This window comes from Pseudorasbora parva, chromosome 16 (genome assembly GCF_024679245.1).
Source record: "Pseudorasbora parva isolate DD20220531a chromosome 16, ASM2467924v1, whole genome shotgun sequence".
NCBI classification, from domain to species: Eukaryota; Metazoa; Chordata; class Actinopteri; order Cypriniformes; family Gobionidae; genus Pseudorasbora; species Pseudorasbora parva.
The window spans coordinates 27,624,462-27,880,814 of record NC_090187.1 but is presented as its reverse complement, the minus strand read 5'-3'; the positions used below and the strand labels follow the sequence as shown (position 1 = coordinate 27,880,814).

At 38.9% G+C, this 256,353-nt stretch overlaps 2 protein-coding genes across 4 annotated transcripts; both read right to left on the bottom strand.

The window, feature by feature from the left end:
* Positions 1 to 511: 511 nt before the first annotated feature.
* hgfb (hepatocyte growth factor b) lies at positions 512 to 36,500 on the bottom strand. Its single transcript, XM_067420150.1, has 18 exons — positions 36,267 to 36,500; positions 31,728 to 31,884; positions 31,050 to 31,162; positions 27,233 to 27,347; positions 23,869 to 24,008; positions 22,234 to 22,354; positions 20,220 to 20,338; positions 18,526 to 18,691; positions 16,755 to 16,888; positions 14,211 to 14,304; positions 12,434 to 12,570; positions 8,236 to 8,268; positions 7,948 to 8,053; positions 6,480 to 6,554; positions 5,669 to 5,818; positions 5,457 to 5,563; positions 3,618 to 3,760; positions 512 to 3,042 (listed from the first exon to the last, which is right to left on the bottom strand). Exons 1-18 carry the CDS (start codon positions 36,313 to 36,315, stop codon positions 2,860 to 2,862), a joined length of 2,142 nt encoding a protein of 713 aa, XP_067276251.1. The 5' UTR covers positions 36,316 to 36,500; the 3' UTR covers positions 512 to 2,859.
* A 41,860-nt stretch (positions 36,501 to 78,360) lies between these two features.
* LOC137043742 (voltage-dependent calcium channel subunit alpha-2/delta-1) lies at positions 78,361 to 247,538 on the bottom strand. 3 transcript variants are annotated; one of them, XM_067420148.1, is made up of 39 exons: positions 247,387 to 247,521; positions 247,116 to 247,293; positions 217,157 to 217,238; positions 216,833 to 216,949; positions 169,911 to 169,970; positions 162,137 to 162,172; positions 159,549 to 159,681; positions 152,766 to 152,897; positions 150,464 to 150,533; positions 150,275 to 150,325; positions 146,613 to 146,712; positions 136,871 to 137,029; positions 136,388 to 136,492; positions 135,432 to 135,510; positions 135,246 to 135,295; positions 135,038 to 135,121; positions 134,874 to 134,951; positions 131,789 to 131,869; positions 128,408 to 128,482; positions 112,699 to 112,770; positions 112,020 to 112,091; positions 111,876 to 111,937; positions 111,693 to 111,769; positions 102,425 to 102,485; positions 102,042 to 102,139; positions 97,582 to 97,663; positions 97,031 to 97,093; positions 93,310 to 93,413; positions 92,680 to 92,766; positions 91,363 to 91,430; positions 91,137 to 91,175; positions 90,964 to 91,035; positions 90,707 to 90,859; positions 90,549 to 90,601; positions 90,403 to 90,458; positions 88,385 to 88,511; positions 85,254 to 85,366; positions 80,526 to 80,608; positions 78,361 to 79,316 (listed from the first exon to the last, which is right to left on the bottom strand). In XM_067420148.1, the coding sequence occupies exons 2-39, from the start codon at positions 247,235 to 247,237 to the stop codon at positions 79,200 to 79,202; spliced, it is 3,273 nt and encodes a 1,090-aa protein (XP_067276249.1). In that variant the 5' UTR covers positions 247,238 to 247,293; positions 247,387 to 247,521; the 3' UTR covers positions 78,361 to 79,199. The 3 variants fall into 3 exon arrangements, with proteins under 3 accessions (XP_067276249.1, XP_067276248.1, XP_067276250.1); XM_067420147.1 differs by having other exon boundaries at positions 247,116 to 247,532; XM_067420149.1 differs by lacking the exons at positions 78,361 to 79,316; positions 80,526 to 80,608; positions 85,254 to 85,366; ... (11 more) ...; positions 102,042 to 102,139; positions 102,425 to 102,485 and adding an exon at positions 110,495 to 110,602 and having other exon boundaries at positions 247,116 to 247,538.
* Positions 247,539 to 256,353: the final 8,815 nt, after the last annotated feature.

Below are 256,353 nucleotides of genomic sequence, written 5' to 3'. Positions count from 1 at the left end.
TATGAATTAGTATGTCATAGTTTTGACTTTGCCATAATGCAAAGCCATAATTGCACCTTTTTATTTCAGTGTCGACTTCATCTCTAATATTTTCATTCTCATAATTTCAACTTTTTTTCATTACTTACTTTTTATCTCATAATTTAGACATTTCTCTCATTCTCATCTTATAAATTATTTTCTGACATAATTATAATTTTTAATCTCATAATTATCTCTTTGTTTACATGGACAATTTTACAATTATAAAATAAAAACACTAAAATTCAATATTATGAAATAAAAGGTCACAAATGACAAACTGATATGGACATAATTATGACACAAATCATTTTGATTGTCACAATTATGACTTTTTATCTCATAATTATGACCTTAATATGTCATAATTTTGACTTAGCCAATTTTTTTTTTTATCTCATAATTTAGACTTTTCTCTCATGTTCATCTCATGCATGACTTTCTGTCACAATTATGACTTTTGATCTCATAATTAACTCATGTTTTTTTTTTTTTTTTTTTTTTTTTTTTTATACATTTTTACGTGGTGGATTTCCATGTTTTAGCTCCCAATTCACTAAAGGAATTATGTAAATGAAGTACCAGTGCAAACAAAATCTTTACTGCCATGCTCAATAGAGAATGTACACAAACATCTCTTGAAATGAACATTAAGCTGAGTTTGTTGTAATTACGTTAATTGCGATAGGCAAATATTGGTGGGATTTGTATATAATGCGCACTCAAAATGAACCTAATTTGCATATATGTAAAGAAGGCATGTTTGCACTTTAAATAATGCCAATGACTTTTCTCCTGCTTAGGGAATGCGACAGGTTTCCCACCAAAATACTGCAATTGAATTCGTCCCCACTCTTTAAAATGTTCGGAGCAAGGCTCTTCATCTTCCAGCAACTTCTAGGTTTCCTTAAAACACACATTTGGTATTGTTCCAACACAACTACACGAAAACAAAAAGAAAACATTTGTTCCGATCAATGTTAAAGCCAAATGAGGTAACAATAAAGGACTCTTTTGCCTTGTCTTGTGCTTTAGTAACACTAATCTCAATGTGTTCAACAACATCCTTACATAAGGACTTGTGCCTCAGGACTCTTACAAATTAAACTCATCCTTCATTTTAACCAACATAATTAGCATCGGGAGTGGTTGGAATACAAACACTTACGAGCCATCACTCAGAGAGCTATTTGTTTAAGCCGACATGATTTTTGGAGGTAATTTCCCAAGTTGATTGTTTTTGGAGGCAGGCCAGCGCGAGAGAACGAGGCGCTCGCCGGAATGAGCGATCCAAGACCACACAGGAAAGAAAATCACTCGGATCTATCTTACAACGGCTCTGATCTGAAAAAGTGAATCTGCAAATTTCCCTAACAGCCCTTCATTCCGATGTCAACAGGAACGCATACAAAATGCGGCTCGCTTTGCTCTCTGTCCTGCAGAGGTGCACGTTTCGGCTTCAATGCATCTTTGCAGCATTGCACACATTCACACACACGCTCAATGAACATATAATCTCCCACTCATTATTGTATTAACACTGATATATTTACAAATACATAAAACCACCCAATGAGCACATGGCACTGGAATGGAGGAGGCCACCGTCCCCTAACATCTTATAAAGGTCTATGAGACCTACGAAAGAACTGGGAGTGATTACCCCACTCCCATGACCACAGTATTTACAACACACATTTCCAAATCCTCCTCTGAATTCCGCTCTAAACCAAACATGGTGTATGGGAACCTCAGATGCTGATATGTTATGACAAGTCCGATTTTTTGCTGCATGTCATTACAAGCAGGTCATGTCATCTCTACGTTCAGGCTCGCGGACAAAACATCAACACTGGAAATGGATGGAACACCTTTGACTATATAAACACCTACGCTGAAGAAACGACAGTCTGTAACGGCGACATGAGGAGGTGTTATTGAAGGACACAGTGACCTCTCTCATGTGTGTTTTCAAGTATTATCAGGAGCATAAACTTACAAAAAAAGCCCTCTGTGTATACTTTTACCCATAAGATATTCTACATTTACTCTGCACACACTATGCTAACAGCTAACAGCTAATCCTTTATCGAGGGGCTTTTTGAATGACATTGTTAATGAGGGTTTTATATCAACAAATTCTTATAATCATAACAGCCCTCTTTCTCGATGAGGAGCGTCCGAAATGTAGCGGTTACGTCGGTCAGTTTTGAGCTTTTTTAAATGAGGGAACGGCAGATTCCTTTTGGGATCTCAAGAGTTTGTATCCATATATCAAGTCCTGGTCTGAATCCAGACTCAAACTGGGGTTAGGTCTCTGAATCCAATATCCCAACTGAAGTCCAGATTGTTAGTTTGATGGGTAATGTGTGGGTTGAACATACATATGAATGCTTTGTAGCACACTGCAGCAAGATTTCTCTTCGAGGACTTGAGGTTTTTCGTTGGCGGCCAGGAACCCCTATTGATTCTCGAAACTATTAGATTCTGGCTGCTTGTCGACTCTTTGGTCCAGTAGTCTTTATCTTTCCGTATGGCTAGTTGCAAATTTAGCCTTTAGAGACTGTCTTCCAGTGCCTTGCTCTGCGGTTCTGGCATTATTAGGTGTACAAATTGCTTGAATTCAGAGCAGCAGTTTCAGCTATAGTTTTAGCTCTTTCTGAATATATGTTTCACGGCCAAGCTGGGAAAGTTCTCAAGAACCTTTTCAGCAAGAGCTGTTCAGATTATCCTTAAATCAAGAGATAAACTGTCGGATTTATGTAAATTCTGTATTTTTGTTCTTATATATCAGATCGTATGTTCGATCCCGCTCATGTGATCTTAAAATGTTCTTCATCAGTTGTTAGGTTCTGAGTCTGGATAATTTTTGTACACTTTATGAATCCATCCAGTATAGAAGGCCACATTCACGAAAACAGCTGGTCGTTTGCGTAGGGCACATCCTCTGCCGTTTATGATCACGCCAACAATGACTTTACTGTTATTCTCTTGGCATACTAGAGGGCCACCATAGTCTTTCTGTGAGCATGGAAAAAAATACAAAAATAAATATTTAGAAATACATCCAAAGTATAACAAAGGTAAAAAGGTGGAAGTTATTTAGATAAATTGTATGTGATATAATCTAGCGTTCAAAATTTTGGGGTTGGTAAGATGTTAAAATGTTTTTGAAAGAAGTCTCTTATGATCACTAATGCTGCATTTATTTGATTAAATATACAGTAATATTGTGACATATTATTACAAATGTCTGGAAATGTATTCCATCATTCCTCCAGTCTTCAGTGTTACATTATGCTTCAGAAAACCTTCAAATATGCTCATTAGGTGTTCAAAAAAACAATTATTATTATCATCAATGTTGTACTGTACAAAACAGTTGTACTGCTTAATATTTTTATAGAACTTGTAGGTTCGTTGAGGAATAGAACATTCAAAATTTAGAAGTTTTACTGTCACTTTTGATTAATTTGATGCATCATTGCTAAATATTGGCAATGTTTTATTTTATTTATTTACTTTTTTTTATAACGTACTGACCCCAAACTTTTGAGCAGTCTATTCTGCAGAGAAAATCTGATGAATAAACTCACCTCACACACTCCTTCATCCTTTCTGCCACCAGCGCACAGTTTAGAACTAGTAATTAGAAGAGTCCCGTTGTGATGCTTCTGGCATTGGTCGTTGCTCACTATAGGCAGATGAACCCGTTTCAATGTTCCCTCATGTCCAGTGTCTGAGAAAGCCAGAGAAGCCTCTATTAGATAAGATACAGTATGCAAGTTTTCACATTTGGCATGTTTGCCTGAATTTGAATCTGTGCCTTTCATCATCCTGCTTTCATACTGTTACTTCCAAACCCGCAAAATACTTCCAAAATGTTTTCAACATCAACATAAATTCTTTCGGAAGGTGTTTATTAATGTTGCTTGGCAACAAAACTAGAACTCAGAAAAGTTTTTTTTTTTTTTTTTTTTTTGCTCTCATTTGAAATATTTGTAGCATAGTCACTTATGCTGGATTTTTTATGTTGTTGCCATAATCCTTGGTTGATTAAACCCATGTCCCCATTTTTAAATACATTTGAGTGTCATTCCTTAGTGCGTACCCAAGTTTGGGGTAATAGATTCACATTAATAAAATTAACCTTTATGTTCGAATGCAGTCAAGTCTGCACCAAAATCTAAAATGTGAATCTGAAATTGTGAGCAACAACCAGTCCCTCCAGTTTTTCGCGATTCAGCAACTGCTGAACACAGCAAAATGTCACATAATAGTTTGTCATTTCACTGCAAAATAATCACAAAAAAATATTTAAAATCACAAAAAATTCATAATATTATCTAATTGAACTATCTCTTATTTATTTAAAGCTGCAATGCATTGTTTGCATGAGGATGGTGATCGTGGTGGTGCATGGTGCAATATGTGGTCTTTGTGAAAGGGAAAAGCAGGGAAAGCAAATCTTTCTCATCTGCCGTCTCGCATAAGTGCCAAGGACTGGGTGAATTGATTTCTTAAGATGGATGAATGCCCAAATAAAAGTATGATACGCCCGATTACACTAAAAAAGAGTTAATAAAAGTGCTGTAGCCTATACCACAAACTCAATTCGCTACTGACACACAGACCGATGTCAGACTGGCGAAGGATTCTGTGTGTTCGCGAGTATACAGAAATGTGCTCTATTTATTGGTTTTAATGTCCTTGAACAATCAAAATAAAATACAAACATGATTATGCCTAAATGTCCGTCTTGGCGGTTATGTCTTGACTGAATAAGTTTGGGATGTGTGACAGTATTTGGTCCGTGCATTACTGTAGGCAGTAATCTTTAAAGTTAAAGCAACCTAATTTAGCCTAAATAAGATCAACTGGGGGGAAAAAACTAACAGTAGCCGACTTAAACATAAAGCACTGTTTGTATCTGTATATTTATGTTTTATTTATTGTCCTCCTATCATTTGTTTATTAGTTCTTATTTTATTACTGACTGTTTACTTGATTCATTATTTATTTGAGAACTTTTTACTTATATTAGGCAATTGCTTATTGCTGTGATTTACTTTCCCCAGTCATATATCTCACCCTAACAAAGTACACCAGCCTTTTTATTAAGACACCAAAATAAACAAGATTATTGTGCATTTTGTTTGTTCTATTGTCATGTATGACTATTGTACAGCTCACATAATACATAATATGGGAAATACGTCCAATTTCTGGAAATTACCACAAAAACAAATCACAAAAAAAATTTGCGCACTCCTGGAGGGACTGAACAACATTACTGAGGCTTGTGCTCTGTACAAAATGTCTGTCAATGAGATGGGCACTGAGAGGTTGTTAAGTCGAAAACATAACAGCAATGTTGTGTGCTTGCAAAGCTGTCAGGTGGTGGGGAGTCTCTGAAGACTAGCTCTAGAACTTACCTTTAGTCTCACCCCAGCCATACGCAGAGCATATGGTGTTCTCCTGAATGCTGCAGTCAGCCACGGGCAGCTGAATATGTTTGACACGCTCTATTATAAGCGCTGGTCTGTGTGAAAGAGGAACAGAGAGGTCATTTCATCAACAACAAAGGAATAAGGTCAGACGTGGAATACATTATTGAGACACATATTGATTAATCGACAGGTCTTACCGAGTCAGTCGGAGAAGGGCGAGACTAGAGCCTTCCGGGCCACAGATGACGTGCGAGATTCTCCTCTCCTGTCTGTGGAACTCATTCTCACCCGATTCGTTCAAATGGGATATACCAAGCCAAACTCTGTACTCTGATAGGTCAGGCACGCTGGGGGGGGGAAGCATTACAAAATTATGGGTTTAGGGTTTGGTCAAAAATATTCTTGAATTTAAGTCTTTTTCCTTTAAGGTTATATCATACCCTTTTTTTCGTTCATTTTTTAACGTTTTAAGACCATTTTATAACCTTTCTTTTTTTACTCTTTCTCTGATCATTAAAATTAAACAGGTTCAGTTTTTGTTTCTGCAACTTCCATGCCAACACCTCTTTGATTGTGCAAAAGTTATGACAACTTTACTCGCAAACTGCATGTTTGCAAGCCCAATGTAGTTTAAACTGCACTAACATCCTCTTTGCAGTTAAAAAGTTAAGAATAAGCCAACAAAAATTGTGTTTTTTTGTACTTGGGAGGAGGTTACAGTATGTTTTCATAGTAAAATGTATTATTTTTTCTCAAAAGATTAAGCTAAATTAGATTCCCCATTAGGATGACCTCTATAACGAAAATTCTTTTGTGGATTTGTAGATATACGGATGTCTCATGCCATAAGATGCATGGTCTAAAAACATCCGCATCTTTGATTTGTTGGGTTACATGCATGAGACAAATCCTGGAAGCCCGCTGATCATTTACCCTGTGACCCCTGATAATCCAGAGGTCACAGGCAGGGCATGACGGTGACTGTGTAGCAAGCCTGGATATAATTACCATGACGAGAAGCACTGTCTGTCTGTCAGCACCCACTCCTCCCTGACCAGAGAACCTCCGCACCAGTGAGTGCCCCTGAAGAGACAGAGAGACACAAGACAGTGACGCATCTCCAACATGACTCTCTCACATTATAAAACATGACAGTGCCGGGCTTTACTTCTGAGAAGCTGTATGGACACTGACTTCATAGACAACTACACTTTATTTGGAGGGAATTTTACTGTCAATCTGTCAGTGAGGGGCTTTAAAAAAAAAAAAAAAAAAAAAAAAATTAGTATATATTGCATGATATAACGAGAAAAGTGAATACAGAGAATTTGGAATTGCAAAAACAATGTAATATTGTAACACTCTAGTTAAGGGTCCAATTTTTGTTATTACCATGCATATTACTAGGATATTGGCTGTTTATTAGTGCATATAAAGCACATATTAATGCCCGTTTCACACTCCGTCTGCAGTGCGTGTTGCGGTTGCACAAATTTTTACCTAAATGCCAGTGTCGTTTCCTTGCTTTACTTGAGAAAAAAAGCCATGTGTTGACTTTGAAACAAGAGTATATTTTAAATTATATGCATCTGTGGTGAAATTACTAGATTTTCGCGTCAGTACATGTTTTTTTTTAATGCAAACAATGTTCTATCACTTTAATGCAGCAGTGCAGCACAGCAAAAAATAGACTCGGTACGAAAACGATAGTCGCACTGCTGCAGACGCAACGCTCCTGGAACGGACTGACGGACCACATTCGCGTGCAGTGTGAAAGCTGTAATCCGTTAACATGGGTACAGAAAAAAATATGCACCGCATACGCACTGCAAACGGAGTATGTGTGAAACGGGCGTTATCCTGCAAGACAATATTCTAAATCCCTTAATCCCACCCAATTTCTAAACTTAACAAATACCTTACTAACTATTAAAAAGCAGTAATTAGGAGTTTATTGAGGCAAAGGTCTTAATCTTAAAAGTTAATAGTGAGAATTGTTAAATTATTAAATCAGTAAACATATAATGCCAAAATATTAATTTTGTGCTCATGTTTAGTACTTAAATGTTTTTTTTTTACAGTAACAGTAGTTTGTTTGTTTGTTTGTTTTTTCTTTCTTAATCAGCAGAAAATGCCATTTTCATGACAAACTTATAATAGATATGAAAACAATCATAACAAAAGTTTAATAAATGAAGAAAAATATGTAAAATGTATTTATTTGTTTTACACCAATAGCACATATAAGGTTGATATTTAGTAGAAAATATAAAATGGTAATAAGCACATATTAAAGTTATTAAAAAAAGTCACACAAAATAATTTCTGAGTACAGCTGTTTTAAGCAGGACATTCCCAAAAATATACTTTATAGGCAACACAGTCTTAGAAAAGTCTTGAATTACCTATTCTTAGTGCACCACAGTTTTTGTAAATAATATTATTTAAAATTGCCTACGTTTTGCAAATTGCTTACCCTCTCTGTATGCTGACCATCCAACTTCCATCTTTAATTGGGACAGGCCCGCCACCAACAATTCTCACCTGCTTGTGAACAAAACATGATGTATGTGTAACCTCGGCTGTGAAAAGAAAAGAAAAGAAAAGAAAAGACAAAAATGGGGAGAAACACACGTTTGTCAGAATACTGATAAACATACAAATGCATAAATGTGTTTATAAAATAATAATTGTTGTCATCTAAAACATAAGAATACCAGCTGGAAAATTGCATGGCCTAACAAAATTTGAAAGATCTGATTACCTTTTTGTGGCAGATTGTTATTTGAGGGCTCACCTAAAAAAAAGAAGGAAAAAGAACAGGAAGCTTATTTTTGTTGTAAGCAATGAATAGGCATGAGAAATGAAAAGAAGAAGTGGTCACCAGTGTGATGGCTGTTTAAAGTATAATTTGAGTGAAAGTGTGTGTGAGGTCATTAGCACAGGACTAGTCTTGGTCCAGCATGTGGGACCAGTTAGACCTGCACAGCACTAAAGCTTAACTTATACATGTGATTGTGAGTGTGACAGAGACAGAGGGAGTGCTGACAGTCCGAGCCACCTGGACTTTACACTCTTTAATTAAACTGAAGCCTCTGTGGAAAGTGTGTGTGCATGTGTGGGTGAGTGATTGATGTGCCGTATGTAGATTCATAACACATGGCCTACATGCTCAACACAAGTCTGCGGTGTCAGTGATGAGATCACAAGTCAACAGGAAAGCACATGTGATACAGCATTGTGGGTACATAATGGTCCAAAATATGTGGTTATAGTCTGTATTGAATAAAGAACACAATAGTCATATATGAGTGAAAGACTTAAACTTAAGTATAAAGCTTCTGACAGCAAAACGTCTGAGAGAAGTTAAACGGTTAGTTCACCCACAAACCCATAAGCCATCCTTGTATATGACTTTCTTCTTTCAGGCAAACACAATTGGAGTTATATTAAAGAATATCCTGGCTCTTCCAAGCTTTATAATGGGAGTGAATGGTACCTTAGATTTTGAAGCCCAAAAAAGTGCATCCATCCATCAGAAAAGTAATCCATACTAGTAATCCATGGTTAATAAACTCTTTCTGAAGCAAAGCAATATGTTTTTGTGAGAAAAAAATGTCCATATTTATAACTTTATGTATGATGAGGCATGTAGGAGCAGTGTAAGCTCAGGTGAGAGTACACTCGCCGTTCCAAAAAAAAAAGGGCTAGGCAACAAATGCATGCTCCTCCTCTCTTATATTAAAATCCTCCAGCATTTCTCTTTAAAAATCTCCTTTTAGACTTCTAATTTGTGACCGGTGTTTTGTTTTGCTCTATCCTCTGCGCTTCCGCATTTGTCAATACATTATACATCAGGTCAGAGGTTCCACTTGAACTCCACTTGCGTACGGCAGTTACCGGAAGCCAGTGATTATAGTTTATAAAGTTATAAATATGGATACATTTCTTACAAACATGCACCGCTTCAGTTCAGAAGGTCGTTATTAAAGCTACACTGTGTGATATTTTCCCCCATCTAGTGGTGAAAAGGTATATGACCATCCAATAGTCCAATAGAATAATAGTTTCTGTTCCTCTCAATTTCGATTTCGTTTCAACTCCTACGGTGGCCGATTTAGTCAGGGCTTCCAGTTCGACCTCTTCGGTGAGTGTTGCTTCAGCTCAAGTGATGAGGTAATTTTTGAAAACTATTATAATTTGCAGTTATTTAATTTACCAAATGATCTATGATCAAATTAATCTATGTAAAATGAATAATAGTGTTTTGTTTTCGTTATTTTTTACAATTTCATTGCTAACATCAGCTGCAGGTTCCCAGACGAATGCAAGCTCTTAGTAAAGTAACTTTTATCAGTGCTATCGTTATTCTGTATATTGTACAACACCACTAGCGTAAGGCAAACAAATTATAATGCAATTAAAATATTAATCTCATGTTATCCGCCATAGAACACGGATTTATGTTATAAGGTAAACAATACTTTTTCATCATTGACGCGAGGAAAACTATCCTAGACGTCGTTCTAGTGTTAACGTTATACACAGCACACCATGATATAATTAGCCAAGCAACAATAAAACTTCCAATATACACAAATAGGCTGAATTAATATTACCTGTCGAGAAGAAAGCAGGAAACGTCGGCGTTCTTTTTAAAATCGTTGCTCCTCATGAGCTCTTTCCATCTTGGAAAGGCCACTCCAATATTTATTTTGTCTTGTTGATTTGCGTTGCCGTCCTAATTCTCTTTTCCGCTTCCTTGGCGACTCTGATACATATTCCGCAATGTTACTAGGTCCCGGCCCGGGTCGAATTCGGTAATCAATTCCGGGACGTGGTTGCTTTCACACAGAAGGCGACCCGGCAATGTTCCGGGAATATTGCGGGTCCGACGTGCATTGTGAAAGGGGCTTAAGAGTGATCCTCCATCATCATACAGCAGCCTCAAGCAATCCCCCTCTTCACCATCGACACAGTGCCATCGAGTGTTAAAACGCGAAAAGCGAAGCTTGAATTTACGGGTATGTCCCTCTTTGGCAAATGTACTTTCAAGATGGAGGAGCAACATGGCGACCGCCATCCGAACCCTCACCCGTATGTATTTTCAATGGTATATTATAAAATTACGAGAATGCATTATTACTTGAAAGAAGTAAATATACCTTAATGAGCACATATATTTTTGAAAGAACTAAGTGATTTTAGCTAAGAATAAACTAAAAAAGTTACACAGTGTAGCTTTAACAACTTGGAGCTGTATGGATTACTTTTATGATGGATCTACGAATCAAAATCTACTATTCACTCTTATTTTAAAGCTTGGGAGAGCCAGTATATATTTTTTTATATTACTCCAATTGTGTTTGGCTGAAAGAAAGAACGTCATATACACCTAAGATGGCTGAAGGGTGAGTAAGCTAGCCCATTAAATGCTAAACTCCAGAAATACTCAAACTGATCCAGTGAATGAACTACCTATTACAGTACAGGACAGAAATTTGGGGTCAGTAAAAATTAAGGAAAAAAAAAATCCTTTTTCAGCAAGGATGCATTAAATTGACCAAAGTTGGCAGTAGAGACATTTATAATGCTACACAATATTTCTATTTCAAATAAATGCTGCTCTTTTGAACATTCTATTAATTCTTTCCCCGCCAAACAACTAATTTTCGGTTATTTGTGAGAAAACGCTTCCCCGCCAAACAGAATTTTCCAGGTTTCCGTGTTTTCACTGTTAGACGCTATGGGGGGCGGTATTACGCATGTTCTGAATGACTACTGAATCTCCTGATGAAAACACACACGAGGAAGACGAGGAAGAAGGAAATTTATAATGCATATGTAAAATAACGTGATCATCAACATTAAACATCATTAGGAGTAAGCATTAGGAGTGTTGATGGACTTGATCTTCTCCATCTGTGTTTGATCATCGCTCTGAATCTGATCTGGAACCAGTCGTTCACAAAAACATGATTTTCTCAGCTTTTTGTTCAAAATGTTGCTTTTTTATGAAACTTACCCATATTCGAGTGTTGACAAAAAAGGAATGCATGAAGCTAGAATATATATATATATTTTTTAAAGAGAGCAATATTGCATTTGATATAATTACACGTTAATTAAAAGAATCCTGAAAAATCCTGTATTACTGTTTCCAAAAAGATGTTAACCAACACAACTACTCTAAACATTGATCATAATAAGAATTTTTATTTGAGCACAGCATATTAGAATGATTTCTGAAGAATCATGTGACACTAAAGACAGCTGAAAATTCAGCTCTGCCATCCCTGGATTTAAACTATATTTTAAAATGCATTAAAATAGAAAAGAGTTTAATGCAGCCTTGGTGGGAATAACGGCATCTTCCAAAATCCTTTAAAAATCTTACAGAACACAAACTTTTAAATGGTAGATTAACTAAAGAACAACTACAATCAAATCAGTGACTGAGTTGTGACACTGACTGAAATATTTGGGATTTTGGTTTGCAAACTAACTGTTCAGACCCATTTTGGACACAAACTCATTCAACTAATTCATTAAAAGGAACCGATTCAAACAAATGTCTTACCTGTGCAATACTATAATCAAGCCAATTATTTGCAAATTTGCAGTGGTTTTTATTCGTAAATGAAATGGTCTCGAGAGTCTGATTAAAATATTAATTTGCTTTTCGCAATTTTACAGTTTTTATCATTACTTTTGTATACTTCTGCTCCAACCTTGTATGATAAGGTAGTCTTTTCTAAATTAATAAAATACAGAAAACCCTAATGTAGTACATCGCAAAAATCTATAGCTTTTTAGCATTTCCTTTTTGAGGTCAGTGGATTACATTAGCCCCCTATTCCTCAGCTTGTGTTCGCCTCTTCATGTTTCAAGTAGCACTTTTAGTGAACCCAAAGGTCTCAATCAGTTTGTAATGTCAGCACAGACATGTGTTGCTCACTCACAGGGTTTGAGAGAGCAGTAGTCCCACGGGATGGATGAGCTGTTGGTATAACACCACGGGCCGTGTTTGTCCTTGTCCGGGTTTCTGCAGAAGTTCCCTGCCTGTTCAGCCTCCAGCAAGTCCACTTTTCTTTCGTTACTGAGAATGAATACAAATTTCACCATTACAACTCAAGACATTTTCAGAACATGTGCAGCTTTAAAAGATGAGTGTTGAGTGAAAATTAACATTACATGTCTACATATAAACATCCAAAAAAGGTGCATCATTCAGGCACATCCAGAGTCATTTAACACTAATCAAAGTGTGTTTGTAAGAAGACAATACATCTAAAACCACTTAAGAAAAATGTCCAAAGAAACATCTTCTTCTTATAAGTTCCTCTTAAGCCCCAGCTGTGTAGAGCTCCTCTCAGGAGGCAAGGTGAAGTATTTAGCTTGTGCATTACTCATGACATGTTTCCCCAAGCTTTTCCACATTATCAGTCAGATTCAGGAAGATTCACAGATGTAAATATGATACGATTCTCCAAAAGTTCACCAGAGACCAAAAGTGCTACAACGAAAAGCACAGATATGCATAACACCAATGATCTTCTTGTCGTATTGCGCTAGGGTTCATATAATGTAAACAATCGATGCCTAATGCCTGCCCGGCAGTGACCTTTGCAACCCGGCCGTGGCGGCTCACACAGGCTGCGGCCCAAATAAAGACCTCAATTGGCTTTGATGTGTTCATGGAGAGGGGTTAGTGTGAGGAAAGGGGTCAGAGGGTGGCTCTAAAGAATCTCGTTCCAGCTGGGTTGGCCTGCCTGTAATTTTTGAGGAATTGAGTCACTCCGACTGCTCCACGTTTACTATCAATTAGAGATCTTCAGAATGGGGGTGCTCCACTAAAATGTGTTTTTCTTCCTCAGAAAACTGCGAGGGTCTTATTTTTTCAACAAAGACAAACAAAACCTGACAATCCCTGCGCTTTGCATCAACGACCTGACGGGGTTCTGGAAAGGTCGACCTTTGACCTGGAACTTGTTCATAAAACAAGGAAGTTATTTAACGCCACACATCTCAGGGTGAGTGTGGATGGCAGAGACAACAAAGGCCTGTTGTGGAAGCGATTGTTCAACTCCTCTGAGACACATGCACACACACAAATTCACTAAAAATTGTGCCAATTCACATTAAACACAGGCAAAACCATAACTGCATTAGAGGAAACAGGCCGCACCTGGCAGGAACAAATATAAACCATAGCTATTTAACAATCAAGTAAAACTGCATGCATATATGAGAGCTTTATATGCTTATCTGTTTACATATAAAAACATGAGATATTTCAAAGAGCATCTGTCTCATTTATTCATTCTCCCCAATTTAACGACAACTTGCTGTGGTTGACCCTTGAACCTAATGACTAAATGGAGTTGTTCACCTTGCAAAGCGGCACAATGGCATCATGGGATTGTCCTTGAGATCATGCTTTGCAAGTTGTGGACCTAGTTTTGTTTCCATGGAAACTGAGTCAATGTCCATGACTGAAACTATGCGCTGTACAACTACAAATCTGCTTAATACTAGAGTATAAAAAATTCATAGAGAAAACTGTGTGCCCATACAGGATTATAAACTATCCATTTCTTCTGTCTAAGGCTAAGGCGGTTCAGTTTAAAGCTAAAGGATTTTTTTTTCTCTATCAGATTAATATGCAGAGACAACTTTAAATATACATTTCAGCTTTAAGTTTATTTTGCAGTCTAGACATGGATGGCCAGCTTTTACCTTTCACTGCGGCCTTTCCATGGAGCACAGGGGATGCCTGAGCGGGTTTTTGCCCATTTGCCATTGTACGAGTCACCAATTCCCGTATAACACTCTGAAATAACAAAAATAAAGAGAAGCAGAGATTAAAAAAGGGGGGGTGCAGTTATTGTAAGCAACATTAAAAAAAAAATGTGAGTCTGTGTTGTGTTCTGAAGAAAATGTGAGTGGTGCTTGCATTCAAAACTCGCTTTCACATTCGATCCTTTATCATTTTTAGGCAAAAAAAAAAAATTGTTTAGTAAAAGTAACGGTCCATTTTTTTCTCGACTGGCCACCAATGTTTAGTATTATTTATATACTTACAATATTTATTACAATTTTAAATTATATTTCTAATTGGCTATAATAAAGTTTTACTTTAGTTTTAGTTTAAGTAATTTTAGTACATCAACCTAACTGGCAAAGAAACATTTCTAATTTTTTTAAGGATTTTTATATATAACAATTACAGCACTGCCAGCTGCACAGTTTGAAGCAAAGGTTCTTGTCAATTGCACAAACATTGTGGGATGACTAACACAGCAGCATTTATTCTTATGTTTATTTTATGCCACGATAAGGCAGCTAATAAGGCTATTTTCATGGTTTATAAAATCAGTACAAAAAAATAGATAAACAACCAGTGAATAAGCATATCTAAAAAAGAGATAAGGGACATACAAACAGTGTAAACTAATTATGTACAGAAAAAATAGGTGCACCTTTCTAAACCCACTAGTGCTACATTAAGTACAAGCAGTAGTATTAGCAAGCAATTCTAAATAGATGCACAATCTGAATAAAGTGAAAAACAAATGCAATGCAGCATGATCAAATATAGATGTTGTAATTATCCCAATGAGAGCTCTGCCTTTAATAAGGCACTATTAACCTAAAATTATTATCAAGCCAAAATGCTTAAAGAAACGCAGCAGGTTTGTGCACACAGTGCTTAAGGAAACACAGCAGGGCTCCCAGCGGACCACAATAGTCGAACGATCATCCCAATGGCCTCAATTGGAACACCAGCTAAATCGATCTTAACATCAGCGCCTGTGCAAGTCCTTCTATGAAGCATCTCCTGGGCCCTGCCAGTCACACGAAGCTGTCAGCAGTGATTAATGCTTGACTCATACTGTCTCATTCCCACACTACAGCTCCTGCTCCCTGCACATGTTTCAAACAGCCCCCATTAGTGGCCGTGGAGATCGGACGCGGACTACAGGGACCACAGTGTACTGATGCCAAGACAGCCAAGAAAGAGCAAATGAAAGAGGGAGAAAGGGAGGGAGAAAGAGCTATGGCATTCTTGAGAATCATGAAAAGAAATTATATAGATATCATGTCTTGCTGGGGAGGATTAATAAGAACAAAGGAAAGGACGTTTTTGATATGCAAAGAAGGCATGACTTCAAAAGTTATAGCCGTCTTTTTTTTTTTTTTTACCAAGCCAGCGAAACAAAATGGAAAGAATGCCAGCCATAACATCATGGAAAACAAGATCAAGCCAGTAGATTATAAACATGTTTCTTAAAAAAGAGAATAAGTGTAATAGGTTTTATGGTCACTGTCTGTAAACTTGCCTGGCGTACTGGAGTTTTCACTCTTGCATAACTCACTAGTACAGAAATACACATCTAGACAGAGGTGACAAAACCATATCACGGTACTTCAGAAGCAATTCAAATGTCTCCGGTCAAGGACAAGGTGACGGTGACTGGCTTGAGATACTTTCTAATAAGCTACAGCTGCCACAGTGCTTTTACTGAAGATGATTTACAATTTTAAAAAATGATTTAGGAAGCCATTGAACTGTATCAAAATTTCAAAATTAATAGGCAAATTTCCACATGGATTTTCAGATAACAATGGATTTATGCTGTTATTTTATATACTGTATGTGTATCTATGTCCCTGAGCTCAGATTACTCTGTAAGAATTCATTACCTGAATAAATGTATGTACTGCATGACAAAAATGGTTGAAAAGAACATGTAAATATCTTGTGCATTAGCTACCCAATAAGGTAATTCCCTTCCACAGTAGCTTCACTGAATTAAAAATGCAGCAGCCCAGGGTATTTCCCAATGCCATGAACCCGACTTTAGACTATGTTTTTGCTGGTAAATTGAGTAGTCGTTTACAGTTACCTCAAAATAGCAATGCTCCAACAATGTCCAAACCTCGTTTTCAGACCAGCACAACCAAAATGGTGCGAGTGCATTTGCTACATAAACAACATGGCACTGGATATGAAAATGATAACTGCTTTAGGCTAATACTAGTAAAAAAAACACTTGCGTTGCATCAGGCTCCGCATTGCACCGGGTGTATGATAGGGCCCATAGTATTTGAGTGGTTACGAAGTTAATAAAGCAAGGTGTAAACGGTTTAAACATTTGGCTGATCTCAAAGAACTTCATCAGTGCATGAGAACTGAAAACATTGCAATACTAATACCGTTCAACAGGAACATCAAACTATATCTATACTATATCACTTTATATCATAAATGACTCTTACCTTCAGGTTCCGAGGTTTGGACTCCACACCGAGGAATGTTCGTGCAGAACGCCACACGTACATTGGGGTCATTCGTGAAGCACCATGGGAGATGAAGACCATTAGGATTTCTACAGTAGTTCTCCCGGAGATCCCTGCCGTGCAGACACATACTTTTAATCATATTTACACACATCACACATGTTACTGTTACACAGCATATGTTGAACAGACTGTGCTTGAGCTTAAAAACAACTTTTGAAGAATCATCTGCATTTAAAAAAATATATAAAATGTAAGATGACAGATAAGAATCTGGGAAACGTTCAGGAAACATTTAGGTTTTCCTAGGGATGACAGAACCTGGCAGAAAGTCCTGCTGATAAAACCAGCATACCTGGTGAACATATGTATGTGGGGGATTCACAATATAACAGAAGTGGTCACAAAATGGGTTGGGTTATCTTATCTGTATAGTGCTTACGTTCGCACTATACAGTGTTAGCTACTCAGTGGCTTTCTCTAATGACACATAGTAACAAAGCTAAAAGTTTAACTATATGTTTGACCTGTCACAAGCACCTGTAAGTAGGGTGGTGTACCATTCACATTTACGTTAATATACATTAACAGACTAATGGGGGCTACAGTTAAAATTAATACACATAGTCACGCAATGCTGGATGCTGATGTTGTTAACATTATGAGAACAATTTGACAACAAAGTATAACAATAATAATAATTTGCATGGTTTGATGTTATATGAGATACGTGGTCGTTAGATATAATCACTGTTGGTATCGTTGATTTACTGTAATGCTTTTTTTCTCAGTCGTTCAGAGCAAAAGTGGCAGACATGTTACTTGTTCAGATGACATTTTCTGCAAACTCATTATATTATTTTGGTCATACTTCTAAGACGTAGAATCTGTTATTCCGAAGTTAAGTGTCCACCCCTGTGCAGTGACTGACAGCCACACATACTTCTGAAAACATTAGATTCATCCGCGCTGAGGAGCCGTGACGATGCACAACCCAAGTAAAGATGAAAAATCCTTAAATTACTGCAATAGCAGGTTTCAGACAGAGATTGCGACAAAGAGGCAAAACTTAAAGACTGATGCTTTAAAAATAAGTTTAAATAATGCTACGACTATCGATTAACAACCTTGGATAGTTACAGTAGGTCTGTCTTTAACAGTTTATAAGTGTTCCTAAAAACAAATCACTCTTTATGGAGAAAATTAAATACTATGAAAATGTTTTTAAGTTAGGACTTTTTTTATTATTACATTTAGTCTATTTAGCAAATGTAATTTGATGTTGATTAAGATCAGAAACATCAAATTTTTATGCGTTCCCTGCGCATTAAATGTCCCATATGCCTGAAAACCAACGAGAACACGGGACAATGATGATGATACATAACAACAGAGCTTAGGCACTACAGTTGATGTGCTGTAATCTGCTTACCCAAAACCCTCCATAACTGTCAGATTTGAAGAAAATGACTGTTGTTTTACATACATACAGACAGTTACATATATTACCAAAATGGTTTCATGTAAGCTATATGGTACACCTCAAACAAGGGAATTTATAGTAAGTTATAATGTTAATACTAATCAGCAAGTCCATGAATAGATTGGGTATGCAGAGCATTCCTGATTATGGACCACATGCCCCTGATATACATACATTTATATAGACTTTTTGGCATAAATATAAACCAGCATGGAAGTCCAGCGAACACATATTTGAACTATTTATTTTTTTCATGCATTTTCTTACTTGCAGCGATAATTCTGTGGATTATATGTGTGTTGATGGGGAAACTGGGCGTCCCATCTCTGACAGGTCACTCCCTCAGGGGTGATGCCAACCGTTCCACGGTAACCCTCTCCACGTCCACGGAAACAACTTGTTGTGTTTTCAGCGTCACCGCCGTTGTCTGAATCTGAGTAAATGGTGAAAAACATAAACAGAAAGACAAAGGAAGTGAGAAAATGAGGCATTATATCACTCCTTAGGCATGATGAACACTGAATCATAGATTCAGCATTAACTGTAAGACAGCAGTGTTTCAGGGAGGAATAACAACAGCTTTGTCCCGCTTAAAGGAGAGAGATGCTTCCTGAATGAGTCAAAGCAGTCACTAAGTCTGTGACAAATGCTAAAACAGTAGCCTACAGAGCCTTTTTTAGGGTAAAACATAAGTGTTTTATGAATGATTTATTGTTTTTGCCCATGCATCTCATTGCAATAAATTACACTCATTAGAGACAGAGTTATTATGTTTACCTCCAATAACCTGAAAGTGCTTCAGTCTGCTAATGAGGCAAGCAGAATGGAGATATAGACTAAGTCCTGCTAATAAAACCCAAAGTCAGACTCTCACAGTGGGATTTATTCAGTGGATCCCAGCGTATGTGATGTTATTGTATTTATTAAATGCTAGGTAAGCATGTTTTACGCCATTAAATAATACTAACTGCAGTGGTGTGTAATGTCATTAAGACAAATGGAAAGGCCAAGCAATTGGAAACAATGATGTGCTTTGTGCCTTAAAATCGTGCTGTTTACTGCAGAGGAGCATGGTATTTTTAAAAGCATGTTTAGCTTTATAGAGGATCAAATAGTCTTTTTCATTCTGCAAGTTCTTGTAAAAGCAGATGCTTCTATCATGATTTCCACAGGTGGGAAGTCACATACATGTTTAAACTCTGTTTAGCTGCTTATTGAGACATTGAAGTGTTTGAAAAGAAGCTGCGCTCCGCTAAATAGGAAAAAGCGTGGTGAAAAGTGTCTCCAAGGACGGTGATCTTTGAGAATCCATCACAGGATTTTGCTCAAGGTTATGATGCAGGGCTTGCCAAACTGTTCTGAAAAACAAAAGCGACCCCTGTGGTTCCATCTAGAATGGTGAAGTGCCTGAGCGTTGGATGCCTGAGTTTCTGCCTCGCTTCCCACTTGAACATTGCTAATGAAAATAAACGGAGGCAGTGCGATGAGGAGGAGGGGGGTGTCATTATAATAATAGGTTTTTGGGCGCTCGTGAGCTTGTGTGTTTGAGCGCGCTGGGGGTTTGAAACCCACACGTGTGTTTTGTCTTTAGCGTGGAAGGTTTACATAGCACTTGAAACTCAAGCACATTTCTCTCATGCAGATAAGGGAACTCTCTACTCCGCTGATGAGGAAAAATAAACACAGAGGCACGTTACTGAAAAGACATGGCGAGGGCTGAGGAAAGAGAAAGAGGAGAGAGAGAGAGTTTTATAGGTGGACCCTCCTCTCTCTCTTCTCCCAGTTACAAACAACATTCCTGTGAGGGTCCCAAAACGAGAGGGGAGCCTGGGCTACAGGAAGAGGAAGTTGTAAATTTGGCAAACTCTGCCTCTTTTCATTCTTTTTTTTTTGTCTCTGGCTTCTTTTTTGTCCTTGCCTGTCTCTTCATCTTACACATAGGCTCTGAAGCGCACACTCACCGCACTGTTTGATGTTACAGTACTCCCATGGAGTGCTTGGATCGGTGGTGAAACACCAGGGTCTCTGGCGCCCGTCTGGGTTTCTGCAGTAGTTGTCCTTTAGACCTTTATAGGGGTACCTGTCATAAGAAGGGCAAAACGAACACACTTAACACACCACATATCAACCATCCCAGTTCTACAGGAACTTTGATTTACAGTCAGGATAAAATTATAATAACCTCCAGAACATACATAACATGCACTCTGCTTCTGGTACAGCAGGACTTTTTAAGCCAAGCACTCAAGACAGAAGCCTGTTGCCCTGCACACACCTAGTAACAATTTTTAATTTGCCAGTGTCTGTTGATATATATATATAATAATACAATTATACATTTATTAAAAAAAAATATATATATATATATATATATATATATATTTTTTTTTTTTTAAATAAATGCTATTCTTTTAAACTTCCTATTCATCCTAAAAAAATTAACAGTTTTATAGTTATTCTATATTATTATTAAATATTTAATATTAAAGGGATAGTTCACCCAAAAAGGAAAATTCTGTCATAATTTAGTCACGCTCAAGTTCCAAACCTGTATACATTTATTTGTTCTGCTGAATACAAAGCAAGATATTTGGCAAAATGAATATACAACCATTTATCATGTTATTGGGCAAATCGCTTCTGCCTTGTGGTGTTCAATGGGTTTTTATATTTTCTTGTACTTCTAAAATAATCAAATAAGTCTTTTAAACAACAATTTGCCTCTCTGGTAGGGTCACACAAAGCAGTCATTTTATTAAGTGATTTATATCAAACAGGGGCATGACACAGTTCCCATGAGGTCAAGTGGGAAAACATTTTATTGATTTTGCAAATATTTTTAAAAGTTCCTCACAAATGCCATTCCGGATTAGGGTAAATTCAAGAGCATTTTCCATGCATGCAATCTGAGATATAAAAAAATGGTCTTTGTGTGTTTAGAGACTCTTAAGGGAGCGTATTCAAACAGGCCAAACGGACATTTATTTCAAGATTAACGATATTGTTGTTTCCCAGAACTAGTAAAGATGTAACACGGGCACTGGGAAGGTCATACAAAATAAAAATGCCATTTATTGTCTGAAAAGTGCATACATACTGTACATCCAGTAGCAATGTGTGGTCAACTGTTTCAGTGGCTATGCTAAACAAAATAGATGTGTAATTGAGAAAAGATGTACAAGGAACTTTGGAACTTATTTTTTTCCAAAGAACATGATCTAAAGAAATTATGAAAACGTACAGAGTAAGTATTTTCCGAAACAAAGTGTAATTTTTCATGAGTGATGTTAGCCATCACTTTAAGATGCCTCCTCACATTGTAATTTCAGACAGATTAAAGCATAGCTGAGTTGTTTTCCACAGTTCACTTTAAATAGCATGAGGCAAAGGATCCACGTCCTCACGAGTCATGACCCCAGATTTCATCAGCATAACATTACTATACCTCAGACTAGTTTTTCAACTGATATCTGATTCCTTTCTTTAAGAAGAACTTAATCATCTTACCATTAACATTTTTTTTTAAATATCATGTGGTGCCATGCAATAACCACAAACACGATTCTAAAGTCCTCTATGTTGTTTCCTCTATGTTGGTGCTGCTATGGGGTTGCTAAAGAATTCTGTGTGGTTGTTAGTGTGTTGCTATGTGGTTGCTAGATAGTTTTAAATGGTTTCTAGGTATTAACTCAAAACAGACCACCATAAAATTCCACATTCCTCTTGTGTACCTCATTTAATGTTAGTATATAGATTTTTTTCACCTGTATAAATCAAAGATCATCATTTTGATTGCTTTAAAGTAATTGCTCACCTTTTTGCAACAAACTGAATGATTTGGGGCATCACCAAAGGGCGAACAAAAGGGATTTCCCCATATTGGCAAAGCTTCTCATATTGACTAGAACTCATGACCTGGAGTCTGTCTGATTGATGTCATCCCTTACTATTTGCAGTTGTTGGTGGGTCTCATACCTTTTAGGGTGAAAAAGGTGTCTATGTGGTTCCTCAAGGTCCCAGCGCTGGCATTCCCGTCCGCTCTCTGTGTGGTCCATCGGTCCACGGTAACTTTCTCCATTACACGTCATACATTCCACTATGGATAAGGAACATGCCTGGTAAGAATGTTAACCTAGACAGGTCCCAAAAGACTACAGCTGAGTGATATTAGCACACTTGTAGAGGATGACTCAACAGGGTTCAACCCTGGTTGTCATGTTAAGCTGTTAGAAGAGGCATAATCTTGCTAGTAAATCATGTGTTAACTACGCATAGGCTAATTACCAACAATTAATGCCTGCAGGGATTGTTATCATATTTATCAAGAAGACAAGCAATTACGGAGTCACATGTGACCCTTAGAATGTCTAATAATAAATCATCTGACGCTTCAATTTACTAGGCAGACATACCACCCATTAGGCCTTGCATTTAACCCCAAAGGTACGTTGTGGCTTCCAACAGATTTCTTATGATCAAAGGTTAAAGCAACATGTAATTATTACTGTACTTAGTAAAAAGCTTAGTCACTGCAGGACCAAAACCAAATATCACAGCAGATGGAGGGTCACCTCAGCTAGAGTTATCTCTCTAAATCATGCTATTAGTTGTACAGTACACACAGTATACGGAGCAGATTGCTGTAGTAGAAACATAAGTTAATGTTAGCCACTCTCATGAAAGCATGATTTTCCTTCTTTGTGTGTGTGTCTGTGTGGTTTTGATTATGGGAAACTAATTTATTAACAAACCCTCCCGGCCATTATTCACCACGCAACTCATAGAACAGACAAGAGGCTCTCTTTGTTAGTCTGATCCCTATCTCTGCAGAAAACCCCTCTTTTTTTGCATGCAACTCGATGTGATCTCCTATCAACAAAAATCCCCGTTCACTCTAACAATCAAGCGCTTTCATTCTCTTTCAAGTGATTAAGCTTTAAATCGCATAAATCAGCAATTCACATGAAACATTTTTTTTAAAGACTAAAAATCAATCTATACGCTAGTGATTAAACATCCCTCAAGTTAAACTGCAAGCCAAGAGGAAAGAGATTTCACAAGTCGTGAGATAGCTTTAACATCTCAACTATTGCTCCTAGACAGTAAACAGAGAGTGAATGGAGACTTTTGAATAATACTAATCTCACATGTCTAGATCTTAACAAAATGCTAGTTTTCCTCACGATATCATGTTTTATTAACAAAGTTCGGGAGGAGCACATTCCGTTAATCAACTCAATTAAAGAGATAAGAGGTCTGTACCTCTTATCTCTTTAATTGAGTTGATTAACGGAAGGAATCTTTTGTGAGGAACTTTTATGTGCAGACTTGCCTCTGTTCCTTTTCCAGCATCCTTCCACCACCCCTTCTCCTTACTTCTAGCTATTCCTATCCCAACCTGGGACTGGGGGATTACTCTGGGTTCCAAATTCCAAGCTTAGAGCCCTCCCCTCAGACAGCACACCAAATATGCATACCCTTTACTTAATTATGTGTATGTGTGAACTCGTGAAACTAATGTTTAGCAATACATTTCATAAATTTAATTATGAATTTAATTATCATAAATTTTCAGTATGATTTTCAAATAAATGCTGGTCTTGAACTCACCCTCCGAGCATTGTGGGATACTACAGTCCTCGAAGCGTATTCTGGAGTCCGTGGTATAGCACCAAGGGCTTGTGGTGTTGTCTGGGTTACGACATAAATTCTCCCGTAGATCTCGGTCCTGATACATTTTGGGTAAGAAACTGATGGAGTGAGAACAGAAACAGAGGTGATGTTTATAAAATCTCTTTGAAACGTGACTTGACATTTTTTAGCTGCACAGAGTGAGGATTGATGATCATATTAAACCAGATGAATAGTGACGTCAACAATCCTTTGCAATTATTAGCTGATTTTTCTTATTGAATACAAAAACATCACTACAACTGAACTAAGAATCACTTATGGAAGAATTGTCCGTGACACATTTATGACTTCCAGCCAAATACAACAGAAGATCTCAATAATTTATATTGTATTAATACAAATGGCAAGACTATTGGTATCTTTAACATCAGAATGCAGCTGCTACTCTACATTTCATTGTGACGCAAGAACTTAACATGTATTTGGCCCTGGTTAAATCGTAACCTCTTTATTTTTTTCACATATGGAAAAAGTAAAGAGTTTTGTCCTTAAACCAACAAATGCATGTAGACAAATAATGGTTTTGGCATGAGAATGGGGTAGTATAAAGCTTTTGGCCAGAGAAGGTCAAAAACTAGCCGGGCTACTCTTATTATGACGTTGTTGTTTTAAGAGCGTTTGTTATTGGTTATATTAATGCCCCCATTGCCTTTGCAGAACACTACATTTGCAGACTTTTTTTTGTTATCCAATAATCCATTTATTTTAAAAACCAAAAGTTTCTAAACCTAATGGATTAGTAGTATATGCCTAGTCATGTGATATAGTGACACACCCCATATAGAACAGCTTTTGTTAGGCCACCAATATGATTAGTATCTTCATCTACTGTAAGTGCTCATCATTTTAAACCTATTTCTTTTTAAGTTACTATTCATTTCATACTATTCAATTCTGAGAGGCTGCTACAATATTGAAAAACTTTTTGGGACGCATGACTTTACATCCACATGAACTTTAATGACATCCCATTCTTAATTTTTTAGGGTTTAATATGGAGTTTGCCATGCAGTTATAACAACAGCTTCAATCTGGCAATGCTTTCCACAAGGTTTAGTGTTTATTGGAATTTTTATCATTCTTCTAGAAGCACATTTGTGAGGTTAGGCACTGATGTTGGACAATAAGGCCTGGCTCACAGTCTCTGCTCTAATTCATACCAAAGCTGTTCTACTGGGTTGAGGTAAGGACCAGGCCAGTCAAGTTCATCCACACCAAATTTGCCCATGCATATCTTTATGGATCTTGCTTTGTGCACTGGTGTGCAGTCATGATGGAACAGGAATGGGCATCCCCAAACTGTTCCCACAATGTTGGGAGCATGAAATTGCCCAAAATGTCATGGTATGCTGAAACATTTCACTGAAACTAAGGGGCCAAGCCCACACCCTAAAAACAACCTCACACCTCATTCCCCCACCAAACTTTACACTTGGCACAATGAAGTCAGGTGAGTATTGTTCTCCTGACAACCCCCAAACCCAGACTGGTCCCAGAAAAGTTCTCGTCACTGCAGAGAACACATCTCACTGCTAGAGTCCAGTAGCGGCCTGCTTTACACCACTGCATCTTATGCTTTGCATTGCACTTGGTGATTGCATTGCACTGCAGCTGCTCGGCCATAGAAACCCATTCCATGAAGCTTTCTACTCACTGTTCTTGAGCTAATATGAACGCCATTTGGAATTTGGAGGTCTGTAGCTATTGACTTTGTAGAAAGTGGTGCACAGTGTGCCTCAGTATGCGGTGACCCCGCTCTGTGACTTACATGGCCTACCACTTTCTGGCTGAGTTGCTATTGTTCCCAATAGTTTTAACTTTGTTATAATACCACTACAACCTCAACAGTTGACCGTGGAAAATTTAGTAGTGAGAAAATTTCACAAATGGTTTATTGCAACCTATCACGGCACCACACATCACTGAGTTGACTGAGCTCCTGAGAGTGACCCATTCTTTCACAAATGTTTGTAGAAGCAGTGCCCATGCCTAGGTGCTTGATTTTATACACATTTGGCCATGGACGTGATTGGAACACATGAATTCAATGATTTTAAGGGGTGTCCCAATACTTTTGGCAATATAGTGTAAATGCAAATAGTTGCACAATGTATTTTACCCTTGCAAATATTTGCAAACCATTCATAAATCATTGCCTTAAGCTAACCGGTAATTATCTTGTGTGCAATTCACAACACAAATTAGCCATGTTCATGATGATTGATGAATACAGATAAAAAGGCAATCTGTGACAAATTAGCTGACCTACAGGCCTGTTCGGTATTTCAAAACGTTCAGGTCCATTGGCTTCTTGAGCCGATAAAACATGCCTGTGATGTTTCAGAGGCAAGCATATCAAAAGCTGGCTTTAAAACTGAGCTGATGTCCATTAGAGAGATAAAAAAGAGCAGAAGGAAAAAGAGGATAGAGAGGAAGATATCCAGAGTTGGGAAGTTGGTGGTAGGGTCAAGGTCTTTGAAAGGTATCACATTTTTAAGATTAAAAAAAAGTGCATGAAACTTTTGTAAATGCCTAATACAGGGCAGATATCTCGTATCGACTTGCTGTAAAGGAAGTAAACCAAAAGCCCCATGTGGTGTCCCTAATGAACTTGTATCAAAGACGTGTTCTGCATTAGGTATCTTATCTTAGCCTTGTGCTGCTTTCTGTCAAACTCCTACTTATGCACAAACCCTCAAATCCTCCAAACATGACATCAGTTCTAGGCTGCATATGGCTTCTCAGTGTTTATTTTTAGATGTTAGTGTATACAAAAATGTATATTTTGGGTACACTTGCATTGAATATTTATGCATAGGAATAATTGTACAAAAACTTCTATTTTTGGCCATGCAAGAACGGAAGCAATTGTTTTAACCTCCTGGCCTTTTGTTGGCATTCCTGCCATTGACCTAATTGTCTCCGTCGGCGTTCCACTTCTGAGAATCGTTGAGTTGCACTTACTGTCACATAGCAAGAACCCTCTAACGCATCAAAGCCAGTAAGACAGACATCATACATAAACTTGCACATTCATCATCATTAGAGGCTAATGAGGATTTTTATAACTCATCAAGTCTGTTTTGCCATTAGCTATCTAATAATGTAATTTGTGCATAAATAAACAAACTGAAACATACCAAGGAGATCTTAACCGCTATCTGCTCTCCACAAAACTTTTGATAGCCACAGAAATGCACATAGTGGGTATCTGATTTAATTGCCCGTAGAGAGAGACCGAATCAAGAATGGGAGGAAAAGAGAGTTAGTAAGCACTTACTTGTGTTGATGTGGTTTTTGGAAATTCCAAAGTTGGCACTGGACTCCACTCTTGGTCACTGATCTCTTTCCTTTATAGTTGAGTCCATTGCCGATGATGCATTCTCTCATGAAGTCTAAAAGACAACAGGCATGCACACCTTAGATAATGCAATAATCTTTATGTGCAAACAGTTTTTTTTTGTTGACATTTCAAGACACGAAACCTATCATCTACTCTAAATATGTTAGGCAATAGTGTAAGCTTCTGTAGTTTCTGAAGTCACGTTAAATTTTAATTATTTTACCACTTCTCTAAAGTCTCTAAAGCCTGGGATACATTGCACAATTTCAGCAATCATATAAGCAATCGTATATAATTCCAAATCCCACTGTGCGACATGGATCTATTAAACTTGGGTACGACATCCATGTAGACTGTGCGATGATGACACCTATTGACTCGTAAGCTACAATGCAAGTTAGTATAGAATAATAAAATGTCATCAGCATGCACTAGTGGTAAACAAAAAGAGCATGATGAATCACTCTTTGGCAGCTGTAGTTTGTATGTGTGCTGAAAAAAGAGGACATGGCGAAAGAGGAAGGGAAAAGAGCTTGAGGTAAGCATTTTTACGTTTTAGTGCCATGTCACGTTGATTACATGTCACATTTTTATTGGCTGGTCGGTAGACGCAGGCCGTAGCAGAAAACACACTGCACGATGAGTGTGCTAAATTGCTGACACTGTCAGAAAATTATCGTAGACTATCTTTGGTCGCAATTCTGTGACAATGGCCGTCACCTGAGACAGATGTAAACCACGCAGTCTATCCTGGGCTTAAGGGCAAGATTTACTAAACAGGGCAAATTAACGTGAGAGCTCAATTCCAAAAAAGCTCAGATGGGAGTATAGAGTTGGGTATCGTTTGGGTTTTTTACAATTCCAGTGCTAAACGGTATTTTTAATACGGTACCGGTGCCTAAATGGTGTCTGAACTGATACTTTAAAAAAAAGAACCACAAAAACGACAATTGATGACATTAAATTCATTCTCGTCTCATGAAATACATGAACGTAAGTGACCGGTGAACTCGGAGAAGAATAAAGTACGCTAGTAACTTATACAATGTGTGTCTGATATGAATAAAACCCAGTCAAATTATAACTGTCAGAAAGGAGTTATTGCCACTTCCATAGACATCAGCGTGTTTTTGATGCTACTTCTGTGCATTTTATTGTCTAAACCCTAAAATAAACATGATGTGGTTGAAAACACTGAATCGTTGTGATATGTGACGAGTGCTGAACGCGTCTGTCTGTGGCTCAACGCCAGCCAAAGCGTGGAGTGGACGGCACTAAAATGAGGAAGCAAAATCTGCGTTCTGATTCGGTCCGGTACATACCGGTTATATTGGTACCGGTGCTACATTGGCACCGTCCTGGTTTCGGTACCCAACCCTAGGTGGGAGTGGACAGTTCTGCACGTGATGTACTGACGACACACAAATATCAGAACTGCAACCAGATCATTTTCACGCAATCTACCAGTTAGCATCTGGTTTAAGACATGCTTTTTGGGGGCAGTAAAAAATGGTCAAATCTAAAATCTAAATCTAAATGCTCAACAAGGCTCCATTTATTGGACTAAAAATACAATAAAAACAGTAATATTATGAAATATTACTACAATTTTAAATAACTTTTTTCTGTTTAAATTACTTGAAAAATGTAATTTATTGCTGTGGTGGCAAAGCTCAGTAGCCTTTACTTCAGTGCCACATTATCCTTCAGAAATCATTCTAATATACTAATTTGGTGCTTAAGAAACATGTATTGTTATCATCACAGTTGCTTAATATATTTTGTATTTTTTTTAGGATTCTTTGATGAATAGAATGTTCAAAAGAGCTTCATTTAGTTCATTTATTTGAAATAAAAAAATTGTAAATGTTTTTACTGTCACTTTTTATCAATTTAATGTACACTTGCTAAATAAAAGCATAACATTTTATATTATGTTGAACCTAGGTTGCCAAAAGTCTATAAATGTCACTTTTAAACGCACTTGTCAGCAGTAATACATATAGACCAAAGTCAACAGAAATTAGCCTGATCTTTACGTTTTGGGGTAAAATGCTACATAAACATGAGTTGATTTGATAAATGTCAAGTCATAAAGGCAAGACTTCATATAATCTGCAGTACTATTAGAAGTAGAAGTAAACAGAGGGGCATTTACGTCAAGTGACTTAAAACGAGACTCATGTTGCTGTGTCATCCTCATCATGATGGTGGATGTGTGTGCGTGTGCGTGTGTGTGTGTGTGTGTGTGTGTGTGTGTGTGTGTGTGTGTGTGTGTGTGTGTGTGTGTGTGTGTGAGTGTGTCATCATCACATGGACACTGATCTCACATTAATTCACACTGAAACTTAATTAATCCTTTGACAACAGCTCTTCATATTATAAAACCCCTCAGTGACAGATCCTGCCATAATCTTTAACTCCAGATGTCTTGGTATTGATGTGATATAGACATTTTATGCTTGATAAGTAACTGATATTTTAGGCAACTACAAATCCTGCTTGTCTCTGTAAATGAATTAAAAGCACGCGTGATGCTCGCGCTGTTTTCAGCCTCTGTCGTCTCGTTATATGTGGACATGAATGCTTGAACTTCATCTCCAGAGCCACTCTGAGAGTCAATTCATCAGTATTGTACAGTTTCATGGCCATGTCATAAACACACAGAAACTCAAAGGTCTTCGGTTTAACTTGACAAATACAGCTCAAGAAAAAAAATTAAGAGACCACTTAACATTGAGAAATTAATGTTAAGCGGTCTCTTAATTTTTTTCAGAGCTGTATATTACTGATGTACAGTATAATTTAGATACTTAACGTAATAATAATGCAAAAACTCATAATAATCTATGATCAAAACATTTCTTCCAAGTTTTAATTTTAACAGTATAAAGATTTTTTTACAGTATTATTAAAATGTTTTTTTTATTTTTATTAATTAAATACATTATTTAGACATGTTTTTTGTTTGTTAAAATGTATTTAAACCATTACAATATAATCCAGAAAACAGAATTTGTAAAAATATATATATATAGAATATGCTAAAAAATAATCGGGCCCTCAATGAAAGTTTTGTTGAACTGTTATACATGTTTGTTAAATTGTATATATTTCATGATTTCACTGAATTAGACATGATTTTTGATTATTAAACTAATCTATAAGATAAACATGCCTAAAGTACCAAAATAAAGGTACCGTTGGGACTGGCACCAGTTAAAATGCGAACAATACTCAACCCTAAGTGACATCAGACATTAAGAAAAAAAAGAAAAGAAAATCACAGTGAATATGATTGATAACAGTACTTCAATGCTTTTGAAACCTGGTATAGAAAAGAATAATGAATATTAATAATGAAATTACCTTTCTCTCTAGTACTTTATTTCATTGGTCCACTTTAGACATTCTGCAAACTCTTAAGTGACTTTGCAAATGCATTTCAACTCACTCTCATTACAGTATTAGTAGACTGTTTAATATCCGTGAACACTTTATTTTGATGGTCCTGCAACAGACATTCTACCGACTATAAGTAACTTTGCAAATGCCTGTGATCTTATTTTAACCCTAACACCTAATCCTAACCTAACAATCTACTACTGTCTACTCATGCTCTAATGAGAGTTAGTTGACATATAGTTGCATGTAATTGATATATTGTGCATACCTATAAGAACTACTCCCTGGTCTAAATGATGTCAAACTTAAGTGCAAATAAGTGAAAATAGCATGGTTTTTGCAGGTTTACCTTTCTTTTCATATAGGTCGAAGTTGAAGTCATTCTCCATGCGGACACCATTGGTGAGACTGTCGTATGACAGTAAATGACACTTTGCACTTGTTTGATCAAAGCTGAATGCTCTGCAAAGATACATGGCATATGTTATTCATTAAATGGTGTTAAGCTTATGAGAACAAGATGATGGTGACAAAAATGATGATTGTGAACCTTGAATGAAAACACGTAATGGTCATCAGTAGATATTATTATCATGTAGAGCATTGCATAAAGCATCTGTTGTCCAATTTTCATGTTTGGAAGTCAGGTGATGCCTCCAAAAAAATGAAAGCATTGCAAGAGCTAAAGATCAAATGTCATGCAACTTCAAGCAATATCTATCTCAGAGCTGCATTTTCTTTCTGTGCAGAAGTAACCAGAGGTCATTGACCTGAAACATCAAAATAGGAAATACTGGGACTGCTGATGTTCGATTTCCACTGGTGAAATAGATTCCAGCTGCATCCTCTCATGCTGTGCTGTTCACAATTAGCCAATCCAATGCTATATCGAATCAGCTTTTTTGGAAACAGCAACTTGGGAGTGTGCTCCTTTTATTTAGACACTCTTTAGAACTCCAGCTTGGCTGTTTGTGGTCACGTGTAAGGTGGAGGTTCTCTGTGCTTTAACCTTTGTAGACCTATGTACCTGCAGGTGAACTGAAGCTTCCTGTTGCGGGTACAGCGACGTGCACACTTTTCCACGCTCATCTTGCGGCCTTTGGACATGTAGGACACATCAGGTGGCGTGACCAAGCGCACGGCATCAGACTTCTGGTAGTCTTGCAGGACATGCCTCTTAGTTTCTGCCACACAGAACATACATGTTAGGATAGGAAGAAGCACTAGTCGAATCCAAACATAAATTTCATGACAGATGGTACGTTTTTTTCTTCCACTTTATCGGTTAAGGCGTATAATAAGTCTCATAGGAGTGAGCAGAGTGGCCATAAAATAGGATATAAAATATGGAGAAAAAAAAAAGAACTAAGATGAGGAAATTGTATTTCAACAACCTGCTTAGATCACAATAATAAAGGGCAAAACATTTGTTCATAATCAAATAGATAGGCTGTCGGAATAACTAGTCAACTAGTCTGTGTTAAAGGAATAATTAGCCAAAAAACCTGGATGCATTTCTTTCTTCTGCAGAACAGATAGATATTTTGAAGAATGTTTCATGACTTACATTTCCTACACCCAAAAATCCTTTTTGTGTTCAACAGAAGAAAGATGTCAGAGATTTAGAAATACATGAGTGTGAGTAAAAGATAACACAATTTTCGCTTTAAGGAAAGTTAACCTTCTTTAATTTATGTGGTATCACATTGTGGTGTGGCAAGCAGCGTGGCAAGGGACCACGAGAGCGGCCGGTGACGAGTGGTAATGAGTACCAGCTGCGTGACACACCGGTCTCGTCTCGCGGCCAAGAGACGGGAGCATAAACGGAGGAGCGAAGGCAGCGGAGGACGAGAGAGGACCAGGGCTGGATTTTATGTTGAGTTTTGTTATGTGTTGGTGGGCAGTCGTCCGTGAGGGGCTGCCCGTGGTTTACTTTCGTTTTGTTTATTTATTTGGAATTAAAGTTGTTGAACGTTCGCCGGTTCCCGCCTCCTTCCTTCCCATCTATGAAGATATTACACACATCCACAAGACCCTGATCAGACTAAAGCCACGTTTCCACCGTGGCGGTGGTACGCTGTGTGTTTCAACCGCAGGAACCGGGGTCTAAATAAAGTTCCGGGTAAAAATTGCCCCCTCAAAACGGTCCTGCTTGTGAGGTAGTACTTTTTCAAAGTTCAGGAACTTTTGGGGGTAGGACTTGGGCGCTGAACATGCTGATTGGTTGACCTCATGCAGCATTTTATTTCAAGCTAAAATTCTGCGCCGTGCAGTGTGTGGAGTTTGCTATTCAAATCAACAATGGAGTTTTAAAAAAAAAACGACAGACTGGCCGACAACAAGGCTTCTGGCTTTATTTATGTTTATTTGCCAAGGACGATATCCAGAGGGCTCTGGAAAGACTTGTGCACAGTCCTACGTGACGGGACTAATCTTCACTGTACTTTAGACCGCGATGGAAACACAGACAGCAGCAAGTCTGAGGGGAAAATAGTTCCTGAAAAAAAAAAAAAAAAAAAAAAAATTGTTCCGGGTAATTTCGGTGGGGCTAAAATGTATTCAGCTTTACCAGTTTGACTATTAGTGTGCTAAAGCTCTCTGGGATGTTGCATCTTAATTATTTGAGAACTGCATCTCGTTTAAATAAAACACAGCTAAAATATTACACTTACAAAAATCCTATTTGACCAACAACCTACTACTGAGATCACTAAATGACTGGTCAGTTGTCAAGCAGGTAGGACCCTGTTAAAAAAAAAAAAAAACAATAGCACATGTTGTTTTGGTATATTTTGAAGCATGTCAGCTGGCATGAGCTGGTTTAAGCTGGTCCTTAGCTGGTCCTGAGCTGGTCCTGAGCTGGTTATAAGTCTGTCCTGCACTGGTTATAAGCTGGTCCTGAGCTGGTTATAAGTCTGTCCTGCACTGGTTTAAGCTGGTCCTGAGCTGGTTATAAGTCTGTCCTGCACTGGTTATAAGCTGGTCCTGAGCTGGAACTAGTTTCTTAGGACCAGTTTAGGACCAGCACTTAACCAGCTTACCCCAGCTAAGGACCAGCATAAACCAGCTCAAACTAGCAGCCATGCTTCAAAACATACCTAAACCAACATATGCAGTTTTTTCAACAGAGAATCCTTCTTGGACATCCTGGATTGTGACCTTATTGGGTTACAACGGTAAGGGGAGAAAGTGGAGCAATAAATTAGCTTTTTGGGAGGGATTTATATTTTATTTCAAGATTATTTCTGAGTGTACATCAGAATGCAAAGCAATCAATCACTGTATGCTTTGGTGAGGTAGTGAAGAGGATTGTGAAGGCCAACGGAAACTGGCTCTGATCTGAGTGTGTAGCACCAAACCTTCTAAAACCACCACAACAACCCATTCATGGCAGCTACAGTCATAATAACTGAGTTATCTATCAAGCATGGTAAGAAAACACCAATTTCACAGCCACCAACCACACTGTAAGATCAGACATTTTTTTGGGATGTGAAACGAGCCCTCAATACTGATAGTAAACCAACCAACTCTCCATCTAAGCTCTAAAACTGACCCAAAGCCAACAGTCATGCTCTTTGAAGAGACTCCAGTTCTCGACTAGCTCTGAATATCATTAGAAGTTAAGTCTGTACAGAACAACAAGCTCAGGGTCATCTCATCATATAACAGACAGTATGAGTATGTTTATACAAATATCAAAGTATAGTAGTCTAATAGCAGTAAAGCATTGCAACTCCCATAGGACTATTTATTCTAATGCATGCAAAGTGACAGGATATCAGAGCATATATGACTCACTACATCTGAACAAAGGTTTCATTCCCCATTATACAAATGTATTGCCATAAAATCAATAAACTCTATGATCAGAGCAACCAACAAGCCACAACGATTTTTCAGTGTCACAGATCATACTGCAGATTAGAAACAAAATGACATAACTCATAATAATTAAAAAGCTTTGTGCAATAAAGCGGCTGTGATTTCAGAAGAAGAGTTTCATAGTGCCACACTCTAACACTTAATCTCTCGCTTCAGCTCCACACACACTGTCGGTGACTCATTTATCCAGATGTTTTGCAAAGAAACAGCCCACTCACCATGAATGTCAACATCTGTGAAGTTTTCCGTAGTGAAACTTAATACATTGTTTGGGAACTGTGACGCTTTTGATACATGTGTAATTTGAGTAATGAACTGCATGCCCAGTTCATTGTGATGCTTTTAAAATAGATTGAAAAATATACATTTAAGAGATTATTTAAAATTAAATATGTAACACACTCATTTATAGCATATTTAGCATTGGTCATCAGATTTGATTGGCTGAGCGGTGTTCCAATAGTGCTGATATACAGTCCAACAGCAGTGGAATGTTTACTGTTTACTTGTCTGTGCGTGTGTGTGGATTCAGATCAGAGTTCGCGATTTGGCTCCTTTTGGAACAATTTTCCTTAATAACAAGTCTTTTTTTTTTTTTTTTTTTAATCTGAAACACTAAGAGCTGTTGTATTAAAGAAACATCACATTCACATCTATGCTACTGGTCTGCATACCAGTAGCATAGTTGTGAATGTGATGTTTCTTTAAACCAAAACCATGCATATATTTAGCCAAATAACACTTTGTGTCATATTGTCCACATAAAGCTAAAGTTTGACAAAATTTTCTTCAATATTGAGGAATATTTCCAAATTAAAATTAATGCTGAGTGACAAAAAAGGGAGGGGCTTGATTTTAGTGCACCTCCTTCTTGAAGAGGAGTGTTCTGCCCAAGATGCCAAACTGACATCATCAGAAAAGGTTCTAAAAAATCTAAAAAAAAAAAAAAAAAAAATCTATTTTTGACTTTTTTTGTCCTGCAGATTGACCTGCATGGTTTATGGTTCACCACAAGACTAGTAATGCGCCAAAGTAAATAGAGTTCATTTTGATTTCATTCAGACATTCAGATCTTAACAATGCAGTAGAAAGGAGCATGCTTGCATTAATATTTACTCATGGTAATATTATCAACCATTGTGAAGTATAATTACATTGTAAATTAATCTTTATCTTAAAAGTAAACAGTAAAATTTAAACATGATATACATGTGAAATAATACTTTTCATTATTATTTTGTGTAATATTTTATATAGCCTAGCCTAATATGACAAACCTCATAATTATTTGACAACACAATGGTCAGTCTACTCATAATTTGATTAAACGATTTATATAACATAGGCCTATCAACAAATAAGTGAACTTAATCTGTATGAAGACTTTCAAAAACTGTAATATGTTCCTTTTATGAAACAAAGGTAATTATACGTTAATTTGTAAAAGCCCAAAATGCACTTATTATGAATGACACATGGCATCATTAAGCTTCCGCAGAGATAATGGGAAAAATAGCCATGCCATATTCAGCCTTGAAATACTAGTTAGCCTATTACTGTAAAACATAAAGCGGCTATTACTGTAAAACATGATACAGTTATTACTGCAAAACGTGATACATGATACCCAGAAAGAAGCTCCGTTTGTCTGACTGAGAAAAAAAAAAAAAAAAAAACTTACCTGAGTAAACCAAAACAGCCACACAAAGCAAAATTTTGTAAATCCACATGTCGCTTGAATAGTTTTATGTGACTCCAAAAATACAGCAGAGATGTCAGAAGTCTTGACGTTTTCCTCCTTTAATTTAAGACTATTTGTAAGATTCTAGTCTACCAGCAGTGGCTGTAGCGGTGCTCTTGCGGACAGTGAACAAGCGCGCGATGGACTGACTGAAGATGAGCGCGAGCTGAGAGACTCTACCTCACGCGCTCCCTCCCCTTTGCCTCAGCCCATTTAAAGTCTCCCCGCAACTGTCCACTCCTCCGCGTATTATCACATATTATCGCATTTCCTGATAGACACCAAGGTTGTTGAACCGATCCGGGAAGTAAAATAAATGCAAATTGTTTATATTTGTGGCCGCTCTAATTTAGTGGAGCGGATGGAAAGTGTTAAGGAGATGTCAACACAGCTGTGTGATGCTGCACTAACCGCCCTCAGGGTGTTTGGGAGTAAAGTTGTGAATTGATAAACTCTGGGCCACTCTAGTTGTTTTAGTTTGTAAGACAGCTTATTTTATATTTCGTTATTGGCTACCCTCTTAGTCATGATAGAAAGAAATTATTAATCATGTTCACTTTATCATTCAAAAATATGCGTTAGTTTCACTGCATTACAAAATCGAAATTGCAGTGACAACCTTTTGCAAAACAATCATAGATAATTATGGATAGGTATGGTCTGCTATAAAATAGAAGAACTATTGATAGATAGATAGATAGATAGATAGATAGATAGATAGATAGATAGATAGATAGATAGATAGATAGATAGATAGATAGATAGATAGATAGATAGATAGACAGATAGACAGACAGACAGACAGACAGACAGATAGATAGATAGATAGATAGATAGATAGATAGATAGATAGATAGATAGATAGATAGATAGATAGATAGATAGATAGATAGATAGATAGATATGGACGGACGTACGGACGGACGGACGTACGGACAGGTAGGTAGGTAGGTAGTTAGATAGATAGATAGATAGATAGATAGATAGATAGATAGATAGATAGATAGATAGATAGATAGATAGATAGATAGATAGATAGATAGATAGATAGATAGATAGATAGATAGATAGATAGATAGATAGATAGATAGATAGATGAATAAGATGACAGATACTGCAATGCTACAGCAGCAGAAACTGGTTATCATGGTAAAATATATATTATCTTTTCACTTTATCGTTCACACACATTTAGTTGTTATTCGTTTAATTTATGGATCCATACAGACCGGCAACACATTCCAGTTTGAGATCTGTGATTATTTAAGCTTTATACTTTTTGCAATCTGAAGTTTATTAAATTGATGTCACAATGAACGTAACTCATCTTCCCGTGTCACGAATTTCAGAATGAAGAGAAGGGGAGAGAGAGGGATGAGAGCAGGTTGGAAGCACGAGTTGTTTATTAAACAGCACTACACTCAAGATGCTCTCCTCTTCTCTTGGAACAGAAAGAGCTCTTCTATTGTGCTCCATGATGGAAATACACTCCATCTGTTTATTTGTGATATGCTCACGCTCAAACAGGTATTCCAGGCTGTTTTGCTTTTGGATGAATTGGAGCTTTTTGTTTAAATGTAAATTGTTCATTCGGTTTGGCATGTTTGTGTATAGGGCTGGTTGTTTAGCCATTCTGTGTTTGTATTAGTTTAGCTAATAGCAGAAATGTTTATGTGAGCGTCCTCTGTGACTCTGTGATCGTATTGCTTCTCCTTCCTCTGATGATGGAGGTACAAACTACAAATGCCAAATGACATGCCGGACAGTCCCACGGGAGTAATCAGTCACTGCGTGCGTGTATCTAATGCTGTTCCACATCCTGCCCTCTCATCTCTCGACACATCTGGGTGAATCTCACAACATGCCCAGATCACATTTCACCCCTAAAATTAAAAGAAAAAACGTATAAAAATTTAATGTATATAATGACAATGAGGCCTATTTCAGGGTTATTAAGATTCTTCAGGATTTTAAAATATATATATTTTCAAGACAATTAAGCACATTAGCCCAAAATTAAATGTACCACAACATTTTAGGCCCATTATTCTTAAACCTGATGCGTATTATGTTCTCATTACTCACTGTGATTTAAAATACAATTCCAAAGTGTGAGGTTATTCCATGTTTTTAAAAGAAATTAATACTTTTATTAAAGGGGGGGTGAAATGCTGTTTCATGCATATTGAGCCTTTTACACTGTTAAAGACTTGGATTCCCATCCTAAACATAGACAAAGTTTCAAAAACTAATGTTGGACGTTTGATAGAGTATTTCTGTGTCAAAAATACTCCTTCCGGTTTCTCACAAGTTTCGGAGAGTTTTTTTCGAGTATGGGTCGGCTTGACGTCGATAGAGCGGAAGGTCCTTGTATGGGCCGTACGGCTCTTCTCCCGGTAGGGTGCGCGCGCGTGTGACTAGAGCGAGAGAGGAAATGCACGCCCATAAACACTCGCTCAGGTGCAGATCCAGTCGTCCGTGAACACTTATGTCGGTTATAGTCCGCGCCGCGCTCCACTTCATTCCTCCACTTTGACATTAAGCGACTTCAACGCTTCAGCACAGCATTCCGGGAAGGCAGCGGTGCATTTGAACCGATTTGAACGCAGAAATGACAGGAAGCTTCACAACATTCTTCAGTCGCGTCGCAAAGTGGATTTCCACGTTCTCTGCTGTCACAGGACTTCACCAAATCATACCAAAGAAGTGTGTTTTTGACGGAGCGGTCCTAGCGATAAAGGTTCGGTCCTGCATTGGAAGCAGCCGGTGAGTAAAACTGCTTCAAATGTCTATGCTGTTGCTTATCGTCGCGTGAGTAAACATCAGTAAACGACACGATCGCATGCTTCGTCATTCAAATGCACTTACTAATGGTTACTCCATTGTTGTTCTATGTATAACGTTACTCTAGTCTGACGTACAAAACCGTTTTGCTTGCTACTCCTAAGGTTTAGTCGCATACAATAGTCCATAAACCGAATCATGTCCTCATAAACTGCGAGTAAACACACACAAATGTTGACAGGCCACTAAATACAGTACATACCACAGAGACGGACGTCCTGCTGTTGCTGTTTCTCCTGTTCAATTTATTTCAGCCTCTGGATCGATAGCCATGGGTTTCTCCACGCTTGAGGACGTCACCGCTTTGTGCGCATTCGTCATTCTTTAGCTCCGCCCACACGATACGCCTCCAGGCACTCGTTTTTTTTCATGGAATTGATTCAACATGGGGCTGAAAGCATTCTTTAGAAATGTTGGCCCATATTGATAGGATAGCATCTTACAGTTGATGGAGATTTGTGGGATGCACATTCAGGACACGAAGCTCCCGTTCCACCACATCCCAAAGATGCTCTATTGGGTTGAGATCTGGTGACTGTGGGGGCAATTTTAGTACAGTGAACTCATTGTCACGTTCAAGAAACCAATTTGAAATTATTCAAGCTTTGTGACATGGTGCATTATCCTGTTGGAAGTTACCATCAGAGGATGGGCTATATATATATATGTGTGTGTGTGTGTGTGTGTGTGTGTGTGTGTGTGTGTGTGTGTGTGTGTGTGTGTGTGTGTGTGTGTGTGTGTGTGTGTGTGTGTGTGTGTGTGTGTGTGTGTGTGTGTGTGTGTGTGTGTATAACAGGGTTTACGATACAATAAGTCAATCTGTTTGAATTTAAATAGGCAATAGTATATGACTGGATCATTATTGCTGTAATTATTATGCTTCTAGCATGTTATACGTTTGGCAACAGTTCTTCTAACCCTAATTGATGGAGTGTGTAGCTTTTCATTTCTTAAACAACCATGTAGGAAGACCTATCATGGTCATATTCCAGGATGACAAAGCCAAGATTCATCAGGCTCAACTTGTAAAAGAATGGTCTGTGTCCAGACCTTAAAGGGGTTCTATTACGCTTTTCCCCGTTTTCAAATTTAGTCTGTGTGTAATGTTGCTGTTTGAGCATAAAAACATATCTGCAAGGTTACAAAGCTCAAAGTCCAATCCAAAGGGAGATACACTAAATTGCCAAAAGTTTTGGGATGCCTGCCTTTACATGCACATGAATTTTAATGACCATTTTTATTCCGTAGGGTTTAATATAGAGTTGGCCCATCATTTGCAGTTATAACTGATTCAACTCTTCTGGGGGAGGCTTTCCATAAGGTTAAGCAGTGTGTTAATGGGAAATTTTGACCATTCTTCTACAAGCGCATTTGTGAGGTCAGTCACTGATGTTGGACAAAAACGCCTGGCTCAAAGTTGTCCATGAAATTGTCCAAAATGTCTTGGTATGCTGAAACATTAAGGTTTCCTTTCACTGGAATTAAGGGGCCATGCCCAGACCCTGAAAAACAACCACACACCACAATCCCCCTTCCACCAAACTTTACACTTGACACAATGCAGTCAGAAAAGTACCGTTCTCCTGACAACCTCCAAACCCAGACTAGTCCATCAGACTGCCAGACAGAGAAGTGTGTTCTCAAACCATTGAACATGTCTCCACTGCTCTAGAGTCCAGTGGCAGCGTGCTTTAGACCACTGCATCCGACGCTTTGCATTGCAATTGGTGATGTAAGGCGTGGATGCAGCTGCTTAGCCATGGAAATCCATTCCATGAAGCTCTCTTTCTCTTTATGCACTGTTCTTGAGCTAATCTAATGGCCACACAAAGTTTGGAGATCTGTATCAATTGACTTTGCAGAAAGTGACTTGTGCACATTATGCATGCGCTGAACCAGTTCTGTGATTTTACCACTCTGTACCTAAGTTGCTGTTGTTCCCAATGGCGTCCACTTTGATATTACTGACAGTTGACTGTGGAATATTTAGTAGTGAGAAAATTTCATGAATGGATTATTGCATAGGTGGCAACCTATCACAGTACCACGCTTGAATGCACTGAGCTCTGAGAGCAACCCATTCTTTCACAAATGTTTGTAGAAGCAGTCTGCATGCCTTGCCTAGGTGCTTCATTTTATACACCTTTGGCCGTGGAAGTTGCTCCCCTATAGTAACGTGGGGGAGAGGACGCTGGTGTTGTCTGTTCGCCGCTTTTAGATTTAGATTTAGATTTAATTTTATTATGATTGTGACTAGTCTAACAGTCAGAGCTACAATTGGGACTGTTGCTGATGGTTTGAAGGACATTTCATGTTGCTCTCTCTTCTCTGTGTCGGCTGCTCACTGGTGGTCTCCCTCGGGTTTGAGCTGCATGGTGGCTGAGTTGCCGGATGATTTGTGGCGTTTGTACCAGGCTAGCGTCAGCGGCGTCCGGCATGTTGTTGGGATGTTCCGCTTCTCGGCTGCTGAGTCTCGGCTGCGTCACTGTTCCGTCTTACATCGCGGCCTTGGAACGGCTTGGACTTTTGTGCCGACCCCGGTGTGTCCACAGAAGTGCCCGGAAAACCTTGTTTGCCTCCTGCATGGTGCTGCAGCAATCCTCTCCATCTGATCCTCAGCTGTCATGCCTCAACGACGGCATCAGGACACTGCCGAATTGGGATATGTGGCAATAGAGCCTCTAGCGCTGGGAGACGTGTAATACATGGAGTGGACCACAGTGTACTGGAGCTTACCGATACTTCCACCATCAGCTCTGTTTTCTGTTCAGAAAAGCTTTTAACTGTTATGTGTTGGTTGATTGTTTGTTTTATTCTTTATTTTTACTTGTTATTCTTTTTTGTTGTTGTTGTTGTTGTTATTTTTTCCCTTTTCCATTGTTGCACTTTGAGATTCTTTGCAATGAAAAGTGTGTTAAAAATAAAATCTATTATTATTTTTTTTGTTTTTGTTTTTTGTAAATCCACATGTCGCTTAGAATAGTTTTATGTGACTCCAAAAATAAAGCAGAGATATCCGTAGTCTTGACGTTTTACAAAGTGTTTACCCTTGCCATGCAAATATTTGTAAACTAGGGATGTTAACCGATGACCGATGTATCAACGTTAACCGATCAATGTTGTCGGTAAAAAAAAAAAGTGATCTCTTAATTAGGCTATTATAGACAGTGGATTAAACGCTACTACAGTTAGCCATCTCATTCCAAAATCTTTTTTGTGTGAAGTGAACAAATCCCTCACACTCATAACTCGCCTGTTTGTACTTAATAAACCAATAAAACATTTGGCGCGAGGTCACAGCGTTTTGGTTTGCGCGCTCACAAGGTTTGCAAAAAGTAAACAGGCTAAAACACTCAAGGTTAGAGCCAGGGCAGACGACAGTATAAAGCGTGCATTCCGCATAAGATGGGCTTACATTTGGAAATATATTACATCTACATATCAGTGGTAACACATAAGTAAAACTAAAAGCGGCGTCTCTTCGGAGCTGTCATTTTCTTAAATGAGCCGCGAAAAATGTTTCAAATGAGCTTCTAACGCCAGACAAATGCCTTTATTTTCAACGCGGTCACCTTGTACCCAAACCATTTTGAAACTAAGGAGCCATTTGTTTGTCAATTACAAACAAGCCCCTCGGCGCCGTGTTTGCGGGTCTCATGTTTCGCGCTGTAGAGGATTGTAAAAAAGTGACGTGAGTGAGAGGGAGGCGGCAGCGCCGGGACAGTGTGTGTGTGTGTGTGAGATAGAGCGGCAGAGAGATGCGACAGAGTTGCGAAATTGCAGACGTGGCTTGCGGCTGTTATTTCAAATTCCGCATTATAGTTTAAACTAATCAGTTAACCGGTTTCAACCGGCTAATGAGGATCGGTGGTCGGTCAAGAAAATGTTTAGTTTTCGCCATCCCTATTGTAAACCAAAAAAAAGCCAAACATACCAATACTTTGGCCATATAGTGTATTTTATTTAACAGAATCCCCTTTTCAAGAACCACAACAAACGGCTTGTTAATAGGACCCCTTTAAAGTCATTGAAAGTCTTTGGAATGTGCTGGAGTAGACTTTACAGAGTGCTTGACTCTTGCATTGTCAATACAGGACCAAAAAAATTATGCACTTCTTGATGGAAATATATTGTTATGTAACTTTCTTTGAGAGGTCAAGATATTGTGTTGTAGGAGTCAAGCACTCTGTAAAGTCTACTCAAGCACATCCAAAAAGATGAATTTAAGGGCTGGACTCAGAGGTGCTGATTCATGTTTGAAAATTATTATTTATGTTCCCTCCCAACCAGTTTTACCATTTGAGCCTGATGAATCTTAAAAATGGAATTCTGAAATATATCCATGATACGTCTTAGTACACGGTTGTTTTAAGAAATATAAGCGAACACTCATCCAATTGGGGTTAGAAGAACTGTTGAAGAACTGAAAAAAAAAAAAATACCTGAACTCAACACATTGCTCAACAATGACCTCAACAATTTCACAGGAGATAGATCATGTGATCCCCATTGACTTCACCCCTATTGATAATTGCCGCTCTAAGTCAGTTATTTGTGTATGTTATCTTCCCCAAATGAATGACTTCTGGTTGCTTTGATGCAGCAAACTCACTTTCGGTGTGAATGCTCGTTCCTGCTCTACTCTTCCTGCAGTGTGGCGTCCATCACATTCTCTGACAACCTCTGAGTGATTCTCTACAACGCAAAAACAATGTAGCAACATGGATCAAGATGTCAGGAGCCTTTGGTATGTGTATAGAAGCTTCAAACCACCATAACTAAGAGCAGATGCAAGCAGATTGCAAAATATAAAGAATCCCACCGTTAAAGTCAGAATTAAAGGACATTAACTGTGGTCAACCAGGCCACTTAAAGGTGAACTATGTAGTATTTTTGCAGTAAAATATCCAAAAACCACTATGCCAGTGTTATATATTTTGTTCAGTTGAGTACCTACAATATCCCAGATGTTTCCAACTATTTGTAAATTGTGAGAAAATTGCTATTTTAACTAAGGACAGGGACGTTGCAGCATTGCATTTGAGAGAGTCGCCCGTCAATTGCGTCATATCTGCGTTACCCTCGGTTTCGGCTTTTATTTGGCAGGAGCGCTTTACTCTTAGCAGTGTGAACAACTGAACGCACGGAGTAACGTCATAACATCGTTTTAAACACACTTAAATGTATCTAATATGATAAACAGAGCTCCATTACCTCAAAATCATAACCGGAAGAGCGGATCTGTGCAGGCGTCCGGCAAAGGAGTCCCGTCCCGTCATAATAAAAGTCCCGGTATTCGCAAGGCGGGTATTTGTTTAACAATCGCTCCAGCAGCTGTGCTCAGGTCCATAACACTCGGTCCTGCTCTGCTTTAGACTACAGTAACGTTAATAACCGCATGCATGAACGTGATTTCTGCCCGAGTCCTATTTTTCACCGGCTGTGATGAGAAGACCACATCTCCCAAGATGCTGCGCTCACACTTTGCGTCATCAAACTACGCATTTGTTTTGCATAGGCGCCCTCCAGTGGACGGAAAGCTGCATAGTGCACCTTTAATTGCATTTAAGTTTGCAAAAAATTGCACCCAACACATATGTGGCGATAAATAAGGAAGCATGTATAAGTAAACATTAATAGGGCATGAGCAAAGACATTGATCATATTGGGAATTGAACATTGGAATTTAAATCACAGCCACATCAGTCAATAAGTGCATCGAATTCCATGATGCATTCAGGGTGAGAACCGCACATCTAAAGGTCACTTTCATTCTTCAAGGGAGAGGTTTGAAGACGTTCCTTAATTACAGGGAACTTTCATAAACTGTCCATGTGGAATCTGTTACTCCATCATGACAGCACAAAGGTACAGCTGCGATTCCCACATAACATGGTACTTTGTGAAAGTGAATCGTGTGAATCATATTCATAATCTGTTAAACTTTCGACAGGCTTGATATCTGGATCAGAACACAAACAGCGATTTCACCACATGTGGTTTGGTCTATGTATTTAGCTCTTGTTCCCACAAACAAACAAAACAACAGACTAATTCACTCTGGTGTGTGTCTGGTGTCTAACGAAGACCATGTGCAGTGAACACAAACATATAATGAGTCATTCACTGTGGTGCTGATGTGGTAAAGATGTAAGGAGCTACAGACAACAGACTAATTTACCTTTCAGTCAACACAGGGATGTGTTATTGCTGCTGTGTACACAAGCAGATAAACACACACTTGCTTACAAGTACATTTAAGCACACTAATCACAAGTTTATAATCTTCATTGCAGCTTATATTGGCAAAAAAATGGTTAGTTTAAATAGTAAAATACCATCTATCTATCTATCTATCTATCTATCTATCTATCTATCTATCTATCTATCTATCTATCTATCTATCTATCTATCTATCTATCTATCTATCTATCTATCTATCTATCTATCTATCTATCTATCTATCTATCTATCTATCTATCTATCTATCTATCTATCTATCTATCTATCTATCTATCCATCCATCCGTCCGTCCGTCCGTCCGTCCGTCCGTCCGTCCGTCCGTCCATCCCTCCATCCATCCAAGGTTTCAAATGTTTTGTCCAATTCTGCATTTCTACATCTGGTTTGCTACCTCAAAATAAAAAAAAAAAAGGCAGAAAAGCTGAAAAGGCATTCACAATTCAATTCTGACACACAGGCCAGCTGAATATATTTTAAAGATTGGATGACATGAACCTTGCGAACATTGGCAAATCCAGTGTAGCAGCTTAATAACTTGAAACATGGCAGACTGATGAAAGCCTGCACTTTAACTCCTGGAAATTGGATAATGTTAGCCAATCAAACTGAAGTTTGACATTTTGAGAATGCATTTTTAGAGTGTAATTTTCATCAGATCGTCTGTGAATGGTCAATAAGAGTGCCACTTGAAGTAAGTGCTACACACACACACACACACATACATACACACACACACACACACACACACACACACACACACACACACACACACACACACACACACACACACACACACACACACACAATATATATATTTTCATAAAATATTTTTCATATTTAATGTGGACATTCCATAGACATGTTTTTTTTTTTTGCAATCTCCATGTCTATGGAATTTACATGTCTATTTTACTGCACAAACTATATATTATATCCCCTAATCTGAACCTACCCATCACAGAAACATTCTGCATTTTTACATTTTCAAAAAAACAACTTTGTGTGATTTGTTTTGTCCCCATAACATAGGTTATACTTGAAACCCCCAAGTACACATTTTGGGTTTTCATGTTTTATGTGGGGCATAAAGGTTTTTATTTTGTGTTTAAAGGTTATCCCCTTACACTAACCCTACCCCTAAATCTACCCAGCCCGGAAAACTTTCTGCTATTTTAGATTTTCAAAAAAGAGCATTCTGTATGATTTATACTCTTATTTTCCTCATGGTCAAAATGTACTGCCATTACTATACTTGTGGGGACATTTAGTCCCCATTATGTAAGACATACCAGGACCACACACAAACACACACACACACACACGCACGCACGCACGCACGCACGCACGCACGCACACACGCACACAATACTACTGTAATAAGTATTTTCAGACAGAATGATGATGGCATTAAGAGGAAAATGTCACATATGAAATATATGAGGTGAAATTGGAATGGCGATATGGAAATTACGATAAACAAACAAACAAAACAAAAAACATTGAAGGTTAGTTCTTTAGGGTGCTAATAGATTTCCTGCATCTTTGCAGAGATTTGTCATTCATATCTGGAGCTGGTTTTAACTTCAGCTGCAGCAAATTACCTAAACCCGTTTCTTCTGACCCCCAAGTATACACAATATCCATCCCTCCTAAAATACATACAGGCACACTTAAGTTTTACCTCCCCCACATGCTCAAAGCTTGAGCAGGTATGTGGAACACAAAGATTATACAATAATAGGTAGTCACTTACAAACAAAGCATACAGCTGCATTTGAGCATAGCTGTGAAGCTTCCAGGCACAGTAAACAAAAAGCCCATTCCAAATAAACACACACTTCCTGTGTGTGACTCTCACTATGGATTAGACATAGCCGAGAGTTGACACTCTTTCCTTGTGATGCACTTCCCTGTGAAAAAAAAAGACAGAAAATGAAAGTCAATAAATAAGTACAAATCTGTAAACTGGTTTATCATTATCTAAATAAAATAAAATCATAAAATTATTTTAAAAAATGTGTTTATTTCACATAAAAGTCACATGTTGCCCGGTAAGTCACCCAAAAGCATCCCGAATGTTTATGAAATGGATCTAGGAATCAGTCTAGAGAAGGAAATTTAATAATAATCAACATTTATAAACATTCTGAACAGTGAACAGTGAGTTTGTTTCATCTATGAGTTTGGTCATTTTGAAGTAATTTCCCCCAAAACCAAAGTTTAGGAAGTTGTCTCTCTCTCTCCCTCTCTCCCTCTCTATAAACAGTATTATGCTTTCCTTTGGGCAAGAAGGTTCCAGCACTTTCCCAAAGTCACGTACATTCACTTCACATGGCAAAAATGGGAATGTCATGTCAAATATTTATGGGCGTAGACATAAATATATTGTATGCAGAGTCGACAGTGCATGACAAAGCTATTGTGTTTGTGTCAAGAAGTGTTTGGATGTGGCATCCTTTACCATAGGCCTTTCATGTCACGTGACCTAGAAAATAACTTATGTTTTTTAATGAGTAGAGTAGAAAGCTTAATTAAAGGTTTTAATTAAATTATCCTTCCATTCAAAACATTTCCATGGTAACCATAAATATCATAATTAATATAGTTACAATAATGAAGTATAGGAAATTGGGAAAACAGCTCCCACACATTTAAACATTGCATATTTACACACTAAATAATAATAATAATAATAATAATAATAATAATAATAATAATAATAATAATAATAATAATAATAATAATAATAATAATAATAATAATAATAATAATAATAATAATAATAATAAAATTACAAAAAAGTACTTGTGATTACTGAGGTATATTTTTAGGTAACACTTTATTTTGATTTCCACTTTAGACATTCTACTAACTATAAGTAGCTTTGCAACCACATGTCATCTAACTATCATTAGAGTATGTGTAGACTGTCTGATTAATACTAAAACTTATTTTGTTGGTCTCCCAACAGACATTCTACTGACTATAAGTAGCTACTACAATTCAACTTATTCTACTAACCCAAACCCTAACACCTACCCATAACCTTCCAGTCTACTGACAGTCTACTAATACTCTAATGAGAGTTAGTTGACATGTAGTTGCAAAGTTACTTATAGTTAGTAGAATGTTTAAAGTGGACTATCAAAATAAAGTGTAACCTTTTATTTAACAGGAAGAACCTGTTCTTAGGTGTAAGGATTATGATCTAAAACAGAACAGAATTCTCTTCAGAACTCTTTGAGCGAAAAGAGTGAGAACAAGGGACTAAGATTATTTGTTTCTCAAGATAAAAAAAACAAAAAAACATTTTAGAGGGAATGATTTATTGGATGGCCGCGCTAAATAATGTACTTGTGAATGTACAAAATAATATTTACGTTTGCCTAGAATGAGAAACTAAGAGGGACTGTTCATTGAGCTTGTTCATGTATGCACAGTATACAAACATGTTGTTCTTTCTTTACTGTGTCTGTAATAGACCTATTAGAGCAAAGTGTTTCAATCACTTAAGGCGATCCAGAGGAGCCTGGGTAAATGCAAGACATGGCCCCACTTTATATTAGGTGGCCTTAAGTACTATGTACTTACATAAAAAAAATAAGTACAATGTACTTACTGTGTTCAAATTGTATTGCTAACCACCTTTGCTGATATGGAGATGGGATATGGCTAGAGTTAGGGACAGGTGTGGTGGTATGGGTCAGTTTAAGGGTAGGTTAGTGCCAACTGTGTAATTATAAATGAAGAAATTAATTACAGACATAATTACATTCTGGTATTTTTTTTAATGTAAGTACAATGTAAAAACATGTACACTGTAAAAAAATAAAAAAATAAAAAATAAAGTTACCTGGTTAAAACTTAAAATTTTGAGTTCATTGAAATTAAAATTTTGAGTTAATACAATGAAATTTTTTTGAAATTCGACAACCTTTATTAAAATATTAATTAAAGATTTTGCAAGCATATTGGGTAATTGTGTGTGTTTTATTTCTGATGACGCAGTGAAACATGCCTAATTGTGCTATTTTCATGATTTATCAAATTTTGTATGTTGTTCAGATCCAATAATATTTTGAGTTTCTATTTATTAAACAAATTTCCTTCATTGTATCAACTCATTTTTTTTATTTCAATAAACTCAAAATTTTAAGGTAACCAGGTTACTTACTTTTTTTAAGTTAAACCAACAAAAACCAACAAAAATAGTTTACAGTGTACACACAATAAGTGCATTGTATCAAATTATTAATTAAAATGTTAGTATATAGTAGTTAAGGCCACCTAATATAAAGTGGGTCCCAAGACACTAATGAGGCTTCTATCTTACGCATGGCGACTGTAAATGTTTGAATGCATCCCATTTGGGGATAGTCATTGGGTTCATTTCAAATGACAAAAAAAGTTACTTTTTTATCTTCAAAGAAACAAAACACCAACCACCTCAACTTGCACCCGAACACACAATAAACACACACGTCAGTCTTTTTCTACCTCCTAAGCACCTGTCAATATGCATACCCCTAATTAGACCTTTGATAGTAGCCAGATTTGGAGGGTCCATTACAGGCAGCTGTGCAGAAGTCAGAAGGTCCTGACTTGAATAAAGGAGCCAGCCTGAGGTGAACACCGGTGAACTTCTGCACAGGGACCTGTGCTCACAGCTGGGCTCAGGCAGGACAAAGAAATGAAGAATGCCACCTCACACCATTCACTTGGCCATACTGCTCAAAGGAATAAGGCATAAGGTAGGTTTTGCATGCTAGAACCAGCATGGGATGCTGGTTGCTGGTTTGCCGGTCCCTAGCAAGGGAAGCGGGAACGCGTGTGGACCATAGACTCTTCCATTGCAATGAAACATCGGCACTGACATTTTGCGCTGATTGAGGAAATAAGTCTGTGCAGTAGTGAACTCGGGACACAAGTAGTACGCGTAAAGTGGAGCCACTGTATCAAGGCCACACTCCCGCAGAATCGGTTTGAGTTTACTGCAGAACAAATCATTATGTGGGAAATTAGCAGTTTTGGAAATTTAGAAATGTAAGTTAAAGCTCCAAACCCCTAGCCTGACAAGCCAGACCCACATCAAGATGTTTGGTCTGGAAACTCAGGTTGTCATTCAAACTCCCTCTGCACGCAACAGGATAGCGCTTCAACCAACCAGAGCAACGTGGAGCGGATACAGCGAATGAATAACATTCGCTGTATCCGGTCGGCAAAACTCCGAACACATCATGCCGTTTTAAGAATGACTTCAGTGCCGTTCTTTGTTCTTTTCTCAGAGAAAAGCTCAACTCCAAGTCGTCCAGAGTCGCGGTCAAAGCTGACTCGAAAGGCCGCCATTCTGCAGCCTCTGTGTTTACTAGTAGCACACAAGCGCAAAATCTGCCGTCACTATGTTAAGCCCCGCCCACCGACTCTATACACGATGTGATTGGCCTGACCAGAGTTTGGTTTTTAAAGCTCAAAACTGTATTGAGAGTTGCTAAACGATACTCGTGGCAGAGTAGATTTGCTGCCGATAGGGTGCGTCTAGATTTCTAGGCTACCGAACCCCTCCAGATAATCCCTTTGCTAAGAGAAGCTATCAATCACAGCTGTTTATCATGATGTCTCACACCCTGTTTTTATAGCATCAAATAACTAACTAAAACCAAACTTTCCAAAAAATGGATGCTTGAACCAACAACAATAGCATAAAATCAACCTAAAATGACAGAAACAATATTTGGGGTAATTTGATTCTTTAGTTTGTCTGTCGATCTATTTGATTACATAGAGAGGGCAGGGTTTATGACCTATACTGGAACCAACCACCTGGGGGTGATATAAATGTTTTGGCTTCACTTTTCAGGACTTGTGCGGGGGCCCTATCATATACCGGGAGCAAAACTATCATACACCCGACACAAGTGTTTTTTGCAAGTTTCAGCCTGACGCAGTTATAATTTCACGTCCAGCACCACATTGTTTAATAAAAGAGCAAATGCACTTCTACCCAACTGTTTGTCCACAGGCGTGCTGGTCTGAAAATGAGGAGTGTTCAGGCACATTGTTCGTGCGTCGCTATTTTGAGGCAACTAAAAATGACTGCGCCATTGACCAACAAAAACCTGGAAGTATTTTAGTAATATGCGCCTATAGGCGGGTGCACAGCTTGCGTGCACTCTGCTTGTTACACACACAGGGACATGCAGCAGCACACAAATATTTTTGATATTAAAAATAAAAGGATTCCTCTCAGGAGAAGCTTTCCGCTTGCAAATTCCGCTATGTAAATAGCGATGGTCCAAGCGCAACTGGCATTTAAAGGGAACGGGAGATGGGACTCTGGGGTGCGTTTCCCGTACAACGACGTAGCTCGCAGATTAACCACCATAGTACGATGCATCTTTGTGAAAACGAACGACCTAGTCACGACTGTTTCCCGAAACCATGGTACCTGTGTCGCAGATCCATAGTTCAAACTACGTTGGTATGAGCCGTCGTTTTTCTTCTTCTTCGATCTAATGGCTGACTGGAGACATGAGCACATACCGCCACCTACAGTAATTTGGTTTTATTTTATCTTTTCTTCGACTCGAATTAAGCTTTTGAAATGACGTTACGTAGGAGTCTTGTAATATTTAATGATTTGTTTGTTCTGCAATACATTATACACACAGAGTTAAAAATGTGCTCTTTTCTGATCCCAATGTCAATAATTTCACAATTTCAGATAAATACTATTTCTTATGTAATATTGATAGGCTACTTAACCACAATTGAAAAAAAGATGGGTTTTGAAAAACTGTGATGTACAGTTGTGGATTGCTTATTTTGCTCAATCTTTCCCATTTTTGTCTTCTTGCCATTCTGACGTTTTAATGAAAATGACACGAAAACCCCAATTTTCAATGCTTAAAATTGCAGTTCTTTTCAAGAAGGTTGTGGAATATAGTAAAGTCCAGCTATTTTCAAAGCTGAAAAATAGCATTACAAATGCTGAAAAAAATAAAATCTGGCCAGAAATCACTTAAAAAATAAACGATGCTATGGATATGGATGCTATGGATATGGATGCTATGGATATGGACAAAGCCCAGACAAAGTTAGGAATAAGTGGAAGGACTTTGCAAGTGTGACAAAACAGAGGGCTGTGGCACGTAAGAGGGAAGCAAACAAGACTGATGGGGTATCAGTTCAGTTCCTCCTGTCCCTACAGAGGTAGACACAGTTTTGGCCATCCTGGGGCCTGTTGCAATGGAAGAATCCTAGGAGATATGGATTCATGTGCATCAACCAGGCCTTTGCCTTCAAAGTCCAGGCCTCCAACATCAGACCCTCTCCAGTCTGGCCCTTCAACATCAGGCTTCACATTTTCAGAGGGCAATAAGAAGAAACAATGCTTTAAACTAAGTTGTTAGCTACACTGCATTATTATGCTGTTGGAAATGTATGGAGGTGATGGGTGATGGCCTAATGGGTGGGTGATAGAAGTACACATGACTCTTTAGTGTGGGCCACTTCTGCAGTTTGCAGGTTGCTGAAGAGGGTCATGGCTTTGGTTATAGCTGGCTGCTGGAGACATGTCCTCTTCACCCATACGTCCTGTCACCTGTGAAGCATCCAGTCACCACTGCACTTTAAACCATTTGTTTAATGTGACATCATTTCGGTTAAATATTTGGTTTCTTTGTTGATATGCATTAAATTAACACTTAAAAACATTAAAAAAAAAAAAAAAAAACTTTTTTAACATGCAGATATACATACACACTCTCTCTTTCTCTCTCCCTATATTTATATATATATATATATATATATATATATATATATATATATATATATATATATATATATATATATATATATATATATATATATATATATATATATGTGTGTGTGTGTGTGTGTGTGTGTGTGTGTGTGTGTGTGTGTGTGTGTGTGTGTGTGTGTGTGTATGTATGTATTTACACACATACACATATGTAGAGAGTATTCTATATTCTAATTCTGTAAAAAAAATCACTCATTTATACATTTTTTTTTGTTACTTTAGGTACATTCATTTAAAATTTAAAATTAATTTACTATTGAAATACTGTAATCTGAGTGTTAACATTTTATATAAGTGAAAACCTCTAACACACTGTTTTACAATATTGTTATGAGAAATGTATTTTGGAATGTTTTTAAATTAAAATTAAACAAAGATAACCCACTTGACAGACTCACCGTTTCTTTGCACAAACGAAACAATGGCTGCGTTCTAATCGGCAAGATTAATGCTTTCAGAGGGCACTTCGAAGGGAGAATAATCCTGAAGGCCACGCTTCTATATAGTTTCAAACTGAATTTGTAATAATAATAAAAAGGCGATTTATGTGATAAACTTAAACCACAACTTTAAGTCTTTTAAACCACTCAAAGTGGATGGTGAAATCTTCTAAATCTTCTAGGGCACAGGGTCGATAACTCTGAATAGAACACAGCCCAGGTGCGGCGCAATCAATGACGTCGACACAGCAAAATAACGACGAACTATGACTCTAACCACAGGTGGAGAGCTGTCGTTCCAACGACACAAATTTGCGATGCAGTTTGCGAATGTTCGTTAGAACTATGGTTTCGGGAAACACTGAATCGTTGAACTACGTTAGTAACGACGCAACTTGCGACCATAGTTGGCTAACGATGCTTTTGGGAAACGCACCCCTGATTGGTTTATTGTGTGTTACGCCCAAAACACACCCATGACTCATTACAAGACTAGGTACAACCCTTTTGGACCATGCACCTGTCACGCCGACTGTTTTTTCGTCATTAAACTAGCAAAAGTGGATTTGGACTCATCCTAAGGGCACCTGCGTCATGCACTTCAGAACATGCGCTCAGATCGTTAAAATACGGTGTGGACCAGCGACACCAGCTCGGTTTTACATGAGAACCGCATAACTATGCTGGTCCTCCAGATCTATACAGCTCTAAACAGCATAAACCATCGGTACCAAAACGGAATTTATGATGATTTGGGCTGGATTTTTCAGCAGGGCAAATGGAACTGCACAGATTTTGTGTGGAAAATATTTGACAAAATTTGAAAAATAATAAAATGTACTAACTTAAACCGTTAACAATATATTTTAAGGCGATCAGATTAATGAAATCATTATATTATAAAGTATTTTTATTATTATTATTATTTTTTATTAATTTTGTCTACCTTGGGTCACTTTGGCAAATAATTATTATTAAGGAGTTCATTTCAGAACTGACAGGTTAAATTTAAAAGTAAATCTTCATGTTTTGTTTATCCACCCTTGCATGACAGACAGACAGACAGACAGACAGACAGACAGACAGACAGCATAATAATTAACAATTCACATAAGAAGGCAAGAATTCACTTTGTAAGTGTTTTTTGGAGTTCTGCTGGCTCATATTCTGTGAAGTCCTGCCTTTGACACCTACACACACAAACACACACAGTAAGACACATGCAGTGTACAGTCACAAATCTGTGGGCATAAATACACACAGCACTCTTGGACTTGGGAAGTGTATCTGCGGCCCCATGTTTGCGTGATTAGCTCTTGATGAGGCAGTACTAGCACCATCTGTAAATGTTTTAGCTTACACACACACACACACACACACACACACACACACACCCTCCTTTCAGCCTGATTTGGTCTGAAATAAGCACAATAGAGGTGCTTAAAACAAACGCCAGGGTGGGTTGTGCGCTTAGGGTCCTGCTAGCCTGCTATAATAATTACCGCCAATGCTAAATGACCAACAGATGAGCCATTAGCACATGTGTGTGTGTTATTCTGTCTTACATGTTTTCTTTTGTGTACGACTTTGAATTTGTGTGAGGGTGTGTGTGGGTGGGAGGTTTCGGTTAATGTTCTGTCATACAGTCATGGTCCTGGTACCAGGAAACCAGTGGAACTAGTAGTTGCTGACAGAACATCATCTATCAAGTGGTCATATTGAAGGCAGTGCTGGAGGTCTGGTAGTGTTTCTGAAGGGCATAATAAATTAGCCGGCGGTATTGTTTTGCCCTTTGTGGTTAATGCTGGGTACTTTTTGAGGCTGTTTTAACATTGATAGAATGGAATATAAGGCATCATTCACACTGATGTCCCACAAGTGATTTTTTAGCCATATGAGACATATCTGTCTCAATTTTCAAGTAGTCAGTTTGAAATTCAAGAATTTTAGACTGTAATAGTTGACAAGAAAATGTAAATTCTTTTATTATTTACTCACCTTCAAGTCGTTCAGTATGGTTTACTTTCCAATTCCCCTGTGGAGCACAAAAGTTCAAGGAAAATGTCCAATTTAGAACTGGGGTCTCTTTTTTTTTTTTGAAAGAAGAAAAAACTTTTATTACACAAGGTTGCATTAAATTGTTCAAAAGTGACAAAATATTTCAATATCAAATAATGCTGTTCTTTTGAACTTTATATTCATTATAGCCTGGGAAAACCCAGACAACTTCTGGCAAATTTAGATTTGCTCTGCAAGTAGTCTGGCAAAGAGCTCATTCAAGCCCATTTCTAATCCGTCAAAATCATGGCACTAAAAAGAAATGTTTGGCCGGGCTTTACACGATGATGACAGCGCAGCAATGGTGACAGATATTGTGTACATCACAAAGATGCATGCCGGCGTGGAACATCACTCGTTCGAATCAGCTATCGAGTCTGTTTTAAGCGATTTAAACTTTTCCTTTTTGTTAAAACCCGAGCATAGAACAACACTCGGCTACCAGATGTGGATTATACCGGCTGCTTTGATGAGGAGGATGGGGAGTGTGATCATGTGCTAACACCACACAGCAGCTCTGGATCTGGCCTTTCTGTGCTCATTTCCTCACATGAGATCTGGTAGTCATGTATTGTAAATAAATAACTAGCGTAGCTATGCTAAAGTCTGAAAATGTTCTAACACATCTGAAATGACTGAATTTGAATAAAGATTATGAGACACAATTTTCAAAATACTTTTTCAATATTATTTTATTTTCACAATGTTGCAAATCGCGTTCTAATCGCAATACAAATGCCTTACAATGGGGGCTAATGGGATAAGAGCTTGTTTTTCGTCCATCCGTGATGTCTCAGTCGATCTGAGATGCTATTAGGTTTTCCAAATTTTGCAAAAATGTTGATGGAGTGGCGGTGGACACCAGCTATTGTCATATTTCTTTTACAACAACGGCAAAAGTTGTCAGAAGCCATTGCAAAATCTTCTTCAAAATCTCAAAGAGAGACTTGCTGTCAGAGTCTCAGATGTTTCTCCGTCGCTCTGCAATCGTCATCTCCTTCATCGTCTATCTAATTGTGCCCAGAGGCATTTAAGCAAATTCTGTTGGTGACGCCCCCTTTGGAAATGATTTGTCTATGAAGCTTTGTCAGACAACTCAGTTACTACTGAGAATGGTTTGGTTTTAACCAGGCTATATTCATCGACGAATCTGGAACAAAAAGAAATCCCAGTTTCCACGAAAATATTAAGCAACTCAACTATTTTTATCATTGACAAAATATTTCCTGAACACCAAATCAGCAATGATTTCTGAAGGATCGTGTGAAACTGAAGAGACACAGGAATGAATTACATTTTAAAATACAATTGAAAAAAAGTTATTTTAAATAGTAATATTATTTCTAAATATTACGTTTTTGTTTTCGAATGGCAGTGTATAAAGACATCTTTGCAGCCACATACACATACTGCTCTCAAAACCACCCAGAACACATTAGCAACCACATGCCGCTGCCCTGGCAACCACTAACAACATGCTAGCATCTTAGCGGTGAGTTTTGCTTTTTAAACATTTCAAAACAAATTGTTATATTTTGTGTAAACGGTGTATCATTCTGTCAAATATTCCCTAAGTTGGCATGGAGGCCCTGGTTTCCCTTCCCTGATTGCCAGAAATTCCCAAGGTGGAATGTCATTATTCTTGACAGCAACAAGAATACTAATAAAGGAGAACTTTGGGATTTGTAATGTAGATGTAATGGCTACAAATCCATCCTATAGCTTACGTATATGGGGCTTGGCAATTTAATGAGTCAAAAAGAAAGAAACGCAACAGTCAATGAGGTAAAAGTAGATGATTACAAGATTGTGTTTCAGGTTTCGCGGCCTCTGTTCTCCGATCGATTTTACACATGGGCGCATGCCTTGCACAAATGCCAATTGAAGTTATGCTTATTACACATCTACTACTAGATCTGAAAGAGGGGCTGCTGGTACTTCAAGTGTGCATGTTTATTTGACTGGTTCTGCTTTGCTGTCTTACTCATTCTATCATTATAAAAGCTCCAGAGGATTGTTACAGGCCCTTTACATATTAATGACTAATTACCATACAGCTCTGTAATGAGAATAACATGTTGTTCCTAATGATCTGAAAGGTCTGGCAGTCATGAACGCTGGCTCTCGCTTTAACACAGCACATAGAACACAATATACACTCATCAATATTTCATTACACCTAAATTAAAACTAATTCTCTTCTCTCTGTGCAAGAGGGCTGTTCAATTTAAGTGGTTTCACAGATCTTTACAATTAGCCACTGAGGCATGGAAATTACCTAAGGACAAAGAATGGGACCTGTTGCATTGTTTAATAAAGCACCACATAAATATTTGGCAGAGTTAAAGCTGCACTAGAGAGATACTGAAGACTTTCAGCTAGTTTCATGCACTTTTACGCATATTGCTTGCAGGTGAGCCTGGCAGTGGTCACCATTCAAGCATTTTACTGCTGTCAAGGTTGCTATTGTGGATTTATATATGGTCAGACACTTGCATGTGTCATTATATTATTAACATTCTACCGAAATTGAGTTAGCCTATGAGGTTTTTGACCAACGAATTTCAGATGCGTTTTGTCCGTCATTGGAATGATCGCATCCGCAGTAAGTATATATGTTTCTATAAAATTTAATTTGTTATAAAATATGAAAGTGGTACATGTTTCTATGACAAATGTTCAGCTCTTTTCATTCTTCGCTTAGAGGTAAAAAGAAGTTTGAAATACGTGAGTATGCGTTATACTGTTAGCGAACATCCTGTTGCTGACCACAGAGTGGTGTTTAGATTAGTGTTCCAGCATAAAAAAAAAAAAAAAAAATCATTGCCATGTTTTTTTATAATTTTCACAAAAATGTAATGGCCCATAGAATATTTCTGTCAGGACGACTGTCGACAAAGATGATTGACTATTAGCATACAGTTTGGATTGGCGGTATGTTTCTTTTCTGGGCAAGAGCTCCCTGCGCATCAATGTAGCCTAGCATGGATAAGTGCAGGGAGAGCAACAACAAGCCACCTTAGGGTAAACAGAACAGAACCAACATAATGTGTTGCAGATATCATTTATGTTGATATTAAATATACAAAATAATTTGTGAATTTACTCTGATACAAGCTTGACTTACGTGACCTGCCAGAACTACGCTGGATTATGTTGTATGAATATCTGAACATGCAGTATATCAAAAGAAAGAGCAGAACCCACTTCTTTTAAACAAACAAAATTAAAATATTCTAGCTTCATGAATCCTTTTTTATCAACAATTAAACATGGGTAAGTTTCATTAAAAAAGCAACATTTTACACAAAAAGCTGAGAACATTTTTTTTTTTTTTTGTTAAAGTTTATGTCTGGATCAGATTCAGAGCGATGATCAAACACAAGTCCATCAACACCCCAAATGCTTGCTCAGTCCTATAGCTCATTCTTGGTGAACATTTCATTCAGTAACATGAGAGTTTTAATTTATATGATGTTTAAAGGGGGGATAAAACATGATTTTACTTTTCTAACTTTAGCTAGTGTGTAATGTTGCTGTTTGAGCATAAACAACATCTGCAAAGTTACAACATTCAAAGTTTAAAGCAAAGGGAGATATTTGCTTTTAAAGAAATCAATTTCCAAGGACTACAGAAAATGGCCGGTAGGGAACTACAACCTTTTCCTCCAGACTCGCTGACATCAGCAGCTACAATATTTACATAAACCCCTCCTGCTAGAATATTAAATAAGAGGGACGAGGCCATTTGACAATACCGACAAAACGCTGTTATTTTCATCCGGATTGTGGAGGAATAAAAAGTTCACAATTGTTGCAAATTCAATGCAGGATTCGCACAACGGTTTGTCATGAAAGATGGAGCAGTTCCAACTTTAAAAACAGAAGCTGTTTATGGGGTATTACCTGTAAGTATAATGTATTTTTCGTCTATGTTTTCCTGTAATAATTTGTATTGTTAATTGTACGTTTTTAGCAAGGAAGTAAACAAATGACGATGGTGTTTGGCTCTGCAAACCAGTTTGTTAACCATTTGACATGTACGGTCACATTCTATGCTGGTCCCTGCAGCGTACGATCACATATATGATTAGAAGGTTCAGTGATCAACTTCCAAATTCAAAAATGTAAGTCTGCTTTTGCGCATTGACTGGTGCAGTGAGTGAGAGACTGACTTGAGCTCAGTGTCTTTTAATGTTTATTTTAGGTTTTAGATTTTTTAGATCTCAGACACCCACAGCCTGTGATAACTTTACAGATCAACTAACAACCATTTTCGATCCTGTTCCCTCACGCAATGTCACATAACATATATCAGGTGAAGTGGATGATCTTGTGTTGTAAATCCAGCAGGCTCCAACTCCCTGTCAGTGTTGAAAACATTAAATGGTGTCGATCCGTCCACAGCTTGTGATGACTTGCCCATCATTAAACACATGAACTAGGCGGTTAGCAAATCAGAACACAGCTGGGCCAGCTAGCCAATCTGAGACCATTGCGTATTTTTGAGGGACTGGCTTCATAGAACCCGGAAACCATCAGACCATTTTTACAAGGAGAGACAGAGCAGTGTAGAATAAAGGAAAAATATATGAAAAATAAGGATTTTTTTTTTAAAATGAAGCATGAACACGTTACCCCACAAACACAATCAGGCCTTTGAAAGGATGTGTTTTGCCACCCCTTTAATGTTGATGATCACGTTATTTTACATCTTTTCCTGTGTTTTGATCAGGAGATTCTGTACTCATTCAGAAGATGCGTAATAGCGCCCCTTAGCTATAACAGTGAAAACACGGATACCCAAAAAATTGCGTGTTTGGCAGGGAAGCATTTTCTCACAAATAATGGAAAATTCTGTGTTTGGCAGGGAAATAGTTAATATGTAAATATGTGCTGTGCGGATTCCTTTCAATAACAAAATAATCACACAACAAAAAAGAGAAAACAGCAAGCATTTTTTTTTTTTTTTAAGTGTAAGACGATGCCAGGGCGTCTGGGCTAAGGAATGATTTTGCCCAAGAAAACAAAGGATGTTTTGGGGAATTAACATTTGAACTCTCTCTTGTGAAAGTGGCATCCCCACCCGAGGATCAGTCACAGACAAATTCAATCAGAGACAAATTCAATCACCTAATTGTTTTGCAATGCATGCTGGAAACTGGAAATCCTTTGCTAGGTTTCAGTTATTGCTCTGTTAACACTGGTATTGGTGTATTGCTGTATTGTTAACACAAATAATAATAATAATAATAATAATAATAATAATAATAATAATAACTAGACCATAATAGCTGCTAGCAGCTATTTAGGGGCCAAGCCCCTGTTGCTTTTGTCTTAGGCTATTTAGATATTTTGGATGCATGTTTTTTTTTTCCATCATGAATTTCATTATACGGTTCACAAGGTTTAAAGCTTAATAAACACTGGATTTGACCTGTAATCGGTGCTGTTCCCAAACATGGCATGGATCCTGAAAGTATGGGTCCGCTGAAGCGGACCAAGTTTACTTTCGATTGATCAATGTTTGGCTGAGATACAGCCTCAGAACCCATTCTGGCTCGACATCGGTATGGATCCTGAGAGTATGGGTTCGCTGAAGCAGACCAAGTTTCAAAGCTTTAGCCGGTTGCTTTAAACAGCATGCCACTCATACAATGGGTTGTTTAATTTTATAAACGCTTGAGTTTTTAAAGGCAGAACCGCAGCTTTTGCCACTAAATGACACAACTTTATAAAGCTGTCCCCCACGGGGCTCGAACCCATAACCTCACGATCCGGTGTCTGACGTTCATCTCACTGCGCCACAGGGAAGACACGTGTTTGTCGGTATGTCGTATGTCCATAGTTCAAATTAGAAATCGACTCAAAATGAAGAATTTTTGATTTAATGAACAACATTATATATTTTTAAAAGTTGGTTTAAATCATTCTCAGAAGTAATTCATGTCTGGAACGGAAGAAATTTTTTGCAAATAACCATTTAGAATGCTAAGCTAACTAGCATAAAGACACGAACACAGGCAAGGTCAACTTCAGAGACGGATTTCTCCGAAACGGTAGCGAATATCAAAAATCGGTTCAGTCATTTCTGTGCGGCTCGGTCCGAACATCATCTGAGCCAAATTTGGACAAAATTGGACAAAATTTGTAGGAGGAGTAGCAAAAAAACTGTTTTTCCCTTGTTTCATTATGGCGGACAGTTACATGTTTGGAAAATGACAAATTATATATCGTCTGAATCTGCATAAACCAGGGAACAAAATGACATAAATTATATCAAATTTGGACAAAGTGTTCAAAAATTATAAACGTTTTAGCAAAAAATCTTATATCTCTGGAACGCTAGGTGGCGCTGTTCTGAAACTTCTCAGGTACGTCCGGGACATGCCGTCGGTCACGCATACCAAATTTTGTACAGATATGTCAAATATTTCAAAAGATATCACATTTTATGACAAAATTCAAAATGGCGGTCACGTGGTTCATCCGATCCTGACATATCCGGTATCCTCGGATTCGGCATGTCACGAGGAATCCATAGATACCAATAATATGATTTTCCGACAAAGCGTTCGGAAGTTATGGGCAAAAATAGCCTTTTTTCATATCTCACGACCCCTAGGTGGCGCTGTTCCCAACTTTGGCACGTACCCTCAAATCATGGGTCTGATGAAGCATACCAATTTTCGTTTTGATTGGTCAAAGTTTGGCCGAGATACAGCCTCTTAACCAAATTTGGGTCGACCTCGTTAAGTTTACGACAGCATAACTTTTGAACAAAGATGAATAAAAAAAATCTGTTCAGTCATTTCTATGCGGCTCTGTCCAAATATTATGTCTACCAAATTTTGTGAGAATTGGACAAATTTTGAAGGAGGAGTAGCAAAAAAACTGAATACTGTACTTTTCAAAATGGCCATTACTGTAATGGGCGGAGCATTAATGTAAGATGCTAAATTTGATCAGCATGATGAGAGGAATCAGGTGAACTAAGTTTGATTTCTCTATTCCAAAGGGTTCAAAAGTTATAAACGTTTAAATGTTGAATTTTTGGACTGGTGGTGGCGCTATGGAGTTGGTCTTAGAGACTCCAAATTTGGCATATTGACTATTGATGAACATATCTATGACTATGCCAAATTTCATCATTTTCCTACTTACGGTTCATAGGGCTGCCATTGACTCCCATAGTAATAATAATAATAATAATAATAATAAAGTAAACTAACGATTGCAATAGGGGCTACAGCCCTTTCAGGGCTTGGCCCCTAATAATATAGGAAACTAACAGATACAATAGGGGCTACAGCCCTTTCAGGGCTTGGCCCCTAAATATAGCTGCTAGCAGCAATTGCGGGGCCAAGCCCATTATGGCTCTTTTTGGCTTTTTTGGACTTTGGATAATATTAGGAAACTTTTGTACATTGCCCAATTCACATGCTTAAACAACATAACTTAACTTAACTTACTACACATTGAATTTGACCAATCAATCTTCAAAGCTTTAGCCTGTTGCTTTAAACAGCAGACCACTCATACTTTGGTTTGTTTAATTTTATAAAGGCTTGAGATTTCGAAGGCAGAACTGCAGCTTTTGCCACTAAATGACAACATTACACACAATTTTATAAAGCTGTCCCCCATGGGACTCGAACCCATAACCTCACAATCCGGTGTCTGACACTCATCTCATTGCGCCACATGGAAGACATGTGTTCATTGACATGCCATAGGTCCATAGTTAAAATTAGAAATTAACTCAAAATTAAGATTTTTGGATTTAATGAACAACATTATATATTTTTTGTGAAAAATTGCTTGAAATCATTCTTAGAAGTAATTAATGTCTGGAACGGAAGAACATTTTTGCAAATAACCATTTAGAATGCTAAGCTAATTAGCATAAAGACACAAATACAGGCAAGTTCAACTTCAGAGGTGGATTTCTCCGGAACGGTAGCGAATATCAAAAATCTGTTCAGTCATTTCTGTGCGGCTCACTCTATATTTAATGTGAGCCAATTTTGAACAAAATTGGACAAAATTTGAAGGAGGAGTAGCGAAAAAACTGTTTTTCACTTGATTCAATATGGCGGACAGTCACATGTTTGGAAAATGACAAATGAGACATCGTCGAAATCTGCAAAACCCAGAGAACAAAATGACATAAATTATATAGAATATAGATAATGTTTTCAAAAGTTATAAACGTTTTAGCAAAAAATCGTATATCTCTAGAACACTAGGTGGCGCTATTCTGAAACTTCTCATGTACATTCGGGACATGATGACGGTCATGCATACCAAATTGTGTGCAGATATGTCACATATTATAAAAGATATCACATTTTATGACAAAATTCAAAATGGCAATCACATGGTTCATCCGATCCTAACATATCTTATATCACCAGATTCAGCATGACACGAGGAATCTATAGACACCAATATTATGATTTTCTGACAAACCGTTCGGAAGTTATGGGCAAAAACATCCTTTTTTCATATCTCATGACCCCTAGGTGGCGCTGTTCCCAACTTTGGCATGGATCCTCAGATCATGGGTTTGATGAAGCATACCAATTTTCGTTTCGATTGGTCAAAGTTTGGCCGAGATACAGCCTCAGAACCAATTTTGGGTCAACCTCGTTAACTTCGAGACATCATAACTTTTTTTTTTTCCAAGGGTCCAAAAAATTCTGTTCAGTCATTTCTGTGCGGCTCAGTCCAAATATTCTCTCTGCCAAGTTTGGACAAAATTAGACAAATTTTGAAGGAGGAGTAGCGAAAAAACTGAATACTGTACTTTTTAAAATGGCCATTACTGTCATGGGCGGAGTCTTAATGTAAGATACTAAATTTGATCAGCATGATGAGAGGAATCAGGTGTACTAAGTGGCATTTTTCTACCTCAAAGGGTTCAAAAGTTATAACAGTTTCAATGTTGAATTTTTGGACTGGTGGTGGCGCTATGGAGTTGGTCTTAGAGACTCCAAATTTGGTCCATTTACTATTGATGACTATCTCTACAAGTGTGCCAAATTTCATCATTTTCCTACTTACGGTTCATAGGGCTGCCATTGACTCCCATAGGGGAGGAAGAATAATAATAATAACAAATATAGCTGCTAGCAGCAATTGCGGGGCCAAGCCCATTATGGCTCTTTTTGGCTTTTTTGGACTTTGGATATTTTTAGGAAACTTTTGTACATTGCCCAATTCACATGCTTAAACAACATAACTTAACTTAACTTACTACACATTGAATTTGACCAATCAATCTTCAAAGATTTAGCCTGTTGCTTTAAACAGTAGACCACTCATACTTTGGTTTGTTTAATTTTATAAAGGCTTGAGATTTCGAAGGCAGAACTGCAGCTTTTGCCACTAAATGAGAACATTACACACAATTTTATAAAGCTGTCCCCCATGGGACTCGAACCCATAACCTCACAATCCGGTGTCTGACACTCATCTCATTGCGCCACAGGGAAGACATGTGTTCGTTGACATGCCATAGGTCCATAGTTAAAATTAGAAATTAACTCAAAATTAAGATTTTTGGATTTAATGAACAACATTATATATTTTTTTGTGAAAATTTGCTTGAAATCATTCTTAGAAGTAATTAATGTCTTGAACGGAAGAACATTTTTGCAAATAACCATTTAGAATGCTAAGCTAATTAGCATAAAGACACAAACACAGGCAAGTTCAACTTCAGAGGTGGATTTCTCTGGAACGGTAGCGAATATCAAAAATCTGTTCAGTCATTTCTGTGCGGCTCACTCCATATTTAATGTGAGCCAATTTTGAACAAAATTGGACAAAATTTGAAGGAGGAGTAGCGAAAAAACTGTTTTTCACTTGATTCAATATGGCGCACAGTCACATGTTTGGAAAATGACAAATGAGACATCGTTGAAATCTGCAAAACCCAGAGAACAAAATTACATAAATTATATAGAATATAGATAATGTTTTCAAAAGTTATAAACGTTTTAGCAAAAAATCGTATATCTCTGGAACACTAGGTGGCGCTATTCTGAAACTTCTCATGTACATTCGGGACATGATGACGGTCATGCATACCAAATTGTGTGCAGATATGTCAAATATTATCAAAGATATCACATTTTATGACAAAATTCAAAATGGCGGTCACTTAGTTCATCCGATCCTAACATATCTGATATCATCAGATTCAGCATGACACGAGGAATCCATAGACACCAATAATATGATTTTCTGACAAACCGTTCGGAAGTTATGGGCAAAAATAGCCTTTTTTCATATCTCATGACCCCTAGATGGCGCTGTTCCCAACTTTGGCACGGATCCTTACATCATGGGTCTGATGAAGCATACCAATTTTTGTTTCGATTGGTCAAAGTTTGGCCGAGATACAGCCTCAGAACCAATTTAGGGTCAACCTCGTTAACTTCGAGACATCATAACTTTTTTTTTTCCCAAGGGTCCAAAAAATTCTGTTCAGTCATTTCTGTGCGGCTCAGTCCAAATATTCTCTCTGCCAAGTTTGGACAAAATTAGACAAATTTTGAAGGAGGAGTAGCAAAAAAACTGAATACTGTACTTTTTAAAATGGCCATTACTGTAATGGGCGGAGTCTTAATGTAAGATGTTAAATTTGATCAGCATGATGAGAGGAATCAGGTGTACTAAGTGCCATTTTTCTACCTCAAAGGGTTCAAAAGTTATAACAGTTTCAATGTTGAATTTTTGGACTGGTGGTGGCGCTATGGAGTTGGTCTTAGAGACTCCAAATTTGGTCCATTTACTATTGATGACTATCTCTACAAGTGTGCCAAATTTCATCATTTTCCTACTTACGGTTCATAGGGCTGCCATTGACTCCCATAGGGGAGGAAGAATAATAATAATAACAATAATAATAATATAGCTGCTAGCAGCAATTGCGGGGCCAAGCCCATTATGGCTCTTTTTGGCTTTTTTGGACTTTGGATATTTTTAGGAAACTTTTGTACATTGCCCAATTCACATGCTTAAACAACATAACTTAACTTAACTTACTACACATTGAATTTGACCAATCAATCTTCAAAGCTTTAGCCTGTTGCTTTAAACAGCAGACCACTCATACTTTGGTTTGTTTAATTTTATAAAGGCTTGAGATTTCGAAGGCAGAACTGCAGCTTTTGCCACTAAATGACAACATTACACACAATTTTATAAAGCTGTCCCCCATGGGACTCGAACCCATAACCTCACAATCCGGTGTCTGACGCTCATCTCATTGCGCCACAGGGAAGACATGCGTTCATTGACATGCCATAGGTCCATAGTTAAAATTAGAAATTAACTCAAAATTAAGATTTTTGGATTTAATGAACAACATTATATAATTTTTTGTGAAAAATTGCTTAAAATCATTCTTAGAAGTAATTAATGTCTTGAACGGAAGAACATTTTTGCAAATAACCATTTAGAATGCTAAGCTAATTAGCATAAAGACACAAACACAGGCAAGTTCAACTTCAGAGGTGGATTTCTCCGGAACGGTAGCGAATATCAAAAATCTGTTCAGTCATTTCTGTGCGGCTCACTCCATATTTAATGTGAGCCAATTTTGAACAAAATTGGACAAAATTTGAAGGAGGAGTAGCGAAAAAACTGTTTTTCACTTGATTCAATATGGCGCACAGTCACATGTTTGGAAAATGACAAATGAGACATCGTCGAAATCTGCAAAACCCAGAGAACAAAATGACATACATTATATAGAATATAGATAATGTTTTCAAAAGTTATAAACGTTTTAGCAAAAAATCGTATATCTCTGGAACACTAGGTGGCGCTATTCTGAAACTTCTCATGTACATTCGGGACATGATGACGGTCATGCATACCAAATTGTGTGCAGATATGTCAAATATTATAAAAGATATCACATTTTATGACAAAATTCAAAATGGCGGTCACGTGGTTCATCCGATCCTAACATATCTTATATCACCAGATTCAGCATGACACGAGGAATCCATAGACACCAATATTATGATTTTCTGACAAACCGTTCGGATGTTATGGGCAAAAATAGCCTTTTTTCATATCTCATGACCCCTAGGTGGCGCTGTTCCCAACTTTGGCATGGATCCTCAGATCATGGGTCTGATGAAGCATACCAATTTTTGTTTCGATTGGTCAAAGTTTGGCCGAGATACAGCCTCAGAACCAATTTTGGGTCAACCTCGTTAACTTCGAGACACCATAACTTTTTTTTTTTCCAAGGGTCCAAAAAATTCTGTTCAGTCATTTCTGTGCGGCTCAGTCCAAATATTCTCTCTGCCAAGTTTGGACAAAATTAGACAAATTTTGAAGGAGGAGTAGCGAAAAAACTAAATACTGTACTTTTTAAGATGGCCATTACTGTAATGGGCGGAGTCTTAATGTAAGATATTAAATTTGATCAGCATGATGAGAGGAATCAGGTGTACTAAGTGGCATTTTTCTACCTCAAAGGGTTCAAAAGTTATAACCGTTTCAATGTTGAATTTTTGGACTGGTGGTGGCGCTATGGAGTTGGTCTTAGAGACTCCAAATTTGGTCCAATTACTTTTCATAAGCATCACTACAAGTGTGCCAAATTTCATCATTTTCCTACTTACGGTTCATAGGGCTGCCATTGACTCCCATAGGGAGGAAGAATAATAATAATAACTAGACCATAATAGCTGCTAGCAGCTATTTAGGGGCCAAGCCCCTGTTGCTTTTGTCTTAGGCTATTTAGATATTTTGGATGCATGTTTTTTTTTTCCATCATGAATTTCATTATACGGTTCACAAGGTTTAAAGCTTAATAAACACTGGATTTGACCTGTAATTGGTGCTGTTCCCAAACATGGCATGGATCCTGAAAGTATGGGTCCGCTGAAGCGGACCGAGTTTACTTTCGATTGATCAACGTTTGGCTGAGATACAGCCTCAGAACCCATTCTGGCTCGACATCGGTATGGATCCTGAGAGTATGGGTCCGCTGAAGCAGACCAAGTTTCAAAGCTTTAGCCGGTTGCTTTAAACAGCATGCCACTCATACAATGGGTTGTTTAATTTTATAAACGCTTGAGTTTTTAAAGGCAGAACCGCAGCTTTTGCCACTAAATGACACAACTTTATAAAGCTGTCCCCCACGGGGCTCGAACCCATAACCTCACGATCCGGTGTCTGACGTTCATCTCACTGCGCCACAGGGAAGACACGTGTTTGTCGGTATGTCGTATGTCCATAGTTCAAATTAGAAATCGACTCAAAATGAAGAATTTTTGATTTAATGAACAACATTATATATTTTTAAAAGTTGGTTTAAATCATTCTCAGAAGTAATTCATGTCTGGAACGGAAGAAATTTTTTGCAAATAACCATTTAGAATGCTAAGCTAACTAGCATAAAGACACGAACACAGGCAAGGTCAACTTCAGAGACGGATTTCTCCGAAACGGTAGCGAATATCAAAAATCCGTTCAGTCATTTCTGTGCGGCTCGGTCCGAACATCATCTGAGCCAAATTTGGACAAAATTGGACAAAATTTGTAGGAGGAGTAGCAAAAAAACTGTTTTTCCCTTGTTTCATTATGGCGGACAGTTACATGTTTGGAAAATGACAAATTATATATCGTCTGAATCTGCATAAGCCAGGGAACAAAATGACATAAATTATATCAAATTTGGACAAAGTGTTCAAAAGTTATAAACGTTTTAGCAAAAAATCTTATATCTCTGGAACGCTAGGTGGCGCTGTTCTGAATCTTCTCAGGTACGTCCGGGACATGCCGTCGGTCACGCATACCAAATTTTGTACAGATATGTCAAATATTTCAAAATATATCACATTTTATGACAAAATTCAAAATGGCGGTCACGTGGTTCATCCGATCCTGACATATTCGGTATCCTCGGATTCGGCATGTCACGAGGAATCCATAGATACCAATAATATGATTTTCCGACAAAGCGTTCGGAAGTTATGGGCAAAAATAGCCTTTTTTCATATCTCACGACCCCTAGGTGGCGCTGTTCCCAACTTTGGCACGTACCCTCAAATCATGGGTCTGATGAAGCATACCAATTTTCGTTTTGATTGGTCAAAGTTTGGCCGAGATACAGCCTCTTAACCAAATTTGGGTCGACCTCGTTAAGTTTACGACAGCATAACTTTTGAACAAAGATGAATAAAAAAAATCTGTTCAGTCATTTCTATGCGGCTCTGTCCAAATATTATGTCTACCAAATTTTGTGAGAATTGGACAAATTTTGAAGGAGGAGTAGCAAAAAAACTGAATACTGTACTTTTCAAAATGGCCATTACTGTAATGGGCGGAGCGTTAATGTAAGATGCTAAATTTGATCAGCATGATGAGAGGAATCAGGTGAACTAAGTTTGATTTCTCTATTCCAAAGGGTTCAAAAGTTATAAACGTTTAAATGTTGAATTTTTGGACTGGTGGTGGCGCTATGGAGTTGGTCTTAGAGACTCCAAATTTGGCATATTGACTATTGATGAACATATCTATGACTATGCCAAATTTCATCATTTTCCTACTTACGGTTCATAGGGCTGCCATTGACTCCCATAGTAATAATAATAATAATAATAATAAAGTAAACTAACGATTGCAATAGGGGCTACAGCCCTTTCAGGGCTTGGCCCCTAATAATAATAATAATAATAATAATAATAATAATAATAATAATAATAATAATAATAATAATAATGCAGCTTGAATGGAGGAATGCATCAAGTAAGCTTCTTTTTTGCATAATGTATGCATGCAAACAATTGATAAAATGTTTCCAATATTTGAACACCTAGAGGTGAACACAACATTCCTCATGTCCTTGGTCGAACTTGTTAGTCTCTCTCTCTAAGTGCAATCTGTGCTCTATTAAGAGACAGGAACTAATCCGTGACCCTCACACTCCTTACAGAAACAAACAGCACCCTTACAAATCTCAAACCAGCACTGACCAATTAAGTTTCGGTGGACAGAGGTCAGGGGTGCATACAGAGAGTAAGTCTGGAACTCTGAGCATATTATAGTTGTATAACCTTTAGCAGTAGCTACTAGATCCTGCATCTAAGTGCGCTACTAAGTGTAGTATTGTGAAATTTAAAATAACAGTTTTCTATTTGAATAACATTTTATTCAAATTCCGGCAATGGAGAGACTGCATTTTTTGCATCATTACTCCAGGCTTTAGTGCCACAGGATCCTTCAGAAATCATTCTAATATGCTGATTTTATCAAATGTTGTAAACATTAAACTTTGTGCTGCTTTATGTTTTTGGGAACAATATGACTTTTTTTTCTTCTTCGATGAATGGAACGTTCAAAAGAATAGCATTTATTTTAAATATGTTCTAAAAAATGAACATATTTTCAATTATTTTCAAAAAATGAAAAGTTTCACTGTTGGTTATTTTAATGCATCCTTTCTGGATAAAAGCATTCATTTGTTTTAGAACAAAAAAGTCAAAAAATAGAAAGGATAGTCATACCAAATATTGATTTGATTTAGAAGAAAAAAATATTTATTTGAACTATTTCTGGACTATTTCCCTGATATTTCAACAATAGTTTAAGAACACCAGATAATCCTTCTCACAAAATATGTGAGTAGGAAACCCTGCCACCAGGATGGCCTCTGCAAACTGCCACGAGTCCTGTAATTGGCTGCTGAGACTATAGTTGGGGCCCCCGTGGGGCCTCTGTGGCCCCACACAAGACCTCAGTACACTGGCTCACATTAAAGGGCCCAATGTTAATCCGATCCCTCTGATGCCTTTGCAATCTAAATCTAAGGGATTGTTCTTCAGCCAGGCCAAGTTCGAATGCTTAGAAAAGTAATCTTGCACATCTACTCGAAACCACACGACTGATGATTCTATTACAAACAAATCGTGCCTGTCCTGCCATTGTGTAATGACTGAAATATAGTGTTTAGACTACACCTAAACAAATGCAAGTCTGTATTCACACAAAGAGCAGGGTATATTTCAATATAAATATATATGTATGTTTTATATCCCAACAGATAACCCAAACATTGCATAGATCTGTGTTCAACCCTCAGATTCTACAACCTTCCAGTATCCTTGAAGTGTAATCAATATTATTATTATTTAGGCTTTGATTATCTCCGCTCGGGCTTTTGCAGAGCATCGAGTCGTGAGGTAATTTCTACCAGGGAGCAAAGCGATGGAGTATCTCCCGTATCACACTGTGTTTGTTATTGGTCCACGGCTTGCTTGTTTTGAGATGGTAACTGCGCCTCGGGTCACAAGCTCTGCATCGACGACAAGCGATATCTGATTACCGTGACCCCACACCCGAGATAACCATCTCAAACCCATCCGCCGGGCCCTAAAAGCATCCTGCACATCCAGACACAGTAAACCGCTCTCCAAACACCACTGAAGAAATTAAACGATACTTTCTTAAAAGCTGGAGCGTGGCGCACACACACGCATCTGGACCTCCTCTGCTCAATGACTTGGAAATAACAGTGCAGGCCTGTCATCATAGATAGCCTGTTAAAAGCCATCAAGACGACAGCAAAGAGCTCCAGAAGACTCGCTCTTCTAAAATCTGGACTAAGGTCCACGCTCCGTCACCCTCAATTAAACGTCGTTTCATCTGCCAGCGGGGATGTCCTCTTAGTGGCCGGGTGGGGTGCGTTTTTTTGGCTCGGTCTGTTCGTAAGATGGACAGAGTCAACAGGAAATGGCTGTTTCATGCTTGTGCTAACTCTTAAGGGGTCACATTCCTGGGTGGGCATTCCTTGAGTGATTGACAAAAGAAATAGAATAAATAAATAGTAATCTATTATTCAATACAAATGACATTGTAGTTAGTAATCGATTACGTTACACATTTTAGGTAATATAATCTGATTACTTTTTGATTACTTTTGACCTAACTCATTTATCATATTGATTTGAATAGAAAAATATTGCAGCATATGGATTTACAAACGCATAGAGGAAGAACATTGAATCCACTCTTTATCAACATAGTGAAGGGCATTAAAGATACATCAGGCTCTCTCAGACTGAGGTTTGTGTAGGAACTGCAGGGGGTTCGAAACTAATAATTACATCTTAAAAATATTAAATTAAAAGAAAATATTCAGTGGTGTAAAGTATTTGACTAAATGTTACTGCAGGTTACTGTACGTAAGCATCTTTTTGGCTACTTTGTAGTTTAACTGAGTTTTAAATATATTAGCGACTTTTATTCTCTACTTGATTTTACTTTGCACATTGCACCTTTTAAAGCAGACTTAATAGTTTTATATTTCGGGTCTTATTAGGAGACGATGAGCATTTGAACTATTTCATGCTGCTTATTTATCAGTCTGTAAAAATGTCCATTTCAATCACATGTCAAACTGCTGAAATCACGTAACATTGGAGATCGGACTTATGAATTGATTCACTGATTCATAACCGTTTGAATCTTTATTTGAGGATTGAAAACAAAAAGGGAAGAGAAGACAATGCTGAATAAAGTCGTAGTTTTTGTTATTTTTGGACCAAAATGTATTTTCGATGCTTCAAGAGATTCTAATCAACCAACTGATGTCACATATGGACTACTTCGTTGATGTTTTTATTAGCTTTCTGGGCATGAACAGAATAGTGTACCTACACTTAGAGACGCTCTCGGACTAAATATAAAATATCTTAAACTGTGTTCAGAAGATGAACGGACATCTTACAGGTGTGGAACGAGGGAGAGTCAATAATTAATTTTTGGGTGAACTAACCCTTTAAGCACTTTTCCATGCCAAAGACCATTTTTATAAATATGAACGTTGCCCTTGATTTTAGCGTACGCACACTCTAAGATCAAATCTGTGTGTACACATAAATATGACCACATCTCACGCTAGAGGCATTCCCATAGCATCAACACATGACGCAGTGTCTTGTTCCCCTTCTCAGGGAATCAATGTTACAGTTGTAACCAGAACATTTTTCAGAATTTTTTGATGAATAGAAAGTCCAAAAGATCTTAAAATAGATTTTTTCTTTTTGAGTCTTACTGTCATGTCCCCTATAAAAGCTTTACCTCGTTGCCAGTCACCGCCAGGGTATTTGACCATTTTCACCAAAATTGAATAGCCCTTAGAATATTTTATTTTATGAATATGCAAGCATGCAATATATTCTATATATATATATTTTATTATAGCTTCATACATTCCTTTTTTATCAACTTTTGAATATGGGTAAGTTTCTTAAAAAAAAAAAAAAAGCTACATTTTTAAACAAAAAATCAATGAGAAAATCCATTTTTTTGTCAAAAACTGCATTCAGATCAGATTCAGAGCGATGAAACACAGATGGAGTAGATCGAGTCCATCAACACTCCTAATGCTTGCACAGTCCTGTAGCTCGCCCTGAGTCCATAATTAATTCAGTAACATTAGATAGTTTTGATTTATATGATATTTAATGTTAATGATCACATTATTTTGCATATGCATCTGCTTATATACGATTGCTTGTTTTTTTGCCTCTTCCTCACGTTTGTTTTGATCAGGAGATTATTCAGAAGATGCGCAATAGCATGCCCCCTATAGCATCTAACAGTGAAAACACAGCAACACAGAAAATGCCATGTTTGGCCGGGAAGCGTTCTCTCACAAATTACGGAAAATTCTGTGTTTGGCGGGGAAAGAGTTCATTTCTTAAAAATATTATGACTAAATATGTAAGCTATTCAAGCCACATTGAATCACTCCATGCATCTCTGTGATGAAGCAATTTTTTAAATAAAAATAAAATAAACAAAAATACAATAATAAACCCAGAGGTAGTAATGATAAACTTTTATTGTGAATATATTGTATTTGCACAAGAATTACACATTTGTAAACTTTACAAACGTTCTTGTTTTATTTTGTTGAACAACATTATTGTACAAATGTATACAAAATTGTTTCAGGCGTGTCACAAAAGAATATATATATACACACACATACACACACACACACACACACACACACGCACGCACGCACGCACGCACACACGCACGCACACACACACACACATATATATATAGTTGTAAGCACAATCATGAGGTGGGCGGGGCTTTGGAGGCACATACCACACCCTCCCCACCATCGAACAAACGAATCAAAGAGTGACTTCGATACACACTCAAAAAGAAGCGCAACCTCAGAGAAAACTTTCCAGCACACTGAGCACCAACACCAGTAAATACGTTCAGTAGCACAGACACATGGTAGCCCTATGAGACAGCACAGCAGCTGAGAGCAGCATTCAGAAAACATAATAAATACACACAACCGATTCCTCTTAACATGAGGGGGGCATGTCTATACACGTCTAACATTTCATGCGAGGGTCGAAATGTCAAAGAGCATCGCGGGAGCACCGTGCAAACCTGAACACACTTAATTTGTCTATCCCCTCTTATGTAAAGTGGATTTGTTTTACTTTTTTATATTTTTATTATTATAGAAACACATTTTCAAAATTTGTTGAAATATGGAGTGTCTGGTTTTCACTATGAATATAGTCTTAAAAATAAAGGTTATTTATTGGCATCAATGGTAACATTTATGAAACCTTTACATTTCACATATGGTTCTTTATAATGGCGGGGAGGGTGTGTGTGTGTGTGTGTGTGTGTGTGTGTGTGTGTGTGTGTGTGTGTGTGGGGGGGGGGGGGGTATCTATTCTTTAGATATTTAAAATGTTCTTCACACTAAGAAAACTGAAAGGTTCTTTGGGGAACCAAAAATGGTTCTTCTATTGAAACCCTGTTTTGGATCCTTTGTTTTTAAGTGTAACATAATCTTTTTTCTTATAATTATTATATATTTTTTTTGTAATATTAAAAGTTAAAAACTTCAGTTTACTTCACCAGGATAGAGAACATATGAAAACACTTTCTTTTTTTTTGCAGCAAGCCAATAAAATCCCCAGCTGAATGCTACTTTTAAGTAATTCGCTCTTCTTGACTAACAGCGTAGGCACTGCCAGATTTCGATTTTTTAGTTTGCAATCATATCATTAACCTGTTTCATGTTTTACGGATGTTTTGCCGGACGTGGCATGGGATCAATTTGCGTTCAAACGGTGAAATGGCCTCTGCAGGGTTTGTGTACATTTCGCTGGAGTTTTAAATGTGGTATAGTTTGCAAAGAGGGGAGTTAGTTCAGCTCTCTTGGATCAAATCGCAACTCACGTCGTCGTTTAGTGAGGTATTTAAATGTTACATCCTACGGCCTCCACCCCAGGCCTGAGATGAGAAATCCAGACCCCAAAAGCCTCAGAGGGGTCCAAAACGTCTGTAATGATTCATAAATGCACTGCATATTTAGGTCTGTAACTCAATGCTACATCATTGAAGACAGAAAGAAAAATTCATCTCATTCCAAAGGAAAAAGCCTGACATGGACTCACAGGTGCAAGCGATATTTCGCGGACATCCAGTAAACTAAACACACACTTTATTTTAGATCTATCTCGTGCGTTTTATTATAGTTCATTCTCATTTGGCAATCACCACGACATTAAACCTTCTAACTTTAAATTCGGTTGCACTTAATATTATCACCATATAATTACGTCACTTTAACAGCCTCCTCGTCATAAAGGCTATAACAAAGAAATAAAAAATCTATAAAGCTCCATACAAGCCATCATCATTTATATTTTGCATGAATAAAAAGCCATAGTACTCATGCAAACACTGATTGTACGTTTATATTTTAAAATAGACAAAGCTTTCAAGCCATCAAATGTTAAAACACCTCTGAAATGAAGAGAGAAGTGTTATTTTTATTTCTGCACTTCAAAAAATGCTTTTCTTACTTAGTATTTTTCTCTTGTTTCTAGTCCAAACATCTAAAAATTCTTAAAACAAGAAGTATTTACTAGACAAGCAAAAGCAATTGTCTTGTTTTGTGAAAAAAAATAACTCAAAATTAAGAGTTTTTGCTTAAAATAAGCAAAACAGTCTGCCAGTGGGGTAAGCTAAATAATCTTGTTTTAAGATTTATTTAAGATTTAAGATTTATTTTTTCCAAAACTAGACAATTACTTTTGCTTGTCTTGTAAATACTTCTTGTTTTAAGAACTTTTAGATGTTTGGACTAGCAACAAGACAAAATACTAAGTAAGAAAAGCATTTATTTTCTGCAGTGTGGATACTAGGCCTTTGGATTAGGATGGGTATTTAATTTTTCATAGCTCTAGGCATTGCCATTTGTATTTATTGTTCTTCTAGAATGTTCAAAGGAACACACTTAAATGTTTCCCCACTGGCAATAGTTTTGATTGATATCAGCTAATCTCATACACCGACTTTCTCTCATAAAACGTATACATAAATAAAATAAAAATACATTCAACCATCTTAACTGCACATTTCTCCAGGGTTTAACATTTTTATAACCTATCGTGCTGTGTTTTCGCATAGTGGTTCAACATGTGGATGTAATAATTGACACGCTTGTGATATCATGTCTGTCATGCTGGAACAAAATCTGACAGATGAAGTATCTGGATGACATACAGTAAAACACGCAATCGTTTGATAGCGAAGGACCAGAAGACAGGATGGGGAGGGTACAAAGCACATTCAACATGCTCTGAACCCTTGGACGCAAGCGTGTGACTTCTGACACACACACAAAAAAGGCTTCGGTACACTAATTGGAGCCTGTTCAGTCTTTAGAGCAGTCTGCATTTCGCATCAGATGATGCACTGCTCAAGTGTCGTTTGATCGCACAATCAATCTTTCCGTAGTGATACGTGACATTCAACATTTTCTGTATAAACTTTAAAAAAAACATTTTTTTGTGGCTTTATTATTATGACAATGAAATCCATCTACTTAATCTCATTACTGTAATGCAAAATACAAAATACCATACTATTTTTTAAATGTAAATATTTGAAACAATATAAAAATGATATATTAAAGTAAAATGTGTAAAGTGCAAAGTGGGAGTGTGAGCGAATATGGTACCCGTCAAAAGTCTCTTATGCTCACCAAGGTACTTTATTTAGTGTAAAAAACAGTAATAATATTTGCTAAATATTATTACAAATTAAAATAACTGTTCTATTTGAATATTTTTTGAAAATGTTATTTATTCATGTGAATTTTCAGCAGCATTACTTCAGTCTTCGGTGTCACGTGATCCTTCAGAAACTATTCTAACATGTCAATTTGCTGCTCAAGAAACATTTCGTATGATTATTATCGATGTTGTCGTAAACAGTCGTGCTGCTTAGCATATTTTTGAATAAATAAATGCAGCTTTGGTGAGCATAAGAGCCCTCCTTGAAACGCATGACAAAATTGTAGTTTCAAAACTTTTGACAGGTACTGAATTAGAAAGTAAGAAAGGGTTAGTAATAAAACTTTATAATATTCATCATTGCTGAATTCAATTGATTTGTAGATATTTATAATGTTACAAAAGACTCCTATTTCAAATAAATGTTGTTCATTTGAACGTTTATCAAAGAATCCTGAAAAAAATGCATCATGTATTTTTTTTTTTTTTTTTTTTTTTTTTTTACTTGAGCACCAAATCCTCATATTAAAATGATTTCTGAAGGATTGTGTGAGACTGAAGACAGGAATAATGATGCTGAAAATTCACAGAAATAAATTAAATTTTAAAAATACATTAAATAAATAAAAATAAATAAACAATACTGATAATAATAGTTCACAATATTACTGTTTTGCTGTACTTCTGATCAAATAAACGCAACCTTGGTGAGCATTATATATATATATGTGTGTATGTGGGGGAGGTGAAATGTGACCTAAAGATTTCTTCATGAGATTTCCCCAACTACACATACCAAAGAGATCGAAGAACATAAAACAAGAAAAACAGCCCTCAATGGGCCTAAAGGGCTTGGGTGTGACATCACTGACCTACTACTGGTGCAAAGCTCACTTCGAGCTGAATTCATTATGAGCTCCAGAGCTGAACAGTCTTTCCTGTACCGTTTAAACCTGCTTGAGATCCAGGCTGGGGCTTGGAGCCGTCTCTGACCACACTCTTGTCACGCAGCCTGTTTGTGGCACTAAACATTTTGCATGAATCATTTTTGTGATCATAATGTGGTTTTGTTCCGAGGTCAAAAAATAAATAAATAAATAAAATAAAAAATAAGAGAATATCTCGTGTCTGACTGTGTTGCTGTTTCTGGTCTGAGAGGACAGAATTTGGCAGTGAGTTGATGAGCCGTGTCATTTTTACAATAGAGTATCTGCATCTGCGTTAGTCAAATTGTTTCGGGTTGACTAACGGACAATCTTAAGATTGTATAGTTGAAGTGTGGTTATATTGTGGTCATGTGGTCTCTATATTAAGCAGTTCAGTCAGTATTTTGTTTTTCTAGTCTGTAGATTCGCTCTGGTCAGGACAAACATGTTCCTTTTCCGGTAAGCAGCCAGAGTACAAGGAGCTGAAGAGCCAACGTCGGCCAGAGAGACGGACTCAAACTGCAGCCACCACCACAGTCAGTTGCGTCCTCCTGCGGTTAATACAGAGATGTTAGTGACTTCTACCTCACACAAACATAAGTAGATGCTATAATCAGGTCATTTCATTTCAGAAGAAGCAGCTTAAGGGTTTATGACCGATTTTTGAAACATGGCATCTGGTTTGTTGCTGGCTCAAGGTGGTCTACCAACTTTAACCAGTGTTGTTATTGGTAACTAAAACTAAAAACCATTTTAGTTAAGTGAAATGACACTGAAATAAAATGTAATATGAATACCACATGGAAGATATATCTTTCAAATATATATATATATATATTTGAATATAAATATATATATATATATATATTATATATATATATATATATATATATATATATATATATATATATATATATATATATATATATATAGTTGCATTAGTTACATTTGCTAATTTAGATGGAAACACAGCTACTGGGATACTATACAGTGGATTTCCCAGCAGGGAGAAGATCCAAAAAGCATTCAACTCAATCATTAGACACGGTCTATGTGAAATAAAAAAGGGAATATCAAAACATGTTTTGGCTGAACTGAAAAGGAATGAATCAAATCAATGGCAGGCATGCAACTAGTCATGCTGTACAAATAATGCACAACTCTGACTGATGGACAACATGCAGGTCTTCTGAAACAAGGCTTGAATGATATATGTGCATGGAGGGCTTGCCAATGAAAGTCCTGGGATGCCCCAGGTTTGAGAGGCATAGGGGCGTATTATCAATGCTGCAGTCAAAAGGATGGAAACACATCTGGAGCTTCCTATGTTTATTCCACAGAAAATCTCTCAGGGAACTAGCTGAAAATGCGCTTCCTACTTTCACAGCAGGAGGAAAGCAGTGGCGTCCTGCCTCTGGGTCCATATTGACGCATTGAGTAAACAATATAGGGCATTGTAGCCCTTATATGACAAGCAGATATTAGAGAAAGTCTAGCACGATACATTTAAATTGGGGCTGGGAACATTTAAATACATTTTTACCACACTTTTGATGAGGAAACAAATATGAATGGCAGCAAAGAAGAGGAGCCAATGATAAAACACAAAGGCTCATTCTAGCAGTGACAGGCATGATGAGCAGCCAATGAGCATTCAAATTGCAAACAAAAAGGAAATTAATGTTAGCTTAAAAAGGGAGAAAAAACAGGAGTGAATGATACTGCATTTTTGAGTTTTGCCCATTTTGGTTGTAACTTACATCTGCGTTGTTGTCGAAGCAGACGTCCGGCCCTTTTCTGTACCGAGGGTTCTGGGCCAGCACACATGGGTCAGGACCAGTAGCTGAACAAATCTATAAGGACAATAGCTGGAACTTTAAAACAAATGTAATTATCTCAGCTTAAGGCCAGATATACTCACAGCAAAGTTCTTTTTCGCTAAGGCAACATTTCGAAAACATTTTGTTATACTGTTAGCTAACATCCTGATGCAACGGAGCTAAGAATACTCTCTCAGCTGCGATCGATAATGTCCAACTCCTCGCATCCACTACACACTATTGGGGTGCTTAACACCAGCACCTTCAGGCATAGAATGATTGCACTAAAATGCAAGTCTGAGCGTAGCAGGAAGTCCTTTCTATCGACTGCTATTAGATTATTTAATGTGCTATGAATATAATAGGATTGATTATTGGAATTACATATATAGGGTATTTACGTGTATACTAGTGTTCATTTTTTAATGCATTTATGTACATTTTTAGATGGGATTTTTATTTTTATTGTTTTGTATCAAAGATTGTAAAAGACTTGAGAGTGGTGTTGTGCTTTGTGTGTGTGTGTGTGTGTGTGTGTGTGTGTGTGTGGCCTGGTAATCCCTACGTTATGGGGACAAAATGTCCCCACAAAGATGGCAATATCCGAAATCCTTGTCCTTGTGGGGACATTTTTAGGTCCGCATGAGGAAAACATCTTATAAATCACACAGAAGGAGTTTTTTTGAGAAAGTAAAAATGCAGAATGTTTCCTGTGATGGGTAGGTTTAGGGGCTGGGGCAGTGTAAGGGGATAGGATGTACAGTTTGTACAGTATGAAATCCATTACGCCTATGGAATGTCCCCATAAAACATGAAAACACGACATGTGTGTGTGTGTGTGTGTTGAGTGTTGAAACTGCTGTGAAAACAATTTCCTTTCAATTTCATCGGCTGGGTTGTTCGGCGATGCGGTCGAGAGCTTTGCCCAGCATTTCCCGGCCGCCCAAAACCAGACGGAGGCCATCAGGCACATCCTGCCCCAGCAGTCCGCTGCTGCCTCCACCCCGCTGCCGGCAGCAGCCCCTCCACCTGCTCGTCGCCGAGGGCGTCCGCCCGCAGCCGCCGCCCCCGCCACAGCCCAGCAGCAGCCTCCACCCGGGCTTAGGCGTGGAGCTGCCCGCGGGAAGGACGTCCAGCCCACTCAGGCCGCTGCTAAGCCAGGTGGCAAGCGTCGTCGTAAGAGACCCTGAGACGGGCCACCCAGAGATGAAGGATCCTGCTCGACAGGAAGTGGCAGAAGCACCACTTCCTCCCCCGGAGGAGGGCTGGGGGGCTCCATTGTGACAATTACATCTGTCCCGCCACTGGCCCAAAACATCACAAAAAAAGTTTCCAAAATCTCTGGGTGCCAAGAGAGCGCACTTGGCAGTGTTCGACACTTTCATGCCGCATTCATTCAAACGCAGGACGGCGGTCCCACAGAAACAGTTTCAGAGGCTCCTGAGGCATATGGCATCCGGAGCGGCGGTCACGCCGCTCGGGTTGCTCCATATGAGACAGCTTCAACGCTGGCTACACGGCCGAGTCCCGAGGTGGGCGTGGCACAGCGGATCCCTCCGTGTCTTAGTTACACCAAGGTGCCGCCAAACCTTCAGCCCGTGGTCGGACCCTGTGTTTCTACACGCAGGGGTGCCCCTAGAACAGGTATCCAGTCATGTGATTGTTTCCATGGATGCCTCAACCAACAGCGGGGGTGCCACGTACAACAGGCTTGCAGTTTCAGGTCTGTGGACCTCAACTGCAATGGCACATCAGCTGCCTAGAGTTGTTAGCAGCTCGTCTTACCCTGAGCCGCGTCAGCATGCCAGTCCAGGGCAAGCACGTTCTGGTCCCAACGGACAGCACTGCAGTTGTAGCGTACATCAACAAACAGGGTGGTCTATGCTCCTGTCGTATGTCACAACTCGCCCGCCACCTGGTGGTTTACGCTGCCGTCGTATGTCAAAACTCGCCCGCCACCTCCTGCTATGGAGTCTGAAGTATCTGAGGTCACTTCGAGCCACTCACATTCTGGGCCGGCTCAATTGTGCGGCCGACGAGCCCTCACGGCAGCCAGTGCTTCCGGGAGAGTGGAGATTCCATCCCCAGGTGGTCCAGCTGAGTTGGGATCGCTTCGGGGCCGCACAGGTAGACCTGGTTGCCGCCCCGGCCCATTGCCAGTTGTTTTATTCCCTGACCGAGGGGACCCTCGGCACGGATGCGCTGGCAAACAGCTGGCCCCGGGGCCTACGCAAATATGCGTTTCTCCCAGTGAGCCTTCTTGCACAGACACCATCAGTTCTTGCACAGACACTGTGCAAGGTTGGTAGGACGAGGAGCCGGTCCTGTTGGTGGCGCCATACTGGCCCAACAGGACATGGTTCTCGGAACTAGTGCTCCTTGCGACCTCCTGACTCAGAGACGGGGCACCCTCTGGCACCCGCTTCCAGACCTCTGGAAACTCCATGTCTGGTCCCTGGACAGGACGCGGAGGTTCTAGGTGGCCTGCCACGGACCGTGGTAGACACCATCACTTCCGCTAGAGCTCCCTCTACGAGGCACCTCTATGCATTGAAGTGGAACCTGTTCGTCAACTGGTGCTCTTCTCATCGAGAAGACCCCCGAAAATGTTCGGTCGGGGCCGTGCTTTCTTTTCTACAGGATGGGTTGGAGAGAAGGCTGTCTCCCTCCACCCTCAAGGTATATGTGGCCGCATTCGCTGCCCATCACAAACTAGTAGAAGGTAAGTCTTTGGGGAAGCACGACCTGATTGTCAGGTTCCTGAGGGGCGCGAGGAGATTAAATCTGCCTCGCCCCCTCTTTATACCTTCTTGGGACCTGTATCTGGTGCTTAGTGCACTTCAGAGACCTCCCTTTGAGCCTCTGCAGTCAGTAGAGTTTAAAATTATGTCTCTAAAGACAGTACTCCTGACGGCATTGGCCTCTATCAAGAGGGTAGGGGACCTGCAGGCATTTTCGGTCGATGAATCATGCCTGGAATTCGGGCCAGACTACTCGCACGTAATCGTGAGACCCCGGCCCGGATACGTGCCCAAGGTTCCCATCACTCCCTTCCGGGACCAGGTGGTGAGCCTGCAAGCACTGCCTTCGGAGGAGGCAGACCCAGCCCTGGCTTTTCTCTGTCCTGTCCGAGCACTTCCGACTTATGTGGACAGAATGCAAAGCTTTAGGACCTCAGAGCAGCTCTTCATCTGTTACAGAGGACAGCAGAAGGGAAAGGCTGTCTCCAAGCAGAGGATGGCCCAATGGATAGTGGATGACATTGTCTTGGCGTACGAGTCCCAAGACAAGCCCTGCCCGCTCGGGATTAGGGCCCACTCCACCAGGGGTGTAGCCTCTTCCTGGACACTGGCTCATGGCGCCTAACTGACAGATATTTGTAGAGCTGCGGGCTGGGCGACACCCAACACGTTCGCTAGATTTTATAGCCTACGTGTAGAACCGATATCTTCCTGTGTACTCACTTCTCATAGTCGGTAGCACCGAAGGGGCGTTCTAGTGTCGGCTTGCTGCGCCACTCCCTTCCTCAGGGAACGATACGTGCGCTTATATGCTCCAGTCGAGTTCCCAAGTATGGCGAACCCTGTCGAGTCCTCCGCGTGGCGGAGCGTCTGACACCAGGTCTAACACTCGTATGCATTGTGGAACTTGTGTTAGGCGGGGTTCCATATGTAGTGACCCCCACGGCGGTCCCATATGCGTATTCTCCACGGTACGGCTCCCTACGGCGGGCCCGTGTCTTTCTCTTGGCATAGCCCGCTCTGCCGTCTCAGTGCGGTGACTGTCCCCCGCCCAACAGGGCCGGGGCCACCCCTGGGACTGCTGTTTGTAGTACTGCCCACAGCCAGTCCATACGTGTAATTTCCACACATTATCTCCTTCGGGGGAGTGTGGCTTCCGCAGCGGCCTCCAGGGGCACGCATTCCCAGCGTTATCCAATAGTCCACTGATTGCGTCTTGTGGGATGGCAGTGTGACTCTCCCTGCAGGAAATTCCCCGCCCGTGGAGACGGGGTCCAAGGGACTCCCGCCGGGCGCTGGAAGTGGTAGTAACTGTGGCGTTTTCCATAGGGATCCCAATTCGCTGGTCTAAGTCCGACGTACGTCGAACGTGACCGACTGAAAGGGAACGTCTCGGTTATGTATGTAACCCTCGTTCCCTGAAGGAGGGAATGGAGACGTACGTCCTGTCGCCACAGTTGCTGTACCATCACTGCAGTTCGAGTCACAGGTTCGGCTCCTCAGTGAAAAACAACAGTGCATGGATCGCTTCCGCTTTATACCCGCACAGCGGAGCGGGGTGCGATATGCAAAGCACACACAACAATGTTCATTGGCCCGTTTTCTATATCTCGAAGCTTATAGGGGCTCCCAGAAGTGATCCCAATTCATCTGTCTAAGTCCGACGTATGTCTCCGTTCCCTCCTTCAGGGAACGAGGGTTACATACATAACCGAGATGTTTTCAGGGTTCTCTGATGAATACAAAGTTCAAAAAATAAAAGAACAGCATTTATTTGGAAATATAAATATTTGTTGAGAATGTAAGTCTACATCATTGATGTATTTTTTTTTTCTCGGATCCATCGGATCCATGACTTTGCTGTTGCTAGCATCATGTTGTACTGCACCACAAGAAAACATCATAAAATGCGTAATTTAAAGGATACAAGGCTGTTCGGCTTGTCTCAGTGGTTTGGGATCACAGGAGAGGCAGGAACTCTTTGCGTCAGAGATTAAAAATACCAAATTCGTGTTAGGGAGCTTCTCCGCCCGGTACATTCTAAAAAATACATGAAAAGAAAACAGAAAATTGATTAAGACAAACACAGTTCTCACAGGAACAGCTTAAATCGTAAGACAGGTATCATGGTTTAAACAACTCTAAACTAAGCGGACATTGGCCTCGGCGAGACCACCCATATATGACATTTAACGGAATGAACAGTAAACATAAGCAAGTAGGTATAAACGGCGGTCCGCACACTCAGGACATTAGACACATAAGCTCTTCGTCAGGAATAGATTATACACGTCTTACATATCCAAAACCGTCCCCACATGTGTGGAAGTCTTTAGTAAGTGTAACAGGAGATGAGTGTATTATATTGGAAATCTGCGTCGGTTGGCAGCTTGTTACATACTGTCATCACCGAACGAGTTTCAGCCATGACTTTTCTTTATAGCATTCTCTTGTTCTCTTTTACGGCTCCCCCACTCTCCTTAAAACAGAGTGACACAAGTTTTTGCACCAGCCTGTGCGCATGTAAGCGTATATAAAGGGATCAGGATTTGTGTGTTATAGCTCTGTGTTACACATCACCTGCTCTCTCTGTAATCACAGGCTGTTTACTGCTACCCAGCATGCTCGGCGGTGCATAACGAGCCTCAGATCACAGCGGCCATCGGGGTCACACTCACGCAAACACATATGCACACGCACACACACACACACACACACACAAGGAGCACTTGATGATCACAGAGAAGCATGGAGTCCTAAAGTTCAGTGGCTCACATCTGTCTGCCCTCTGAGGAATGCTTTATTCATGAGAGCAGGAGAGGTTATAAGATCGCAGAGGAGTGTTTCAGGTGGGTTTATGTGGTCTACATGAAAAACATCCTGTGAGAAACTATAGTGATGTTCCAAAACCTAGTGAGCAGCATACCTAGACAGCATTTGAAAGGGGTCATTCACCCAAAAATGAACAATCTGTCATCATTTACTTATTGATGAATTGCATGTTGCATCAAATGTGTTTGGCTTTTTTTTTTCTTTTTTTTCTGCAAGAAACCAAATATGACATTCTGAAGGATTGATTTTTAACTGCTTTTGTCTTTGTAATGTAAGTCAATGAGGGCAAATGTTGTTTTGAATCTCATTGACTTTCATTTTACGGACAAAAAAAGTGTGTGTGTGTGTGCTTGTTTTTGTGACATATCAGGACAAAAATGTGTATAATAACATGTGTATGACACAGGTATTACAGAAAATGGTGACATATCAGGACATTACCCCATGTCCCCACTTTTCAAAATGCTTATAAATCATACAGGAGGAGTTTTTTTGAAAAAGTAAAAATGCAGAATGTTTCCTGTGATGGGTAGGTTTAGGGGCAGGGGCAGTGTAAGGGGATAGACAATACGGTTTGTACAGTATAAAACACATTACGCCTATGGAATGTCCCCACAATTCACAAAAACAAACATGTGTGTGTGTGTGTGTGTGTGTGTGTGTGTGTGTGTGTGTGTGTGTGAATTTTAAATAATTGGTTAATTCTGTGATTTATTTATATATTTTTTTAAAGAAATTAATACATCTATTCAGCAAGTATGCATTAGCATAGCTCAATAGTTTAAAAGTAACAGTAAAGACATTTATATATTACACATTTATAATGTTACATTTTTATATAGTTCTTTTAAACTTTCTATCCGTGAAAGAATGCTGAAAATTTTAACGGTTTAAAACTAAATATTAAGCAGCAAAACTGTTTTCAACTTTAATAATAATAATTACAATATATATTATAAATATTTAACAATAGTTATTTTATATTGAATTATTTAAAAAGTAATGTTTCACAATATAATTGTTTTTAGTGTTTTTTAAAAAAAATATATATATATATTGTACCGATCTTTTGAATGGTTGTTTCACAAAAGTAACATTGCCGTCTTTGTATGGTTGAATTATCATCGAATTGCAACAAAATTAAATATTGCATTTTACTACAAATATTATTGTACAATAGTAGATGGCAGTGAAAACGCTAGTTTAACTTTTATGTTATCAAAAACAGTATTCTCCAGGAAAAACACATAACACATAATTGAAACTTGAATGGATTAATGAACCCAACACTTATTTTATTTCATTAGATCTACTGACACTTCTTGGAGTTCCCCAGTCGGTTGAAGCTGTTTATTTGTTGCCTAAGTTGTTTTTTTAGTATCGATGAAACAGGACCAGAGGATAGTACTGTACTACAGCCAACATTTTAATATTGATCCAACCCTAGTGTCTATCTAGGCAGCAGACAGCACGGCAGCACATTAGGTTTCAAAACAGAGGCATTATGTAACCTCTTTTTTTATCCAAGAAGATATTTAGGGCTGAAAGAAGACAAACAGACTTTAGATACCCAATGCAAAAATCTGAAGAAATATGACTTTAATAATGGAAAAAAAGTATAATTTGCTGTAGTCGTCTTGATGTTCTGTTTAAGCCATCCTCATGCTGGCAATTCCCGCAGTTCTCTCATCAGTACATGCGTTCCTTTAGACTGATCTGGTGTTGATGTCTCTGCGAGCGAGATTGAATTACATATGCCGAAGCTCAGGTCTTGAGCTCCTGAGATCTCACAAATGGATTTCTCTTTATGGCTCTTGTTAAACTTTACATGTCTAAAGTAGTTAACATGGAAGAAAAACTATCGTACGCAGAGTCACACGTGGGGCTCGTAAAAAAGGCGTAGAGTTTCTGTCAGGCCGAGCGCCCCCACCCACCCCAACACGTTTTGCTTTAGCGGTGTTACATTAAACAGCACGGCCAGCGGGATTTACAGCCGGCTGGACGTCGGACGGATCTGGAGAACGAGGGGACGGAGGGGAAAAGAGAAGGAAAGCTGAGCTGCTCGGTCCTTGGAGGGATGACTTACCGGGATGAGCAATTATCCAGGAAGAGACAGAAAGAGAGCGCTGACATCATCTGCACATGCTCACACGCACTCCCACGCGCACACGGATGGAGGGAATGCGGATGGATTTATGCACATACAAACATAAAAACAGCCCTCACCTGGAGCAGTTTCCACAGTCCATAGCTCCAGAGAAAGATTTGTTCTCGTTCTCAAAGAAATACTGAGTCTGTTCAGTGATACAGCTCTCTTTGGAGAACGCATCCGAGAGGTCATCCTCCGAGTATGCTGAAAACACACAAACACATACCATCCGCATACTGTAAATATCAAAACACACATATGGATCAATATAACTGGATGCTTGTTCAATTTTAGCACTGCATCAATTTATTTTGACTCAACTGCATTGCATGAAATCAATTTACATTTGTACAATGGAAGTTCAGAGAATCCTACTAGGTGATTTCCTAGGCGGATATTGACATGGTACTATATTATGGGAAGCACAGGCGAAGCACTGCTACTTGGGCTCAGAGATATCACGGCTCTCATCCTCACGTCCTCTGGCTGTTGAGCAATCGCAATGTGGTGTTTGATATCTCTGCACCCAAGTACCAGTGCTTGTCAATATTTGCCTAGGGAATCTTAATCTGAATCGCTATTTGTACTCGTTGTGAACACGCAGGCCACAAGAAGTAATTAGGTGGGTTTTTTTGATCACTTTTACTTGGGACATGCTAGCTGGCAACATAGGATTCCATTCATTATGCTAAGCTTAACTAGCCACGACCCTGCCAAACTAAAACAATGCCTGCACCAAGACAAAAAAAGCATTTGCCCACATATCTAAATGTTGGGGAGAAGTTGAATAAGCCCTATTTCTAAAAACGGTGGAGTGTTCCTTTAAAAGCTTAAGGGGGGGGGGTGAAACACTCAGTTTCAGTCAATCTCATGTCAATCTTCAGTACCTATAGAGTAGTATTGCATCCTTCATATCTCCGAAAAGTCTTTAGTTTTATTATATTTATAAAAAAAATATGGGCTGTACCGAGTCTTTCTGGAAAAAACTGAGCGCCTGGAGGTGTATCGTGTGGGCGGAGCTAAAGAATGACGAATGCGCAAAACGGTGACGTCCTCAAGCATGGAGAAACCCTTGCTATCGATCTCAGCTAATAGATATGATCCAGAATCATTCGGAGGCTGAAATAGAAACAGCAACAGCAGGACGTTCGTCTCTGTGGTATGTACTGTATTTAGTGGCCTGTCAACATTTGTGTGTGTTTACTCGGTTTATGAGGACATGATTCGGTTTATGGACTATTGTATGCGACTAACGTAAACCTTAGCAGTAGCAAGCAAAATGGTTTTGCACGTCAGACTAGTGTAACGTTATACATAGAACAGCAATGAAGTCCGTTAGCGCATTTGAATGACGAAGCACGCGATCGTGTCGTGTACTGATGTTTACTCACGCGACGAGCCAACAGCACAGACATTTGAAGCAGTTTTACTCACCGGCTGCTTCCAAAGCAGGACCGAACCTTTATCGCTGGGACCGCTCCGTCAAAAACACTTCTTGGGATGTGGAGATCCACTTTGCGATGCGACTGAAGCGATGTTGTGAAGCTTCCCGTCATTTCTGCGTTCAAATCGGTTCAAATGCAGCGCTGCCTTCCCGGAATGCTGTGCTGAAGCGTTGAAGTTGCTTAATGTCAAAGTGGAAGAATGAAGTGGAGCGCGGCGCGGACTATAACCGACATAAGTGTTCACGGACGACCGGATCTGCAGCTTGAGAGCAGTGTTTATGGGCGTGCATTTCCTCTCTCGCTCTAGTCACGCGCGTACGCACCCTACCGGAAGAAGAGCCCGTACGGCCAATACAAGGACCTTCCGGTCTATTAACGTCAAGCTGAGCCATACTCGAAAAAAACTCTCCGAAACTTGTGAGAAACCGGAAGGAGTATTTTTAACACAGAAATACTCCATCAAATGTCCAACATTAGTTTTTGAAACTTTCTCTATGTTTAGGATGGGAATCCAAGTCTTTAACAGTGTAAAAAGCTCAGTATGCATGAAACAGCATTTCACCCCCCCCCCCCCCCCATATTAAAATATTCAAAGTTTGTTGAAAGCAGAAAGACGAGCCATAATTCTATCACTTAAACAATTAACATACCTGTCCCCATGACATTTGGGAGAGTTAGACTGAGAATAAGCTGCTGCAAAATTGACCTATAGGGAGACAGTGACAAATAAAATGTGAACACATGCTATCCTTCATCTGTCTATTTTTTTCAGTGAGGGGTGTTTATTTCTTCTTACCAGATGGCAGTGGAGGCCCACCAGCCTATAGTTAGCATATCTGCTATTGTTGGCTGCCAAAATCAAACACAAATATAGATGCTACAGTTAATAAAGTACACACAATCATATAATACATGATGGCTTTCTAAAGATGTTGACGATACAAAGTTCTTTACCACGTATATAGAGCGGGGTCCTGCAGCAGCTTTGGTTTCTCTCTCTGGGTCACAGACGGACTGGTAGTCGTAGGTTTTATTAAAGGAGAACAGTGAGGTGTTGACCAGAGTGATCATCAAAACAGGGTCCACTTCACCAAAGAACTGACCAATCTGAACATCAGGGTGAACATATAAAGACTCCTTTAGCATACAGTATTGCTGGAGCTGGCATTAAAATAGTAAAAAGACTAAATCCGCCTTGAAATGTATTCTACCTGCGTGATATATTCATCCTGATTGGACATGAGCAGAAAGCCGCCATCATCCAGAATCACACAGTCCACTTGCTGAGGAGAAAAAACAGCAATTCATCAGAAACCGAGAGTGAAAGCAGCTTCAGATAAGTGACTACAGAGGTCAGAGCAGCATGAAGCAGTCAGCGCCCTACCTTATCATTCCTGAGGCACCCACAGATCTCATCCTTGCACTGCGGAAAGGAAATGATGTGAGGAGAGAACTGAGAATTCACGAAACAAGCTTTTAACAACGACTACTGGGGCGAGTCAATTCATCTCCGCTCTCAGACAGCAATATCGGCCTATCTAGAGAGGCTGCGTTTGTGACTAAACAGCTTCCACATGTGCCGATAAGGAAAAGGAATAATTTCTGCTTACATTTTTCTTGGTGGTAGCGTTTATGAAGCTGTTCATCCAGGCCGACACGTTGAGTTTGACTCCAACCACTGTATAATAACATAAAACACATTGTGTCATGTGATGAAATCTTATTCATGCAAGGGCAAAAAGAAATGATAAAAGATGATGATGAGATGATGTTATGTCAGGGTTAAATCTTGATAAGCACAAAGCTCTGAAATGTATAAATGTAGAGTATGACCAAATCATTAGTCATAAGGTTCGCTAGTCATCAGTGACGAATCATAAAAAGACAAACAAAATGATTTTTGTAAGAACTAAACACATATCGGTGACATTACTGTTTGGTTTTTTGACGACAAACTTTTTACTATTGTTGGAAATCCTCGATAAACACAGGTCTATTAAAACTAAATGTTATAAGATTTTACACTGACATTTTATTTAAAAGAAAACACAAGCGTTCAAAGGTTTAGGCCCTTAAGACTATTACTATTATATATATATATATATATATATATATATATATATATATATATATATATTTTTTTTTTTTTTTTTTTTTTTTTTTTTTTGCTCACCAAGGCTGCATTTATTTGGTCAAAAATACAATAAAAGCTGTTATATTGTGAGATATTATAACAATTTACAATAAGCATTTTCAATGTTAATACATTTTAAAATGCAATGTGATTACAAAGCTGATTTTTCAGTTTCATTACTCTTCAGTGTCACGTGATCCTTCAGAAATCATTGCTCATTTGCTGATTTGCAGCTCAATAAACATTTCTCATTATTATCAATGTTGAAAATTGTTGTGCTGCTGATCATTTTTTTCAAGATTTGATGAATAGAAAGGTCAAAACAACAGCATGTATTTAAAAGAGAAACAATTTGTAGTATTGTCACATTTGACCAATTCAATGCGTTCTTAAAGGGATAGTTCACTCAAAAATGAAAATTCTGTCATCATTAACTCGCCCTCAAATTGTTCCAAGCCTGTATACATTTGTTTTTTCTGCTGAACACAAAGGAAGATATTTGGAAGAATGTTTGTAACTGAGCAGATCTCAGCAGCCAATAAGTTAGCCAACAGCTACCGAGATCTGCTTGGTTACAAACATTGTTCAAAACATCTTCCTTTGTGTTCAGCAGAACAAAGAAATGTATACAGGTTTGGAACAACTTTAGGGCAAGTTAATTATGACAGAATTTTCATTTTTGAGTGAACTATCCCTTTAAGTATAATTTTTTTCTTTAAAAAAAAAATCATACTCTGCCCAAATTTTTTAATACTGTCCCCTACGTTAGTGTAACATAATTTTAAGTGCTCACCAGCAGGTTTGAGTTTTGTTCCATTAATTTCCAAGTCCACTGCTTTACTAACAAGGATACCAGACTCATAACCAGACTCTCTGCTCTCTGTTTAAGGGAAAAGATGACACAAATTCAGAACAATAAAATGCATTTACTAAAAAGGTCAGATTGACCCTCTGTGCTTAATTGAACTAATCCAAACAAGCATGGGTTTAAAATCCAAATGCTGATGCAATTCATCTGGGAACACCTGCCAAGGTAGACATGTTACATCTGATATCCAAATGTTTGAGATAGATCTGTAAGGGTTTCAGTCTGCTTTCGCCATTAGCTTAGATGGTAAAACCTCCCATAAACACAAGGACCAGGCGTTCCCCCGGGGTTGCATCTTGGCGCATGGGTGCTTCTCGACCGTATGTGTATTAGTCCTGCAGACCACACGTGCGCGTATGTGAGGTAGTCTCACTGAATGGTAATCCCCCAGTAATATAAGCTTACTCGACCTTGGCAAGAGATCTGTAGGTGTGCATTTCGAGTAGATCAACAGCTGTCTTAGTAAAGCAACCGAGTGCCAAACAGAGTACACATCTATCCAAAAGTTACAGAGGGGATATGTGCTGTAAGTGTAAGTGTGAGTGTGTTTCTTACTGTTGATGTATGGGGCAGTGAAGATGTATATGTCATTGTCCAGACTCCTTTTGTAAAAACTTGAGTCATAGGTCTCAGAGTTTTCACCCCATTCTTCCCCAGCACTAAGAAAGTGACAAATATGGGAGGAAGACCCAAATTAAGAAGCATTGCAAAAAAATGTAGAAACAATCATTTGTTAACAACAATAACTATGCATTGATTAAACTCAAGAATGCATAACCCAAAAATCCTACATGAATGCATAAAGGGAATGACTTTTAGTAGATTCAAGGGTTTTTATTAAAATGCACGCTATTATTATCCTTATTGCTTACCATAAAAAAAATAAAATAAAAACTATTTATAACAGTACACTGTAAAAAATTATTTAGAAAAAAAGTTACCTGGTTGCCTTAAAAATTTGAATTCATTGAAAATACAATTTTGAGTTAATACAATGACATTTTTTTGAGGTTCGACAACCTTTATTAAAAGATTTTGTAAGCATATTGGGTGTGTTTTTTATTTCTGATGACGCAGTGAAACATGCCAAATAGTGCTATTTTCATGATTTATCAAAATTTGTATCTGGTTCAGATACAATAATATTTTGAGTTTCTATTTATTAAACAAATTTCCTTTATTGTATCAACTCAAATGTTTAATTTCAATAAACTCAAAATTTTAAGGCAACCAGGTTACTTACTTTTTAAAGTTAAACCAACAAAAACCATCAACATTTTTTTTTTTTTTACAGTGTAGCTATAACGTGTAAATTACATTGCCGAGGCTCAGATACAATGTCTTTGAGGAATACATGGAATATCAAGGAATAAATAAATCACACACTGTAAAAATTTTTGGTTGATTTTTGTTGGTTTAACTTAAAAAAGTAAACGTTTTTGAAATTAAAAATTTGAGTTGATACAATGAAGGAAATTTGTTTAATAAATAGACACTCAAAATATTATTGTATCTGAACTACATAAAACATTTGATAAATCATGAAAATAGCACTATTTGGCATGTTTCACTGCAGTTAGCTTCACTCAAAATTTTAAGGCAACCAGGTAACTTTTTTTCAAAATATTTTTTTACACTGCACCATATCAAGTCAATTAGAATCTTTATAGAATGAAGAGTAAAAGTTAGAAAGGAAATAATATGTGGAATCTCTCTTATAAATATTAATAATACAGCATATCAAGGAATTAAGCAATTACTTTTTTGGAATAAAAAATGAAAATAAATATACAATAAAAAATAAATAATAATAAAATAAATAGAGTGGGAGTGGGCTGAAAGAAAATAATTATTTTGAACATTGGTACAAATCTCTATGATAAGTATGAATAATGAAGCATGTCAAAGGTTTGAGGAAGAGAACCTTAAAGCATCAGTTAATGGAAAAGGGAAAAAAATCACAGACATAAAGAGGTCAACCGATAGTGGATTTTACAGATACCGATAGCTAGGTTGGACCACACTTGCAGATAACCGATTAATCGACAGATAGTTTTTAAAAAGATACTAGATTGTAGTAAAACAGTGCTGAACTTTATTACAAAAAATAAAAAAATAATAAAAAAACAGTACTGAACTATGAAAATGTGCTAAATGTCATATGTAAATATTAATATATTAAAATGAGAAGTTCTAACAGAGAAAAAAAATCTACAGAAAATAAACATTCAAATATTACAAATTAATGTTAGAAACATGTATGTGAATGTCAGGCAACAGACTGCAAATCCCATTTGTTAACAAGGATGTATTCGCTTATTTAGCTAGCTTACATTAACGATATGCATTATGCAATATACATTTTGCAGCATATATTAATATTTGAGCAATATAATTGTATCTTAAAGGTAGGTTAGGTAAGAATGATCTACAACACTTTTGTCAAAATTTGTTTAAACTTTCATTATATGTCAATATATAATTAATATGTAAGTACTCTGAAAAAGAGAGTATAAAAATCGAGTGACTCTTGACTTTTTAATCTGCAATAAACACTGCTCATTATTTTCATTCGGGACGAAACAAGTGATTGGCTTGGGCGACTGTCACTCTCTCTCGCTACCATGGCAACCACCGCTTTCGCTACAGGATCTGCCCACATGCGCGCACCCCTAGGAAGAGCAAAAGCATTCCAAATTCAGAGTGCCTGGCTTTGCAGTCAGCGAAGGGAAACAAAAAAAGGACAAAAAGTCTTTGGATAAACAAAGAAATCAAACACGAGTAAATATCGGCGTGGCTTTCCAATGATGGTACGAACTGAGGGACCTCAAGGGGCTGAAAAAATGACTCCTTGATGCCTGTATTTCTTCTGGACAGGTAATCTTTCATTTTGATTATACATTTTTTTTTTTTGGTTTATGTTTTTATGAAGCATGTATCACATGCCTTATAAATATAACTAGCTCGTTACGAATCAAACTAAAATATATTTTAAACTTTACCAGTATCGTTATTCTAGCTTGATAGTGAGTACTAAAAGACATCTTATTTGTTTATATTCATACTGATAAAGTTAGATTTTGTATTACATGTGATTCTGGGGGCGTGTATTTTGGGGGCGTGGCTTTGGAAAGAGCCCGTGAGAGGTCTACAGACACTCAGTTTTTATACTTTCCTTTTCAGAGTACTTACATTTTAATTATGTATTGATATATAAAGCTATTTTAAACAAATTTGAAAAAAAAAGTTTTTTTTTATCAATTCTTACCTACCCTACCTTTAATTATTCATGTTAGTTTATAGTGCATAAAAAAGGTTATCACATAAAACTAACAAGGAATAATACTTCTAAAGCATTTATTAACCTCTCACACCACTAGTTGTTACATCGTTTTAACTGCTTGAGGTAACTGTTACTGCTAATGTTAGCATTTTGCCAGCCTTAACGACAAAGTACATTCTGCTGTTATTTCCCTGCTAAAGCATCTAGTCAACAAATGCATCACTTTATAATGATTAGGCAACATGTACTGAAGTGTTCTGTATTAATAACATTTCCCTGTCTGTGTTTTTAATGTTTAAATAGTTTTTTTTATTTGGCCTCTAGAGGCCGCTCTCGTGCTATATAATACCAGCAGACTCTTCTCAGAGCTTTCGTAGGCTACTGTGTAATGACAGCTCACCCTTCTCAGCCGCTCTCGCAATGGAAAAAACTATCGGTATTTATTTTGTCCGATAACCGATTGTTCCACCAATCAACTATCGGTGCCGATTAATTGGCAAAACCAATTAATCGATCGACCTCTATAAAAAAAGAATAACCCCCCAGTATGGCAGTAGGCTGGTGTTTGCCATAAAACACAAGTGGACAGTAATTGGTGCCGTGAAAAAACAATCCTTTTGTGTTTCAAGGAGAGTAAATATGAACAGTGAATAAGTGCACTGCTGTAGCTTTTTAACACTGTCCTGCTGTTTTACACCACCAGAGTAAGTTTATGAACTCAAGCACTCAATGTTATAGATTTTAGCTAATAAAGACAGAGGGGAGAGTGAAAGCTGCACATGGCTCCCATAAGAAATCTCAAAAGAGACACTCTGTACCAGAAACATCCTCTGAAACATGCCTTTTCACTCTTTCTTTCGGTCTCAACCGCAGACCCCTACGGGGATTGCCGACAGAGGAAAGATCGTAAAGAATTTAGCATCTCTCACACACACATGCACACATGGGGACGGAGAGGTGCACATATTTCACACAACTGTGAATGGAACTTACCTTTTAGGATACACACGTGTAATGCCTCCATCTGTAGCCACAAACCGGGCCAAAACTCCATCTCTAATAAAATAAAAAAGACATTTCTGAAAGACCACAAACAGACTAGGTATTCATATTATTACATTAAATTACTTTAAGGACATTCCATGTATCAAACAACACATTCAGCCTCCAATACAAACAAAAATAAAACAATATAATAATTAGGCCAGTCTTTAGTGTAAAAATGTAATTAAAACACCCTTTATTTAATTAAAAACCCTATTTTGACATGTGTCATATGCAATGTGTGTTGTGTTTTTGGACTCCCAGATGGTTGGGTTCTTTAATCCTGGTAATAATTGCTAGACTCTTGAGTTTGCTTTTGACAATAAGACAGCATTCTTATTCATGACAGGACTTTAAAATGAGCTTTGTGTTCAGCAGTTATATGAAGGCGTCTCTTTGTCTTCTCTGGATATCTTTGTACTTGAAAACTCGAGACATTTCACACAGACATGGATAAGTGTTTTATGTTGTTCCATGTGTGTGTTTTGTCCTAAACTTACACACTCTGCTCCTTCCAGACTTTGATGAGCTCTGCCGTGAGACCGGCATCCAGCAGCAACCGGTTTACAAGAGTGACGTGACCTGACCAATACAGATAAATGAAAGTCTTTATAGCTGATAGTTTTAGATTATGTCATTGAATACAGTATTTTCAAACTCCATTGACCAAGAATATGGTCTGCCAATTGACAGGTTTGATCTAATCAGTAGCTGATACAGGCTTTTACAAAATTGTTTAAATTAAATTAATATATACTATACACAATAATTATTCAAAATATAATTTAAAATAAATTTAAAAACAGAAATTGTTCATAAATATATGTTACATCCACCTGCTGGAGTGATCTCCACCAGAGGGCACTCCTCCTGATTTCCCATAACCAATTACATAGACTTGTGTTTGATTACTTCCACCTGTGTCTCATTATCTACTTAAATAGGGCCTATTTAAGCCCTGTGTATTCACTCATTCTATTCAAAGTCTTGTAAGTGTCGCATCGCCTTTCTGAGCGCTCTCCCGCTGGTTACCGATGTTGGTTTTGACTTTCTGCCTGACCACAGATTGGACTTGTTTGATCAGCACATCCCACAGATGCTCGATTGGATTGATATCTGGGGAACCTGGAGGCCAAGTGAACACCTCCAAATGTATTATGTGCTCCTGTGTTTTCATTAAAGGATGTACATGGTCTGCAACACTGTTTAGGTAGGTGGCACGTATTGAAGTAACATCCACATGGATGGCAGAAACCCAAAGTTTCCCAGCATGACATTGCCCAAAGCACCACACTGCCTCTGCTGGCTTGCCTTCTTCCCATAGTGTATCCTGGTGCCATGTGTTCCCCAGGTAAGCGTTGCACGTGCACTTGGCCATCCACATGATGTAAAAGAAAACGTGATTAATCAGACCAGGCCACCTTCTTTCATTGCTCTGTGGTCCAGTTCTAATGCTCACATGCTCAAAGCGCTTTCGGCAGTGGACAGGGGTCAGCATCATTCGCAACAAACTGCACTGCACTGTGTATTCTAACACCTTTCTATCAGAACCAGCATTAACTTCTTGAGCAATTTGAGCTACAGTAGCTCGTCTGTTTGATCTGACCAAACAGGCCAGCCTTTGCTCCCCACGTGCATCAATGAGCATTGGCCACCCATGATCCTGTCGCCAGTTCACCACTGTTCCTTCCTTGGACCACTTTGATAGATACTGACCCTTGCAGACTGGGAAGACCTCACAAGAGCTGCAGTTTTGAAGATGCCCTGACCCAGTCACATTGTCAAACTTGTCCAAATCCTTGTGCTTGCACATTTTTTCTGCTTCTCACACATCAACTTTGAGGACAACATTTCACTTCATTTTGTATAATATATCCCACCAACTAACAAGTGCTGTGATGATGAAATCACACCTACATTTACAAATGGGGAAAAGATAGAAATGGTCACGTAAAGCTACATTTGTATGAGGTAAAAATGTAAAATCATCACATGGACTTCAGGGGGAAATTATCTAAAATAATTACATGATATGGGCCTATCAATTTAAAAGCAACAGTTTGGTGACACAAACATTGCTGGATACTGTTCAGGAGAAAAATAATGTCTATCTGAGTAATCAAAAAGCTAGCAAACATCTTTGGGTGTGTTCACAATTGAGTGCTGCAGCGATAGCATCTCTTTACAGAAAACACAGTGAGTCATCACGGGTATGAATATTAGGATGACAACGGTGGAGTCATTATGGAGCAGACTAATCAATTACAGGCTGATTAAACAGAGTGCTGACAGGGGTCACCTTCACAGACAGCGGGACCGCCCGCCACACACGCTGACATCACTTGAGCGGGAATCAACCTGACTCAGCGACTACAAGAGAGTAATCTGAGTCCTCTCACCTCTGATACCATTACATCAATAATGACAGCAGTGGTTTGTATGTGCAAAAGGTAGTGTGATACAGCGGTCCCAAAAAGTATTTGAAACTGGATAACAGATCCAGTTGGTATGATTACTGTTGGTTTAAAGTCACTGCAAAAATGACTCAGAAAACACTAACACATTTAACTATGAACCAATGAATGTTCACTGGGGTTTTTTCATTTGAATGTTCATTTGAATAGAACATTCATGTCATACTGCACTACACACTGTATACAGATTACTGCTTTTTGAAGTACAGTCTTGTTCAAAATAATAGCAGTACAATGTGACTAACCAGAATAATCAAGGTTTTTAGTATATTTTGTATTGCTACGTGGCAAACAAGTTACCAGTAGGTTCAGTAGATTGTCAGAAAACAAACAAGACCCAGCATTCATGATATGCACGCTCTTAGGCTGTGCAATTGGGCAATTAGTTGAAAGGGGTGTGTTCAAAAAAATAGCAGTGTCTACCTTTGACTGTACAAACTCAAAACTATTTTGTACAAACATTTTTTTTTTTTCTGGGATTTAGCAATCCTGTGAATCAGTAAACTAATATTTAGTTGTATGACCACAGTTTTTTAAAACTGCTTGACATCTGTGTGGCATGGAGTCAACCAACTTGTGGCACCTCTCAGCTGTTACTCCATGATTCTTTAACAACATTCCACAATTCATTCACATTTCTTGGTTTTGCTTCAGAAACAGCATTTTTGATATCACCCCACAAGTTCTCAATTGGATTAAGGTCTGGAGATTGGGCTGGCCACTCCATAACATTAATTTTGTTGGTTTGGAACCAAGACTTTGCCCGTTTACTAGTGTGTTTTGGGTCATTGTCTTGTTGAAACAACCGTTTCAAGGGCATGTCCTCTTCAGCATAGGGCAACATGACCTCTTCAAGTATTTTAACATATGCAAACTGATTCATGATCCCTGGTATGCGATAAATAGGCCCAACACCATAGTAGGAGAAACATGCCCATATCATGATGCTTGCACCTCCATGCTTCACTGTCTTCACTGTGTACTGTGGCTTGAATTCAGAGTTTGGGGGTCGTCTCACAAACTGCCTGTGGCCCTTGGACCCAAAAAGAACAATTTTACTCTCATCAGTCCACAAAATGTTCCTCCATTTCTCTTTAGGCCAGTTGATGTGTTCTTTGGCAAATTGTAACCTCTTCTGCACATGCCTTTTTTTTAACAGAGGGACTTTGCGGGGGATTCTTGAAAATAGATTAGCTTCACACAGACGTCTTCTAACTGTCACAGTACTTACAGGTAACTCCAGACTGTCTTTGATCATCCTGGAGGTGATCATTGGCTGAGCCTTTGCCATTCTGGTTATTCTTCTATCCATTTTGATGGTTGTCTTCCGTTTTCTTCCACGTCTCTCTGGTTTTGCTCTCCATTTTAAGGCATTGGAGATCATTTTAGCTGAACAGCCTATCATTTTTTGCACCTCTTTATAGGTTTTCCCCTCTCTAATCAACTTTTTAATCAAAGTACGCTGTTCTTCTGAACAATGTCTTGAACGACCCATTTTCCTCAGCTTTCAAATGCATGTTCAACAAGTGTTGGCTTCATCCTTAAATAGGGGCCACCTGATTCACACCTGTTTCTTCACAAAATTGATGACCTCAGTGATTGAATGCCACACTGCTATTTTTTTGAACACACCCCTTTCAACTAATTCAACTAATTGCCCAATTGCACAGCCTTAAGAGCGTGCATATCATGAATGCTGGGTCTCATTTGTTTTCTGAGAATCTACTGAACCTACTGGTAACTTGTTTGCCACGTAGCAATAAAAAAATATACGAAAAACCTTGATTATTCTGGTTAGTCACATTGTACTGCTATTATTTTGAACAAGACTGTATATGTAAATTATACAAAGAGTAATATTTAAATATTAAACAGCAGTAAAACAGTAAAAAAAAAAAAAATTTGTAAAATTGTAATTTTGCCTGTTAACCCTCTGGTGTCGACAAACGCGCCGGTGAAGTTTTGCTGGATGTATATTACACATAGCTGAAAAATCAACTTAAAATACTTTGTCAGTTTTTGTTTTACAGCAACGAGCGAACTAAAGACTGTTAATTTGTTAACTCACAATAGCAACAAAACTTTGTGCTTTTGTAAAATAAAGAGTGTGCAGGGTGCGATTTCTGCTGTCTCAGTCTGTGTGAACTTATTTCTGAAATACATCAGAAAAATTAACAAACTCAGCAAACACAGACATGAGAGATATGTGTTTAGGAAGCTTGAAGTGTCTACTTTTAAATGAAGTAATCCATGTCGAAAACAAATATTCACTGTTTATGTGATCAGTATGAAACCAAAAAGGAAGGAAGGGATGGATGGATGGAACATTTCAAGCATATTGCATAGTGGGAAACAGTATTCCATTGCAGTGTGCTCTTTGTACACATAATGCAGTATCTGCATACTATGAGTTTGTACTATGTGTCCAACACATACATAAAGCTCACCCTCTCATCTGTATAAATGTGTTCCAAGTTTGTACTCACACATAGGGTCATTTGGTGTTTTTCTGTCAATGTACTCATTGAAGTCTATCAGGAACTGGGTGTTGTTGGTTGAGACTTTGAGGTCCTTGCAGTATTCCCTTAAAAAAAAGGTGAATAATTATTCACATAAATAACACTAGTTTGATGGCCAAAATGAGGCCTGTGCATAGTGTGAATTTGAGAGCAAACATTGTTGCTGCTGCCGTGTCTGTGGAATCCATTGTTAAGGGGAGTGATGTGTGGGTCTGAAGGTGTGAATTTACTGGCCTTCAAAGACCAATGGAGTCTAGATACAGCTCCTATAAACCTGTCATGACTAAACCCAGTGGGAGGTCTGCTGTTTTTGCTTGGTGTATATATATATGTATGTGTGTGTGTGTTACCTGGGTGCAATAAAGGTGTACCCATATTCCTCAAATTTCTCCTGCTGCATGGTCTCAGAGACTACACAGAGAAAGAGAGAGAAAGAAGTGTTTAAGACAGATCCTATTAAAAATATTCAAAAACTATCAAATGAGAATATATCGGCTAATATGTGGGAATTCTGAGATTAGGCCAACATAGACTAGAAAATTACAAGTCAAATTAATATTGCATAACAAAACTTAATACACATATGAAACCAGCCTAAACTGGTTTAGATGGTCTTGCAGCATGGCCAAGCTGTTCTTCAGCTCGATTGGTTAAAGATTTTTGGGGGATATCAAATATATCCTTCAGCATTTTATCCACCATGCCAATCTCTAGTTATCTTTATTAGCATTGGCCATTGCAAAAATCCATAGCAATTGATTTTACAGAACAAGTTTTACAGGAGAAAGTGTAAAAGAGAAATTCTGAACAAAAGTATTAACATGCAAAATCAATGTAATGTTTATCTATGTGGATGCGATGTGGAAAGATTATTTGAATTGCACTCATACAGATGACTGCTCTGGAAAAAAGCAGCAAGAGACGCATGCAAATGACATTGAAAATACAATGACACAACAACCGACAAATGTAATAAAACGAGAAGATCTTAGAAGAGGAGGGTGCAGTACTTGCCCTTGTTCCCTGTGGTGAAAATCCAACCAATCAGAAGACAAAGAGAAAGACAAAGTTACCACAGTCCGTCATAGCCCCAAAAGATGTCCAACATTGTAAACCGGATAGTCTGAAAACAACATTTCACATAAAACATGCGCATGCAGACGATGGCGCTTTCCGATTAAGCCAAAGCCTGGACGGACAACAAAGGCGTGAGTTTGAGATTACAGACGTGAAAGAAATGGATACAGACGGTCCTTTCCATTCAATACAGAGAGTTACGAGAGGAGTGAGAGGAAAGTTTGGCAGGCATGGTAAAATAATTCTGACGCTTGATGAAAACATCAAATGACATGATGGTTGAACAAATTGGCATGCAGTATTTACGATAAGCAAAAAAAAAAAAAAGGTCAGCCAGTGTTTAACTAAGTCGCATCAAACTCTCTTTGTACATCAATGGTGCACACACAATCATTGATTGATACGAGCCAGTAGATCATCACACAAACAAACACAACCATACCAAGTTGATATGTCTAGAAACTTCCGGACTGCACTTTTACCAAGCCATTCAAAGGATTAACCATATATATTTTTTTATGTTAGAACAATGGAAATTGACTGTTATTGTAATACAATCCCATAAACAGTTGCAAAAATTATCTATTATCTAATTATGTCTTAATATACTGTTGAGAATTGATGGCTTGTTGTGTGAACAACAACACTGTTCTTGACTGATGTTTGAGGCAATTACTTCAAAAAGTTGTAAAATCTACTTTAATATGAATATGAATCATTAGAGCCAAAATAAACAATTAAAATTAAAACAGTAGTGCTAGATCCAATTTATATACTTTCACTAAAGCCATGAGATGCCACGCATTAGTGAATTTACTACAGTTAATCTATGCATATTCTGGCTAATTTAAAACAGTTTTGAATGTGGCTCACTCAATAGGATTTTAGAGGCAGAACTATATTTTGTTCTTTCTTTATTTTTTCAGAGTTCATCAAATCTGACTCTGGAGGTCTACCGTCCTGCAGAGTTTAAATCCAACCCTAATGAAACACACCCGAACAAGCAAATTGAGGGATCCTTCAGGATTATTAGAAAGTTATTATAGGCGAGTGAGTTTGATATGGGTTGGAGCCAAACTCTGCGGGACATTGGACCTCCAGGGCCAGATTTGAAGAGCCCTGTTTTATTTTATTTTCATGGAGAACAGAATATCATAGACCCTTGACGGTGGGCTCTTTTGACTGCTACTACAGGCTGTTTGGGGGCCTAATTCTCCCGTTCTGACAATCCTAAGTAAAGTCTGATTATCTTGATGGTTCTACAGATTATTTTATCTGATTTTTTGTGGTGTGAGATGTATTAAGTGTGATTGAATCTGCTTGGAAGAACATTAGGGCCGCACTGATCTCAAAATGTAAATATCCAACAGAATATCCAAGAGATTGTGCAAAATGTCTTGTGTTCACAGACGAGACTCTGGTTGCTTGTGAATGCAATTTGTTAGTGTGTGCTGTGCTGTCTTAGTCACATCACTGCACTCCACACACTAGGAACAAAACTAAACTGTTTAAAAAAAAAAAAGCATTATCATGTTTGGGGTCTCTTACTTTTTAGAAATCTGATGAAATTTACAACAACAACAACAACAAAATTGTCTCGGCCAGCCCTGACTCAAGAAACCACCCATTAATACCCTAACAATCACCTAGAAACAACTGCATGGATATTTTAAAGGGGTGGTTCTGTTTTTTTTTTTTTTCTAGGCTTGGTTGTGTTTATGCGGCGCAGTATAACTTGTCTTAATTATTTTTTTATTTTTTTAACACCGTATGTTTCTTATATTTTACCCTTATTCCACACCACTGTCTCCACTCTCCTTTGAAAGGCTTGTTTGCTTCCCGCTTCTATGAAGCCTATCCCTCCGAATAACACAATGGTCTTAGATTAGATAGATGGCCAAATGTAGTTTCATGTATTTTTATTGGCTGCTGTTGCCAGAAACGCCACGCCCCTTACCATTACAGGCTGAAGTCACATCTGCGGTGTAAATAATGGTGTCAATATTGGCATACCAATTTGAGCCCAAATCAGACCCAGATAGCGGGGATGAAGGTTAAGCAGAACCTCTGCACGCAAGGTTTGTAATAGACGTTAGTGAATGGTAAGTATTTTTGTATTTCAAGTATTTTTGTAGCGTCACTATCTTTTCATATCCTGGGTGAAGTTTTACTTTATCCGATTACACTAATAACAGAAACGTCAATAAAAAAAAAATTTAAACTATGTTCGCGGGTGTGCTTACATATAAGTTTGTTGGTGTTTGTAGCCGTTTGTTGGAGAAGTATGAAACAATTGAGTTAACTGCCTAGCGTAGCCAAACCGCGTTGGTCTTGATGCAACCAAAACACACACAGAAACTACACATTTAAAATACATGTACTTACTAGGGGTTGAACGACTTCCGTTTTTTTAAAGTCGACATTTATGTGATGAAAGTCGAGTCGACGAAGACTAGTCGCTGATGAACCTTGAGCTGAGACGCGAACACGGGTCTTCTTGTGCACAGGACAGCTGGCATATGACACCGCTGCCCATAAGGTTATTGCTCCTACATCACAGCTTTTGTATAAGTTCTTTTGTCTTATGATCGCTATATTTCTCAAAAATTTCTGCTTGTTCTGAATAAGATACAGATAAGTAGCACAAAAGACTACATGTAGCCTATATGAATGCATTAGTGAGTGATTGCGTGTGAATTAATTCTACCTGGCAGCATCGAGTTTTAGTTATCAAGAATTCTATGCTAGAACTTTTCAGTTTCTAAGCTATTTTATTGATAAATAGCAGAACAGTGTTGATGATACATTTCTGCGCTACTGAATGGTTTTGTGTGAGGCGCGCGCGATCTGTGATGTGTGATCAGCTATGCGTGTGCGTTGCAATGCAGCACGCATTAGTTTAGGGTGATGATTAACTTACGTGTGCAAAAAGAATGTTGGTGCAACCCCTAGTACTTACAAGTTCTTAAACACAAATTGTAACCATTACTCCAGCGTCCCGAGGAAGGCCGAACACATAAGTCTTGCACTTGGGGTGAAAATAACATTGTTTCGATGGCATGTCTCCAACACTCTAGCCTCCTGCAACAGCTCCCTCTTCCGCAATGACTGCGATGCGGCCTCGCCCGCTTTGTTGCGTGTTCGCGGGGGCGGTGTTTAAGTTAATAGCAAGGGATTATGATGTCACCAACCCGGAAAAGAAGGTCATTGTAGTCTAAACCGGCCGTTTTGTAGGCAATAAACTGCCATAACTTTAAAAGGCAATATCTCCGTTTGCATTTAACTTTTAGCGCTGTAATTTTGCAGATACTGTTTATGCTCAAGCAGCAACATTACACACTAAGTAAAGTTACAAAAGTGAAATAGCATGCAACCACCCCTTTAAAACTGCTTAGAACTTAGAAAGTGCATAGCAACGCCCTGACAACCACCCAGCACACCCTTGCATCACACCACCGTTGGGCCAAACCAGCCGCATTGCTTAACTGTTCCATTCTGTGCTGCTCCAGCCATATGGACACGGTTTCATCGTTTCACAAAAAATAAATTAAAAATCCAAATATTAATAAATACTACAAAAGTAAATAAATAATACTAAAATAAAACTTGTCATTGTACAGTGGATCTGACTAGTAGCATGGGCAATCGCAAATAGAATAAAGAGTAAGGGAGGCCTTATAGTCTTCATCTATACACAGGCCATCATTAGCACCACTCTTATTATTGCCATTAGCAGAGCTTCTGATCAGAAGAAAGAAAAGAAAAAAACTGACAGCGTTTATCCGTTGATGACAGTGAGGCCAACATAATAGGGTCTGTGAGTCTACATATGTCAAAACAGGGTGTCTTAGACCCTTGTTTGTGTGCAAATGGGTGTTTGAAGCTTCTGTCAATGTGTCAATGAGTTAAAGGCATCACATCTGCTCTGAATTTGCCGTCAATATAATTAGCACCATTTTGGATTCTTCTCCAACACATCTCTGATCTCCAACAAACACTTTCTGGGTACTTGGTGGCAAACACATGTGAGGCTTAACAAGCCCAAACATCCAGAACTATCCAGTCTAGTCCAGGTCCAAGCAGCCGAGTCCATCATCACAGGTTTTGGTTACGACCAGCCGTAAGGACACGTCCCTCGAGAGAACTCTGCTTTCACCTGTTCTTCTCATTATTTGCTCTACACGGCTCCCAAAAGCCACACTTCTCTCGTTCTGCCTGTCTGAAGTTTACATTCGGCTTTCGGCTTTGGTCATACAAGCCCCGTGGAGCTCTCAGAGCACGGAGTTGGGCTTCTAAGGTATCCAGGAGCACTCTGAAGACCACCGCAAAGACCTGACCTCTGCACCGCTGCCTCTTTCCCCTTTCTCAATAACCATATGGACCTGCCACTTTACGAGCCCATAAACCTGTGCCAGAATCCTTTATGAAAAGAAATAGAGAGAAAGGGAATAAGGGGAGGAAGAGAGAGAAAGAGATACCACATACAGGCTCTGCAGTAGCACACTCCAGGATACAGAAATATCAGTTTTAGCACATTAACACGCACGCTCGCACGTAATAAATTAGACGGACAATTATAACTTGCGTACAAAACATTAAATTCCTGTGACCGCTGGTGCTTCAAGTAGCTGAACGCTACTGCTTACAAGCCACAATATGACCTGTGGCCCCTTTCCAGTCTTCAAAACCTGCTTTACTCATTGTTTCACAAGCTAAAATTTCCTCTGTTGGCTTTCTTGCTTGACTAAAGTTGAAGCTATGTGAGCTTACAAAGCATTGTTATGCTAAAAAATGACGCTGATGAACAGTGAGAAGGAGAAAAAAGCTTCTGGCTCAGCATTCTGAATTCTGGTATGATCCTTAAGCATGGCCCCTGTGCAGTGTTGCAAGAATAAAACTCCTAATTTTCTCGCAATCCTTCGCACCGCAGACCTGAATGATACATTGAATCTTGCGGCTTGATGAGGAGAGGTGTTCTATTACCTTTGGGCTTGTGAAATTGAAATTGGGCTTGTGATTCTCTCTCTCTCTCTCTCTCTCTCTCTCTCTCTCTCTCTCTCTCTCTCTCTCTCTCTCGCTCTCTCTCGCTCTCTCTCGCTCTCTCTCTCTCTCTCTCTCTCTCTCTCTCTCTCTCTCTCTCTCTCTCTCTCTCTCTCTCTCTCTATATATATATATATATTGAAGGAGGGACCTGGACCATATCTAGGGACCAGAGTATAATAGAGACATATCGGTGGGGTCTTTTTACTTGGGTCAGTAACCATATAAGTACAACAATTTAGCAATGACCTAATAGCTACTGAGAGAGACATGGGAGGAGCGAGCGAGACCAGGGACGTGATTGCGAAGGAGCGCCACCTCCGAGGCACACTGGCCTCGAGTCCTCTCCTCCCATGTCTCTCGCTCGTCCACCTCGCCACACCTTGCAATGTATAATAATACCATGAAAACCGTAACATGCTAAGAAGAACCTCTCAAAACTGGGGTTGTTATTGGCCACGTTTACACAGCAGCAGAAAACGGTTGTCAGTCCTGTAGTTTAGTCCTTAATATGGTTATGTTCACACACAGTTTGGTTATTTATGGTATGAGTGAGTGACAACCGCTCATTTCACGGTGAGTGACATCCACATTATATAACCAAACTCACACTTATACATTTTCAGGATTCTTGGAAATCCTGCACTGTGCGAGAAAGCCGCTCTCTGATGCACAAGCGTCTACTGTGTGTTGTGGGTTTCATGTGTGGTTTCCCTTACAGTGACGGAGATATGAGCTGTGTGTTATCTGAAGGCTTTAGATCTAGTCACTGTTCTCCAGCAGAGCTACTCCCGTCAGTTTTGTGTTGCAAGACTTGCAAGACTTAACTACTCTGCTCTCCACTCAGATATAAAAGCTGCTGTCGCAAAATAAAGATTTGGCAGATGAACTTGGAGAACTTGGCTTGGAGTTTGATGGATGTGGAATCTTTTATATTACTTTGGCCACTGTTGCTATGGTTACTGATAAGCGCATACGGGCTTAAGCACTGTTGCACGTTCCTATAGACAGTATTCGAGAGGCAACTATAAGTTGCTAGTTAATATTATACAACTTGCTAGTAAGTTGTTTTGCATGTGCATAATCAATGCTTTTATCGCTTGTTTCTGCTGCTTCTTCGCCTGCGTTTTGATCCGGAGATTAAAGGGTTACCTCAGCGATTAGCATATGACTTTGTATCAGTAGAAACCCTGGAGTATATTCAAATGATTGTGCTTTCCTCCCTCATATCCCCCTGAGACAAGAGTTTTATGCATTTTATTTCAGGAATAATTCCTCCTATGATGCAAATTGACGATATTTGCATCATAGGAGGAATGTTTGGCCGAAGGCTAAAGTCTACAGCCAGCAGATGGAGCCATTTCCACATGTTTTGAACCTGCGCATAGGGGATGGGAGATTCCACTCACAGCTCACCTCGCAGCTACAGGCACTCATTTAAACGGAGCTATGGTGAGCAATGTAAAACTTCTCAAATTAATTTCTATGAAAGTTAAGCCTGCAAAGGCATGAACTGAAACGCGCCAGACTGAACTCGCGTTGTGAATGTATGCTGCGATTACCTCAGCTCTCATCATGACAGCTCATTCAGCTCATTTATCTCACTCCTGTCTTTTCTCAGTCTAGAAAGCACCAAATTCGAAAATAATTTCACATTTCTACTTCATTGATGACCCAGTTTAAATACAGATTCCTCTTCCCAGTGCTGAAGTACCTCTTTAAGTACTCTTTTGAAAGATGCATAATAGCAGCTGCTACCATGAAACGCCGGTGGATTGCCTGTGTTGCGCCAAATTTAGAACCACTGCCAAATTATTACTTGAAGGTATTCACCAAATAATAATTATTAAGGTTATGGGTATGTTATATATCCCAACCTTTCCAATCAGAAAGCAAGCTGATGGAAGATTTGCCTCCAGCTCGCGTTATAACATGCATTTTTTTTTCAGCTGTCTACCTTACTAAACATTTTCCTTGTCCATTACATTTCCTGTAAAAATCTTATAAGAGTTTCAAAATATTTTCTTGTGTACCCAGCATCATCAAAAAGGTCAACAAAAATACCATAGCAATTAGTGCTGGTTTATATTTGCATGAGTAATACAAATCTTTTATTGTGACTTTTTTTTTTTTTACATATCTAACTGTGCATGCATGTTTAGACAAGCACCAAACACTGTCAGCAATTAATAAACTGATTTTGCACAGACCATGCATAACAAAATAGGCTACTCAAACAAACAAATGAGTTACACATAAATAAATAAATAAATAAAAACTTAAAACCATGCGTAAATAAATGTAAACAAATATAAGTGTAAATAATGTCAATAACACCAGGTAAAATCAGAAGAACATATAGTGAAAGAACCATAAAAGACAGACAGAAAAATAGTACTTGCCCCATTGTGCTGTCATTTAAAGATTGAAAGACAGAAAGGAGAGATTAAAGAAAAACTTAGTTTTGCATATGTCCTTTTACATAGAATAAATGTGTGTGTGCAGGATCTTATATCTTCGTTGTTTTAAATAAACAGTTCACCCAACGAGAAAAAAATACTCAACATCCTGACATTTTAATCTGAATCGGAAACAAATTGTTTCTTTTGATCCGGTTCTTTTCATGAACCAGTTTAAGAATCAGTCTGATCTGGTTCTCGAATTCACTTCCCTGATTAGTATGATTGTAATGACTCTGGTCTGTTCATAAGGCTTCAAAAGACAGACAGGAGCCAGACCACATATAATAGCATAATAATAACTATGAACTTTTGTTGTATAAAAAGAGGCAACATAAAGCTTTCCCTTTTATGCTTTCCAGAAAAATAACAGTACACAAGTTTGGAACCCCACAAGAGTCAGTAAATAATGGCAATTTTCATTTCTGGGTAAATGATTCCTTCAAGGAATGTTCTGGCTTAAGTACAAGTTAAGCTTTATTGACAGCTTCTGACAATTACCACTGAAAATGAGGTTTAAAAAAACAACAAAAAACTACAGAAATAGAATTCTACGGGGGAACGAGGTACAAGCTGAAGTCATTTTCTCTGCCAAATTGACAGCAAGCCACATGCTATCGATAGAGCTTAACCCGGAATATTCCTCCAAACGAGCTGAGCGTCTGTGTATGTGTGCAAGATCTGGACTTCAGCAGCACATGTCCAGAGGGGAGGGAGCATTAGCAGTCTCTCTTCCCAGCCGGGGCCCCTGTGTGCTGGGGAGAGTCAGATCAAAAGCCTGGCTACACTGCTCAGGATGGGTGGAGACCAGCTGGACCTCAGTTTAATACAGAGCGCAGCCCTGACAATCGAGGTCACACACACAAACAGGCAGACCTCTCTTGCGGGGTCGATGAAAAATATTTGCAAGCAGTCTCAGCTATTTCATAAAACAATAGCTTTGCATGCCTAAGCCTCTATCTGATCTTTTTAGTAAATGATAGTGTGTTTGCTCATCGTGGGGAGCTTGTTTCTGTGTTCTGGGCGAGCAGGCGGTACTCACACATGGCTTGTTTTATAGTGTTCCCCAGTTTTGCCTCGATGTAATGCAGACAGTATTCAGGCAAGACCAGGGCCAGGCTGCAGAACACCCACACACCGAGAAAAAAAAGACAACGTCTTTTATGCATACAAATACTTATGGGAGTTATGAAACACTTTGCATAGGTAATGCCATAACTCAAACCTGTAGTCTGTCCCGTTAACCGGTGCCCAGGTGTATGTCCTGATGCCCCGATCAATGTATCTCTGATATTGGAATAAATGGTATAAATGAACCAAATATGGACAAAATATGCTACAGAAGAAGAATTATAGAAGACCTACACACCTCATCTTGAGATTTCACAAGTGTTTCGATCGTTTTCTCCCCAGGGTCTCTGTCAATCATCAAAGTCCGTATCTGAGAGAGTTGGAGAGAACAAAAGATCAGTGTTAATATGGCAATACCATTTTCATATACCCCGGTATTTACATGGTACATTTAAAGATACTTTGAGAATACCATGGCATATGAATCACAGAGGTGTCTAACATTGCCGATTTACAAACATTATAGTGTCCAAAAACTATGATTAAGTAAAAAAAAAAAAGATATTTTTTCTAAAGGTATTACAGTAACATATTTCCTTGATCTCCCTGAATCATAGTGTAACATTTAATCTACAAATACATTTCATTTTTGTGCAAAAATGGTCTTTGACTTGTGTGGTCAGGCTTAATGTCAGCCACTCACATAAATCCCTACTATCTATGCTAACTATGCATCCCATGAGCAAAAGGGGGGTTCCAAAAGGGGGTTTTTGTAACTGAAACAGCTCAAACAGTTGTTCAAGAAACATTCTATTATATTAGCAACTAACAAAGCAGCAACTTTGTAAGTATACTGAAACGCCATGCAAGAGTTTAACAGGTTAAATCAAAACCTCTCAGCTGTTTCGTCAATAGCAATGAAATTATAATGGTAAGAACATGCCATTGTGTGTTTGCATGTAAGTGTTGTGCCATACCTGGACTTTAATGTCATTTTCCAGCTCCGCATCCAGAAAATCCAGTGTAACAGGTTCCTGGAATTTGGGGTTCTAAAGAGGAGAACCAACTGCTGTTAACATTTCTCTCTCTCTGTAGTTTACTTTCAGCTTTGGGTTGAGTGTTAATGTGCTCCAGGTCTACAATACATCACAGTGAAAGTTTGTGTTGAGCTATAGAAATATACAATGTTTAAAAAGTTCATTTATTGAAGCATAAATCTGATTAATATGTTCTTCTACACAGAGAAGGAAGAAAATAAATTAAACTCAATACACGGATGGAGGAAAAAAAATCTGTATTTTATTTACGTTTAATCTCCTTTGTGTCTCCTTTTCATAAACATTCACATTTTTGAACGATATAAAAATGTAGAGAATGTGAGAGGATTGTATTTCTGAACACTAGCAAGTGAATATTTCTATACCTATAAAGAAATACTTGCGTGAAAACGTTTGTTCTGTGTTTTTTCAGATTTAACCAGATTAAGTGCAGACGACTTAAAAACATGTTTGTTAGCATACCTATTTCATTACATTTTGGTCATTAAATAATGATTCATGTTTTTGAGCAAGAACCACTTAGATATTAAAATCTGAGTTGCTTAACAAAACTGAGTCTCGCTCCAGTTTATGACCTAATATATTCCGTTTCTATAAAGTCCAAGAAGCAATGTTTGCTCTTGGAAATGAATTTTGTTCATCTGGATTGCACGTCACATTTCTCTTGTACACATCAGTAACACTGTGAACCCTAATGCTCAAAATAAGTAATTGGTTTGAGCAGGGCAATCTTAAATCTTAACTTTTATTAGTATTTAAAACATAATTTTTCTTTTGTGTTCACGAAACTGGAACATTTGAAGTAATCTAAATTGTTTCTTCGTTTTCTGTTCTATAAATTTGTTTCTTTTAAATTAGACAAAATCGCATGTGTTTTTTGTGCACTATTAAGTGGGATATATTAGGTAGTGTTTAATGCTTTGCTATTCTAATTTATAAGAGTTTCTGTTATCAGTTTTTTTTTTTTTAGTGGGGGGGGGGTTCCCATCATGGTAGTCTCGCATAGCCAGACCATCAGACTGATGGCAGAAGGTCTGGACTCTATTACTGTTTTCATTGGCTAAGGTTCACCCAGAGGCCATCTGACTGACATGGAACTCAACCAATCACAGCTTGTTTTGTTCTGCGTCATGTTTAGGGACGTGAAAATGTAAAGTCGATGTCCCTAAAATAACAGACCGGCGTGCATCTACTCTCTCAGAAAAAAGGTACAGTGGAGGTACAATTTTGTTCCACGGGGAACAAAACATATAACTGTTATACAATTATACCATTGTTTTCCTCAGTTCGGTCCTAGTGAACCGCTGTCCCTAGATTTCGATGTTTTATTAAAAAAAGTTTGGTCACCATTATGGTGATCAGTGTTTCCTTTAGTTTGGGCAGTTTGACTTGGAATTGTTAACAGTGTAAACAAAACATATAATTGCTCAAAACAAAAGTAGCAAAACAAACTGTATCAGGAAGAATAATGTTTGACTAAGCTCATCACTAAATAATAATAAATAATATTCACCAACAATACTTGATAGTCACAGATCAGGCGTTTTAAATATTGATTTTTAAAAACATTCTAAAGGGGGAAACGAATAGATGCACATAGATATTATGAATCAGCATATGAATCTCAACAATGGTGACATATTTAATACCGCAATGCATGCTGGGAGTCACAAGTATTATACTGTGGTGGCTTATAAGGGTTTGAGATAAACTCTGGAGGACATGAAATCTCTAGGAACTGAACTTGCCTATCCCTGACTTAGGCCCCATTTACACTGCATGGTTCAAGTGACCCAATTTTTTCCTCTCATGTGGCACAGATCGGATATGACATGTGAACGTGTAAGCAGGAAAAAAACGCATGAATTCCGATATCCTCAGATCGGATTCAGGCCTCACTCAAATGTGGTAATAAATCCGATATGATTCGGATGCGTGCATTAGCGTATGCCACGTAAGCGGTCAAATCGGATATTCCCCAGTAAATGCGAGTCGTACATCATTGAAAAAAGGACGGAGGCGAATGACGTCAACTCAGGTGGACACAAACTGCAATCAAGGGCCAGTGTTGCCAAGTCCGCGGATTTCATGCAGAATTCGGTTACTTTAACACAGTTTTGAGTTGCAATTGGACGGGTTTTGTTGTGAAAATCTGGCAACCCTGTCAAGGGCTCTCCTCTTTTTCTCCGCCTTACGAGATAAATGTTTTGCCGACCTTTAAAGATGTGTGGAACAGTGCAGACAGCAAAACGTACAATCATTTTGTCTGCGTCCATCGCATATCATGCTGTTTTACTCCCTTTAACCAGTTAAGAACGTCTTGGGCTGTTTTGCCAGTGTACAGTGTAAATGCTAATATCGGATACGGGTCGCTTTTGAAAAGATGATGTAAGCGGGTCATCAAAAAAATTGGATATAGTCACCAAATCCGAATTGTGCATCAATACCTGCAGTGTAAATGCAGCCTTAGAGGTACAAAAAATGTACCCTTAAGGGTACCACCCCATGGCCACTTGTACCTTAAAAGGTACAATTTTGTACTCTTTTTTTTTTTGGCAGTGTGTGAATTATTCATTCAACAATATTGTGTTAACTGCAACAATGGAGCCACGATGGTTGCAAACATGGTGGTTGTAAACATGACAGTGTTCTTCTTCCACTAGGGAGTTTGGTGTCACGGCATCAGCGGCGTAGCACCAAATTTTGGGCCCTGGGTACAAACCATCTTGCTGGGCCCCCGTACCATGTATGCGTATGTATAGAAAACTGACTTCTAAGGGCCCCCCCTGCCTCGGGCCCTGGTTACTCTGTACCCTTTATCACCCCAGTCCGACGCCCCTGCACGGCATTGAGGCTGACGTCTGAGGCTGAGACTACCATCATGGTGATGATTGGAGCATGAGCTTGGTTTGAGAACACCTATATGCTAAATGTTCTGTATTGCCATTCTCTTTTAGCAATTGCAATACTATGCTAATGTTATCAAGACATTGTGTTACACAATTAGCATTTGTTGAATTAGCTGGTTATACCTAAAATTGAGATTACACGATAATTTGAAATTAAATGTTTGAATGAGGACATTTTTAAGTAAAGAGCAATTGAAACGTATGAGACCGTTCCCTTTTAGTTGGTCACGTTCAATGTATGTCAGAACTGACCGACAAATTAGAAGGGGTTTCTGAAATTAGATGTGGCATTGACATCAAATCTATGAAGTAAGAAGCATTAGCGTGAAATAAGGCATTTGGACTCTTACATGTAAAATGCAGAGAGCAATGCAAGCGTGAACACGAGCAGAGATGAGGATGAGGAGACAGATGAAGAACAAATATGAGAATCAAAAACAGAGACAAGAGAAACAAAACAATCACATTATAGAATGAAAGAGAGAGATAGAGAGAGAGAGAGAGAGAGAGAGAGAGAGAGAGAGAGGGGGGGGGGGGAATCAAAGGAAAAGGACTGAATATGAAAGCAGGAGCATAATGAGAGACAGACAACACTAGGGAAGGATTTCAAAGTGTCAGGGTCACCCTCTGCCCCGCTACCCGAGGGAACCCACATATCGTCCAGATATGACTGACATGTGTCGGCTTCATGCCTCAATCTAGCAGAGCGTGAGAGAGACATATGAAATGTGGCACTTCTTATGTAGACTGTAAAAATGTAAACAAACGTTTTACCATGTGCTAAGATATTCTGCGCTTGAATTGCACCAACGTCAGTTATGCAAATGTCATTCCTGATGTGGGCATTGCTGTTTATGTTGAACTTGATAATAATAGTATGCCAACTCAGTCACATGACTAACCCAATACAGAACCTATGGCAGAAGAACGCCTATCGACACAACTATCGATCTGAAGCACTATATACACACACACACACACACACACATGTTGGTCTATGTGGTTTACAGGGACTCTCCATAGGCGTAATGGTTTTTATACTGTACAAACCGTTTTTTCTATCCCCTTACACTGCCCCTACCCCTAAACCTACCCATCACAGGAAACATTCTGCATTTTTACTTTCTCAAAAAAACATAATTTAGTATGTTTTTAAGGCCATTTGAATTATGAGGACATTTGATATGTCCTCATAAACCACATTTATAGGGTAATACCAGTGTTATACCCATGTAGTTATACAAATTTGTGTCCTCATAAACCACATAAACAGGCTCACACACACACAGTGGAGATCAAAATTAGAGAACAATTTAGAAACATTAGATTTTTTTCAGAAATATTGTTGATATTCATTGCTTGAAGTTTGAAGGACGATTAGCTGTGGGTATACCATTGTTCTGCTAGCATGTTTTACAAAATACCAAGGTACTTCAACAAAAACCTTTATTTTGTCAAAAATACTGTGATCAAAATTAGAGAACAATAACCAATGCAGCACAAAAAAAAACAAAAAAAAAACATTACAACTAAAATGTGATTCTTAGAGCAGTCAAAAATGAGTAGGAGGTATAGAGGCCCTTGCTTTGAATGAGCTCAGCACATCTGCGGCCACAGGACATCACTCTATACTCACACTGCTCCGGTGTGATCTTGGTCCACTCTTCTTCCAGTCTCTTCCACAGTTCGCTAACTGTACTGGGTTATTGATTTTACATAGATTTCAATGGGGTTTAGATCAGACTCTGGGCTGGACATTTCATTATTTCAATGTTCTCACTTTCAAGGAACTGCTTTACCCATTTTGCAGTGTGATAAGGGGGCATTGTCTTGCATAAAAAATGCGGGCTAATTGGGAGATGCTCGCAGTGAAGGAACCACATGTTCTGATAAACAGGTTCTGAGGTTTTGCCATGTAGCTGTATAATAGGCCCAACTCCAGCTGCAGAAACATCCTTAAAAACAAGGCCACTTCCTCCTCCATCTTTCACTGACTTATTTGGGCACTTTGGGTTCAATCTTTCCCCAGTTTGATGCCGAACATAATGTTTCCCATCAGACACAAATAAATTAAACTTGCATTCATCACTAAAATGAACTTTGAACCAGTTCTCCTCTGTTCACATGACATGCTCCTCAGCAAAGGTTAGTCTAGCCTTTCGATTCTTTCTGCTGATGAGAGGCTTGGTCACTGCAGAGTGAGCATTCAGTCTGAATTCTCTTAAATGTCAAGACACTGTATGGCAAAACAGATCCTTACTGTGTTCAGCTCTGAACTGGCGAGTAATTCCAGCTGCAGTGTTGAACCGATTCCACATTGAAAGTTTCCGCATTGTCCTGTCCTCTAATGCATTGGTCCTGCATACCTTTTTGGGTTCTTGAATGAATTAGTGTCTTTGTAAAGCTTCAATATTCTAGAAATTATAGATTTGGAATAACCAACTTATTTTGCAAAAGCTGACAGGGTCATCCCTTTGGCCTTCATCTGGATAACCTGGTGTCATAGGGTTTGTGTGGCTTGCCATCTTGCAAAGTCAGTGAAAATTGCAAAGTTTGTTTGAAGTTAAATAGGGTTTGCCAGACTATTACAGAAATTAGCGCCAAGTGCTAGATTAACACCCAAAGCTTGAAGGTATATAAAAATGTTCTCCAATTTTGACCAGCATTATTTTCAATTATCTTATTTAAGTTGTATATACTGTACTTCAGAATATATTGAACTTGTGAAATATGCTTAAAAACTGCCCTTCTGCTAATAATTAATACATAATAATTTCAAAATAATATATAATTATTATTTTCAAAACATAATTAATAATTTCAAAAAGAACTAAGCAGTGACCTTGAGATTTAGGAAATTGTATGTTGTTCATTTTCATATTGTTCATATACATGTGTCTCCACTGTGTACGTGTGTGTGTATATATATATGTTAATAATGCTATTTTCTTACTTAGATAAATTAAAACAAGAAAATAAAAAACTTAAATAATGTCCCTTATTACTATATGGATATTTATGCCCTTCTTAATGTCTCAACTGGACATGATGATCCACTAACATTTTACTAAACCCAAAACATAATACTATTTGATATTGAAAAATATAAAATATTGCTTGTCTATTTTGGTTTAAAATAAATGTCAGTTGGTTTAATATTGTACAGTTCTCTAATCCATAAAATATGATTATAAAAAGCTGTCAAAAGAGTCATCATCTTTAGCCAGTCCAAACATCTTTCATGCAGACTATGTTGACCAGGCAGTAGTATTTTTATAAACAGGAAAGAAAGATTTATGCAAGTTCCTGTGTCCCACCCAAATCCCCCCTCACCCTGAAATACACAGGCAATGCCAGTTTTATAAAACGTATGACACAAAACAGATGTCTGAGAGATATTTAAACAATTAGATAGCCTAACAAATTATATTAAAACATATCTATATATTAGAAAGAAAAAATATGTATTATTTAGGAAGTAATTAATATTGGAAAGGAAAATTTGAAGGAAGAAAAGGGTGAGTTTTTGCCAATTAGGAGCCAAAAAAGCTGCAGAATTTGACGAAACGTGAGGCAGTACCCATACCGCCACTGTGGGACAGGCAATGTACCGTTTCAGCAAATGTTTTTCCTTTCCCTTTTCTCCTTCTCATTTTTCACTCGTGTGCTTTCACTTGGACAGTAAATCATCTTTTTTGTTGTTCGCATTACAAATGGAGGTCAATCGAGAACACAGACCTGCCGTATGAAGAAATCATTACTGAATCCTTTAAGATTACAAGCACATGACATGAATAGCAACTGCTTGAGATATGTATTGGATGCAATTGCTGAACGTGCTACAGTAGGCTGAACTCTCCAGTATATCTGGTAATGGTTGGAACAAATAAAAATCATTATCTTTCTGATCCGCCAGACAGGAAATATCTCAGTGAACTCTTACTCTGTAGACACAAACAAACATCAGATGGCATGCTAGCACTCCTGATAACCATTACACACACTTACTGAAGTCATATCCCCGCTGAACACCAGCATGGCTGATCATAAGCATATGCTGTGTTTTGAATGCTGGTTGTGTCTGTGTGTAATTATATAATGCATACATTAATAATTATATATATAGTTCAAATGTAAAATAACTGTTTCCTATTTGAATATGTTTTAAAATGTAATTTATTTCTAAATTTTCAGCATCACTACTCCAGTCTTCAGTGTCACATGATCCTTCAGATCTCATTATAATATTCCGATTTGCTGCTTAAGAAACATTTATGATTATAATCAGTGTTGAAAATTTTCAACATTGATTTAACATTGATTATTTGATGAATAGAAAGTTCATACAGGTGCTGGTCACATAATTAGAATAGCATAAACAATTTGATTTATTTCATTAATTCCACTCAAAAGCCTACAGAATCAGACTGAGAGGCCATTTTAAGGCCTTTGCAGGTGTTTTGAGTTAGTTAGCTGATTAGATTGTGGCACCAGGTGTCTTTAACATTAGCTGTGTCTCATTTCAGAAGGCTGCATCCTCCGGAGGTCGCCGTCTCATTTCAAAAAAGTGAGTAGGACACTCCAAATGCGACCTTCGAATGCGTCCTTCTTTCACAGGAATTCGGAGTGTGCATGAGGTGTATCCTTCACGGCTGGAGATAACCCACAATTCTTTGCGTATCTGTTAACCGTCATATTTTTTTTTATATTATATGAAAAAACGTCACCACCGCTAGATATACATGCGAGCGTAGGTGTGGTGTTTAAATTAAGTAGTTCAAGCTTTTTGTTTTGTTTTTTTTAAGCTCTATTACCTCAAACAGATAGTTGTGGTAAACAGGATTACAACTGTTTAGTGCATTTTAAGCGTTTAGAACAGTACATTGCTGTCAAGACAAGAAACATTTCATAGTCATTTTCAAGTTATAAATAATTTCTTATAACTGGCCTGAGAGCGCAACGAGGCTGAATTTGTTGGCATAGCAACGTGATACTTCCTGCCTGTGTGTCTTCTGACTGAGGACACTCTGTATACTGCATCCTACACAGGACGTGTCCTCCGGAGGACGCAGCCTTTGAAATGTAACGAAATGGACACAGCTATTGAACCTTTTCACAATATTCAAATTTTCTGAGATACCGAATATATATATATATATATACACACACACACACACACACACACACACACACACACACACACACACACACACACACACACACACACACACACAGAAGCTGGTCATATAATTAGAATAAAAATGTTGATTTATTTTACTAATTATATATATATATATATATATATATATATATATATATATATATATATATATATATATATATATATATATATATATATATATTCATCAAGGATGCATTAAATCATCAAAAGTGACAGTAAAGAAAAATGTATATAGCTATAAAATAATTTAATGTTTTTTTTTTTTTTTTTTAAATGCCAGCACAGTTATTTTCAACATTGATAATAATACGAAATAAGCATCAAATAAGCAGTTTAAAATGATTTATGAAGAATTATGTCACACTGGGGTAATGGCCTGCTGAAAATATTACTCAAACAAAAACAAATAAATTATATTAAAATTGTAACAATATCTCACAAAAGATGAAAACAAAAACAAATGTGCAGCCACCAACATATGAAATATCGTACTCCAAACTTTTTAACAGATCAAATTATAGCTGAAAGAAAATTGCATTCAGTCCTATGTGTTGTGTACAATATGGCTATATGTATCATTATGTAACAATCACAAACCTGGCGATTGTGGGTTCTGGAACTACAAATGAGCTCTGTAATGATTTTGACTAATATATACACTAAAAGACCTCTACGATTACGGTTAGGTAGGCATACTAGATATCATTCTACAACTATAAAGAGTTAAACAAGCTATTTAGCACTATTTCACTCTATTTCTGACAGAACAAACTGGATCTACCACAGTTTGCATGGCCTCACCTCAGGGAATGTAAGAGCAAGCTTTTTACCTAGCCTGCGGCGACGGCTCTGAATCCTGTTCTAATGAGATATATGGAGAGGATTTCAGTGCATGGAAACGAGAGTTAAAAAAGAAAGAGAGTTATTTATGGGTGCCAAAAACTGACTTAAGCATTGAAAAAGAGACCACACTTGTTAACAGTGCTGTTATTGTAAAACAAGGCAATCCATCATAGATGAGAAGGTTTGAAATAAATAAAAGTGCACGCTATAAATCGATTCCCATCGTGTAGGCCTTCCTACTGTTTGAACACAATTATTTGGCTCTCTGGCGAGCAGACAACATATGGCTGACATACTATGAGGGTTTGTTCAATTTCTGCACTGTCAAAATCAAATTAGCCCTTCCTGCAGTGTTCAAAGTCTCCCAGAAAGACTCTCCAAAGTTCGTTCGAAGTGGTCGCCTTCTCTTAACTTTAGCCGACAAATCCAGTCATGTGTTCTGCACCGCTGGATGCTGGTGGAGCACTTTGAACTGTTTCCAGTAGATCTGGCACCCCATAGTTTAAGGCCTTGTGTTTGCATATCAGCGCTGCTCGGGGTTAAGTACGGCATCCACGGTTCAGAGATTCAATCCATGCCTATGTGTCTCTCTCAATCAGCCTGCTTGATCTGCGGCCGCACCAGATCGCATCTCAACATCTGTCCTTGAGAGATCAAACCTTCAGATGTGATCAGAGCCGGCTCGCTAAACTAAAGTAAAACCAACCGTTCCGCACACGGAGTCCGCTGGGAGCAATAACACTGCCGTTTATGTTTGTAATGGCACTTGCATTTTTTTTATTGCCTTTAACAATATAGATGAGCTCATTAAAAGGAGCATTGTTTGCGAAGTATGTTACGAGTTTGCTTCGGTAAAGTGTTTTCAAAGGCTTCCCCATACGAAGCGGCAGGGAGGGGAAGGAACCTCCGAGTCTATGTTATTTCTTTTAATCCAAAAGCTGGAGGATGGAACTTTGAAGCAAGATGGAAATATGTCATAACATTCGTTCTTACTGACGCCAAGGATGGAAATGTGTTCTGTATGTTTGATTTGACAGGCTTGTGGACTGAAGTTAATACTCTCCATATATAAGACCTGGAGCTTTGTTGTTTTAATGTATATTTAACAGCAAACATTGTATGTCTCTGACCCAATATTTCTGCAATAACACTGACATGTTTCAACACTTGTCCCAACTCACAAAACAGGCATCCTCAGGCACAGACAGATGAAAGAGCGAAGATATTCTCAAAAATCTCAAATATTTATTTGTACCATATAATATATTAATATATAAATTCATAAAGTTACTTTTTAAATTCTAATCATGTTTTTAAAATGTTATTTATATAATATGAAAAGTATATTAGACATGTTTGTAACAATGCCATTTTTGATCATCCAATGCATCACTTCTGATAAAAGTATTACTGTTGTTTTTGTTTAGTTTTTTTTTAAACTAAGAAAATAATTATACTGACCCTAAACTATTGAATGGTAGTTTTATCATTAGAGTCATGATTTCATTTTTTTAAGAGATAATTGTAAAGTACTTCAAATTAATAAAATTATTAAACCAATTATTAAAAAGGTTTTAAATTATCCTTATTACATGGCTCTATGGGATACTTGATTCTGATTGGTCAATCATGCCATCCAGCGGTATGTTATTCACTGATAACAACTGGTAAAAACTGATAACACAGGCTCTTGCGTTTGGTGAGTTAATAAAATATTAAAACTCAAATCAATATTTTGCAATTATTTAATCGCTCTCCCGTTTAATATAAACGCAGCTGCTACCATTTTGCAACAATTGTTTTGTACATTGTAATGGATTATAAGATTACAATCAGGTAAGATTTGAAAACAGTTTCATCTCAAAGGGCCCTATCATACGCCTGGTGCAATGTTACGCCAGGCGCAAGTCGTGCGACACAAGTGTTTTTTGCTACTTTCAGCCCGAAACAGTTTTAATTTTCACGTCCAGCACCACGTTCTTTATATAACAAATGCACTCACGACAAACTGTTCATGCTGGTCAGAAAAAGTGGTATGTTCAAGGCGCATTGTTGGCACGTTGCTATTTTGAGGTAACTGAAAATGATTGAGCCATCGGCCAACAAATACCTGGTCTTAAGTCAATAGCGCAGTATTTTTTGTTATTTAAAGGGCACAATAGTCATATTCGCCTATAGGCGGTTGCACAAAGTGTGTACAATCTGCTTATTACACACACAGGAACACGCAGCCGCACACAAACATTTTTTATTATAAAAAATAAAAAAAGGTTTCCTCTCTGAAGTAGCGTTCAGTCTTTCCACCCGCACAATTCCACCATGTAAATAGCGAATCTGCCATTGTGCAAGCACAACTGGCTTTTAAAGGGATTTGGAGATGAGACTCTGATTGATTTATTAAACGTCACACACAAAACACACCAATGACTCATTAAGAGACTAGGTACAACCCATTTGGACCATGTTCCTGACGCGCCGAGGTTTTTTTTTTTTTTTTTTTTCTCGTTGGTAAACTAGCAAAAGTGGATTCGGCCACTTCCTGATTGCACCTGCACCATACGCTTCAGCCCATGCGCTCAGATTGCTAAAATAGGGCCAATAATCTCTTATCCCCATAATTATTAATGAAACGAAATGCTGTGTATTAAGTGGTATTAAATGGATAGTTTACCTAAAAATGAAAATTAGCCCATTATTTACTCACCCTCAAGTCCTCCTAGCTAATCTAAGCTTTGTAATGGCAGGGATTGTTGTTCTGTTTTTGAAATCCATAAAAATGCATCTGTCTGTCAAATAACATGCTCCAAGTGAGGAGGGTTAATAAAGGCCTTCTGAAGCAAATCCATGCGTTTGTGTAAAAAAAATATCCACGTATTCAGTTTATGGAAAAAGTGTTGAAAGTGCCTCTGCAGTTCAAAGGCTTATGTGACCAGTTACGCTCATTAGACGTCGTGCACGCATCTTGAACTCCGAGAAGACACTTTCAACATTTTTTCCACAGAAGGTGATTGGCAGGAACTTTACTTAAAAAAAGTTTTAAATATGGATATTTTTCTTAGACAAACACATCTATTTGCTTCAGAAGGCCTTTATTAACGTCCCAGAGCTGTGTAGAACCCGTTATTTGACGAAAAGATGCACAACAGATCCCTGGCAAGATCCCTGCCATTACAAAGCTTAGATTGGACAGGACTTAATATAACTCCACTTTTATTCGTCTGAAAGAAGAATATCATATACACCTAGGGTGAATTGAGTGTGAGTAAATCATGGGCTAATTTTCATTTTTGGGTGAACTATCCCTTTAATGTACCATACCATGATAAAACATTTCAAATCAAGTCAATATTTCGTGTCTTATTATTTACTTATGTGGCAAGTAGCCATGTAATAAGTGGGTAAAATGCACATATGCATAAAACAGCTATATGTAACTGAATATAACTTTGAATTCAAACACTTTTTTGAACGCAATGGCATATAGTGCAAAACTTTACTGACTTGTTTGACGCTTCCATTACCATCACAACAATTCTACATTAGGTGAGATAACATTACCTTGGTTACATATTTCAATTAGCATAATTACTTCATGTAAATATGTCAAACTAAACCAAATATTTACGATGAACGTAAGATCTCACACTGGCCCCGAGTCAACCTTATTGTTGAGCCAATGTATAACTCTTTGCGATTGCATATTGAGCTTAAATCAGAGAACGTCTAAACGATTTGCAATCTACGCCTGACCAGACATAATATATTTAATGCATTTTACCTCCTTAACATGCGAGATTGTCATGGTGGGCTGGGGTTGTCTGAGACTAGGTGATGGACGGTGCTTTTACCATCCAGACTGAGGATAAACTATGACCCTGAATGCACACACATGATCTCTTTTCTCCTTCACATTCTTTATTTAAAAGAAGAAATACAGACTGGCCCATGTGTGTGGTGGGATACCAGAATCAAAGGGACCTGCAAATAGACTAATATGTAAAAATTGTAGTCGAGTTACATTGAGAAACATATATGCAGGTCTGCTGCCAGAAGCACGCGCATTACTTTGGGCGATTTGCAAAGGTTATGTGCAAAGCTCACCCAGAATGCTCCGTTCCAAAGGAAAAGCTATATGAGCGCCTGTTTACACACCGCAAATGCATGTTCATAAATTCTAAATCTACAGCTTTACATATGAGGTCAGATACACTTGTCAATAAGGATATAAGGATATGAGCTGAATCACTCGCAGATGCTTGATCTTCCTGTTTGTTTCATGAGATAGACTAATGTAATGTGGTTTTAACTATAAAAACCTATGAATGGAAGAAAAACTGAAGGGATAATATTAGGGCTGGGTACTGCAATTTGTCACATTTCGATGCATAATTCAATGCATCACGATATGAGAACATTTCAACTGCACCAAAGGACCTAAATGGAAACTCTAAATTTTATTAAACCTAAATTTTGTTCCATCAAATAAAAAATTATGACATAAATAATACAACATACAATTGACAAAAGTGTATTACATGACTAATTATTTTCAATATTATTATTAAGACTTTTTATCTAATAATTAGGATTTTGTATGGCACATCATTTACCAAAAAAATTATCTGTGTGAGATAATTCAAATTAAAATACTTATATAATAACTTGAAGTATTGGGACTATCAAAATTAAGGAATTAACGCATGATTATTTTACGTGTTCAATTTATTTAACGTAAATAACACCATCCATTTTTTCCGTCATTTGGCCTACATTATATGATAATGCTCTTTTTCTCGAAAATGCTTTTAAATGCTTTTAAAAATGTGTGAATGTTGTTTCTGTGTGACACACACACGACTCATGTGCAAAGAAAGATGTGCGGCAGTATTGAGTTCTCTTTCGCGCTTGAACAAACAATAACTCCCAGAATTGCGCCAAAATGACCGTTTTGTCTTAAAGTGACAGCAGCCTAATAAACCAGTTGCTGTGATGTCATGAATGTTAATCAGAGAGCAAAGGTAACAGAGAAAATTGTAGCTTTAATAATGATTAAAATATATTTAAAATGTATAATTCATGCATTGAAGACTATAAAGACAATTTCTTTATATTTCCTACCTGTTTGACAGGTCACAGATATATATGACTTTTATTATAATGGGCTCATGTGAATATTATTTTAAGTTTACTTAAATTAAAAGTTGTTGTTTTAAAAAAAAAAATCCCAATAAATGTTGAAATCAATAGTTTTCAGTTATACAGTAATGTTGAATGTCTATAATTAAAGGGGGGGTGAAATGCTGTTTCATGCATACTGATCTTTTTACACTGTTAAAGACTTGGAATCCCATACTAAACATAGACAAAGTTTCAAAAGTTAAGGTGGACGTTTGATGGGAGTATTTCTTTGTCAAAAATACTACTTCCGGTTAGTCATAAGTTTCGGCAAGTTTTTTGAGATCATGCGTCCCCATTGACGTTAGTGGGGGCGGAATTTCCTTGTATGGGCCTTACGGACAATTCTACCGGAAGCGCGTGAGAGAGAGCGAGGGAGAGAGCGAAAGCAACAGGCTACCCCCATCAAAGCGCTGGCTTGTAGGATGCTAAACAGGTGATATAACCAGTAGCTACTGACTTACCCACTGATAGGCCGGCGGTCGATCTGTATTAGCACTTTCCTCACGCGACGGGCGAATCACTTTCCTCACAGAGCGACTCACTTTCCTCACGCGGCAGGCGAATCACTTTCCTCACTGAGCGACTCACTTTCCTCACGCGGCGGGCGAATCACTTTCCTCACTGAGCGAATCACTTTCCTCACAGAGCGACTCACTTTCCTCACGCGACGGGCGAATCACTTTCCTCACAGAGCGACTCACTTTCCTCACGCGGCAGGCGAATCACTTTCCTCACTGAGCGAATCACTTTCCTCACAGAGCGACTCACTTTCCTCACGCGGCGGGCGAATCACTTTCCTCACAGAGCGAATCACTTTCCTCACAGAGCGACTCACTTTCCTCACGCGGCGGGCGAATCACTTTCCTCACTGAGCGAATCACTTTCCTCACAGAGCGAATCACTTTCCTCACGCGGCGGGCGAATCACTTTCCTCACTGAGCGAATCACTTTCCTCACAGAGCGAATCACTTTCCTCGCAGAGCGACTCACTTTCCTCACTGCAGCACGCTGCTGCACACGTCATTATTTAGCTCCGCTCACATGACACGCCCCCACCCGCTCGGCTTTTTTCGGAAAGACTCGGAACAGCGCATCTTTCTTATATAATTATAAAAAAAATAAAGACTTTTCGGAGATATGCAGGATGCAATGCTACTCTATAGGTACTCAAGATTGACATGACACTGACTGAAACTGACTGTTTCACCCCCCCTTTAATGTTGGGTGGAAAAAAATACAATATTGTTTACAATATTGTAACAATAAATGTGCACATGAACACATGCAGCATATTTACACAGACAAAAAAGGGAGGGGACACAAAGGATGAAGAGAGAGAGATGAAAGAACTACAGACATTAAATAACACCAATGTCAAACAAGAACGAAACGTTTTAACATGAGACACGCATCTCATGGTTCTCCACCACAAACAGCCTCAAAACCTCTTCCTCTGTCATAAATGAGCTGTGAATGTCACGTTTGAGGTATTTGGGTGGATAAAATGCTTCGGTACCTTTGGTTGCAGGTTTGGGTGGAGCAGCACGTAACCGTTAGGGTCAATTGCGAAGTAATACCCATTAGGACCAATCTGAAATAAACAAAACGGAAAAAGGAGAACAGTGAGGACACATTGGAAAAGAAGACCACCATCAAACCCAAATCCCTGCTTAGACCAAATGGACCTGGTTCCTCAGAGATGCGGTGGTTAATCCCTCACTAGTGGGGTACTGTCTAATATCCCCCGAGAACGCCGAGCCGAGCTGTCAATCACCTCTGAGCACTTAGCGTTAATCAAATGTGTCGGTTCATCTGGAAACATTCCTCTGAGCTTAACAGAAAATCACAACCATTTACAAATCAAATGTAAGTACAAACAGATGTAATGTACAAGGGCTTACGTCCTCTTAAGAGCGATCTTACAGTAAGGAGGCGAAACCGCAAGACGGCAGACCGCAGAACAATAGCGCATTTATCTTATGCGTGCCGTGTTATTCTTATTACAGCGACTCAAAGAGTCTGCAAAGACAACATCTAACACATGAGTTTCGCTTTGTTCCTTTATAAATTGAATTATGTAGCATTCAAGGAATAGTTCACCCTAAATTAAAACGCGTCTCCGTTTGTCGCCCTCACGCCGTCCCAAAACCAGATTTTCTTTTTTCTAAAGGTTTTTTTGTCCCGTGCAATGAGAGTGAATATGGCTGTCAAGCACCAAACCTGAAAAGAGAGTACCATTAAAGCACCATAACATTAGTGAGAGTGATGTAGGCGCTATATTCCAAGTCTTTTGATGCCTTGGAATTCCCGCTCGTCTCATCTTTGACTCAAACTGTTGTGACACGTCTGACACTTTATATTTTAATCTACACTACCGTTCAAAAGTTTGCTGTTGGTACAATTTTTAAAAGCTTTTTGAAGAAGTCTATCATGTATATTATATTTGATCAAAAAGACTGTAAAAAAGTAATATTGTAAAAAAAAATGTCCGATACTATTTGAATATATTTTTTATTCCTGTGATGGCAAAGCTGCATTTTCAGCATCATTACTCCTGTCACATGATTCAATGTTACATGCTCCTTCAGAAATCATCTAATATGCTGACTTTATGCTCAAGTAACAATATCGGAAACAGTAGCAGAAAGTTCAAAAGAACAGCATTTATTTTAAATTATATATAAATATAAATGTATTTACTGACACCTTTGACCAATTGAATGTCTTTACTGAATAAAAGTAGGGCTGGGTTTCGATTCAAATTTTAAGAATCGATTCGATTCCGATTCTCAAGATCTTGAATCGATTATCATTATTCGATCCGATCTGATCCGTTCCGATCTTTGAGATTTAGATAAGTGTTTTTAAAGAAAGCATTTTTTTCCAGCTGTTACCTGAATATTACAGGACTGTGGTTATGCAACATATTGATACTATTATTATAGACATTCAACTGCAAATTAATGGAGTATTGATGGTTGTAGAGAACAATCCCCCTTCCAGAGTGCTCTAGTTAGCGAACGCGCGCATGCTGCTGTCATGACAAGGCAGCCATTATAACTTCCTTGGCAGTAAGCGCGGGCTGCAGTGAGAACGGCTGTGACGTAAGCCGCGTTCTCGACATATCCAGCAGCCCGAGTTCACTCGTCTACCTTACTCTAGTATTCTCTGTCCGCCGCGGTAACGAGAGAAGAGGAAGAGTGAGGAAAACTCGGACTGTCCACGGCGGTATAGTGACGATAGCTTCGGCTTGAGTTTGTTTACCTACTCTAGTATTCTCTGTCCGCGGCGGTTCTGGAGTTTTCAAAGCTGCCATGTTCGTTGATTTAATGTCCTTCCACCTCGCGCGCATGCGTGAATTCAATGACGCGGCAAATTAAAATTAACGGGGAAAATGTAGGCCTATTATTAAACCGATCCTCTGAGTTACGGATCGATCTTTAGAAATTAATATGAAAATCGATTCAGAATTGGTAAATCGATTATTTCAACACATGCCCTAAATAAAAGTATTAATTTCTTAAAACGAATGGGTTTGAAATGTTATTTCCTTGTGCATGCCGTAAGGGCACTTCTCCCTGAACTTTACTGTACTTCTTCTCCATCGACCAGAGCGTGAGAACGAAAGCAGTACACCCATCAAATCTCTTTGTTAGGCTTTAGGGAAGTTGTCAGCTGCGCTGTACAGGTCACAGGACTTCAAGAAATCAACAATGTCACTAAAGAAGTGTGTTTTAAGCTGAACAGGGCAATACAACCCTGTTCAGCTTCCCATACAACCCAGAGTTAAATGTATAGTTCACCCAAAAGTGAAAATGTTATGTTTATCTGCTTACCACCAGGGCATCCAAGATGTAGGTGTGTTTGTTTCTTTAGAAGAACACAAATTAAGATTCTTAACTCCAACCGTTTCTGTGTGCCAGTTGTATAATGCATTTTAATGGGGTGTAATGCTATGAGAGTAAAACACACACACACACACACACACACACACACAAATTCATATTAAACCCTGTGGCTTGTGGCGACACATTTATGTCTTAAGACACAAAACAATCAGTTTCTGAGAAAAAAAACTAACAGTATTTGTTATTTTTTACCTCATATCAGACGAATAGATAGATAGATAGATAGATAGATAGATAGATAGATAGATAGATAGATAGATAGATAGATAGATAGATAGATAGATAGATAGATAGATAGATAGATAGATAGATAGATAGATAGATAGATAGATAGATAGATAGATAGATAGATAGATAGATAGATAGATAGATAGATAGATAGATAGATAGATAGACCTTATTTGGCGGAAGTAATGGCATTGGGAATACTAGATGAGATTTGTCTGATATGAGGTAAAAAATAACATAAATACTGTTCAGTTTCTCACAGGAACCGATCGTTTTGTGTCTTAAGATATCAGTGTGTCGCCACGAGCCACAGGGTTTAATATGGATTTGTTTGTCTATGTGTTTTTTACTATATAATTACTTCCCATTGGCATGCATTATACGGCTGGCTCACAGCAATGGTTGGAGTTAAACAGTCTTCATTTGTTTTCTACTGAAGAAACAAACACACCTACATCTTAGATGCCATGGGGGTAAGCAGAAAAAAATATGGGGGTACTATGCCTTTAAGGGGACAGTGGATGGAGTTTGTTTTAAACTAAATGAATTATTTCATATCAAACCTTGGGAACATTTAAGGATATCAGCTTTCAGACGCTCTCAACAGAATAGTTGTGCTCGCTCATCATTTTTTAGCTTTAGCAAAAATTAATCCCTTAATAGGCCCCTTTTGACTTGAATTTCTTTTGTGTTTTTACAAGACTGGAACAACAGCCAGATGAAATGCTGAATGTATTGGAGTTGAAATTGTTTGTACTCACTGTGAAGCGGGGTGTCAATCTTTTGATATCGTCGAGAGACACATCCACCCCCATCACTCCTAAAATCAACTGGTTCTGATGCTAAAAGAGAGATTAAAAACAATAAGTTTCCACCCTGAAATGGAGTGACATTTACAAACATGTCCCCTTTAGACATCATACTAACTACAAGTAGGCCCAACTTTACAACTACATGTCAACTAACTCCCATTACAGTATTAGCAGACCGTTTAATATCTGCTAACACTTTGTTTTGACGGTCCTCCAACTAAATTATACTGACTACAAGTAACTTTGTAAGTACATGTCAACTTATTCAACCAACCCTAACCTATCAGTCCAAATGTCTAAAGTGGATCGAAATAAAGGGTGCGTCTCAATCGGTTCCCTAGTTCAGTTGTCAGGGCACTGATCAGGGAGTCAGCCCATTGACTTATGTCCTGATCAGTGCCCTGACTAGTGGACTAGGGAGCTGATTGAGACGCAGGGAAAGTGTAACCCAAATATGAGGCAAAACTACACCTGGAAATCTTAAAGCATTGCATGAGATTTCACAACAATGTGAAAACTTTTGCATCTTGGCAAAAACAACCACCATGACATGTTGCAAAATTGTGAAGTGTCACGTCTAAATGGCTTATCGCCATCCATACTGGAAACGGATAAACTTCAAAGAACCCAGTGACGCAGTCAGCGAGCAGAAAAGTAACGGAAACTTTCGGAGGGTCAAGCGGTCTAGTAGACAAACCACGTACGGATCCTTTGACCTCTAACTAGGAAAGTTTAGGATAAGATACTGTATGATATTTATTTTCCATATCTGTTACTATCGTAGTGTTCCTAAGAAGGTCACTGTCCGCACGGTTAATACATTCAAGAGATAATGAGGTTTACACATTTGCGTCAGTAGTAGCTTTATCCCCATTAAACGTGACAAAAATAGATGGTTGTTCCAAGCATTTGGCTATTAATAGAGTATTGGTTCTGTTAATGACACATCTGGTGTTCTGTTCTGTGTTCATTCGAATGTTATATTCCCGCTTCTGACTTGTGTTGGACATGTTTGCTCAGTTAGAGACCTGTGTTCATATAAAAATATATTTATACACAATGTATTTATTAATCTAATGGTAACACTTTACAATAAGGGTCCATTTGTTAACAGTAGTTTAATACATGCTTTAGAAATGGTATGCATTATTAGCTCATGTTCACTTTAGTTATCTAATGTTAACTAAAAAAAAAAACGTATTGTAAAGTGTTACCAATGTAACAATATCAAAATAAAACATATCAAAAATATGTTTTACATTTTCTATTTGGCCAAGACAGTATGTGAACATTTTAAATATAAACCGATGAGGCATAACATTATTACCTAATATTGTGTTGTTCCCCCTTTTGGTGCCAAAACAGCCCTGACCTGTCAAGGCATGGACTCCACTAGACCCCTAAAGGTGTGCTGTGGTATTTGGCACTAAGATCTTAGCAGCAGATCCTTTAAGTCCTGTTAGTTATGAGGTGGGGCCTCCATGGATCAGATTTGTTTGTTCAGCACATCCCATAGATGCTCGACTGGATTGAGATCGGCGGAATTTGGAGGCTAATTCAACACCTTTGTGCTCCTTAAACAATTCCTGAACCCTTTTTGCTCTGCGGCAGGGCGCATTATCCTGCTGAAATTCAATGAAAGGGTGTACATGGTCTGTAACTATACTTAGGTTGGCTGTACGTATCAAAGTAACATCCACATGGATGGCAGGACCCAAGGTTTTCCAGCAGAACATTGCCCAAAACATTGCCACCGCCAGCTTGCGTTCTTCCCATAGTGCATCCTGGTGCCATGTGTTCTGCAGGTAAGCGACACAAACATACCCGGCCATCCACATGATGTAAAAGAAAACGTGATTCATCAGAACAGGCCACCTTCTTTCATTGCTTCGTGGTCCAGTTCTGATGTTCACTGTTGGCACTTTTGGCAGTGGACAGGGGTCAGCATGGGCACCCTGACTGGTCTGCGGCTGTGCAGCCCCAAACGCAACAAACTGCAACAGCATTAACTTCTTGAGCAATTTGAGCTAGAGTAGCTCTTCTGTTTGTTCGGACACATGGGCCTTCGCTCCCCACGTGCATCAATGAGCCTTGGCCGCCCATGATCCTGTCGCCGGTTCACCACTGTTCCTTTCTTGGACCATTTTTGATAGACACTGACCACTGCAGACCGAGAAGACCTCACAAGAGCCGCAGTTTTGGAGATGCTCTGACCCAGTCAGCCATCACAATGTGGCCCTTGTCAAAATTGCACAAATTCTTACGCTTGCCTATTTTTCCTGCTTCTGACACACTATGAGGACAAAATGTTCACTTGCTGTCTAATATAGTCCATCAACTAACAGGCGCCGTGATGAAGAGATAATCAGTGTTATTCACTTCACTGCTCATAATGGTATGCCTGATCAGTGTATATCATTAATTTTTGTCTCACTCCGAGAGCCAAAGCAGTGATTTTTTATTTATTTATTAATTTTTTTCTACAAATATTTACCAACATTTTTTAATATTTCTCCCAACTGGATATGACTAAGATCAGATGTTTTATTGGGCTTTTTTTTGTTTTCTTTTTTCAAAAAGGAAGTAACATTATCATCCAATATGGTTATTAACAATATTGGAAGCAGTTACACATTTTTTCATGATTCTTCGATTTGAAAAGAACAGCATTTATTAAAAATTATACATCATTGTAAATGTCTTTACTGACACCTTTGACCAATTTAATGTGTTCTTCCTGAGTAAAATTATTAATTTATAAAAAGAAAAAAAAAAGAAATGAAAAAAAAAGAACAGTGATGGACATGAATGTGAAGTAGTTTTTAAGTTAAAAATGACTTTAAAACAGACTGAAATGTATAACTTTTATGATACTTTTGTAATTTACTCTGTAGAACCTCAAAGAGTTTTAATAATGTAAATGTCCTTATTACCCTAAATTATGAAATGCAGTTATAATAAAGATTTTGTGCGTGTTTCTAAACCATTTTACTGGGAAAACCAGCTGGAGAATCAAGATAAAAAATAGACTGACCTGGTTTTGAGATCCGTCCTCTCTGGATTTGGTCTTGTTGAACACAGGTAGTGTGCCTGTGATGACTAGGCCCAACTCCTGAGGTTATAAAGAGAACACAGAAAACAATGAAGCATGTGGCACTTTTTAATTGGTTTCTATATGTCTGTTAAAAAAGGTTGTACTAGAGCGTCCAGGTAAACGTTGGTCCACTGCACTTGTTTAGCATCTGCAAGGACCATCGGCCTTCCCAAAACATCTAGATATTCCTAAGCAACAGTGAACAACACAAAGCAATCAAACGTAGGTCATCCTTGGACCTTCACATACTCCTAAACAAGAGCAACTATCAAAATAAACATCGCATTAGCAACGCTTTGGCATCATAAAGACCTGTGTGTTTATGCGGATGGCTCCAATGGAAGGGATTTCGTAGAAATATCCTAGAAAACATATAGGGCGGTGTCATTTATTGGAATTATTATTTATTCATTTATTGAAAAGGCTGTGAGATGTGAGAATTATGTTTGTACTTCAGCCACTAGGGGGCATACACAGATTGAGCAAAACAACACTTACCTTTATTAGCACAGGCCATCCACTTTATTGGCCCTGTGTCATAGTTGTGTTGACCCACAGAGAACGTGAACACGCGCACCTGCAATCAAACAGCACAATATACACATTTACTGTTATTGCATTATGCCTAAAAAGATTATGTATATAAACAAGCAAACAAAATAAATAAACAAAATAAATAAACAATAAATAAATAAATAAATAAATAAATAAATAAATAAATAAATAAATAAATAAATAAATAAATAAATAAATAAATGTAATAATAGGGAAATAAATAAAGGAATAAATTACTTATACTTTTTTATTTTGTTTAGTTTTGTAATACTTTTTCCCTCGATTTATTTTTTTCTTTATTCATTTTTACTCTTTTTAAATTGTATTTATTTATTTTTATTTATTTTTTGCACTGGAGCTATGCAAGGACCGCCTTTCTCATTTACATGTTGCACATGAAAAAGTAAAAATAAATAAATGCATGAAAAAAAATCTGGAAATAAAAACAAATTTAAAAATAAATAAATATAAAAATAAATGATTGCATAAATAAATATAAAAAACAAATACATTTATTATAAAAATAAACAAAATACATTAATAAATGATAACAATAAATTAAAACATTATATAAAAAAATATTTGTGAAAGAATAAATAAAGAAAAGTTTAAAAGAAAACAAAAAAGTTTAAAAAATAAATACAGAAAAAATGGGGGGGGGGAGAAGGAAAAAGTAATACAAAAATAAATTCAGGGTTAACTTTTATTAAAAAATAATTTCTTTCCTTAGTTTTCCTATTATTTTGTTTGTTTGTTTATTAATACGTGGGCTTAATTTCCCTAAAGTACAAGATGAGACAGGTGAGAAAAACAGACGGATGGACAATGTTGATAACCATCATAGATAAAAGATTTTTAAAAATCAGTACAAACTGTATAAAATGCATCTTCACACACACCTTTTTGTCAATGTTGTATCTGCTGAAGATATCCTCTGCTCTCTCCTCACCTCCATCAGTAAAAAGCATTATAATCTTGTTGCAGTTTGCTCTGGTGATATTTGGCTGAAATGAGCACAATCATATGCAGTTACATAGAATAAACAGCAGAGGTCAGCAGAACATAACAACACTACTACTAAAACTTAACACAAGGTTTAATCAAGAAGGACAATATTTGACGTGTTAAACTGTATATTATTTTAACACCAGATAAAGAGAGGGTGCAGAGTGATATCTTATTATAGACACTCTTTTCAGCCAATGTGACGAGAGATCACACAAAGTGCAGATATTAAGGCTGCTGACCACTGAGTTGAACATTTGGAGAGAGAATGAAGTTCCCCAAATATGATTATAGTGATGGTTTCAGTTTTTGCAGGTAATAGATTTCATAAATAAGAAAACTAATCAATAAAAAAATAAATAAAAAAAAACTCATACATTTGAGAGTTGATTGAAGGCAAATTCAAATCCTTTGGTGTAGTTGGTGATGCCTTTGGCCGTAATGTTCTGCACTGCATCTTTTAAGATCTTCTTATTGCGAACGTTAGCTTGAACCAGGTGGTCGAAACACGCCGTGTTATTCACTTTTGTGTTAAACTGAAAAAGAAGAGAGAGCGAGAGGGGCATACAGTAAGTGAAAAAGTGTTGGTCTTCTCATTGTCCATTCAAAGCAAGAGTTTTCAGAATCACAAAAAAAGTTGGTGTGACTTATCTATGAGATCTATATCCTGGGGTCAGAGTCTCTGCAGGAGTTTTGAGTTTTTCATGTGTTTGGTACAGTCAGTGATGGAAATAATTTGAGCTGACAAGCTGAATACCCTTACAAGTTTCTAATTTTCTGTTCAGATAGGGCTCTCTGTGTTCTGTCACTTATTGCAGCTGACCTCTGTGAACCTGATACTTCAAAGCTGGAGTGTGTGTGAGGGGAGATTGTGCACAAGAAAATAGACTTTGGTAGAGGAAGGAAAGAGAAAAAAAGGAAAAATGAACACGGGGGACTGCAGACTCTAATTATCCACAAATGAAGTACAAAATCTTTACAAAAAATAAATATATATATATAAATAATAATAACGTTTTATAATTTCAACCTCAGGGTGTTAAACTAAATATTATATGAGCAGTTGTACTTTTCTGCACTTCATATAAGGTTTGCTATTCTTGTAAAAAATTGAGGGATGAAAATGCTTAAAATAAAAGCTGCTGGATGGATGGATGGATGGATGGATGGATGGATATAGATACAATATTCAGATAAAATCTAATATATATATATATATATATATATATATATATATATATATATATATATATATATATATATATATATATATATATATATATATATATATATATATATATATATATATATATATACACACTCCTGAACAAAATCTTAAGACCAGGGGATTCATTGAAAGTTTTACACATTTCGCACTTGTGGATCATAACCGGGTTGTAAGTGCTGCTTCAAAATGACAAAAGAAGAAACAGGAGCAAGAGACAAAAATAGAGAGTAGGCAATTTATTGAAAAATTGCATTTAAACTGAAACAGGCCGTACATCAGCTGATCAAAAGTTTAAGAGCCATAAAAAGGTCAAATTTGCACAAAAATATGGCTTTCATGGCATTGTCCTTCAAGCAGTCATACTGTCAAATACTCCTGATGGCAAAGGCAAAAAAACTTTCTCTCTTTGAACGTGGCAGGACTGTTGAGCTGCACAAGCAAGGCCTTTCGCAACGTGCCATTGCTGCTGAGGTTGGAGGCAGTAAGACGGTCATTTTACATTTCTTAAAAAATCCTGAGAGTTATGGGACAAAAAAGTCAAGTTTTAGACCCAAAAAGATTTCACCTGCACTGAATCGCAGGATTCGACGGGTTGTCCGTGAAGACACAGGTCGATCCTCAACCCAAATTAAGACCCTTACTGATGCTGACTGCAGCCCAATAACCAAAAGACGTCATCTGCCAGGGCTTCAAGAACAAAAAACGTCTTCAAAGGCCACGTCTCCTCCCACGACACAAACTTGCCCGTTTAGAATTTGCAAGGCAGCCCCAAACATGGGACATTGAAAAGTGGAAGAAAGTTTTATTCTCTGCCGAGAAAAAATTTAACCTGGACGGTCCTGATGGCTTCCAACGTTACTGGCATGACAAGGAGATCCCACACAGCACAGTGGAGGAGGCTCCATCATGATCTGGGGTGCTCTTTCCTTAAAATGGGAAAATGGAGCTTCAGGTTGTGCAGGGGCATCAAACAGCGACTGGCTATGTGGATCTGTTGCAGCGGGCATCCCTCTTGACCGAGGGCCCCCGTCTGTGCGGTAATGACTGGGTCTTTCAACAGGACAACGCTGCAATTCACAAAGCCCGCCTGACGAAGGACTTCTTCCAGGGGAATAACGTTGCTCTTTTGGGCCATCCTGCGTGTTCCCCTGATCTAAATCTCATTGAGAACATTTGGGGATGGATGGCAAGGGAAGTTTACAAAAATGGACGTCAGTTCCAGACCGTGGATGCCCTTCATGAAGCCATCTTCACCACATGGAACAACGTTCCCACCAGCCTCCTGGAAACAGTCGCATCAAGCATGCCGAAACAAGTTTTTGAAGTGATCAACAAGAACGTTGGGGCTACTCAATACTGAGTCCTTTTTTGACACTTTTAGTACTGTTGTGCGTTTATTTTTGGGCTATGGTCTTAAACTTTTGATCAGATGATGAACGGCCTGTTTGAGTTTAAATGCAGTATCTATCTATCTATCTATCTATCTATCTATCTATCTATCTATCTATCTATCTATCTGTCTGTCTGTCTGTCTGTCTGTCTGTCCGTCCGTCCGTCCGTCCGTCCGTCCGTCCGTCCGTCCGTCCGTCCGTCCGTCCGTCCGTCCGTCCGTCCGTCCGTCCGTCCGTCCGTCCGTCCATCCATCTATCCATAGATAATTGAATATCAATTGTACAGAGCATTTACTGTAGAAATTATGCCACATTTCCCCTTTTTTTCAGTTGATATGCAAAACGCTCAAGAACTCTTGAGGAGCATTAGGTCAAAATCACAATTTTTTGTGGTATATAAATGAGCTACTTTTCATGCTCAGTTAATTTTAAGATAGATAATAGTTTATTTAATATATCAAACAGTTCTCACAACAAAAATAAGGATCATCTGATGCTTAATTGACACTAATTTGTACCTTATCCAGACGCAGCCTCCTATAACCCCAACAATGGGAAAAGTCAGAATGATTAACAGGTGTGAGTCAATTACGGCCCCATTACAGCTAATGAGGAGGTATGTGCAAGCTCATGCAAAAATTAAAATGATTACTATAACTCCAGCTTTCCCTGAGGACATGAAAAAGCACATGGTGCACTTCCTGTGCCATATGCAAGCAGAACGCCTTCAAACCTCCCGTGTTTACTGTAGTGCTGTTTTTCTCATATTTTTAATTATCATTCATGTCCACTCAAAAGGCTTCCCGCCATCGAGTTCCTCGCCGGACACAGAGAGGTGTCATCAGGAGACATGCGCCAGTCATTGATGTAATTGTGGGATCAGGTGTCTGTGCTCTGTTGAATGAGCTGGATGTCAGTGTCTGTTGAATGAACCGATGAGTCACGGTTCGATTAGTTGTTCCAGCATTGACTGAATATTTAATTAACGCTTGAAATTATCTCCACGGAGGCCCCCGTGACTCACTGCTCTCGGCATACGGCGGGTTATAAATAGAGGGATAGGACAAACTGATGATACACAGACCCCTACACACGGCAGACGGCACACACACACAGCGTTGATGAATTCGATAATTATAACGAGAGCGTTCTAATTCTGTCGTGTCACGCCGCTTCCCAAAGGAACTTTTTATTTCTCGGGGGTTACTCGTTCATAGCTCAGGGGACTTAAAGAAGTTTTGTTTAATGTTATGTTTGAGACAAGCATTAAAAGTTCCTTAGGTGCTTCTCTTAAAATTCATATGAAGGAATAAAAATAGAAAAATGCGGTAATAATCATAATCCAAATGTGAAACAGAGGGGTCTTATATCATGCCAATATTTTTTTTCTATTTTGCAATAATGACCAAATTTCACTCACTTGAAATGTTGTTGGAATTTCAAAATAAAAGTCAATATTATATGTTTATACAGGGCTTGACTGACATTAATGTTTTTTGCTCACCAGACACATGTCGCTAGTGTATTTCACGTTACCAAGTTACTTTTCACTGGCCAAAATGTTGTAATTTTGTTGTTGGTGATATGTAAATGACCACTGTACACACACAAATAAAGTCTACATGAAATGTATAACACAACATGTCATCAAATAGGCATATTTAGCTCTGATAAGGCTGTGTGTAAAGGTCCTTAACCTCTTAAACTCCGGGACCATTTTTTATTTTCGCCAGGATTTAGCTAACCCAAAGTTAAAAATGTTGGTGTAATTTTACAGGAAACCCTTTGAAGTTACATAAAACACTGCTAAAAGTGAAAAACATGGAAGTATATGTTTTCTAAGCTGTAATAACCCACAAAAAACTATATTATATATATATATATATATATATATATATATATATATATATATATATATATATATATATATATATATATATATATATATATATATATATTATAATACCATGGCCTGTCTATACTCGATTTTGATTAGCTGGAAGGTGTGCAATAAATATTTCATGCATAGGTAGTTCCAAGTTACTGTTCTATATTAATGCGCAGATTTTTATTGAAACACACACACACACGCACACACGCACGCACGCACGCACGCACGCACGCACGCACGCACGCACGCACACACACACACACACACACACACACACACACACACACACACACAGGTAATTTGCACACACTGTGCACACACAGAAACATTCAGGGGCACAGAAACCTGTTATCAAAGCTGCCCCATTCCTTTTATTTTAAAAAATATTCTTGCTATATTTCTCAGCAACGAGAAGGTAACATATTTTGACTGTCTGCATGAACCTAGAGCACAAGTAACTGAGTTACACACTTTCAAAAATGAAAAAAATAAAAATAAATATTATATATATATATATATATATATATATATATATATATATATATATATATATATATATATATATATATATATATATATATATATATATAAATAAAAATATTACATAGCATAATTAAGGGTATAAATATTTGCTTTGATAACAATTTTGATTTCATTATTTGATAAATGATCCAATACATCATGAAATGGGAATTTTGTCAGTTATGACATGGTTATAAAACCAATACCAATAGTTCATTTTAATGTATTTTTTTAGTTAAAATTATTGAAATATGTGAGAAGAAAGTACGGAGTGCAACGTCTGCCTTGACTGCAGCTTTTTTGTGTTAATAATATTAATAAAAAGTATTTTAATTCTGGATTATGCAGCATAATTAAGGGTATAAATATTTTGCTGTGATAACAATTTGATTAATTGCAAAAATGCAAAGTTGACTGCTGCTGCCCAATGAGAATCAAGTATTCTAGTGTGAAATAAGAGCTATTCAATGAACTAACTTGATATGCAAGCAAATGAACAGTTTGAGGCATTAAGATATTTTTTATAACCTTGTAAGATTTTTGTTGTTTGTTAAAAAATGTTGCTTTTTTATTTCCAATATGGGTCATTCGCACTGTAGAGAGCTCGTAAACATTTAACACAGAGAGAGGGGGGAAAAATGGATTCATAAACTGAGACTCGTATTTCATTCTTCATCTCCAAGCAGAGGAAGGCTGGAAACATCTTTCCTATATGAAATCCACCTCTTAAGCCAGAATATCCTCTAGAGACCAATTTAAAAGCCGTAATCTTATGTTCGCCATTCAAATTGTTTGTCATGCTGCAAGTCAATTGCACTAGTCAATCATTTCCTATGAAAATTCGCCTCACAGATGAGTCAATCTAAATGATGAATCTGGTAATATCCTTGAACAATTCAATGGCGGTTGCCACAGCACTGCACTAATGAGCATCAATAACCTTGATCCAATACTTGCCTTCATAAATAACTTATCAAATATTTATTCGGACAGCGACTGAAATTAGAGACACTTTAGCTGACCTGTAAAGAGGAAGACAGTTTTATCATAATATGTCATATTTCCTTTGCTTCGCCTTCGCTGTAAATGTCACATTTGCATGGATATGCGCCAACTCTAATGATTATAGCTCTTGTGTTAAGACAAAAGGCTGAATGTGGTTATGAAATCTGTGAAAAAAGGAAAAATATGCATTTGTATCACTTGTCTTCATTTAGCCTGAAAATATGTTTTTATATAAATATAAACGACAAATATTTTTATTATGGATAATGCAGAATAATTAATGGTGAAAATATGTGCTTCGATAATAAACAGCTAAACGTGCAAAACAATTAATGTATTCATATTTATTCGCATTTCTGAATTTGCTTAATTTATCTATTTGTTTTAATGATGTGTATCCGACTACATCATTGGCCTACGGATACTCGATGTTTATACGACCAAACCCCAATTTCCTTTACCTTCAGTTGGCTTTTCAAAAATGTATGAAGATTTATGAAATCCTTGGGCTATGGTGGCTGTGTATGTGGCATCATATTAAAAAGTACTGTTAAAATGAGAAACATTTGATTGTAAGAGACAGTCGAGAGCCCCTTCGCCGCATTCATACACACATATAGCATATGAATTACAGGTTATTGTGTAACAGAGTAATGTATACATTATGTACTGTGCTGTATGCAATAAGAAGCACACTATTAAATTCCAAACACAGCCTGTATTACAATACATTTTCCTTCCAAGACTTGTTGGAAGATTCTCGCTGACTTGGCAGGAATGCACAACATCAATTTTGTAAGAAGGGTTTGAGTTTGTTTATCAAGCAAAATGTATAAAATGTGCATGAAGGAAGTCTGAAATTTTAATTACAACTGAAATGATCAGATGTTTTATTTGTCCTGCATGGCTAAAATCATTTCAGCTGTATACACTGATCATAATCCTACTCATTTTCCCTATTCACAAACCAAACAGCTACCATGCATAGCACATATTGTGTACACTGAGGGTGATCAACAGTCTAAAAACAAATCACTACCATATTATAGATTTATGGAGTCAGCCAACACAATAGCCATAATGCCCACAAAGCCCTTTTATTTCAAACTACCACAGATGCTCTCAAACTACTGAGCTGTACAAACACACACCAAATTTGAACTTTAGGTATCAAATGACTGTGGGCACAGTCCTTTTCTGTTCTCGCTCAATACACACAAGCACACTCACACTCACACACATACGCATAACACAGCGCTACACTCTCATTGGCATACGTTTCCTGAAGCGAATCCTGTTGACAGATCTCACAGAGCTAATCCTTTATCGGAACAGTGATTCCCCGATGCAAGAAAAACTCAAAATCCTCTGAGAAGTGAAAACAATAAATTAATCAAACTTTATGTGCTGAAGAATAAAAAATGTATAACACCAAGCGTGATTTTTGGGCAATATCACCCTGAGTGCAAAAACTGAATGTGATTTATCCTTGCAAAATGGCATGGCTTTCTTTTTGCCGCTCCTTTTCAGTTTAAAGGGATAGTTCACCCAAAAATAAAAATTGCCCCATGATTTACTCACCTCAAGCCAAGGTATATATGACATTCTTCTTTGAGATGAATACAATCAGAGTTATATATATATATAAATCCTGGTTAATTCAAGCTTTATAATGACAGTGAATTGCAGCCCAAAATTTGAAGCCCAAAAAAGTGCATCCATCCATTATAAAAGTAATCCACACTGCTCTGGGGGTTAATAAAAGCCTTCTGAAGCAAATTGATGGATTTTGGTAAGAAAATACATATTTAAAACATTAGAAAGTAAAATATCTAGATTCCAGCAGACCACCTTCCATATTCAACTTACGAAAGAATTGTAACTGGCGCAACTATGATGTTGGACGTAGAGTAAGTATTTTTGAACTGTGATAGGCGGTATACTTTACGCATAAGTTTAATACGGAAAGCAGTCTGCCGGAAGATAGATATTTTACTTTATACAGTTTTATACTTTATACAGTATATATACATATTTCAAGTAGTGAAAACAAAATTATATCCATGTAGTTTGTGCAGAGCCAAACTAAACCTGATGCAACGCTTTCTTGGATTCTGACAGCTTACCTGAAATGCATCTTTCTTGGAAGAAAGATCTTCATGTGGTTTTTGAAAGACATGAAGTTGAGCGGATACATTTGTTAATTTCTGGGACTACTAGGTGAATATGACATTTTTCTTTCAGACAAATACAACCAGAGTTATAATAAAAAATATCCTATCTCATCCAAGCTTTATAATGGCAGTGAATGGGGAAATTTGAAGACCAAAAAGTGCATCCATCCATTATAAATGTAATCCACATGGCTCCGGGGGTTAATAAAGGCCTTTTGAAGTGAATCAATGCGTTTGTGTAAGAAAAATACCTATTTTCTAATACTAAGTGAATAACGACTTGAGTTTCTTTCACAAAATATGCAAGACTTTTATATCAGTCAATCCTTGTTAATTGCAATTGGAAGAAAAAGTGCATGGGTTGGAAGCAGTTCATGTTTGAAACATCATAAGCAAATGTAAGTATTAACAAAATCTTCGTTTTTGGAACTACCCTTTATGATATAACAACCCTCACAGCAAGCATGACAGATTTGGACATGAGCATTCTGTAAGCTCTTTGATCAGAGGAAAAGTAAGTTGAGAACAAAACTGGCAGCACCCGAGTAAAAGATCAGCTAGCCAAGATGGATTGGAGGCTCCTTCCGAGAGGAGTGATATATAGCAATTTCCTCCCTTTTTCTCTGGCCTTCTTGTTCTCACTCAGCCTGATCTCACTTTGTCCAGCCATTTTCAATTCAGCACACAGAGCCTAGAAGCAGCCTTTTCATTAAGCGCCTGTTTTCAAGTGGCAAGCTAAAGCCAGATCCATATTTCATTACAAAATCTCTCTCTCTCTCTCTCTCTCTCTCTCTCTCTCTCTCTCTCTCTCTCTCTCTCTCTCTCTCTCTCTCTCTCTCTCTCTCTCTCTCTCTCTCTCTCTCTCTCTCTCTCTCTCTCTCTCTCTCTCTCGTTACATCACACTGCAACCTACAACCAACAAACTATAGAAACTCCTCACTTTAAATTGAATCCCATTCCAATGTCTTGTTCCATTTTTACTGTACAACTGCACACTTTTCTGAGAGATTAATCACATTCTGTAGACAAATTTTTTCATTTGCACACGCATTTTTTCTTTTCTATGGAAGTGACAAGCATTTTCTGCAACCATATTTAGCCATGGAAACTTCAAGTAGTGAAAATTAAATTATATCCATGTAGTTTGTGCAGAGCCAAACTAAACCTGATGCAACGCTTTCTTGGATTCTGACAGCTTACCTGAAATGCATCTTTCTTGGAAGAAAGGTCTTCATGTGGGTTTTAAATTGTTAATTTCTGAGACAACTAGGTGTATATGACATTTTTCTTTCAGACAAATACAATCGGAGTTATAATAAAACATATCCTATCTCATCCAAGCTTTAAAATGGCAGTGAATGGGGAAATTTGAAGACCAAAAAGTGCATCCATCCATTATAAATGTAATCCACATGGCTCTGGGGGTTAATAAAGGCTTTTTGAAGAGAATCGATGCGTTTCTGTAAGAAAAATATCTATTTTCTAATACTAATATTTATACTAATATCTAATACTAATACTAATATTTAACACTTTATAAATTAAAATATCTAGCTTCCATCAGACCGCCTTTTGTATTCAACTTACGGAAAAAGCGCAACTGATGCGAAGTAGGACATTCATTTGTATCTTTGCTATATTGTATTTATTTGTACTGTTGGTTGTAGTTTGATATTTGTTCTTATTTACTTTATCTGACAGTAACCTTTTTTTCTCTGAACATAGCGCATACTGAGCCATACCAAAAGTGTGACCCTAAAACCATAATAAAAACCGAACCGTGAGTAATTTAAACTGCTACACCCCTATTATGTAAAGTACTATTGCAAGTGCATGGTAGGAGTGAGTCCTACGTTTATCACAGCCAAAACTTTGCAGTGTGCATGCATAGCCTATGAACATACTTACATGGACAACATTTACATAGTCATCATCGGAAAGTGTCTCCAGCATTTCACTGACAGAAGTACGGATCAGTTTAAGGGTCAATCCAGACACACTTCCACTCCTGCAACACACCAACAAAAACACCAGTTAATGCAAGTTAAAGGGATAGTTCCTACTAAAATGAAAATTCTGTTATCACATAACAATATATTACGGAAAGTAAATGATGACAGAATTTTTTTTTTTTGGGCGATTTTTGTTTTTTTTATGGTTAATACGCAGAGATAACAATAAGCAAGCCATTCATATAGGTTTGATTTCCTGAATATACAGTGTCATGAGAAATCAGATTTTTTTTTTTACTATTTGATATAGTCTATGCTATTGTATTATTTTAATTCATTTTTATAATCATAAACACATTGGCTTGTTGTGCAAATTGTTTTACCATTTATTGCACTTTGTTATTCTTCTTGTTATTTAATCATAGTGGCTAATGAATCAAAAGTAATAGCTTATTTCCGCACTAATATAATTGGGTTTCATGCTTGAGTGTTCAAAAAACAATATATATTTTTTTACATACAACCCCAAATCAGAAAAAGTTGGGACAGTTTGGAAAACGCAAATAAAAAAAGAAAGTAGTGATTTCTAAATTTACTTAGACTTGTATTTCATTGCAGACAATATGAACACAAAATATTTCATCTTTTGTCTGGTCAACTTCATGTCATTTGTAAATATGCATCCTTTCCTGTCATTCAGACCTGCAACACATTTCAAAAAAAGTTGGGACAGGAGCAATTTAGGGCTAGTAATGAGGTAAAAGGGTTAAATAATGATGTGATTTTAAACAGCTGATGTCAACAGCTGATTGAAATTATGATTTGGTACAAAAGCAGCATCCAAGAAAGATCTAATCCTTTAGGAGCAAAGATGGGCCGAGGATCGCCAGTTTGCCAACAAATACGTGAGAAAATTATTGAAATGTTTAAAAACAATGTTCCTCAAAGAAAGATAGGAAGAGATTTGGATATTTCACATCCAACAGTGCATAACATAATTACTAGATTCAAGGAATCTGGAGGAATTTCAGTGCGTAAAGGACAAGGCCACAAGCCTAAGCTGAAAAACCGTGATCTCCGATCCCTCAGGCGGCACTGCATCAAGAATCGTCATTCATCTATAAGCGATATCACCACATGGGCTCAGGACTACTTTGGCAAACCTTTGTGAAGTACCACAATGCGTAGTTACATCCACAAATGCCAGTTAAAACTGCACTGTGCCAAAAGGAAGCCTTTTGTTAACAGTGTCCAGAAGCGCCGTCGACTTCTCTGGGCTCGGAGGCATCTGGGATGGACCATCACACAGTGGAAATGTGTACTGTGGTCAGATGAATCAGTATTTCAGGTATTTTTTGGGAGGAATGGACGCCGTGTGCTCCGAACCAAAGAAGAAAAGGATCATCCAGACTGTTACCAGCAACAAGTCCAAAAGCCAGGGTCTGTCATGGTATGGGGTTGTGTCAGTGCCCTTGGCAAAGGTAACTTGCACTTCTGTGAAGGCATCATTAATGCTGAAAAGTAGAGATTTTGGAGCATAATATGCTGCCTTCAAGAAGATATCTTTTCCAGGGACATCCATGCATATTTCAACAAGACAATGCAAAACCACATTCTGCACACATTACAAAGTCCTGGCTGCGGAGGAAGAGGGTACGGGTACTTGACTGGCCTGCCTGCAGTCCCGACCTGTCTCCAATAGAGAATGTGTGGCGCATTTTGAAGCGCAAAATGCGACAACGAAGACCCCGTACTGTTGCCCACCTTAAGACTTGTTTGCAGGAAGAATGGGACAAAATTACACCTGAAACACTTCATCACTTGGTGTCTTCAGTCCCTAAACGTCTTTTAAGTGTTGTGAAAAGGAATGGCAACTTTACAAAGTGGTAAATGCTTTACTGTCCCAACTTTTTTTGAAATGTGTTGCAGGTCTGAATGACAGGAAAGGATGAATATTTACAAATGACATGAAGTTGACCAGACAAAACATGAAATATTTTGTGTTCATATTGTCTGCAATGAAATATAAGTCAAAGTAATTTTAGAAATCACTTTTTTTTATTTTTATTTGCACATTCCATACTGTCCCAACTTTTTCTGATTTGGGGTTGTAATTCACATCACTGCCGTCTGTCAGTAACGCTCTGTTTCGTTCTTTTTTCTCTATGAAGCCCCTCCTTCCGAAATGCACAATGTGCTCTAATTGGTCAGCTGGACCTCTGTGTTGTGATTGGTCAACCACTTTGAGCGCGTTTCAGAATTGTTAATTCCCTTACCATAATTGTGAGTTTCACACTACTAGCACAACTCAACCAGGCCTTTTTTGCATATGCCTTGGGTGGAAATTTAAATAAGGGGTAACACTTTAGAATAAGGGTTCGTCATTAATAAGTTACTATGCAGGAAGAAATGCAGGACTAATGAGTAGTACAACATTAAAACTTCAGCTACCACTATTAACTAATATAGAAACAAGCTGAACTAATCAGTAATATTGAATTCAGGGGACAGTTCCTTAAGTGTTCAATAATTACTGAATGAGATTAGCCTCATTAATAACTTTTAACTAACTGACAAATTATAAAGAACATTACTGTGTGTCTAAGACGTAATCAATCATCATTTTTACTCTTAATAAAGTCACAAAATGCATCACTAATTACTCAATTGTAACCTAGTCACTCTACAGGAACTACTGGTGATTTTTTTTTGTGATAAAGTTGTTTTTCCATTTTGAAAAATAACGGTCCAGGTCACTTGTAGTTCCTGCATAGTGACTATATTCTTTATAATTTGTCATAGTTACCTATTAGTTCTGCTGCCAATCTCATTCAGTAATTATTGACTACATCAGAAGGAACTATCTTAGTCCTGAATGTGATATTACTTACTGATTAGTTAAGCGGAAGATGTGTAGTGTATAAGCAAATCTATCAGGGTAATCGGGGATATGTATGCTAGTATGTAAGCTAACTAAAACAGCCATTAATGATCATTATAATGTAGTTCAAAAGACATATACTGAACAAAATTATAAACACAACACGTTTGTTTTTACCCCCATTTTTCATGAGCTGAACTCAAAGATCAAAGTATTTTTCTATGCACACAAATGGCCTATTTCTCTCAAATATTGTTCACAAATGTGTCTAAATCTGTGTTAGTGAGCACTTCTCCTTTGCCGAGATAATCCATCCACCTCACAGGTGTGGCATACCAAGATTCTGATTAGACAGCAGGATTATTGCACAGGTGTGCCTTAGGCTGGCCACAATAAAAGGCCACTCTAAAATGTGCAGTTTTATTACACAGCACAATGCCACAGATGACGCAAATTTAGAGGGAGTGTGCAATTGACATACTGACTGCAGGAATGTCCATGAGAGCTGTTGCCCGTGAAACTAAGGGCAAAAACAAAAGTGTTGCGTTTATTATTTTGTTCAGTGTATGACATATTGTGGTGCAAAAGATAATACCCATTAAAAGTTCTTTGAGCCAATAGGGTCGATTGTGGTCCAAATGGAGCCCCGATTTCGAAGGTCCCAATTTGATAGCATTTATAATATTTATTTATCATTTATAATATTCATAATTAAAAAAAGAACACATAATACTCACGCATCAACAAGAATCAGCATGTCCTTGGGCGAAGCCGCACCTTGAACATACCTGGATACAAAGAAAAAAATATTCTGGATCTCTTTCAAGGAGAATTTTAAACTGAGAGAACAAAGAATAAGGTTCAAGGGAAAAAAGGAACAAATGAAAAATAATTCAGAGCACACACACAGAAGCGCATATTAGTACCAAGGTCGTCGGCGCACATCGTACAGGTCGATTTTGCTGGGTGTTTTCCTGGCATCCATCCAAGGGGAAGCTGAATGGACAGAGACAGGATATGGAAATATGAATGACCTCTGAACTCAAACTCCATTTGATGTGTCCCATCTATGCAGTGAGCACATCAGCAAGCCCCACTAGAAACCTGTTTATGTTTCCGGTGGGGGGTGGGGGGTTGTGGTTTATTTTGACGTGGAAAAAAAGGGCCTTAGTGGCCACAGAAGAATTTCAGCTTCAATTCCTTTCTTTAACAGAAAAAATAACCTGGTGCAAATGAGGGCGCTCATCTGTGACTATCACAGCTGAACATCTAACAAGACGTGTTTCTTCATAAATGGCATCCCACGTTCTGACATTTAGTGAGAGGATCACAGCTATAAGTGCCAGCAGATCTGAGACACTGTGATCTAGCCGTAACAAAGTAATCGACCAGTGTTCTACTGGCTATAATGAATTGAGGTTTGCAAGAGTATCAATATTGTATAGGTGTGCATGTATCTATAAGGAGACAATCAATGGTTCAGGGCCCACATTTTATTCTATTACGGTCTTAAAGGAATAGTTCACCCAAAAAAAATTAGAACTCAATTATGACATTCAAAACCTGTACTACTTTTTTTCATTAGTGGAATACACAAGTTTAATCTCTAATTAAACTTGTGATTAAATCCCAGCCTCTCTGCTCAATACAATAAAACTGAATCAGGACTAAGGTTGGTTAATGTACAGAGTGTAGTATTTATGAGGCTCTATTAACAGAAATACAATATAACTATGTTATAAAGACCTTACATCTTCTTCTTCTTCTTCTTTCGGCTGTTCCCTTCAGGGGTCGCCACAGCGAATCATCTGCCTCCATCTATTTCTATCCTAGACCTTACATAATGAACCGTTATTTCCTTAGAATGAGGCAATTATATCTACATACACCGCGAATGCCCTTACAGTTAAATCGCCATTTTGTGCCGCCATGTGACAAAAAGTAACTGCTAAATGGACAAACTGCTCTAAAGAGCGCTAGCTATACTCTCTATTGTCTCCAACGACAACACGTTTGTCCTGTGTCGGCCACCGTAGCATGTGTTGAAAAGAGAGGGGTGAGCGGTGACCAGTTTCAATTTGGAACCTCACCACTAGATGCCGCAAAAATTCACCCTGCACCTTTAAGCACCAAAATGGCAAAAAACTTGTGCACTACATTCCAATTCTGGAATAGAAGATCAGACTACAAACGGAAAATACTGACTCCTGTCACATTGATAATATTTCAAGCAAGAAATACCGATGCACTGTTCGTGAATCATTCTTCTGAGTCAATGAATCCGGTTCACAAACCCAGTCTGAGTGATTCACTCAATGATCTGGTTTTCTCCACTTCAATGATTCAATGATCCGACTGCAACTGTTAACAGTCCAGTGGAGTGGAAAATTGTCAGTGAATCACTTTGATCTGTTTCTCACACAAAGGTGTTTGTATGTAGCAAACCCTAACCCTAACCTTCGGGAAAACCACAGACTTGGCAACACAGTTCAGTGGAGTTCTGTTGACGTTTGACAACTAATGTTATGCGTTGCTCCGTTGCTCTGATTGGTTGTAGGTCTATCCAATTGAGGTCCCGAAACACGCCCCATAATTACAGCCCAATGGAGCAGTATATTCTGCATATTCTGATTAGAATTATGTATGACGACATCAGGGTAGTTTGTAGGGCTTCATACAAACAAGTCATACGGCCCTCTTGTATGCTTTTTTGTGTCATTTTTGAAAATCAATAGCCCCAGGTCCCATGCACTCACTTTTATTATATGAAATTCAAAATTTCAAAATTATTTTTTTGTGTTCTAGAAAAAAAAAGAAGAAAAAAACGCATACAGATTTGATAAAACATGAGGGTGACAAAATTTTGTTTGAATTATTCCTCTACACACAATAAACTCATATAAAGCCTTTAAGGGACAGAGGTTTAAAAGTGGATAATGCACTGTATATTTGCAACATTTTTCTATATAAAAGTATTGAAAATGAATTGAGAACCTCATTACGTTTCTCCTCTGTCATCATTACATTTCAGAAGAATACAATGAGCCTTCTGCTGTGATATTTGATCTTATAATTTGTTATGAAAATCTGAGCCGGGACTACCTGCTATGTTTACCAATTAGAGACAGTCGAGTCTTGCAGAGGGAGGGAGGAGGCTGTATGTGTGAGAGTTCTAATATGTGTGTGTGTGTGTGAATAGTCTTGAATTAAACAGACACAAGCACTTACCTGGGTAATATCGAGCTAATCCAGTAGCACTGCCAAACACTTGCCATAGTAGCGTTGGATCTTCTTCTCTGTTTTTCTTAAAGACATCTTCCAACGCTTCGGTCCAGTTCAGCTCATTCAACACAATAGTGGCTGGAATATACAGGCAATGACACACAGACACAATGTATGGCATTTGTCTCATTGATTTATATAGTATAGAGTCAGTAAAATGATTGCATTACATCAACTAACAAATATTACCACAACAAATGATTCACCGTCATCTTTTGAATAACTGAATCTACACAGAGGTCACAGAGCTAATAGTGTCTTGTACAGTCCATCACCTTTAACTAACAAACATTATCACAAGACATGATTCACTGTGATCTCTGAATACTTGAATCTATTTACAGAGGTCATGGTGCTTATAGTGACTTGTAGAGTCCAGAGATGAGGAGTAGGAGAGACACAAAGAGAGTTGTAATTTACCCTCACCTCAACCGCTGTTAACAGAATGATTCGGAGCTATACACTGATGGCTCTTCATCTCCTCAGCTGCAAACAAGCTGGTTGACTTTATTACATCATTACTGAGGGAACCATGGAAACCTATAATCATCCTATCAAACATTTTGCTTCTGAAAAGGCTGCGTGCTGATAGGCAGTCAGAAGTGCTAGTAGAGATATGCTAATCAGTTGCGAAAACAGCCTGCGTGTCAACAATTATTGTAATGAAGCATGAAAAATTCAGTGTTATAACAACCATAACATTAATTTTTATTGGGGGCAGGGCTGAGAAAAGAAAAGAGAGGAAGGAAATGAGGAAACTATGCACGAGAGGCGCATTTTCTTGAGCTTTTTCTCCCAAAAAAGACAAAAGTCTGATCAATGACTACAGAGAAGCTGAAGCTTACACAATGAATCAGATTATGTTCAAAAGGGATTGCAAATATTATGTGCAAATACAGACATAATTAAATGTGTGCTATCTATCTATCTATCTATCTATCTATCTATCTATCTATCTATCTATCTATCTATCTATCTATCTATCTATCTATCTATCTATCTATCTATCTATCTATCTATCTATCTATCTATCTATCTATCTATCTATCTATCTATCTATCTATCTATCTATCTATCCATCCATCCATCCATCCATCCATCCATCCATCCATCCATCCATTCATCCATCCATCCATCACTCATTTACATATTCATTAAAATATGTAAAAAACTTGCGTCCGTTGAAACCAAATTTAAATAAAATCCACGCTGCTCACATGCACTAGTTACTCAGACATGCTATATATGGTGGTCAATCTTATGTTCTACAGAGAAAAATAATAATAATAATAATAATAATAATAATAATAATAATAATAATAATAATAATAATAATAATTGTGAAAAATGTTATCTAATTTTTTTATTTTTAAATAAAATGTGTGAAGTAAGATACTCTGAAGTGTGAGTATTGATTATTTCCTCAACCTCCACTTATTACATTCATCTTTTGGATGTGAAGCAGAGGAAATTTATCAGCACCCACTGTGAGTTGTCACTCTTAATCATTGTTAAGTTTTTCTTGGTGTTGGCTGACTCTAGTAGAGGGGGCACCCACCCTCCTCCAGCAACCCCTAAACGATGTACTACTTTATCCACGAAAATCCAATTTTCTCCCCGGCGGGAGTGGCAGATCTGTGTTATTTCTGTGTGTGTCTGCAGGTGGTTCCAGGCTATTTGTGGTTTTTGAGTGTTTGATAGAGGTTGATGTGTGCAAACTTTGCTTTTAGGGTCGCAAGAGAAAAGCCACTAGGTTCTTATTAATTCCAAAGTTTGTTCACTCTATGTAAGGCATTACATGGAGTGAACAACCTTTGAAATTAATGGACATATAGACACTCCAGTAATATTGGACATTATTCACACACAGTTTCAGCACAGAGTTTGAGAGGGTATGGCCGCTAGCTCAATTCTAGCTCGATTCTACACACGTATTATGTTTCCTTCTGGCGCAAGGTCAGGTCAGACCCAAGACCACAGCAATTACAGCTCTACCCTTTTTGCCTTGCCTGAGTCTCTTTCTGTCACTTGGCTATTTTCCATCTCTCCCAGACTCCTACTATTAAATACAAAAGTTCACCCAAAAATGTTCACCCAAAAAGGAGAACTCTTCAATCATTTACTAATCATATACAGTCGTGTTCAAAATAATAGCAGTACAATGTGACTAACCAGAATAATCAAGGTTTTTAGTATATTTTGTATTGCTACGTGGCAAACAAGTTACCAGTAGGTTCAGTAGATTCTCAGAAATCAAATGAGACCCAGCATTCATGATATGCACGCTCTTAAGGCTGTGCAATTGGGCAATTAGTTGAATTAGTTGAAAGGGGTGTGTTCAAAAAAATAGCAGTGTGGCATTCAATCACTGAGGTCATCAATTTTGTGAAGAAACAGGTGTGAATCAGGTGGCCCCTATTTAAGGATGAAGCCAACACTTGTTGAACATGCATTTGAAAGCTGAGGAAAATGGGTCGTTCAAGACATTGTTCAGAAGAACAGCGTACTTTGATTAAAAAGTTGATTAGAGAGGGGAAAACCTATAAAGAGGTGCAAAAAATGATAGGCTGTTCAGCTAAAATGATCTCCAATGCCTTAAAATGGAGAGCAAAACCAGAGAGACGTGGAAGAAAACGGAAGACAACCATCAAAATGGATAGAAGAATAACCAGAATGGCAAAGGCTCAGCCAATGATCACCTCCAGGATGATCAAAGACAGTCTGGAGTTACCTGTAAGTACTGTGACAGTTAGAAGACGTCTGTGTGAAGCTAATCTATTTTCAAGAATCCCCCGCAAAGTCCCTCTGTTAAAAAAAAGGCATGTGCAGAAGAGGTTACAATTTGCCAAAGAACACATCAACTGGCCTAAAGAGAAATGGAGGAACATTTTGTGGACTGATGAGAGTAAAATTGTTCTTTTTGGGTCCAAGGGCCACAGGCAGTTTGTGAGACTACCCCCAAACTCTGAATTCAAGCCACAGTACACAGTGAAGACAGTGAAGCATGGAGGTGCAAGCATCATGATATGGGCATGTTTCTCCTACTATGGTGTTGGGCCTATTTATCGCATACCAGGGATCATGGATCAGTTTGCATATGTTAAAATACTTGAAGAGGTCATGTTGCCCTATGCTGAAGAGGACATGCCCTTGAAACGGTTGTTTCAACAAGACAATGACCCAAAACACACTAGTAAACGGGCAAAGTCTTGGTTCCAAACCAACAAAATTAATGTTATGGAGTGGCCAGCCCAATCTCCAGACCTTAATCCAATTGAGAACTTGTGGGGTGATATCAAAAATGCTGTTTCTGAAGCAAAACCAAGAAATGTGAATGAATTGTGGAATGTTGTTAAAGAATCATGGAGTGGAATAACAGCTGAGAGGTGCCACAAGTTGGTTGACTCCATGCCACACAGATGTCAAGCAGTTTTAAAAAACTGTGGTCATACAACTAAATATTAGTTTAGTGATTCACAGGATTGCTAAATCCCAGAAAAAAAAAATGTTTGTACAAAATAGTTTTGAGTTTGTACAGTCAAAGGTAGACACTGCTATTTCTTTGAACACACCCCTTTCAACTAATTCAACTAATTGCCCAATTGCACAGCCTTAAGAGCGTGCATATCATGAATGTTGGGTCTCATTTGTTTTCTGAGAATCGACTGAACCTACTGGTAACTTGTTTGCCACGTAGCAATAAAAAATATACTAAAAACCTTGATTATTCTGGTTAGTCACATTGTACTGCTATTATTTTGAACAAGACTGTATATTAGAAGTTATTTTTCAGAAATTCCTGCCCATCGCATCCATACAATTAACATGGGTGGCAAAAGGGGCTTGGCAAGCTCTAAAAATCAGCAAAAATTACAAAAAAATAATCTGGGTAGTTGGCAAAGCAGTAATTAATTTGTTTGTAAAAAAAAAAATGTATTGTGTAGTGTAAAGTCTGATGTTTGAGAAAATAGAAGTGGTCACTAACTTTGTCAATTATTTCACTATTTTTTTTTTAAATTTTTACTGAAATGTGTCCTTTTAGAAGTATATGGATTAAATCTATCATCTATGCCTGAGGTATTTACAAACCGATTCCAAAAAAGTTGGGACACTGAACAAATTGTGAATAAAAAAGGAATGAAATAATTTAAAAATCTCATAAACTTATATTTTTTTATATTTTAAGTGAGACATTTTGAAATGGCATCTCAAATATTGGCTCATTTTGGATTTCATGAGAGCTACACATTCCAAAAAAGTTGTGACAGGTAGCAATAAGAGGCCGGAAAGTTAAATTTACATATAGGTAAATCTACAACAGCTGGAAGATCAATTTGGAACTTATTAGGTCAACTAGCAATATAATTTGGTATAAAATAGCCTATCAGAATGGCAGTGTCTCTCAGAAGTCAAGATGGGCAGAGGATCACCAATTCCACCAATAGTGGAGCATTATCAGAAAGGAGTTTCTCAGAGAAAAATTGCAAAGAGTTTGAAGTTATCATCATCTACAGTGCATAATATCTTCCAAAGATTCAGAGAATCTGGAACAATCTCTGTGCGTAAGGGTCAAGGCCGGAAAACCATACTGGATGCCTGTGATCTTTGAGGCCTTAAACGGCACTGCATCACATACAGGAATGCTACTGGAATAGAAATCACAACATGGGCTCAGGAATACTTCCAGAAAACATTGTCGGTGAACACAATCCACGGTGCCATTCACAGTTACCGACTAAAACTCTATAGGTCAGAAAAGAAGCTATATCTAAACATGATCCAGAAGTGCAGGTGTTTTCTCTGGGCCAAGGCTCATTTAAAATGGACTGTGGCAAAGTGGAAAACGGTTCTGTGGTCAGATGAATCAAAATTTGAATAATTTAGAGGGAAAACTGGGATGCCATGTCATCCGGACAAAAGAGGACAAGGACAACCCAAGTTGTTATCAGCACTCAGTTCAGAAGCTTGCATCTCTGATTGTATGGGGCAGCTTACACATCTGGGAAGGCACCATCAATGCTGAAAGGTATATCCAAATTCTAGAACAACATATGCTCCCATCCAGATGTTGTCTCTTACAGGGAAGACCTTGCATTTTCCAACATGACAATGCCAGATCACACACTGTGTAGAAGAAGGATCCGTGTGCTGAAATGGCCAGCCTACAGTCCAGATCTTTCACTTGACTCATAGAAAACATTTAGTTCATCATAAAGTGGAAGATGCGACAAAGAAGAACTAAGACAGTTGAGCAACTAGAGGCCTTAATTAGACAAGAATGGGACAATATTCCTATTCCTAAACTTTTCTCCTCAGCCCCCAGATGATTGCAGACTTTTATAAAAAAGAAGAGAGGATGCCACACAGTGGTAAACATAGACTTGTACCAACTTTGAGATGTGTTGATGCCATAAAATTTAAAATCAACTTAATTTCCCTTAAAATGATACATTTTCTCAGCTTAAACATTTAATATGTCATCTGTGTTGTATTCTAAATAAAACATTGAAATTGCATTGCACTCTGTTTTTATTCACAATTTGTAAAGTCTTCCAACTTTTTTGGAATCGGGTTTGTATTAGCATTTGTATGCTTTTCTTTTTAATTATAAAAGTTATAATTTATTGAACCATGCTAGAGACAGTCGCACTCAAAAAGGTAAAAAATCTAAAGACAAAGCAGCTTTTACATCAATAGATCCATGCAAGACAAAAACATGTTTAACCATACTGTATTTTAAATGATGACAATACAGATTATATTATCTTTATCTTGTGGGTGACAGTGAAAATGCTATGTCATCAACCCATACGGGGTCTTTAAAGGCCAAAAATACATGCTTTAATCACAAAATGAATAAATAATTAATAACCAACAAGCTCAAAACTATAGATAACCAGATGAAACAACCCTACCCTAAAGGCCTTTGTAAATGACTCACACATACATTTAGAAATAGCAATATAAGATTAGTAAATGACTCACAGATAATTGCTTAAAATGGTATGCAATTACAAGACAAGTGACAAGGAGACTCCCTTCTTAAATTACAGGGGCAGCCACCTCTGTCAGTGTGTGTTTGAAAGACTCTAACTCACTACTTAGAGACTGAAGCATCAACTTGATCTGATTTGGTATTCTTTATTTAAAAAGCAAGCAAATGCGTCCACCGTATAACCTTATGGTCACCGCAGCTCACATCTGTCTGACTTGATGTCATTTCAAATAGCCTTCTACTCTGTTTACCAAAGGGCACAATGGCCAAAGTAATTACCTGAATTTATTTGTCTTTCATTTGTGTGCATGCGTGTGTGTATGACAAGGTCAATAGGGAAGGGCCGCCTATCACCAAAGAGCCAGACGCTATCCCAGCAGGCCAACTGAGACTCTATGGCTTGGCCAGCCTTCTATCCCTGATTAAAAACCATTAAGAACTCACACGTATAGTTTAAATAGATGCGCACGCATACCATGGGTTTATCCAAACAGGCGCACCTGCACTTATTGTGACAAAAGTTTCCCCTGAGAGTCTTTGCTGTCAAATAGATTATATAATTCTCCTCAAAAAGCTCTCACAAAGACACACTTATACACTCCGTTTTATAACTGACATCCAAAGCAATCAGCAGCGGAGCATCTCATCAGATTCCCAGCAGTAGATAATATGTTACGGCGGAGCAGACAGAGTGCTATGGAAGTGTGTCTGTGGGGGGTGGGGGAGTTACTTACAGCCGTCATATATGTCCGTAGGGATATGCACAGCCGTATGGTTGTAAGAGGTTAGGCGGTTTTTGAATGACGGGTCTTCTTTAAATTCAGGTCTGATCCGGTTTTTCCTTCCTTCTGTTTCATTGGCATCAAGCTAAAAGAAAAACAACAACAGCAACCGATGTATATTTACACACACACACACGCACACGCACACGCACACACACAAACACACACAAACACACACACCGCCAGCTGTGCAAAAAAGTTTACATAGCTATTGCAGATGTTTTGGCATCATAAAAAACATGTTCCTTTTTATTTAGTACTGTCCTGAATAGCTAGCTTTGTTTACATAGAAAATAATTGCAGAATTTATAAAAAATTAACCCGTTTTAAAGTTTACATACCCTTGATTCGTAATACTCTGTCATTAACTGGATGATCCACGACTTTCTTGCTTGATTTTTTTTTTTTTTTTTTTTTTGTGATAGTTGTTAATGAGTCTCTTGTTTGTCCTGAGCAGTTACACAGCCCACTGTTCTTCAGGAAAATCTTCCAGGTCGTGCACATTCTTTGGTTTTCTGGCATCATCTGCATAGTTGAACCCTTTCCAGCAGTGACTGTATGAATTTCAGATCCATCTTTGGTCCAAATGAGGGACTCATGCACAACTATTACAAATAGTTAAAACACTCAATAGGGGGGTGTAAACTTCTTGAATGGATGATCAGGGTAAATTGTACTGGGTTTTTTTTCTCTTCTGGAAAGCATGTACATATATTTTCTAGCTCCTGAGAGCAGTAATAAATGAATACATATAACCTTTAAAGGTGCACTATGCAACATTCCGTCCACTGGAGGGCGCCTATTCTAAACAAAGGCGTAGTTTGATGACGCCAAGTGTGAGCGCAGTATCTTGGGACATGTGGTCTTCACCTCACAGCCGGTGGAAAATAGGACTCATGCAGAAATCATGTTTATGGATGCGGTTATTAACATTAATGTAGTGTAAAGCAGAGCAGGACCGAGTGTTGTGGAGCTGAGCAAGGCCACTGGAGCGATTGTTATACAAACATACAGCTCGAGAACACCGGGACTTTTATTATGACGGGACGGGACACAGTCGCGGGGCGCGCGCACTTCCGCTTTTTCCGGTCATGAGTATAAGGTAAAGCAGCTCTGTTTATCATATTAGATACATTTAAGTGTGTTTAAAATGATGTTATGACATTACTCTGTGCGTTCGCTCGGGGCTGCTGTGATATGTTCACACTGCTAAGAGTAAGGCGCTTCTGCAGAATAAAACCGAGGGTAACGCAGATATGACGCGATTGACAGGCGACTCGCTCAAACGCTATGCTGAAACGTCCCGGTCCTTAGTTAAAATAGCAATTTTCTCACAATTTACAAAGAGTTGGAAACATTTGGGATATTGCAAGTACTCAATTGAACAAAATATATAACACTGGCCTAATGGTTTTTTGATATTTTACTGCAAAAATACTACATAGTGCACCTTTAAACAAAATATGAAAAATTGATACATCATTATCCTGTTCAAAAGTTTACACCGCCCGGCTCTTATAGGAACTGTATGTAAGATTGTGGCCAAAACTGGTACTGCAGGTGTATCACCTCTCCCCCTCCCCCCTGACTCGAGGTTGCCAGATAGGCTGCAGGATCAAGCATACATTTGTAGCTGCAGCTGTGGTAACTAGAGCAGAGCTGGCAACCCGGATGCCCAAACACTACTGACTTCGTGATTGGTCGATTGGTGGAGGGTGGAGCTTCAGGCCAAAACACAACATTTCAACATCAACATCAGTTGAGGGCTGCAACAACAACTTTAAATGACAATATCCTGGCCGGACTACTGTTGTCAGTGATATAAGTATTTGAAATCAACATGATTTCTTAATGTCTAGTGCCATTTTATGATTAGTTGAAATACATTTCTTACATACAGTTGCTTTAATTCATTGTGTTGCCTTCCGTGAATTTTTACAAATTCACAAATTGGAGTCACCTTTTTGTGTTCCACAGAAGAAAAACTTGATGGGTTTTGAACGATGTGGAAGAGTAAATAAATAATGACAATACCTGATAGATCAGTCCGTCACTAATCAAAACCCAACAAAATCGCATGTATCCATGAGAAAGTTTACATCAAACATCAATATCAAAATAAATTTAGAGCCAATTTATTTATTTTAAATAATTATTGTATAATGCTTTGTTTGGCAGGTACTATCCATTCCAAACTAGTGCTCTACATGTTTCCTCTGCCTCGTTCCGCCTTGTACTTTTACACAGTCTAATGCACACACTCCCTCCATGTGTCTTACACACACTCATGCTAATTGGCAGTTGAGATATATGGGGCACAAAAACTGTGCATCCACCAGCCGAGGATGCTCCAGCTGAGGAGAAGATATATTCTGATCATCTCTTGACTGTCTTCAATAACTCATATATATACTCACTAACGCTTGGTCATAACTGGTCCGAAGAGCTCACGGCATTCATTTTTGATAACGCATCTGTGCTTGAAAAAATGCTGAGTGTTCTGAAGTCTACCTATGAAGAGTCTTGAATTATATACTCACATTATCCTTGGCATTAAAGTAAACTATATCGTCCTCCTGCAATGAAAGAGAAAAATAAGAAAATTGAAAGAAGGGGAAGTTTGAAAACTGCTCAAATAGTAAACATTAACAGTATTTATTGGAATTAAACAAGAGCCGTGTTAAAAGGCAACTTGAGGTTGAATATCTCAGAGGTACAAAAGTTCTAGTTTATGCATTTGCTATTATGGTGTTCAAACCTGAGATTTTTTGGTCTGGTTTTCACACAGTTGCCATAGAAGAACCATTCAGTGAACAGTTCTTAAAGGGTTAGTTCACCCAAAAATTCCAGACTGAGCTTGACGACGTAGATGTGACGTAAGCAACCTGTCTAACAGCTTTAGGTCTTCTAGTAGTTGTGGAAAGTGAAATCTGAATCACGTTGTTTAAATGTTTTGTCCCGTTGCTTTTGGCTCACTATGGGCTTCTCCCCATTCTTCCCCCTTGACTTCATCGGACTTTATGTCTCCACGTTCCCCCGACTGTAGACAGTAAAAGATTGCTTCTGAGCGTCTCCTCCTGTCTATACTGTAATTTCTCAACTGTGCGACAGAGTCGCATTGGATATGACGCAATCGTTAGCCTATTTTTACAAAAACAGCTTCTACGGGGTGATAGTGCAAGATACAAGGTAATGGAGCCTTTTATGCATTGTTGTGTTTCTTTAGAAATAAACAGTGGACAAATGGAGTCTTTAAACGCCTCCGATGTAAAGTTATTCACTGTCAAAGTGACTCAAAAATGAATGGGAGTCAATAGGATGTTAAAGGAACACGCCAACTTTTTGGGACTTTGGCTTATTAAGTGTATCCCCCAGAGTTAGATAAGTCCATATATATCATTCTCATCTCCGTGTATCCCATAACTCAGTCTGACACGCACTCCCGCTAGCCTAACTTGGCACAAAGACTGGAGGTATATGGCTTCAGCTAGCCTATACTGCTCAAAAAGTGACAAAATAACGCCAACATTTTCCTATTTACATGTTCCAATGTGTATAGTCACAGCGTGTACAAATAACAAGGTTACATGAGACACAGCTATCTTATAAACTTATACATACTGTGGACTATATTCTCAGAAGGCGCAGCACTGCTCCACTTCTGCGGAGTGCGGAGTGATTTGCTCGCAGCACATGAGAAGCCCCGCGGTGAGAAGCAGAGAGTTCGCTCAGAGTTGGAATAATTGCTAGATAGTTTACAATCATGGGTGTTTGCTGTATTGTGAAGGCCCGCGACAATAAACAGGGGAGACCAGGTAATACAATGATATTCCATAGAATTCCAACCCAAAACGCTGACCTGATGAATCGATGGCTACTTACTCTGGATATAGACCCAAACACACCTGTAGCCATCATCAAGTGCTATCGTTTGCTCTGAACATTTCACAGAGGATGACTATTTAAAAAAAAAAAAACATGAAACGTGTGCTGAAGGAAATCCCATGGATAATATAGGCAGGACAAAGCAGATCACCCACGGCTGCGGTAAGTGTTCCGTTATCTTTTTTTAGATGCGTAAGTTAGCCTATACTGTAACAGAGTTGTTAGCTAGATCTAATAACGTTTATGACACTGTTACATGAATAGGGTGGTCACTACTGTATTGGACTTTTTCCTGTGCTCCATGTATCCCCTGTAATGTTAGTATTGTGTTGTCATGAACGCGCTCTGTCACAGTAACTTAACAAATGAGCGGTGCTAGAGGTAATTCTCTGGACTGTAGCATTTACCTTGCTAATGAATTGGAGGGGGGATTGTCAGTTTTAATTCAGGCAGTTCAATTTTTGTCTGGGTTCATTGTCCAAAAAAAAACACACACAAAAAAAACCACATATTTTTTAATTTATTATTATATATAAAAAAAAATCACTTACTTGGTGGACAGCTGTCCATTAGGTTCACTTGGTATGGGGCGTTTCTTCCAGTTGATTTTGTCACAACGGGAGAAAAAAAAATCAACAACTGCCGGGTGTATTAGAGACATTTCCACACATATTGTGTTCGTTCTGATTCTCCCCTCAACCTCAGTCTGATCGGCGTTTTGTCTATTTGCTTCCAAAGTTTGTAACTTCTCGTCTGTGTATTCTGGCTCAAAAAGATATGGTTCCAGGTTTTGGTTTAATGCCAAGTAAAAATCCTCTGACAATTCCTCAAAATCAGCCATGATCAACAGTCACGTTCGTCACTAGCTACAGTCACGCTGGTTTTGTTTACGGAAGGAACACCGCGGGGCTTCTCATGTGCTGCGAGCAACTCACTCCGCACTCCGCAGAAGTGGAGCAGTGCTGCGCCTTCTGAGAATATAGTCCACAGTATGTATAAGTTTATAAGATAGCTGTGTCTCATGTAACCTTGTTATTTGTACACGCTGTGACTATACACATTGGAACATGTAAATAGGAAAATGTCAGCGTTATTTTGTCACTTTTTGAGCAGTATAAGCTAGCTGAAGCCATATACCTCCAGTCTTTGTGCTAAGTTAGGCTAGGGGGAGTGCGTGTCAGACTGAGTTATGGGATGCACGGAGATGAGAATAATATATATGGACTTATCTAACTCTGGGGGATACACTTAATAAGCCAAAGTCCCAAAAAGTTGGCGTGTTCCTTTAACAGCAGGTGACGGCTTGGTTAGCAATGGCCGCCCCTATGGGTGGAATGCTTTCCGAGTGCTAGATTGCCCCCTTGGTTACAAAGCCCATCTCACTACAGTGGCTCTACAATAATTTAAGGAAGCGACGAGAATAGTTTTTGTGAGCAAAAAAACAACAACTAAATAATGACTTACATAGTGATGGCCGATTTGAAAACACTTCTTATTTAGAGCTTAATAAATCAGTGTATCGATTCATGATTCAAATCGTGTGTCATACCGCCAAACTGCTGAAATCACGTGCCTTTGGCAATCTGAAACGCTGATTTGATACACTGATTCATTATGCTCCGAGGCTTTACGAAGCAGCCTTTTTAAATCTGCCATCACTATATAGGTCGTCATAGGCTTTTTTTGCACACAAAAACTATTTCCGCCGCTTCATAAAATCATTGTAGACTCACTGTAATGAGATGGGCTTTTTAACGACGTCTTAAGTGCCTTTTATGGGTCTTGAGAGAGGAAATGACATTGGTGTCAATAAAGGCCTGTCTGAGCCAACGTATTACAACAAAAATATCTTCATTTGTGTTCCGAAGATGAACGGAGGTCTTACGGGTGTCGAACGGCATGAGGGCAAGTAATTAATGATATCATTTAAATTTTTGGGCGAACTAACCCTTTAAAAGAACCGCTGTTTTCTTAGGCCGTGTGTCCACCAAAGCGTTTTTTTCACGCTGCTGGCTGGCATTTTCAACTGTTTTCAATGAGAGCGCTGCGTTTTTAAAACGCCTGGCGCTGAGTGAGTATTTCACGCTCACGTGCTGAGCGCTCAGCGTTTTTTACTTTGGTGGACACACGGCCTTAGTGTGAAGAACATTTCTAAATCTGAATAACTTTTTTCCTTGTCTTGCTATCTCCAAACCAACTCAATCCTTTAAGATTGAACATTGGTCTAGAGAGCTTGCTCTGTATTTTCTACTGACAAGAGGTGCGATCAACAGCATAGTTCAAATGACTCGGTACGCAATTGAATAGTCCTTCAACCAATCAGACCACTTCAATTCTCTATCCGTCCTTGTGTTAATCCCGCCAATATTGCACCAGTTAAATAAGCCGGTTTATGATTGGTCTCCACAAATTTGTAACAGAAGCAGGATAAAAATAAGTACAGGTTTCCAGCCTGAGCTCCAGTGCGAAATCAAATCGCCGGCAGGTTTGCACCTTTTTCCACTACAAAGAACCTTTTGTAAATGTAAACCTTTTCCATGTATTTTAAAAGTTCTTCATGGACTCATTATTTGGAATCTTTATTTTTCTTAGTGTATACCAGCCCAAATTTTACTCTGCAGTGTCCAAATCATACAGTAACAGTATCACTGTACTAAGCCAAGCTTGCATACAACGTGTTCCGCAGATCTGAACTGTCATACAGATGCTTTGTAGCAAGTGTGAAATGCATTAGAGAGAGCTAAGGAAAGCTTGGTCATTGCAGGTTTTACAGCAAGTGGTCAGGATAACCTGCTGACATTAAACCGCTCTGGACCGTCAGGGGCAGGCGTTTTTAGGCCTTTACGGCATATGGTGGGTGTGCGCGGATGTGCGCGTCCACAGTAAAAATAAATCCGCGGGAGAAATGCAGAATGTGTATTCAGTGAAATCAAATCTTCAGACATCTGCAGGGAGTGTGGGTAGTGAAATTAGATCCATTAAGCCATTAATCCACTCCCTCGCTTAAATACAAACTCAAATACACACAGGAAAAAGGCAGCACGGTACAATCAGATTGTTTATTTATTTATATGTCAATTTACTTATTCACTAGTTTGCATTTAGTGAATGAACTTCAATGTATCAATTTCAAGAACGTTTCCAACTGGGGGTCTTCATTTGGAATGATCTAATTAAAACACATCAGATTTTATTCTTGTGATCTAGCCATCTAACATGTCTTCCGCTGCCTAAAATAATTTAATGTTGCAGGATGCAAACTGATACGTTTTTTTTTTTTCAGGATATGCAATCTGATTGCCTAAAAAAATATCCATGGGATAAGATGTTATGCATGTTACCTAGACCACCATGGTTGCATAGCGACAAGTCTCTTGTGAGTGGAGATGGGTCATGATGGTTGACTAGTCATCCAGCAGCCAGCTAGTTAATTAGGAAGGCTGGCTAGTTTACTGTAATATTTTTATCAGCAGTGTATTAATTAGTATGCTGAGAGTTTGCTGTTGCACCGTAAAACCCTCCCTGAAAAATATTCAAATTCATGCTCTTTAAAGAACCACACCTAGACGCATTCAGGCAGACGTCTTAGGCCTTTGCATTGAATCTCTCACTGTTTTTGAGCATGTCAATTTAAAAATAGCCAAAGTCTTGAGGATCCTTGCATTCTCTTTTATCCGTCTGTTTTTATGCAAGAATACCTTATGTAAACAATACCCAAGAAATGTGAGATGCATGGCAGATTCCATTATATATTCAGTTCAGTTTCAATGTATTTGTGTTGCAATAATATAGTACAGCAAATACTACTGGGTTAGGTAAGTTGCTTAAGGTAAATGCTCCTTCTTTGATTAAACCAGCAACAACGTGATGACCAGCCCTGAGATTATTTGGATTCAGATTCACATGATTCCTCACTTTACCTTAAAGGGATAGTTCTCTTTAAAATGAAAATTCTGTCATCCTTTTCTCACCCTCAGGCTGTTTCAAACCTGTATGAATTTCTTTCTTCAGCTGAACAGAAGGGACATTTTTTTGAAGAATGTCAGTAACCAAACAGTTAACTGGAGCCATTGACTTCCAAAGTAGGAAAAAAAATACTATGTAAGTCAATGATTCCAGTAAACTGTTTGGTTACTGACATTCTTCAAAAAAATGTCCCTTCTGTTCAGCTGAAGAAAGAAATTCATACAGGTTTAAAGCAACTTGAGGGTGAGAAAAGGATGACAGAATTTTCATTTTCAAGAGATAAAAAAAAAAAGTTAATTATACTATGATTTACTCACCCTCAAGTTGTTCCAAAGCTATATGACTTACTTTCTTCTGTGGAACAGAATGGGATATGCTTCAAAATGTCTATGTTCTATCCATACAATTAAAGTCAGTGGGGTGTTTTTGAATGTTCTTCAAAATATCTTATTTTGTGTTCCACGAAAGGAAGAAAATCATAGGGGTGAATTCAGGTTGATTGGGACACTTTTTGCCATTGAAATGACTGGGGACAATTGTCCCAATTAACCTGATTTCACCCCTAATTGTTAGAAACAACATGAGGGTGAGTAAAATGACATAAATTAAAATTAAGACTATCCCTTTAAAATATTCTCTTTGTAACAGTCATCCCACTAGCTCAGTGATTCCCAACCGGGAATACACGTTCCAGGGGGTATACAAAAAGATTTTGATTTAGCTCGGTTTGTTCTGCATGGGCAGAATAGGCATGCCAGTAATGGTGTCAAACAACCCAGCATCACCCAAGCCTGGCACAATAGTCGCTGCAAATGTGTCCATTTCAATTTACAGTGTTTAGTATTGTAGCCTATCACAGGCATGTCTGTTGAAAGTAATGGCCAATCAGAGGTGTTTAAAGTAATAAAGAAAATAAAGATTCAAACGGTCATGAATCAGCGGATTGATTCAGGATTCGGATGGCGTGTCAAACTGCCAAACTTCTGAAATCACGTGACAATGGCGATCTGAATCATGAATCGATTCACTGATTCATAACCGTTTGAATCTTTATATGAGGTTTGAAAACAAATGCAAAAGAGAAGACAATGCTGAATAAAGTCGTAGTTTTTGTTATTTTTGGACCAAAATGTATGTTCGATGCTTCAAAAGATTCTAATTAACTAACTGATGTCACATATGGACTACTTTGATGATGTTTTTATTCCCTTTCTGGACATGGACAGCAAAGTGGGCGTACACTTAGATATGCTCTGGGACTAAAATATAAAATATCTTAAACTGAGTTCTGAATATGAACGGAGGTCTTACGGGTGTGGAACGACATTAGGGTGAGTCATTAATGACATAAATTTCATTTTTATGTGAACTAACCCTTTAAGTTACCACCCAATATCCCTCAAAATGCTGAATAAGTTTCTGTTTATTGCCGGTTTAATTTTAACCTGTTTAGTTACAGGTTCTACACTGTAAAACAAAACAAAAAATGTCTCCAGTTGAACATTTTCTAGTGACTAATCACATCTAAATTTTTCTGTTGGCCAAATTGAAATTCTGTGAATTGATGCAATTTGATTCACAGAAATTCAATTCGGCCAACTGAACAATTTTGATGTGATCAGTCACTTGAAATTTTTCAATTGAAGACCTAATTTTTTTTTTAAGTGTACATGCTCACAAACCTAACCCTAACCCATTATGACAAAAAAAGCGTAGATGCATTGTAAATTAGAGATGTGTTGTGCACTTTAGATAGATTAATTGATTAAAACAGATTCATTTAGATTCATGTCGATTTGTTTAGTAAGATTCATTACAGAGTTTTCGCAAGTGTGCTGAAATCAGTGAGCTTGCGCTGAACTGACTGATTATAAAGCTTCAGTGATTATAATGTGCTTGTGGCTTGCTTTCTGTGAAATGCATTCGCAGTCTGAAAAAATGTTGTTTTTTAATGAGACTTTGTGAATTTTCCTACTTCATACATTAATACGAAAAAAATACATAGTGGTTTTATAATGTCTAAATATACATTCAAAAGCAAAACCTATGAAAAAAAAACTATATGAGGGAGTGGAAATGGCTAATATGAGCCAATAAGTGCTCTTCTGTCACCTTCTACCATAGTGTAATTACAAATGTGTTTGTTTTCAATAAATTGTTGGATTTATAATGTTAAAATTTTATATATTTTTATATTGTCCAGTCTTTTTACCCACAGCATTGATTGTGTTGATGAAGGGGTGCTTAAGGCTAAAAAGGTAGGGAACCACTGCACTAGCTCACTGGGAATAGTAGGCCTACTTTTTGTAGTAAAGTTGCTTTAAAACAATATGAATGCAAAAAGGTCAATACAAATAAAATTGGTTGGAGCTGATTTAAAATATAAAATCAAATAGAATGCAATTGTATGTTTTGTAGCCCTTTGTTACATGTTCATAACACACTTGTTTTAGAAGAACTTACTTCAAATTCATCTTTCCATTGATGCTCCATTTGAAAATGTTCTGCTGCGGTCGCCAACGTCTATAAAAACAACAACAGAAAAACAAAAAATAAATTTTTATTAGTTATGCACTGCATCAAAATATCTGTGATCATGGTCAAAACAACTCTGATAATGAGATAGTAAATTTAACGTAAAACTGAATTACTGTAAAGCAGCATTATCAGGCCTCACTGGTTATGTATTGTATAGTTTAGTTTTTATTGTGTTATTATATTTCCTTTTTATTTCATACTTTCCCTTAAAGGCTTAATGAATAACATTGTAGAGTACTAAATATGTAACTTCACACACATTCATACACAGACATTCATCATCAAAATAATTAGACTGAACAAATATACTGCAAATGGAGACAGTTAGTTGTCATATAATGAAGAAACTATATAGAACAGGTGGGTGCGTTATACAAACACTCAATACATTATTTTAAAATTTTCATACTAAAGAAATTTGGTTTCCAAAAGGTGACATCAAACAAACATGTGGGCAAGAGGTCTGAAAAGATGGTGGGTTCTGTTTAAGAAAAGGACAGAACAGAACAGAATAGAATGGAACATTCAGGTCTTTGTTCTGTCACCCGGAGCTCTCGGCAGCGCAACCCCCGCACATACAGAGTCTGAGACTCTTCCCTGAAGGAAACGGTACAGTAACATGGTATGACATTTTGAGAACAAAGACAAGGCTTCATGAGTTCTCACTCTTTGACACATACAATAAATTAGAATATATGTTGGGATTTCTCAACTCGGACAGAACAGAATGAATTCTGGCACTATTTTCAGTTACGCATGACCATGGTTAACCTACATCTCCAATGTGTAACTTAAGAGAAAAGCACACTCTCAATGCTGTGCAAAATATACAGAATTTTTTTAAAGGTTAGGTTTAATGTATTAACTTGGCCACATTATTCAGTTGCATGGCAATAGATTGCTTACAATAGCATTTAAAATCACACTGCAGCCCAGGTAGAACCATATTCTTGGTGTGAAGAACATTTGAATTATCTAAAAAATAATCTAAAGAACCTTTTTTCCATTGTAACCTTTATGGAAGGTCTCAGGTCCGGCAGGAATTGTTGAAGGAGGGAGTGAATAACCAGCGCTCTCTTCCACCCTCAATACTACGACTGAGGTAAGACCCTTGAGCAAGTGCTCCCCGGGGTACCCACTGCTCTGGGTGTGTGTTCACGGTGTGTGTGTGTGTGTGTGTGTGTGTGTGTGTGTGTGTGTGTGTGTGTGTGTGTGTGTTCACAACTTTGTGTGTGCACTTGGATGGGTTAAATGCAGAGCACAAATTCCAGGTATGGGTCACATTTCACTTCACTTTAATAATTCAAAAAACCCAACCTGGAAAAAATGTTGTATTAAATGGTTTGACTAATTTGGTTAAAGCTACAGTCTGTAAGTTTGTATCGCCAGGTGTTTGTGAAGTTATCATTGGATGTAACGATATTGACGATATTGCGCTATCGCGGTGGTAAACGTGTCTCGATATCGTCGTGGTTAGGTTACAATATTAAAAGGACGGGTGTCCGTCAAAAAGCAAGACGTATAAACATAGTCCCGCAGAACAAATCATTGTTAACTACATAGACCATGATCGTTAGCCACCCCGATCTATATTTAACATGGATAGACCTCTACCTGTCATGATAATATATAAAACTCCTGATGTTAATTACACTTACAGAAGAATAAAATAAAGCATATTTCGTTACCTTTTCGAGCTTGGACGGATTCAGTTTGAGCAGATGTTTAATACCATCATCATCTGTCCTCGTCAGAGTTCGATTACCAGTATATTCAGCATCTTCCTCATATTCGCGATCTCGAGCATATTCTCCAAACTCTTTTTCAACGTCTTCAAAATCAATATTTTGATCACTGACAGCTTCTTGAGCACATCCATCATCAAGAGACATGTGACACTAATATTTGATTGTATTAAGTACATGCTCTCTGCTGTAAATCACTGAGCCATTTCAAGTTTTGCAGATTATAATTATTGTTTCGTTTTCTGTCAGAGGTAACTATGAGTGAAACGTCACTTCATCATTGCGTATCAGACATTGCCATCTTGTGGAATAAAGGTGAATTGCGCCCTATTTCCTTATTATAGATTAATTTATCAGTGTGCAATATATATATACAATTCTACACACCTCGTGTCGTTAGCGACCCTATACAATTTTGACAAATGCTAGTGAAAAAACAGGCATTCAATTATAGTTATATTATTGTTTTCTTGTTATATTGTTTAAAATAGATTAAATGAGGAATACTAAGAATGTTGATGTCTAATTTAAAAAAATGGATGAGGAGCAGGGTAGTGAATGACGCGACCCGAGGTATGCATTTAAGGGTTAGCACTGTGATCAGCGTTTTATGTTGTCATGGATCAATGAATACAACAATAAATTGCCTGTTGACTGGCAAAAGCAGAATAAATGTCAGTATTCGCTGTTTATCATCACAAACACTATTGTGAGCTATTTAACAATGCAGTGAGCTTTTCCACAATATCGCAATAAATATCGTAACGTGAGGTCAATATCGAAATTGTATCGTACCGTGAGATTTGATATCGTTACATCCCTAATTTGTATGTGGTTTGTGCATCAGCACAGCTCCTCAGCGGTGATGAATCTAATGTTTTGAGGAGCATGTGTGGCTTTGCTGTCAGTCACCGCATCGGTGTGGAAACTGTTCCTTCAGAATCACAGATTCTACGTCTTGGAGTATAACCTAAATAAGAATTTTCATCGGAAAATAACAATAATAATAATAATAATGCATTTTATTTAATGGTGCCTTTCATAACACCCATGGTCACTTCACAAAAAAAATACAGATCACTACACAAGACAAAACACACAACGAACACTCCACATACAGATAAATTGTAGTCAAGACTCGATAAAACATATAAAAAAGCCTGTATAAAAAGATGTCTTAAGATGCGTTTAAAAAGTCAATAAACAACGAAACAGTGAACATCAAGAGGAAGGGAGTTTCATAAGTGGGGGGCAGCATAATTAAATGATCTGTCCTGGCACCCATGGTTGTTAGTCAAATCCAAGGTACCACAAGACAAATTGAAGATGAAGATCTGAGAGCATGTGAAAGGGTGTAAACATGGAGAAGTTGAGTAAGGTATTGGTGTGCACGATTATGAAGTGCCTTGTAAGCAAGTAGCAAGATCTTAAATTAAACTGAATATTTTTCTAGAATCCAGTGGAACTGCAGAAGAACTGGACAAATGTGCTCAGTAGAAGATGATCTAGAAAAAAAATACGTGCTGCAGAATTTTTAACCAACTGAAGCTTATGCAGCAATTTCAAGGGAACACCTGTGAGAAAAGCATTACAAGAGTCTATACTTATAGTGACTAATGTATGAATAAGAACTGTTGTATTGTTGGTTGAAAGGAAGGGACGGAGACGGTTAATATTACGCAAGTGAAAGTATGTAGTCCGCGTGATATTATTAATATGAGTTTCAAAGGATAGTATGCTTTTCATGATAACACCTAAACTTTTAACTTGTGAGGAAGAACAGATTGCATTATTGTCAATGTTCAAAATAAAAAAAATATATTTTGATAAAACGGATCTAGTTCCAACAAGTAAAGCCTCAGTTTTGATGCTATTTAGCGTCAAGAAGTTTGCTGAAAGCCAATCTTTAATTTCAGCTAAACAGCTGGTTAAAGATTGTCGAGGAAAATAATCAGTTGGTTTGGCAGACAGGTAAAGTTGAGAAAGGTAATGAAAAGAAATGGACCCAAAAAAGAACCCTAGGGAACACCAGAGGTGACTGTAGATGTTCTTGATTTAAAATTGAATACACTGAGTGCGTCCAGATAGATATGACCTAAACCAAGACAGAGCTGTCCTCAGCAATCCCAACCGGAAGAATCAAAATGGCTTCTGAACAAGTAACATGTCTTGCCCTTTTGTGAACATAACTTTACAATAATTTGCACTACCAACAGTTATTAAATCTAATGATTGCTCGCATAACATCAAACCACGCAAATTATTATTGTTATACTTTGTTCTTAAATTGTTAATGTTAGCAGCATTAGCATTGCGTGATAGGTATTTTGTGTTTATTAGCGTTACTTGTAGATTTCAATTTCCGTACAGTCTATTATTTTGCTTTTGACTCAAGGTAAATGGTAAATGGACTGCATTTATATAGCGCTTTTAACAGTTCCTTGGCCATCCAAAACGCTTTACATGTTGCTTCACATTCACCCATTCACTCTCTCATTCATACACCGCCGGTGAATCTCCGGTTGTCACTGGTGATATAATTTCAACCTTTCTGGATTACAATCCGCCCTCAAAATGATACATTTAATTATTCCAGCTGCTGTGAGAAAAGGCTACAAATGATCCGCTGAAGAACATGCTCCTCACGTGCATAACTACTACTAGCCAGACTCTTTCTTTATGTACACAGATGTGACGTAATGACACAAAGACATGCTTGAATTTCCATTCAAATCCACCATCCACCATTTTAATTGTAACATTATTATAAGCTTACGGTTGTGAAGGACCTAAGGTAAGGAGATAGTTTTGAACACTGGCTAGTTATGTACTTGCTAAAAAATAAATGTTTCATAATTTTTAAGCAAAAAAGGTCACGGACTGCAGCTTTAAAAAAAAAAAAATATATATATATATATATATATATATATATATATATATATATAAATATATATATATATATATATATATATATATATATATATATATATATATATATATATATATATATATATATATATATATATATATATATATATATATATATATATATATATATATATATATATATATATATATATATATATATATATATATATATATATATATATATATATAATTTATAATAAACACTATATTCCATAGTGTCCATGAAACACAATATTCCATAAAAAAAAGAATTGTACATTTTTATTTCATAGCGACTTTAAAGCAAAATCAAAATCAAAATCAAACCCATTTAAACTGCCAATATTCACACCTTTTTTTCATCCTTACAAGTAAACAGACCATGTCAGAGCGATGTTGCAGAATGTGTATTGCTCATGAAAAAAGTGTTGTGCTTATAGGACTTGTTCCGTTCCCATTCCCTTTATCACCCTGTCCAAGTACCTGTCAAATATAGATTCTGTAAAAATATATAAATAAATACATGAATGATTTAATTAAATTGTTTAGATTAAATAAATAAATAAAAAATACACCTGAACCTTTAACACTTCTATATGTTAATGCACTATTATTATTTCTGGTTAACATCTGGCAATATGCTTGCATTGTCTTTCAAGGCAAGCTGTGTATCTGAATACTGAATAAGTGCCAGCATGTAAATACATCCGAGTCTCTAATTCAGATGTTTCTGCAACTTAGTTTCAATAAGTTGTCTGGTTAGACAAGGTAGGAAGCCTTGGACTGTGCATTTTAAAGAACCTGACTACATAATACATCAAGCCCTAACTTCAAAAGAGCAAAGAAATGATATGACAAGAGCATGAAATAATATGAGCTTTATTCGCGTTAAAGGTCTCTTGGTTTGGAGCGTTGTGAAAACTGATGTTCAGTAATGTGAGCTAGTGATCTAGCCAGCCCAGGGTTTGCCTTAAATAAACCGGTCCATCAGATAATGTCTCATCAGAAACCTCAAAAACCTGCCAACCAACAGATACCTGCTCTCTCAAAAAAGCCATCACTGCTCTGAAATCCAAGCCTTCCTTTAGAGCTTTGTATAATTGTGCGCTGCCCCACTTTTGAACCCCAAAAAGTTCTGTAATTTAATAAGACGGGCAAATCCGAGCCCGTAAGGTAGGCTGCAGAGAGCTAACAAATGGATTACAGATGCAACTCACTCCAGTCTGCAACACCTCACAGTTTTGTAAAAAAAAAAAAAAACTTTTACAACAATGACACCCATCATCGAGAAAACACACACACACACACACAAAAATGCACGTCAACATTTCTATCCAGACACTATGGATGCTGTTCTTATAAACAGACGGTCACTCACACACATTATTAGACATTCTAGAGCTGGAAGTCTGGGCTGCGATCCAGCAGTCTCTGCACCTCCTCTGCACAGTCTGGGAGAAACTAAAAATACACTGTTTCACACTCTGGCACGTACACATTTACACATGCGCCCAGTGCTTGTTATGCAGGATATGTAAGACTGCGTTCAGACTAACCGTACTCATAAAATACGGCAGCAAAACTAGAGAAATGCAAAACAGCAAGTCACTCATCCTCTTACAAACGAACTACAATTATAACACACCATGAGCGCTGCGAGTCGATATGTGTCCACGCGGCATCGACGGCATGCTGCTGCCATAACAACCGTTTGCAGGAGAGACTCATTAGTGGTCTGTGGTCATTAGAGGTCCTCAAGGAGTAAAGGTTCATGGGGTTTATAATGGAAACTAAGACTGAAGTATTTCTACTGCTCATTACAGTGGATAATCAATTACTTACAATAAAGATAATGAAAGACGGGAGATGAGGGTTCCATTCATTCAGATGTTACCTGGCAAATAGTGAAAGGTTGAGAGTTGAACTGATATGAACTCTACTTTCTGCAGCCACTCAGCAAGAAGACATCATCCTCAGACGACAACTAGGCAGTGTAATGAGTGAAAAACAATAGGAGACACTCATTACAGCAGAGAAAACCACAAAAATAGCTTACAGCTGACGATTACAATTGACATCAATAAACGGAAAGAGAAGAAAAAAAGAAAGAAATGAAGTCTCATGTTCACCAAGGCTGTATTTATTTGTTTTCAAGAGAGAGAGAAAAAATAAGGGGAAAAAAATAAAAACCATTAAAAAAAAGAATGCTGTGAAATATACATTCCATTAAAGATAAACGTAATTTATTCCTGTGATTCTCAGCAGCCATTAGTCCAGTCTGCACTCAGGTGACTTGCATGTATTAAAATGTACTTTCAGAAACTATTCCCAACATGCTTATTTGAAGTGCATTAAAAATGGAAATGCATACGTTAACAGTCAGGTAGAACATTGTAATGCTATAGTTGGATAAACATTGTATGGTTCTATGCCTTCCAGAGACGATATACTGTATATAAATTTGTGGTCCATGCTGGCAAAATGAGCTGAAATACACAGGTTTTCACAAAAAAATAAAAATAAATTAAGCCCCCGTCTAGTGATCCCAAATGCTCCAAATAGCACTTAAACATAAAAGTATCTTTATCTGTACGTATTCTATCCTTTCCCTTGTTTGTGACCCTGAATCATAAAACCAGTCATTTTTTTAAAAAACAGGACAATATTTGGGTGCAAAAATCTAAATATTGAGAAAATCACCTTTAAAAAATTTTAACATGTATTTATACTACTAGTAATAATTTTCCGTTTAAATATATTTACGGATGTACTAAATATCTTCATGGGAAATGATCTACTTAATATCCTAATGATTTTTGGCATGAAAGAAAAATCCACAATTTTGACCCATACAATGTATATGTGCCACAAATATATCTGTGCAACTTTGGTTATCAAAGATGAGTTTTAAGGGATACAATTATTGACAACAGGAGGATTTTAAATGAATCCTTATTGTAAAGTACATTTCATTACTCTCACTTTTGATCAATTTAATGCGTCCTTGCTAAAAATAATGTTTCTCATCCTAAACTCTCCACTGCACTGCATCTTTATTCTCAAAATAATAGATATATACTAGGGATGGGCATTCGATAAAAAAAAATTAGTCAATCGTCAGGAAAATTAACGATTGACTATCGATGAATTATTAATATTTTTATAATTAAATTAATTATTTAACTTTTATAATTCAAAAATGCAATGAATACAAAAATGCAGCGTGTTTTTCCTCGATAAGACCTTTATTACAAGTTGTGGCAGACAGTAAACTACATTCAGTTAGCCAAACCGAACATATGTGCACGTGCATATGCTTTTCTGTTGCGTGGCGTTTTTTTTTTTCTATGCCTTTGCACACCAGAAGCGTGTTTAACATAAATATATAGACTACTGATACAGCAAAGACATTGACGGCAAAATATGCTACCGAATATTTATTTCTGTAACAAGTGCAATATTTCAGAATTGATAACTGAAAAAATGGCATTGGCCAAATATTTTTCTATTCTATTTTGACTGGAAACGCTTCCAACACGATTGCGTGCCGCGTGAAAAATAGGCATCGGTTCTCTAGCATGCACGCGTTCTCGGCACGGCTCGAGCCGATTCTGAGGCACGCATGTGTCGCATGCAGTGTGCAAGCTCTAACCTGTAAACCGAAATAAAAACGGACACGCCAAGAAAACACCCACTCTGAGGGGACTGACATTGCTGGGATGGACAGGTAAGTTACCTCCGCGCTAACTTTTCCAGCAGGATGCTCCGCTACCGACATTAACCAGAGCTGATGCACTTTGTTTAAGTGGTAGATCATTTGACTCGTGGCCATGTTGTAATTCTTATACATGGCATCGCAATGTTTGCAGTGAACAATTTGGGTTTTTAAATCAAAACAGTCCCACACTTCACCGTGACCTCTTCATGAGTATTCTTTTGAAACCAAAACGGTGAGGTAAGTATGATGGTGTCAAATATTGCACCCTGGTGGTAAAATGTTGAATTGCTGCCACACAGTGAAATTCATTTAATTGTTTCAAGACTCACACACTACATCCTGCATTCACAAATAAATAAATAATGCATTTGATTAATCGATAACAAATTAACGTGATCGACAAAATTCTTAACGATCAACTACCGATTGTCGATTAATCATGCCCATCCCTAATATATACTATCATTTGTAGCATCTAATTTAAGACATTAAAGGTTGAAAACACTCCAGATGACACACACCATACATCAACTTTGTAGGACTAAATGGAGTACCCATCAAAAATTGTTCAGCTAAATGGAATCGCTCTAGGGTACTAGACGGATTCGATTCAACAGGCGAACCGAAATGTTTGTGACAACAGCTCCAGTGGCACAAGGGCAAAGATCTAATGTGTTCGGTTAATCACAACCTTTGTGTGGAGGTTTGTTTAGGACTGACAGCCCCAGAAATAAACTACAGCCATGTTTGCTTGTTCATCCCTGCTAGTTCACTCTCCTCCAATTCATCAAGCTGATTACAGTAACCACAGTGGAGTAAGTCAATAACCTCACAGAAGGTCTATCAATACTTTTACTCCACTTTAATCTCACCAGAACAAAGAGAGAGAGGGAGAAGAAAAAAAGCATTTAATTATAGACAGGTAAATGTCAAAACGTGCTCCCTTAAGGATTTGAACAAACCGGCACTATTTGTGTTACAGATATAAATTATACTGTTTTAAGTAGAGTAGAGGTGTGTTATTAAAGGCTGGCTATGGTTTCCAAATGGATGATGATAAAAGAGGTGAAAAATCGCTCTGACTTACACTGAAGGAGGGATCTGAGTCATATCTAGAGACCAGAATATCAAAGACTAGAGGATAGGCTCTTTTAACTTGAGCCAGTACAGTTTGGATCGCGTGTCAAACTGCCAAACTGCTGGAATCATGTGACATTGGCGTTTGAGCCTTTGGGTGAGGAACAAGGAAGAGAAGACAATGCTGAATAAAGTCGTAGTTTTTCTTATTTTTGGACCAAAATGTATTTTCAATGCTTCACGAGATACTAATCAACCAACTGATGTCACATATGGACTACTTTGATGATGTTTTTATTAGCTTTCTGGACATGGACAGTAAAGTGGGCATAGACTGCATTATGCTCTGGGACTAAAATATAAAATATCTTAAACTGTGTTCTGAAGATAAACGGAGGTCTTACGGGTGTGGAGCAACATTAGGGTGAGTCATTAAAGGGGGGGTGAAATGCTGTTTCATGCATACTGAGCTTTTTACACTGTTAAAGACTTGGATTCCCATCCTAAACATAGACAAAGTTTCAAAAACTAATGTTGGACGTTTGATAGAGTATTTCTGTGTTAAAAATACTCCTTCCGGGTTTCTCACAAGTTTCAGAGAGTTTTTTTCGAGTATGGGTCGGCTTGACGTCGATAGAGCGGAAGGTCCTTGTATGGGCCGTACGGGCTCTTCTCCCAGAAGGGTGTGCGCGCGCGTGACTAGAGGCGAGAGAGCAAATGCACGCCCATAAACACTCTCTCAGCTGCAGATCCACTCGTCCGTGAACACTTTATTTTGTTATAGTCCGCGCCGCGCTCCACTTTATTCCTATGAGTGACATCAAGCGACTTCAACGCTTCAGCACAGCATTCCGGGAAGGCAGCGCTGCATTTGAACCGATTTGAACGCAGAAATGACGGGAAGCTTCACAACATCACGGATCTCCACGGTCACTGCTGTGACAGGACTTCACCAAATCATACCAAAGAAGTGTGTTTTTGACGGAGCGGTCCCAGCGATAAAGGTTCGGTCCTGCTTTGGAAGCAAGCGGTGAGTAAAACTGCTTCAAATGTCTATGCTGTTGTCTATCGTTGCATGAGTAAACATCAGTAAACGAAACGATCGTGTATAGTTAATTTATCAATGGAGCATGCGATCTGTGGTGTGTGTTTAAATACATTTGTTTAGCAGACCACTATAGGTGTCAGTAAAACCACCCAAACATAAACCTAGCGTTCTCACAAAGCGTGCTTCGTGATTCAAATGCGCTAACGGTTACTCAATTGTTGTTCTATGTATAACGTTACACTAGTCTGACGTGCAAAACCGTTTGGCTTGCTACTGCTAAGGTTTAGTCGCATACAATATTCCATAAACCGAATCATGTCCTCATAAACTGCGAGTAAACACACACAAATGTTGACAGGCCACTAAATACAGTACATACCACAGAGACGGACGTCCTGATGTTGTTGCTTCTCCTGTTCAATTTATTTTAGCCTCCGGATCTGATTCTGGATCATATATGTATTAGTTGAATCTGATTTAGGGTAGCGTTTTCTTCTCCACGCTTGAGGACGTCATCGCTTTGTGCGCACTCGTCATTCTTTAGCTCCGCCCACACGATACGCCTCCAGCCGCTCGTTTTTTTTCCCCCGGAAAGACTCGGTACAGCCTATATCTCTTTTATAAATATAATAAAACTAAAGACTTTTCGGAGATATGAAGAATGCAATACTACTCTATAGGTACTCAAGATTGACATGAGATTGACTGAGATTTCGAGTAAACAGCAGTGATTTTTTATAAAATGTAATGTTTTAGGGAAAATAATTGTCAAGTGGGAAAAGAATAACACTTATTATGAGGTATTTTAGTACAGTATTGTTATGAAAACACAAAAACAACATGAAATAAACCAACCAAGTCAAAAAAACGCCTTTCAAACCTTCCCTTTGTGATTAAAGGGGGGGGGGGGGGGGGGGGGGGGGGGTGAAATGCTGTTTCATGCATACTGAGCTTTTTACACTGTTAAAGACTTGGATTCCCATCCTAAACATAGACAAAGTTTCAAAAACTAATGTTGGACGTTTGATGGAGTATTTCTTTGTCAAAAATACTCCTTCCGGTTTCTCACAAGTTTCGGAGAGTTTTTTTCGAGTATGGGTCTACTTGACGTTTATAGATCGGAAGGTCCTTGTATGGGCCGTACGGGCTCTTCTCCCGGTAGGGTGCGCGCGCGCGTCACTAGCGCGAGAGAGCAAATGCACGCTGTAAACAGTAAACTGCTCTCATCTGCAGATCCAGTCGTCCGTGAACACTAATGTCGGTTATAGTCCGCGCCGCGCTCCACTTCATTCCTCCACTTTGACATTAAGCGACTTCAACGCTTCAGCACAGCATTCTGGAAAGGCAGCGCTGCATTTGAACCGATTTGAACGCAGAAATGCTTCAGTCGCATCGCAAAGTGGATCTCCACACTCCAAGAAGTGTTTTTGACGGAGCCGTCCCAGCGATAAAGGTTCGGTCCTGCTTTGGAAGCAGCCGGTAAGTAAAACTGCTCCAAATGTCTGTGCTGTGCTTATCGTCGCGTATGTAAACATCAGTAAACGACACGATCGCGTGCTTCGTCATTCAAATGCGCTAACGGACTTCATTGCTGTTCTATGTAATTTATAAAGTTACACTACTCTGACGTGCAAAACCGTTTTGCTTGCTACTAAGGTTTGGTCGCATACAATAGTCCATAAACCGAATCATGTCATGTTGACAGGCCTCTAAATACAGTACATACCACAGAGACGGACGTCCTGCTGTTGCTGTTTCTATTTCAGCCTCCGAATTAGATTCTGGATCATATCTATTAGCTGAGATAGCGATGGGTTTCTCCACGCTTGAGGACGTCACCGCTTTGCGCATATGTCATTCTTTAGCTCCGCCCACACGATACGCCTCCAGGCGCTCGTTTTTTTCCGGAAAGACTCGGTACAGCCCATATTTCTTTTACAAATATAATAAAACTAAAGACTTTTCGGAGATATGAAGGATGCAATACTACTCTATAGGTACTCAAGATTGACATGAGATTGACTGAAACTGAGTGTTTCACCCCCCCTTTAAGGTTGATCTTACCCCATGCTAAACTAGAGACGACTAACTCAGGTCCTGTCCATTCGGAATAAAGGGATTTTGACAGGACTGTAAACCACAGCATTGTATAAAGGAAAAACAAATGCATCTCTGAATGAGTGCTGAGAGAGAGGGGAACTCACCGCTGCTATAATATCACTCCCATCAATCCTGGATTATTCCAGCCATGAAAACGCATGACAAAAGAACAAATGACACTCGGAGGCCTGAGCTCACGCGAGTGCATTCATCTTCTTTTTTTTTTTTTTTTGCAATTCGCATTAAGCCTCTCATTTGCTTCCAGAAAGCAAAGCTACCTGCTGCACGAACACGCCGCGAAACTGGCAGCCTCATTTGTTCAGCACGTATCTCGAAAACCGACAACAAACGCCATGCTTTATCCTCGCATCATTCCGATAAGATGCTCAGGAAACATTCTAAAATTCACCTTCCCGTCACCTGAATGCACTCCAGTGACCTTACAGCACAGTTGGTCCATTATTCCAGGACAAAGACCCAGACTGACTGTGAAGTGACACAGGCTATAAACTAAGCAAGGCCGGAGGTATATTGCTTTCTAATGGGAGACTTTGGCTGAGCGTCGTCATTGAGTTACGGCAGACTGTAATAAATCCTGTTTGGTGCTGCTCTCTTGGGCAGTGGTGAGCTTCATAAATGATTCAAGATCTGATGTGCACGTCTATTCACAGATGAAGATGTCCTCTGCCCTGTGGTGATGGACCGCCGTGTCAAACCGCCACACTAATATGGAACGATGCCATGCCTAGGCAGATTTAGAGAATGACATTCAAGTGTAATTATTTGCAGTAATAAAATAAGCTTTGGCTAAAGTCAGTATGGTAAAAACATACAAATAAACGACACACACACAATAAAATATTACAAACAATAGATCTATCTATCCATTATTGTTTTGTCTTTATAATCTAATAAAACAGCTTTTTGAAGTCTTGTGTGGATTCTGCACGTACAATATTAACACACAACTGGGCAAAAGCACTATTGTCAACAAGAGAATCTTTGAAAATTGCAAATGGGTTATTCAAATAACCTGGCAATCCAGAGACGGCGGGTGATTACGGCGATGGAAGTCAGTAGAAAGGTGTCTTTAATAATACAGATTCTCCCCAGGGATATTCAGACTGACAACAATGTTGCATTCATGACTGGATCTAAACACTGCTTTTCTTTTACCCCAGAGGACGCGAGAGGAACGATCCAATTACCTCCAAGACATTACATCTGGTTCCATTATTTAAGGGGCATAATCGTTAAACACGGCAGCCAACATTAGGTAGTTTAGTGCGGCGCCTGATTGGAGAAAACCTCTCGGCCAGTGATAACAAGCACACGGCAGAAGTGCAATTTGGGTCAAAAAGCTCAGTGCAAGTTGACCAAACCTCCTTTATCAATTCTAATTTGTTAATTTTGCATTGCTACTAGGTACCTTCGTATTACAATGCAACTTTAGGGTAGAAATTCTATTATTTACCTTCATAAATTACTGGTATGAGTGTAAATTAAATTTAACAATTCCTAATTGAATAACATGTTTGGAAAAAAATTATTAGTGACACTTTTAGGTTTAATGAAGGTGCAATACAAGTTTTCACTTATTTTCATGGATGACGGACGGACGGACAGACGGACAGATGAACAGATGGACAGACGGACAGACAGACAGAAAGACAGACAGACAGACAGACAGACAGACAGACAGACAGACAGACAGACAGACATTACTTCTCACTATTTATTATTTTTCACTGGGGAAAATGGCCACATTATGGATGTTCAATGCGTTTTAAATGCAGCTACATTTTCTATGTCATTTTAAATTGTACATTATAGGTAAAAATAATAAATCTGTTGTCGCTGCACATCATGGTTTACACCGAAAGTTAGCAAACACATTCCAGGACCAGTGATGCCAATTACGCGTTACTTAGTAACGCGTTACTCTAATCGGACTACTTTTTTTTTTCCAGTAACGAGTAATCTAACGTGTTACTATTTCCAAACTAGTAATCAGATTAAAGTAACTTATAAAAGTAACTTATCTTATTTTTCAGGAAATATGTTTTAATTTCAACTTAAAATGTCAGAAGATACATTGTTGACATTACTGTTAAAAATGCACTTCCAATAAAGTAAGTGTTGGCAAAAACGGTTGTCATTTCTACGTTGAGGCAGCAGGCAACTGCTGAATGTAACTAATAAAGTTACTTTTCTTACTTTAAGAACTTTCTTACTTTTTCTTACTTTCTTACTTCTTGCTGTACTTTCTTACTTAGTTACGTTTAAAGTCAAGTAATCTGTAAAGTAACTAAGTTACTTTTTAAAGGAGTAATCAGTAATCATATTACTTTCTCAATGTAACTCTGGCAACACTGTCCAGTAAACACAATCCAAACTTTTCATTTTATTATAAGTTTTTTGGGAGCTGTATAGTTCACAGTTCATTTCCAACGATCTCAATGCCAAGCAGCGTAATCGTATCTGTTCTGTGTTATTCGGCGAGAAGTGTTTGATGCATATGGATGTAGAGCCGCTCAGACAGCTGCGACTCGGTAGCAAACAGAGCGTGCCGAGCATCCATCGCTCTCGCCCTGCCCTCATCAGTGGGCCTCTGGCTACCTTCACACACATGCCGTTATCGACAGCCCCTCGCTAATGAAGAAGCCGATAGGCTAGAGCGAAGAGACAGATACATCCCTCGAGTCCAACTCGCCTGAAAATCAATGAGCCATTTACAACAGCCTGCATCCTGTGACACCACACACCAATTTACAACCAGGGATATTAAGCCATGTAAAACTTTCACAAAAAATAAATAAATAAACAAATACTGTCAGATGTTGGCCGTATTCAACTGTCACTGCAAGGAAAAGAAAATAGACCTGTTGTGTTTTGGAAAAGGAATGGAAAAATAATAATTTATTGGACATAAGCGAATTAAACATGATGAGAAATAATGCTCTTAATCAGTACTTTTGTCTAATCAACCTACATTTAAAAAATAAATGTATTAACAATAAATAAATTAATACATTTCTTAAAACAGGTGTATTTATTTGAGAAGCAAAACTAAATAATTTGTGAAATACATTTATATTTATCATACCCCATTGGCAAATTGCTTGTTAAAAGCATAAATCTAATTTAATTTAAAACAAATCTTTATATTTAATGCAGTTTTGCTTTATTAAATTGTATCATTCTCACGTATGTTGAGTCATTTTAACCAGAAACAAGACAAAAAATACTCATTAAGCAAGATAAATTGTTCAAAAGTGTTTCCGCAATATAGACATTTTTTTTTTACAAATTAGATTTCTTTAATACCGCACATATTTCTCCAAGATTACAATAAAATTAATATCAACCCCCGAGAAAAAAGCCTAAAAAAGCTTTAGAAGGTATCTCAAAAGACAAGGAGATTTTAATAAACAATTATCATTATAGACCAAATTATGACAGCAATGCTAGCCACATTATAGGACCACACATTTGCTGTCTATCAACAGTTGTCTAATTTTCTTCTATTTATTTAAAATTTTATGACAGAATTGCCTTCAGTGTTATCTATGAATGCATCTAACCATGCATCAAGACAAGAACAGAGGAGTGGAGATGTCAAACGAATAAGAATCAAAGAAAGAACGACAAAAAGGGTGTCTGTGGTTCAATCTCCAGACAGCGTGTGTCTCAAGTGAAGCAGGCCGAGAATGCAAAGCATCCAATTTGGTGCATTGGCCAATAGAGGCGAATCTGGGAGTATTAGAGTAGAGGATTTATGGGGCTGTCTGTGGCCTAACTGAGCTCTAGGGATAGATTCCCTCTTTCCAGTGGCCTTTCACAAAGGCCAGCTCACACTGGTGGGGACAATAAAGATGAGCCACCACCGATGGTTATTACTCTGTGACGTGAGTGTGTATTCATTTATCTCATGATTGCAAAACACCAACTCATGACCACCCACACACACAGTCACTCAGACACAACACTACAGACGAAACAAATCATGACAAAGTGACCCTAATACAGCGTAGCATAGCCCTTTTAATGATCACTACTGAGGGATCATTTAAATAATTGAATCCCAAGCATTAAAAATGAAGTCTGTGGTTTTTCTATTGAAATAAATTGCAATATATTTTCTCCCATCTCATGGGGTTGGCAAGTTTTTTTTTTTTTTTTTTAATAATTTTTTTTTGTAGTGTGTTTTTATTTTTTATTTTTTTTTTTTTTTTTTTGAAACTCTCTGGTCAAGGCTGCATTTATATGATAAAATACAGTAAAATAGTAATATTGTGAAACATTAATTCAATTTCAAATAACTTTGTTCAATTTTAATATGTTTTTAAATATAATTTATTCACTGTCATTAATTTTCACCGTCATTACTCCAGTCTTTAGTGTCACATGATCCTTCAGAAATCATTCTTATATTCTGATTGTAAACAGTTCTGCTGCTTAAAGGAACATGCCGACTTTTTGGGACTTAAGCTTACGGCATGGTACGGCAGCAAAGTTCCTTGATTATTACGCAGGAATAAGAGTATAGTTCCTATATCAGTCTACAAAATATCAACTTTTAATTTTCCATCGGTATTAGTGCAAAATGTAACTATACACATCACAACATGTTATCTACACTATAAAAAATATATGTTCAATAAGTTATGACAACATATGCTTTTACATTGTTTTAACTCATCAAATTATGTTAAGAAGTGTTCAACTTTTTTATACAAGTTATACAAGATGTAACAATTTTTTTTAAAGTTTAACATAATCTAAGTTGAAATGACTTAAACATCCAAGTCGATTATACGTAAACATTTCAGGATGTGACTTTTTTTTTTACAGTGTAATTATAATGGAAAGGATTATTATTGCCACTTCCATAGACACCAGTGTGTATTTTACAAACTCTAAATGTATTGTTTTGCTGGTACTTGTGTGTATTTAAATGTCTGAAACCTAAAATAAACATTCTGTGGTTGAAAACACTGAATAGTTGTTGTATATGACAAGTGCTGAGTGCGTCTGTCTCAGTGCCAGCCAATGCGTGAAAGCACATTTGAATTTAGCAGTTGATCATGTGACGCTCTGACAGCTCTAATCACACCGGTGTGATTACACCAAGACTGATCACACCAGTGTGATCGTACATACGAAAGGGTTTTAACCACTGTTTTCTGTTTGTCTGCCTTAGGAAGACCAAACAAAGGGGGTTTGGAACCGGGGTGGAAAAAACAGCATATCTTTGACATGGCAAGAGCGCACTGCTAAAACAGGTCTTCTTTATCTTCTCTAGCGCAGCTCAAACAGGCCTCATCCCTTTTTTTTGCAAATTCCTTGGGCGGGAATTTTTTTTAATGAGTGAAATTGTGACTTTACAAGATCCGTAAAAAGTGTGCTGTAGTCCCAACTAGAGCTGCAAAAGTAATCGTTAAATGATCGCAATCTCGATTCCAACAATGCCCATTTATGAATGAGACATGACTCCATTATTTATTTTGACTATACATTATTTTCCTTATTTATTTTGCTTTTTTACATTAAAAAAAAAAAAAAAAAAAAAAAAAAAAAAAAAAAAAAAAAGCATCTCTTGGTATGATTTATAAGCTGTTTTACTCATGGGGATCCAAACAAAACAAAAAAGTCCCCATACGGTCAAAATTTAGTAACACTTTATTATGAGAAACACATATTCACTATTAACTACGATTTTTGTCTCAATAAACTCTTAATTTACTGCTTATTAGAAGTTTGTACAGTAGTTTTTGCAGTTGTTAAGTTTAGGTATTAGATAGGATTAAGGGATGTAGAATAAGGTCATGCATAATAAGGCATTAACATGTGCTTTATAAGTACTAACAAACAGGCAATAGTAATATGCATGCTAATAAGCAACTAGTTAATAGCGAGATTTGAACCATAAAATTAAGTGTTACCAAAAATTACTGGTATTACTATATCTTTGTGGTGACATTTGGTCCTCATGTGTTTAACAGAACCACACACATCGAACACACACGCACACGCACACACACACGCACACGCACACGCACACGCACGCACACGCACACACACACACACACACACGTCGTGTTTCCATGTTTTATTGGGACTTTCCATAGGCGTAATGGATTTCATACTGTACAAACTGTACATCCTATCCCCCTACACTGCCCCTGCCCCTAAACCTACCCATCACAGGAAACATTCTGCATTTTTACTTTCTCAAAAAAACTCCTTCTGTGTGATTTATAAGATGTTTTCCTCATGGGGACCTAAAAATGTCCCCAAAAGGACAAGGATTTCGGATATTGCCATCTTTGTGGGGACATTTTGTCCCCATAACGTAGGGATTACCAGGCCACACACACACTCACTCACTCACTCACTCACTCACTCACTCACTCACTCACTCACTCACTCACTCACTCACTCACTCACTCACTCACTCACTCACTCACTCACTCACTCACTCACTCACTCACTCACTCACTCACTCACTCACTCACTCACACTCTCTCTCTCTCTCTCTCTCTCTCTAAATCACTGTTTGCATAGGGGTAGCAGTTTAAAATCCTTTATGTAAGCATCATTCCTTATATAAACACCATAAACAAGCATTCAGAGCCTGATAACATGTCAATTAAACAAGAATCTGAGCTGTGAATTTACAACTCCATTAGAGAACGAAGAAAAATAACCAGTGAATGTAACGCAGATGTCACTGAGCCGTCTGGGCTTATTAAAATCCTCTGTACACAGCGTGCTTTGATATGAAACTGCTGGTCTCTTGCGCAGACATCAGAACGTGATCGTTTCAAGACAACCCCATCTGCCTTTACAACACATTCCACAGAGCTGTGCCACGCTATGTCGCTCTATGCAGCATTATATCACCCAGTGCTGTGCTAGGCTGTGTTTTCTTTCAGCCTGTGATTTAAAAAGCACAGTTGTGCAGCTCCGACGGTTGATTACGTGTGTGTAATGCGAGTGAAAGTTCCTCTGGGCCGCTCCCGTTTGATGTGAGGATATTCACAGGAGGACGAAAGGCAGCATCTGCTCCAGACACACAGATTCAGTAATCAAGCACACTCATTACAAGGCACACAGACACACGTGGATGCAAGCTGATGTCCCATACAGACTCGCACACACACACACATAACGAGATGAAACACCAATAAACCAACACATGATACAACTTCTGTATATAACACCACTGAAAATAGATCCAAATGACACCAAGTGGCGGCTGATAGACGTTAGATTACATAACCAATATCACAGTCTGACAGATATGTGTGAAAACGTCCAGATTTATGTTGGAGAGCACACATATGCAGTGTTTGTTAGATATTTTTTTTCATCCCGAGCTCTCCTATACGAAATACAAATCTCAACAGATCTCATAACTCAAATGTTTCTTCTAGAAAAGCAACTAAACTTACTCTCTGCACTGTAAAAAAAAAAAAAAAAAAAAAAAAAAAAAAAATAATAATAATAATAATAATAATAATAATAATAATAATAATAATAATAATAATAATAATTATGTCTCCAATTGAAAATCTTCTAGTGACTGATCACATCTAAATTTTTCAGTTGGCTGAATTGTAATTCTGTGAATTGATGCAATTTAAAGCTACACTGTGTAACTTTTTTAGTTTATTCTTAGCTAAAATCACTTAGTTCTTTCAAAAATATATGTGCTCATTAATGTATATTTACTTCTTTCAAGTAATAATGTATTCCCGTAATTTTATAATATACCATTGAAAATACATACGGGTGAGGGTTCGGATGGCGGTCGCCATGTTGCTCCTCCATCTTGAAAGTACATTTGCCAAAGAGGGACATACCCGTAAATTCAAGCTTCGCTTTTCGCGTTTTTACACTCGATGGCACTGTGTCGAATGTGAAGAGGGGGATTGCTTGAGGCTGCTATATGATGATGGAGGATCATCACTCTTAAGCCCCTTTCACACTGCACGTCGGACCCGCAATATTCCCGGAACATTGCCGGATCGCCTTCTGTGTGAAAGCAACCACGTCCCGGAATTGATTACCGAATTCGAATATTCGATACACGATATGTATCAGAGTCGCCAAGGAAGCGGAAAAGAGAATTAAGACGGCAACGCAACAGGCAAATCAACAAGACAAAAGTAAATATTGGAGTGGCCTTTCCAAGATGGAAAGAGCTCATGAGGAGCAACGATTTTAAAAAGAACGCCAACGTTGCTTGCGTTCTTCTCGAGGTAATATTAATTCAGCGTATTTGTGTATATTGGAAGTTTTATTGTTGCTTGGCTAATTATATCATGGTGTGCTGTGCATAACACTAGAACGACGTCTAGGATAGTTTTCCTCGCGTCAATAATGAAAAAGTATTGTTTACCTTATAACATAACTCCGTGTTCTATGACGGATAACATGAGATTAATATTTTAATCGCATTATAATTTGTTTGCCTTACGCTAGTGATGTCGTACAATATACAGAATAATATCTGGATAATATCTAATATCTGGAAACCTGATAGCTGATGTCAGCAATGAAATGGTAAAAAATAACGAAACCGTAAAACTATTATTAATTTTACATAGATTAATTTGATCATAGATCATTTGGCAAATTAAATAACTGCAAATTATACGTTTTCAAAAGTAACCTCATCACTTGAAGCAACACTCACCGAAGAGGTCGAACTGGAAGCCATGACTAAATCGGCCACCGTAGGAGTTGAAGCGAAATCGAAATTGAGAGGAACAGAAACTATTATTCACTGGATGGTCATATACCTTTACACCGCTAGATGGGGGAAAATATCACACAGTGTAGCTTTTATTAACAGAAATTCAATTCGGCCAACTGAAAAATGTAGATGCGATCAGTGGGCTCGCTTTTGCTTTATCTGAATGAGATGACACTTGATGATTTTTGACGCATTATCTATGTGAACACACAAAACAAATCATGGACATGACTTGGATATGTGACCCTGGACCACAAAACCATTCATAAGGGTCAATTTAGATGACATTTTTTTTTTATACTTTTGTTTTTTCAGTGAAGATCATTTTTCACATGGGAATATCCCAATGCTAATGCTTCTGGGGGATCATTGGTTAACATTATCCAATAGGAGATATCAATCTCCAATAAATGTTTTTTTGGCATCGAATTATGCGCAATTAGACCAAGAACATATATCAAGAACGGGAAAAAAACCCATACATTTTGGTTACATGCTGGCTTTAAGTCTTCTGAACAGAAAGAGCAACATTTGAGCAATAAAAGTTTCCTCTGGAGGGGACCTCATGCCATTTGTCTGTACGAAAGGACATATTTCGCCTGGAGGTGAAGGATCCCAATTTGAGCCATGTCAGAAGGATTAGGCTATACTTTAGCTGTTCTTAATGATCTGACATAACAGGGAAACCAGTCTGGGATATATGCACTCGGGACAGAGAAATCATTTCAAGTGTCAAATGAAGACCTTAAAGAGGAAGAAAGAATGTACAGAACAGCTTTACTCCAACCCTAAACGACTAATCACTCGCTTCAATCCTTCGTGTACCACTCTCTCCCACATACACATATGAAGGTGATTTAATATAAATTATTCAGCTCTTAATTACATTTCACATGGCTTTTACAAACAGCCACACAAATACATTAATAATTCAGTTGTTGAGAACATGCACACCCCGGCGCACATTATCAAACAGAAATAACACAGGCAGACATAATAAACACCATCACAACAGCTGGCAAAGGCCATATCACTTAGACACCACCGCTGGCACTGTAATAATCATAACTAGATTAAATGGGTCAAGAACAGAGTTTGAGTTATAGGCTGAGGTTTCATCACATACTTACATACTTATGTGGGATACAGTATACACACAAATGCAAGGATTATTTAAGAGATTCATCCAAGTGTTGCAGTCAAGAACACCTAAATCAAGATCAAGAGCAATGTGTGTTGAGACCAAGACAAGACCAGGACCAAGGCAGGATGAGACAGAGTCAAGAACAAGACCAAGCCAGCACTACTTAAATTCATAAAGATCTGATAAATGACTTATAACTTATAATAAATGACTTATAATTAGTATAAGACACTATACTGAGCTGTTACCAATCAAATTAAGTCAACAACAAAACTAATCTTCGCGCTACAGAGGTGATACAGAAGGTGCAGCTCAATTAGTAAATTAATGCCCAAATTATGGTAAGGATAATGTTTTTCTTAAAAAAAAAAAAAATTACTGAATGTTTGTTAAAGGTGTCATGAACTGGCTTTTTTTTTATTTTTTTTATTAGGTGGCCTTAACTACAATGTACTTACATCAAAAAGTTAGAAGAATGTTCTTATTGTGTTCAAATTATATTGCAAAACACTTTACCGTGGGATACGGGTAGAGTTAGGGACGGGTGTGGTTTGTGGGTAAGTTTAAGGGTAGGGTTATGTGTAAGGAACGTGCCAACAGTGTAATTACAAATGTAACTACAGAAATTAATTACAGATGTAATTACATGCAGTTCATTTTGAAAATGTAGGTACAATGTAAAAACATGTTTGCACAATAAGTACATTGTATCAAATGATTAATTGCAATGTTAGAACATAGTTAAGGCCATCTAATATAATGTGGGTCCATTTTTTTTGTACTGTTGTCTGAGGTGAACTTATGATGTTTGAATTACATTCAAAAACATTATAACTAATAAGTAATGAGCTGTTTTCTACACTGGTTTTTTGAAGCTCCCTCAAAATGTTCGGTTTTGATGGGCATGCCGCACTGTAGACTTGGATAGGATAGGATTTGCATTTTTGAATGATCTTCTGCTGCCCTGTAAGTTCACATATGGGAAGGATTGTTTTAAAAGTGGAAACCGGAATAATTCTCTAACGGGGCTCAGTCTCAAAATGTATTCGGCGCAGTAAAAAGTCACGCCTGAAAAATCCTCTCTCCCTATTGATGGAAATGAGAGAGTGAGGGGGAGATTTGAGGCAGTATTTTTTTTAGGCTTGACTTTTTACTGCGCAGAGTCGAAGTACTCTCAAAAGTGTTATTCTGCCATACATTATATGTATCCTTTTTAACCCACTTAAAAAAGTGTCACGTTTTATTTTGTGTCACCATACTTGGTCATTCAGCTATTCGTGCAACTGTATTTAAATAGGGAAAACGTGGAGGGGTTTGGTCGCTTCTAACTTGATCTCTGTTTGGTACCTAATGAATGAACTGGTCTTAGTGAGCTAAGCAAAGTGCTATAAAAATGCCACCGTGCGTCAGACCTATTAAGTGCATGCACTGAGACGAGATAGGTATGTATCAACTTGTTTCAGTTAAGGGAATAGCATAGTTTAATATGAAAAAAATGGTGGAATATTCCTTTAAGATTCATCAGCTTGCCAACAAGCTTATGTTTTTTTGGTAGCCCGTCTGAAAAACACATAGCCCCACAGGACATTGGGCTTTGAAAGCTCTGGGAGTCTGAACCCGAATCACAATGAACCAACAAGGGATTGTCCAGCCTGTGACAGCATGCTAAGGTATGTCCTATTACACTCTAAAAAATGTTGGTTTAAAAACAACCCAAGTTGGGTTGGAAATGGACAAACCCAGAAATTGGGTTGTTTGAACCCAGTGAATGGACCCATTCAAACAACCCAATTTCTGGGTTTGTCCATTTCCAACCCAACTTGGGTTGTTTTTAAACCAACATTTTTTAGAGTGTAGACACAAACACTTAAATCAATACGATCTGTAACAATGCAATATTATCACATAAAAAAAAAACTTGTTTTACTCACATAAATGCATTGCACCATTCCTGTCGGATCCAATACAGAAGGCAGAGAATTGTGTTTTAATCTCAATATGTGTGCAAACCCAGTGTCGAACTGTGTCTTGTTTACAAACGATTATCTTGCTATCTTCTGCATCTTTATTGCTCCTTTAGCTCCACAAGTCAGTAGGCGGGGCTACAGAAGCAGGCATACACTTTATTCTGTAGAGACAGCGTTTAATAAAGTATGTTCTAATATGTCTTTGATTTGAGAGCCTCGTTTTCTGGGCCTGGTGTCTATAAAAGCTTTTCTTTTACTAACAAGGAAGTTTTCAGCTCTAAACTTACAGGATATTCTTATATTACCATGACCTTTTATATATCAAAGGCTCAAGGGAAAGTTGATTTCTTAATTCATCACCCCTTTAAAGCAATATCATGTTTGCAGTCATGCTCAAATTTGTGAAAACAGCTTTCTTGCTCTTGTAATATTGCTTTATTAGATCACGTTCTAAATCCCGATTTCATACAAGAACGTTTTGCAATAGTATCTTGAATCTTGTGAGCATTTGTATTCATTTTGGGTGACATTTTTGACACAATCCTTAATTAATTTCTGAATCGGCACAATAAAAAACAAAACAAAAAAAGAAATAAGTTATTGATTGCATCTGAAGCAGTAAGTTTTACATCCAATCACATTAATATCCTGGCTGTTTTGGTCTTGAAACACAATCCTGAGTCCTCTAAGTCAGAGACCAAGACAAGACCAAGTACAAATGTAGTCGAGTCCGAGACAAGACCAAGGCCGTCAAACATTTTTCTTAAGACCGATCTTGAGACCATGACTACTACAACACTAATTCATCCACATATCAGCACATACACAGGCCTGATAATAATTCTTACAACACAAAAACAGTGCTCCATAAAACCCCATGGGAGATAATGTGCCATTTGCTAGTTTTTGCTAGCTATTTAAACTTCAAACAAATCGTTCAAAATTAGCAAAACACTGATAGATTTTATGAGCTATAATTCTCTGATGTAGCTATCCATTTCCCTCTCGCAAAGCAACCTTTCCTAGTGCACGGGGATAACAACGATCAAGATATTCTCAAACAAACGCCTTGCATCTATTATTAATACGAACATGAGCAGGGGTGAATTATTCAGCATGATTTTCTGTAGATAACAATTATGTGAAAAATTACAAGTTCTCTGCCCGACAAAATGCATATTTACTGAAGTGCCATGCCTAGAAGCAATCATTTCCGCAGTAATTCTGCTTGGTCTCAGCATGATATTCAACATTGTCTCCTCTGAGATTCCTTAACAGGAAAATATGGACAGAACTGTGAAAATCGGAAAATATAAGTCAATTAGGCGGTAAACATTCCACTATCTAGCTGGAATGAACAAGCAAATATGCACATGCTAGAGAAGGTAATTAAACAACTAATCACACACACACACACACACACACACACACACACACACACACACACACACACACACACACACACACACACACACACACACACACACACACACACACACACACACACAAAAGCGCACAGATGGAAGAAATGCATTTTAATTAGGCGGTAAACATTTCACTAACTGGGAAATGTTGGAATGTGGGCGCGAGCAGCAAACAGTAACATGATGTGACGTCTGGGCTCTGCAACGTTTCCGAAATAATTTGAAGTTGTGGGATTTATGGGATCTACAGAAGGTGGAGAGGACCCTTCCTGTGCCCAGCGGGCGGCACAGACCATGTGGCTCAGTACGGCCACTAAAGAGTCCAACCTACTGAGCACCAACATGCCCCAGGATGAGTGTGGCCGGCTGGAGGCCAGATATCTCAGATACGGTGCCGATCAAGGGGACGAGAGGGCTGTTTAATAATGCATGGTGAAAAAGACAGGATCAAACGTAGGGCTGAGACCAGACTTGTCTCAGACAACCAGGCCACTGGATCGATCAACTTTAACCCATACACACACATACAGATATATATTTACAGCTCAAAGGAGTGAGATGATGGTTGTAACTTGGCCTTTCATCCATGTCTTAGCGTTCCAAATATTTGATACCACTATTGAAAATGCTTCAACTTTCCAAATGTTTATTTTTATTGATTTATTAGTGGAAATATTATGAGCAGAATATAAAAAAACTTAATATATATATATATATATATATATATATATATATATATATATATATATATATATATATATATATATATATATATATATATATATATATATATATATATATATATATATATATATATAGTTTTAATTAAATGAGTAGTTTACACTTTACTTTAACAGCATGAATGAGTACACCCCCTCTGAAATTTAACAAATTCAGCAATTACTCTTTGGGTCATTCTTTATACAGTGACTTGTCTGTCTCTATGATTTACTCACTCATATTTTCTCTAAAATTAGTCAAATTATATATTCAGGTCTTCTTTATAACTTAAACAGGGATAATAGACATTCAAAATACTGTTTTGCATTTTACACACCTTTTTATTGATATTTATTCAATATTCAACTTCCTCAAGAACTACAAACCATGAACCTTAACATATTTTTCTTATTATGTTATAGACTATGCTTAACTGCCTCTAATCATACATATAAATCATGTAAAACTAAAGTATAAAAAACAACAACAACAAAAAACATTTTCTTTAAATTATTTAACACAATGTAAAAAAATGCAGGTCTCCAATTGAAAATGTTCAAGTGACTGATCACATCTAAATTTTTCAGTTGGCCAAATTTAATTTCTGTGAATTGAATCAAAGAATTTCAATTCGGCCAACTGAAAGAAATATCAATTCACAGAATTTCTGTTCAGGAAAGCACACCACACACCATCAGATTCCATTCACAAACAACCAGAGTCTCGTCTGTGAACACGGAAATATTCCATCAAACCTGACTTTAAAGTAAACCAACATAACAGACGACCAGCAAGAAGAAATTGCGCTTATAGTGTATGAACTGCTTTTAACAGAACATTTTTAGATGAAGTCGTGGAGTCGGTGTGGACGTGTGGACGTGGACTTCACATTACAGCTCGATCTGGAGGCGAGTCTTCCGTCAGACCGCTGTCTGATTGGGTATTGTTTCTTAAACATGATAATCTCCAAAGCGTACGCGGATTTCCCCCCACACAACAGGGATTTCTGATCTGAGATCGGGGTGGCTTCAGTGTTCTTACGAGCAGATTTAGACTCACACATAGCCTAGAAATCTAGACGCACCCTAGTGGCAGTAAATCTAATCTGCTGTGAGTATCGTCTAGCAACTCTCAATACATGTCTGTGCTGTAAAAACCAAACTCTGGTCAGGCCAATCACATCGTGTATAGAGTCGGTGGGCGGGGCTTAACATAATGACGGCAGAGTTGCGCTGGCGTGCTTCTAGTAAACACAAAAGCTGGTGAACGATGGTCTTTCGAATCATCTTTGACCACAACTCTGGAAGACTTGGAGTTAAGCTTTTCTCTGAGAAAAGAACAGGACAGCACTGAAGTTATTCTCAAAAAGGGAACGTGTTCTGAGTTTTGCCGACCAGATACAGAGAAAGTTTAATCTATCAGCTAGCTCTGCTTAACTTTCGTTGCTCTGGTTGGTTGTAGCGCTATCCTATTGCGTTCAGAGGGAGAGAAAAGACAACTGTTTATCCCACCACTCAGATTGAGCCCTGCCAATGGTGAGTTTCCAGACCAAACATCTTGATGTGGGTCTGACTTGTCAGGCTAACTCACACACCTTACATTACAGGAAAATCTGATCAGATAATCTGTAGAACCATCAAGACAATCCGGACTTTACCTAGGATTGTCAGAAGGGGAGAAAAAGGCCCCAAAATCTCCCCGATTATCTTGTTGTCGTGTACCCAGAATTCTTTAGAGATATAAAGTTCCAGGAAGTCTGCTTGGTCAATTACCAAAAAAGCATGTCAAAATTATTCAGGAAAATAAGATGTTCTTATCAAAGCATTAAATGCTGTATTGTAAAAAGTAAACCCTACTAAAAGTTATAAAATAAAACTTTTTTTTCTGCTAAAGGGTTAAGGGAATTTTTAATCAACAAGTAGGTTAAAGGTGCACTATGGAGCTTTCCGTCCACTGGAGGGCGCCTATTCAAAACAAATCATAGTTTGATGACGCTAAAGCCTAGTTCAGACTGCACGATTTTCAAACTCGTCGGGTCACAGCTCTTTTCACACTGCATGACTATCTGGGGTATCATTCAGTCACTGCTGTGTTCACACTGCACGATGGTTTGACGACAGAGGAGTTCACACTGCATGACTGAACAAGAGGAAGAATCGCCGACAACTCTCTCGCTCTCCGGTGTGCAAACTACGTTTCCCAAACACACGTGCGATGTGACCAGTAAACAACGCGAGATCACACGTGCGTCAGACCGGAGTTCTTGCGTGTGACTTGGAATTGTTATTAAAAATGATAAACTGCACAAAGTTTGCTTCAAATTGTATGTGCGCTGATTTGTGGAGAAAAAGAAAAAAGATTATGGCGGAAGAAATTGTTGGAGAGACAGAGGGAGCCAGGATTTTGTTCTGCAAAGACAGTTTGAGGTAAATAAATAATTTTGTAATGTGCTGCTGCTGTGGCTGGATGTGCAAATGTTTGGCCTTTGTTTCTGTTTGATAGAATTGTAAATATATCTATTAAAATACTGAAATTCTGCTCTATAACTCCTCCCTGAACCTCCTGCTGCCCTGTATCTCACTCTCTCATTGGCTGTCGGTGTAATTTTCAGTCAGAACGCTGTTCACACAGCAGGAGTTTCAATCATGGACAGGTCCAGATATTTAGCATGCCAAATATCTCACCGGCGTCGGCGACTCGTCTGCGATTCTCTCTGATCGCGTCTTTGATTATTCACACTGCGTGATTGTCACTCGCGTGCACGAGCACCGATTTGCCCGTGATCTCGGGCATTTGTCGGCGATTTCACAAAACCTGTCGGCGACTCAAAATCGGGGCAAAAATCGGGCAGTGTGAACTAGGCTTAAGTGTGAGCGCAGCATCTTGGGAGATGTGGTCTTCTCATCACAGCCGGTGCAAAATAGGACTCGGGCAGAAATCACGTTCATGCATGCGGTTATTAACGTTACTGTAGTCTAAAGCAGAGCAGGACCGAGTGTTATGGACCTGAGCACAGCTGCTGGAGCGATTGTTAAACAAATACCCGCCCCGCGAATACCGGGACTTTTATTATGACGGGACGGGAGACAGTCGCCGGTCGCCTGCACTGATCAGCTCTTCCGGTTATGATTTTGAGGTAATGTAGCTCTGTTTATCATATTAGATACATTTAAGTGTGTTCAAAACGATGTTATGACTTTACCCCGTGCGTTCACTTGTTCACACTGCTAAGAGTAAAGCGCTCCTGCGAAATAAAAGCCGAAACCGAGGGTAACGCAGATAGGACGCAATTGACAGGCGACTCCCTCAAATGCAATGTTAAAACGTCCCTGTCCTTAGTTAAAATAGCAATTTTCTCACAATTTACAAATAGTTGGAAACATCTGGGATATTGTAGGTACTCAACTGAACAAAATATATAACACCTGCCTAGTGGTTTTTGGATATTTTACTGCAAAAATACTACATAGTTCACCTTTAAGAAAAGAGAAGTCATGTCTTGACTATTAAATGTGTTATAAAGCCACTGAATCATTCTCAGACTTAATGCTGACAACAATGGAAGCACTTGGGAGAGAACTGTCAGAAGACTTAATTCTTAGCACAAAAGAGGACAGTGGTACAAAAGGATTACCAAATCATTATTTTAAGTGTGAAAATATAGAAGAGTTTAAAAACAATGGACTTGTGACAAGGCCCCTAAAATAATCAGTCCTTCCTTTTAAGCTTTCATTTAGTGATGAGTGATTTTTGCTAGACAAAGAGCAGGTTAAAACGAGTCAAACAGGTGTCTCAGAGCCAGGCAAAGCTATGAAAAGAATGACTGTTTATCTCACAGAGTAAGATGCAGCCTGAGGATGGTGGATTACATGGTTGTTGTACACACTGGAACTACCTACTGTAGCTAAAGCACAATAACGTCAGTTAGCCTTTTCCCAGGCCCACATTTACAAATATAGACTTCTGGGAACCCATACTATGCTCTCATGAGACCAAGTCAAACATTTTGGATCTAAAATCATACAAAATGTTATGGTGTTGCATGGGGAGGAGTACAGTGAGGAGGGCCTGGTTCCCACAGTGAAAATCAGTGGTAGTAATGCTCTTAAATAGGAATGTGTGAGCGCTTAAGGGGTGAGAGACTTGTGTTTTTTAATGCTGTCATGAATTCACACACTCCCGTGTGATGTAATACAAAAACTTGAAACGGAAGATGCTACCCTCTCCTCATTCTCTGCATTATTGGACTTTTTTTTTTTTCAACATGACAATGATGTTATGCATTCTCCAAAGGTGAAAACCTTTCTGTGGATCTGATTCTGTAGCGACGGGGTTGAGCAACACTCTCCATTAAAGATCAGAACATTTAAAAATGTAATAATCCAAGAGTTAAACAGGACAGATGTGACAATTTGTCATGAAATTTTACACTCCGTGCCAAGAATACAAATTTTTGGTTGAAAACAGTGTCGTGTAAATGACCCAACTATGTATTATGCTTGTGTGTTTGCATGTGCCATCTACACATCCACAGGTTCTAATCAACACACACACAAAAGCATTTCAAAATGACAAGCCCCTTCAGCATACATAAAGATATTAATGACTGCTAAGATTTCCACCTCTCCACAGACAATGCAGGATAAGCTCCCTAATGGTAAACAGACCAATATTTAACATGCAGTGCATCCGGAAAGTATTCACAGTGCTTCACTTTTTCCATAATCTGCTATGTTACAGCCTTATTTGAAAATGTAATGAAATCATTTTTTTTCCCCTCAATTCTACAAACAATACCCCATAGTGAAAACATGAAATAAGTTTGTTTGAAATCTTTGCAAATGTATAAAAATATATATTTTAAAAAAATCACATGTACATAAGTATTCACAGCCTTTGCCATCTTCTTCTTTCGGCTTTCCCCTTCAGGGGTCACCACAGCAAATCATCTGCTTCCATCTATTCCTATCCTCTGTATCCTCTTCTTTCAGACCGACTACCTTCATGTCCTCCTTTACTACATCCATAAACTTCCTCTTGACCTCCTGCCTGGCAGCTCTAACCTCAGCATCCTTTTACCGATATATTCACTCTCCCTCCTCTGAACATGTCCAAACCATCTCAACCTGGCCTCTCTAACTTTGTCTCCAAAACATCTCATGTGCTGTCCCTCTGATGTACTCATTCCTGATCCCTCGTCACTCCCAAAGAGAACCTCAACATCTTCAGCTTTGCTAAATCTAGCTCTGCCTCCTGTCTTTTGCTCAGTGCAACTGTCTCCAAACCATACAACATCGCTGGTCTCCATACTGTCCTGTACAGCTTTCCTTTCATTCTTGCTGGTACACTTTAATCACACAACAGACCTGACACTTTGACACCTGACACTTCTCCACCCATTCCAACCTGCCGCTTCTTCACCTCTTTTCCACACTCCCCATTGCTCTGGACTGTTGACCCTAACCCCACTCAAAATTGAGCTGCATCCTGTTTCCAATGATCATCCTTGAGATGGTTCTACTTGATTGAACTTGATTGAGGTCTACCTGGGGTTCATTCAGATGATTGGACATGATTTGGAAAGGCACACACCTGTCTATCTAAATGTCCCACAGTTAACAGTGCATGTCAGAGCACAAACCAGTACTTTGTCATGGCAAAGTACTCCAGCATTTAGACAAGCCAAAAACTTTAGTAAAATTGCTCTTTATTGATTTTTCATCTGCTTTCAATACTATTCAGCCACATATTTTAGTTCGGAGACGTATTAATGAATTTGGTTTGGATTTTAGTATAGTGGGATGGATTTTAGATTTCCTTGTGCAGAGAACACAAAGGGTCAAAGTTAATGACAATCTTTTGAATTGGTTGGTATCATCTACTGGGTCACCTCAAGGATGCGTCATCTCTCTGTTATTATTAATTCAATATACTACTGATTGTCAGAATAATTTTGAAAATAGACATATTATAAAATTTGCAGATGACTGTAATTATTAGTTTATGGAGTGAGGGGGACTCAATGCATGGTTCTGTGATTGACGATTTTGTTACCTGGTGTCAGGATGCTTTTTTAAAACTGAATATCTCCTGAAAACTAAAGAGATGACCATTGATTTTAGCTCGAGGAAGCAATCCATTCAGTAAAAACAAACAAGTATAAATGGTATGGGAGTTGAGAGTGTTGAGCAGTATAAATATCTGAGCACCATTTTAGACAATAAGTTGACTTTTTCATCAAATATGGAAGCACTGTGTAAGAGGGAGCAACAGAGATTGTACTGCTTGAGGAAACTAAAGTATTTTCATGTGGATAAAACATCGATGTGTATGTTTTATAGATCTTATATTGAGTCGTTCTTAACTCCATGGATCCTGTACAGGGTCCAGAATGACATCGTCATGTATATACTTTCAATTTTAAAATGTCTCTGGAGGAGTTATGATGTCATATGTGGTACCATTCGATAGCTTAGCGTCTCTACTTTCTGGAGATATGCATCACTTTGGCATTTGTTTTAGAGGAAGTAATGTATTTACACTAAATTACTCTGGTGCCATTTCCATTTTAGCAGGGTAGGGGTAGGGGGGATGGGGAAAGGGGAAGGGGGGGGGGATCCCTTAAAAACCATTTGAATAAATCTAAATAAATGACACAGACAAACTTCTCTTTTACACTTTTTTCTGGAATTTAGTGGAAACAGCCCAAACTGTCTGCATGAACATAGAGCACACAGGGCCTGAGTTACACACTTTCAAAAATGAATTTATAAAAACAAAAATTGAGGGGGTTAGATGTACCATGGTCAGTGATGTACCAACAAACCATAGATATATTACAGCTTAGACAACATATACTTAAATTTGTATCACTTTTAGCAATGTTTTATGTAACTTCAAAGGGTTTCATGTAAAATGACACCAACATTTGGAACTTGGACCACTGTATGTGTGTATGGAAAGCTTTTCAATTTGGGTAGGCCAAATCCAGGCAGAAATCCCCCCCAAAAAAATGGTCCGGTTAACTTTTTCATTGTTGTGCTGGTTTAATTCCATAAACATGAAAAATAAGAACTGTCTGGAAAAGATTGTAAGTCAGGGAAGTAAAATAAATGGGAAGAAACAGTGGAGTATGGCTCAGTTGTATCAAAGGCAGGTGTTGGGAAAAGCACAGAGTATTTTGTTGAATTCACATGAAGTCTCATCCTATGCACAAATAGTTTTGTAGAATTGTCTGTAGACCTCCGAGACAGGATTGCACCAAGGCATAGATCTGTGGAAGGGTACATAAAATGTCTGCAGCATTGAAGGTCCCAATGAGCACAATGGCCTCCATCATCCATAAATGGAAGAAGTTTGGAACCACCAGGACTCTTCCTAGAGCTGGCCGCCCAGCCAAACTGAGCGATCGGGGGAGAAGGGCCTTAGTCAGGGAGGTCACCAAGAACCTGATAGACACTCTGACAGAGCTCCAGTGTTTCTCTGTGGATAGAGGAGATCCAGAAGAACAACCATCTCTGCAGCACACCACGAATCAGGTCTATCAGGCCTACAAAACTATCTGGTCTAATGAAACAAAGATTGAACTTGTCATGTCTGGAGGAAACCAGGCACCGCTCATCACCTGGCCAATACCATCCCTACAGTAAAGCATGGTTGTGGCAGCATCATGATGCGGGGATGTTTTTTAAGTGGCAGGAACTGGGAGACAACTCAGGATCGACGGAAATGTGAATGCAGCAATGTACAAAGACATCCTTGATGAAAACCTGCTCCAGAGTGCTCTAGACCTCAGTCTGGGTCGAAGGTTCATCTTCTAACGGGTCAACGACCTTAAGCTCACAGCCAAGATAACAAAGGAGTGGCTATGGGACAACTCTGTGAATGTCATTGAGTGGCCCAGACAGAGCCCAGACTTGAACCCGATTGAACATCTCTGGAGAGATCTGAAAATGGCTGTGCACCAACACTCCCCAACCAACCTGATGGAACTTAAGAGGTCCTGCAAAGAAGAATGGGATAAACTGCCAAAAAAGGTGTGTCAAGCTTGTAGCATCATACTGAAAAAGGCTGTAAATGGTGCCAAGGGTGCTTCAACAAAAAAAGTATTATGCAGAGATAGTGAATACTTATTAAAAAAAAAAAAAGAAAGAAAAAAAAAAAGAAATGGGGAAAAAAAAAATCACATGTACATAGGAATGTCTGTCATGCTGTCATTATGGGGTATTTTTTGTAGTATTGAGGGGGGGAAATATGAATTTAATCCATTTTGGAATAAGGTTGTAACATAACAAAATGTGGAAAATTGTAGCGCTGTGAATACTTTCTGGATGCACGTTACACACACAAAATGTGTGAGAGGGGTCACTGCTTATTTACGTGCTGCACAATAAACTCTAGTGGCTGTTGACCTGTGATTATTAGAATCATACCACAATCAGGAAAATACCAACAGACCACATGTGAAACATAAACATCCATTGCCAAGCTTGAAACCAAGCCAAGCTGCGTTTCATCTGCATTTTCAAAGCAGATCACAGAGGTTGGAGCTGAGAAGGCTGCGGGTTTGTGTCTGTGTTTTCAGAATGCTGCAATAAAGTGAAAGAGAGAGAGAGAGAGAGAGAGAGAGAGAGAGAGAGAGAGAGAGAGAGAGAGAGAGAGAGAGAGAGAGAGAGAGAGAGAGAGCTAAACCAGTCAATATATCAATCAATCAATATAAAAAATTAAACAATAAGTTGATTTGCATTTTCGTGAAGAAATAGCAGTGGCTTTGAGGCAGCAATAAAATGGTGTTAAAGTTTTAGATAAGATTAGATTTTAAGCTTTAGTTATGTTAATGAAAAGCTGAATCAGAGCTCAGAATCTTGTCAGCTGTGCATAAGAATCAATACACAGCCTGACACCATATCTGCAGCGTAAAGGCGAGTAAAAGGTTAAATAGATGCAAAAAAGACCACATTATAATTCAGTATTCAAATTAATGCAAAAGACTTATCACAACTCAGTATGCACAATGCAATGAAGTCATCACTGTCAGTTAGATTTCAGTTAACATTCTACAGTCAATGGGAGCTTTTCATAAATTGCACATTTCTAAGTAATATTAAACAATAATTATCTTTTTAAAATAGCACACTTGAGGCTCAAATTGAATTAAAAAACAGCAAATGGTTTCAAGTAGTTCAAGATTCAATGCAACTAGATTCTCTACATTTTGTTAATTGAAATAAAGCTGAAATGATATAAAATATAAATATTAGATGAAACCCCTACACTAAAGAGAATTAGAGAAATGTTACTTCAGCAACAAAGTAAAAGAGAAATCCTTGAGCTTTTGAAATATAAAAGGTCAACGTCAATGTAAGTTTTGGAGCTGAACATTTCCTTGTTAGTCAAATAAAAGCTTTTATTGACAGCTGGCTCAACAAACGAGGGATCTGCGAATTTGCCACTATGTGATGTCAGAGAACAGTGAAACATCGCCTCAACAGAAAAAGACCAATACCTAATTCTGTAGCCCCGACCCACCAATTCGTGCATGTCATGTGTAGGTAAATAACATAGCCCTACGTGGAGCTAAACCGGATTGGGCTACCAAACAATAAACATGCTGTTGAAGATTACAAAATACTATGCAGTGCCTGTTTGTGGAAGAACACAGTCGCTGCATAGTCGCTTCAGATTCCAGTATGAGAAATGTGTGGTTGAACTTTATTTTTAACGCAGTTTCAGCTCACGTGGGTAAGACATTGCACATTTGTTCACTTAATTCCACCGCAGGTTCTTTTGTAAACAAGAAACTGGATTTGCAGACAAAAAGAGATTGAAAAAACGACCCACATTAAAAAATACTATAGTATATTATAGTAAAATTACAGTAAAATTACTCTAGTAAATACTATAGTGTTTTTGAGCCATACTATAGTAAAGATACTATACAGTAAATTGTAGTATATTGTAGTATATAACAGTATTTACTACACTTTGTTAAATTACTGTAGATATTTACTAGTATGGTTCAAAAACACTAGCCTGACGTAGTCTGATACTGCTCTGTTAAGCTGTAATTATGGGGTGTGTTTCAACCTAACCAGGAAAGACATCAACTGGATAGACCTACAACCAATCAGAGCAGCGGAGCGACGCATAACGTTAGTTGTCAAATGTCAACAGAACTCAACTGCACTGTGTTGCCAAGTCTGCAATTTTCCATAGAGTTGCTTTCCATGTCCGCAGGTTGAAGCGACCTCAATTATGTGATATATAGACCCAGGAATGCGAATTTGAGCAGGCAACCTTGCCAAAAAACACACTTGACCCCCAAACGGCATTTATTTTTCAGGGAACCCCCCCAGAGAAGCTTTTGGTTTGGGCTACTAGTTGCCGGGTTTTGTTGTAAAAAATTGCCAACCCTGTCTGCATACACGCTGGAATAAACAATCTTTGCCGGTGCTGTAAAAAAAAAAAAGAATTTAAAGGGGGGGTGAAACACTCAGTTTCAGTCAGTCTCATGTCAATCTTGAGTACCTATAGAGTAGCATTGCATCCTGCATATCTCCGAAAAGTCTTTATTTTTTTTTATAATTATATAAGAAAGATGCGCTGTTCCGAGTCTTTCCGAAAAAAGCAGAGCGGGTGGGGGCGTATCGTGTGAGCGGAGCTAAATAATGACGTGTGCGCGCCGCTGTTATTGTGTTGAGTGCGTCGTAAAGCTGTGTCATCCCTAACAGCGGGAAAAAACTTTATTCAAAATAAAAATATGGCTTTTAATCAGATACAGCCATACATCTATGATCCGGAATCAGACCCAGAGGCTGAAGTTGAACAGGAGCAGCAGCAAAAAACGACTAGAGCAGGACGTCTCTATGTGGTACAAGTTATACACTAACTATATAATATGCTTAGCGACTTGTGTTATTTACATATTTATACTTGAATTATATCGTCGTATTTTTGTCTTTGAAGGTGTACATGTGGGAAGTGCAGTTGTGCACGTGTGTGTGTGTGTGTGTGTGTGTGTGTGTGTTTACGCGTGGTTTGTGTAGACAATTGTAACGTTAGTAAGCGGACTGGTTTTGCACGGCAGGCTAAGTTAGTGTTTACATAGAAAGACACGGAATAGTAGCGCATTTGAATGAAGAAGCGTGCTTATTTAGTTCAACATATTTCCCCACTCTTTGTGTATTGTTGTTTGGAGTGCTTTTACAATACACAAACATAAAGTTACACATATAGTGGCCAGCTAAACAAATGTACACGCACTACACATCGCATGCTCCATTGATCAATTAACTATACGTGATCATGTTTGGGCTACTTGATGGGCATAGGCAAAAACACAGACATTTGAAGCAGTCTTACTCCCCGCCTGCGGTTCTAACGTTGGGACCTTTATCGTTGGGACTGCTCCATCCTTCAGCATTAGGCGATCGGAAAATCCGGCATCGAGCTGGGCCTTGTTTATGAAACAGTCGGCACCGAAATGCAGTGAACAGACATAAACCTTTGCGCAACTCAGTTGCTGATCCGGAAAAGCAAATTACATCCACTGTTGCCTTAACGCGGGGGTTTTTGGCAATCTGTACAGGACTGTCTTGGTCTGGCAACCAAAAACGCACTTTTTTGGTGACATTGTTAATTTCTTGAAGTCACATCACCTGTGCACCGCAGCCTACGAGCCAGCGCTTTGATGGGCGTAGCCTGTTGCTTTTGCTCTCTCTCTCACGCTCTTCCGGTAGAATTGTCCGTACGGCCCATACAAGGAAATTCCGACCTTTTAACGTCAAGTGGACCCATGATCGCAAAAAACTTGCCGAAACATATGACTAACCGGAAGTAGTATTTTTGACAAAGAAATACTCCCATCAAACGTCCACCTTAACTTTTGAAACTTTGTCTATGTTTAGTATGGGATTCCATGTCTTTAACAGTCTAAAAAGATCAGTATGCATGAAACAGCATTTCACCCCCCCTTTAAGGATACACACAGTACTTACCAACATGATCATTTCTGAGAGAGAAAGTGAACATGAATGCATATGCGAACAAGCTCTCTGTTTAAGATTTGAACAAATTCAATCCAAGCGCCTTTGATGACGTTGATGATTAAGTTACTGTTTCTCATCTGTCCATCATCGTTTAAATTCCACCCTGACAATTTGAGTGGTCCAAATAGTTGCTGTTCGGGCATAATTACTCCTCTATGGATCAAGTCCAGACCAACCGAACTGCCCAAGCTCAAATGTTGTGGGTGGGACTGAGTTCAGCTGGCGTCCAGGATACATACAAACACTATAGTATTTACTCAAGTAATTTGACTATAATATACTATAGTATATTTCATGTGGGGATGCTGTGCCTTTTACACTGGATCCGACAGGAAGGGTGCAACACACTCATGTGAGTAAAACTTTTTTACATGTGATAGTATTGCATTGTTTCAGATAATTTAATATCTACTAATTATGTGTCTGACTAAACATAATTAACGCTGTCACAGGCTGGAGTATTCTTTGTATTTAAAGTGTTGTTGGTTCTTTTTCCTGCAATTTGGGATCAGACACTAGTTAAAACATGTATGGGCAAATCATTCCGGTTGCAATTTTTCCACATTGAAAGTTTTCAGAACAATTCCCCACGTGTACTGACGGGGGAGTCGAAACTAATTATAATATACAAAACTGTTATCCAGTTATAGCAGTGGGTGTTTACTTCCATATCTTCAAAGCGGCACGTCCATACAAACCGAGCATTTCAAGAGCTACGCTCAAAACCAGGGTAGAAAAGAGACAATTACCTGGTTTTCTATTAAAACCTGGTTGACTGATTTTTATGTGAAGGGCTTGGGACATTTTTGCCAGGAAATCAAAAGGATGAGACACGTACGCATGCTCCCAAGAGCCTCTCTTACATTCAAAGACATATGAAATGAATGCTTATACAAGCATCAGGTTAATTCCAAAAGAGCCATTCTGTACTGTAATGTCAATGTGTCATGCAAAGAAAAGGGATTAATTCAAACTATAGTCCCACATAGCCAGTTCTGGTCTATAGCTTCAAATATACTTTAGATTCAAACTATCATAACAAGATAATTTGAATGAGCTCATCTGTCGATATGAAGCCAGTGAATTGCATAGCTCATGCAAACATATCCACATCCCTGATAGAATGTTTTCTTAAACGCTGCTTTCTCAATGCTGTCATGTTGCTGTATGTTTATTTTGGTTTATTTTGTTATTGAGAGGAAAGCACGCCACACATATTTACATAGCCTATTCATCTAACCGCTGCTCTTAGCAGTATGGGCGACATCGGTATGGGGATTTTTCTTCTCTCTCTTCTCATTTAATAGTCTACGTGGTGAAAATCATAAGTCTGAATGTTAATGAAAAGCCAGATTACCATCAGTACTGTTTACATAAAAACAGCCTTCTCACACTACTTAAGCACAGTAGCAAAACAGCTCCTCATTACCAGCTTAGTAAATGATTCCCTGTGGCATTTACAAGATAAGGCTGGTCTTGCAGAACCTCAATTGAAACCATCACTCCATCGGCCTGATCTAATCTTCCTGTCCGTATATACAAGACAATTGTGTGACAAATAGCGACGTAAAAAATATTAAATCTATTCTAGTGAAGCACTTAAGTCAATGTTTAGTGTTCTGGGGAGACCAAGAGAGGAGGGGAATAAAAAAAAAAACAAGAGCACAAGTGTGTTATTGAGACAGATGTGAGTGAAAGAGCGAGGAAACTCCCAAAGGCCTGTCCGTCTGTCACTAAAAGACAAGGGAACACCTGAGTAATGGGCTGAGAAGAACCAGTCCAAACATCCCTCTCCTGCCTCTCTGCAAAGACAACAACATTATTCACACAAGCTAATACAATAATTGCCCGACAGCCTTGACCACTACTGAGACTTCCTCTGCATGCTAATGGACCCACGGGTAGACAAACCCCGGCCCACACACATAAATACAGCAGCAATGCCAACCCCCTCCAGGTCTGCAGACTGGCATCAGTGAACCGGGAAAACCCGACACATCTGCAGTGGGCTCAGACACCCAAAATCTTTCAAAGGCTGATAACAATTATAACCGCTGGCATCGATCCATCCATCTTTTCATGGCTGCACTGTCCAAAGGCTATGCCAGCTGGCGCATACACACACACACACACAGACGCAAAAGTACACACATACTCATTGATGCTTAGATGATGGTCAGTAAAAGCACTCAAGAGGGTAGATGCAGTTTTATTTTGGTGTCTACAGGGCATCTGTTCAACCCAAAATAAGCGACTCGAGAGTCCAAATTTGTGCTATAATATATATATATATATATATATATATATATATATATATATATATATATATATATATATATATATATATATATTACTGGTGGAGTACAGGACTCTATATAAGTAAGGATAGCAAAACAAAGTAAACTGTGACCAATTATACCCAAAAATGCTATATACCAGTGGACTACCAGTAAAACTGTTAAAAATGTGGGTCCTATTTTGACACTTTGAGCTGACAATTATTTGCTTAAGTGTTTTTTATTTCATTTCTAATGTGACCTTTTACACCACAGACTGAACAAAATTAATCATTGCTTGGTAATTGGTTGACCTAAATTGGTATTATCTAATTATGTACTTAAATTTAACAGGTGACAGCTGATTACCAGCAGCCATATCACCCTGTAGCCCAAGACTGGTTTCCCATTGAAGCTATGCAGGGCTGATCCTGGTCAGTACCTGGATGGGAGACCAACTGGGAAAACTAGGTTGCTGCTGGAAAAGGTTTTAGTGAGCCCAGCAGGGAGTGCTCACCCAGTGGTCTGTGTGGGATCTAACACCCCAGTATAATGATGGGACACTATACTGTCAATGAACACTGTCCTTCGGATGAGACGTTAAACCAAGGTCCTGACTCTCTGTGATCATTAAAAATCCCAGGATGTCCTTTGATAAAGAGTAGGGGTGTAACCCCGGCATCCTGGCCAAATTTGCCCATTATATATATATATATATATATATATATATATATATATATATATATATATATATATATATTAGGGCTGGGATAAACGATTATTTTTTAAACGATTAATCTAGCGATTATTTTTTCGATGCATCGATTAATCTAACGATTAATTTTTCCTGTCCGATTTGGTTACGATTCGATTCAATTACCGATTATCTCCCCATTAATTGCCTAATAGCAATTTATACATGTTGATTTAATTATCTGAATGAAAAAACTAATTCCTTAACATTGCAATATATGTTTATTGCTCTTAAAATTCCAAAGTAAAAGACTATACAAGAACAATGCATTCAATAAAATCATAACAAAATACACACACACACACACACACACACACACACACACACACACACCCTATTTTGAAGTTACGGCACTCTGCCTTTGTATTGTCTGCAAAAAATGTGGAGTCATGCCAAGGCAAAAGGCAGTAACTTCCATATTATCAATATTTGGTTGCTGATCACCTTTTACAAAATCAATATAGTAACACCTGTATAAAATGTAATGATCATGGCATTTATTTTGGATGATTTACAATTAATTATAGCCATCTTCTTATTACCATCATGTGCTTTGGTTGCATTCTGATGCCATTATTAAGGACACAATACGTCTTGTAAAGAGTCTCTTCATTGCTGTGCAGCAAAACTTACAGGTTGATAGGTGACACTGAATTATATGAACAAGATAAGATTATTTCTAATGAGTAAACAATTGCATATATAATGCAAAGATATAAAAAATAGAACAAATAACAAATCATGTAAAAATGCATGTGATTGTAATAAGATAAATAGCAAATAGTGCCGCTGGTTAATCAAGGGTTAAGTTTGGCTATCACACTCTAATGACAGCACTGACTGGATCGGATTGCCCATTCATACGCTAAACAGAGAAATTATTTATTGCAATATGTTTTTAATGTTTTTATCTAGCAAAACATTGATACAATAGGCTACATAGCTTAATTACTTTTACATCTTTGAATGAAAATCGCCTATAGCCTAAAAGGACAACTTTTAGATTGATGTGAACGACAAGTAGGAATAATTCTCAGAATGCTTGTGGATTAAACATCCCCGATGACATTCATTGCCATGGATTTTATCGGGTTTACAAGAAAAGCAAGGATATATGGATATAATTGCGAACTGTTACTACTGATTGTATGCGTGAGCTCACGATGTCACGGCATTCGAGTGCACACACTCGTGCAGTGGGCAGCCCCAAACTGCCTGACAGCGCGCTGAGTGAATATTCTGCATTATGAAAACATGTAGGCTATGACAGTACACAGGCTACACCGTAACTTAAACGCGGCAAACTTTAATAGACAGTTAAACAAAGGCGGGACACCATAACTGGATGTCGGTACCGTAACTTAATTTAAACATCTGTCTTCCTGTGTGCAGAAATTTGTTTATGTAGCCGTGACAACAAAACGCGTGCATGCGCACCTGTGTATAAGAGCGCTTGCTCCGTGCGCGCCGCGCGCCAACCCGCAAGCCTTGCACTTCTGAAAGTCTGAGGAGCCACTCGTGTTGCTACCATAGATATACATAATAAATATACTTAATTACATAATATACTTTATTATGTATATCTATGGTTGCTACTACTCTCCTGCGCCACCATCTTTATTTTGGGTCTGACGAATCGACGCGCATATTTTGCGTCGACGTATTTTTTGTCCCAGCCCTAATATATATATATACAGTGTTGCCACAGTTACTTTGAAAAAGTAATCTGATTACTGATTACTGATTACTCCTTTAAAAAGTAACTTAGTTACTTTACAGATTACTTGATTTTAAAAGTAACTAAGTTAGATTACAAGTTACTTTATTAGTAACATTCAGCAGTTGCCGACAACACCCCTGCCGCCTCAAAATAGAAATGATAACTGTTTGGCAACACACTTTATTGCATTTATGCCCGAGCCTGACGGCCCGACTTTTTTTACGCCCCGTTTTTTAGGCTTCTCCTTCGTTTTATATTTATGTTAATAATTAAAATGAACAATGAGATGTGCTGGTGGAAACAACATGAGACCATGATAGCTTGCGCCACTGTCAAGATATGGCTCGCGCAGGGTTAAAGAGTCCGTTTCTTCAGTGCAGCTGCTAGAGTTATGGCCTTTTTACAACTGGTTCCTTCATTCATTTTCTCTGACCAGGTATCTATCTGATTGCGAAATGACCAGGAGTAGGCCTAAATGCCTTCCGAGAGTCTTTCGAGACGTATTTAATTCCGATCACTCAAACAAACCAATTCAGAAGGTGCATGAAAGCATTTCAAACTAAACCGGACAAATGTAAATGTATCTGGTTGTTTAAACCACATGTGTAAATTTTACTCCTGGCAAATAATTAAAAAATAAATGTGTGAGAGCGTGTTATGTAGTCAGATAGATATGATAGTGCTTGCAACATGTGGCCGTAGGCTAAATGAAACTTTAAAATAAGTCACACAAAACACAATCATCATCAATATAAATTAATGAGACTAATGATCTTACCAGTGCTTAGGTCACTCTCTCTCATATTGCGATCTTTGAATTTGAAATGGGCTGCTGAATAAAATGCTAGAATATTTTGCTTTGATGTGAACTCCGTTAAATGAGCATATACCGCGGGAATTGAAGATCGGATTTATATTAATTTTGCTGAAGTCTAAGGTAGGCTATAAGACAACCTGCATGTACTTTTTTTTTCTTCTTTAGATTGTGTAGCCCGTTTCGTTTTTTTGAGCGCCGTTGTGAGCAGTAGGCTAATCTATCAGCCTGCCTTAGCTCGTCAAAAATGCCTTTGTGGTGGTATAATAACTAGCCTACTTTGTTTTTAATGTCAAAGTAGTTATATTTCGTTTCGTTTCTTTATTAAGTTCATTTAGAAAAATGTCTAGAGCAATTTTTTGTTTGTTAAATTAAAGTTTAAATTTTTTTATGTGACGACCCAGTGAGTTAACCGCATGTTTAATAGCCTAGTCTCTCAATTCAACTCTTGAATTGTCTTGCCTATATAAACTTTAATTTAACAAACAAAAAATTGCTCTGAACATTTTTCTAAATTAGGTTAATAAAGAAACGAAACGAAAAATAACTACTTTGACATTAAAAACAAAACTGAGCAATTTTAATGGCTGCAACAATGTATCATTTTTTTTTTTTTTTTTTTTTTTTTTTTTTTTAAACACCGGCTCCAGCCGAACTCGGGCTGAGAATTTTGATAAGCTGTCGGTTTTTACTAAGGAAAATGACTAAAATAGTAACTCACAGTGACTTGGATAAGTAACTTTAATCTGATTACTGGTTTGGAAATAGTAACGCGTTAGATTACTCGTTACTGGAAAAAAGTAGTCAGATTAGAGTAACGCGTTACTATGTAACGCGTTACTGGCATTACTGTATATATTTACAAACATGAATTAAAAAAATAAGGATGTGCACAGATTATATATATCTAATGCTTATCCGCAGTTGAGTATTAATTGAAAGCTGTGCAGACTCGACTGCGCGCAAGATGCATCCAGATACCGAAAATTAAGTAGACCCAGGCTTTAAGAAGAGAGTGTTCTCAGAGAGTGTATTTGAAGTTTTAGCTCAAAATGCCCCACAAATAATTTATTATATCATGTTAAAATTGCCACTTTTGGGGGGGCGAGCAAAAATGTGCCATTTTTGTGTGTATCCCTTTAAATGCAAATCAGCTGGTGCCTCCGGCCCCTTTTCAAGAAGAGGGCGAAGCTTTAATCGCTAGTGTCAGGATTATCTCATCTCACAGAATGAAAAGTTTGAACAACAAATGATGCATGGAGATAGGACATGTATAGTTTTGTTTAATTACGGCTATAACTTAATTGTCATCTTTTATCCACTAATAGTACAAGCCTGTTGTAGAGTACCCCGTCTGAATGATGGTCAAAACTTTTGAGGTTTATTGTACATCACACGAAAGATAAAGGATTCTGTTTTAAAAAATCAATGTAAGAGCTGAATAAAACACAGTACAAGAAGTGTGCATTAAATTATTGTCCATAAACACTCCCTCCCTTGCATTATCATCCGCATACACAGTGAATTACACAAAAACCTTTTTTACAACTAACAGTAAACTAATATAGCCTGCAGACATTTTCAGAGTTTTTTTTAATAAACTGGTAAACTATCCGTAAAACAACTCTGATAAACTTTAATAAACTGTGCGCTCTCCCTTTCATTACCGCCATGATTAGTATTTGCTCCGGAGACTATAAGCTGGATCACAAACAGTTGTTACTGATCCAACCATGAGTAAAAACTTTTTATCAAAGCTGGACTTTTATTGCCCCTCATTCATATAGCAGTCTGGAGTGAAATAATTTGCGCAGACATAAACAAACCTAAACCCATCGAAACAGCTGAAACGGCAATGTTCATCAACAGTCATGGAAGGGGCCAGTGCAAACTGATGTCACAGGATCTGTGAATGGCTTGTTCTGAGACATTGCTTATGATTTATGGGGATTTTTAAAAAAAGCACTGGTGGACATGAAAAAGTGAATTTTACCATAATAGGTGTCCTTTAAAGGGTTAGTTCACCCAAAAATTAAAATTAGGTCCTGATTTACTCACCCTCAAGTCTTTATAATGGCAGTGACTTGTTGGGTCATTTTTGAAGTCCATAAAAGTGCATCTAGCCATCATATATGCTCCACACAGCTCTGTACGGTTAATGAAGGCCTTATGAAGCAAAGTGTCGGGTTTGTGTAAGAAAAAAATATCAATATTTAAAACTTTATAGACTAAAATACCAGCAGTCAGCGGTAAGCAAGTCAATTTGCACTAAAAGAGTAACCCCCTGACACAATATTCTATCCTCATGCAGCCGTTATATGATGGACAAATGCACTTTTATGGACTTCAAAAATGATCCAACAAGTCAAAGCCTTTATAAAGCTTGGAAGCTTTTAATATAATTCTGACTGTGTTCGTCTAAAAGAAAAATGTCATATACAGCTAGGATGACTTAAGGGTGAGTAAATCATGGGCTAATTTTAATTTGTGGGTAAACTATCCCTTTAAGTACCATCTGAGAGTTTGTTCCTTGTTCAAGAAACCGTTTCACATACGTCACAATACCGGAGAAAATACAAACAACTTCCGTTCCATGCCGACTTTAAAACAGGATTGCCTTACCTCTAGAGCTGTGGCTCGCTTCTTCAAAAAATTCTCTATATTCCGAGCCGCTGATTCCACAAGCTGAGCTGCATTATTTGTTTCCACAGTAAAATAATTCTGATTATCCATAAAGATCTGTCATAACGGAGAGAAAAAGACACTCATTAGGGACTCTCATAATGAAGTAACGAGATGAAGGTTTACCGGTAATGATTGTTTAGATAATTAAGCAGGCTTTTATGGAGGCTTAACTATCACTCAGAATTTGTTTATGTAAATACACATGAAAATACACATACATCAATATGTACAGGTGTGTGTGTAGGCCATTGGACCTCTAACCTGTTTTAGACTATTCCCAGCGCTGGCTGTGTCTGCTAGAGAAACCAGCTCCTGCTGCAGCTGTTCTACCCATTCTTTTATCCTGCAAACACAAACACTCATATTAAATATTTCAACTGCAATCTATATACATACCTAGAGGGGTCCAAAAATTTGATCTGAAAGTCTTTACGAAGTAACTAAATCAAAGTCATGAAGGCAGCTAAATATGGGAGTCATATTAAACTGAAAGCAATTTGCAGTATGGAACAGCTACAGAAAATGTGTTCTCATAAAAGGTGCTTTTATTATGCACGCTTTTTAAAATAGCACGAAGCTGTTATAAATGACTAAATAGTCATTTAGCACATTGCAAGGAATTAGGCTACTCATGACGAATAACCCAGTGAAAGCACACAAAACATGTCCTTCAGAACAAACGCATGTCAAACCTACATAGTTAACCTCAGAAAGTGGTTTTAGAGACTATTTGTTTTTCATGTATGTATTGCGCTTTTATTTTGAAATTTGATGTGGGCCTCCTTGATTTTTTTTAATTAATTGATAATCGGTCAAGCAAGACAAGGCAGATAACAAACTTGAACATACCATATATTAAAGAGAACACGCAGGGGAAACTATAAGGTTATAGAAAAAACTAAGAAGTTGTGACTTTTAATTGCATTGGGAACAATAAGTGAACACACAAAAATAAGAACATGTTTCAAGGACTTCAAAATAAAAGCACAATGCACACAAAATGGAAGGCACCTGCAAAATAAAACAAAGCCTGCAATTCCACAAAATGTTTTTTGTTTGCAGATAACTGTTAATGGCTGCAGATCTGTTCTACATAAAACTCTGAGAAGCCACTGGTTCCAATGAATGCTCTTATATAACATCCAATTAGTATTAATAATTAATGCAACTGTACAACCACACTTTGCTGGAAAATCCATTTCTTCATCTGTCCATATACACTGCAGGATGAAAACGAGAGTGAATTCCTGGACATCCAGATGAAGTCACACGCTTTCGTGGCCTCTGCGATCACAGATCTAAAATTATCCAGACCATGTTGAGAACATGGGCGTAGATTACGCGGGGGACGCGGGGGACGTGTCCCCCTCACTTTTAATAAAATGTATTTTCGTCCCCCGCACTTTTACTGGGTCTCACCGATCCTAGTCGACCCGCTCCGAGCGGGATTCGAACCTGCGCGAGGGCGGGCAAGTTAACAGGGACGCTAAAAAACAGCTTTCTCTAATCTCGGTTGAGAGCGCGCTTCTTGAGGTCACGGGCAAATGTATTTACATAGAAACCAAAGTGAATACATCAAGATTTAAATTCAGAGACAAAAAATTATCTATGCAGGACCTGTAATTTTATTCGAATCTAAATATGAGGAGGGCGCGCTCTCACAGAAAGACCAAAAGCGGATTCGTAGAGGTAATACCTCTGGAGCTGTAGCTGAGCTGAAGGAAAACAATCGTTATGAGTGATGAAACGTGACGACGACAATCAGACGATTGCGACAATATATGCTTTATGTGTGTTTTTCAAGTCATCTCAATGTAGGCTATTTATTGACAATAAAGTAGGCTATATGAATAATGCAGCTTTTAATGTTTAGTATCTTCTGCTCACCAAGGCTGCATTTATGTAATCAAAAATAGTTAAAACAGTACTATTTTGAAATATTATTACAAATTAAAACAGCTTTTTTTCTATGTGAATATATATAGTAATTTATTCCTGTGATCAAAGCTGAATTTATAATCATTACTCCAGTCTTCAGTGTCACAAGATCCTTCACTAATCGTTATAACCAAGATATAATAATCAAGATATAATCAAGATATAAGATATAAAAAATAATTTTATAATCAAGAAACATTTATAATTATTATCTGTGTTGAAAACAGTTGTGCTGCTTAAAAATGTTGTGGAAACCACGATAGCCTACATGTTATTTTTCAGGATTCTTTAATGAATAGAAAGTTCAATGGACAGCATTTATTTGCATTTATTAAATACATTGTCTTTTTTAATATTAAAAATATCACTTGTGATCAATTTAATGCATGCCTGATCAATAAAAGTATTAATTTCTCTCTTTTTTAATTTTACCACAAATGTTTAGATGGTTTCCACAAAAATTAAGCAGCACCTTGAGCAGCAAAACTGATAATAATCATAAATGTGTGTTGATCATCAGATCCTCATCTGAGAATGATTAGTGAAGGATCATGTGACACTGAAGACTGGAGTAATGACAATAAATTCAGCTTTGATCACAGGAATAAATCACACTTTACTATATCTTCACATGGAGAACAGCATGGTTTACATCAGAATATATCTATATTTTTTTACATTGCATAAAATCTATGGAAACTTAATGCACAATTGTTTGTAGTATATAAACCAATCATAAAATTGGCATAAAAAATAGGAGAATAATATTATAGATATTAATTAGTGGTTATTGTTCAGCAGTGTATTTGATATCTTGCCCAATTAAAAGCAGATGTGATAAATTATATTGGTCCCAAAAAAAAAAAAGGGGGGGGGGGGGGGGGGTATTACGACATTTCTGTCCCCCTCACTTCTGAAAAGATGGCTACGCCCCTGGTTGAGAAATTCAGGAGGTGTGTGTGGAGTGTGAAGTCAGTTAACTAGAGGTATTTCTTGAAGAGTTGTGTATGTCTGATGCATTGACAAATGTCCATTAGACCAGTGGTTCCCAACCATGTCTCCTTAATTAAACACACCTGATCAACTCATCTCCTCGTAAGTAAAGTGTGGTTGACTTGGGCTGCGTCCGAAAGCTTAAAAATGCTGCCTTCGGAAGATGCATTCCATGCACTCCTGAGATACCTTCATCTGATGGAGTTTTTGAAGACATCTTAGATGTATCCTTTGCTGTCTTTGATGTTCCACAATTCTTATTTTTTTAGTGTAAACTAATTTTTAAAAAGTGCCATCATGCACATGCGTATTATGTGTTCAGTCTATAGGAAAGCATGAGCAGTTGAACACAAAAACAACAATGGCGGAACAGAGGACTGTTTTTGTGCTGCTCAAGATACTTTGTTAATTAATGCTTCTCCAGCAAAGTGGATATTTACTGCACCACTATTACGACCAGCAGAGACACCTTATTTACATAAAGTCCATAGAAGGATGCGTATGTGCGCAAGTTTTTAATGTTTTTTTTACAAACTAAGGTTACCAACTAGAACTACTGTATTATGCACTCTGGCCTGGAGTGCATAATACAGTAGTTTTAGTTGTTTCCATGGAATCCGTGTGAACAGGGATTGCTTTGACAATGTTGTAGCCTGTACATGAAACTTTAAAAAAGCACAAAGGAAAAACGGTTCTGTTTTATTTCATTGTTGTTGTGTAAACATTCCCTAATAAGAAATCTTTCTTGAGCACTAAATCAGCATATTAGAATGCAAGGCCAAAACCATGTCTTGAACATTGGGGGGGACCCATTTTTATTTTATTTTTATAAAGCTTAAAGAAACAGCACAGTGAACAAAAATCTAGGTCTAATTCTAGTTGGGAAATAATCCTTTTGGGACTATTTGCAAACAATACTTGCATTAATTTGTGTCATTAGTGAATACATTTTAATCGGCTGTTGACATTTGAAATCCCTGGTGGTCTGGTGGTAGACTTTTTGTTAAACCACATCAAAGGTTCGTCCCTCTCAATGTCTATGGTGGTTATGGCCCTGTTAGAATGATTTGTGAAGAATTACCCAGTGGGCCCTACACGTTATCATTTTCAAGTTAAGCGCCCCGTTATTTAAATAGAAAATGCACTCAGGCCCATCTGTTCATGTTGGTCGGAAAACAAAGTGTGTTGGGCGCATTGTTGGCAATTTGCTATTTTAAGGCAACTGAAATCGACTGCTTCATTGACCAACAAAAACCTGGTCTAAAGTTATTGTTTGTGTTATTTAAAGGGTGCGTTAGTAATATGTGGCTATAGGTGGGTACACAACACACATACACTCTGCTTATTACGCACACAGTGTAATACGTAGTAGCACACAAACATTCCAGATATTAAAAATAAAAGGATTTGTCTCTGGAGAAGTGTTCAAATTCCACCATGTAAATAGCGAATCAATAAGTGACTCATTAAATGACTTGGTAAAACCTTTCTGAACCATGCACATGGTGCGCACAGAACGTTTTTTCCATTGTAGCAAAAGTGGATTCAGATTTTTTTGTGGATTCGGACATGCCTCGAAGCGCAACTGCACCTGCACCTGCCCCATGCGCTTCAGACCATTCACTCAAATTCAGCTTTACAATCTGCCTACATCAAAATAGAAAATATATTAAAAAATAATAATAATAATTAAAAAAAATATATATATATATAATTTTTTAGGCAGATTTTTTATTATTTTTATTTATTGTAATAATATTTAATAATTTCATATATTATTACAATATTACTCTTTCATACTCTTTCATATATTATTACAATATTATTTCATAATAATATAATATGTGTTTTACTAGGCGCTTTACTTTTATAGGGTGCGTCTAGAGAAATCTAGACGCACCCTAGCGGCAGCAAAACTAATCTGCCCGCGAGTGTCATCTAGCAACTCTCAATACCCTTCTGAGCTGTAAACGCCTAACTGTGGTCAGGCCAATCACATTGGCCCTCATTTATCAATCTTGTGTAGAAACGGGCGTATATGTTGGCGTAAGATTATGCTTACACTCCTCTCACCGCCTGATTTATGAAGCTGTGCGCACCTCTGCAATCCAGGTGTCGTCATTAGAATATCACGCCCCTATATATTCAAGTCTCCGCCTCCCCCACGCCCTTATTTTACGCCATGGACACACGGAAGACGGCAAAGAAGCGAAACTTCTCCGACGTGGAGATTGGGCATGTCTCAATCATCTTACTAGTCCACTAGTCAAGGCAGTGATTAGGACATAAGTCAATGGGCTGACTCCCTGATCAGTGCCCTGACTAGTGAACTAGTGAGATGATTGAGACACGCCCATTGAGACAATTACCAGGGAAGTGGAAAAAAGCAAAACTGTTTTATTTGGGAGTTTAAAGAGTGAAATTAAAGGCACCCACAAAAACAAAATATGGACCCAAATTACGAGTACTGTTAATAGTGTGGAGGTTGAGAAGCGTATTCCAGCAGTTTAAAGCTGTTTGGATGATAAATTAGGCCTACCTCACAGTGCATTATTTTACAACACATGTTTTGAAACAATTAGCATTTAATTTCGTATCACGGCACATGTATCGGGGTGTACGATATGATGATGTGATGTGGAGTAGCCTACCATTCATTCACATTAATAATTGCATGTCTTAATTATTCAGTCCCAGTCCGTGCGCAGCTGCCGGACAGGCTCGCAACTGGAGGAATACATGCCTCAAATGCTTTGGTAGCCTATGGTCACACAAATTAAACATTGAAGTCTACGTTGCACAAAAATAAACACGGAAGTTTATAATAACAATGTTGTTGTTGTTGTTGTTGTTGTTTTTTACAGTGGGTCATAATATATCATATATTTGTCAGTGCGTTTTGTGGTGTTAGGAATTGTTTTTCTGCACATTTTCGCACTAACTCCAAACGTGCGTACACCACCTCCTGAGCTGGCGTAGGATTTTAGCGTGCCGAACGCCAATGTCCATATTGATAAATCTCAAAGTCACCGTGGGTTTGGGTGTACGCAAGGTGTACGCTGGAAATTTGGTGTACGCACTTTTAATAAATGAGGGCCATTGTGTATAGAGTCGGAGGGCGGGGCTTAACATAATGAAAGCCAAATTGCACTTGCGTGCTTCTAGTAAACACAGAAACTGGCAAACGACGGTCTTTAGAAACAGCTTTGACCGCGACTCTGCGAGACTTGGAGTTAAGCTTTTCTCTGAGAAAAGAACGGCACTGAAATCATTCTTAAGAAGGGAAGATGTGTTCTGAGTTTTGCCGACCGGATACGGCGAAAGTTTTATCTGTCAACAAGCTCTGCTTCACCTTCGTTGGTCTGGTTGGTTGTAGCGCTATACAATTGCGTGAAGAGGGAGTTTGAAAGACAACCGTTTATCCCGCCCCTCGTATTGAGCGCTGTCAATGGTAAGTTTCCAGACCAAACATCTTGATGTGGGTCTGGCTTGTCAGGCTTTTACTTTATTTTAAACAAAATAAATCCAGCCTTAGTGAGCAAAGAAACTTTTTTTTATCAAAAACTTTTTTTTTTTCTTGCCGACCCCAAACTTTTTACGGTAGTGTATGTTCAGTCATTTTTATCTTTAATTATTAAACATTGGGTCGAGTCGCTCACTCATGCCACACTGCACAGAAATATTCAGTAAAGCTTCTCTTTGATGTATTTGTTGTGAGAGACCAAATGACTGCCCTCTACATCAAAGAAGCTGAGTAGCAAATGTTCACTGGCTGCATTCAGGACCTTCATATTGCCTTTGTGTACGATAGGAGGACAGGGTCATTCTCTCTTTCCCAGAAGAACGAAAGCAAACATATCCACAGCAGCCGTCCAAGTTTAGGTCCTGAACTCAAACCGTCAATACTAGTATAATAGAACCCTCCAGTGCTCTCTGTATTGGGGTCAGAACCGAATTTGAAAGGAAAGTGAAAAAAGATATATGAGCTGCAAACAATTCTGAATTTAATATTGGCTGCTCCATTCTTTTCCTCTGGTTCTCATTCTATTCTTCTGTCACAGCCTTTTCCCTCAGGGGCTCGAAACACAGAAGCACAGATGTAGGTTGCAACAAGACAATCTGTTGGCTGAGGTGCCTTCTAACAAGCAGAGGTGGACAGATATGGTTATACCATTTAGTCTCCTAAGCCGTAATAACCTGTTTGCAAGTAGATGCTTCAAGCTATGTAAAATCCCACACACTCTTTAACACACACTGTAAATAAGCCATTACTAGTCTGGCCTCCTTTACTCGCAGGGCTTTGGCTTGCTTACAGGATGTTACACGCTACCTAGTAAACTTACAACCTACCACACATGTTCCCAGGTTTTATGGTGCAAGGGAAGCAAATTTTCTCACAACCTCATAACCCTTTCATGCACTAATGCACCCGAATCTGAATGTCTGCAGATTTTGGTAACACTTGAAGCCTGGTGTAAAGTATAATGCATTATAAAAGTATTAATAATGTATACTATAATGCATTAGACATTTAAATATTTATTTGTTATCACAGATAGGCCTGTCACGACAATAAATATTGTACTACTAAATACTGTTTTGTTCATGTCACCTACAGTGTTAGCCTAATATTGCCTGTGTCCCTGCTGGTTCTGCCCAGCTCAAAGTCTCTTGCGTCCCCACTGCTTCCACCCAGCTCAAAGTCTCCTGGGTTTCCAGATTTCCCTCTCAGGCTCCCTCTTCAACCTCCTCTTTCAAACTCAGCCAGTCCATCAGCCCCGCCTACTGTTCCAAACTCAGCTCCTTGGTTTCTCCTCTTACTGTGTAGATTACCCTTGAGTTTTCAGTTCACCAGCATTGCCCAGGCAAGTGGATCCCCAAGCTCCCCCTCCAGCTGCTGAACCCGTCACCTCACCTCGGTCGATCGACCTGTCGGCTCCACCTTGGCTCCTCCCTCCATTGGCTCCACCAGATACCATCGCCCTTACAGCTCCACGGGTCTCCTCGTCCCACCGGCTACGTCTTGGTGAGACGTCACCTTGCCCAATTGTCACTATGCTCTGTCTCTCCACCACTTTCAGCTCCATCTGGCTTTGCCTCGGTCCTCAGGCACCCTGGTTCCACCTTTGGCACTCATCGCTGTGGCTACACCAGGGTCACATCTACTCTCCGTCTACGCCCAGGGTTCTAACTCCACTGACCTCGTCTCCGTTGTTCATTCCCCTGGTGTTGACAGCTAAAACTCTACCATGACTTCACCCTCCATAAAGGGTGAAAAAACTAAGCCTTGGGCTTTAATCCTGGGGCTAGTTACATAAACTTAGCCACTATGTTAAGAACTGTGTCTTAAGCACTAATTTGTCCAACTAGCAATTAGTAAAAATGTAATCAATGTAGTGTTTTTTTCTAATTCAAATTGAACCGATCTACCATTTTATGTAACTGATTTTAAAAAGTTAGTCTTAAAGCTACACTGTGTGATATTTTCCCCCATCTAGTGGTTTTAATGTATATGACCGTCCAATGAATAATAGTTTCTGTTAGCCTGACGTGGTCATACTCAATTCTAGTCTGAATATGAGTCTGAAACTGCTCCATGGGGCTGTGATTATGGGGCGTGTTTCAACCGAACCAGGAAAAACATCAATTGGATAGACCAACAACCAATCAGAGCAACGAAGCGACGCATTGTCAAATGTCAACATAGTTCAACTGCACTGTTTTGCCAAGTCAGCGTTTTTTTCCCCCGCGGGTTGTTTTCTATGTCCGCGGGTTGAAGCGACTATTATGTGATATATAGAACCATGAGTGCGAATTTTAGCAGGCAACCTTGCCATAATAACACACATTTTACCCCCCAAACGCCATTTTTCCCCCGGAGAACCCCCTGAGAAGCTATTGTTTAGGGCTAGTAGTTGGCGGGTTTTGTTGTAAAAACTTGGCAACCCTGTCTGCACGTGCGCTGGTATCAGGCTGGAATACACGATCTTTGCAGGTGTTAAAAAATATAAATATGATCTTTGCCAGTAAAAAAAATAATAATAATTTAATGATACACAGAGTACTTACCCAACATGATCATTATTTCTGAGAGAAATCATGAAGGTGAATGCATATACAAACAAGCTCTCCGTTCAGGATTCGAAAAAATATAATCCAAGCCCCTTTGATGACGTGCATGCTTATGCTACTGTTGATCATCTCTCCGTCACCGTCTAAAGCCTGCCCTGATGATTTCATTGGTCCGAACAGTTTCTGTTCGGGGATAATTACTCCTCTATGGAGCAAGGCCATACCGAACTGCCCGAACAAAAAATTTTGTGGGGGGGCTAAGTTCGGCTGGCATCCAGGCTAAGTTTCTGTTCCTCTCAATTCTGATTTCATTTTAACTCCTACGGTCTCCGATTTAGTCCAAGATTAACAAGGCAATCCCTCTCTTCACATTCGACACGGTGCCATCAAGTGTTGAAACACGAAAGGTGAAGCTTGAATTTATGGGTATGTCCCTCTTTGACTAATGTACTTTCAAGATGGAGGGGCAACATGGCGCCAGGCATTCGAACCCCTCACCCGTATGTATTTTTAATTGCATATTATAAACTTACGAGAATACTTTATAACTTGAAAGAAGTAAATATACATTAATGAGCACATATATTTTTGAAAGAACTAAGTGTTTTTAACTAAGAATAAACAAAAAAAGTTACACAGTGTAGCTTTAAAGAAAAAAATTAGATGGCTTATTTTTAGTCTAAGTGGTTTATGCAACCGGCCCCTGGTTGCGCTCTGGGTTCCCACCTGGCTACTCCTGCACCTAGCTTCTCCCACTGTCATCACCAACCTGGTCTCTCCCACCACCAGCACCTAACTGTATAATGCTACTCTATGCATTCGCTCTATGCATTCGCTCAGGCACGGTAAAACATGTTAATCGCAGGATGTTGTGTTTAAGTTTTGTTTTCACTCTGTTTGTTCTGTTCCTGTTCTACTTAGTTCCTAGTTAGTTTCCCAGTTCATTTTCCCAGTTTCCATAGTTCCTGATTTCATGCACCTGTTCTGTTTTTCTTTTCATTATGGATTAAGTTCACCTGTGTTCCCTTGTTAAACCTTGTTTAAGTTTTGTTTAGAGGGAATGTATCGACGTCACTTTCCCGCCGGAACACGCCCCCCCTCAGCTGGGGCTGAGTGGCAGAAGTTCTGCTCCGTGACTGGAGTTACTAGAGTTGAGCAAACTATTATCAGTTTAAACTAATGTTTGGACTCAATATAGTGATCCTTACAACTTACCACAGATTCAGTGGTCCATGGATAAAGACATGCAGCCAGGAATTGTGTTTTCCTGACATTTTTATGAGCCTGATTTCAACATGATTATTTATAACTGTCAGTTGTCACATTTTTCGAGTGAAACGCATGTAATGCGAATGGGTCAGTGTATTGAAGCGCGTGTATGTGGCTGCTTGTCACGAATGAAAAACGAAAGTTGTATTCAAATTATGAATATATTATAGACCTATTCATAAAAATAAAAAAATAATTATATTGCTCAGACAGCGCGAAAAGACTGCTTCCTTTATAATCACTAAAAGCTGTCACTCATTCAATAAACGCAATCTCACAAAGTTCCGCAGTGAAGCTGGTATACAATGAATCTCTTATTTTCACAATGTCTGCACTTACAGAGACGCGCGTGTTTAACTGAACTCAGCGCCTGAACAAACACTCGAGCGGTGATGGGATTCCAAGTTCAACACCTGTGATTGGCCAACTTCGTTGTAGAAATCTACAAACATGTCTGTGATTGGCTACATTACTCACCGAGGCGAAAACACGTTGGAAATGTAATCATTTGACGACTGCAAATACAAATACACACTGGATAATTTGCTAGCTCCTTTTCGCTAATAATATGCTATTATTACGAATTCTTACGAAGGATTACAGATCACAGACAAGCAGTTATGGGCAGCGTTTCCCTCTAAAAGCAGAAGCAGCAGCAGGTTGGCTGTGGTTTGAGTGAGAAAATTACACGCTATTATCAAGTCCTGAACAGCGATGTCCATGGGGTCTGTGGACAAGCCTCCCCAAACTTAGTTAGCAGCTATGGTTTTGGGTATTGATGGCAAAGTGAAGCTTTTTTGAACAAGTGAAGCTTTCAGCACAAATGAATCAGAAAAAGATTCATTACTCGATGCTTTTCAAATCAGAGCTTGATGAGTGGTCTGAAAGTGAGGGTGAAAGTGAGGGAATGGGCTGTGTTGCATTTTTTTTTTTCAACCATGCAAAAAAAAAATAAAAAAATGGATATGTATAAATGAATGAATCAATATGTCAAATGCATGACAACAATCTTTTCCATTGCATACTTCTAGAAACAAAATTTTGTTTTGTGAATGCGGACATTTTTCCTGTTTGTAAACAAATAAAACGGCTCGGGTTATGTATATAACCCTTGTTCCCTGAGAGGGAACGAGCACTGCGTCGAAACGCTTTGGGGATGCTCCCTAAGCATCAGCGAATCTGAAGCCTGAATAAACACTAGTCCAATCCGATTGGTCGTGCGTGATGACGTCATTGTGACGGCGTACCCGGAAGTATAAAAGGGGGGCCGGCGCATAATGGCGGCAGTTTTTTGCTCTGAAGCATGCGCTCCAGGCGTGCCGAGGTGTGGCGGTACGACGCAGTGCTCGTTCCCTCTCAGGGAACAAGGGTTATATACATAACCCGAGCCGTTCCCTTATCGAGGGAACTTCCCACTGCGTCGAAACGCTTTGGGGAACGAGTACCCACTAGGCCACACCGAGGGTAGCGCCTGTCCTAGTGTGAAGCCGGAGACCGGGCACAACTAGGGTTGGAGCACCCTCGCGCCAGGCGTCGCAGGGAGATCCAGGCTATAGAACCTGATAAAGTGTGTGGAGTAGCCCACCCCGCCGCCTCGCAGATATCCTGCAAGGGGACCCCAGAAAGGAGGGCCACCGAAGAGGCCATGCCTCTGGTGGAATGTGCCCTCACGGCTACAGGTGAAGGCAAACTGCGCACCTGATAAGCCCTGGTTATTGCCTGGACAATCCAGTTACTGATTGTCTGGGTAGACGCAGGCAACCCCTTCTTGGGTGAGCCAAAGCACACCAACAATTGTTGAGATCTCCTCCACTGTGCGGACTTCGCCAGATACACCCTGAGTGCCCTGACCGGGCAGAGTAGGTGAAGTCTCCCCTCTTCCGCCGTCACGTGAGGCGGAGGATGAAATGCCTGCAGAACCAAAGACCTGACCACCCTCGATGGGACCTTAGGCACATAGCCCGGCCTAGGGTGTAAGATGGCCTTCACTCCACCCAGGGCAAACTCCAGGCAAGTCGGCGTTACTGCCAAGGCCTGGAGATCCCCCATTCTCCTTAGAGAGGAGATGGCGAGTAGAAAAGCCACCTTAAGGGTCAGATTTTTCGGTTCTGCTGACTCCAGTGGCTTGAAGGGGGGCCTCAGCCAACCCCTCGAGAACCACTGCCAGGTCCCAGGTTGGAACTCTGGACTGAGCCACAGGCCTCATCCTCCGAGCCCCACGGAGGAACTGTACAACCAACTGGTGCCTACCCAGAGGCCCATCACCCAGAGGAGTGTGGAAAGCCGCAATGGCAGCCACGTACACCTTGAGTGTGGACGGGGTTAGGCCCGCAGAGAAGCGATCTTGGAGGAACTCCAGCACTGAAGCCACTGGGCAGTTAACTGGGTCCACCTCACGCCCCCTACACCAAGTGGAAAACACATTCCACTTGAGGCTGTACAGTCTCCTTGTGGACGGAGCCCTGGAACTGAGTAAGGTCTCTACCACGTCTGCCGACAGGCCAGCCTCTAGGTACCTGGCCCCCTCAGGGGCCAGACCCAAAGGTTCCAAATCTCCGGCCGGGGGTGGAATATCGTCCCCGCCGCCTGAGACAGGAGATCCCTCCTCAGAGGAATCTGCCATGGATGACCTGCCAGCAGGGCTATGATATCTGAGAACCAAACTCGCGTCGGCCAACGGGGTGCTACCAGAAGTAGACTGACCCCCTGCCGACGGACCCTCTCCAGGACTCCCGGGAGCAGAGCAATCGGGGGAAATGCGTACAGACGCAGCCTCGGCCACGTCTGCACCATGGCATCCAACCCCAACGGGGCTGGATGCGTGAGGGAGAACCACAGTGGACAGTGGGACGTCTCTCGAGACGCAAACAGATCCACTTCCACTGGGCCGAACCTCTTGCATATGGCCTCCACCACTTCGGGGTGGAGCCGCCACTCCCCGGGCCTCAGCCCCTGCCTCGACAGGATGTCTGCTCCCTGATTTTGAACCCCCGGGACATACATTGCCCTGATGGACAACAGTTTCCCCTGGGACCACAGGAGGATTAGATGCGCCAATCTGCACAGAGGGCGCGATCTTACCCCTCCCTGGCGATTGAGGTACGCTACGACAGCCGTATTGTCTGTCCGCACCAGGACATGTTGGCCGCGGAGGTCCGGGAGAAAAGCTCCTGAGAGCTTTGTAGACCGCCATCATCTCCAGGCAATTTATGTGCCAGGAGGAATGACGGCCCTCCCATGGGCCCCTCGCAAAGCGGCCGTCCATGACCGCGCCCCAACCAGTGAGGGAGGCGTCTGTTGAAACGGATTTCCGGCAACAGGACGCTCCCAACACTGGCCCCTGGGACAGAAACCAAGGTTTCTTCCATATGACTAGGGAACGAAGGCATCTGCGCGTTACCCTGATCATACGAAAAGGATTCCCTCTGGGGGAAAACCCCTTGGTTTTCAACCACCACTGGAGGGGTCTCATGTGTAGCAGGCCGAACGGTATCATGTTGGACGCTGCTGCCATGTGCCCCAGCACTCTGAAAGTGCTTCACAGTGGTGTGCTTAACAGTGAGGCCGAAGGGAAGAACCCGATATTGGTACGCCTCGCCCCCGAAAGCGAACCTCAGGCCTCCTGTGGGCAGGAAGGATGGAGATATGAAATATGCGTCTTTAGATACATCGTGACGAACCAGTCCTCGGACTGGATCTGACTCACGATGGGATAATGAGCATCTTGAACCTGAATCTCCTCAGAGAACGGTTCAAGTACCTCCGATTTAATAATAGACGCACTCTTCCATCCTCTTTGGGAACCATGAGGTAGCGACCGTAAAGCCGGACTCCCTGTCTGGCGGAGGGATACACAATATAGCCTCCTTTACCCTCAGGGAGCACACTTCCTGTTCCCTACCTGCCACTGGGCTGGGCACACCACTATTCAGGCCACACCGATGAACCCCGGTGGTGGAACGCTGAACTGCAGTCTCTACCCTTTGCCCAAGGTACACAGGGCCCCAGCAGATATATTCGGGAGCATAACCATGCGCCGAGATATTCTACTAGGGGAACCAGCCTCTCAAGGCTGGTCTCTGGTACCCACCAAACCTCCTGCCCGACCCCCTGAAGCGGCCACCCGGCAGGGCTTAGTCGGGGAGGATTTTCGGTGTGCGAACACGTTCGCTGCCCAGCCGAGGTCTCCCTAGAGGCGGCTAGAGTAGCATGTGTTCGCAGGAAGTCAATGTGGCCCGAGCGTCATAGACGGCGGATCGCAGCATCGACTTCCAGAAAACTCCACAGAGGAGGCGACCTCGATCGCTCCTCTGGAGAGGGGGCTGGCCAGCAGGCCACTGGGCTGGGCACACCACTATCCAGGCCACACCGATGAACCCCGGTGGTGGAACACTGAACTGCAGTCTGCACCCTTTGCCCATGGTACACAGGGCCCAACAGATATATTCAGGAGCATAATGACTATGCGCTGATATATTCTACTAGGGGAACCAGCCTCTCAAGGCTGGTCTCTGGTACCCACCGAGCCTCCTGCCCGACCCCCTGAAGCGGCCACCCGGCAGGGCTTAGTCGGGGAGGATTTTCGGTGTGCGAACGCGTTTGCTGCCCAGCTGCAGTCTTTCTAGAGGCGGCTAGAGCAGCATGCGTTCGCTGGAAGCCAATGTGGCCCGAGCGTCGTAGACGGCGGATCGCAGCATCGACTTCCAGAAGACTCCACAGAGGAGGCGATCTCGAACGCTCCCCGGGAGCAACACAATTTGGATGATAGGCTGAAATACCTAACTCCTCAAAGTTAGATAAATCCCATTTAATTGCACAGAATTAAATGCCACCAAAAACACCCAAATAGTGAACACAACTGGGATGATAGGCTGATAATCTAACTACTCAAAGTTAGATAAATCCCATTTAATTCCTCAGAAATAAATGCCACCATAATCACCCATCACGTGAACATGCTGAATGATAGGCTGAATAGACATATCTAACTCCTCAAAGTCAGATAATGTTTAATTTAAATTCCTCAGAATTAAATGCAGCCCTAATCACCAGACCATACTGTTTAAATATGTATTCAACTACTCGTCATCTACACGCTGCCTCAGCAACGCGAGATTCGAATCGTTCCCAACATATTTGGCTTTCATCCCTCGAGATGAAAGCCACAGGCGCGAGGCTGAAACACTCGAAAACGCACGTTTCTGTACGCTACGAGACATTTCTCAACGACCACAGCCAGCACCCTCAGGGGCTGACTGCAAGCCTCGCTAAACAGTATCACATGTACACATATAGCGTGTGTTCACTTCTGTTGCAGACCCTTAATGCACGCGCTGCCTCGGCAACGCGCGAGATCGAGCCTGCATTATAAGGTGGCGGGCTCTCGTTTGCTTCACTCCGTCGACGCTGAGCACATCTAATTCCTCGGAATCAGATCGCTCAAGCATCTGGTTCTCCCTCCCGGGGAAGAGCCGCATCGCGGGCTTCCGCACGGGAACGGAGAACACCGGGTTACTACAGGCAGCCCCCTCGGGGACTGCCTGAGCACCTTATTTTATGAGTGAAGCAGTGTGTATGGTGTTTTAACGTCACCCGCCTCGATGCTGAGCACATCTAATTCCTCAGAATCAGACAGCTCAAGCATCGGACCCTCCAACCCGGGGGAAGATGCCGCCAAGCGGGCTTCCACACGGGGAGGAAGATCGTCGGAACTGTCAGGGGAGAATTGGGAAAGTGCCGCGGCAGTCCCGAAACCCTCTGACAAGTCCCGCTGTGAGCCCCATGATCTGCGACGCCGAGCCGCCTCAGCGACCGCGGGTCCAGAACCACGGGGCTCACGAGGCTGGCCGGTCTCATCGAACACGGCCAGCCGAGAGCGGAGCAGTCTGAGTGTCAGCAGCTCGCAGTGTTCACAGGCGGCTCCCTCGAGAGCCGCCCGAGCGTGCTGAACACCCAGACACTGCACACATAACAGGTGTGTATCCGATCCCGAGATGTAACGGGGACACGGATGCACACACTGCCTAAATGCACTCCTTCTCTCTTCCATACTTTTTAAATAAATCTTTCACACACACACTCGCAACTGGACAGACAACAGTAAATAGACAGACCAAACAGAGAGCGCTATGCTGAAGAGCAATAACTGCCGCCATTATGCGCCGGCCCCCCTTTTATACTTCCGGGTACGCCGTCACAATGACGTCATCACGCACGACCAATCGGATTGGACTAGTGTTTATTCAGGCTTCAGATTCGCTGATGCTTAGGGAGCATCCCCAAAGCGTTTCGACGCAGTGGGAAGTTCCCTCGATAAGGGAACTTGATACAGAATAAAGCAAGTAGACTAAATAAACACACACACACACACACACACACACACACACACACACACACACACAATAAAGTAGTGGTTAGCAGTTCTAACCACCCGTGTCGCGCTTTCTGACTCAGAGTACGAAGCAGTCACGTGGGCGTGTGTGAAACGAAGCTTCGGACCTCATAAGTTATGTGATTTTGGTCGAGCATCGATACTTCACTGAAAATAGTTTAATTTTTTGACACGAGCTTCGGAGCTTTGGTATCACTGTTAACATCACTAGTTTTGGGAAATGCACCCGTTTAGTTCCCTGGTCTGATGCTGTTTGCGCGTCAATGTAATATCGCTGTTTATTACTCCTATGATCTCCATAGTTTTCTGTGTGGATTATAATCGCACTCCTTCGTCATGCACTCTTTACATCAGCCACCCAGTGTTGCGAGTGTATTATTAGGCATAATTAATCCAATAAGAATATTAATGTAGCATATATACATGCCACATGTACAGTGTTACCTAACTGTTCATGTATTTTTAATGGTACTTCCACACAGCATTATCATAAATTAAAATATAGGCCTATCTAGTGCAATATATAAGATACAATATCTAGTCAAAGGAAATGGCCACAGTTCTTTAGATGAATTCTGCTAAAAAGGTAATTTGTCAGCCATCATAATGAGTTTATTCCTGCGAATGTGTGCTTTCATTCACTTCCATTTCCAAGGTCCATTCAGAGATTTCCCTGCGCTCCTCTATAATAAGCTATTTAATCCCTTTACAGGCTGAGGATTAGCGCTCATCTGACAGGGGAACAGAACTGTGACTCTAAGCTTTTTTTCTTAAAAGAACTTATGTCTAAGCTCCATACAGTTGCTGCTAGGAACAATTGTAAGATTCTAGGCTGGGGCACCAAACACCTATTTTTAAGGGGGCACCAGTATGTCAGACGTGTCTACGTTAGGGCAGCTCCAATGCCACTAAATTTGCACGCTTTGACAAATCCTGTGATTATTTCTTCCATAAAAATATTACATTAGTCAAACAGGGGTAGAAAGAGTGAATATTCCTGTCGGTTTAAACTGTAGAGCACGGCACTAAAACACCAAAGTCAGTGTGTGTTTCTCAGGAAATACACAAACTAATAAACCATATACCTTAAATGCAATGCAAGTATGTCAAACATATACTACTGTCCAAAAGTTTGGGGTCAGAAAAAAAGTTTAGGAAAGAAGTCTCTTATGTTCACCAAGCCAAATACAAAAATACAGTAAAATAAGTAATATGATGAAACATTATTAGAATGTAACCTCTTTTATACTTATAACCTCATTTTATTTAATATATTTTTAAATTCCTGTGATGTCACAGCTGAATTTTCAACATCATTACTCCAGTCCTCAGTGATCCTTCAGAAATCGGTCTAATATGATGATTTGCAGCTCAAGAAACATGTCTTTATTATTATCAGTGTTGTAAAAAGTAGTGCTGCTTAATATTTTGTGGAAATCGATTTTTTTCAGGATTCTTTGATTAATGAATTATTTATTTATTTAATTTATATTTATTTACCACTTCAGCTCTGCGGCATGTTTTGAATAATTATGACGGATGCCATATTGGAATCACGGGTGAGGCGCAGAGTTGAATTGGTTAAAATATAAATTGTTATAACAATTTAAAACTGTCACTTTTGCCTCTTCTGAATAAAAGTATTGATGTATTTCTTTAAAAAAAATCATATCCCTTGAATGATATTATTCAAATTAATAATCAAAAGGATGATTTAGACAACCTGCACAGCTCATTTTACTTAAGAATTTATGTAATTATTTTATGTGGTTTTATTCATCAAGGCCTGCTTGTCTGCAAAGCATTAATTTTAAGTGCTATTATTTAAATATTATTTAAATTTACCGTAATAAAAACTTTGCACAACTAGAATGAGCGTATTGGGTGAACTTTTCATTTTCGGAGCATTTGTCTTATACAACCTATGCATTTGTGTGCTCTTAAAAACTGTCACTTACAGCATAACCTATATCTTGTTCCCTCCACTGGTGAGTCACCTCTCTCTGTGTCAGTTAGTGGGCCAGTGTGGGACTGAGGGACAGGGGACAGGTGTCTCTGGCTGCCAGGAGGACACAGTCACAGTGATCACCTTCGTCATCTCTCTGTGGGAATCCTCCCTCAGTTCTCTCTCGAAAGAGCCTGTTTCTGCACTAATACCAACTGAAAGAAATCAGAAGAGCACTGTGGCTTATGTCACTCCATTCCTTGAGTGGATTAGTTATTGAGTACTCTCACTTCATTTATTAGTGTATCAGAGGTACAGAAGGGAAGGAAAGCCTAAAGTGTTTTATTAACGTTTTGACATTTTTGTCTTGATGCATCTTTTCTCTCTCTCCAACAGTAATGATCTCAACAACCATTGTACTTTCTAGAACAGAACAGACAGGGGGGACAGTATGGCTCAATGCATTTTTGCATTGCACAATTGATTAAAAACAATTATTTATACATTTGCAGTCAAAGGTTTAGAATACTTCAGGTTTTTTTTAATTATCATATCTTTCAAAGTACTTCAAGGTACTTCAGCGCTGGAAAGATGAATCTGTATTTAAACTGGGTCATTAATGTAGTAGAAATGTGAAATTATTTTTGAATTTGGTGCCTTCTAGACTGAGAAAAGACAGAAAATTAATTTTTGTCTCATGGGGATGAAAGACTACAATTCCCAGAATGCTTTGCTGCCCTGTTAGGCCATTCCCAAAGCCACAACTACTGGATTACAGTGACTGAGTTTGAGAACAGGCACTACAACTATAGAATTATTTTATAGAAATTAATTTGAGATGTTAAAACACTTACATTGCTCTCAGCATCTAGTTCAGTTTCCAGAATGCCTGTAGCTGCGAGCTGAGTGCTGGGAGTGTGATCTACATCCTCCATGCGTGTTGAAAACATGTGGAAATGGCTCCTTCTGATGGCTGTAGTCTTTAGCCTTTGGCCAAAAATTCCAAAGATGACGCAAATATGGTCAATTTGCGTCATGAGAGGAATTTTTCCAGAAATAAAATGCATAAATCGTCTCGGGTTATGAATATAACCCATGTTCCCTGAGAGGGAACGAGACACTGCGTCATCGTAGATGACACATCGGGGAACGCCCTCGGCGTGACGCTGCTGAGTTCATATCAAAAAAGTCCAATCTTGATTGGTGTTGCGTGATGACGTAACGAGTGACGGCATACCCGGAGGTATAAAGGGACGCCGGCACAAACAAACGCAGCTTACTGCTATGAAGCGGGCTGCTCTGTAGATAGGCGGGGCTACGAGACGCAGTGTCTCGTTCCCTCTCAGGGAACATGGGTTATATTCATAACCCGAGACGTTCCCTTTATCGAGGGAACTCGCACTGCGTCATCGTAGATGACACATCGGGGAACGAGTACCCACTAGTCCTCGCCTATCTTGCGCCCCATGACATGAACCGGAGTGCATAATCAGGGGGCGAGCACCCTAGCGCCTGGCGTCGCCGGGAGGTGCACACTATAATATCTCACGAAAGTATGCGGTGTGGCCCACCCAGCCGCCTCGCAAATCTCTTGCAAAGAAGCTCCGGAAAGGAGGGCTACCAAGGAGGCCATGCCCCTGGTAGAATGAGCCCTCACGGCTATCGGTGAAGGCAAGTTGCGCACCTGATAGGCCGTGGCTTTTGCCTGGACAATCCAGTTACTAATCGTCTGTTTTGCCGCAGGCAGCCCTTTCCTAGGTGGACCAAAGCACACTAACAACTGGTCTGACTTCCTCCACTGGGCAGACCTCTCCAAATAAATCCTCAATGCCCGCACCGGGCAGAGGAGGTGAAGCCTGCCCTCATCTGCCGTCACATGAGGCGGGGGATGAAAAGCCTGGAGAACCACCGACCGCACCGCATTAGACGGTACCTTGGGAACGTATCCCGGGATCGGCCGCAAGATAGCTTTCACGCCGCCTGGGGCAAACTCCAAGCAATTGGGTGTGACTGCCAATGCCTGAAGGTCCCCCACCCTCCTCAGAGAGGTGATGGCTAAGAGAAAAGCTACCTTAAGCGTAAGGTTCTTGGCCTCAGCCAACTCCAGTGGTTCGAAGGGGGCCTCAACCAACCCTTCGAGCACCACTGCCAGATCCCACGCAGGGATCCTGGAACGAGCCACAGGTCTCATCCTCCGCGCTCCTCGGAGGAACCGTACAACCAGATGGTGCCTTTTCTCTCTCTCCAACAGTAATGATCTCAACAACCATTGTACTTTCTAGAACAGAACAGACAGGGGGGACAGTATGGCTCAATGCATTTTTGCATTGCACAATTGATTAAAAACAATTATTTATACATTTGCAGTCAAAGGTTTAGAATACTTCAGGTTTTTTTTAATTATCATATCTTTCAAAGTACTTCAAGGTACTTCAGCGCTGGAAAGATGAATCTGTATTTAAACTGGGTCATTAATGTAGTAGAAATGTGAAATTATTTTTGAATTTGGTGCCTTCTAGACTGAGAAAAGACAGAAAATTAATTTTTGTCTCATGGGGATGAAAGACTACAATTCCCAGAATGCTTTGCTGCCCTGTTAGGCCATTCCCAAAGCCACAACTACTGGATTACAGTGACTGAGTTTGAGAACAGGCACTACAACTATAGAATTATTTTATAGAAATTAATTTGAGATGTTAAAACACTTACATTGCTCTCAGCATCTAGTTCAGTTTCCATGAATGCCTGTAGCTGCGAGCTGAGTGCTGGGAGTGTGATCTACATCCTCCATGCGTGTTGAAAACATGTGGAAATGGCTCCTTCTGATGGCTGTAGTCTTTAGCCTTTGGCCAAAAATTCCAAAGATGACGCAAATATGGTCAATTTGCGTCATGAGAGGAATTTTTCCAGAAATAAAATGCATAAATCGTCTCGGGTTATGAATATAACCCATGTTCCCTGAGAGGGAACGAGACACTGCGTCATCGTAGATGACACATCGGGGAACGCCCTCGGCGTGACGCTGCTGAGTTCATATCAAAAAAGTCCAATCTTGATTGGTGTTGCGTGATGACGTAACGAGTGACGGCATACCCGGAGGTATAAAGGGACGCCGGCACAAACAAACGCAGCTTACTGCTATGAAGCGGGCTGCTCTGTAGATAGGCGGGGCTACGAGACGCAGTGTCTCGTTCCCTCTCAGGGAACATGGGTTATATTCATAACCCGAGACGTTCCCTTTATCGAGGGAACTCGCACTGCGTCATCGTAGATGACACATCGGGGAACGAGTACCCACTAGTCCTCGCCTATCTTGCGCCCCATGACATGAACCGGAGTGCATAATCAGGGGGCGAGCACCCTAGCGCCTGGCGTCGCCGGGAGGTGCAGACTATAATATCTCACGAAAGTATGCGGTGTGGCCCACCCAGCCGCCTCGCAAATCTCTTGCAAAGAAGCTCCGGAAAGGAGGGCTACCGAGGAGGCCATGCCCCTGGTAGAATGAGCCCTCACAGCTATCGGTGAAGGCAAGTTGCGCACCTGATAGGCCGTGGCTTTTGCCTGGACAATCCAGTTACTAATCGTCTGTTTTGCCGCAGGCAGCCCTTTCCTAGGTGGACCAAAGCACACTAACAACTGGTCTGACTTCCTCCACTGGGCAGACCTCTCCAAATAAATCCTCAATGCCCGCACCGGGCAGAGGAGGTGAAGCCTGCCCTCATCTGCCGTCACATGAGGCGGGGGATGAAAAGCCTGGAGAACCACCGACCGCACCGCATTAGACGGTACCTTGGGAACGTATCCCGGGATCGGCCGCAAGATAGCTTTCACGCCGCCTGGGGCAAACTCCAAGCAATTGGGTGTGACTGCCAATGCCTGAAGGTCCCCCACCCTCCTCAGAGAGGTGATAGCTAAGAGAAAAGCTACCTTAAGCGTAAGGTTCTTGGCCTCAGCCAACTCCAGTGGTTCGAAGGGGGCCTCAACCAACCCTTCGAGCACCACTGCCAGATCCCACGCAGGGATCCTGGAACGAGCCACAGGTCTCATCCTCCGCGCTCCTCGGAGGAACCGTACAACCAGATGGTGCCTCCCCAGAGGTCCTTCACCTAATGGTGCGTGGAAAGCTCCTATCGCTGCCACATACACCTTAAGTGTGGACGGGGTAAGCCCGGCGGAAAACCGATCTTGCAGAAACTCCAGTACTGAAGCCACAGCGCAGTTCACTGGGTCTACTTCATGGTCTCTACACCACATGGAGAACACTCTCCACTTCAAGTTGTACAGCTTCCTGGTGGAAGGAGCCCTGGAGCTGAGTATAGTCTCCACGACACCTGCTGACAGCCCTTCTTCTATGAGCTCTGCCCCCTCAGGGGCCAAGCCCACAGGTTCCATAACTCTGGCTGGGGGTGAAAGATCGAGCCCCCCGCCTGAGTCAACAGATCCCTCCTCAGAGGAATCTGCCATGGAAGGTCGTCTAGCAGGTCCATAATGTCGGAGAACCATACCCTGGTCGGCCACCGGGGTGCTATCAGAAGCAGGCAAATGCCTTCCCGGCGGACACGCTCCAGAACTCCCGGGAGCAGAGCAATCAGGGGAAATGCGTACAGACGCAGCCTCGGCCACGCCTGTGACATGGCATCCAGGCCCAACGGAGCCGGATGCCTGAGGGAGAACCAAAGTGGACAGTGGGTCGTCTCTCGAGACGCAAACAAATCCACTTCCATTTGGCCAAACCTCTCGCATATGGCCTCCACCACCTCTGGATGGAGACGCCACTCCCCGGGCCTCAGCCCCTGCCTCGACAGGATGTCTGCTCCCTGGTTCTGGTCCCCCGGGATGTAAACTGCCCTGAGAGACGACAGTTTCCCGTGGGACCACAGGAGGACCTGATGCGCCAGTCTGTACAGAGGGCGCGATCTCAGACCCCCCTGATGATTTAGATACGATACTACGGCAGTGTTGTCGGATCGTATCAGGACATGGTGGCCGCGAAGGTCCTCGAGAAAACTCCTCAGAGCTTTCCAGACCGCCAGCATCTCTAGGCAGTTGATGTGCCATGAAGCATGCTGGGCTGTCCAAGGACCTCTCGCTCCTCGGCCTTCCATGACCGTGCCCCAACCAGTAAGGGATGCATCTGTTGAAACGGTTTTCCGGCAACGTGATGCTCCCAATACCAGCCCCAGGGACAGAAACCAAGGTTTCTTCCATATAACTAGGGAACGAATGCATTTGCGCGTTACCCTGATCATACGGAAGGGTTTCCCTTTCGAAGAAAACCCCTTGGTTCTTAGCCACCACTGTAGCGGTCTCATGTGGAGCAGGCCGAGCGGAATCACACTGGACGCTGCTGCCATGAGGCCCAGCAGTCTCTGGAACTGCTTGACAGTGATGCTGTGACCCAACCTTATACTGGAGACTTCCGCCCGTATGGTCTCGATACGTGCGGGTGACATGTGTGCCCGCATCGTTACCGAGTCCCACACTATTCCCAGGAACGTGATTCTCTGGGAGGGCGTCAACGCACTCTTTTTCACGTTGAGTCTCAGCCCCAAGCACCTCATGTGGGCTAAAACAGCATCTCGATGCTGAACTGCCATATCGTACGATCTGGCCATGATCAACCAGTCGTCGATATAATTCAGTACACGGATGCCCTGGAGTCTTAGCGGAGCCAGGGCTGCGTCCATGCACTTTGTGAAGGTACGAGGCAACAAGGCTAGACCAAAGGGAAGGACCCGATATTGGAACGCTTCGCCCCCGAAAGCGAACCTCAGGAACTTCCTGTGACTGGGAAGGATGGATATATGGAAGTAAGCGTCCTTTAGATCTATCGTGACGAACCAGTCCTCGAACTGGATCTGACTCACGATAACAGGAATAGTTAGCATCCTGAACCTGTATCTCCTCAGAGACCGATTCAGAAGCCTGAGATCTAAAATTGGACGCAACCCCCCATCCTTCTTGGGGACTATGAAGTACCGGCTGTAGAACCCGACCTCCCTCTCTGGCGGGGGGACCCTTTCTATCGCCCCTTTTACCAGCAGAGAGTGTACTTCCTGCCCCATTACCCCCACCTGCTCGGGACCGACCACTGTCCAGACTATTCCCCCAAATTTTGGGGGGGGGAACTCTGAACTGCAGTCTGTAGCCCCGTTCTACAGTGCGCAGGGCCCACACAGAGATATTCGGAAGGCATGACCATGCGCCGAGATACTCTGATAAGGGTACCAGCCTCTCGAGGCTGGTCTGGGGTATCGACCGAACCTCTCCTTGACCCCCTGAAGCGGATAACCAGCAGGGACTAATCGAGGTAGATTTTCGGTGTGTGAACGCAATCGCTGCTCTGCCGCAGATTTTATATGTGCTGGCCAGAGCCGCGCGCGAACATGGGGAAATGACGTGGTCCGGAGCCCTTTTGACTGCGAGAGCACAACATCGATTTCCCGAGAGCTTCGGGGGGAGAACGACCTCGGTCGCTCCGCCCCGTGGGGGACAGCTCTCAGCGGCCCTGCCGCAGCTAGGACCGCTTGGAAGCCTTCTTAGCCTGAATGACCTCCCTCAGGTCGGTCTTCGGCTTCGAAGACTTCCCGCGAGAGCGCCGCTTCTTCTGCCAGGCTCCCTCAGGAGGGGCACGAGAAGCGACGCTCTGCTTTTGCACCTCACGGTGCGAGGAGCCCTGTGCTGGCCGAGACTGCCCACTCGAGACAGCCTTGCTGGAGGAGCCCCAGCGGCGAGGGATGAACTGGCTGAATGCAGCAGCCTGCTTTTTCACCTCCTGAAACCTCTCAACGACGGTGCTCACAGCGCCGCCGAAAAGGCCAGAAGGCGAAATCGGGGAGTCAAGGAGAAAGTGTCTGTCTCTCTCCCTGATCCCCGACAGGTTAAGCCAGAGATGCCTCTCCGCGCACACCAAACCCGCCATGGAGCGGCCGATATCACGGGCCGCCTGTTTGGTGACACGGAGAGACAAATCCGCTGCCTTCCTCAGCTCAGTCACATCCTCCGGAGAGGGACCCTCGCCCTCATCGAGCTCCTTCAGCAAGTCCACTTGGTAGGCCTGCAGAACCGCGAGAGTGTGCAGGCACCCACCAGCGCGACCAGCCGCACTATATGCCCTCGCCACCAGCTTCGATGTCTCTCGGCATGGTTTCGAGGGCAATGCTGGGGTCTTTAATGAAGCTGCTGTCTCGGGTGAGAGGTGGCCCGCGAGCGCCTCTCCTACCCTCGGCAGCGCAACATATCCCTTCTCAGACGCCCCCAGCACATTAGCGAAGTCAAGCTCAGGGGGCGTAGTCAAACGCGCTGAGAAGGGTTTCTCCCACGCCCTGCACAGCTCACTGTGGCAGACCCCGGCGTGGAGGCTGGGCTCGTCGCTTGAAGAAGCGCTCGTCCAGCTTACTTGGCGGCTGGACGTGCACCTCCTCTTGTGGCCAATCTAAAATAAGCTTGGCCACAGCGCGAGTCAAGCATAGCCTGCGAGTGGGGTGGCGACTGCCCCACTGCGCCTGCTTCGGTGCTCATCGTCAACGACCCCTCAGAATCGGACAGCATGAGCACCTGATCCTCCGCCTCGTGGGAAGAAGCCGCAGCGCGGGCTTCCACACGTGGCGGAAGATCCTCCGAATCGTCAGAGGAAGAGAGAGATGCCTCAACATTCCCTAATCCAGCTGACAGATCCATCTGCGAGCCCCACGACCTGCGGCGCCGCTCTGCCTCAGCAACAGCGGGCCCAGAACCGCGAGGCTCGCGAGGCTGACCGGCCTCGTCAAAGACAGCCAGCCGCGAGCGCAGTACTCAGCGGCAGCTTATCACACTCGCCGCGTGCTGCACGCCGAGACACTGCACACAGCTGGTGTGTGTCCATGCCCGAAATAAAACGCGGACAGGGAGGCACACACCGTCTGAAATGCTCGCTCGCCATTTCTAATGATATGAAAGCCCTACGGGACAAACAACACCAAATAGACAGACAGAACACCGAGCGCGACCGCTGAAAGCAGGAAGCTGCGTTTGTTTGTGCCGGCGTCCCTTTATACCTCCGGGTATGCCATCACTCGTTACGTCATCACGCAACACCAATCAAGATTGGACTTTTTTGATATGAACTCAGCAGCGTCACGCCGAGGGCGTTCCCCGTTGTGTCATCTACAATGACGCAGTGCGAGTTCCCTCGATAAAGGGAACTCTTATCTTAATCCCTCAGGGGGATATGAGGGGGGGAAGCACAATCATTTGAATATACTCCAGGGTTTCTACTGATACAAGCCATTTGCTAATCGCTGAAGTAACCCTTTAAGTTATAATAGTTCTTCCCTTTCAGTCAGTGATGTCCGACGTACGTCTCCGTTCCCTCCTTCAAGGAATGAGGGTTACCATACGTAACCGAGACGTTATTATTACAAATGTTGAAAATAAAACTTTATTATTCATCCAAATTTGTAACTGATATTTGTGTGCATAAATTTAAATTTACAATGCAACAGAATCCCCCTTTGTGTTTATGAATTAAAGGCACAATGTGTAATTTTCACAGCTATAGGTCTCTTATAGAAAACAAAGCCCTATAGCTTGACGACGCCTTGATTTTTTAGAATCATTGGAGTTGTTGTTTTCACCTCTACAGCCGGTGGAAAAGAATCCAATAGGACTCGGGCAGAAATCAAATTCTTGAATGAGCTAATGTACTAAATATTTATTAACATTTCTGTAGTATGAATATGGGTGGGTTTAAAAACCTTTGGAGCAAAACGAGGCAGCTGGAGCGATTGCAAATGAGAGACAAGCGCAACACACGGCTGTAGAGCAGCAGAGTTTTTATTATACCGCAGACGACCACTTCCGCTTCTTGTGGGGTAACACAGCGCTTTTTTTTTAACATATTAGACACATCTGCGTTTGTTGAAAGTTATGTTATAATGCTACTCTGTGTGTTCGCTCGGCAGTTACTATAAGACACTCGTTGGACACTGCAGAGCTAGATCGATATTAGGCAATGGTAAAGCATGGTATTCACGGTAAATCAAGAAAACAAGATTTAAGCATAAGACTATAAGGCCGTGTCAACCAAAGATTTTTTTTTTTTATATGGCTGGCATATTTTTAAAATTGTTTTGCTGGGTGTGAGCGCAGGGTTTTTAAAATGCCAGGATTTTAACAAGGCGCTGACCTTCTTTTTCATGCTAGAGCGCTCTGTGTTTTTTTTACCAGTCGCTGAGAGTTGAAGAATGTTCAACTTTGAGTAAAATGCAGTGCTCATCACCGTCACTTTTTACCCAGCCGTCCAATCACAGTGGAGGAGGGGAGGGACAAATACAACACCAACCAACCACCACATTCTGCTTTTACAACGACAACAGAAAAACGAGCAGCATAATAATGGAACAAAATGATTTAAAACAAGAGCCAGAGTAAATACTTTAAATTGTATCACCATTTTTAAATAGAAACAATACAGGAAAAAAATATCAAGGAGATACCAGTAACACTTTCGCGGAATTTCCTTATCATAGCAAGTAAAGTGTCGTTCTCAAGCACCTACAGCTAGGCCGTTTTCAGCAGAGTGGAGTCTGTGTTGAGCTTTATAACCATGATTGGTTTTCTGTCGATGAATGTATCCAAACAGCTGCTCACCTGTCTAATAAAACACATATTATATTAAAGCACCATACTATATTGGTGTTTCCAGAGTTTCTACAGAATATCAAGGGTAATGCTGGTATGACGTAATTGAAAGGTGACGCACGGACATATTCCATATACCGGTTAAAATTGCTTGTTTCTCTGGATTTAAACATTCTTGGAAACATTTGGGATAATGTAAGTACACAAGTCATCAAAATATATATCATTGCTCTACTGGTTTTTGGATATTTTTATCCAAAAATCTTGCATGTTTTGCTTTTAATAATTTACAATATCTTTCACAACGATTAAATTTTTCCCCTTAGTTTTTAATTCACACTATACTATGCTGCTGTAACCTTTTCAAGAAAATGTTCAGTAATTGAAAATAAAAACAGACATGGAAATAAAAAAAAGAATGTTGTTTTTCTCCATTATTTTAAAGATTATTGATGTCAATTCTCATAAATGTACCGGAAGAAACCATTTAAGAAAAACACTGGTGTCATGGAACAATTACACCCTGTTTTTTTTTTATTTTTTTACAGCCATTACACATGTATCAGTCAGTCCAGGCCACCCAAGAGGTTTCTTTTTTACTGAGTGCATGTTCGAGAGCAGAACAAACAGGTGGTCAAATCAAAAGGTCCAGCTTCTTATGCATAATCCTTTTAAATCTGTACCTTAAAGTATTGCGTTAATGCTCTTCCAACCATGCACTAAAACAATGTGAGACCGCAGTCACAGTGTAAAAATACACTAATTCTGTCTATCATCGCATTCAGAAATGCCAGTTTATGGATTTCTAAAAGCATGTAAAAATGTGTGGCATGTTGAAACTGTAATGGAGAGAAAACAGCCTATTCTCTCTTCCTGCTGTCACAACCACCTGGTGGAACTGTCACTTTTTAAGGAGCTGTTGCAGACAATAATGGCAATTCATCTCCGATCCATCTGACAAAATCAGGAACACCTCAAAGTACTGCAATGGGTCTTACAGTGATCTATCAATCTCAACATTAGCATACGTTTTCTGTACAAACTCAAAAATTATTCACACATCCACAACAGCTACTTCTCTCGGAAGATATAACTTGCCTGTTGTCTTATTTTTAGATTTAAATATCATCAGGTTAACAAAGGTCTCAACTCAAAAAATGAAAACGAAAACCACAGTCATCTGTTTGCCAATGGAAACCTTTCACCTATAACCTTTAAGATCAGTGTCACCATAAACTATGAAATAAGCTTTGTGAAATATAATTTGTCATTCGCTGATAATCCAAAGGGGTCTCGTGAAGCAGTGAACGAATCATTCTTTTGAGACAGTTCTTTTTTTTTTTCTTTTTTTTATCGGCCACAAATTGGACTGATTCTTTTACAAATAGTTCAATTCAATGACTCTATTCGGCCACCGCAGCTCTCATGCTTCCTGGAGGTGAAGCTCACAATCTGAAGACTTGAAGAGTCATATTTTCATTCATATTTGATGGTGCTTTTTGTTATTTTGCTTGTATCTAAAAAAGTGTGTTATCAGCTCCCATTCTATGAAAAGACAAATCTTCCAAATGCCTCTCTCTTTTTTGTTCCACAGAAGAAAGTCATACAGCAACAAGAGACAGTGGACAGTGACATAATTGTCATCTTCAAGTGAACCATTCCTTGAAAGAAAGCTTTTTCATTAAACAAATCGATAATAGGAAACTGCAATATATCTGACTCCTCGCCCTAATCATTCAGGATAATTCATAAAATCGATTGCGAATGACTCTGTTATATGAAACACCCGTTCCCTGTTAATGGCTAACATCCAACACAATTCACACTCTGTCTATAAGTCTATGTTTCAGCTTTGAAGGTTTTTTGTCTGCGTTAAACACAAGTAAATTACATAGTTTGAGCCTTGTGCATCCAGCACGGTATGAATGAAGAAGGGAAAAAAGCATTTTAATCAACAGTTGAAACCCTGACGACAACATCAAAGTACTTACATGAGCGGACTGGGGAACTGCGATGGGCACGAGATATGAACTGATGCAAAAATGAACATCATCATCACGGAGATTCTGAACGGATTCATGATCAGATCTGTTGATCTCGAGCGCACCACCATCTGTCAATCCACACCAGTTACTTTTCTTCAGAGATATAACGTGTCGCTCTCCTGTCCTGCTGGATAATCTGATTAATTCCCGTCATCAGTTTAGAGACAGACGGGATCGGATTGTTGATGAGTGAGTGTCCTGTTGGATATATACGCACCGCTTCGTGTTACATGCCAAAAGCGCGTGTGTGGCTCTTCTGTGTGATCCTGCGCGCGCTCTGATCAAACTACTGACCCCATATAGAGGGGAGGGAGAGATCAATAGCCCCGAATCAACGTCATTCTGCCCCCACCTCTCTCTCTCTCTCTCTCTCTCTCTCTCTCTCTCTCTCTCTCTCTCTCTCTCTCTCTCTCTCTCTCTCTCTCTTGCCCTCTTATTGCAATAGCGTGTTATCTTTCATCGGATCTTCATACAATACAACTCCAGCTCTCTCTCTCTCTCTCTCTCTCTCTCTCTCTCTCTCTCTCTCTCTCTCTCTCTCTCTCTCTCTCTCTCTCTCTCTCTCTCTCTCTCTCTCTCTCTCCTCCTCCTCCTCTTCCTCTTATGCTTCCTCAACACATACTAAGTAACACCCTCTTGAAATCAATTAAGAATGCGCACAAAAGTGCCAAGATACTCTTCTGAAAGCCAACGAAGAGGATTTGGCATTTCGATTTACGTGTGAATTAAATGTAATTTATACTAATAATTTTTATTTTATTTTATTTGTATTGTTATTTTAAATAATACCTGTATTCATTTTATAATAAAACAAAGAAATGCAAAAAAAAAAAAAAAAAAAAATATATATATTGTTATTATTATATTATTATTATTATTATTATATTTGTATAAACAACATCTACATGCAAACGCTAACAACACTGAACTATATAAATTGTTTAAATAATACATATACTTATGTATATAAATACTTACATTCATTTTATATTATCAAAATAAAGTAATCTACATGTATAATATAATATGTATTATACTAAGACTACAAATAATAATAACAATAATAAGTATATATTTTTATTATTATTATTAGCTATATGATATTTAGATTATTATTAGAATCGCCTATTATGTATTATTTTTTATTTATATTTATAAATATATTTATATAATTATAGGCCTATACAATTTTATTTCAACAATATTAGTCTGTTATTATTATTATTATTATTATTATTATTATTATTATTATTATTATTATTATTAAATAATATATTATTGATGTTGTTTAAAATATATTATAAAAAATATCTATACATGCAAGCACTAACACCACCAAACTACATAAAGACTATAGTTTAATATTTGCAGTAAAATACACAACTGATCTAGTGAAGGCGCATCGTATCTTTTTTTTTCAAATACATCCGTTCATTATACATTCAGGGCATCACTGAATGATGCATCTCATTCATAAACGCTCGCATGCCTGTATTTTGCATGCACAGCATCCTTTTTTCTTTTTATAATGCAATGCTATAAATCGCAGACCAGTTATATGATCGTTTAAATGAGATACTCTTTATTTTTCTTCCCAATGCAATAAAGTTAATAAGCGAGGGAACAGGGATGGGAGGCAGGTCGGGGCAGTAAGCGGCGAGTTGCCCAGGGATTTCGGCTTTCACCCGTTACCTAGCAACCGCGCTCTCCGCGGCAACAACGAGTGTCAAAGCGAGGCGCGTGCAACAGGGCGCGAGACTGCGAGAGAGCGTGAGCTCTATAATAGGAAAGGCCTTGTGCTTTTGTTCCCTGGTCTGCATCTAAGGTCCATTAGCACCCATCCATCCCATCGAACCACTGATCCAGCAGGGCCTAGAGGAGGTTTTGTACTGATGCACCACCGCAGCCCCTCTGATGGAGAAGAGATAGTGACCCTGTTGCTTCAAATACAGAGAGTAGCCAACTATAACCGACCAGGATAAAAGCCCCGGGCCAGCACTCGGCTAAATGAAAAGATGCCGTCCCATCATCAAAAACACACTTTCTCATTAAAATTCCCAATAGGTCTTAAATAGACTGCGCTGTTATGACCTCTTTCCTCTTATGAGCTGCCCAGCCGATGATTAAAGGATGCTGGAAAGCGGAGTGCATGTGCACTTTGCTTGCAGTTTAATGTGTTCACCCAACTCTTTTCAGACAGGTCTGTGTTTACGGGGTCGGGCCTGCACACAAGAGGCTCTGTCAGTGAAGTGTGTTAGACATCGATGTGCATTAAAAGCATTTCCGAGGAGGACCTTGCAGGTGCATTTGTGGGTGAAATTCTTTGTGTCGGCGAAGTGTTGGTGTGTTTGAGAGTGCGCCTGTGGCTTGACCCAGGGCCGTTCAGTAAAAGCTAATGACCAAGCTTGTTTAATGACGGCAGGATAGTCTTGATCTGTTTGTCTAGACCAGGGTTTTCAAACTGGGGGGGCCGCGAGGGAGTGCTAGGGAGACCGTGGAAAAGTTGTAAATATAAAAGATGGTTAACACTTTTAGTTTGAGCATCAAGTCAGCAGTTGTTTGTGCTAGAGCTTTCAAACTTTGATACACAGTAGCCAGTGGTTAAAGTGGGATTTGGCAGGTGGGGGAACCCTCAAATGTTGTGTAGGTGCAACAGGGAATAATTACTCACCATTGGGCAACATATTGAATATTGTGGTAGCAATACTTTTTGGAATAAAAGAGTGTCACTGTGGCACCAAGTATCACAATGCTTATTTACTTGGTATTTTAATGGTTTTATTTTGGTCCATCTACATCTACACTGATATGATGGCGATACTATGTTAAAATTGGTGAGCACCGCAACATGGAATACAACATTGTTTTTCAAAATGTGAATTCAAACATAAAAATGGGAAGTCCAATACTGACAATTAGTATTTTTTTTTCAAACAAAATCTTCAAAGCACAAAGATATAATGAGTATATACTATCTGACTATTCAATTTTAACATTAAAAGGTTACTTCAGCGATTTGTATCAGTAGAAACCTGGGAGTATATTCGAATGATCGTGCCCCCTCTCAATGATCGTGAGATTTATGAATTTTATTTCTGGAAAAAAAATCCTCCAATGACTGGATGCCAGCCAAACTTAGCCCCACCCACAATTGTTTTAGGTCGGGCAGTTCGGTCTGGCCTTGCTTCATAGAGGAGTAATTATCCCTGAACAGAAACTGTTGAGACCAATGAAATCATCAGGACGGGCTTTCGACGATGACGGACAGATGATCAACAGTAACGTAATCATGCACGTCATCAAAGGGGCTTGGATTATATTTTTTCGAATTCTAAACGGAGAGCTTGTTCGTATATGCATTCACCTTCACTATTTCTCTCAGAAATGATGATCATGTTGGGTAAGTACTCTGTGTATCATTAAATTATTTTATTTTTTTACAACAGCGGCAAAGATCGTGTATTCCAGCCTGATTTCAGCGTGCGTGCAGACAGGGTTGACAAGTTTTTACAACAAAACCCTTCAACTACTAGCCCTAAACAATAGCTTCTCGGGGGGTTCCGCGGGGGAAAAATGCCGTTTGGGGGATTAAAACTGTGTTATTGTGGCAAGGTTACCTGCTAAAATTCGCACTCATGGTTCTATATATCACATAATAGTCGCTTCAACCCGCGGACATAGAAAACAACCCCCGGGGGGAAAAAACGCAGACTTGGCAACACAGTGCAGTTGAACTATGTTGACATTTGACAATTCGTCACTCCGTTGCTCTGATTGGTTGTAGGTCTATCCCTGGTTCGGTTGAAACACGCCCCATAATCACAGCCCAATGGAGCAGTTTCAGACTCATATTCTGACTAGAATTGAGTATGACCACGTCAGGCTAGGTGTTGGGATCACACTCACAGCGCTCGGCTCGGTCAGCTGCGGGCATTCATGTAAACCGAGCGGTGCGGAGCGTTTGAGTGTTTTAACTTTTCAAATAAATTCCTATGAAAGTTAAGCTTCCATAGGCATGATGTGATAATGCGCCAGACTGAACACGCGCTGTGAATGTATGCCGCGGCCGCACTTACTTCAGCTCTAGTGATAAATGTAATCTGACTCCTTCAGCGTTTGTGCCGTGACTCTCATTCGGCTCACTCACATTATATTGAACAGACATGTTCAGTTTTTAATTGTAGTGTCTGTTCTCTAACTGAACTGACTTTATGAAAATGAACACGGTGGGCAAGTGGTCCAGTAATCCTGTAGCGGTGGCTTTGGGATTGGCCTCGTAGGGCAGGGAAACAAGTGCATTCTGGGAGTTGTCGTCTTCCATCCAAAAAGACATTTTGCCCAAAATGAGACAGAAATAAATTTTGAGACAAAAATACATTTTCTGTTTTTTCTCAGTCTAGAAAGCACCAAATTCAAAAATATTTCCCCTTTCTACAACATTAATGATCTAGTTTAAATGCAGAGCTTAAAGGAACTCTATAATCTGGATGCCAGCCGAATTTAGCCCCGCCCACTAATTTTTTAGGATGGGAAGTTCGGTCTGGCATCGCTCCATAGAGGAGTAATTATCTCCGAACAGAAACTTTTCGGACCAATGAAATCATCAGGGCAGGCTTCAGACGATGACGGACAGATGATAAACAGTAACGTAATCATGCACGTCATCGAAGGGGCTTGGATTATATTTACTCGAATCCTGAACGGAGAGCTTGTTTGTATATGCATTCACCTTCCTAATTTCTCTCAAAGATGATGATCATGCTGGGTAAGTACTCTGTGTATCAATAAATTATTTTATTTTTTTACAAAACCGGCTAAGATCATTTATTCCAGCGCGTGTTGCAGACAGGGTTGCCAAGTTTTTACAACAAAATCCTCCAACTACTAGCCCTAAACAATAGCTTCTCGGGGGGTTCTCCGGGGGAAAATGGTGTTTGGGGGGTAAAATGTGTGTTATTTTGACAAGATTGCCTGCTAAAATTCGCACTCATGGGTCTATATATCACATAATAGTCACTTCAACCCTTGGACATATAAAACAACCGCGGAAAAAAATGCGGACTTGGCAACACAGTGCAGTTGAGCTCTGTCTGTTGACATTTGACAATGCGTCGCTTCGTTGCTCTGATTGGTTGTAGGTCTATCCAATTGAGGTCTTTCCTGGTTCGGTTGAAACACGCCTAATCATCACAGCCCAATGGAGCAGTTTCAGACTCATATTCTGACTAGAATTGAGTATGACCACGTCAGGCTAGGAACTCTATGTAAGAAATGTATTTCAATTAATCATAAAATGGCCCTGATATGTCACTAGACATTAAGAAATCATGTTGATTTCAAATACTTATATCACTGACAACAGTAGTCCGGCCAGGATATTGTCATTTAAAAGTTGTTGTTGCAGCCCTCAACTGATGTTGATGTTGACATGTTGTGTTTTGGCCTGAAGCTCCACCCTCCACCTATCAACCAATCACGAAGCCAGTAGTGTTTGGGCATCCGGGTTAGAGTTTAGATTCTCTACCCGAGCCCGAGCCCGAACCTGACCCGAACCGACCCGTGGGCCGGGACGGGCTGAGATTTCCCTGCACTATCCTCGGGTCGGGAAGGGCCGGGCCCGTGATCAAGCGTTTGTTTTTTTAATCATTAGCCTACTTTACTAGTCTAATCGGGTGGGCAGAAAGCTATGCTATAATCAGAAAATTATATGTATATTTAGCAAAGTAAGAACTAATACAACAACTAAGAAACAAATGTGTAGGCAACAAAGTTGCACAAGGATTTTAGTGTAAAAATGCGTGTTAAACTCACAGCTCGAGCAGTGATGGAGCGCAGCATTATAAACAGAAACGCTCTGTGTGAAGAGCTGCTCGCGTGAACACTGCACTTAATTAAATATCTTCGAATCGTTTCATTTAAAAGTGGACATTTCAAGCTTTCTATACGCATATTTGTCATGTCTGTGAGGCAAGTATAGCCTGCTGAGTTTCGGTTTATTTATGAGATGCGCGCTCCAGTTCATGAGATGAAATGAAAGCAATCACTCCCACGACTTCACCTCGCGATTATAGTCTACTATTTGCTTTTGATTTATTAAATCCAGGCAATTGGCCCAAGAAACCTTTTTTAAAATTAAGACACAATTTAAACAAAACGAAATTAATGCTTTCTACAAAACAAAACTTAATATTAAACTAAATATAACCACCAAAATCATTTCTGACCCACTCGCATCTTTTCACTCATCGTAATCAGATGAAATGTAAAAATATTATTATAATATTTAAACATAAATATGAAGGAAAAAACACATTGTTTAATGGCAACAACAAAGTAAGCTACAGATAAATGTCTGAGCTGGATTTGAGCAAACATCAGTTTACCGGTGAGCGGATCATGAGCGCGCGCCTGCGGATTATTGAGCGGAGTCAAGTCAACTTTATTTATAGCCTATAGCGCTTTTACAATGATGATTGTTTCAAAGCAGCTTCAAAGTGTTAAACATGAAAATATTGCAACAAAATGTTATTCGGCTGTACAGTCGCTGTGGAGAAAACTAAAAACTAAATGTAGTTTTATCATGAGCCTCACCAGTCCGCTTCGCTGCACTTTGCTCATTACAGGCTCGTTCTCGTGAAAACGCCCACGTATTGAACAATGGTCGGGTTTAAATCGGGCTCGGGCTCATAATTACAGTTAATGTGTCGGGACGGGCCGGGCTCGGACACAACGTGCACGGGCTCGGGTAGGGTCGGGCTTGATTTTTTGAGCCCGATCTAACCTCTAATCCGGGTTGCCAGCTCTGCTCCACAGCTGCAGCTACAAACGTTCCTGCTGGATCCTGCAGCCTATCTGGCAACCTCGAGTCAGGGGGTAGGGGAAGAGGGGATACAGCGCTCAGTCATTTGAAAGTGATTGCAGTACCAGTTTTGGCCACAATCTTACATACACCTCCTTTAATGCTAAATCAATGAAGTAGGCCATATACTAAATATTCCAAGCTGCAACACATTAACAGCATAAATGTATTAACTCCAGATAAGAGGTCAAAACAAACAGAATTTTAAAAACAGCAACAACTTTTGAGCATGCAACTAACTTAAAGAGTTTTAAAACCAGTGAGGTCCCAAATTGTAGCAATTTTAAGGAGTATGGGGGGCATGATCCTCCAATAATTGTATTATTGTTTTGCTCTACATGTGCATTTTAAGATGTCTTAAAAAAAATTAAACCATCTTTGTGGGCAGTAGATTATATGTCATACCTGCTTCCTCCCCATTTCATCACTTTTTCTTTTTGTCTCAGTCTCCTTCTCTAGCCTTGTCTCTTTTCATCCTAAAGCTGAGCTCTGACTGAGTCTATTTATTTTCGTCTGTGTCAGTGAAGAAAGTAAACATTGGGTCAACTGATATTTAACCTTTTCTTATTCAAGTTAATTCACTGAGGGCTACAAACGCTAGGTAAGTTTAATAAATGAATTTGCAATATGTACACACATTCGTTATCTTATGCCTAATTTGATAGTATTATACACCTCTGAAAAATACAGAGGTCTAAACCACAGTGACCTCATAGCTGGCTACGGCCATGATTACAGTTGTGTAGGCAGCCTATTAGTTTACCTCAACACTTCCATTCACATGGTCGCAGCTAGAGGTCTGGTTCAGCTAGTTTTGCCACAGCCTTTACTGTACACATGATGCTCGTATCAAATTCAAATTTGATAAAGCAACTATTTTCTGATTAAAACTATTTTCTGATATATTATCTTCTGATAAGACATGCACGTAAAATACGATGAAAACAAATTTTCCACATTAATCCCTTTGCCTTTGCCTCATTGGAATCATTAAAAGGGATTGTATTTAGCAGCCATAGCACTAACTGTTTTAGCATGTGGGTTTGAAGTTAGCATGAATGCAAAGCATCAACTTAAAGGGATAGTTCACCCAAACATGAAAATCCTGTCATTAATTACTGACCCTCATGTCGTTCCAAATCCTTAAGATATTCATTCATCTTCGGAACACAAATTAAGATCTGAAAGCTCTCTGACCCCTCCATAGACTTCAATGTAATTACCACTTTCAAGGCCCAGAGAGGTAATAAAAACATTGTTTAAATAATCCTTGCTCTCCAAAAATACTTTCTTAGAGAAAAAAATAATAAAAATGATTCAATAATTTTTGTCTAGTCTGTCCTAGAGTTTTTTCTCTAGTCTGTGCTCCTGCGCTTTCGAGTTCTACGGCAGCCGATGCTGTTCACGTGAGCACCACAACGCATACGTGTTGTAGGAGCCATGTAAGGTGCAAGTCATGTGACAAGGGGGAAGTGTCATTCATTAAAGGGTTAGTTCACCCAAAAAATAAAATATATGTCATTAATGACTCACCTTAAAGCTACACTGTGTAACTTTTTTAGTTTATTCTTAGCTAAAAACACTTAGTTCTTTCAAAAATATGTGCTCATTAATGTATATTTACTTCTTTCAAGTAATAAAGTATTCTCATAAGTTAATAATATGCCATTGAAAATACATACGGGTGAGGGGTTTGAATGCCGGTCGTCATGTTGCCCCTCCATCTTGACAGTACATTAGCCAAAGAGGGACATACCCATAAATTCAAGCTTCGCTTTTCGCGTTTTAACACTCGATGGCACTCATTGATGAGGTCGAACTGGAAGCCATGTTAATCTTGGACTAAATCGGCCACCGTAAGAGTTAAAACGAAATCGGAATTGAGGGGAACAGAAACTATTATTCACTGGATTGTCATATACCTTTACATCGCTAGATGGGGGAAAATATCACACAGTGTAGCTTAAGGGTTACTTCAGCGATTAGCATATAGCTTTGTATCAGTAGAAACCCAGGAGTATATTCAAATGATTGTGCTTTCCCCCCTTATATCCCCCTGAGACAAGAGATTTATGCATTTTATTTCTGGAAAAATTCCTCCTATGATGCAAATTGACGATATTTGCATCATAGGAGGACTGTTTGGAATAAGGCTAAAGACTACAGCCAGCAGAGGGAGCCATTTCCGCATGTTTTGAACTCGCGCATGGGGGATGGAGATCGCACTCAGCTCGCAGGGAGAGCTCAGCAGGCAGCTGCAGGCACTCATTTAAACGGAGCTATGGTGAGCAATGTAAGTGTTTTAACTTCTCAAATAAATTTCTA

Excerpts from the sequence above, each read along its gene's own strand:
- hgfb (XM_067420150.1), bottom strand. The coding sequence starts at position 36,315 with ATGTGGATTTACAAAATTTTGCTTTGTGTGGCTGTTTTGGTTTACTCA. Across the intron at positions 5,564-5,668 it reads GCCCTTCTCCGACTGACTCG|ACCAGCGCTTATAATAGAGC; the intron begins GTAAGACCTGTC and ends TCTTTCACACAG. Across the intron at positions 3,043-3,617 it reads AGGATGAAGGAGTGTGTGAG|AAAGACTATGGTGGCCCTCT; the intron begins GTGAGTTTATTC and ends CCATGCTCACAG.
- LOC137043742 (XM_067420147.1), bottom strand. The coding sequence starts at position 247,237 with ATGGTGGTGCGCTCGAGATCAACAGATCTGATCATGAATCCGTTCAGA. Across the intron at positions 150,326-150,463 it reads GATGTGCGCCGACGACCTTG|GTATGTTCAAGGTGCGGCTT; the intron begins GTACTAATATGC and ends CTTTGTATCCAG. Across the intron at positions 112,771-128,407 it reads ACCCAAACCTGCAACCAAAG|AACCCCAAATTCCAGGAACC; the intron begins GTACCGAAGCAT and ends TCTCCTCTTTAG.